A 278,071-nucleotide genomic window follows, 5' to 3' on the forward strand; every position below is an offset into this window, starting at 1 on the left:
TGTGTATAAAACGTGTTGTAATGCCACTGATAAATAATTATTGTCTGACCACCCCTTCATACTTTCATACAACTGTAAAAGTTTAAATAAATAAACATCTAAAAAAAGTTTTTAAATTATCAATATTATCAGCTGAAATTATAAAAAAATAAAAATTGAATTATGACAATCTAGTCTGACCTCCTGCATTACACAAGCCATAAATTTCTCCCAGTGATTCCTGCATCTAATTCAATTAACATGTGGCTAAAGTAGATCACCCCAACTGTATTTGTACACTCTATCTAGTGCTATAAGTACCAAGTGGTATGGACTTCCACCACTTCCGTTGGGAGACTAAGAGACTAAAGTTATTCGATCTCACCATGAGCCAGTTTTTCTTGACATTGAATAAAAAATTTTCCACTTGTGAATTTCATCTCCTTTCCTTTCCCTTTCTGTCCCCATAGAACGCATGATAAGCAGAGATACAGTTGGGTCAAGCATCTTATGGTGGATACTAGAGAAACTGCACCTTGAATTATAGAAAACCAGCCGAAAAGCTGCATTTTCCTATTTTGCTTTGCATATAAAACCTGTTTTCCATTGACCCAAAGTGCTCTCTGTCCTTCACCAAACCCTGGGACAAGGAACATGTACAAAAAGTAGAAACTGATCATTCAACTATATCAATCTCACTGGCCACACATAGCCATTCTGGGCATAAATGTAACAAGAGATGGCACCACATAACATGATTTTATTGAGACTGTGTAGACATCAATGCAACCCGGCCAGGTCTCGACAGTAATTAGAAGCGGATAGTTCAGAAAGAAAAAACCCAATGTGTTAACTGAATAGCCAGTGTCGAACAGAGCGACCTGCACAAAACAGACAGCCATTTAGTTTAGTCATAAGAAAAGAGAATTAACTGACTCAGGGGGACTGCCAGTATTTGAGGGAGCACAAGGGCAACTCAGAAAGGGAAAAGAAACTGAAAGTTAAGACCCGCTTCTTGGCTATGGCAAAAGAGAGCATCGCACTGCTGACGGGTAGGAGTGTGGGGAAGAAGGTGGCCTTTGGATGCTTCTGAAGCTGGGCTGGCCATGGGCCAACTTGGCCCTCTGCTGTAGTCAAAGTGGGACTGAGGAGTGGGCAGGAAGTGCAGCATCCAAAACCTGATCGACCCAAGATCTGGGAGCTGTAGCAGCCGTAGCAGCCTGGCTCCTGTCTGGCCCACTGCTCCCTATGTTGCTCTGAACTGGATTTGGTTTTTCCTTCTGCATTTTGGAGCAGGGAATAATCATCCTAGCATGGCTGTCCCCTGCTTCTTCGTGGCACACCTCAATCACCCATTTATTGTGGCGTTTCCCATGTGCAAATTCAGCACACCGGGCCTCAAAGCAAGATGCTATGATGTCATTGACTTTCTCTGCATGCTGGCCAATTTCAATGGGTTTGGTCCTCTTCACACTGTACAGAACAGAGGAACATCTGGGCCTAAATAATTAGAAATCACTGATAACATTATAAACATAATAAACAGAAGAGAGAGCTAATGGAAAGGGCTAATGAGAAATGCACTGATGGTGCACTGGGCCGCACAGCTGATGCACAAGACAAAGGGAGGTCTGGAATGCAACGAGAGAGCACAAAAGAGCTGCCAAAAGGCACATTTAGTCAGGGTGATGTAAGTGTCATTGATATTTCAGACACAGATATCAAAGATGATACAATAGAATATAATCAAACAAGGGGAAGTCTCCTGGAATATATAGCCTAATAACTGACATGCTGGAAGAGCTGTCCCTGAGAAGGGGATTGGAAGCCACCCAAGGGACCCTGAAAGAAATGTGAGAATCATCAGGAAGGAATATACGTCTCTCTGGGGACTGAGATGAAGCCATTATACACTGGTTTGTACTGCACACAGAGAGACAGAGGTGTGTGTGTGTGTGTGTGTTTGTGTACACTAATACACCTGCTACACAGAACTCTTTTTTTTCTGCCTCGTTGCATCTAAGCCAAGCTGAAACAAACATGCAGAGGAACTTAAGTTCTTCTGCTAATTTTCCAACTAAGGGGGAAGAAATAACATTGCTATGTGTTGCTGTTTCCTAATTTCTTGTAATGGTGGCAGACTTGTGAGAATTCCAGCATTTTGTAAGAGTCTGACTATTACCACCATACAATGGAAACAGTTGCTAGTTTCCTGTTGCTGCGCTGAGAAGACAGGATATTAATCTACCTCACATTCATTAATTCCAGTCTGAAATTGTGCGCACTATTGCTATAAATTCCTCATCCCAGAGCTTCATTGGTTTTTAGGCTCCTAAATTCCTGTTGAAATCAATGGGAGTTAGGCTCCTAAATACCTTTGAGGACCTCAGTCTTCCCTTCTGATACCACTCTCTATTTAGAAATACCATTGTCATATTGGCCCTTTGCTTTGGAAGGCCTAAGGTGTAGAACTAGCTCAGTAAAGTCTGCCTCTTTTGGAGAACACTGTGAAAAGCTGCAGGCCCTTACCTGATTTCCAGCAAGCAAGGAGTTAACGCTCTGATCAATTGCTAGCTCTCTACTCAGGTGATCAGAAGTAATGAAGCAGGGCTGGGGAGAAAGGGCCCAATCAGGAAAGGCAGGGAAAGCTATAAAAACAACTGCTGAGGCAACAACTGGGAAATGCTTCTGTTAAGGCAGGGTTCTCCATCTAGGTGCTAGACGGGGGAGGGTTGTTTGTGGTTCTGAATTATATTAGCCTATTTTTGTGTCTTCCTTGTTACCTACCTATTATAAATCCTTGAGAACAAAGCCCTGAGAAGGAAAACTTGCTGACTGAATTTTCTGTTGCTTAGCCCAAATGCCCAACTCCGGTTAGCCCTTGTTTTTCATTCACTTTTCCTTTTTCCTTCTTTCTAGACAGTCCTGCCCTATTATTTGAGGCTAATTTTAATGTAGTGTAGTTTGTAATGTAGGATGAAACAATTGCACAGCTCCACCTAGTATGTTAGCAGGGAAGAGGAGGTGTGTGTTATTTTCATCACCCTCTGTTAGGTTAATTTCTATTCATATACCACAGCAAACAATACTGTCTGGAGACTAGTCCATTATTCATGAATGCTACCTATGGAATTTTAGTGGCAGCTACACCCAGGCAGATGCAGCCTTGTTGTACTCTGTTGTGTGATACCATTACTGGAACAACCCCTTAGAACACTTTTTAGCAGGCTAAAACAGGTCCTTTGTTCAGGTGCTTCAGCAGAAGGAGCCCCAGCATTGTTCTTTACGGAGCCCATGACTTAGCAGCATAATGATGGGCTTTTTATGTGCATGTTTAAGTTTGCTGCAAATGGAGCGGGGAATGGTAAAATCATACCAGCATTAAAATCTCACAATTTGCAGGCAATGACAATTTTAGACCTAAACCACTTGGCAGGCTTGATTTGAGTAAAGCTAGACTCCTGCCCTACTCTGTCATGCAGTAATGGAACAGAACTGTGTTTTATTGCCCATTATCACAAAGGATCCCTCTTTAGACCTGCCCTTCCCTTTGGGCAACATTTCTTCCTGCTCCTATGAATATCAGGGAACCAAACTGTTAGCTCCTGGCCAGAGGCATATAGGAGATGATTATTACAAGGTCTGCTTCCCCTTACTGGGAGCTTGCAGAAGTTTTTTCAGATGTTCAAGTGTAGGCTGCTAATAATTAACACTGTAGGCTTTCACTGGATGATCTCAAAGTGCTGTAAGTAAGCTTCCCAAGCCCCCTGGGAGATAGGGAAATACTACATTTCCCATTTTACAGATGTCTAAAATGAAGCACAGAGAGGTTAAGTGATGCATAAAATCAGTGCCAGATGGGAGTAAACTATAGGGACCCCAGTCAGTCTGTACTTCCACTGCTCTAACCACTAGACTGCAGTATATCAGGTGATGCCTTGGGAAGTGATGAGTGCTGTCATTTCTTTGGGGATTTGGGATGAACTGAAGGATAAATAGTTAAATTAAAGCATGTAGGCTAGTTTGAGTGTATGTCTAGCACCTACCAGAGTGCCAGGGTTAAAGGAACCAAAGGACGTTGTAGATGTTAATTCAGGCCTGAAAGGCAGTAATTCTGTCATCCCCACACTTTTGTTGGGGTGTGTGTGTGTGTGTGTGTGTGTGTGTGTGTGTGTGTGTGTGTGTGTGTGTGTGTAAGTAATCTGGTTCTTCAGTCCTTCAGCTGTGCACTGTGGAGAGGATGCACTTTGTATGCAGGGGAAAGGAATCTCTTAAAGCATAATATATGTGCAATACACACAAGACTTAAAGAGCAGTGAGTGCGCTAAGGGAGCCTTGCTTGTTTTTTAATGCATCAAGCTTGGCTTCAGTTGCAGGGACTCTTCCTCCATCTTATTTCTAAGTGCTTGTGTTTGGAGGCTCTGTATGGGTTTCCTGAGATTTTCCATCCCCACAACAATATTTTTTCAGTAGTAAAAGAGGCTCTAATGGGCCTGGCAAAGTAGAGGGAAAGCAGATTCTCCGTTTATACCCATAAACCAGCAGGGACATGAGCACCAAATGATAAGTAGTTCCTTAGTCCTCCTGAAGGAAAACTCCCCTGGAAGCCCAAGGGTGTTCTGCTTGAGCAAGAACATCAGGGTCCGGTCCCAGTGGTTTTATTAACCTAGTGTTAGTATTCCCACCATTCCCATTTCCCTGTCCCCTTAAACCTTAGAGAAACAATCTGAATCCCATTGGATAGTGCAGGATCCATCATTCTGACCTCTTGGGAATGATTCTGATGTGGAGTTTAAATATAGTTTACTGTCTATACAGTATTAACAATCCCCAAAATGACCATATGGATTAGGCATCCCGGCAATGCATTCAGTTGAACATCTGCAAAGTATATTCAAACTTTTATCCTAATGCAGGAGACAGGTGCTCAATTCAAAACAAAAAAACAGTAAGGAAAATATAGCACTACTGGTACAAATTACTCCCTCTCCTCCGCCCCCCAAAAAACCTTAACTTAAAATATGTACATTTTTAACAAAACATTTGAAAATGTGAATTCTGTAAATTTCTATAAAAATATAATATCTGGAACTTTTCCCTAAAACATGAGAAGTTCTGTTGCATGCAAAAACAGATTATACATCTTGTATCATTCAGCCTTGCCCCCAGGGAAGGCAATTGGTCTTAGGTATAAAATGATCTTGAAATGCAGCAATAGCACAGCAGTGGTACTTGAGGTCTGAATAGATGAGCTTCAATGCAATGCGATGGGACTCTCAAATTTAGCCCAGTCAGGGCCACTCATTAATTTGCCAGAGCCCAAAGGCCACACCTACTCTGTATAAAATGGAGCAGATTCCACCACCCTCTTAAATCAGCAGTGGCATTACCCTAGCATAAAGTTGGTGTGGCACAATGGAGAATCAGGTCCTTCACTTTCCGTTCACAAATGCAGCCTGTTGACATTACAAGTTCTAGCACTCCTACAAGTGACCCAGCCAAATGGCATAGATCATGGTCGTTTTTTCTTCTGTTACATTGGGACGCCCTTGCTTTGCATCCAGATAGCAAATGTACAGGTTCTAATTCTCCTCTAATACAGGTTCTAATTTACCTCTCACTTACACTGGTGTGAATCAAAAAGGATCATAAATAAGTAGATTTACACAGGTCTCAACCTTGACTGAAGGGAGACTCAGGCCTCAAAATGGATACCCTGAATCTAAAATTAATGCCCTCTCTCCAAGACAATGTTTTAAAGTGATTATTCATCTAACTTCCAATTACCGTAGGCTGGATTCTGATACTCTTGAAACCAGGGTGTAGGGTACTATTCCAGATGAGCAAGACTGAGGAAGCTGGCCCTATATAATGAAGTGGTTTCTTTTCCTAGTGAAGAGAGATGTAGTAAATACATTGGTTTCTCAGATTGGGAGGCACTGCAATATCCAATAACACTGATTCCTGCAGTGAGAAGTGAGTGACACAATAAAGCAGATAAGATACATGTAAAATATACTTCGGTCGACTTTCCTTAAGCCTGCTGCTGCCAGCTATCTCGTTATGGGAAATAAGTGCAGTTCTTTTGTAATTGTTTGTTGTTTGTCTCCCTCGTACCAAGTTCACTATCTCTCAGCTGAGTGGGGAACAAAATGTCTCCTGTAGCACTTTCAAGCTTCAAAGCAGTTCACAAACAATAGCTAACGAAGCCTCACCGGAGGTAGGTAGTACTATTATTCCCATTTTACAGACAGGGAATGGCAGTAAATCCAGTCAGAGCTGGATTTAGAACTCAAGAATTCATGGCTCCCAAACCTGGGGTCCATACACTAGTGCTTGCTCCTGTTTTCATCTTCATATTAAACAGGAAAGCAGTGCTAGGTTGGACTGTAGTGATGCAGTGATAGTGATGGTCCAAACGATTAATTTACATGTAATTACAGTTTGAAGGAAACAGACTGACTTTTGGGGGCGGGGTGGGTTAAATATGTTCAGGGCAATCCCACTTAAGCAATGAACAGTTCTGTGTTATTTTATAAAAGTGTATCAATGGGACAGCATTTGATCATAGGATAATGGCCTCCTGAGGCTGGGCAAAGCCAAACCAATTTTACCCAAAGCAGGAAATACGGCTCCTATGACCTTGCTCTACTACAGCGACTCTTAGGTTGTACTACTACTGTAGATCTCACTGCTGTATCTGATGTGTGACAGAATGACAGTCTCATTCATATGGTTAGGTGCTACACCGATATTTAGTTTAGAGAAGGGTAATACTGGGGGTATTTGGATTAGTCAAAGTACCTCATTTACAAAACTACAACCTCCGCTTTTGTGAGTAAGCTGGTTTTGATTGGCTGATATTGTCTTTTATCAGTGAATAATGGCCAGGTGTCTAGAAGCCCACTGATTGCCTCAGATACCATTTAGTATGATTTACTGTGCCAGACATTGCCTAAGTATTTACCATAGTTATCTTGGAAGCAGGTATATTTCAAATGGTGCATTCTATACAGTGAAACTGTGATAGTTAGTGTTTTATACCTTTCAAGTCATTTTACAAACATTACTTAATAAATCCTCACAATCCCCTGGAGAGGTAGACAAGCGAGCATTATTATGACTGTGCCTTCATACTGATGGGGAACTGCAACAGATTGGTTACAGGACTTCCCAAAAATCCAGAGAAGGTGTCAGTGTCGCAGCAGGACTAAAACTTGGAACTTTGAATCTCCCCATTCTATGATCAGGTCACTAGCTCATGACTGTCTTAAGCATTTGACACAAGAGAGGAATATTTCCTACTAACCAGAAACATAACTGTACTGGCCATTTTTAAAATGTTCTGCCCCCACTGGGATTGGGTCCTCTTCTCTTTGGGGACTTTTCTCTTTGGGGAATTTCTGGAGGAGGAGGAGGAAGGGCATGATATGTCAATGTCCTGTTGTGATATCATTTTTTTGCAGACAGATGCAGGAGAAAAATACTGTTTTCCGTAGTCATACTTTTTAAAAATAATATTTTGCAGACAAAATACACTCTTGTTGAGGAAACAATTTTTTAATTTCACCTAGAGAAAGAGGGGCAAAGGGGAACTATGACATTTTTACACATAAAGCTTAATTCAGATGTGTCCTTGACCAAATCTATGAATTCTTGTGAGAATCTCAGTATTTGTGTCTGCAGATTAATCATATGGAAATGGATAATGCTGCTACTATCCAGGCCCAGATTTTCAGAAGTGGCCTCTAATATTGTGGTTGCAACTCTGTGCCCATAAATACTTGCACTCACAATTTTGTACATGCGGTGATATTGGCTAATTGGACATTGAATGGTTTGTTTACAGGCACAAAGCAAAAGTTGTCCAAGTGTTACCTATTCTGCCTGTAGTTTGTTGTGAATGCTAAATTGCAAGTGTGGAATTTTGCCTATAGAATGAAAGGCTAGGTTGAGACTTACCTTAAAATTGGACCCATGAAGTATTTAATCTGGATCTCACAGTCTTTTCACATGCAGAACTGCCACTGACTTCAATGGGAGTTATACCTGCTGAAAGGCTGCAGGATGGATCCCACCAACTCTAAAATCCAGATCCTGAGCCTGCTTATTCAGAAGAGCTAGGAACAAATGAGCAGTAATGCTTTGTTTCTTTAGTTCCAAACAGAGAAGAGTCCATTGAGGGGGACCCCACTCAACCTTCCACACACACTGATACTGTAAAGTGGCCCTCTATGATGCATCATGAAGCGGGATGCTGCTTGGCCAGAGCTTGCACACACAATGCAAAACCTCAGGGACAAAGCAGGAGACAACTTCAACTATTTGCTTGTCCTAGACAGCCAGAACAGATGTGGCCCAGTTGCAGGGATACCCTGGAGTCTGACTCTGTTTTCAGTCTTGAAGATTCTATAGCCTGAGCCTGCTCTACTGACTTCACTTGTAGTTTAGCATGAGCATAGCCTTCTTACTCCGACTGTGCTCACTTTTTCAGGCCTGGCCTCAAACTTTGCAATTATACAGTCTCAGAACTGCTCTGTCCTATTTTTAATAAGAATTCTGAAGTGAAACCGCATCTGTGGGTGGTACTGCACAAACAGGAAGAGCTCAGCACTGCAGAGTCAGTTTGATCAGATATCAAAAACAACTTTTCCAAACACTTTCAACTTTTGACCTTTCATAGCTCTGCAAAGTCCTTAGTTCTTTGTTAAACAGAATGTAAGGGGTAACTTATATAAATAAAATCATATCTTCTTTCGTTGTAATATAAACCAACTTTTAATAATAAAATGTTCTAGCATGTATTTAATGAGAATAACACATACATTTTAATGTAAAACAGTGCACAGTGTAAATGCCCGTAGATCATCTTCTATGCGCCTTCAATGTCTGTACGAACTGCATAAATGTAGGTCAGGATCCTCATCTGGCAGTGTAAATCAGATCCACTGAAGTCAACAAAACTATGCTGATTTACCCCAGGAGAGGATACTGGTTCCTATGTTTTTATTTCTTGGGTGGTTGAATAGTTTTTCTTTACATATCATTACAGTTAATTTTAAGTTAGGGGATTTTTCAAGAAATACCATTCTTTTCAACAGCAAATGGCAAGATTAAGTCTTCCAAGAATATGAAGAAGCACAATCTGCTTTGAAACAATGTTCTGCTGATCTGACTGCAGTGCAATGGATTCTATAGTAACTGATGCCTGTGTCTGGGATGTAACAGTAGACTGACTCACATAAGCCTCAGCTGTGGACTGAGGTGGGTCAGAAGGAATACTTAAAAGTAAATAAAACGAACAAAAAAGTGTATTCTTCCCTCCCAAAAAAATCAGTCTGAGAATGAAAGAAACAAAAATGTTAAAAACATTTAATAATTCAGGAAGCCAACACAACCCCTCAAAATTTGTAGTAAGTTATTTTGTGCTAGTTGAAGAAATCAAATTAAAAAAAACCTTGGCAGCCAAGTGGGAAGAGATGATTTTTAACTTAATATTTGGGATGGATTGGATTGTTAACCAAATAAAACTGGAGTTAATTAATGGCCTGGTCAGCAAAAACAAAACAAAACACCGCCCCCGCAAAAAAAACAAAAACAAAGAAAACCTTAATTCTCTAGAACGTCCATCACGCCAAACAGTTCCTGGAGTCTCCCAACAATGAATTTTTTTAAAAGAGACTATGGCTTTTCTATGGTGAAAGAGAATAATGTTAGGTTCCCCCACTGCTGCGGAATTTTGTTAGATATAGGTGAATGATTATTAAGGCACTCACTCCAAAAGAACATTATTTCTGGCCTGAGACTGCTGACATTCTCAATGAGTATCAGCCAGTAATTTGGAGAAAATTACTGCACTAATGCTAATACTGATAGAATGGAGAACAATTTTGAAATAAGAAAAAAATAAAGTACATTATATACATGATTCCTTTTTCTTTTAACTTAAAAGCCTTCCTAATACATTTTAATAACTGTATTAAAGACTACTTAAATACCGAAATATTTTAAATAATGTAGAATTGTTTCCAGTAAACTGGGATTAGCTGTGTAATTGCCAGCATATTGGTCCCATTTTAAACAATATAATTTTTATTTAAATCTTGTATATATAATAACATGATCCAAAACAGATACTCCACTCCACATAAATAACTATAGTTCTTCTGACCTGGTTTTTAAAACTACATCTGTTCAAATAATCAGAGTATAGGACTGCAATTTATTTTCTTTGTAATTTCTCCTAAAAAATCCTTCATTGCCAAACTCTCCTGTAAAATATTATTGTATTTCCAGAATATATTATAGACCATTAGTAAAAAATGTTAATCCCAAATCTGAACGCTACAATAAGTAAGAGGAAGTAATGGTAAGTTTTATGGAATGTATACTCTGCAGCATACAGAGATTGGTTCTCAGTGGGCTGAAGAGGAAAATGACTCTAGAAGAAATACTTTATATTCATATGGAAATAAACCAGAAACGAGCTACTCATTGTTCAAAAGTGCAGGTCAGTATGTTAAATCAGTGGTATTTCTGATGCTGTTACTCAAGACCACTGACCAAAATTATGCTGGCAATTAAATGGATGCCAGATACATATTGGGAGAGTAGATGTGCTTCATCTTGCTTTTGCTTTACAGATCCATAACTTGAAGGCCACAACTTTCAGCCAGTAGCACCGCTGAGTCATTAGTAAAGCTGCAGTTTCTTGACATGGAATTGCTATTCCTTCTGGGCATTCTGGCAGAAGGCAGTTTGTTTGTCTCGGCTCAAGGGTGTTCATGATTAGAGAACTTCTCCAATAAGCCAAGGAACCATAAGAATCTTTGCCCATATACTGTAGGAGTTCTCAGCAGGTGAGCATCGCCGATTCAGCTCTCTTACTAAACATGAGACACCCAGCACCATATCCTCCCGTCTCCATTTAACACCACCAGTGTCAGTTGACATGGGTCCTCGGGCAGGGTTGCTCTCAGCTGAACACTTTGTTGACTCCATAACGTGGGTGTCTCTTTCATTTTTATAAGTCCCCATCTAGAGGTGGCTGACACAGCCTGTAGAGTCTATAAGGGAGGATTAAAAATTGGTGTTACATGGCATAATGATAATAAAAAGATGCTAGAATTAGCATATGACATTCAGTTTTTTATCACTCTAAAACGCACTCATTCATAGTCTGACAGGAAAGATTCAGCTAATTGTAATTATTAATCATTTTGCAAACTAAATGTGCCATTAGAGAATTGCTAATTAAAACACAGAGGTGTTATCTTAAAAAATTACTTTTATTTTTTGAGACCTTACTCCACCCCTGTGCAACCCAAGTCAGATTTAGGCCTTTAGCAGTTTGCAAGCCATAAATTATGATTTTTACTAAGTTTTTTATTATATGGCCTGGACATTTTTAACTGAGACAAGTCTCATTCCACTGTGATGCCAATCAATGTACTTGTCAATATGGTTGATTTACCCTTGTTTACAGAGACATTTAAAAATCCCAGAAATTGGCAATAGACAAAATGCTGAAAGTGTGGATTTTTCCATCTCCCAATTGCATGATGGTTCTCTGTAGTATATTTTCCAGGGCTTTGGCCAGTTTAAGTTTAAATAACTCAAATGATGGGGCCTTCCATAACTTCCCTTCCAAGATTAGTCCACAGTCTAACAGGCCTCACTGCTAGGAAATGTTTCCTGATACTTAGCCCAAATTCAGTTTACCTGAAATTAATTTACTTTTGCTCATTTTTGTTCCTTTTGGTCTTATGCACATCACACTGATGAAACCAAATAGGAACCTGTGTCTCTAGGCTTTTCAAATATAAGTTTCCTAAAATGAAACGCTCTTTAAAATCCTAAAATCAAATATGAAGCTTTTCTCGCCTTCACTCTACTTTGTAAATCACAACTACAGCTTCAGTGTTATTTATCCTGAATTACTTCAAACACATCACACCTTTAGGATCATAAAAATGGATCTTAGGTAATGAATATTCATTAAAAGGGGGAAATGTCACTGCTGCTGGAATTGCGATGCTTGACATTTGGGATATGGCACAGAGTCACATGTAGACAGTGCATATTCATCCTTTATTGAGCTGGCACAAGAGGGGGTGAATGTAGTAGAACCTGTGAAAGGTCTCTGAGAAAGCAAAACCAGGCCAAACTGTGTTACAGACAACTTCACCTCATCCACCAACTACTGTTTTCATACCACATGCTTGAAATAACTTTCTACAAGGACCTAAAGGGTGCAATTGCCACTGAAGGAGGGAAATTATTTAGGGCAGTCCAATGGGGTATAGCTAAGAGAAACTGGATGAAAAGGAAAAATTGACACTGAAATATACTATGGTCTAAGCCCCATCTCATAGGACTTTCAAAAGTGGATCAGATGAAACACTATAATAGAATAAATCTGCACTGGTCAGGAGAGATGCTGGATACCTAAATAATCTTTTCCACTGCTCATTTTAAGGGCCAGAGCTGACTTGCCTTACTCAAATGAATCCCATTAACTTCCATAGGAGCAGATGACTTCCATGGGCTACTTGCATAGCTGAGCAGGGTTTGGCCCTAGCATTCTATAAATGTTCAATGATACTATAGAGGAACCCTCTTCTCTCCTCTGGGTCTGTTTGGGAGGAGGATGGGGAGGACAGAGAGAGGGGAAATAGGTTAAAAAAAATCTCTCTCAGAAATAAAGATAGTAAAAACCACCTGAAATTATGTCCTTCGGGGAGACACAATGAGTATCTTCAGCTCCTATTGGAGTCAGTGGGATTTGCAGGTGGATAGCCCCTCTCAACATTTGACCCTCAGACAACAACAGAATGGCTATAACTTTGGGCAACTGATTCTTCTAGGAATTGCATCACCATAAATTCACTCTGATCTGCGCTGCTTGCTCTTAAACCCACTCTGCAGTAAATCATGAGACACTCAGGCTATTCCAGACACTTCATGGGGCTCTGGCCAGAGTATTAGCTCATGAATCATCTTAGCATAGTTGCAGTCGGAGCTGCCATTCAAGAATTTCTGCTCCTCAGCATTCCACAAATAACTGACAGCCACTGAGCTTTAGCAATTCATTGCCATTGTCAAAAAAAATCAGCAGTGATGTTTTATTTAGACAACACAGGAGGCCTACAAGTTAATGGTGAGTGACAGGGGATCTGAAACAAAGCTTTTTTTAAATATGGTGCACTTGGATTTAGTATAGTGATGGTTGGGATAGTTCTGGGTATTGCTGCTGAAGAGCTTCTCAATTTGAGAAGGAAATGTCACATCTGGGTGCAAAGATGCAACACAAATATTCAGATAACACATACTGTACATAACCTACCGGGGTGCAGACTGCGGCATCTGATCCATCACTTTGAGATTTTTAGCAGAGATTTCAACCCTTGGTCCCTAGGGAAACACAGAACTTATGGCATTGATAATATCAATAAAACATCTGACCCTTAAGGGAAAATATTGTAACAGGAGTCTGATTTCTATCTGACAATCCATTAACTACTTTTAGTAGCTCTGGAATCCACTGGGTAGGTACATCAGCCATCTGCGTTTACTTAAGATGACAGAAGTCCTAAAGCACTTTACAAGCACTATGGTCTAACACTAGGAGATTGCCACCATATAATGTTGTACGCATGAGAACACGTTATGGAATATACAGGATGTATATAAGTATACTATATGGCCTACATTTTCAAAGACCAGCCTCTCTTTCTTTTGTACATGTTTGTACACATATTTTACAAGGGCATAAGCCTGCACATTCTGTACATTTTTCGAACATCTGTGCACAGACTTTAAATAATATAATCCTACGTATGCACCTTAAATAGCCTAATGTCAACACATGCAAATGTTAGAATTTGCTCCTGCAAGGCATGTGTGCAGTTGTACAAATTTCACTGTGTCTGGATGTGAGTGTGTATATGTACAACACACATCTCCACAGAGAAATTAACTGGTATCTCCACAAAGAGGTTCCAGGGATTAGGATAGTGGCATGCAGGTGATCCAGCTAAGGAAGTAGTAATAGAAAACACCTAAATACTCACTTGTTTTCTCATGATGTCTGTAGCCTGCATGATACATTTGGGTAAAAGTCCATGACTTCGAGCCAGTATGGCTGCTTGTTCCAGGGACACACTCAATGTACTTCTGGACAGGGGTACATAAGGGAATGATAAATCCACAAACCATTTTTTAAAATTACTTATGACTTTTAACAAAGTCTTGCGTTACGACTTTTAACAAAGCTACTTAGCTAATAACTGCAAATTAACTTGGCCACTGCACCATTTTTTGTTTACTTTCTGGTTTCCTATCTAAAAATATATAACCAGTTATAAGAACAGGAGTACTTGTGGCACCTTAGAGACTAACACATTTATTTGGGCATAAGCTTTCGTGGACTACAGCCCACTTCATCAGATGCATAGAATGGAACATTTAGTAAGGAGATGTATATACATACAGAACATGAAAAGGTGGAAGTAGCCATATCAACTCTAAGAGGCTAATTAATTAAGATGAGCTATTATCAGCAGGAGAAAAAAAAACTTTTGTAGTGATAATCAAGATGGCCCATTTCAGACAGTTGCCAAGAGGTGTGAGGATACTATCACTGTGTGAGGATTATCACTACAAAAGTTTTTTTTCTCCTGCTGATAATAGCTCATCTTAATTAATTAGCTTCTTAGAGTTGATACGGCTACTTCCACCTTTTCATGTTCTGTATGTATATATAGCTCCTTACTATATGTTCCATTCTATGCATCTGAAGAAGTGGGCTGTAGCCCACAAAAGTTTATGATCAAATAAATTTGTTAGTTTCTAAGGTGCCACAAGTACTCCTGTTCTTTTTGTGGCTATAGACTAACACGGCTGCTACTCTATAACCATTTATGCAGCCCAGCTCAGTGACACCTCTCCTACACCACGTAAGCTCATGAAGTTACGCTGTTGTGATTTCAGATGGTGTTATCACATGGCTGTGTCTCATAGCTGGTGGTTCATGTAAGTGTCTTCCATGAGCTAAAAATCTTCTGAAAATGAGTTATTGTTAACACTGAAATTTTGGGCCATTTAATAAAATGGTTTTATTAGCGTCTGCAAAAAAAGATTTTAAAACCATTTATTAGAGGAGGTCACCTCTGTGATTGAAAACTGTGTTGACTTAAAGACATATGCTCTGTGCCCACCCAGCAAAGGTTATTAGTAGTTGCATTGGGACATCGAGTCTCCACCACTGTACAGCAGTGCTAGAAGTCACAGCAGTGCTTGATGTCACAACCCATCCTAAAATAAAACTTGCCAACAGAAGGGCTTTGTTCATTCTCATTCGTAGGGGGCCCCTCTCTCTCTAGCTGTAACTGGCTGTAACTGGCTCAGATGTGTTGCTTAGATTCTTATACAGAAGAAAAGTTAGTATCACAACAGTACCACGGAGGGTTTCTTAAATCTCACCTCTGCATCCCAGTGCCACACATAGCAATCTGACAGGCTCCGAGGCGGTAACAGAGCTCTGAGGATATAGGCAGCAGCCCTGCTCCTGGTGTGTTACTACTAGAGTATCCCGACTGGGTGGGTTTTGTATTAATAAAGGACTTCATCAGTCTGCACAGCTCATCCATTGCATTAATGGGGCGAATAAGCTACACAGGAACAGTGAACACATGCATCAGTGGCATATTTACTCCTTCATTTATATAGACTCTTACAAGAACTTTTTTCCTGTGTCTAATACTCTATGGAAACAGCTCCTCGGTAGATCGAAAGTAACAACTATTCACAGTAGATATGATTTTCAGCACAAAAAGTGAGGACTTGACAAGGGTTTGAGACAGTCTGTTGCAAGTGAACACAAATCGTATCAATCTACTTTCCAGTACATGTTAATAACTGCACTGACGGGAGTCCCTGAATTGTCTCCACTATAATAAAAACACCCGAATCTCTGTATGCTTCTACTGCATGCACAAACATTCACATGAAGCATCTGCCCCAAATACAGACTGTGTTTACTACTGAATTGAGCTTTAGGTGAGGGCCTGGGAGATGTTGCTTTTATTGTACTGTAAGTTGTGAACAAAATTCTCAAAAAACTACACAAGTGATCATTTCTAAACTGATTGCAGGCATCACATTTCTGGGTGACCGAACTCTAACTGAGCCTCAGACAAGCTGATTCAAGACCTTGGGGCAGGGACTGTGTTTTTGTTCTGTGTTTGTATCACACCTAGTGCTAGAGAGTCCTGGGCCATGACTAGGGCTATAAGGTGCTACCACAATATAAATAATAATAATAATAATACCTGGTCAATCTTCACTGCTGTTGTATTGGAATCAGTAGGCAAGTTGGATCTCTCAAGGTAAAATGTCCTGCAATTAGCCATTAAGAATTGGATTAGCTGGTGAGCATCTCACTTCACTAACTACTGCATAACATCTCAGATGGATATGAAAGGGAAGTCCTGTGGTCCAAGATGGTGTATTTTCTTATTGAAGCACTTGAATTGTTTCTTTCTATAGTGATTGAAGACTAACAAAAAGTCTTTTTAGTTTAACTTTAGCTCCGATCAAAAATCTGAAGTCCAGTTTAGATGGAAATTGCTTCTGACACATTCCTATATTCCAGGAGGAATTTAAGGCTATTTTTTGCTAAATAATTTAAGAGGTTTTCAATACACCAAAGATTAAAAATAAAACCCTTCTGATTAAAAAACAGCATGTGAAACTTAAATGGAATATTTCTTTTCCTAGAGATCTCCTTTCCATATCACTGGCTTCTCCAAAGAATCACTATGTACAAGACATGAAACCACCAGGAAAGAAAAATCTGTCTATGAAGGGTCCTGAACAAACAGCACCCTTTCCTTTTTTATTGGGGGATGGGAGGAGAGGCACATTACCTGAGTTTACGGTAATATTGCTGCACTTTTTCAAGGGAGACTCCATTAATCTGTTGCGGGAGTTCTTCTAGAGATGAGTCACCTGGCTGGGGTTGGCTATCTGGGCTTTCAAGAGCTGGAAGGAGACAAGATTTTTAATAACTATATTACTCTGGCTATCATTTTTTCATTTGATTGTCTCTCTAGTTCACCCCCCTACTAGGTAACTGCCAAAACATGTCAAAGACCAACCCTGTGACAAATAAGATGAAGTGAATTTATTTCCCTCAGTGGGGATGTTTTCTGTGAACCACAGTTTTCATTATGACACCTCAAAATGCAAGGGCTACTATGGTACCAGATCACTGGAATATGGTCATAGTGTTATTGCATTGAAGGAAGTATCCTATGCCATATGCAGCAATGCAGGACAGTGGTTTAGCTGGTCCACACAAGGTCCCTTGACGTTCAGCCCAGATGATTCTATGAATACACACATATGTGTGCACAGAAAATGCGTCCTTTAGAAATCCCAGTCTGTGGCATAGGAACATGGACATTTTCAGACTGGATCAGACCCATGGTCTGTCTAGTCCAATATCCTGTCTCTGATTAGATGCTTCAGAGGAAGGTGCAAGAAACCCCACAGCAGGCATCTCTAGGGATAATCTGCTCCCCATGAACATCTCAACCTAACCGTCTTACAGCATATTAACCTCCCAACCCAGTATATCAGATTGTCATTATTGGGAGAAGTCAATTTTTGCCTCTTAAAAAATTTTCAATGGAGTTGTCAGTTTTGTTTCATTAACAAATTTATGGTCATTTCTTAATAATGAACCTTAAAATATTTAGCAACTAATTAGATTCACATCACTTGTTTTTCTTGGTCAAGAGTTTTGTGGGCACCTTTTGTAAAGAGCACTGTGTGCAGCTTTAAGCTTCCCCCGTTCTGAAAGCGAGACGGCAGTTTGGAGAAGTAGTAGCTGTCAAGGTAAAAGCTAATCTTCAAAGCCTGCCGACTTCCTTCAATGTGGTAGAAGACGTGAGTATCTGGGGAAACAAAGATAAAGACATTTGTGTTTTTCTGAAACAGCAGTGAGAGACTAGCAATGTCTGCGCATGTCAGTCCATTTAATAACATCTCGTTACTGAAATGTTAGAAGTGGCAGCAAGCGAGGGAAATGCTATGCGCGGAAGAAGCATGTTGTTTACAAGATATGCCATCAATTAACATGATGTTTGATACCATCATGCTGATTGCTTTGCTTGTACGTAAGATCCCTTTCCCCCACTGTGTGTCTTCCTTTTCTATCAGATTTCTAAATACTTTGGAGCAGGGACTGTCTACTTCTCTGTATTTGTACAGCACCTAGCACAACGGAGCCTTGTTCTTAGCTTGTCCCTAGGCACTAGTGCAGTAAACATGGTTATTAATAATAATAATAATAAATACCAACATCCTGTTATGTGAGCTTGTACTGGATAAACATGTCAGGAGTGTGTGTCCTTTCACTTGCCGAAAGGCTGGTTAATAATAAACATCTGTCTGGAGCTGCTCACCCCAGCTGTCATGTCTCTGCACGTGCTGGGCAAGAAACACAGGCAGGGCCCAGTGGTTCCCAACTGTAGAGATTTTACGAGTGGCATCATTAGATGCTTCAGAGGATGCAGTGAGGCTGACACTACTAGCCCTACTCTCGTGCAGTCAATTAACAGGTGTGGATACAAGGTCCTCAGCAATTACCTGGAGTTATGATTATAATTTCCATTACGCTTTAGCCACTGCAGTTCACAGAGAGACTAATACTTACTATTCCAAATGCCAGCCGTAGGATAAGGGGCTAAGCAGATATTCCAAAATGGATAGTCAGTCTGATAACAGATAGCAAGGGATACTCATCTCACTAAGTGTCTCCTCCTTGCTCATATGAGGCAAGTCCTAGCAGTAGTCCTGGCTATGAAGAAAGCTGATTGGCTATGATCCTTTCCTACCTGGTCCAGAAAATAAGGCGAGCTGATGTGAGTTATCATTTTAGGGCCCAATCGCGCAATGTACCCTTGGGTGTGGTGCAGTGTGACTTTAACTCCCATTACATTCCGTGGAAGTTGTGGGAATGCGGCACTTCACAAGAGATGCTCAGCACCTTTCAGGATTGAGCACTTCTGGAGGATTTAATATCATGGAGTGAACTGACCAGGAATACAAGCAAGAAAGAAAAGTTCTAAAAAATCTCACTTGCTACGAGACTGGCGTCCAGCAGCTTGAAACAAAAGGCAACCTTGTCCAGCTCAGACAGAGCGACTGAGATGTCTTCTAGCATGATGCGCTCTTCCTTCTGCGGTGGAGAGAAACAAACACGAATGGGTAATCTATCCAAAGGGAGAGTGGGCATAAATGTGTCTCATTCCACAGCTCTTGTTTTTGTCAGACCTGATTTCCCTTCATAGCTTCACACTCATTTTCCTTCTAAAATTATTATTTTAGCTTAGATCCTGCCAAAGTTGGTCGCATTTGCCTGAGAGCTTCCTACTCAACACAGGCCAGTGGATTTTACGAGTCCTGCCTTTCTCATACTAGATGTGGTGCCTCCAGGTCAGGCTTGGAGCACATAGCTAGGGCAGCATGAGAGAAAGCTTTCAAAACCACTGCCTGTGTTGAACCTGGGTAGTGACTTCAGTCAGCACATGGAGAAAGGACGAGATTTGCAGTTTGCTCTGAGCTCTGGGAACACAACGAACCATTTTTGTCTGCTTGTTGAAATTCATTTTCTCACCAGCAGAGGTCAGGTCACACACACTTTCCTAGCAACTGTGAAATTAGTCCACAGTAAAGAAGGCAGCATTACTCCAGAAAAGGAAACCTCTCTGGCAAACTACCAATCTGCCCCTTCTCTATGGGGCAGGCTGTCTATTATCTTTCACTAGTGAAATGTGTTCACCTGGCCCAGGCCAGTAGTTTAGCATTTGTGGGGATCAGTGTGTGATGGATAGGCTATTATGATGAGAATAACAGAGGGTTCCTTGAGGGGGTAGGAGTTTCCCTATAGATAAAGTCAGAGGCTCTGGCCAGGAGGTAAGTAGGAGGAAAGTGTCCAGGTGACCTTGAAGAGGTCAGGATTCACTGTGGAGCTGTGAAACCCATTCTTTAGCATCTCTCTTACCACACTGGGGGACAGCAGGGACTGGTAGTGAAGTAAAACCCCAGTGGCCGCTATCTGCTCCAGCCATTTCCTGCTGGCATCCCTGCTGCTCTCTTCATACTCCCCGTTGTTGTTGTATCTGTAGTTGAGAGCAGCCAGCAACTGCTCCGAGAAAGTGCAAATAGCAGCCACGAGGGACTGGCAGAAAATGACATCTCGTCTCAACTGCAGCTCAGTATCTGCCAGAGAGAAGGGAAGAGAGTCACAAAGGAGTCAGAGGGAGTTTGTCTGAGATGGAATGGAAGGCAATCTCTGTATGACCTTTGATTTGAGCTGTCACCTTGCACTGGCTCCTGCTATCTGTCCCCTATTGGGAGAGGGTGGGGGTGTGAGAAAGAGAGGATTTTCCAGCCCAGTCTTTCTTTTGTTTCCCCCCCATACAGATGCCCTGTGCCTACTTGTCCATTTGTCTGGATGTCAAGGGCTAGATGAGGCTCCCCTGTGTCATCAGTGCCAGACCTGGCCTGATCTCCTTCATTGACAACTATAGTCATGAAACAGGGTCTCCACTATTAGTGATGCCACTTCCCCTACCTCCCTCGTTATGAAGGTTTCCCATACAGGACGTCCATTAATGGTACCACTTGGTTCGTGTTTGCCTGGGGGAATCTCCACAATGTTAGCTGTGCTTCCACTGAGCTTGCCAGTCAGTCTTATGCTGGCCAGATAAACTGTGTCACACTTCAGGGGATTGCAGATTGTACAAAGAACATGCAAAGGGCAGAAAAGGGAAGCACATGAATAAATGAAGAGCGGCTTCCTAGGCATCTTGGGTTTCTCCTGATATGCAGTAGGTAGGTTATAGCAGCCTCTCTTGTTCCCGAGAGAGTGTTTTCTACAGAACGAAGCTGAATACATCACATGGAGGCTTTGACGATACAGATTATTTTTATAAAGCACTGATTGCAACAATGAAAGAACTAAGACAAGCAAGACCCAGGGCCAGATCCTCAGCACAGCGCAAAGAGGGCTCAAAGCTGCTCTATCGACAATGGACTCCCTAGATGATGTAAAGGTGGCACAGCCAGCTCTACACCCTCTCTGTAGGCTGGTCCATAAAGGGCTGAGGAGGAAGGATAGGATGGGGCGGAGCCAAAATCATTACAGTCTATTTACACCAGGGTCGGTTTGGACCCCAGCCAGCCCCAGGATTGGGGGAAGCAAAAAGGTGGCTTGGAGCCACCTTTGCCTCCCACCCTCACTTAGTGCAGCTGAGAATCAAGCCCCAGATTTTCAGCCATCCTTAAAAATGATCCAGCAAATGATGAGGACATATTATTTGTTATTCTGTATTGCCTTGTTTTACAGATACAAAATATGGCTGTTTAAATGTGCAAATGAAGTAACTGTACAAATAGGGAAAGGGAATTATCCGATTTGCCAGTGTGTGTTTTTTCCCCTTCAAATGATGGTGCCTGCAATGTATGCTGGTACAAATTTAGGGTACGTCTACACTGCAATGTAAATCCAGAGTTCAGATTCAGACTCAAAGCCACACACACACACACACACACACACACACACACACACACACACACACACACACACACACACACACACACACACACCCCTTCCATCTACTCACAAATCGCACTGACCAAGAGCTCAGGCCAGGCTCCCAGGACACTATGGGTGGGGAGGGTCCGAGTCTGAGTCAAGTCAGGTCCCAGAGTTTGCAGGGTATACACAGCCCCCACTGGATACGTGCTCTGGGAATCTACCAAAAGTGTCCCCCAGTCCCAAGGGTTGACTATTTTGTCCTCTGGACAGTCAAGTTTGGTGGACAATCAAGTTTTCTGACACTACACCATGAACAAAGAGCTAGAGTGGTCCCATTTTGGGAGGGCGCAAGGAAGTCTGGGATATGGCGGTTGGACTCAGGACTGTATAATGCAGTGTAGATGCTGGGGCCCCATGTTTCAACGGGTGCTAACCTAGGTTACAAATGAGTGTAGACACTCAAGTGCTAGGTTAACAAACCCAGAGTTTGCTACCTCAGCATCTTCTAACCCTGGGCTTACACTGTTGTGGTCTTAGCCTGCTCCTATTAAAATCAATAACAAAACTCCCATTGGCTTCAATAAGGCAGGATCAAGCCCTTAGGACTTTGCTATGTAAGTTTGGCTCCTGTTAACACTAAAGGGGCTTATATAGGTGCACTGAGGAAATAATGAGCTGGTTAAAGGGGAAATGCACATCCTAATATTATACACAAGGCAAAACCCAAACTCCGTATCTCGGTAGCCTGCTTGAAAAGAATGACAGGCCCACAACCTCATAATGAATTGTGCAATAGCTTCTCACTTTTTTTGCTGCATGTCTCCACCACATCAAGAAACAGTGGAGGCCAACTGGGAATGAGGCTTACACAAGGGGAAGAAGATGAAGAAAGGGCAAAGAGACACGGTGCTTGATGACATTTACAACATGCCTGGTGATACAGGACCATAAAGTGAGCAACCCCAAGACTAAGCAAGACTGCGCAAAAAGGAAGTAGGAAAGAGCTGCCCAGCATGAGCACAAGAAATGGCATAATGTCATCAATAGCGCGGTTGAACCAGATTTGCAAGCACACTACTAGTTGGATAATGTGTTGTGATCTCTGTGACTGGACAGAGCGATTCAAACACGCAGACATGTACATATGCCAGCCAGACTACACACTTTAGGACATCTGCCAGCATCCAAATTTTTCCACCAATACCCCAAACCAGAAGCCCTTACCTGTGTATTTTAGCAAGGCCAGAAGCAGTTGATTCTTCCCATCTAGAAGAGAAAAGAGAATGAAGGACCTGATAAACATGATGCAAAGGTGGATTTGATTGTACCCTGCTGACACCTCTCTCCATTTCTATATAGTCTAGAGTTATTCCTCGCTAAAAATGTTTGATTAAGCAGGGAGCGAGGCATAAATCAGGCACCTTGATAGATTAAATGCTCCATCGACTACCATGAATTATTGGGAACAAATTGCACATGTGGAGGAATCCCTACAGAGGTGATCTCAGTGCTGGGCCTTGCACTTGAGAGTAGACATCACCAGACTCAGTCATCCTACTTGAATCCTACTGGTGCTTTTTAAGCAAGGCGTTTTGTAACTGTAATGGTTCAGGGAGTTACAGGGACTGATTACATCCATCTCCTTCGCTTATCTCCTTTCAGAATCTGCCTAGTCTTTTCTCTATTTCATTTTCTTTAAGTGTTTTTTAAAATTACACCAGCAAGCAAGTCACTCTGACCCAATTCAGTCCCTATAGACTTCGGAAATAGACTATGAGAATTAGAAAAAAGTTCCACATGATCATTCAATCCACAGTTGTGGTGCTGTAATACATCATCACTGGGAAGAACAATAAGCCACTCTCCCCACTTCCCTCTAAAATCCAGGTCTATTTATAACCTATATTTCAATTACCATATTAAACTTAGCGGACAAAATTAACTGCCAGACTGGGTGACCAGAAGTCTACCTAGTACAGAATCTTGTCTCTGATGGTGGCCCATATCAGCAGCTTCCAAGGAAGGTGCAACAAAAACAGTGCTTAATTTGTGCCAGGGCTTGCCAGAGCTTAGCACCTCTAGGCTTGACAGTTCATAGCCCGGCTACCTCTGGGCTTGCCGCATCAATTATGAAAGTAAAAAAATTCTTGAGCCCCAGCACCTAATTGCTTGAGCCCTGGCACCTCTTTCTTTACTATAAAATAAACACTGAACAAAACTCTGCAGTAGTTACAGAATAACCTGCCCCTTAGGAAAGTTTCCTCCTGACCCTGATAGTTAAGACGTTGGCTTATGCTCTGTAGCATGAGGGCAAAAATAAAGCAAAAATTGGATATTTCAAACCCATTCCATTTTAACATGTTGCAAAGTTGCTGGGAACTTAGGGAAGGAAGATTTTTCCATAGATACAATTTTTTTATCTTAACAATCAGTATGGGCCAAAACCAAACGTCAGAACAACCCCAAACAGTGGAGATATTTGGCTCCAAATTCTGCAACTGGTTTTTAGCTCCCTAATGATCTCAACAAAAACCTCGGATCAGGCCCATCCCCTTTTTATTCACTTCCATGAGCTTTACAGCTTGTGCTCATCTCTAGAAAGAAAACATTCCTTTAACACTGAACGGATAAATGACCACCCTGCATTCACAGACCTTCCACATGTTTTTGAATGGTTTCAACAAGGTTCTTGATACGCAGTGGAAGGTTCCAGGGATCTTCTTGGACACTGAATTGAATATTATTCCGGCACCTTATTGTGGTTTCTTCCTTCTGTTTAAATTCTGCAGCAAAAGAGAGAAATTAGTCCAAGCAGTGGAGAGATGCCGCATAACTCAGAGTAGCTTATTAGCTATATAATTTGCATATAGGTCTAACCAATGAATACACTACCTACAGCAACCATCACTCATGAGGGAATTTCTTAAATGGATCTGATGCAGATAGAAAAAAAGATTGCTATTTCCTATAGTCTTGTTAAAAACAGAGTCCTCGCTTGTTATATTTTCAGCATCATACACAAAAATTAGGCATGCGACTCACATGCACAATGCACTGGAATTGTGTGATTAACTTCTTTTGCAATATATTACAAATATATCCCTGAGCACCATGGCTGCAGAACTAAGCTCAGCATTCCCCTCTGGTTCTCTCTGCCTCTTCTAATGTATAGCCAAGTGTGTCTGTGTCACCTCCTGGGGGAAATCAGACCAACACCTACTCAAGGCTGCGGCTGCTGGGAACGTATAAGCTAGGTAATATTCTGCTTTGCTTCACCAGGTAGAAACCTATGTATTTTGAACTGAAGAGGGTAAATTCTATTCCTTATGATGCAGTTATGTGGTTTAGCCAAACACTCTGGTGTCAGCGATACTGCGTGCCAAATTGCTGTCTCCAAAAAGAGACAGGATGATTTGCAAATTCTCACCCATCACTGAGATGTGACCATGGTAAGCTCTCCTTTTCATGCTTATTTGCAACTTGGGACTGCATTAAGAAGGTAATTTGGGCAAAGATTCCCACTGACTATAATCAGGGCTTGTCTATTCCTGTAGTGTGATTCCTAGTGATTAATATGGGACCATCCTGAAGCTGCAATGAACTGAAAGGCTCTTTCAGTGCAATTGAGCCAGTTTGAATAGACAAGTCTATGTTTAAGTGAAACAAACAAAATAAAGCTTGAAGAAAATATATGCAGGGTGGCTGCTGTTTCCTTACTGCATTCAAAGAGTGTAAGGGCAGGGATAGGTACTCTACAGCTGTTTAAATGTCACAGGAACATGGCTTTTCAAAACATTTCCACAGTGTTCACAGGAGCCTCTCCTAACTCTGAAGAAGAGTGACTATGCAAGTTGCCCATATAGCTAAAAACAGGGGATAAAAGAAAGAGAGAGAACCCTTGACCAGAACACCTGAAGATCAGCCAAGATAACAGAAGAGTTTAGGTTCCAAGAGGAAAAGGAAATGCAGCAAATGTTTAAGAAATAAACGCCAATCTTTTTCAGAGAGAAAAAAAAACATTCTGGTCACCAAACTCATGAGGCCAAATTCCCATCATCCTCTTTGAGGAAAAGAAACACAGCATCATTTGTGCTCTCGCTGGGGATGGGCTGATTTCCAGAATGTGTGTTGGTGTTATGTGCGTGGTGTTACTCTAGCAATTATCCATCCCCAAAAAGAAGTGGAGTAGTTCCTTAAGCAAACTTATGCAGAACTTTTGGGTGTCACAGAGCTGTAGTTTGTTAGGGTTGTGCTACAGAGGTGAGTCCTCCGGGATGTGTAGAGATACCACTGAACAGTACAGAATACCAACAGTCAACATGTCACTGGTCATTTATATGCACAGTTACTGTGACTGCATACATAACTGTTGTAACTGTGTGTGCAAATTATGTGTGCACAATTTTGTACATGAACTTGGGTGTCCTGACTTCTGAACCTCTAGTTCTTAATGTTAAGGGCTTGTTGTATTCTGGGAAATTACATTATTTAATACAACCAAACTGCTTTTCTTTTACCTTGCAAACTGTGGTCCATTGGAAAGTGCTTGGTTTCTTCAAAGGCCTTGGTTATGACTGATCCTTTGAGGAGCGCATTGATAGCATCCACCTGGAGCAGGAATTAGATTAGGTCACTCTTAGTAAAACTCCAGGAGAATTTTTGAAGAGGCCACTCATTGAGGAAAAGAGCAAAAAAAGCTGCATTTGCTGCATGTTGGCGCTAACACATTCACTTAAGTAAGCTGGATCCTCCACACCACAGTCTAGATCCATTAATTTTGATGGAAATCTCATCCTTAGCAAATATAATTAAACCATTCCAACCCTCATCTCTCCCCAGGAGCCTAGTATGAATTTATGTGTATGCAGTGTGGGCATGAGAGTCATGATCTGGGCTATGGTGAACAAGGGGGATAGAGAAGAACAATTTAGCTGAGGTTATAAATGTGTAAAGGCATCCTTTGGTTACATTCTTTTCCTCTAATTGGGGGCAGTTTTTCCAAAAATTCTGTCCATGAGATCTATTCCGATCACTCATAACATGAAGATTTCACTTGAACATCTGTTTTCAAAGCTCTTTGTCATGAATCCAAAGCTGCAGGTCACCCTTGTCCTAACCACGCAGACTGACTTGAATGTTGGTGGAGACAAAACTGTTTCCTCAAACTATCTCACATCCACTTCCTCACATCTTACTCCAAAACCTTGTTAGCTGGATCTCCACTGAGATATGATTTGGTAATTTCTGACACCTTGTTCTGTGATGTAGTGTACGCTGCTTCATGTAACTGTGCTAGTGTTCTGTACCTGGTTAAAAAGATGCTCAAGACAGCCGTGGAGTTTGTCTTGTTTGTCCGAAGGAATCCTCATGTCACTGGGAAGTTCGTCACCTAATAAAGGAAAAATGAATTTTTTTTATAAACCATTTAATCAATTTGGGTCTCTCACATCTTGTGTGTGTTACGGCGCAACCAAAAAAGCGCTGTGACAGTGGTTTTAACGATGAAGAATATTATTGCAATACAATGACCTTGAAGAGCTCAGTGAAGACAAACTGGGTGGCTTGTGAGTTCTCCTTCCCCAATCCACAGATCAAAATATTTTTCCGACTATGCAAATACCCTCTGTAAGCAAATCAGCAACAAAGGACTCTAATCTGGCCTAATTTCTCCTCCGCACACCATGAGTACAATGGTCCACTGAGGAAAGAGCAGACCTCTAACTCCTTAATTATTATGTGACTAGTTTGGTCTGTGTTCCTCTGAATGAACCACCTTTGCAATTAAGCACCCTGGTAATAACAACCAGCAAAGCTGTAGATGTTTAGCCAGCCACTCACTCACCTGATCCCATCTCGTCACTGCCCAGGTAAGAGCTGTTACTCCGTACACTGGTGTAGGAGAGCACAGAGTCCCGGTTACTGTTACACTCACTGGAAGGAGAAGAAAGGAAGATGTTGAAAATGTTTCCTTATCCAGGGCCTTGACTCAGTCATCACTCGGTTTATATTCAGTCCTATTGTCCCTCAGGGAAATGTCCTTACTCATTACTGAGAGCGGACTTAAGTAGGGACTGAATAATACTAAGTAAGGCCTTCTGATTTGGCTAGTAAAGGTATGTCTACACTGCAATTAAAAACCCACCGCTTGCCTGTGCCAGCTGACTCGGGCTAAGGGGCTGTTTAATTGCAGGGTAGATGTTTGGGCTGGAGCTGGTGCTCTAGGACACTGTGAGGAGAGAGGGTCCCAGAGCTTGGTCTACACCACAGTTAAACAGCCCCTAAGCCCAAGCATCACGAGCCCAAGTCAGCTGGCACGGGCCAGCTGTGGGTTTTAATTGCAGTGTAGACGTACTCTAAGAGGACATCATCCTTCAGTTCCCGGGACAATTGAAGCATGATGGTGAGCAAGTCTCTTATAAAGGAAGAATGCTGATTTCCCAGTGAGCATCTCATCACTATCAGGGCACAGGGAGTTCATTAAAGATGCTCCAGGAACACCCAGAGGAGGTGACCAATACAAAATTAAACTCTGTGGGCTGGATTCCCCACTGAGCCCAAGCACAGGGGCCTGGCCATGTATTCTCGGCCATCTAACTCCAGCATATGTTAAAGCTGCAGGGGCAGAGTTGGAAGGGAAGGAACCTTAACCTTATGCCAGTGGAGAATTGGGCATAGTGGAGCCTTGCACTGTTATACCCACTCTCTTCTCTTCCCTTACCACACGCCCTCCCCTCCCTGCCCCTGCCAGGCCTCTCTCCCCTTATATTGGGAGGGGATTGGTGCTGACACAGGAGGCAGTGGAGTTGGAAGGCAGAGCTGGCACAAGAAGCAGTAAAGTCACTTCACCCAGCTTTCCCCCAGAGGAGATTCCTTGTACACAGGGGGAATTCTCCAGCACAAGTTTCCTCCTGATTCAAGTTCACTGTGCCTCGCACCCATGGTGCAAAGAGAAGTGGATGGACTGGAGAATCCAGTTCACAGTTTTTATCTAGCCTTGGCTTAGAATTTTTCAAACCTTACCTTTGGAAACTTACCAGCACTGATTTTAAAAAAGGTAAACCTAAACCAGAAGGGCTCTGAACTTTGCTATTGGAAGAATGAGAGTAATTTCCCTCCTAACTCATTAATAAAAAGAACCTACAGAGTCCTATCTCCCTGAACTGGGTTTTGTTTGCCCTTGTGAGAGCTATTATCAGTCAGGTCTGTTTTCTCTTCGTTCTGGAGACGTTTAAAGGGAGATAGCCAATGCTGCTGAACTGAAGTACAAACCTTTTCAGAGAAACACTGAATTAGTTCTCCCAACAGTCAGTGAGAAAGGAGCGTGGTTAATGCAAACAAGGCATATTCTTATCTGTAATTTGCTCATTTTTGTAGCTCCTCAGTATCCATTTTCTGGATCAAAAACTATCAAAATACATTTGATTCCCCCCTTGAGTAACTATCATATCTGTTACATGTACCTAATTATTTGCCTCTATCTAATAAAGATAAGACAGAATAATCTTTCCTATCTTACATTTATGTGTAAAATTCTGAAGCAAGTGACAGCCCCACAGAGATTCTGTCTTTGATCTCACTGTGTTACCGATAATAGAGTAGGCTCAATTGTCGAATCTGTGTAAGTAAAACAGGATTCAGAAATGGGCTTCCTTTCAAAAGAGGGAGCCAATTCTTTGTATTTCATTAAAAGACCTTCAAAGCACATAAGCAGGTTTTCATTTTGGTGTAGGCAAATATCTACTAGGAACAAGTTTGAACCCACCAAAGTCACCCTACTTGATACCTAGACCAGGGTTTGAACTAAGAAAATGCATTTTTCTACTTGTAAAAAAGCTCCACTTGTAGAGGAAATAAATGTCAATTCCTGTGAATGAGACTCTACAGCTCATGCTATCACTGTTTTAAAACAAGAAGGAAAAAGAACTAGCACTTCTAATCAAACTGTTTGTAGATTTATTTATTATTATTAATTTATTATTATTATTTATTTTTATTATTATTTATTTATTATTTTAGATTCCAAAATGCGTTGAGGCTTTCACATAAATTAGCATGAACACTAGCCAGTTCAGGGCTATTTCTTAGTACCTTTTAGTGTTCAGTCGTCACTGCTGCTATCAGACTCATGCAAAGCCCTGTCTAGCCACATTTCCATGGCCCAATAATGCAGTGGACACACTGAGCCTATCTAAAAGCCATCTACGTGCGTTACTACGCAGAGGAAGAAGAGATCATATGTACTATTGTGAAGAATTCTAGGTGCCAGCATCATCTAATGCAAAAAAGCTACAATGGCAAATACATTTTTTGTAGGCTGGATGCTCTGTTCAGATACATTGCTGTAAATCTGGAATAACTATTGTCTTCACTGACAGACTTAGCTGGTGTAACAGAGATCAGAATCTGGACCTTTGCATCCTTCAGGTCCAGGAGCAACCAGACATGTTTTAACTCTCATTTGGGGTCACCCATGGCCAAATCACGATCTCCAAGAGTTTATCCCAATCTAGCACGGTAAACAGATGCCAAAAGGTTAAACAGTTAAAACAAGGGTTCTGATTTTTCACTGCTCTCCATCTTGTGTTGCCACTTCCATCAGTGCACAATGAGGATAATATGCCACCATTCTGCTATAGTAGCATTTTACGCCTCATTTGCATCAATGTAAATAGCAACGAAGAGAAGAGGTCCATACTGCACAAGCTTCAGTGATGTGTGATTAGATTGAATTATTCTGATTTTTATAACTCTCTTTGACAGGACTGCTCTGTACTTGAGCAGGCCTACAACATGCACATCCTTCTCCATTAGAAAATGAAAAAGGCAACTTGTTTACTCTCTTCTGAAGTCTTGCCTTTAAAAACGTACTTGCCCAAGAAAGACGGCTCTTGTGGAGTGTGTGAGATTTCCTTCAGCAGCAAATATTCCAGGAGAAGCAGCAAGTCAATCTTGTCTCAAAAACAAGATTTTGAGACACCTGAGTAAATATTTGGGTTTGTGGTTTCAAAGACCCATTTTTTTAAAAAAGGCGGGATGTCCATTTCTGCTTCTCGGTGTTTTAGGCTTCTGGGGAAATTATTCACAGACTTGAATGGAAAAATCCTCTTACAATAGCATCTATGATAAGATCAAGCAATCTACAAACTCTGTCCAGCTTCTGTGGCTCACAGTTATATAGTACAGGAGGGAAAAAGTCAGACTTTTTGATGTTCCAAGATAATTAAATTTTCTAAAAGCCTTGGTTTTGAGGGGTTGTGAGTGGGGAATGGGGGAAGGAGTGTTTGCTATGTTTATCTGCGTGATAATAAGTGCAGTGAGATAACTCGAGCTTACTAATGTACAACCAGGGCCGCCCAGAGGATTCAGGGGACCTGGGGTCTTCGCGGCGAAGACCAGGCACTTTGGCAGTGGGTCCCAGGGCAGAAGAACCCCCCGCCGTGGGTCTTCGGGGAATTTCGGCGGTGGGTCCCGGAGCAGAAGGACCCTCCGCCGCCGAATTGCCGCCAAAGACCCAGCACTTCGGCGGCGAGTCCTGGGGCAGAAGGACCCCCTGCTGCTGAATTGCCGTTAAAGACCTGGAGCGGAAGAAGCTCCCGGGGCGTGGGCTCTGCGAGAGTTTTCTGGGGCCCCTGGAGTGAGTGAAGGACCCCGCTCCAGGGGCCACAAAAAACTCTCATGGGATCCCCTGCGGGGCCCGGGGCCTGGGGCAAATTGCCCTACTTGCCTCCCCCTCTGGGCAGCCATGTGTACAACTGACTACAAAATAAAGCACTGACTTGAAAACAATGCTGTTTATTTCCTAAGAGAAATAAGCCTCAGAGAAGCTAGTTCTAACCTTGAGCTGCACAGCTGGGTTCTAATCCCAAAACACATGGACTGGGATTTTCAAAGAACCTAAGGGAGGTGGGTGCCTAATTTCTCTAGGCACCTTTAAAAATCCTAGCAGTAGTGGGCATTGCTGTCTCTCTCTAGGGGCACTGGCTGGGGCACTGGTAATTATGCTGGGCTGTGCACTTGAGACCAGAAGCTGGTTCAGAGTGCCGACACCAGAGAAAAACCCTGTCTCTCTTCATTCTATCCTGAAACCCTGAAGGGGGACTCCCAAGAGCTGGCCAGAGGCATCACAGGACATCCTGCAAGAAATCATATGGGAGCCCTTGTACCTACTGAAAGACCAGAGAAACACACTACTTTAAGGTCTGCTTGAAGTGAGTACCCCTGCAGGATCTTCTGGTGCCCATGGTAGGTCTTATTGCTTTGTCCTAATAGATTATAAACTGTAGAATGAACCCCAGTGTATTTGGGAACCTGAGGCAGGCAAAAATGAGCATTATTGGAGGATCCTAAATGGAGTAATTTGATGGGGGATATTCCAATACCATCCCACTTTACATGCTACACTGGTCTTATAACTTTCCCAAGAATAGAAACACTCTTGGGGCCAGAATCATCCCTGGTGTAATTCTACAAACATGACCAGGGATAAATCTGGATGTCTGTTTGCCAGGGGAATCACATGGCAGTTTATCAGCCCACAGTGCGTAACTATACTAAGAGCGTATCACCACACCCATATTAATATCAGGAACTACAGTCCAGTACATGCTTTTCCTTTGCTTCCTTATCATGCAATGTATTGTGTAGAAACTGTTCCGCTTAAGACCTAAAATCACAAAGACCAATACAGCATCATTACAATCTTGCTGGTGAGCTCTCCTGACAACTGATGCTACATTAACACTGCCTACCCTAGAAACCTCAGACTGGGGCCAAGATACAACCATCAGCATAATCACTCCCAAAGTCTAATTAGTCTGCATTTTCTGTGGACCATGTGTTTGTACACATGAGGCACTAAACCATCAGGATCAGATACAGAAGCTGCTGAGCAGGTCTTAAAGCAATGGGCTACTCTTCCTGAAACCCCTGGAGAATTCCCTCCTGCAGCTGCTGCACTTCATTGGAGAACAGCCTTCTTTCTTGACCTTACATGACTATCTGATCTTTTGACCCTGCAGTAAATGGATCCTGTGGTAGCCTGTGTGACATGTGAACCATGTCAAATGGATGAGATGTTGTGAATCCTGTACTGGATACACTTAAATATATACCATATGAGCAGGAAATGGGGTCCATTCTTACACTCCCTGATACCGATGGGAGTCTTGCCACAAGGATCTGTGGGAATGGAATCAAGTCCTAAGTGTCCAATCCTATAGGCCCATTTATTAGGTAATGGGGAACACACTGAAGCATTTACTCAATAATAAAACTTGACGTTCAAGGAGAGTTTTGCTAAGTAAGCAGTAAGGATTTCAGGATATACTCTACAGTGTATATGGCACTTTTAAAGTGGAAGCATTATGTATAACTACCACGTATTAATAGTGGTATAATGCTTTGATATCCACAATTATGAATTTCAACAGCATTATCCTATGTAACAGTTACCTGACTTTCTGATTATTAATCTGTCTTGATCTGTCTAGCTACCATCCAGCACTGTAATATTAAGATTAAATAGCCTCAAAGTACTCTGCCAACCAGAATGGAGAGCCATGTATATCTTTGAACACACCTGTAGGAGTCTCTGAAACTCATTGTGTCATGTCCTGAGTCTTCCTGGTCCTCCTCAGAAACTTTGAAACAAACCTTCTTACTCCCACCATGCTCAGCTTTGTCAGTGTCGCTCTCTTCAGCCCCCAAGGAAGGTGGGGATGTCTCCTCAGTGGACAGAGGTTCACATGTGCCAGTGGGTTCTGTTATGGTGGACAAAAGCCTACAAAGGTAAAACACATTGCTCTCAGTGACTGGTGTGTAATCTTGTGAGTTATGCATTCACTACTGTGATCTGAACTCAAGTGCTCATGGAATCAAAAGCAACATTTCTATTACTTGAGCTATATATAGCTGGGAGCTACACGAAACTCACTCAGTTTGATTCACAGGGGTTCATGCAAATCTTTTTGGTTTTAGTTCATGTGAACTCACAATAGGTGAATTTTGCATTCATTCAAAACCTAAAGTGACTAGTTTAAGGTCAAAAGCACTTCAGATAGCTTGTACAAAAATATCAACTCAGGTTCAAAAACCTAAGCAAACATGCCCTGTAACAACTCTCAAAACCAGATGAGTTTTGGTTATGAGAGTTTTGCGCAGGTCTAGATGATCCCCTCCCCATAACACAGTGTTTGGAATAAAAAAAAGACAGCAACACAGAACTGTGGCAGTATGCTAGGAATAGTCATCCACCCAGTTTTCTGCAAAATACTGTGAGACTCTTAGGCACATTTTAAAGTGTAATTATTTGCTAAAATAAATTATTCTGCACAAATAGTCTCACTTCCATCAAGAGTGATGAAATGTCCCCTCGTTTGCATCCTTTTTCCTGCTGGATTTTTCGCTAGAAACTAACTGGCACTCCAAAAACCACAGAGTATACATCATAAATCTGCCTTTTACTGGCCAGTGGAGGAAGAACTCTAGTCAGTATGTGCTAACGCTTTCAGGAGATCTCATCCTACTGAGACTGGCCCAAAGCCTTGCAGATTTTCCTGCGTGCCGAGTCTGCCAAACAGTCATCACATTTATAAAGAGAGTCTGGGCTTTGACTCCCGTGGTCAAAGCTCAGAAAAAGCAGGATAGAAGGCAAAGACTGAGCCCCTTCTGCTGTTCATCTTAGAATAAGAAAACATTATCCCCCACAACCCAAGTAGGGCATTTATCGTAACAGTCTATGGCCTGACACGCACACACAACCACCATGGTCACAAACTAAAATGCACACACATGGCGCATAAGCACTGGCCTCTGTAATTGATTCCAATTCCTGCCGTATCCCACCTTCCTTCATTCCACTAACAATGTCAGCCTCATTGTTCCTTTCTTCTCCTGTTCCCATCTCTGTGCCTTCTCCCATGCTGCCCCTCTCCACGGAATGAACTCTCAGTCTCAGTCCTAGTCTGCCGGGCCTTCTTTATTCAAATCCCTTTTGACTACTGATTTCCGATCTAAAATAGCTCCTTCATCTGGGCTGCCCAGTGTATTATGATGTCAGTCTTATAGACAAACTCTTTAGGGCAGGGATTTTCCCAGTGTCTGTGTCTAGTACAGCACTTAGCCCACTCTTAGAGTTTAACAAATAATAGGAATCAGAACCAGAATGGACAACCTTTAGTTCTAACATAGACTTCAAGCCAGCGAGTGCAAAGAGCAGCTACACTAGCTAATTATGTAAGTGGAAATGACACATAGGTAGATGGATCTGCATATGAGCAAGTCAGGCTGCCTCCATCCAGCAAAAGGTGGTGGCGCGAGGGAAGTCATGCACACACATACTAACATATTATAATTTGTGCTAATGGACACAGAACATATTTCTGTGGTTGCATATTTCCATTTTCTCAGATAGCATGTCCCTTTATTTAGGAAGTGCCCTCAGCAGCGCACACACAAAACACACAGGGATCTCTTTACTCACTTATTTATCTGAGCGACATATTGCTTCATTTCCCTCACTGCGATATCTAGTTTATTAAAAAGTTGAAGGTACGAGTCCTGTATCTCCCGGTCTTCTTCTTTCAGCAAAAAGCTGAGTCCCCTTTCCTCCTGGTTTGTTCCCCCATTCTGTTGACCAAAGCTACCCTCAAATTGTCCATGTGGGTTGAGTTCTCCATCTTCTGGGGTTAGGCAACTCCATGATGGTGCAGCCATGCTGGCGATGCAATGCTGAGTGTATGAGACTGGATTCAAAGTACCTACTAAAATTGGGAGGAAGTAGTTAGTATGGCTCTCGTGACACTATGCACCACCTCTCAATATTTAGAGCAGGTTTTTATAGAATTTAATAGGAATTAAACCAACAGGCTCATACAGAAATTTAAACGGGTTAGTCTATAGAAATTGCTCTAAAATCCTACAGTGTTTAATAGAGAATGTGCACTTCCCTATAGGAATTTTGAACCTTCTTTAAAACATTGTGGCAAAAATATAATTTTCTATTTATTCTACAGGACTTCTCCATGGCATGCAAACTCAGCTTTTTGACATACTATAGTTCAGGATCACGATAAGTCATATAACTAATAATAGTACATTGCCCATTCATAGCACTGACCCTCTGAGGAGCTAAACGCATTTTTAAAATGCTAACAAATTTAAGATTGAAACAAAACTGTTAGGTCAGTATTATTCCAGCTTTACAGATAGGAAAACTGACCCTGGAAGAATAACTATCATTGTTAGGAAAAGTAAAGAATAATTATTTTCATTTACAAATGGTGGCAAGGAGAATATCTGCAGCAGAGCTGGAATGTGACTGTGATACTGTGACTAAACACTCCTACTGCCATGAAAAGTGCCATGGGATCTTTAAGAAGTACAAGTGAGCAAGGCTTCTCTCGTTGGCCTAATTTGAACAGGGTCTCCAACCATTCTTCAGTATGTGGGACAGTCCACATTTCCATGGGGCTGTCCCAAGTCCTCTTGCACACTCATCTTGTTGGACACTGAATGAGTCGGAAGTATATTCTGAGAGGTACAACAGTGAAACATTGCAACACAAGTATTTGCCTGGCAGGGAAATCCTAAGTAGCAGCCATACATCTGAAGGATAGCACCTCCAACATTACAGAGCCTCCTAGTGCCAATGTGGGGGATTAGTTTAGTAACGGCTCAGAGAGAAGAGTACTACCGTCTGATTGGCTACTTGAGGTTTCTCACCCTTGTGATTATAATACAACTTCACATTATGGAACCACTTAGCCCATCACTTCTTTCTTCCACTCAATAAGTCAACTCTTCTAAGTGGAAAAAAAACCCACCCCAGGGCATTTTAGTTGTGATGAGAAAACCACATTGCTTCGCTGTTAAAGATGTTTGACTTGAGGCCAAACCCTGTGCCCGAGGCATTGAGTTATTTTACAGTATCTGCATACTGCCTGCCATCTTACTATGAGCATTTGAAGAAGAAAAAAAAAGTATATTGTCAAGGCAACATTTCTTTGGATTTGTCTTGAACTCACTGACCCGCCGGAAACACAACTCATCTTTTTACTAAGATAATGTCACTGAAGCACTCATGAGCACCTTGTTCTGGATCAAGACCAATTATAGATGGCTTCCGTCCAATGCGAATGCTGAATGACCTTCCTGTTGAGGTAGTGGTTTTGGGGTAGGACACTTCCATGAGATTAATGTGGCAGTTGGTGGGGCAGAAATCCATGCTGTTGAGGGGGTGAGGCTCTGTTGTGGCTTGTTTGAAGGCTGGGCTCACTTTCATTTTGAGCTCATCTGCAAACTGGGGGATAAAGCAAGTTTGTGAGATTTCATTTGCAAAATATGATGATGCAACACAGAAGATCCTTATTTTTCCCTGCCAGCCTCCCATCCCCACAGCCATCTCATTTCTGCTATCCTGGAGAGTACTATTCCAAAAATATCACTGGAAAAAATGACATTTTAATTTCCTTGAGAATTGCTTAAAAAGTTTTTCTGAGGGCCAGGTTTCACACGTCAGATAACTGTACCAAAAGCATACTGTTTGTTCATACAGTTTTACAATGTGCTCATGCAATCATAGCCACTTGTGTGCACAACACAGATGTGACAGCTCTTGTCATTGATGGGGGGCAGGGGGTTGGGCTCCTCATTTGGATGGGCAGGATGGATCCGTCAGCAGAGGAGTCCAGGCATGCATTCCAACCCATAGTGACAACAGTGTGTAGATGCTCTAGAGACAGGTCCTTACCCCATAGAGCTTGCAATCTACATAACTTCTAGTTCTGTGCTCAGACCAGTAGAACACGTCTTTCTAAAGCAACTAATGGGGAAAACACAGCAAAGAATACTCAGACCCCACTATCTTGACAGTATAGGATTGTCTAGATACGCCATTGAGATCTACTAACGCTGCACCTTGTGGTAGTTGGTGAGCCTTGTGCAGATATTCTCCAGCTTAGTGTCACAGGTTTGCCGGAAATCATACTCGGGCATGGTCTCCACAGCTCTGCTTTGGGAGATGAGCTTCTTGCAGTTATTCACAAAGTGACTGTCATCTACAGCAAAGGCTTCTAAAATCTGAAGAAGGAAACAAAATCCCAATGGTACAGGGCTGAGAGCCAGGACTACCGCAATATCCTTCCACTGCATAAACAGTGTACACCCCACATTTTGGCATGTTTGAGGAAAGTGTCATTCAGCACAAATCCAGCCCTCTTTCTTCTCTAACTAGCCCTTCTGAATCATTGTCATGCCTAATCTCAACACTTCAAAACTTTGGCCAGAAGTTTTTAAAAGATATTGGATGTGCTCAAAACAGTCATTTTGCCACAGGGAATGTTCATTCTCTGGCACATTTGCCCTCTCTTGTTATTTCTGCTTTGTCCTATCATGGACATGCCAATAACGTTATTGTTACTTGATGCAGACATTTATTATTCGTCCATTGTAGTGCACACCAAAATATAATACCAATCATTCCTGTCCACACTGGGCAGCAATCAGACCCATACTTTGTATCAACCAACCCAACCCATCTGATGGGGAAAAACTACATATTCTTACCCCAAGGTGCAGCAAATGCTTGCCTGAAAGGATGAACCTCCCATTTGCCCTGAGGAGCAGCAAACTCCTGCTCTAGTGGACAGATGACAAAGGGAGAGTTTCGCTGGGAGAGTTTCCCAGCTGAGGACTCTCCTGCAAGAGTGTCTTGACTCAGGTCCTCAAGAGTTGAAATGAAGGGAGGGTCAGTGGAACTTGCCTGTACCAAACAGTAGTTACTCTATACTGGTGCATTCTAATGAACTAGCCTAAGCTCCAGGCAGGTCCAATAGCTTAACATGCCATGTCACCTAACAGACAAAGCAGGTAAGCCTGGGCCATTGGTTTCCCTTATTGTGCTTGGGAAGGAAGCTGGCAATGTATGGTGGTGGGTACCTTTGCAGTCAGATTGAAACAACCCTTTGGCTCTACGGTTTTCTCCAAGACATAACACTTGATCCCAGCAGTGCTGACGTATTCATACACCACTGCATGTTCCAGATGGACGTTGTCCACAGTCAAGCTAATGAGAGGCATGTCTTCACTCATGATCAACGGCGAGACTGGAACCAAAGGCAAGTTGTTAGGGAACCAACACTCGGTAACACACACGTGCACAAACACAGGTGTGCATGTGCGCACACATGCTCAGGAGACATGTATGCCCAGCATACATTTATGGCACAGATCATGGTACCTGGCAAGGGCGCTCAAATGGGAGGTAAATTACATTAGCTCTCCATGTCCTTGGTGAAACACAAAACAGTTTACTGTTCCTAACTGACTCCCTGTCACCACTGAATTCCAAATTGCAGTTAGTGCTGCAGGTTCACCCTGGTGAGTGCACTGCACATGCAGCTGTGCCAGAGGGAGAGTCATCCCAGGGAAAGGCAGCTGCTGCTATCACCACCTCCTCTCCAAGGCAGCTGTCAATGACACTCAGTCTGAACGTCACCAGCAGAGGCAGCCCAGAGGTGCTGAAGTGCATCTTGCAGTGGCCTGTCCCTGGCTTTTTCTGGACCAGCCCCTACCTCTTAGGAGCAGGTGGGGACGGCATGAGGCACTCCTCCCTCCCCCTGCTGCTGCCATCGCCCAGCCCTTCCTTTGCGGGAGATGATACCACACAGCTATCAGACGTGCTCGCTCCAGAAACTTTAATAATGAGCAACTGTCCTGTAGGAGTAAGACGGGGGATATTGCAATCTGGTTTCATTTGGCACAGCAGGCTAAGGAACACAGACAATATGTGGAAGAAATAAACACGGTGGGCCCGAGTCTTGCTTAGGCCCTAGTCTTGCAAATGCTTTGTGCACGTCCTTCACTGTTTGCATGTCAGGAGTATCTCTGAAGCCAACATGGCATAGATGGCTACTCAATGTGAGTGGGGCTATCAGAATCTGTCCCTAAAGGTTAGATTGTGTCATGCCAAAGAATCATGCCCAGGGCTTTGCTACATTTGGCTTAAGTTTTCTGTTAAGTATAAATACCATATTTGTTTTAGTCATAATCTAACGCCATGATGGGAGCCACATGGCCAAATGGGGGCCAGATGTCTCAGAGGAAGAACCTCCTCTCCTGTCATTTTAGCCTTTCATTTTCATCTCCCAGCTTTAGCTCACCCTGTGGTAGCCAGTTAACCATATCCCATGGTCCCTTACTCTAGCTGAGACCCTGACAGGGCTTGCTGAGTAGCCCTTATTCCAAGAGTGAATCAGTCCCTGCTTTCTACTGAGCAAGAGCCGGGAGAACTATCCAAAGAAGTTGAGCTCCACGTGGCACAGGGGAGGGGCTCACTCCATGAAAAGTGTTTTCCAATGTGATGCATCTTGACCCAAAACTCAGACACCGTGTAATTATGCTGGGTTGTGGCTTGATGTCACAACTACCAACTGTACAACTCCAATTAGTACATACTCTCTCAGCATGTGGGGCCCCAGTCATTTATGTAGGGCATGGCATGCAAGAGACAACACAAAGCAGATGTACTGAAAAGAGGGCTTTTTTCTGCCTTCCTAGCTTTGCGACATTGGTACTTAAAGAGATTCCCGAAGGTGCCAGCAAGAATCAGGCCTCTAAACCCCCACAATTAATTAATGCTGTCTCTTCTGTTCAGAGCAGGGGACATTCCTCTCTGCTGAGAGCCACAACAGCGAGATTTCCATGTTACATCCCAATTTCATGTTCCTCCCAAATAAACTGGAGCATGACAATATTTCGCCTGGGAAGCTGCAGGTTGTTGCGCATTTTGTAGAATGAGAGATTTTCTACAGCAATAATTATATTTCACAGTTCCACCACCCCTTTTCTCCCAAGTAATCAGAAAGTGCCTAACTTGCCTGCCTACATTTCCTTCCTTCATGAAATTGGGTGGGCTTTCCTTTACCTGCTTCCTGTTGGCTTTTATAAAGGGGATTCAGTTCTCCACTTCCTTCCACCGAGAGTTGTCCTTTGCTTGACTCAAGATGGCTGCCATTCAGGTACGCATTAAATGGCTCTATCCTCTTCAGCTGAGCTCTATCCTCTTCAGCATCTTCGTGTGTTCGGTACACCCACTGGTACAATCCCTTTCAAAAGAACAGGAATGTTACGAAGCGCTGCCTCAACTTCAGGGATCCAGGGATATACCTGGATTTCACACTCTCTTCTCACATGGATTTTAAGCCTTTTTATGATGGCTGTGAAAAGTTTTTGTCTTCTAGCAGTCTGGGTTTGTGTGTCATGTAAGTGAGAGATGAGTTTAGTCTACTGGCAACTGGAACCTTGTTGCAATCATAACCTAAGAATTGATAACCTAGATACAAACACCTGAACACTTTGAGCAAGGGATGTAGGTTTGGAGTATAAAACTGGATATATATTTGAATTTTGCAGCTGATCCCTATCTCCAAAGTGGGCTGGAGTAGAATCCAGATCCGATCCACCCTGAAATTTAGGTGTATGAAATATGAATCTGGGTATAAATTTTGTAGCTCAAACCTAGCTCTGCTATTAGCTGGAAAGCAATCTTTAGAAGTCTATGGACTGGAATACTGGTGATTCAAACACATTTTACAACTAAGGTGTAAATTCTATTCAGGGTTTCACCCCAAGTATCTCCATTAATTACAGTTGGGTCCCATGGGGGCAGGCAGATAAGTTAAAATGTACTTTTTGAGATTGCTTTTAAATATTTAAGGAGCACGTTTGTATAAGACCATTATGTTGTTTTTTCCCCTCAAAACATTATGTTAAGTTCCATCCAGGTCTCACATCTGTGTACTTACCAGCAATTCCTGCTGCCTGTTCCTGTATGCTGTAAAGTGCTCCAGAACTTCTGTGTAACTTTCATTCATCATATTATTTCCATTAACTTTCAAAATGCACTGCCCTGAGTGGAGTCCCACAGCTGCAGCCTTGGAGCCTGAAACAGACCAGAGGGGAGTTCAAACAGCTCAGCAGCCCAACTATGGAGGAGACTAAGAGAACAGAGGGAGTGAAAAGTATTTCTGGCTAAGATGCATGGGGAGTCCGGATATTTGGGAGCTATCTTGTGGTTTTGCTGGGTTGGGTGAAAGAGCTCTGGAAGAGCTTTGTCGTATGAGGCGAATGTATACAACCTTCAAACAGAGCCTTACTTTTGGGCCCTCAGTGCACACGTTATTACATGTAGGTGATGTGCAAGATGGGGTTGTAAATCACACTCTGGTAAATTGCTGTGTGTCTGTCTGATTCTCTAGTACTTTGCACTTTGTCTAGTCAGTTACACCGGTGCACATGCATATGCGGATACTAAGAATTTAGGACTGGAAGGGACCTACTGAGTCATTGAGTCCAGTCCCCTGCTATCACAGGCGCCCACATCATCTAATACCATTCATAAACTTACCAAGCACTGGTTGGCCCAGGATCAGGAGAACAGAAAAATAGGTTAGAGTCCCCTGCCCTCATTCACACATTCAGCCCAGAGTGTCTAGCTTGATTCTAGAGGGCACAAAGTATACATCAAAGGGCTAGACTGGAGTGTTATACTCTGGAAAAGTCCTACTAAATTTCACTGTAGTGATTTCTGATATACACTGTTGAGAGAGGAGATTCAGGCCCTTTGTGTCTGCCTAAAACACAGTGACTCACAGAATATATGTTAAGACTTGTAGGGTATGTCTATGCTGCAATTAAATAGCCGCAAGGGGCGAGGGTCCCAGAGGCCAGGCTCCAGCCCAAGGCCGAATGTCCACACCAAAATTAAACAGTCCAAGTCAGCTGATCCGGGCCAGTCGCGGGTGTTTAATTGCAGTGTAGACCTACCCATAGAGTCCCTGTTTTGACAAGCCAGTTTACCAATTTTCAATGCTCTATAACAGGGATCGGCAACCTATGGCACGCGGCTCACCAGGGTAAGCAGGCACCCAGCACATCCCTCGGCCTGCACCACTTCCCGCAGCCCCCATTGGCCTGGAGCAGTGAACCGTGGCCAGTGGGAGCCACAATCGGCTGAACCTGCGGACGCGGCAGGTAAACAAACCGACCCGACCCGCCAGGGTGCTTACCCTGGCGAGCTGCATGCCAAAGGTTCCTGATCCCTGCTCTACAATGAAAACAGAATGCATAATAAAGCAATGAATTAGTACATATTAAATATTGATGTTACAATGCATGAACGGTTGGTTACTTTATGCAGATTTTCTGTCAAACACAATATTTTATCAACTGTACTGAAACGGGGACTTTGAATCTTATTTTGGAAATTATAAGAATTCCACAAGTCATTTTGGATCATTGTCTCAAGTAATTCATTCCAAAATTACAGAAAATTCAGATCAGCTACAGGTAGCTCCATCTAACTCACGCATGTGGACATATAAGGTATGATTCTCCTCTGGCCTTAGTGGAGTTAATCCTGATTTATATACGTGATTTAAAGTTATTAGAAACCAATGGAAAATCTGCTATTCACTTCAGTGACCTTTGGATCATGTCCTAGATAAGTGAGAGAGGGGACTCTGGCCCATTTAACAAAGTAGAGTCCTTCTCTCTTTGACTGATAGACAAATACCCTTTTTTTTAAGGACCACTTTTAAATCAACATCAATTTAAGGTTTACCCCTTCACATAACACAAAAACTAGGGGTTACCCAATGAAATTAATAGCCAGCAGATTTAAAGCAAACAAAAGGAAGTACCTCTTTACACAACGCACAGTCAACCTGTGAAACTCATTGCCAGGGGATGTTGTGAAGGCCAAAAGTATAACTTGGTTCAAAAAAGAATTAGACAAATTCATGGTCCATCAATGGCTATTAGCCAAGATGGTCAGGGTGTCCCTAAACCTCCAGCTGCCAGAAGCCAGGTCTGAATGCCAGGGGATGGATCACTTGATAATTGCCCAGGTCTCTTCATTCCCTCTGAAGCATCTGGCATTGGCCACTGTCAGAAGAGAGGATACTGGGCTAGGTGGACAATTGGTTTGACCCAGTATGCATGTTTTTATATAAACCTGGATACAGTCACTGCAGAAAGATAATGAAATTCTTAGGGGGGAAACTTATCTTTTGGGAATCTTTGACGATCTTTTCTTTCTAGTCTTAATTGGCTAAGATGTTGTTTAAATTTGCATAACTATACAGTTTGCAGCCTGTTGCATGCTAATTGAAAGAAGCTGAATATTTCCCCATTAGGCAATTTGCCAGAGTCTAGGAACAAGATTCTAATGTCAGTTACACCAGAGTAAATCGAGAGTAATTTAACCAACTTGAGTAGATTTACACCAATGAAATTCAGATCAGAATTTAGCCCCACGAGTCTACATTAAAGCCATAATTACTTTTTAAGCTCAGTTATCTAAGATGCAAACAATTTTAGTCGGTGTAATTAGACCCTTTTCTAGTAAAGGCTTCAGAAATGAAACCTTTCTAGCTAGCACATTAAGGAAATGATTTAGCACTTTGGCCTAAAAATTATATTTTGTGCTTGTTTGAAGGTATGTAATGAAAAGGTGCTTTGAAGCAGGGTACTGTTGCCTGTATATGGGATGATAAATCTTTGCATTGTTTCTAAATGCTGACATTATATATATTTTACATACACACAATCCTACTGAAGGAAGGAAGCCGTATACAGTTGAAAGGTCTTGCTCTCTGTAACTGCCAAAGATAAAGGTAGGGGCTGTGCTTCATTTGTGGCTCATTTCACATTTACTCCTGAGGGCATTCTGCACCAAAAAATTAAAAATTCTGTGCCACAAAAATAAAAATTCTGCAAATTTTATTTGTCAAATAAATTTGGAGGCTCCAGCATGGCATTGGGGAGCACAGGCCACAAGCTGCACAGAGGTGGGAGATCATTGCGCAGCTCCCACCCCGGGACACGGACTCAGCAGTGAGGCTGCACCGAACCCTGACACAGCGCAAGGACTGGGCCTGCCCCTCTGTCCCAGGTGCACCAGGTGTGGACAAGGCAGGCTCAGCAAGGCAGGATCCAAGTGTGGAGGGACATAGTGGGATGGGAGGCGGGATCCAGGTGTGGGTTGAGAGGGTTCTGGGTGGGGCAATTTGAGTGCAGGTGGCTCAGTGGGGAATCTGAATACACAGGAGCTTGTTGAGGGGTTCTGGGTGCCATGGTAATAGGACTCTGCAGGAGGGTCCAGGTGAAGGTGGCTGGGACTTAGCAGTGGGGGGTCTGGCTGTGGGGGGATAGAGCTTGGCAAGGGCGTATGTGTGTGGGGGACTCAGTGGGGGGTGCAGATGCAACTGGTTGGGGCTCAGTGGGGTGGGTATCCGGGTGCGGGTGGCTCATGAGGGTGGTCCAGAGGGAGTGGGGCTCATGAGGGTGTGTGTCTGAGTATGGGGCAGGTGTGAGGCTCAGTGGGAGGGTTTGCCTATGAGGGGTCTGAATGCACGGGGGTTGGGTGGATGGGGGATCAGCTCTTTGTACAGGGATCCCTCCTCCTGCAGCTGAGGAGCAATGGGTGCAGGAAGTGGGGGAGGGCGAGTGTGCAAAGCTTCCTTCAGCCAGGGGAGAAATCGGGGGGTGGGTCTGACCCAGCCCTGGATGCCGTGCAAGGGAAGAGGAAGTCCGGACCTCCCCAGCCCACCCGGGACTAGCAACTTAGCCTGGCGCAGGTTAGGAGCCACCAGCCAGGTCTTCCCCAGTCCTGCCGCATGCCCCACAGTGATTTACCTCTCTACCAGATGCTCTGGGCCCCCAAAACATACTGCTGGGGAGGGTCGCATGACTGCTTTTGTGGCTTCCCTTTGCTTCCCTGTCAGAAAGTCATTTTTCTGCAGGGAAGCAAAGAAATCTGTGGGGGACATAAATTCTGCGTGTGTGCAGTGGCGCAGAATTCCCCTAGGAGTATGTCACAGTGCAGTCACACCACTAATGAATATCTCTGTGTCACGCCCTATGCTTTCTCCTTTTAAAAGAACCGATGGACCCAATTCTCCTCTCACTCATAGTAGTGTAAATTAGGACTAACTCTGTTAAAGCCAATGGAGTTACAGCAGTACAAACTGGCGTGAAGATAGAGGCAGTCCCCAGATCTGATATAATGCATTGCAAAGTTCATGAACATTGAAAAGATGATCCATCCACCTGAGAGCATGGGAGTGATTCCTAGTGTGCAGTCTCAAGTGCTTTATCCAGCCTGCAATGGCTCAAGTGATGATGCCTCCTCAACATCCCTTCTACAGTCTAACACCACATTTCTCCTGGCATTGAGCCAAATCACCTTTTGCTTCCTTAGGTGGCAACAGCCACCCAATACCCAGCTCTAATAGTAAAGCAATTCCTAGACTGAACTCAGATTGTAAACTCTTTGGGAAAGGGACTGTCTTTTTGCTCTAGCACTTAGCCCCAGGGGTCCTGTTCTGTGACTGCGATACTTAAAAAACTTCTACCGAGTTTTTTAGGACCTTGGGACAACATAATGTGGCTCTTGTTTTGTCAGAGGGATGTATCTGGCTGGCTGTATTTCAAAATTTCAAGCCATAGCTACATCACGCCCCCCTTGCTTACCTCTGCCCACAGCACGGACGTAGGGTGGCGCCGTTCCCCGTATCTGAAAGCACAGAGCTTCGTGGCAATCTGGGATTTTTATAATTCTGCAGAAAACATGAAAGAAAGAAAGAAAGCAGCATATCAAATTAGACTGCTAGACCCATATGTACTGCTCTCAATTTTTGTGTAAGATCACACCTCCGGGTGTTCGGGGCTCAATAAAATTCCTAGACTGTTTGCAAACAGCTTTAAATATACCCTAAACGTTTAATAAGAGATGAGTTAACCCCATGCAATAGCTCTTGTCACATAGCAGTAACTTATTTTACCACCTCAGCTGCCTTTCTGTCAGATAATATTTTGACCTTTATTATATTTTAATGTGGATTATGGCCGGATTGACAACCCTGGAGAATGAAGATGTCTTCCCAGTGCCCACAGAACTAAAACAGTCTAGGCAGCACCAGTGCAAGCTTCCTCCAGGCTGCCCGACTTGGAAGGAAACTTCTCTAGAGCTGAGGGGATAGATTAGCCGGCAAGCCCAGTCCCTTGATAACAGAGGTCGCCATTAGTGCCACCGGAGGTAGTGGATTTTATGCTGTGGATATCTGTCCTCTTGGAACTGGATTGAGACCCACCACACTCACATAGGAGGCCACCAAACAGTCTCTGATGGTAACAACTTCTGACCTTGAACTGGATTTGACTCAATAGCCTTGTGGTAATATGTACTGTATGCAATAATGAGGCCTGTGATGAACCATCTAATCCTCATATGCAGGACAATGTTATTTTGCAACTGATTAGGCTAATTCTAGGAGCGTGTGCTTTATAGGACCTGAATTTGGAATACAGTGTAACCCACTCTAGTCTGTGTTTCTTGTTGGGCTGGTCCATGCAGAGAGCCAGTGCGTGGCAAGCTGGAATGTAAAACTACAGCATCCTCGCGTGCTCAGCACTAACTGTTTCAAACAGCAGTAGGTCAAAGTGCACCATGGAACTTTTAGTGTGCAGCAGTGGGGCCCACATGGCCAATTAAGGCATGGTATGCTACAGCACTGTAGATTTACTTCCCAGCTTGCTGTTCATTAACTCTCCATATGGACATGCCATGTATTAAAGTGACAGTAAAAGTGAAGAAGAAACAAACAATAAACCACATAGTAGTTAAGCTCTCGTGAGCACAGAACTGACTTGTCACTAAGTAGTTTTGCAGATTGTGTTTCTGTCTGGAATGTCATCACAGTCTATGCAAATTAAAAACTAAAGACAGCTGCTGCACATGTCTGAATGCAGAGCACAGGAAAGCTGAACATATGGTGGGTCAGCCCCCCTGCCTGGAGACAGACTCAAATCCAGGTCTAATGAAGGCTACGCTAAGCATAGCGTGCAGGGGGAGCACACAGGACATAACCCTTATTAGTCTCAATTCAAAGAAATGAATTCTGCCGAGGTTTTCCTAGGAGCCAGATACTCACAGGTCTTGTTGGCTAATGTCCCTGTTGCTCAGAATGAAGCTGAAGGTTGTATACCCCAGCAAACAAAGAGAGATGGCATTATCAACGTGTACCCTGCAGCTGCCTGGGCTGGACCAAAATCCAGTCTGGGGTCTGTAGCAGTCTGGTCTGGGAGATGAGAAATTGTGACTTGCTAATTAAAAATTGGTGCATTTAATGTCTTAAGCTTGAAAGTGAATGACCTAGTCAGTACGGAAACCTCCATGTTATTTATTTTGATATTAAATTCCATTTCCAGGATGACTTCAATGCAGCTGTTCTGATTTACATCAGCTGAGGTTCTGGCCAATTGTTTTAAATGAAAGCTTAGATTCTGGACCATAATTCCACATCAAGGGGTGGATTACATGGCAAAGTCTGTGGCTTTGTAATCCAATAATACACGGGACCCTGATTCACTACGGGCCCTCTTTCACAGGGTATCTGACCTTTTAAGAGGAGTTGGGGCCCAGCGGTAACTTATTAGCTATCTCTTAGCTGAGATTGATTAGCTAGGAGTCAGCTAAATATACAACCAGCTAGTAGCTCAGCTGAGCTGGAAAGCTGCAGGGAGTAGGAAGGTTCCTGCAGGGAACCCTAGGGGCAGAGCTACAGGAATTGGATTTGCTCCTGAGGCAGGCCCTCAACTCCTAGGCAAATCGCTTGTAGGAGGATTGAAAAAGAGCTGCAAAGAGCAGGGGGCTCTGGCAGGAAGCCCCTGAGTCACAAGGGGAAAGGGCACATGTTGTGGATGATTTGCAGGCAGCTGGATACAGAAGGGAACCTGCAGGGAAGAGAGAGCTCCTGCAGAAGACCCTGGATTGCGGCGGAAGGAATTTGAGTTACTCGTCTTTTGTGCAGAAGAAATAAAGTTGAAGCCCTGAGAAGGGCCTGACCCAAGAGTCTGGGTGTGGTGTCAATCCTTTCTGGACTAGGGAGAAAGGCCAGCAGCCTACACTCTCATTATGGAGCAGAAAACTGTATGAACTGAGATGGAAAGACCAGCCCAACAACAAGGAATGTGATACAGTAGACTGAGGTGCTTTCTCTCAAGCAAAGACCTGTTGCTTAGAAGCTTTCTGCTGCTGACAAAGTTATACTCCTTGTAACTCAATTTCATTTGTGCACATGAAGGCCAAGAGTTAATTCTGATGCACAAAGGATATTCCACAGCTGCTTTAAGAGATGTAAGGATCACTAACAAGCACGATTCACAACTTCTACCTCTTTTATCAGCTATTGAACTGCAATTTCTGATGGGTAACATGTTTATGTAGTTACCTTAACAACAGGTATTAAAAAAAGTTAATGTCTCTGGATAACCTTCTATGTCTGTCTCTCTGGGCACTTACTCTTTAGACTTGGTGGCCACCAGAAGTCTAAGTGGCCTCCGAGAGCAGAAAGATTGGTTTAAGATGGTCTCCACTTCTTGAAACGGACGCAGGAATACTAGGTCCTCATTAATGGAGTAGATCTTCCTTCCAACCTGCAGGCTGGCCATCTGCAAATGAAAAATAAATACCACACGAAGCTTTAGGTCATCCGAAAGGTCTTTAACAGTTCAGGATGCAGGGAAGGTTGGCTATTGTAATACTCACTGTTAGAGTCACAGAGATTTATGGGGACACTGCAAGTATCAACTCCAGTACACACAGACAGAACTGAAGGTCCTGCCAACACCGCATGTCAGATCAACAATACAACAACATACAAGACAACAACTTAACAGTAAGATACGGATATAGTGTCACCTCTTGCTCGCAGTGCTGTCTACACTAAACATTGCAATTCACAGGTGTGGATTGATAGCTTTGACTACTCCTTGGCTTGCAAGCTACTAGGATTATTAATGTCCAGAAGATATACACAAAGTTTTTTTTCTTTCCCCAGGTCACCAAATCATTTGTCAGTTACATTTAGAGACCCTATGACTGTCCACAACTAATACAAGAATCTCTATCCAACAACAGTAACATGAAGTAATAGGGGATGCCAAGAATACACTTACTTCCTAAGACTTTACATTTCTACTGCACTTTTTGTTGGAGGATCGCAGATTGAGCCTCACTAACCCCTATGAGATAGGGAAGTATTGCTATCCATAGTTGACAGGTGGGGAAACTGAGGCACAGAGACTAACATTTTCAAACTTGAATGACTGAATTTAAGCATATAATCTATAGTTACCCATCTAAATAAATGTGGCCTGATTTTTAAGTAGTGTGGAAAGCCTGACATGGATTTCAAAAGGAAATTTGGTTGCTCAACATCTCTGAAAATCAGGTCATTTTTATTCAGGTGCCAAACTTTAGTCCCCCGAGTTTGAAACTTTTGTCCTTAGTGACTTGGCCAAGGTCGCACAGTAAGTCCGAGGCAGAACAAGGAACAGAATGCAGAACTTGCTGCTCTAACTATTCGATAATAACCCTGAACAATTCACTTACTAATCCATCCACCTATCAGCTCGTTTTAAATGAGATACCAGCACCTAGACTGAGAATCACAAAATCCAGAATCCTCTTAATGAAGTTAAAGAAAAACAAAATGCTCTGGGCCCAATTTACCACTCAGCCCTCAGGTTCTGAGTAACTCCCACTGATTTTAAGATCTGTCTTGTTCATATCTTCTCTGCCTGAAAATACAATTGAAGCTGGTGAGGTTCAACGCTTTTGAACTCAGACAGTTAAAAATGTCCAACACCTGAAGATGGTTTTACTCTCTTAGGCAAAATCTCTTAGGGATTGTACTGGGTTGCTGTTCTCAGTGTAAGTGTATTGCTCTCTATATTACTTGCACATTCTGTTCATAACATCCCTTTAGAAACCTGTAAATGGTATTTCATTCCCCTCTCCTCTTGTATCTTTCCAGCTGGCAAATTTTAATTCCAGAAATCGGGCTCTATAAGGCCTTGGCTATGCTGCCCTGACCACGAGCCCTTCGATGTTGCATTTGAAATCTACAGTTTCATTGACTTACAATAAAGGAGGTATACACATTACTTCACAAATCCACTTCCAGGTGTGAAACTTAACCTGTGGCATGAGAGAAGTTGGAAGCCCAGATTTGTCTTAGCCTATGAATGGTTTCGCTCATCTTAAAATAGCACTGCGATCTTGGAAATTAGAGCTCAGTTTATAGTCTACGGTTCATTGATTTTTTTAATTAGAATTTAGGAAATACAAGTGCTTGGTTTTGTTCATTTCATCACAGAGACAACAGGAGCTGGTGCACCCTATTGCCTACTAAACTATATATTTTCTCATCCAAATTATTAAAGGGAGAAGCCATCAAATGCTCTCTATATTGCTTGCACTTTCTGTTCATAACATCCCTTTAGAGAACATCCCTCCCCTCTTTCATCTTTCCATCTGGCAAATTTTAATTCAGCCTAATCCTCCACCTACCCCCAGTTTCTAACACAGCTGAAATGAACATGACTCTTTTGACCTCCTTTGCAACTGGTGCATCATCATTATCAATTATGAGACTTCTGTGAACAAAGTGAGGAGGGTAGATTTTTTTTAATATTTTGATTTATAGTTAAATGGAAAAGTTTGTGTCATTAGTAGCTATTTATACTGACAAGTTTGCAACAGGGGATGAAGGAGTTAGAAAAATAAATTCAGATTTTCAGAATTATGCTTATGCATTTAATTTGTGCAGAGTTACTTCAAATTCATGCATAACTACACTAAGTCTATGTGCAAACGACTGCTTTAAATTTCTAATTGTCTATTTATACCCACTACAGACCAATTTAGACAAACAATCATGGTACAGTAAATCCATGTACAAATTAGGTGCAAAGTTTCATGCCAGATTGAACAAACTAGGAAACTATATTTTCTTCCATGGATTATAACAATTCAATCAGATTAAAATTTGGAGTCGTGTTTCTTTAAGAGTAAAATTCTACATTGTAATGGCTCTTGCATTTCCTGAATCATGGACGTTCCTTATGATAACTCAGTACAGTTGTCTGGCTATGAGCCTCTGGCTTTTCTGAAGAGCAAGCAGCCCACTAGTTGCTATCTATCAGATGGCCTTTGGCCAAATGGTTGTATGTTGGACATGGTTTGTGCAAATACAATACATCTGCTTGTCAGTTGGATGTTCAAAGTCAGATAGCAAGCACAACTCTCAATGGGGTAATTTCTTCACTGTTGTTTCCTTCCTAGGTGTCTGAGTGTACTGTTTACAAACAAGCTCCAGGATCAAAACATGTGGAAACAAGTGTTCCTGGTAATATACTAAACATGGAATGCGTTTAATGAGGCACACAGGAGATACATACAGAAGGCAAAGTGCCACATGATGGAATCAGTTTCACAGGTTTTAATCACAGAATGATAAAACTGTAGGGCTGGAACAGACCTCAAGAGATCATTTAGTCCAGCCCCTAGTGCTGAGGCAGGACCAAGTATACCTAGACTATCCCTGACAGATGTTAGTCTAACCTGTTCTTAGAAACCTCCAGTGATGGGGATTCCACAACCTCCCTTGGAAGCCTATTCCAGGTTAACGATTCTTACAGTTAGAAAAGTTTTCCTAACATCTAACATAAATTTCCCTTGCCGTAAATTAAGCCCATTACTTCTTGTCCTACCTTCAGTGGACATGGAAAACAATTGATCACTGTCCTTTAGATAACAACCAGTAACATATCTGAAGACTGTTTATCAAGTTCCCCTTCAACTTTCTTTTGTGGGAAGGGATAGCTCAGTGGTTTGCACATTGGCCTGCTAAACCCAGGGTTGTGAGTTCAATCCTTAAGGGGGCCACTGAGGGATCTGGGGCAAAAATCAGTACTTGGTCCTGCTAGTGAAGGCAGGGGCTGGACTCCTTGACCTTTCAAGGTCCCTTCCAGTGCTTACAAACTGATTGTTTAATAATCTGTTCCACTATCTTTCCAGGTATCAAAGTTAGGCTGACTGGTTTATAATTCCCCAGATCCTCTTTATTCCCCTTTAAAGATAAATGCCGTGTTTGCCCTTCTCTGGGATCTCCCCCCCTTCTCCATGCAGTCTCAAATATAATCACTAATGGTTCCAAGATTGCTTCAGCTAGTTCCTCAAGCATCCTAGGGTGCATTTGATCAGGCCCTGCTGACTTGAATACACCAGACTTATCTAAATGTTCTTTAACTTGTTCTTTCCCTATTTCAGCTTGTGTTCCTTCCTCCATGTTGTTAATATTAATTGTTTTAAGTATCTGGTCACAATTAACCTTTTTAGCGAAGACTGAAGCAAAATAGGCATTAAACACCTCAGCCTTCTTGATGTCATCAGTTATTAGCTCTCCCACCCCGCTAAGTGGAGGACCAACACTTTCCTTCATCTTTCTCTTACTATTAATATATTTATTGAACTTCTTCTGATTGCCTTTAATATCATTAGCTTAGGTGTAACTCATTTTGTGCCTTAGCCTTTCTGATTTTGTCCCTACATGAATGTACTATTCTTGAGTACTCAGTATTAGCAATTTGTCCATGTTTCCACTTTTTGTAGGATTCCTTTTTGATTTTCAACTCATCAGAGTTGAAATGGATGGATCCATGTTGGCCTCTTACTATTCTTACTATCTTTCCTTTACATCAGGATAGTTATGCCTTTAATATTGTCTCTTTGAGAAACTTCCAGCTCTCCTGAACTCCCTTTTCCCTTAGATTTTCTTTCTGTGGGATCTTACCTACCATTTCTGTGAGTTTGTGAAGGTCTGCTTTTTGACATGAAACTGGCCTTATTCTGCTGCTTATGCATTTAAATTGTGCCTTTTCTTTAGAATCATGAAATCTATCATTTCATGATCACTTTCACCCAAAGTGCCTTCAGATTCACAACAGATTCCTCTCTGTTTGTTGGAATCAAGTTACTTCCTCAGTTACTTCCTCCACCTTCTGAAACAAGGAATGTTCGAAGTACATTTCAAGAACTCACTGGACATTTTGTGTTTTGCTGTATTATATTTCCAGTGGATGATTGGGTAGTTAAAAGTCCCAGTTACCAGGGCAAGTGTTTTGGATATTTCTGTTGTTTGTTCTAGAAATGCCTCATCCAACGCCTCCTCCTGATTTGGGGGTCTACAGTAGCCCCCTACAGTGACATCACCCCCGTTCATTTTCCCTTTTTATCTTCACCAACCGACTGTCAACTGGTCTGCCTCTCACCTCCTTCTGGACCTCAGAACCAATGTATATGTTCTTGATGTATAATGCAACAGCATCTCCCTTTTTTCCCTGCCTGTCTTCCTGAACAAGCTATACCCCTCTACAGAAATATTCCAGTCATGAATTTATCCCACTGCATTTCTGTGATGCCAATTATAATTTAGTTTATGTACTAATGCTTCCAGTTCTTCATTTTTATTCCCCATATGCCCTGCATTTGTATACAGACATCTAAGATGCTGAGTAAATCCACCCATTATTATCCTTCTTATTGCTGCTATGACCCTACTGTAATTTTCCATTCTCCCCCTCCCCCACAACATCTAGCCCTTTGTTAAGGGCATCTTTTTTTATACCTAGCTCTGGGCTTTTGTCCCCTGCCCCCTTTAATCTGGAGTAATTCCCCACTGAAGTTGATGGAGTTATTCCAGATTCACACTAGTATATCTGAAATTCTAACCTGGCCTAAAAATCAGTAATAAAATCCAATGAACCGTGGTTGGACACAATGAAGTGAAACTCCTTGCCCTGGTTTTGTCCCTGGAGTATTAAAACAAGCAGAGGATTTCCAAAGTGGCCTAAAGCTGCTGAGCTGGCACAGAACCATATGCTAGATCTCTTTGTAGTATCAAAAAGCAATTAAAGAGCCCAAGAATGTAATGAAACGCATTACTGCTAGGCTTCAAATCTTGGTGAATTGAGTTGACAGCTTTCCAGTTCAGTCAGATCTTGATTTGGTTCCTTCAAGATTTTAAAGCCAAGTTGAAAAGATGGGCAGATGGTCACAGCTTGTTTGTCTTGGACAGTCAAGAAAAAGATTCCTTAGAAAACTGTGTGCTTCTGTTGTCTCAGAACACAAACAGACTTCCAATGCAGAATGTTCTACAGGCAGCTGGCCAAAGAAATGACCGAGGGATTATCTGTCAGGCAATGGTTTACCCTAGAGGTTTGCATTAATAAAATATTTGGCCAATTTCTGTTAATTTGAGTATGAGCTGAGGCATGGGCACAGCTTTGCTGATGGCTACAAAACAAGGGAGAATAAGATCATTTAATTCTAATATTAAACTGCATCTTAAAGTTCCTATTTGCGATTCTTTCAGCATGTCAAAATCAATCTGGCTGCTTCCTCTCCTTAGATCATTAAGGAAGCATAGGCAGCCCAGAGCAGTACGCAATCTGCAGGATCGCCAGGAAAGACAGCCCACAGATAGAGGTGCTAGGCTTGGACTTGGGAGATTAGCGTTCCAGACCCTGCTCTCCCACAAGCTTCCTTTGTGATGTTGGGCAAGTCTCTCCATGCCTCCGTTCTGCAAAATGGGGATAATAGGACTTTCCTACCTTGGGGGGTGGGGTGGGTGGGTTGGGTTGTAAGGATAAATACATCAAAAGGTTGTGAGGTGCTCTGATACTGTAGTAATGGAGGCCATATAACTACCTCAGATAGATACATTACTATACGTGAGAATCCAATAAAGCTGATTAGGGCTTTTAGAAAACACCAGGGATCAAGGAAGAAATCAGTTTATAGATGGTTAAAAAAAACAGTGTTCAAATACAGTGTATGCCCATTCTGTAAATCCAACTACTGTCTCCCTGCTCTCAGCTTTGCATCTCCTGACACTGCCCAAGCTTTGCGATCATCACAGAAAGGAGCTGCCTGTTGTCTTCTCACTTAATAAAAATGTTCAGCAAGAATGTTTTACGCAAAGCAGCCAAAAACGTATCAATATACAGAGGCAGTTTATGACCAGAGGAACTGCAGACAATCCCCAATTTCCTATTAGCTGCCACTAACATGAAACAGGCTTATAAAGGATATTGCTGTGCCTTTTCAAAGAAGAAGCTTCTTCCCACTGCCAAAAGGGAAATGTTTATAATTGTCAGAAGGTCTCACCTCTGCAGGAGATCCTCGCTCAACAGACTTGACCACGATTGCTTTATTCTTTTCTTCAATGTCAAACCCGTAGTCGTCCTCTCCAGGTAAGATCTTTAAAAACAAAAAGAACACAGGGTAATGTTTCACAGATATGGAAGTGTGTTTTGGAGGAACTGGCGAGCTGAAAGGAGACAGAGCTGGGCTTTTCACGTCTTAAGTCACTGTTCTCATAGATTCATGGATCTGAAAGTCAGAAGGGACCATTCGATCATCTAATGTAATCTCCTGCATAACACAGAGCCTAAAACTGTATCAGTTACTCCTGTAGTGTATTGAACTTAATAACTTGTGATTTCAGTCTCTGTACTGAGTTCCATCAGATAAGCCTCATGCATTTTAGTGCACTTTACACATTTAATACACATCTGATAAATCAAAGAAATAAATCTAATAAATCAGATGAATATAAAAGCTGCCTATAATCTAACACGTGCCACTATGAGAAGAAAATTATGGAAGATTACTCCCTTGATCCTTCCGACTTCTACACTGCTGAAAAGTACTAGCAGTGTTTTCTATTACAGTCAATGCCATTAACTTATCAATTTCCTCCTGTTAGTGATTCATCACAGCAGAAGGTTATGGAAATAAAACCTTCCTTCCCTGAAGGAGCCAAAATCTCCAGGTGCAAAATAACTCATTACTCTAGGACACCTGCAAGAAAAAAAACCCGACAACCTGTTCAGGAGATGTTTGGATAAAAAGGGAAGCACCAACAGGGGAAGATTCCGTGGAAAATGTGTCGTGGTTCCTTCTAACGAAACGCTTTGAGAACAATGCTACTCAAGCATACTCAGTACAAAGAGTTCATTAGAAGATGAGCACAGTGCTAGGTAGGTTCTGACCTTGCACAGTTACAAGTGGCATGAGTTGCAGCCCAACACAATGTGTACATTATTGCCTCAAGTTTGGGATTCAATTGAAAACTACTTCGGCAGCTCTCCCGTTCAACTTGTCATTTTCCATGCAAAGAGGCTGTGCAGTTCCTCTCCTGTTGGAGAAACGTGCTCCGGGCTACATTTTCAAAGCACCGACCGGGGAGTCAGCCGTAAAATTCCCATTTATTTTAATGGGAGTCATGCAGCTAAAGCCAAATGCAGTGTTAACCTTTTGGGAGAAAAATCAACCAACAGCGCTGAGGCAGGTTGTTGGGGAATAGTGGTAATTTCAGAGAGCTTTATTGGAAACAACACTAACTCACCATCCTTGTATTCCCTGATAACATGGTAAAGTTGCCACTCTGTGACCCATGACCATTACTCTGAACAAAACCTTGGGTCCTTCTGAACATTCACATGTGGCATGACAAGACCATATTCAGCTTTCTGACAGATGTGGATAGTGAAACAAAATGACCCGGTATCTTAAACATTCACGGCACATCTACACAGCGAGCAGCAGCCTGCGGCCGCAAGTGTCAAACCCAGATCAACAGACTCGGGCTCATGGAGCTTGCACCACGGTGCTAAAAATAGCTGTGTAGATATTGCAGCTTAGGCTGGAGTTTGGGCTCTGAAGCCTAGCGAGAGCTGTAGGTTTCACAGTCCAAGCTATAATGTCTACACTGCTATTTTTTGTGCTGTAGCCAAAGCTCGGAGACTCACTGCTGTGGGCTGCTGCTCGCTATGTAGATGTACACAGAGGTCTTGATTTGCAAAACCTGAGAACTAAGAGCTATGCACCATTGATTGTCTAGTTTGTGTGCAAATACCCTGATTGCACATGGAAATCTCTTTCATGCCCTGTCATTTTCTAATGACCTTCATGCCCTTCTCAGTTCTAAAACTGAGTGCAAACGGAATTGTTTGTAAAGTTTTTAATGTGGATTGTTTTCAATGAAAGTGATGGTGATTAAACTAATAGTCCTACATTTCTATGCCACTTTTCAAGCCAAAGAATCCCAAAGCCCTTTTATAAACATTTATGCAAACTATAGTCAGTGTTCACTTCATCTGCTGCTATGCAACACTTTAAGAAAGCTGTGATGTGTTTTCCACATAATGAAATAGTAATACCTTGCATTTCAGTACAGAACAGCCTTTCATCCCAAAGGATCCCAAAGCAATTAAGAGACTTTCCATATACAGGAATCACTTCTGTCACCCCTGAAATGCAGCCACTTTGGGAGTATAAGACAGCAGCTGCTTAATATTGAACAGCAGCATCACACAATTATCCAGTCCAGGATGTAAAGAAGAATATTCAATTGAAATTGCAGGGGAAGTTTAGACAGGCAGAACATCCTCAAATAGAATTTGGCCAGGACACAGGGAGAAGAAATATCCTATAAATAGCCCATTATATTTGTTTCTATCACATCTGCTTTGTTTGCAACAAGTGAGATATGAGTTCCAGCACATGTATCACCATTTATTAGTGACTGCACTCTTTCCCAACAACAGCTTGTTACCACTACAGTGTCCATCATAACAGTTATATAGTTCTTTGTTTTGCTAGTCACTCTCGTACACAGGTTTCCAACGATGGCCTGCAGAGTAGTCCATGCAATGCAGGCCGGTCACATGATGCTGGCTCCTCTTTCATTCCTAGCTGCTAAATCCCATTAAAAGGCAGCTAAAAATACTGAATTAAATATTTCTTGTATGACACTTTCCCACATAAGCTATTGTTGTAGTGCCACAGGGAAGTCATATGACTGTGAATGGTGGAGCGATGTCCATGATACAGTGTCTATTAAAAGATGGTCCAGGCTCTGAAAAAATTGTAGATCCTCTACTTAATGTAATCAGTGTAATAGATATGTACAGGGGACTGTATCTTTAAGGGCTGATCTTCCCAGACAGAGCCACGCTATTTAATGGATGGCTCTTGGCAGAAGCAAAGATGGATATTTGGGATATGACAGAGAGGCAGAAAGTATAAGCTTTAAGCTAAGGAGAATCTAAGTCATTAATGATCAGTTTCTCCCTCAAATTTCCATGGACAGCTCCCCACTGAAATCAAAGGGGTCTGTGTGCCCCGATGGACCAGCAGAACTTGGCCACAAGCCAACATTAAAAAATGGTGACAACAAAGAGTGAGATGATTCAGTGAACACGGAACTATATCCCTACTGCACTATGAAAGTACCCAATCATCTGGTAGGGGACTTTCCCCCAACATGGAAAACACATGTTAAACCGTTGTCAGTGGCCAAGACATCAGATTGCAGTATGGTCTGTCTGAATAAACAGTAACACCAAATGGAAAGCTTGTGGCTTCCTTTATCCCAGGTTAACCTCTGTTTCAGCCATCTTCTGTACACAAATGCACATGGGCTAAACCAGTGTTGGGAGGGAAGCAAAGGTTATACCTGCTATTCCCCTCACATACTTTCCAGTCGCCGGTTGATGGTGCCTATGTAGTCAGAAGGCTTGGAAGCCCGCAAAAGGCTGAAGATTTCCCTCTTCACATTTGCTGTGTTTCCACTTCAGCTCAGTTTCCTCAGGGCAAATCCTTTTTACTAAGACTTTGTTCCAGTTTTCAGAATTTGGCCCAATAACTGTATTTTTAGGTGTTCCTCAGATGTCACTGTGCTCCTTGCATGCATACTGACCTAAGTGTGTGATCTTAAATTCAATCCTCCTAAGGATACACATGAGTAAAACTTGATTGCATGATTGTGGAAATCCAACTCAACAGAGAGTGTGAACATTGTTGAAGTGAATTAATTGAAAACTTCAGACATACATAGTGGGGAAAACATTTGCAGCATAAACCCAGCTCTGCTATAAGCCTTGCCAAGGAAGCCTTTGAGCTACTACAGTCTTTGGTGTTACATTTCGCCAATCACTAAACACAAAAAATAAAACACAACAAAAACCCAGATCCTTTTGATCCGTGACCTCCACCGTGAACTGAACATTCTGAATAACTTAACAATGGAAGATTTACAGTATAAGAGAGACTTGTTTTCACTTCAGTGTTTGCTGGGGTTTTTAGTGGCCAAATCCACTCAAAAATACCCTTATCATGGCCTCTGGCTACACCTGGATGGCAGATGCCTCTTCTATTGACTTGCCAGCCCAACTCCTTGGGAGTTCAGAGATCCGTCTGGGACAGACTCTCATTAGTGACTCTGTTCCTGAGGATGTTTTTAATCAATGATTTTGAATGCTCAAGCCTGAATAGACTTTGGGAGGCTAGACTAATGAAAGGTAATGAGGCAGCCTCTCTCTTGCAGAACCTGTGCAGAATTAGGTCATTTTATATTAGCACAAGACATAAGAATAATTCCCCTGGAATGAGTAAACAGTGAAGAGATTTTATTAGGGAGTGAGCAGGACTTTATTTTAACAATGCAAGTCACTATTTAATCTCTGAATAAGAGAAATGTGTTTTGCAAGTCCATAGTTTTATCAGCACATTTAAGGGGGTTGCCTTAAAATGGCTCTTTTAAAATTGCAGTGAGAAACATGAATGAGTTATAATGCTACCTAGTACCTACACTTGAGACCCTGGGATGGGTGGGTGCTACACTATACAGAGTAAGTTCAAAGTGATATTATTATTAATTATTTGATTTAATGTCTTTCAGTTTCAAAGCCTCTTCTAAATATGACCGATACAGCAGATAAGTATTATCCTCATTTTGCAGATGGGAAAACTGAGGCACAGCATGTTTAAGTGACTTGCTTAGGGCTATACAGTGAGCTCATGTCAGAAACTAGATTAGGACACAGGTGTATTCCTCATTCTTGTGCTCAGACCACTAGATGCCACCTTTCTCCAAAACACCTACAATGCCAGAAGGCAGTAATGTTGGTATTGACTTTCAGTGGTGGCTAGGTTCCTGAATGATGTAGGTCCTTTTGAAAAATGGGACTTAGGCTCCTACTGCACTCCTTAGGTGCTTTAGAAGCTGTTCCCCATGATATTTGCAGGCAGTATCTCTACAGTGACGGGAAAAGTTCTGACACCTTTCATTTAAGATGAGACAAATGATCCTGACTCAGTTGGTGTCCCCTACTGATAGACAGAACTGTGAGTGTGAAACTTCTGGTGGATCCTTCATGGATGTCCATCTCCACAAGCACATTTGTCTGTCTGAAATTTGATTCTTTAAGTGCTGGGCCTGATGAGCTGAAGTGTAGATCAAAAGTTAAAAGGGGAAAGCTGCAACACGGATACAATCCCCGTAGCTGGAGGCAGTGAGAAGCCTTAATTCTTTTTGAACTATGCAAAGAATTTTGTGTATTTTTTCAGCATGTCAAGATTTATGTCCATAAATCAAAAACAACTGCATAAATAAATGAATATCAAACTTTGTTTGAAGTGCATTTTTTTCCAGCCTGGAATCACTTTCTTTTGGCATTTGTGATTTTCATTGGCCAGAAAGCTCTTGTTGTTTCTCCCCTTGCAGTGCAAGGTTGTCCAAGATAGGGAAAGGGGGAAAAACCTAGCACCAGTTGGTAAGTGAGTTGAGTTGGTTCCCCTTGGGCAACACAGGTTACACTGCAGAGATACAGTACAAGATCCAGCAGAGCGGAGGCTGTGTTACCCTAACTACAATGTGGCTTACAGGGAGCCCTGAGGAGCAAGGCGGAGATGTTCTGCAGGCAGGGAAGCACAAGGATTCCAGCAGTTCCTTATTTCTAACCAAAAAAGGGAGGCATGAATGTCATCATGAATAATGTGATGCATTTCTAGTGCTTGTATCTGTGGGATCTTCACAAGTATTCAGGAAGCTCTTGGTTTGTTTGTGTAAATAGCAATGAAGCGCAGAATTTTAGCACAAATAATTATTAATTTGAAAATCTGTACCAAGAAGCGTGCTGTTTGTTATTTGCTATGCATCATTCATCATTCATTTTTTACTGTTAGCTCTTTGGGAGGGGGTTGTGTTTGTGCCTAACACAATGACACTTGTTTAGGAACTACAGTAACAGTAATGTAATAAGTATTTCTCCTGTTTTAAATCTTTCAGTTACCCAGTCAGGGAGCAGATGTCACTTAGGTGCTCAGTCATACACTACTTGTAATCGATAGGAAACAGACAAAGTGCACAGCCGAAGAGGTTGAAATTTATTCTCTTTGATGAATGCTAATAAACACCCAACACATTAGCAGAAAGTAGGATCAACCAGGTCTACTGCTGATCTTTAAAAGGCTCCCTTATTTCAGGGGTAGAAATAATGCTGTTGTTAGATACTAGAACTTTTAAATAAGGGGGAAGAAAAGTGGAAGATGTCTGCTGGTTAATCTGTTTCCTCAAAACGGGGACCTCTGTCCACAAGGAAGAAAATCAAAGCAGCTCGAGTGATGACAATTCCCTATGAGTGAATATGAAAATGATCTCTGAGTGCTTTGCAAAATGCAGGAATCAAGCCCAGAGTGTAAGTTCTTGGCAAGTTAAGTAAATTATTCCTTTAGCAGCTTCTTTGTATCAAATGCCTTTATAGGAGGATGAACAGAGACACACAGTTCACTAGCACTGGCTGCGTAAGTGAACGATTTTTAGGGAGAAGGAGGGAGGGACATCATTGTATGGTGCTTTAAATATCACAATTAGCCATTAAGACAAACACTGAATGATCTCCCTGCAGCAGGGAGGGTACAATTTTGGCCATCCACCAGGAAAACTCTTCCCTCCTTTAATGGGCCTCAGGATCCTTTCCAGCAAAGCTGTTTTGTCATTATTGACCTGGGCTTTCTGCTCCTGCATTCTGCCAGTGCTCAACAGGAGAGGAGGATGGACTCTGGGCCACTGGCAGTAAATGAGGTTTTCTGGACAAATGACATCCAAGTGCAAACAAGGGTAAAGCAGTCCACATGCACTCAAGAGTGTGATGGTATTTAACAGACTGGGAATCATGGGAAATAACTATTTGAAGGGCAGTCAACGTGGAGAACAATATTATTGCCTGGAAAATGGCTTCCACGAGATTGGAACTGAGACTGGAACTGGATATGTTCTGGATAGGAATCCAGCCTGAAGCTATTTGGAATCACTCTGATGGTGACTCCTAAAAACATGAATCTTGGAGAATTACCTGACTTTTACCTAAGTACCTCTACCATGCTGTATATGTCACTCAGTGTTTAACTTCAGCCCATTTGATGCAAGGCCTCCTTTTGAATCTACCTCCCCCATCTTGTCTCTCAAGAAAAAGAAGTCTCACAGTGAATCAGTCAGCTGCAATATCTGGCTACTGTCTATAATTTCCCACCCTGATTTTTTTCTACTATACTGTGGTATAAATTGAGTCTCTTAGAACGCTAAAGATCACACAAGGCTTTATGTGAAACAAACACCAGACCAGCTCTGTCTTACCAGCAGGCGCTTTGCTAGGATGTTTTCAACGAGCTTGAAGTCATTACGCAGCTGCTTGCTCTTGAAACTTGTACCCTCCATCTCCTCATCAGCATAAAAACGGAAATATTGGGATTCATCCTTGAATTCACTCTTCTCCAGGACTGAAAACCAAAGGTGGAAGACACACACACATACACATGGACAGAGAGAGAGCAAGTTAGAAGGAAATCTAAAAATATACCCCCAACCTTTAGAAAACCAAAGACCAAACAAAATCCTGACCCCCCAATTCCAGCCAATCATTTATTTAGGACACTTTGGGCACACCTCTCCAAGCTGCATGGTGGATCTTGGTCTGATCTTCAGTTCTTCTGATCATAGGCATGGTCTGACTTCTATATTTGGGGGTCAGCTCCAGTCAGACCAATGTGGCTGCGTGTGGGGGACAGAGGCAAATTCCGCACCTGCCTGAGGCTTGCAGTTTGGGAGGGCAATGCCCTCTCTGACACCCCCAAACTACACACATGCTTCTGATGCATGTGTAATGCCCATCGGGTCCTCTTAGAAGAAAGGTGCTATGTAGTATATTATCAAGCATTAGGCAGGTATGTATTATGGTTGGTTCATATAGGTCTCATCACTGGAAACACCACTTGGAACCTGGAAAGTAAATATTACTTCCCCACTGAATTAGCATTTCTTCATTGGTCAAATACTGATTTATCTTTGGCAGTTTGTCTAATGGAGCTGAAACACATATGGATGTGATTTGTTTACTTCCCTGTCTTGGCATCAGCATCATGGAGGAAGACAATGGGCGGGTTCACAGCTCTGGGAACAATATTGCTCTTGAACTGCTTGTTAGAGGGATAGCAGGGGAGTCCACACATAATGGTTCAGAGTGTATGTGGAATGAAGGTATTAAGAATGGACAGGAGAGCTGAAAATGGGAGTGGAGTTTCACCATATGGCTCTGAGAGAAGAAGGCTGTTGTATGTGTGGAACAATAGCTTTATAAACTAGAGTAAATCTGGGTGCTAGTGCCCAAAGAGTTCCATGCTGGGCCCCATGATCCCTATCCCTACAGCTTTGAGACCATGCCCAATCCCCATGGCTCCTGCTTATTCATATTCAATGTGCCTCTCCCTGCAGTGAGATATGGGGCACCTTTTCATGCTATTGGTGCAGAATCTGAAATACTCAAGGGAGGATGCAGTGGCTGCTTTTTCAGCCAGTAGCTGGAGAAATTCCCATCTGTAAACACAGGCCCATTGTGAGGCTTCCAAAGGCCGGTCAGCTCCACACAACAAAAAATGGCCTCAGATGTAAATTAACTTCTCAACAGAGTCTCTTTCCTTCAGCAGCTTTTTTAATCAGTTGTCTGGCAGGGATCTGCAGAACCAGTTTGGCTGTGGTGTCTGTTTCCTAATATCTGTTTCATCTTCTAGGGCCATGTCAAGGATGGTTCTCATTAAAGCCTATGGGTAAACACTGCAGAGAAACCTACAGATAGCCTCTGATCTGGCCCAGAGCAGCAATACTGGGTGCTCTCCACACTCCTCCTCTCCAGTCCCTGACTCACCTTTTCCAGGAACATTTCATGAACATTTTTGCAGCCATTTCATTTATATATGTTTAGAATATAGCTATATTTAAAAGCCTGCAGTTGTCGCAAGGCAATGTATCCTGAAATCCAGGTGTTGGCTGGGGTACTCCCTGAGGGTCTGCCAGAGATGGGGGCTCTACAATGTATATTTTCCAGCTCTGAGCTCAGGTCTCCGTGCACCCAATCACCAGGCTGGACGGCAGGGAAGAAAGTTTGGACCCTCGGCTTCCTTGGGGATTGCTCATCACTTGTCTCCTTTTCATGATGGGCCATATTCTGAGACACTCGCTCCTGTGGAGTAGGACCTTGCTCTGAAAGGATCATTGGGGCTCTTTGAGAAGTAAGGGACTACGCAATGTGAATAAGGGTATCACAATCTGACCCTCCCGTCCCTCTTCCTCCAGGTTTCCTGAGTGGGGCCATACCGCTGGCTGAATTGAGAGAGAGTGAACATGCTAGTGAGTTTCCACATGGTGAGTTCCCCCAGTTCCATAAACTGAGGTTAGCAGTTAGACTCTGGGGACAGGCTGTGCTTGCTACAGTGTCTTTTCAGGGATAGGCAATGGGGGCAGAGAATTTAATTCAAACTCTAAAGCCCCAAATGGCTACAAATTCTCAGAATCCATGCTTTTACCTCCGATGTGAATTTCCACTGGCTTTGCTCATCTAAAATGCCCATTGGAGAGATGGTACCTTGTCATTTTGGGGCAGGAATTATAGTGATGCTCCTTTACATTCCTCACTGATTGCTACTCCTATATTGCACTGGGTTTTTTGGATATTTCAGCTGGGTTTCCCACATGCTGCATCATGATTACTACGAGGACATGGGAGATGGCAGAATGTGGGGTCAGTAAACAGCCGGTGCTTTTATTTTAGAGCAAATCTTTACTGCTGTGGGGGTGCAAAAACAATCTAAAATAGCCACGAGAAATTAAAGAGCAGGGCCGACCTCAAAACACAGGGCTGAGCTTGAGAATCTGGCAGCTCCAGCAGCTCAGCTCTGAGGGCTGCCAAGGCAGCTCCAAGAGGCAGGAACTGGACTGAGCAATTTGGCAATTCCTTTAGAATAGCTCAGCCTAGTGTTTAGAGATTCAGCACAGGTTAGACCAGGGCATGTCATGTCATTCCTGAGACCCACTGAAGTACATCTCAGGACTGCACTTAGCATGTGCAGCATTTCCGATGGCCCAGACATGGCACTGAAACACATGGTGAGAAAAATATCTCCCCTCTAAACTGGCTAGGTGCTGCAGTGCTTACCATGAACATCATCAACGTCTCAAGTACCAGGGGGTAGCCGTGTTAGTCTGTATCCACAAACACAACAAGAAGTCCAGTGGCACCTTAAAGACTAACAGATTATTGCCCAAATAAATCTGTTAGTCTTTAAGGTGCCACCGGACTCCTCGTTGTATCATCAACGCAGGGACCCTATGGGGGAGCTATTACCCCAGACATCCTGAATAGGCTCAGTGCCTGCAGTATTCCCCATAGCTGCATTTCAGATGGATCCTGCGGGACCTCTGCAGCTGTTTGTATATCAGCATGTGTGGCACAGTCTATAGGAGAGGGATTTGCAGATATCCCTTGTTAGTGAGATTGAAGTGAGAGCTCTGTTAATTGGCTATGAGATGGGTTATTGATACATTACCATGATGCATGAAGCCATTATTGCAGAGTCCAACACCCAGTGCGACAGCTTCCTCCCGAGTCTGACAGTCTCCCTAGAAACAGGAGGATAAATGTTACACCTCAGACTACTTCCTAATCTAAACAATTTCCCCTCCCTGTGCTTGCAGCTCTGAAATTAGCAGAGTGGCAGAGAACAATAGCAAACAATTAAAACAGGCCTCCCTTTCCCCAAATCCCATTCATTCCTATATATAGCACCCCTTCCCTCCCACAGGAATTGGGAGGACAAAAGACCAGGACTCTGGAAAGCAGCTGTTTTACAAGCACAGACGCATAATATTACCTCAGTGTGGAGACTTTTTGCTTTATTACCGGCAATCATGATAAAGATTGAGTTCAGTACCCATTAGCCCCAGACAATACCACTCATTCTTAGGAGAGCGAGATTTTTATCTATATCTAAACCGAGAGGGAAAACTCTCTATGCATAATCAGTTCAAGTGAACTCCCAAAGGTTGAATTTAATTAAACTTCTATGGTACTCTGTTTTCTCATACAGCCAAATCTGCAAAAAATGACTCGCTCAGTCAAATATCATTTGAAGCCCTCAAGCCAACATTTCAAAGTAGAGTGCAAGAGGTGTGCCTGAAAATGTGCCTGTTACAAATCATTAAAAAGTAATTTGCATGCAGAAAATTGGTTATTTGCAATAAATGCCCAAATTCTGCATATGCAATAGTTTATCTGACATGCACAAAGGAAGATTTTTGCAGGTGTGCCTGCTGCACCCTCTCTTGCTCGCTGCCAACCCCTGCAAGGTGCAGAGTATGGTTCACAGCTCCGAGTGACATCCCACTGATTTCTGGGTGCTCAGCATCTCTCAGGATCAGGCCCTGTTGAGGTGCCTTTATTTCTAAAATAAAGGCCACAGTTGCAGCCATTAGAGGTTGTTCTCCAGAAAATACAAAGAAACAACAAATGAAAAATGTATGAAGAATGACGAGGCTCCACCCTGTAGACCTTACCCATGCAGCCTCGGATTTAGCACTCAAATTAAGCCCACAGTTTGAGCACAGGTCCCATACTCCCCAAGCCCACACCCTGCAGTTGGCTATGAATGACTGACATGCTTAGGGTAGGTTCCTATTTCCCTGACTTGTTTGCATGTAGGCTCCCTCCCTTCTACTACCTGATCCTCTGCATATGCTGCTCACTGTGAGATGGTGTGACTGTCACTATCTGACAGCAAGACAAAACCCATGGTAGCTGCAAAACAAAAAGCAATGGCTGTATCTCTGCCAGGATACAGTGTGACTGCTCCAGGGGTTGCCTGAGTCTATTTCATAATCGTCCAAGGATACACAAGCAGTAGGTATTAATAAACATTAAACTCAATTTTTGACTCTAAACTAATTTCAGGGCTTTACAAGTCTCTTCTCAGTTTCAACATCCTGCCATGTGACAATTCCCAGCTACCACTATGACTTATTTTTTAGGCTAAATGGCTAGTTCATTCTGCATAGAGGCCAGGATTTAAAATCTAATTTAATTCTGTAATTGTGAATAAATTGAAGGGGAAATGCCTTCTGACACCATTCTTAAATTAGCCTTTGGGATCTGGTTCTCTTCCAGGCAACTGCACATTAAAATCTCCACGTGCGGGGATTCTAACGCAAACTTGGCTACTCCTGAGGACATTAGCGTGGCCTCAGATCACATCCCTTGAAAACCAGCACCTTTTCAATTTAGGAGGTAACTAAAAATAGAGCATTTTGGATCCTCTGTGCATATTTCCAAATAGTATTTGGCAATCCCTCCAACTGCAATAAGAGCACTAATAAAAAAAACTTAAAGAGAGACATTTAACATTCTACACATAATTTTAGATGTGTGTCTTGCAGAAACTGCACATGAAACTCAACACACCACCATGTTACTCTGGTTTCATGCCAGTGTAGTCAATGGATTGCACTCAATGGAGCTACTCCCCGGGGAACAATGAGCTAACATAGTGGTGAATAAGGCCCAATATCCCTTTGTTATTATTTGTATTGCAGTAGCACCTAGGAGCCCCTGTCATGGATCAGGATCCCACTGCGCTAGGCACTGTACAAATACAGAGCAAAAAGACATTCCAAAGACTTTGCAATCTAAGTATAAATCAAGAGACAACAGATGGAGACAGACAGACAGACAGATGGGAGAACAAGGAGACACATGGTAGGCAGTGCTCTCAGTACACTAGAGGCCAAACCATGGCTATGTTTTTTTGTCGACATCCCTGGAAAGGAGAGTTTTCAGGAGGGTTTTGAAGGAGGAGGAGGAGTTAGTTTTGGGGATGTTTACAGGGAGCTCCTCCCAAGCACGAGGGGCACCATGGGAGAGAGCACAAAGGCCCCCATTTGGAAATTTAACAAGGGGTGATGGAGGGTGGCATCATGAGCCAATCGGAGGCGGGGTGCTGGAACAATTTTTATAGTGGGGGTGCTGAGAGGCACTGAACCAAACTCTAACCCTGGATATAATGGAAACCACTTCAAAACAGGGGGTGTTGCAGCACCCCCTTCCCCGAACCTCTAGTTCCAGCACCTATGATCAGAGGTGGGAGTCTACATCTCAGTAGTGAGTAAAAGATGTAAGGTAGGGTAGGGATAGGCCATGGAGGGCTTTGAAAGTGAAGACAAGTAGATTATGTTTGATGCACTAGAGAAGGGGGAGCCAGTGGAGGGATTCAAAGAGGGGTGACATGGTCAAAGCAATGGGCTAGAAGAATGATCTTTGTAACAGCATTCAGCTTTACATTCTTCCTTTTACTTTCATACCTCCTCTCCTAGAATTACCACTTAATGTTTTCCAGGTGGAGTGTGGACCAACTATTGGTGGATTAGCCTCTGTCATCTCTGGGGCTCTGGATTCAAATTCTGACTCAGGTCACAAGTGAATCGATTTTTGACAGTACCAATGTAGTCTCCAGCAGATGCTTGTGATTCTTATAAAATCAAGGTGCAGTTCTGCACAGTTTTGCAGACCGATCAGGAATGCTCCCAGCTCTGCATATTCTTTTGTTATTTTTAGGGCACTTGCAGCTCACACTGAAGTCAAATTCAGGTCAATGGGAGCTGCAAGAGCTCCATTCCAATTCCGACCCTTATCTAGGCTGGGAAGCCTTGGGAAGTAATGCTCCCACTTTAAGAGGGCACAGACTTCAGTTCCAGGGTGCCCAGATCCTCAAATTACTTGCTGCCAGCTCAGTTGCTGCTGCAGATGTGGTCTTCTGATGGCCTGGGCTGACATAGCAGCACCTCCTCAGTAACTTTAAGGAAATTCTGTGCCTAGAAGATGCTTATTTCCCTCTGTTACATGTACAAGCAGACAATATGTTGCTTATGGAAGCTGAATTATAGAGGAAGACTTTGGATAAGACAGAGGAAAGGATGGTATGGAGGAGAGAATGGAGGAATTAACAGGAAGGGATGATTTGTCCACTACAAACATGCCTACGAAAATCTTTGCTTCAGCTAGTGTAAGTCAGCATCATTCCAAAGAAGTCAATAGAGCTGTGCCAGTTTACACTAGCTGAGAATCACGCCCACACTAGAGAAGGAAATGCCCAGAGATGCACACAAACACACCTCCATGGTGAAAGTTCTACCCATGAGCAAAAGGAGCTGTCCTTTAGCATCCCAGCAGCACTCTCTTTGGGATGCTCTCATTGGTGCTCTGTCTTGGGATGGTGATTATTATTTGCATTACAGTAGAACCCACAATGTGCTAGGTGCTGTCTGCACACGTAAGGAGACAGTCCCTGCCCTGCTTACAGTCTAAGAAGCAAAGCAACATGCAAAGGGGGGCGGATAGGTCTAGAATCTACAATTACAAGGCTCAGCCTGTGGCCCTCGTTACAGTCTCTTCGCACGCCTTTGGTGAGGCAAAGGGGATGTAAAACCAACCATCTGAACATCCTCCTCATATGGGAGAATCCCTATGTGGCACAGGGTCGCCATAGCTAGCCTACACCACCTACTTTGTGGCCCCCTCCCCCTCCCAAGTTAAGGGGAGTGACCAAGGGAAAAGGACATGGCCCTTGCATTATGGAGATCTCTTGCTGTTAGAATGGCCTCCTGGGGGCTGTTTGGGCGGGGGAGGCTTAGAGAAGTCCAGAAGCTGCTGTGAGTTTCTCTGGAACCTAAACTGGCCCTTGGCTTGGTCCAGGATTGGGGATTATAAAGATGGGTGAGAACCTCATTCACCCTTCCTTAACTGCCACTCAATACCAAGCTATTGTTAGTTGGCTAATTTCTTGCATCACGATAGAACCAGATCTTGGGCAGGGATTTGAAGGAGGAGAAGGAAGTGGCCTTTACAGATCAGTTCAGGGAAGTGGCCTCTACAGACCAGCTCATAGTGGTACAGAAGAAAGCACAAGAATGATTGTTGGAGCCTTTTCCTCACAGCTACAGCTATTAAGCTTCTATCAACTACAACAGCCCTCATTCTTATGGGAAAGGCCCGTATTCATCTCTTCTCAGCCAGCTCTCAGTGGGAGGTAGATGAGGTTGGAACATGAAGGTGATAGGATCCAGCTGTTCACCTGCATGAATGCTTAGTGGATTATCTATAAATTTCCATGCAATCACTGATGCTGGAGCAGGTATTTCTCCTTTCAGGCATGACCACTGAAGCCCTCCCCGACAGAGGGTCACCGGAGAAAAACCCAACACAGGCTTTCTTACAAGTCTTCATTTTCCAGGACTTAGCCCCATGCCATGGGATGAGACATAAATACCCCATCTCCCATCGGCCATGTTTTTCCCTCCAATGTCATGGCTAATACTGTGTTCTAGTGTTGAATACAGAACACACCTTAGACACAGAATGGGAGATGACTGAGACCAAATCCAGCCATTGTGAGCAGGAAATAACTAACAGAAAAGTCAAGCAAGCTCTGTATTAAATCTCCAGGCTTATGGAAATCCCACAGCATCCCTCTCTCACACAAAGACTCTCTGGTACTGAATATGCATTACTAGTATTCCAAGTTGCACAATTTAATAGGCCTGATAGTGAGAGGTGCTGAGCACCTGCAGCCCCATTGATGTCAGTGGAGCTACTAGTGCTCAGCATCTCTGATAATCAGGCAGTTAGGCTCTATGTTGGCTCAGATTCTGAGAGCATGTGATACACAAGGGATTGTTGCATGTATCAAATTTAAATGGCAACAGGTTAAATGTACAGATAGTTAAGTGTCGCTCAAGACCAAATTCAGCTTGACTGTTGACAGATGCAAGAAAATATAATGTTCTCCAAGTAGGAGGCAGGGTTTAGGATCTCAAATGATGGCTAAAATATCATTTCTTTTATAGGAAAAAAGCTCTTAGTCCTTTGTGTTGCTGACTCTTTAGAATAGTTGTGAGGGCCAAGGAAATGAAAAACAGCCTCTTCTATTAGTGAAAGATCCCCCTGACTTTTCCAGTCCAAATGACAAACAGAAGGCAGATTCCATCCTTCAAGTACTATGCTGGGTCATTGACTCTAAAGGAAACAATGGTCTTCCACTATTTTTGTACACCATTTCTAAATCAAACCATGATTTTCTACTTAAAATCCTGACTATAGAGGGTTTGTCAGAACCAGAAAGTGCATTTTTTCCAAGATCCCTTTTCTGTGATGCGTTTAATTATGAAATCACATTAGACACCACAACCAAGATTTTCAAAAATGGGTGCCTAAAGTTAAATTCCTATGGCCATATTTGGGTAACTAAAAGGTGGACTGATTTTCCAAAGGGCTGAGCACCCAGCAGCTCCCATTGAAATCAGCTGTTAAATATTTAGGTAGAAGATCCAAAGCATGACCAGTTGTAAGTTAACAGTTCAATCTGGGGGGGAGGATTCCAAGCAAGTGCATAGGAAGGCTGCTCTCTGTAGGACTGTCTGACTGGAAATCTGATTGTTGTTATCATAAATGCAGAGCACTTATGACAATAAAATCCTACAGTGTAGCTATAGTCAGAAATCACAAGGACAATAAAATCCTACAGCATAGTTATAGTCAGAAAAGTGGCCACATAAAAGTGGCATCACCCCCATATTCAACATGCTGCATATGCTCCCCTCAATGCCTGGAAGTTGCATCTGCTTTATTGATACAAACACTTTTCCATTCCTGTAGAGCCAACACAGCTATGGAAGAGCAATTGGGAGTCTATTCTGTTTAATGCACAAGGCCACCAGCTAAATTCTAATTACACAATCTTTATTACTGCTCTTATAGAAAAGTCCTAATAGAATTCTACAGAAGTGCATTAGGGTTCTAGAGAAACTAATCAAATACCTGCAGAATTTAATAGAAAATAATTGTCTTTCTATACGTTTCTGTACCATCCTATAGGTTTCCATAGCATGGAAGCAATTTTCTATTAAATTCTATGGGATAGTTAAAAAAACTATAGAAAAGTGAAAATTTACTACTAAGTTCCATAGGACCTATTCATAAAGGAAGGAATGACATAAGTAGCAGGAAGAATCCGGCTGGATTTTTATATCCATGGAAGAATTTGTAGTGCCACCAGTTAGAAAAAAAATCATATTTTTTATTTTTAATTTAGCAAATTTGGGACTCAATCCAACTCCCACTAGAATCAAAGGAATGTTCCCAATGACATGAATGGGAATTGGGCCAAGGCCAAGATGCAGAAGTTAAATGTTGACCATGTTCCTATTAACTAAATGAATACCCCAGACATTTTTCTCGTATCACACACATCAATTTAGCCTCTATACACAGATGATTCAAGCCTAATGTATGAAGTGTAAAGGAAAATTCAGTGAACAGCAAACCTGCAGGCTGGATTAACCGAATAGAATGAGGAAAAGGAGGGGAAAAAATGAGTTCACTTTCTCCAGACCTAAGACTGATCTTTTATTTTGACCTCTGAGTCATCCTCTTGCTTACAGAACTGTGATTAACTACAATCATGGCCGCATTAGATTGATTAAATTGCTCCCCTTTGACCACAGCAGCTTCTTTTCCCCCTGTTCTCCATGGACCCTGTTAAGCCACATGGAACAGATTCAACAACCTGAGCTCTAATCTGCCTGCTTTCCTTCTGCCTTTGCTAGGCAGGAATAGGCAGCCCCTCTTCAGCTGTTTCATTTGATAAATGGGGTCCCACAGTGTGTCTTCAATCACACTTGTTTCCTTAATGTAAAAAGATGTCAAATGCAATTGGAGAGAACCTTTCCGAAGAAGAACATTCCAGGCCCGATGCTCATTTACACAAAGGCCCTTTTACATCACTTTGGTAATATAATAATATCTAGCTCTTATATAGTGCTTTTCATCAATGAGCACTTAAAATAAAGGTGTCTTTATGAAAGGGAGAGTCAGGTTCTATGGCTGTCGAATAATCACAGTTAACTCACGCAATTAACTGAAAAAAATTAATTGCGATTAAAAAAATTAATCGTGATTAATCACAGTTTTAATTACACTGTTAAACAATAGAATACCAATTGAAATTTATTAAATATTTTGGATGTTTTTCTACATTTTCATACACATTGTATTCCCTGTTGTAATTGAAATCAAAGTGTATATTATTTTTATTATAAATATTTGTACTGTTAAAATGATAAACAAAAGAAATAGTATATTTCAATTCACCTCATACAAGTACTGTAGTGCAATCTCTTTGTCGTGAAAGTGCAATTTACAAATGTAGACTTTTTTTTACATAACTGCACTCAAAAACAATACAATGTAAAACTTCAGAGCTTACAAGTCCACTCAGTCCTACTTCTTGTTCAGCCAATCACTAAGACAAACAAGTTTGTTTACACTTACAAGAGATAATGCTGCCCTCTTCTTATTTACAATGTCACCAGGAAGTGAGAACAGGCATTTGCGACTCAGAAGCTGTCAATGATAGCATGACAGCAATATACATAAGTACTATTTATCTACATTTTCCTACCTGTGCAATCAGCCAATCCACTAGTTTACTGGCAGGGATGACTGATTTGTAGGTCTTCAAGTGGTAGTCTCGGTCTCTTAGGTCAAAGAAAATAAGAAACATCAGTATAAAAATGTACACATTTCGATTAGGCTGGATAAATTAGTAAATTATTACAATCTGTATTTTTTGCAGGAAAAGGAATTATAGATGGGAAAGACCTATGAGGTCAACTAGACCATCCCTGTTTTGTGTAGCATCATAACTAAATTAAATAAAATTAAAAAAAGTAGAAGCTACTCTGCTCTTCTAGAAGAAAGGACCGAGATTTAAACTAGGGAAGATCTCACAGCCTGGATGAGAAACATATTCCAGATCAACAACATGTCTAGCTTCAGATCCACATTTTTCTGAAACTTGGAATTTAGATTTTGTTTCCCACCATATCCAGGGAGAAGAGATCAAATACAGTGTTTTTTATAACTGCCAGTACGGGGACTTCTAATATGTACCAGCACCTCTACACTCCTGCTCTCATCTAGAGCAGCACCATTCCTGAGACAAAGAAAAGATACATTTATAACTCACTGCTCCTTAGAGGTTTTGTCCATTCCAGTTCCAAGATCATGGAAATAATTGATGCTTTGGGTCTTTATGAAAATAAATTTGTCTCAAGTCTCTAAAGCAAGGGGGATTAGGTGGCTCAGGACATTGGGATATAAAACCTTTTACCTTTAGATCACTGGATTAAATACATCCCAGGGCAGTAGTGAATGAAAGCTGTTTCCATTTTATGGCTGTTCACTGGCCTGGGTGAAATGAGTTTGGTGAACTTGATCCAATTCCTAGTCCCACATTGCAAAGGCATTACTGCAGTTAATTTGCATTAATTGGTTTTCTCTTGTTGGCAGTCTCAGCAGAGAGGCCAACTGCTGAATGGGCCACGGAGGATGAATTCCCTCTCAACCCAGAGGTGGTCCTTCCAATTCAGGTTTGAGGTCCATTGGCACAGCTTTGTGGGAGAAACTTTCACAGCTACTGCCAGGACGTACCTGTTCTATAGCTTAAGAGAAGATTTTACTCTCTGGTGCTATCAACTCAGCCCCTTTCATTAGCACCAAACTATACAAAAGATTTTTTAAAGACAAAGAAGAAAAATCTAAAATTAAAATTCACCCTACCCACATTTTTCCTTTACTGGTCACCTACAGATGCGACTGTGCTGTGTCTGGCTGTTTTAAATAACTCCAACCTGCATGTTTGCATAACCCAGAGAGTAAGAAATTAGAAGGGGAAGTAGCACTTCCAGAACTTGAAAAAATAACGTGACATTTCCAGAAATGTGTGTCCTCAGAACAAAAGCTTTCCCCATAGTGTTTACACACATTTTTTGGCCTGGCTTCCAGTAATGCACTAAGTCCAGCACAAAGCTGTGGCAGTTCTGTGGGCACCTTCCCCCTCTCACTCACTTATCATGAGCAAATGTGCTTGGAAATGTCAGAATAATAAAGCAGAGCATGAAAATATTGAGCTCTAATGAATAAGGTTTTCCAGATTGTGAGAGGTGGCTCCTCGCATTTTAATGTTGGACAGCAGTGTACAGGGAGAGCTTTGACACTGGGATGAAAGGGCTAACATTTCATTGACTTTGGGCTCTTGGTCCAAGGCCCAGTTGCTCACTGCTGCCAGTTAAATGCTTCTCAGGAAGGATGTCTGGACCTAAACTCACTGACACATCAGCTGCAGATGATGGCCACAATATGGAAACATATCTATGTGAACGCCTGAATTGCAGCCAGTCGCCCTGCCTCAGACAAATTAAAGTAGCATGATACCTACTGCCCCCATAACACAGGGAAGTATTGTCTACCACTCACACACTAGTGCCAGGGGAATAAACAAATACTCCTGCTATGACCCTTACCGTCATTAGCTGGTCAATCATCTATTGCTGGTCTTCCACAAATCTAACAATTTGCTCTTTAGATGCCCTCCTCACATACTTTGCTGTTCAGGCAACACCCTCCAAAATAAGACATGCTCTGCTGCCAGTGGGGCACCATCATATTTTGCCTCAAGGCTTTGTAAAATCATTGGTGGATGGGAACAAACTGCAAAGGCAGATGCTGTGTTGAGGCCAGTGTGTTTTCAGTAAAGGGAACGGATTAGGGTTGTGACGGAGGGAATATCCACAGAGTCATAAAATCAGGGACTTCTTGTTTCCCCCACAATACTTCTTGGCATTTACACCCAGATATTCCAATTTCAGCAGGTTTCCCAGCTTGTTAGAATGTTGAGCATGCTCTGAAAAGTGGGCTTCTTCAACCAGGAGCTTATGACAGCAGGAATGGTAGGATCAGAAGATGCCAGACAGAGCAGTGATCGAAAGGCAGTACAGGTGGGTACTGGGGCAACGAACAGCTGAATGGTGCCAGGCTGCAGCCTGCTGGGACAGGCTGAGACTTGTCATTAAGCAGGAGGATCAGAGATTCAGGAGTGGAAGACATAAGTCCACCCTGGGCAGATGGTAAGAAGAGTTTGTTTGAAGGACAGTGGGCTTCAAAGAAGAGTCTGAGAGTGTTGAAGGTGTAAGTCTATCCATGGGGAGCCCAAAGTTTTCAGTGGCTGTAATTTTTCACAGTACCAGGTCATACTCCGTTTAATTCCATCCTGTCATAAACTTGGATTAATCTTGAAATAAAAGGATGGCTAGAGAATCTCCTGGTAGCAAAAATGGTGCATTGTTAAAATGCCACGAGATGGACTCGTGGTGGTTATTTCTTCCTTGCTGATCATTATCTCATGAGACTGCTGCATCCAGCACAATCCATTTGATGTTGTAGGGACCCTGAGGTCAGGGACATTTTTTCTTGGCTCACATTACTATTAGTTTTTTCCACTTTACATATGAATTACTTGCTTAATGGATGAGGCACACACATAAACACACACATACATTGCCACTTTGCCTGCTCAGAGCTGCATCACCCTCTAGGGTAATTGTCTCTTCAGTTAGGCAGAATTATGATTACGTGTGTCCATTCTGCAGATAGAGCATTGTCATGCCAAAAGTATCTTTCGCCTTGGAACATCTCCTGAGCAACTCAGGGACAGGAGGTCAACTCTGATCAAATTGGGACTCCAACCATACCCTATATTTGTTTTTCCCAGGGGTTATTCTTTGTCATCAAAATTGTATGAACCTTAAAACAGAAAGTTCATGTGAGTGAAAATGTTCCATTCTCAACCATGGGCAGCGGAACAGGCCATCCAAACGCTTCATTCCGAACCTCAAATAGGCTCATGACACAGGCTTCAGTAATTGCGGATCTGGACGTTCCATTAAGGCATTAAGGGTTAAAAATCCCATGTCTTGGAAGCAGGTTAACTGGTGCACCTCGATTAGTTCTATGCCTTGAGCTGATATTTGTTTACACACGGTCAAATTCCAAAGCCCCTATCCAGGCTATCCTCTTGCTGAATTCAGTAAGAGTTTTTTGCCAAAGTCAGGATTTATCCCTTCGTGATTTTTTATGAGACCTTTGCTTCAGCCTCTGAGTAAGTTTACATAACTTAACAAAACAAACAATACTGCCTGCAACAAGCAACAGCAACAGATGCACCTCCATGATCTCTCCTGATTCAGGCATCACTTATTAATATGCCCACTCTAACCCCAAACTCAGGAATATACCTGGGGTAAATAAATGCTCTACAGCTAAGGGTTGTGATGAATGGGTAGAGAGAGCAGACTCCAGAATGGCCCTGATACCAGCCCTCCTGAATTCAGTTCTACGGTTCTTCAGCAGAAGCACCTTTGCTAATCCCAGCTGTGGAGATGGGATGGTAGCAAAGGAGCCTGGATAAACTGAGCAAACTGTTTCATTACAGGTTATAGACAGAAAGAGAGAAGATTTCAAATGGCAGCATGTTATCCCCTTAAGAAAGACAGACACAACAGACAAGCAGAACTTACTTTATCACTGGAGTGTAAAGACTATGCAGTCGGCAATAGAGCCTCACACCCTAAGGAACAAAACAAATGTGGTTTTATAATTATGCACCAGATCCAGTGTTTTTTAAAAACCATATTGAATAGCTATAGCAGCTCTGGAACTACAGTAGTATGGCCCTGGACAACATCTTCTCATCAAATGTTTCTAGCAACTCTTCTCCTTCTCCTCTCTTTCCCCTTCCACTTCCAACCATCTCTCTCCCATCCCTGGCACTGAGGTTTCACTTCTGCTCTCTACCTCTAACGTCCTCCTTTCCAGCACCCACCCCCATTCCAGCCCATGCAAACTGCAGCTGCTAAGATCACTGATTGAATCACACCCCTGTTTGAGTCCCCCTTCACTGCTCCCCTAGTCTCATTTTACCAAGTGTGAACTTCTTGTCTTCACCTCCAAGTACCTTCTCACCTCTCTGCCAGCTTTTCCACACTTGTCTCTTACTGTGTCACCCCACCTCCTTTGCTCTGCCAGCAACAGCAGCTTTGTACATCAGCTTCTCACACAACCAGCTCAGCTTCTTCTATGCTGCTTCTTACCCATGGAATTACCCCTCTTCTCCTCCTGATCTTTCCTCAAGAACCACCTCTGAAGTGAAGGCCATAAGAAACCATCCAATTAATAACGGACTGAGGGGCAGATGGGGATCACTGGAACTCACCTTAGATATATGTAAGTATCAGAAAAAAACCCTAAATATCTACACACCATTGCTACATCACCTCTCCTCTTAAACTGGAAGGAGGCTTCAGCAAGTATAAATTAGCCTATTGTGTTTTTACAGAATTCAGACCCTCATCCTGACTGGGGGCTTTGGGTGCAACCATTATGTATGTTAATAATTTATCACTAGGCCTCGTTTTCTCTCCTAATCAATAGAATAATCCAAAATGGCATGAAAAGTGGGCAAGATGGGGAATGAGAGGGAGAATGCCTCCTACACTACCATGGTGGCAGAATGATACAAATTAGTGGTTTTACTAGCTTTGGACAGTGCGCTATAGTGCTGGTCATGGCCAAACAGATGTAAAAAAGACACTTTGTATAACTATTATTCAGAGTTATTATCAGGCTCCAACCTATAAGGGAGATCGAGTACCTTGGACATGATATCTTCCAGTTCGCTTCTTGGTTTATACGTTCCATCATCGTACCGAAACCTGTACATCACCTGCTCATTCTTAAAGTGGTGCTTATCTGAAACTGAAACCACCAGAGCAGTAATTAATAATCAGTCTACCTCTCCTCCCATGCCATGCATTATGACAGCACAGAATTTCTGCCCACAAAGAATCCACCATTTTCTACAGTCCCTCTGATGACGAAGGCTCACATTGTCAGGTTTGCACGCACACAATTACCAGTCCTGCTGTTGTGCATACCTTGCACAGATACATTTCTGAATGTCTGGCCCCAAAGGGATGGTTCTCCAAAGTGTTGCAATTTCAGTCAAGTGAAATACCCTGCAAAATGTTGTTCTCTTCCATCAAACCTGTTTCAGTTGTTTACAGCTTTGGAACCAGCTCCATTGAAGTCAATGGGAGCTTGTCCACTTACTTCAATCAGCTTTGAATCAGGCCTTTGCAGATTCTGAAAACCTACAACTGTCATTTTAACATGAATGAAATGATTTTTGCAGCTGCCCAAGGCTCTGACATGGGGATCTGCTGCAATTCCTAAAGGAGAGAGCATACTGGTGAGATGAACTACAGATGTTGGACGGATTCTTCTACCAGAGCACTGGTTTTTAATAAGGTGTTAATGGGCTCACTGATGTAATTAAATGGTGCTCTCCAGACACTACTGACTTTGCTAAAATGGCCATTCTGCAATGGTGCAGCTGAGATCTTATTGGTTCATGCTGTATTATAATGATGACTTGAGGTGAGCATAGGAAGCAGAATATGATTCACTGGGGATAGGGACACGTCCCAAATGAAAAGATGAGTCCAAAACTGAAAGCAAATACAGAGGAAGGAAAAGGGGAAGGGAACAGAGCAACCAAAGCAGCAGGTAGAGATGAAGGAGGGGAGTGAGCAGTTCCAGTCATCCTTGTCATCTCTAATGAGTCATATGACTGACCAAAACTAGCTGGTAGCCCCAGGCCTTTTTCTGAAGCCCTATATTCTGGGCTGGGAACTGTGCTTGATGAATTGACTTAAAATGTGGTTTAAAACTATTTGAGACTAGCTCAATTTAGATGCAGTTTGGCCAACCTATGAGAATGGGGATTCACTGGCTGGCCAAAGCTGTTTAAACTGAGTTAGCCTGAGCCAGTTTAGTCCTGGGTTTTTGTCTGAGCTGCATAGTGGACGGGCCCCACCCTTAGAAGACAAAGATTGTTCTTTTGTGGCTATTTGGGTATGGGGCAGAACTACCTATAATCCACCTCCTGTCCCGCGGGTGCCTATAATGCTGCTTGCTCTCTTTGGTGGGGTGTTAAAGATTGTATAAAATTTCAAAGGGTGACGCTGGTTCCATGTTGCAGAATCCAGTCACCATTTTGACATAGGAACACAGGACATAGGATTGGAAGAGACCTGTAGGCTCATCAAGTCCTGTCTCCTGTTACTGAAGGCAACCCCACCATATAATCATGTTCATAAGCATCTCAAGTCCTTTCACACGTGGGGAATTTTTGATGCCCTCTGTGATGGCTGCTGACTCTTCCCTCATTGAGAGTCTGCATGCTCTGGGTCTGATACTTCTGAATCTGAGAATGGGTCCTGCGGGGAGATCTCTTTGATGCTTTGTGCCCGGCACATGTTAGGACAAAGTTCTGATGAAACTCCTTTAGTTCTCTGCTATGCGTATCAGGCTGTCACTTACACATCAGCAGCCTCAGATAAAGGAGCCAGGATTAAAGGAAATGAGGAGGAAGCAAAGTGATAAAATGCACAAAGCTCAGCTCTCCTGCAAGTCTGTGATCTGCTATGGGTCTGTTCTGCCTTGCACAAAGTCCTGTTCCCAGAGGAGGTCAGGCAGGCTAGGAGAATCAGCAGTTTTCTCCCAACAGTCACATTATACCAAGTGAAAAACAAAAGATAAGACACGTTGCCTAATGTGGGGCTACATTGCGGTGTTTTGGTTTTAACTCAATTCAAGATAAGAAGATGGATATTGTGACTCTTTTCATGTCAGTAAAACTCAAAGCCTAATTACAAGAGATGTTTCCTCAGCTAAAAATAGGGTTGAAGGTGCTTTAGAAAGTATACCAATTGTCACCAGGAGACAGCGACAATAGGAGCTATAGACACAGGCAATATTTTAAACAGTCATAGGGATCTGCTCTTTGTCAGGGACCTCTGGTGGAGTGTAATATTTAACTATTTTCTTTTCTCTGTGCTGGAAGATTTTGTCGGGACAGTTGCTAAATCACATCTAAGAACCTCCAGACCAATGCCAGGGTGGTCAGCTATAGCAGTTTGGATAGCTGTAATAAAATATCAATACTGGATCATGCAGTTTCTTGTGCTGTGCAAGTGATTGAGTATGTGTGTGTGTAGAGTATGGGTATGCATGCAAAGGGATATCTGTGTGCATATGCACATGGGGTCATAGTTTCAAGTACTCAGAACCCACAATTAGGGCTCCGTTTCTATTTAGGCACGTAAATAAGACATCAGTGTCACAATGGGAGCTTGGGGGTACTGAGTACTTTTGAAAATCTGGCCACTTATTTTGTTGCCTAAATGGGCGTTGAACTTTTTTGAAAGAGGGGCCCGTAGTGAGTGCAAATGAATGAAGGTGTCTGCACATGGGCGCTGGAAGTGCATATGCATGGGGAAATCTGGTGCTGCTGGTATTAGCACACAGCAAAGAAAGGTTTCCCTGTGTTTTGGTTAAGAGACGACAACAGACATCATTTCTTAACACTGTTATAATCACCTGGAAGAAGCCCTTGTGGAGCTGTAATGCCAACAGATTAGTGCTAAAGCAATACTAGTCTCATTAAATAGCTCCCCTATTTAAACTGGATTAGCGATTGCACAGAAATGTGGACAACTGGTGATTTAAGACCTTAAGGAATAAAATCCTTATTCCCTTGAGGAGCATTTTCCAGCCACGTACACCTACTGGCTAGAATTGGGGCACCTGCTGTTTAAATTGTACATGACTGAGTTATTCTGCTTTCTGAAATGGAAAAAGAATGGGAAAGAACAGGAGAAATCTGGATTTTGAAGGGCGTAAAAAGCAGGAGAAAAATCATGCTTTATTAGAAATACAGGGAGTGGGTCAGATTTTCAAACAAGTCAGGTGTGCAAATGCTCACAAAACTGCTCATACAAAGAGGCCTCAGAACCTTAAAAATCTGCCCTAGGATTTCATGTAGAAGGAACATTTCCTGGGCTTCATCAACCAAGTCATATGACACTTTTAAAAAGATATGCTCTTGGAAAGTGAGCTGGAAAGGACAAATACTCCCCCACCCCCATTACTACCTCACTCTAGGAATCTCATGGCATAAGGAGAATACTGTGTGTCTACGAGAAAACACTCCTAACTTCTGCAGCTCCTGAGGCTGAGCCTCATTTTTCAAGGGAAATTGTCAAATGTCTCTACACTCAGTCAGCCACAGACCCCCCCTGTTACTCAAGCCTCTGGTCTTTTCCTGAGTTGCACAACTCAGCTCTCCTCTCTCGCTTTCCATAGCAGACGTCAAGAATGGACTTATTGCTCAAGGCTGGATTTTTAAAAATACTAAGTGCAAATGAACACACAATTTTTAGGCCAGTGTGTGTGTGCGCAACTACTGAGATGGTACATGCAAGTCAAGTAATTACAGGCATAAATGGCCGACTAGGTGTGTTTGAGCAGCCAAAATCTGGCCCTCAGAGTGCACTTACCCAAAGGAACACAAGTGCTTGGATTATCATAGATGAGGGCACTGCACCTGGAATACTGTCCTTCTACTCCTTTGCTCAGTAAAACAGCTAAGAGGCACAGAGAAAGGATCCACTTACTCTGTAATGCATTTGTCGCAAACTGAAGGGTCACTTTTCCTCCATATGCCACTTAGGGTTGTTACCCAATCTCAGATTCAGAAACAGCCTTGATTTTCACAAGACTGTCACACAGCCAGTCATTGGAGAGATGCAGGCTTGCCTTAGGATGGATGCTGAGTCATTATGTTATGACACAACTACCACAAAGGTGGCCCCCTCATGTGTATAACTCCCATTAATGCTAGTAGGAGTTAAATGCCCTCGCACAGTGGGACAATGAGGATTTGATGCAAACATTGAGAGAAGCTGCTTGAATGTCATGTGAACAACTGCAAGTGTCTTTACACCAATGTCTCCAGCGTCTTACTAAGATCTGGCACCTTGCTATGACACAGAGCACTCACCATGATGAATGATGCCATTTTCCAACAGGGCTTGTCCCAAGTTGACCCCTTCCTCCGGCTTGCTTATCTCCCCAACCTCCATGAGCCAGGATACAAACTCACTGCAAGGGGAAGTAGAATAGCAAAAGCAATTAGCTCTCTCTCCCTAAGGGCAAGCAAACATGTCTCTGCCAGGCATTAACCAGCCACTGGTGACTCTCTTCTTGAAGCACCGCATTAACATCTACACGACATTCCGGCTACAGTACACAGAAGGGAATGACGGCGCCTCTTCTAGACAGCTGGATTTCCTACATTTCTGTGGGAAATGCTCTGCAGATGGAGCATGTTTCCTGTGGGAAACATTTCCCTTAATTCTCCATAACTAGCAGACTTGGAGGGAAAGAAGATCCAATTGGTTCAAAAAGGGCTACAAGAGAGACTTATTTTAATGAGCACTCCAGACTCCCAAACGAGAGCAGGAAAGGAAGGTGTATTGATGCCCTTAAAAAACAATAAATCACAGACAGGAAAATGATATTTTTACCCTGGTATCCATCAAAGCAATGTCCATGGTTTGAACTGAAAGATATATTCATCTTACTTCATTGAGTCTGATTCTCCTCCCTCACTGGTATAACTCCATTATCTTTCATAGAGTTACATCATTGCAAATGAGAGTAGACTCAGACCGAGTTCAAGTCCTGTTGACAGGCTAATTTAAGGTCACTGTGTTAGAGCTGGGGCCTGTGTTATAATTAAATGATGATCAATCTCTCCTACCCTACTAAAAGTTGGTGGTATGAGGGACACTAATGCTGAATGAGCGGGTGAATCACAGTGCTTTGACACATAGCTTGTTTCTGTGATGAAGGCAGAGCTGCAAACATGGACAGAGGAAAACTCCTGAATACAGCTAGCTATGTTGTGTGTGACTCAACTAAAGTGGCAGTGTGTATAGAAAATATAAACTTTCCCAGCCTGATGAATGGGACACTGGCAGTGCCGCTGGGGAACCTAGCAAGTTTGTCAGTTTAATCAGGGACTACACCAGAATGTGTAAAATTCATCGAAAAGAACAAAAGGAATATTTGAAAGCAGAGTAACATATGGGAACTCTGAGTTGAGTAAACCAGTTGGGTGCCTGCCAATTTGTGTAGGGCTGTTGCTTATTAAAACCAGCATCCGTGCCTCCAATTATGGGCTTTTAATGCAGCATTTTTAGTCTTTCTGTGTTTATCATGGGCTGACTCATCCCAGCCTAGGTAGTGTAACTGTTTTGCTTTTAGAACAACAACAATAAAAAACAGCTTCAGCTTGTTGAGGGACGACCATGTAATTGTAACGGCAAAAAGAAAGTAGCAGAACTGCTTCATTACACCAGCGTAATCTCATGGAAATCAACAGTTTGTAAAAAGACCAGAGTAAAACAGTGATGTATCAGGCCCAACATCTTGGTCTCCCAGTGATTCTGAATAAGGAAATAAACGATCAGAGAGATGGGTGGGAATCAGATGCTTCACTCCCATTACTGGGAATAAGAATTGTGCTACCTAATTATGTGCCTGCAAAATTGCATGCATGTTCCATTGTATCCCTCTGACATAGCTCCCAATAGGCTTTGCAGGTGCAAGTGATACACTTGTGTGCTAACAGGTGTTAGGTTAGTTAAAGGGCATGTACAAACATTAGAATGTGCAGAGGTGTTTGCAGCTGCAAAGTCCAGGTGCATACTTGCCAATGCATGATTTTGTGTGTGCACAAATCAAAGCTGAGGGTTGGAAGACTGGCACCTAAAACTTTAAGGCAGCGGTCCCCAACCTTTTCGTCTGGCGGGTGCCAGACGAAGGACCGTTGCGGCGGTCGAGCATCCACTGAAATGCTGCCGAATGCTGCTCCTTGTCTGCCAGAAGGGGTCATTAGCAAATGAAATGAGGAACTAAGCCCCAGGGACCCATGGGAGACCGAATTAGACGCTCTGATGTTCAAACACATTTAGTGCACAAATTAACATGCAATTAAATTGTGGGCGACTTTATCTGCAACATTATTACCTTTGTGCATGGAAGTCATGGAAATCAAGTAACTGTGTGTGCAAATGGTCACTCAGCTGTCTACAGGGCCATTTGCCCATGCAGTTCCCGTATCTCTATATGCATTTGCACTAACAGAATCCATGCGACCCCGCCCCCTCCTGCCTAACAAATGCATGAGGTTAAAATTCCATCATCCTGTAAACTCCTTGATTGTCCTTCTTTGGCTTCAAACAGATGGTTTTTGGCAACAGTCTAGCAGTTGCCAATATTTCTGGGTCACATACTTCTCAGAGTTTATTAAGCCTACAGAGCAAACACTAATTTTGCTTGAGAACCAAAGGCCATAGAAATCGTAAAGTAGCACTTAAGAAAACCATCTCACTTTGCTAAAGGCTTCAGGGTCTTCGGAGCAGCATTCAGTTATTTTTTTCCATTAGCTCTTAGCTTTATACTTAAAGAGAACTGTTTTATACTGGGGAGTCCCAGCAAACTCCAGGGATCTAGTTCTACACAAAAAAGGCAGTCGCTGGAAGGGCTGTAGCCTCTCTCTCAGATCTAGGTGGGGCAGATCCTTAGAGGGTTCATAGCGCAAGTCAATGAACAATTTGTACCAACCGAGGGTCTGCCCCCTGGTGTCTACACATGGTTTCACTCCCAGTTCTGTATGTCTGGAAGGGGGCACACCACTCTAGAGTTTAGCCAGAGGCCCAGCACACAGCAAAATCTACCCCAACCTCCTGCTCCAGCCTGGTGAAAATGAGTGAGTGAGTAAGAATGCGGGAGAGTGAGCGATGGAGGGAGGGGGATGGAATGAGTGGTGGGGGGGCCTCAGAGAAGGGGCAGATCATAGGCGGGGCCTTGGGGAAGGGGTCTGGCAGGGTTGTTCGGTTTTCTGCAATTAAAAAGTTGGCAACCAGTGCCTACCACAAATATGTTAATTAATTTGGTGCTATTTGGGAATGTCCTTGGGGTTACATTCTACTACATACATGACTTCAGTGTTAGCTGTATGCACCTGTGTGAGGGCAGAATTCAGCCCTCGGTATTTAAACGTAGCCTCTCTAAGGAATTGCCTATAATCCTGCCTTTTCTATTTCAATAAAAAACACTTTAAAGCCCTAAATATGTGGTCATTCATTTCACCTGTCACTTCAATAGGTGGAAAGTGGTATAGATGGCTAACTTAGGACCTGGGGCAAGAGGGCACTTAGACACTTTTGCCTTGGCTTAAATAGAGACCAGGGGCAAATACTCAGCTCAGCTCAGGTGGGGTTATGAAGTTGAGGGTGGGAGGGGGGGTAAAGCTTGGCACTGAAGCATCCCTTTCACAGAGTATGATTATTTGCATACCTGGATGGTCTGCTGGTGCACCTGAAGAGAACTTAGCAAGGTGGATTTACTCTCTCATAAATCATTCCTTGCAATCAAATTCCAGAGAGAGTCCTATAAATAAATACACTTGATATTTCTATAACTCATAACACCAAGGTGTTGGAGGCAGTTATGGCTAGTCCACAGCACATCAGTATTAGCTTTTCCCTCCACATCCACACTTTCTCCCTTGAATCATTTAGTGCTATTGCTCTAGTGTGGTAGGAGGCTGTGAGATAGCCTAAGGGCAGGAGTGAAATGAGTTTAGCAGCCTCAGTCTTATTCTCAGCTGATACCTGCCTGCACCTCAAAACCACCAAATACATAAGCACAATTCAACATGACAGTAACTTTTTCTTTGAGATCCTGGGCTGGAATGGCCGGCAAATGTGCAGGCCACCGTTGAAATGAATTGTTCAGGGCAAGCCCAGCAATGGAACGGCAAGTTTGCAAAAGGGTTAGGATTGAAATGCATTGGCTGAGCTGTCCTGGGGGCCCAGGACTAGAATAGTAAAGGCTGACATGCACTGGCAAAGCTACTTCTTATGGAGAAGAGTGGCATTCTGGATGAAATAGCAGGGACACAATAGTTCAGAATTGAGGTGCATTGGTAGGTTGTGGGGTCCTAGGAGGGGTCAGGATTGTGAGGCATTGGCAGAGCTTCATCACGTTTCCAAGACTGGGTTGTTGCCAGGCTGGACTGAGGGCAATGAGCAGAAGAAAGTGTGAAACATTTCCGGTACCAAAAGGACTATGTTGAAGGAGAAAGGGCTTGACCAGGAAATTCCATGTATGACTTTTGGAACTAGATAAAATATGGGGACTCAGCAAAGGAGCTAGTATTGTGAGAACACAGCCTTTTGGTCTGGCACTTCTGGCTGTGCGTAAACTGGGAAATACTAGAACTCGCCTCATATCCAGAGCCCAAACTTTCCATGTGAAACTAGCAAAAATAAAAAGGAGCCAAGCACTTTCACTCTACCAGGAATACCAGTCTGTCCATCAAGACTGCCGTCTGTCAGGCATAAAGACATTGCATCACTTCCACTTCACATACACCCAAGGGCTGCTGCATGCAAACTGCCTCATTACAGTGATTGGGAACAGGAGGGAGGGGAAGTATCTGGATAAGCTGTCTCTCAAAATTATTTTTTCCCAGCTGATAATTTCAACTACAGGCAGCCGAGTTGGAAAAGTCTTCTCAGGTCACCAACTCTGACTCCCTGTGAGCTGTGCAGGACACTTCCCTACAATGGTCCCACTAGTGCCTTATCTAATCTCTCCTTGACCGCCTCCTGTAATGGTGCTCTGGCACCTCCACAGTGTCTCTTCAAAGACATAATCTCTGTGATGGTTAAGAATTATTTCCTAATGTCTAGCCTGACTGAGAGAGTTTTCTCCCATAGAAGACTCCTTTTTATCCCTTACTTCTACAAGACATGAGGTGTCCTGTTCAACTGACTTTGTCTCTGGTGTAGCAATAACTAAATGAGCACACTCTAGATTTGATTCTGAGGCTGGCTGGGTTCAAACGTTGCTTATAAAGCATCCCCTTCTGAACAAAAGGGGACACAGGTGGGCTATCTGGGCGTTAGGCTCTTTTTCTTACTCCTGCTGCCGATCTGAAATAATTGTTGTGAAATATTCCACACTGGAATGTGCTGCTATTGTACAGCCTGTGCAGAGCACTAAATAGAAATTAATGATTAATTTTAATAAACTGCAGCTGTAATGGGGGTTATGGCCTTTCCAATTAAGCCCCGGCAAAGCACAGCTGATGTGCCCTCACAATGCCATCCACAGAAAACCCACAGTCCCTTCGGTTAATTGGCATGAAAGGGCCTTTTCAATCCAAACACCACTTACTTGCCAAGAAAGCACTTGGGAACAGTGCTTAATTTTCTCCTCCTGTCTTTGATAAGGTTCACTTTCTTGGTCATCATCATGTGATACAGCTTCTCTCCTTTCTCCGCAATCATGACGTACGCATCCCTCTCCATTCCCAGTTTCAGACCTGGAATACAAAACAGGGGTTCCCTCAGGTCCTGGCCATCAAAATGTTCGCTCAAAGCCAAAAGTTGAGGCCAGCCACATACACAGAGCAGCAGAAGCCATACGGGACGATAAGAGTTAATGGCGGTGTCTTATTTTACAAGCATTGGAAAAATGGGCCCCTTCATGATGGGTGGTTCAGTGTGCAGGTGAAGCTTGCAGCCTTTCTTCTGTGTTTCCCATGGAGATCACCAGCTCAGAAACAAAGGGCCCCAAATACGAGGCCTCCATCACATCCCACATAGTGGAATGTTCTCAGGAACATGCACTGAGAACATGCGCAAGTTGGAACAAACAAACAAACAAATCATTTCCAATTCATTCCTGGTGCAGCTGTAACCCTCACAAGAGTCAGTTCAAGATGACAAAAATCTTGTCAGAACAGATGATTTTGAGAGACTTCCATCACTGGGGCCATAATTCTGTTGACACTAAATCCAGACCCTGACTTAAATCCAATCTAGATATGAACGCTGAATCCTTGGTTTATCGCCAGTAAATAAACTGCTTATAAATGCCCCTGTGCTGGAGGATACGCTTTGGCTACCATATCAAGCAGTCAGCTGGAGAGATACTGGATGACTTAGGCAAGTGGTGATGGGATATAGGAAGGGTCAGCTGTCAGTTTGCATGTGGCCCAATTTAATCATGACTGAAAGTTGCAACAATTAGACGGCTGGTCTCGAATGAGCCTATTGGCCTGACTCCAGCGCCTAGTGAACATGCATCCACATCACAGCTGGGCTTTCTTATCTTATTAAAGACCATGGAAACTGTCTGAATTTTTTGCCCCTGGTGTTAAGGGTTAAGGCATGTGGGTGGGACAGAGCATGGAGGGAGCACGCACTGCTGTTGTCTGTGCTGTACCTGTCTGGCAAATGAACAGAGGACTTAGTTTTCCAGTTACTTTATTCTGGCACCTTTCACCAGCAATACATTCACTTTATAGACTAAAGCAACAGCCTGAAAGGCTAGTTGGATAGAGAGATATATAGGGTACATCTTCACTACCGGCCGTATCGGCGGGTAGCAATCAATTTCTCGGGGATCGATATATCGCGTCTCATCTAGACGCGATATATCGATCCCCGAACATGCTCCTGTCGACTCCAGAACTCCACCAATGCGAACGGCGGTAGCAGAGTCGATGGGGGGAGTCACGGACGTCGATCCCGCGCCGTGAGGACGGTAGGTAACTCGATCTAAGATACTTCGACTTCAGCTACGCTATTCACGTAGCTGAAGTTGCATATCTTAGATCGATCCCCCCCAGTGTAGACCAGCCCATAATTATCTCTAAAGGATGCCCAGTTTACCCCTTCTAGCCTTATTTTATGCTTGAAGAACTAAAGTTGAACAAAAATTAACAGCCCTCATGGTCATCAATTATTCACCACACTGCCTTTGAGTTTTTTTCAAATGGTTATTGAATTTGTTTCATAGGTTTGGTATATCTGCTTAAGAAGTGAGAGTCTTACGCAATATTTCATTCTGCAAAGGTAGCATTTGTTTCGTGTATCCAATATCTGCCTAAAGGTTTTGGTTCTGCAGACCCCCTGACTTAGTATCACCTCCCCCATCCTATGATCTGATTCAAATATGCATGCTGTTATGTGTAGCCAAAGCTAATTTGCAATGTGAACTTGTGATAGAAAACAGCCAGTGTAATAGTACACGTTTCATTCTGGTCTGACATGACCGAATTCCCCAAGCTCTGATGTAAACAGCAGACTAGAATGCACATTCTGCACAGTTCATTCCAGGATCACACAGAATTGGGAAGCTCACCAAGGTTTCTAATCCAAACACTGATAGCTCTGTGACCTTGCAAGTACTGAGTCAAATGAAGCTTTCCAATAAGGTCTGGAATGTCTGCCATGATAGTCGTGTTTATCCGAAGTTCCTGTCATCGACTGCCACATCATAAACCAGGATGATGAAAAGCAGCCAAAAAAAAAAAAAAAAAAAAAGACAGAGTGGCTGATGCTGCACAGAAAATTTGGAGAAACTTTCCATTAAAAAATAATTCTGCTTCCTTTGCCAAGATTTTCTGTATTTTTTTCCTAAGGATTTTGTTGTGTATTTTAGTTGTTGTTAAGAGTTCAGCTACCCCAACAGAGGGTTCCTCACTTGAGTCCGAATTCTCTGTTTGGAAGGCATAATAATAATATTTGATATTTCTCTAGAACTTTCCACCTGTGGATCTAAAAGCATTCTACAAATATTACATTTCATGCAATGGCCCCAAAGTATGAAAGTATTGTTTCCCCTGCTTTACAGAGGCACACGGCAGTGCACAGTGGATGAGGTCATAATTATCAAAAAGTAACCAACAATTTTGGATCAAGGCTATAGAATTGGAGTCTGTGTCTAAGCAGAATGGGTTTTTTTTAAGTTTGCTATGAGGCATCAGCAGTTCTTAAAGAGAAGTGGAAACAAAGTGGACATTGCATGCTTTCTCTACTGTAGGTTTCTAATATTTACTGCCACCTGTATAAGGGCAGTAAAATTATGTAACGTATTATAATATGACATTATATAATGCCTGCGTGCGCGCGTGTGGGTAAAAACAGCTCAGCTCTGCAGACATCTCACATATGCCAGCACTGGTGCTGGAACATTTTTAATAGTGGGGGTGCTGAAAGCCAGCCCCGTTACCACTGTCCACCTCCACCCCTCCACTGCTGAGGCCGGCAGCCAGGACCCCGGGTGCACCAGCTGGCAGCTGGGACCCCAGGCGTGAGGGCAATAGCAGAGCCCCGGGCGCATGGGGCAGCCGCCGGGACCCTGGGCGTTGGTCGGCAACCAAGACCTTGGGTGCGGGATGGCAGCCAGGAGCCCGGGGGTGCTACAGCACCCTCTGCACCCCTAGTTCCTGTGCTTATGTATACCAGCAAAGAACCTGTATCATTAGAATACTCTAATTTTTAACTGTTCTTGTGGTTCTGCTTTGTCCCCAACCATTCTGATGGGCGGCTCCTCTCTCCCCTGACCAACTGTTTATTTAATGGTGGCTCTGTTTGTCTCACCCTCTCTCTTTTGTTTCTTATTAAACCTGTCTCCTCTTTTTTTATTTTTAATCTGATTGCACAGGAATTTTCACAAAACATCAAGCTGCCATAAAACAAGAATTTCATCTGCAATGAAGATTTGGAGCGATGTGGGCTAGTGTTCTGAACACAGGCCTGGGAGCTAGGAACTTCATTTTAATGAAAAATGCTAAAGTAGCACAGCAGGATCCCTCTGTTAGAATGTGATGCAGAATTGATTAGCGAGCAGAGACCTCCCAGCCTCCAATGGTTAGAAATATTCTTTAAAAAGTTCAAACTCTCTCACTGGTCTTCAGGGATATTCCTTCTCTTACTGGTTTTGGCCTGAGGTTAGGAGTTCACTTTCATTTATGTTATGGCTGGACAGTATCCTGAAGCTGTTTTCCCTGCTATTATTGGCAGTACCTTGGCATTCAGATATGACAAGGCACATTATCAATGATTCTTGTATTCCAAGATAACAACCTACACACTGTAATTTGTATTGTTCTATACTACACTGTACTGCATTTTATCACACAGTAAAGTATTGTATTATAATAATTAGAGCTAGGATTTGCAAAGCAGCCTGAGGGATTTAGCCACCTAACTCCAATTAAATTTCACAGGGATTTTGCTGTCCATCTCCCTTAAAATCCTTTGAAATGCCTAGTAAAAACCAGGATCACTTAACATTTATAGGGCTCAGGTACAAAATGGGTCTCAGACTGACCTCAGTTTGTGCTGGCAGAATTAGGTAGTTACAGCTGCAAATGAGGCCAACTGCACCCACAAAACAGTGCCTGCAAAATGGGAGGACACTTCTGTAGGTCAGGCTCCTAATCTCCAACGTGCTTTAGAAACGTTAACTGGCAACACCTCTGCCAATGAGGAGTTGTTCCCATTCTGAAGATAGGGAAACAGGCTGAGTAGTCAAATAACTTGTCTAAGGCTACAGAGGGAGTCAGTGTCAGAACCTTTTCACTCAAGGATTCCTGGCTCCCCGTCCTGTGTTTAGGCTCCATAGACCTTACCTCTCTTACACAACAGTTCCACAGACAATCATGTTTTTCATTCAGTTCCAGAAAGATAAAAACGACATAAACATTTGCACAGATTTGTCAGCATTCCTAGTCTGCGAAGCCCAAACAGTCCCAAAGATGTTCTCCCTGAATTGTTTTATTTCAATGCACAGCCCAGAAACATTTAGGTTGACTCCTTGTGAGGATGAGTTTGTAGCACCCCCTGGCAAAAGGCTGGTTTTTTCCACCTTGCAGACTCTATTTACAAATAAGACTTAAAAATCGATTAAGTAAAGACAATGTTTCAAAGTGCTTCAGTGCATAGAAGAAACTGACAATTTGATTCCTGTAAATATAATGATGCCTGGGGCATTAAAATGCCCAAGGGTAAATCAAGAAGTAGACGCTTCCAGTCATTTGATTCTCTTGTCATTAAAGTTGGCCATTAAAAAACCACTTGTCACATGGAGGAAAACTTTAAGAAACTAGAACAGCTTCTCTCTGCCTCTGACACATTCATAGTCACCCAAACATGTACGCACACATCCATGTATGTGCGCGCACACACACACACACACACAGTGTTCACACTGTCTCTCCTGTGTGAGTCACTCAGTGCTGTTAGAAGATAGGCCATTCACTTACTCTCTCTCTGTTCCCTTTCCTTGATTATAGCATCCAGCCATTTCTGTTTGTCCTCTGGAGTCTTGGCCATACAGACAAACCATTTGTTTTTGGCAGTGTTGTGTATCTTCCAGCCATTAGTCACCGTGTAGCCGTTGCTGTGGTAATCTGCTGTAAAAACACAATGCACAGCCCAGACAGTGAATGGAAGGCCTGGCCCTTTAATGAAAACAAATTAACCTTGGATGCTTTGGCCACAATTTCCACATTTAAATGCCCTGAATTTCACAGGTGCTGGACACTTGCAGCTCAGTGGAAGCTGGGGGTGCTTAGCTCCTCTGACAATCTAGTACTCATGTAGTACCTATCTTTAGTGCGCCAAGTTTGAAAACTTGGGTTCTTGTACTTTATGGGCCTGAAACTGTGACTGCTCAACAATCAGAAATTCCACTGATGGCAGTGGGAGTTCCATGCCCGAGCAGCAGTCCCTCAGTGAGCAAGAGTCTGGGCAAGTCTCATTCCAAGAGCCCTGTTAACAGGGGAAGTCTGCAGTGGGCTCACCGACGGCTTGAGTTCCAGTGAAATTACACTGATATATTTATATTCTGTATTGGACAAATCCCGTAGTGCAAAGTCCTGCCAAGGAAAGTGAAAAGTGTCAAAGTACAGCCCCAGAGACTGAAGTTCTCGCCTCACCCCAGCACAAGTGACACATGGCAGGCAGTGGCAGCGCACATCTGGAAGTGGCACACTCTCCCTCACACATGGACACACCGTGTTTTCCCAGGAGATCGCCTTCAGGGCACTCCTTATGGCCTGCGTTATATAAGAGGTCTGACTACCTGATCACAGTGGTCCCTTCTTGCCTTGGAAGCTATGAATCCATGAACCATCCCCTGGTTTCTCTGCTACAACCCAGACCTACAGCAACCTCTTCTAGTGTGAATCCCTTTCAGTCTCCATGCTCCTTGGCCATGGCCTCAGCCCCAAAAGGGACCTAATTAGTGACGCTTTATAGCTGGGCCTTCAAATGAAAATCCTTTTAAAGAAAATATCTGGATCTAAAATGTTGAGTGAAAAAGAATCTGCTCTTTGTCAAGATTCTCCATTCTGAGCGTCCTGGAAATTGATTAGCTCCTCCACAACTTACACTGGGAGGATTTTTGCATTAAGAACATAGGGACTCTTGCATTGTCCCCTTAGCCTCCCTGGTCTCAAGGACAGAATACCAACCCAGTGCAACAGCAATAGGCGGCAACTGCAGATTTGAACTGAAACCCACTAGTTCTTTTCTATCAACGCTAGATTCCAGTGTCAGCCCACAAGGACAGTAATATCTAATCATATTTCATTCATGGCAGCAAATCCTTTATAAATGGCTTGATTCTCAGGGTAACAATTAGCAATATTTCAAATGACAAGGGTATATAATACTTTTTGCTGCTCACGTAGGGCCGGAGCCAAAGTCCCAGGGAAGGACCCAAACTGCAACCAGATGCAGTACTTTTGTACTTTGTGGTTTACCAAGGGAGGATATGGACCTGCTCTGTCCTTAGAGGGAGAAAACTGATCTCTTACCTGTCCCATCTTCCACATTCTCCACTTCCATGACCTCTGTGTTTATTCGGCCCCTGAAGATATAGAGGGATCCGTTGATTGACTTGGTACGTTTAGATGCCTTTTTCCCAGCAACTCTGCAATTAGGAATCAGAAATGCAGTTAATAGCTCTCCTTTATCTTTGCCCAGAGGAAGAGATTGGAGTTTGTAAATGCATTGGCTTTCTTTTAAACAGCTTTAAAATAATTTGTAGTAATCCTGTTTTCAATTTACTTTATTAAGAGCTAGGATAGTAACTATTAACAAGGCAGTAAAAATAATATACTAAATGTAATGAAAACCTGGGGCTGATGGATTTACATTGTTACCAATTCTACATGTGAATAAACAAGTGTAGCTGATAACAAATATCTTGCTTTAAATCTAATCAACACTAGAAACAATAGTTCCACTCCGTTTGAGATATATTAAGACTAAAAAAAACCACCATGCCAACTACATCCACATTATTCCAATTTTGCTGTTCATGGGGATCTGACCACTTAACATATTAATTCAATTATTCTATTGCACAACATGTCAATGATAACCATGCCATGTTGTCAGTGTAGCAAAAAGAGCTGTTCAACAGCTGCATTTTGCAAGGTTTAATGAGCATTTTGACCTCTCTGAGTTTTGCTTTGTTGTGGGTTTGAACCAACCAGAAATGTCAGCACAGATTTCAGTGGACACAGCTGAATTCCGCATGGTTTTTGATGAAACCTCCAGGTTCCCATGATTTTGATGTAAAATGTTAAATTTGGCCTCTGTTTGGTTGACAGTTTTTGGAAACTTTCAGAACCTCCATTCTGAGTTCCTAACTGGCAATGAAACACACAGAGGCTAGTGTTACATGGTTTGCTGTATGCATTTTGAAAGTCTCTGCATGTTACATTCGTACCAACATTGTTTGGCATAACAGCCCCATTGATGCAACCTTTGCATCAGGATTTGTACCCTTATCATTCAATTGACAGAAGAGTCTCTGTTAAAGTGTCTAGTTAAAAAATCCAGGAAAGGCCTTTTCACTGTTATGCCCTGGGCCTTTACGCATAGAAGATGTTTAAAACTATCCAGCTGGCACCCGCAGTGCTTTAATTGGCTCTATATTTAAAAACAACCCCACTATATGAACCAGCACAAAACTGGCCAAATGAGCATTCTTTAAGATGGCAGGTGTTCAAATTGTGTGACATTAAGGGGAAGCCGTCGTGACTTGCCAGGAGTCCAAGGGACATAAATAACATTGCGATAAAAAGAGCTAGCCATAATATTACTGTTGAAATGAAAAACAGGTGTCAGAGGTGGGGGGAGCAGAGAATCTAAAAACGTTTGTGAACATTATATTTCATTTTCCAACTGGCACTGGTGATAAATACAACTTGGTGATGACCAGGTATTTATATGCAATCAGATTGACAAGGGTTGAAATCTTAGTGTCATTAGATCATTTCCTCAAGGGGACTGAGTTGATTCAAAAGAGAAGCTCTTCAGACAGTCCTGATGAAGATCTTGGGGTGGACAGCCTATTTCCCCAAATGAGGCATATTGTTCCTGACATCAGGACGCAATTTGAACAGCAATAGAAGCTGCTTCTAACATAAAAAAACAATACTCAGCCCTGAAAATCTGTGTCATCAGTTTGTCAGACTTTGCTAGGCCTCTGTAAAAGATCAAACAGCAAACCTGCATTTAAAAATCTGGGTCCGGACTCTGATCCCAAACCCATTTTACAGTGGTGTAACTCCACTGAGCTCAACAAATCTACTTCTGATTTATACCAGAGTGAGATCCCATATTTTCCAAAACAGAGCAGCAGCATTTTGTCTTATTGTTGACATTTTACTGAAAGTTGTGGGCCTGATTCTGATCTCAGTTATACTGGAGTAAATCAGGAGTAATGCCAATGGAGTTAGACCAGTTAAAATCAGCATAAATGAGATCAGAATCAGGTGATTAGGCTTTAAGCCAGGCACCACTGCAGACAGTGTTAACTTTCACAAAATCTGCATCCCATTAATGTGTCAGTTGTTTTTCATGCAGCTGGCTGACAGACAATGCTATCACATGTGCGTAGACTTGCATTTCCACTCAGGACCAAATTATAAATAGCAGCTAGACAAGGGAAATATCCAAAATTAAAGTAGCCTTTTAGTCCCTAAATATATCTTTCATATGATGCAATGCCCAAAGGCTTCTTTGCATACTCTGCTTTTTAATGGAAATCATATTCTGGAGATTTGGACAGTCCATGGTATGTTATTGAAGAAAGAGAAACAACACTGATCCTCTGGGGGAACTCAAAGCGTTAGAGCAGCCTGGTCCGATCCCAAGCCAGAGTACAGAGTAGCTCAGTAATGTCTGCTGTGCAAAAACACAGACACTTGCTTAAAAGGCAGTGGAACATTTTGTTTCCTAAAACTTAGTGTTCCAGGAAAAGTGCATAAGGGGAGGGGTTGTACCAACCTAAACTACAAAGAGAACCGGAGAGCGAGAAAGCTCTTAGGCAGGCCAGAACTGAGCAGTAAAAGGTCAGATCCAACATTCTGAGTGTGAGGCTTCCTTCAGGAATGATTTGTAAAGGGGGAAAAGGAGCACGTTTAGCAGAGAGAGAGGAGAGGAAATTGGTGAGGGTTATGAGAGGGGATATAATAGGAAGCAAGGAACGAAAAATGAAGGGAAAAGTAGAGAAAGGAAAAGGTGTGGGATGAGATTTGAGCCATGAAAGAAGAAATAAAAGTTGAAAGGACAGTTAAGTCAATAAAATATGGACTAATTGCTGTAGTAGCTAAGTCCGTGAAGAGCCTTGCATACTGTCAATGCTACACTAGTAATAATAGCTAATACTAATAGGGCTATAAGGTGGCAAGAGGGGAGAGTTAGTGTTACCAGGAAAAGAACGGAAAATAATGCATACAGTTCTGTGGCTAGGAGCCTGGAAACCCTGGGATCCCAGACCCTGGGGCAGTCCTCATAGGGGTGCTGCCCCACAGCCATAGACCATGGAAAGCCCTGGGGTCCCTAAATCTGAGGCCCATGTTCCACAACAACACACCAGGCAGGGTTCCATGGACACCGAGCCTATGTTTCAGTGGAAATTCGTCAAAACCGACACATTTCTAGAGAATATTTCAGTTTCAACAAATCTGCATTTTCCCTCATAAAAAACCCTGTTCCATCAGAAATTTCCTGACCAGCTCTACTCCTGTGGCCTGTCTTCTCCTTGCATTCTCTCTGAACTCCTCTTGTCTCCTCTGCCCTCCCCTGATTTCACATCTTCTTTCACCTGGCCCTCTTATGCTTGGAACAACCTGCCAATGAATAGTGGCAAACTGCCCTTCTTCACAGCATTCCTGAAGAGACACTTGCTCTGCGAAGCTTTTCAGCTTTAAGGGCCACACCTTACTCTGTTTCTTCTGTGCTGTATCAACTCATGTCTTTAAACTGTACATTTTTCAGAGCAGGGACTCTGTTACTGGTCTGCACACTTATCCCTGTGTACAGCACTTTCTATGTCCACCAGACTGAATGAACAACAGTAGTAAAAGCAGATGAAAGGAACAGATAATAAACCCATGACTCAGACCTAGAGGCTGATGGGAGATAGCGTAGATGATCGGCTGTTGCCATTTTTCCCCTGGTGGAAGACGTACATTTAAGAATTGTCCCACGATAAGCCTATTAATGACTCTGGGGCTCACCTGGATTTCCGCTTGCAGTAGACCAGAAGATTATCGAACAGAAAAAATGTTCTCTCCTGGATGTTTCCTGCTGAGATTTTCAACAAAGTCCCTTGTAGCAGGAGTTGTGTGCAGATATCAGTCAGATTGGACCCCTAGAGCAGAGAGAGACAATTTTATTTATTTTACCTTTTCTTTTCCAAGGGTTCAAACATTGTTACTGCTAATCTATGCATTTGCTTATCACATCTGTTACAACTAGAGCTGGGCAACATTTTTCAGATAGTTTATTGCCCAAAAAATGCAGTTTTGGGTTGACTGAAACTATTTGTGAATCAGAGTCAGATTTGGCAAATAGCATTGGCAAAGAAAGAAAGAACAAAAGAAGGGAGAGTAATGCATACAACTCTGTGATATTTGGTTTTGCCACTGAACTGAAAAATCAATTATTTTCTCAGCTCTAATCACAACTACTGAATGGTGAACTTATCATAAGTGAGATGGTAAATCTCCTCTTTCTTAATTTTGGAATGTCACTATATGTACTGTCCTCTCCCTGGACATGTCCTTATTGAAAACCCTATATACCATAAGATTTTCCTGTTCAAATCAATGATCCTTTCTTCATAAGAAATCCCTTCGAGTCTCAAGAATGTTGTATTGCCACCTGTGTACTCTCTCTAGAACATCAGTCAGACTCTGTGCCCAGCATTGCAAATAATACAAGTTGTAGCCTTAAGAATGGGCAATGTAGCTTTGTCATGTTCTCTGTTAACCATCTTTCTAGAAGATGAACGTACCAGAGATCCATCTCCTCAGTACTGCCATCAGTAGCATAGACAGCTGCTCTCCTTCCTCAAGTTCTCAATAAACATGTCCAAGTTAGAAACAAACCCATAAAAATCATATGGTTGTGTATTCTATGGGCCAGCTCATGATCTGCGACAATCCACGTGTACAAAAAGCAATTGCAAAGCTGGCTGAGGTAGCTGCTCAAGGATTCCCCAGCACAGGGGAGTCTCTAGGAGACACAGGGCCACTGTAGCTGGTTCCTGGCGATCCTCTCCTTGTACCACTGTACAGAGTATAGCTGGAGTTTCATTGTACTTGGTTGATTCCCAGCTGGTGAAACAGACCCTTGAGGGCCACTGCATTTGGGCACAAATTGAGTGGTAGGAATGTTCTAAGTTGCACTGGGGGCTGAACCAGTTCCAGCCAGCTCCATGATGAGGGGGTATAACCTCCTCTTCTTCCCCCTAAGCCTGCACCAAGTGCAGTTTGGTCACTCCCTAGGGTCTAGCCCTATGTTCCTATGTTTAGCATTATTTCACAGGCACCAATAGGCTTGAAAGAGTTCTATTTTTATCAGTAAAATGTCGGTAAACATTGATTTCACCATACACACCCAAACTGATGAAAAATATTACTATAGATAATTGAAATGTGCAGATAAGCAAAGTAAGAAAAATGCTGCCTGAGAATTTATTTGTTTGATTTAAGGTTATTTACTTTGTATATTCTGACGTGATGTTGGCAATTTGTGTTTTAACAGTTGTAAACCTTTAACTTTTTGAATCTCAATGCCTACTGTCATGAAATGTCTGAGCCTCCCATTGTTTAACCCTGCCCCCCATAATTTCCTGCAACTGTGAAAATTTAAAATCATAAAAACAGAAGAAAATGCTTAAAAATAAACATTGTCATTATCTGTCAAAAATATGAAAAAAATCACTGAATTCTGCTAAGCTTAGGTGTAGGGATTCAATTGACTCTGTATTAACAAGGATCCATTTATTACAAACACACTGAGGCATTGGTAGCACTTAACATTCATTTCTGTAACACTTATTGACTGAGTAACACTTTTTGCATTTGTAATTTAGTTAGGAAGAATAACTTCTTAGTGTAGCTGTGACTTCTTTAGTCTGGTCAGCAGGGCAGAATAGGAAGTATATTATATAGTTTGACCTATTTGAGTCTTACTGGAAAAGAGAACTAACTTTGAATTATAAAACGTATATCAGCTAAACTGCTTAATTTGCAAAGAATTTATTAACACCATTTTCACAAATCCCTGCAACAATGCTGTGAAGCAACTTTTAGACCCAGTGAGTGAGACCGCAGATACCTCTGGGCACAAGGGATGAAATTTACCCCTGTGCAGATGGTCTCCTCCGGAATGTTTTAAATGGGAATTAGATGGCATACAGCGGTGAAGTGCCCCCATGATGATTTTTATAAGGTGCCGTGAGGTCTCCATCTGCTATGTGATGCTATCAAACTATTTGAGAGACATCACTGAATAGAGTTCAGACTTTCTAAATGCAGTGCAGTCCTGGTTGTTCTAGAGGTGTGAACTGTTCTTGGATTCACTGGTTTTCAGCTCTTTCCAATTGTGCTGCATTTTTTAAGCTTAGTAAAGGAAGCAGCTATAATTCAAAGGCTGTTGTGTATGTGAGTCAACATGCGTGTGCGTGCAGGTGTTGCACATCTGTGTCTCTGTATATTTGCTTTTTAACATTTAACAAGAATTAACTGGTTGCAATATTTCCATTTCCTGTCCTGACATGCTTTATTTCTTAAACATCATATGGGACATATTAAGACATGCCCAGAAATGAGGTGCTCTTTATTTTGAAGATGAACTTAACAAAGTGAAGTGGCCAACTGGACCGGACAGCAGAGCTCTCTAAGTTCCAGAATTGTGACCCCCCTAATCCCTATGTACAGTTGTGCAAATAGCTGAATAAATGCTCTGGTCTGCTTGGGACCCTAGGCTAACAGGGGCTGAGCATCCCTACTCCCATACCAGTCAGTGGGGCAGATGCAGGCATTGATGTCTTTTAATTTGTGCAAGGGAACCGAAAGTGATGGAGAAGGTCAGAAAAAAGCAATGACCACAGTGAAATTACCAATAAGAGTCCTGTCTGCTACTGGGTTTTTGATGCAGGAATCACTGGGTGAAGTTCTATGGCCTGTGTTAGGCAGAAAGTCAGACTAGATGATCATAACGGTCCCTTCTGGCCTTAAAATCTATTACTTTGTCTACTTATATTGGGCCCACCACTGAAAGAGTTTGATGCATTTCCTATCTGGTGCTGACACGTTTGCTCCTTGCTCATACCAATTAGTGAGTCTTTTGGTTGTAAGGAACACAGTAGGAATGATTTCTATGATGTTGACAAGGATGGGGAAGGATTTCTTACCTTTCTGAGTCGGACTGGGCTGCAGGTAAAAATAGGTTACATGAAGTGGAACTGCAAATTAGAGCCAATTATAAAATGATTGATCTGCCTCAGCATTAACACATCTCTTACGATTTTGGCTGTTCTTTTAAGATGGGAACTTTGCTTCTCTGCACATATCAGATTTGGGGAACCCAGGGTATCAGCATGTAGTGATTACACAGGGAAAACAGTCTATATGGGGCGTCCCTAACTGATTACTATAGAATATCTTCCATTGTTGTTTGCAGTGTTGTTGCAGCCACGCTGGTGCCAGGATATTAGAGAGACAAAGTGGGTCAAATGAAAGATATTACCTCACCCACTTCATCTCTCCCCTACAGAACTGTCAGTATATAGTAAATTGAAAAAGTGTATGAACTGGTTCTGTGCTACACAAAAAGCCCCATGTAAAGGATTCTCCTTTTATAGCATTGTCTCTCGGCTCCCCTTTTTTTAACAACTCTACAGAATTCTGAAAGGAATTCACCATGAATCAAGTGGCGAAAACAGCCTGTTTGATGATGCTCTAATGCATAAATTATACTGCCCATGATTTAGCACAGTTCCTGCTGAGAAATGAATGTGAGCCGAGTTCATCCTGGCGAATAGACCCTGCCCTCAAAGTGCAGATGTTTCCCTGTCCCTGACATAGTATAGTGCATCCCATCATTACCTTATGTCTACGAAATGAACTGAAACAACGTTAGGCCAGGACTCTGTCCTGTGCATGGAACTGAGTCGGGCTGTGGTGGAAACACAGAACACTCGGTGAAGATGTTGCAAATAGAGGCATAAGTGAGAAAAGTCTTTTAAAAAATGAAAACACAGTCCCCAACGGTAACCTGGAGTGAAGTTACACGAGGGTTGCAGTATAACTACAGCAAAGGAAGGTGTGTTCATAGCGTGGCTAGCCATACCCTTAGAAGGAAAAGGAAGAGAGAGTACAGGAGCAGCAAGATGTCACACTGTTTCACGTGCTGGAAATGATAATGGCAGTGCAGACTGCAAGTGAGATGAAGACTGGATATTCCACTTGGACATCCAGCAAGGCAGGCAGATTCCAGGATGCAGTAAAACTGCCTTGGTTTATTTAGTTAGAAACAATCGAAAAAGCGGCGCTTCTCCCAAATTAGGTGTGCAGATTTAAACTGAACTGAACAAATTTAAACTGAGCTGCTCTCAGATTCTCCAGCGAGCCATGCAGCTTTCTCAGTAATCATAAAAAAGTCTAGCTAGTATATCAAGGTGATATTTGCTGGCTTTTTGACAATGTATGTGCTGTGGATTAAGCCTGCTAAAAGCAGGGGGAATTGTTGATCTAGAACAGGGATAGGCAACCTATGGCACGGGTGCCGAAGGCGGCACACGAGCCGATTTTCAGTGGCACTCACACTGCCCAGGTCCTCGCCACTGCTCTGGGGGGCTCTGCATTTTAATGTAATTCTAAATGAAGCTTAAACATTTTGAAACCTTATTTACTTAACATACAACAGTAGTTTAGTTATATATTATACACTTATAGAAAGAGACCTTTTAAAAAGGTTAAAATGTATGACTGGCACACGAAACCATAAATTAGAGTGAATAAATGAAGACTCGGCACACCGCTTCTGAAAGGTTGCCAACCCCTGATCTAGAATGAGTGGTGCAGAGAGCTTATATACATGATGCTAACATTTCAGGCGCCACGTTGACACCATTGGAAAGGGAAGAATTCGTACTTTTAAAGACAAGACTGTGATTAAAAGGTTAACTGAAAATGAAGGGGAAAATCTGTCCATGTTTTTTCTCTTTCCACGCCCAACCCTGGAGCTGATATCACTGCCTTGTTAAAGGAAAACATTTTGCTTAGTCCAGCACTTGGAAGTTGCCATAGGTTGAGAGCCCTCCTCACTGGGAATAAACTGTGAAATGTAACCCAAGACATGGTTCTGAACTGCAAATGGTATCTGAGTCCCTATCACTTCTAGGGATGGCTACGTTGCTCAAACGTGACATCATTTTGTGAGACCCTGGCAGTGTCTGGAAGCCCAGGGTAAGGGACTACAAACCAGTTTCCAACTTGCTTAAATGTACATCAGAAGAAATGACATGGTCAATATTGATCTCTTTCTACAACAGGTGAAGGTACCTCAACCACTGGTAGGAGCCTCAGAAATGTGTTTCACAGCTTATTGCTAGTGAAAAATACTTTTGAACTTTCAAACTGATGGGCTGAGTGACCTAGGTAGCATTCTTGTAAAACAGTGAAGCTAAACAGATGTCAAACTGTTCTCCTCCCCACAATGTTGCTGTGGGTTATTTAAACCCTAAGAAAACATGTGCAGTTTGGATATTGTTTTACATATGACATCATTGACACTCGCAGAGTCACCATTGAGGCTTCAGAGTTCAAGACATGCCTCTTACCTAACTGACCCCCAAATCACATCAACACTGTAAAGGGTTCAACTGCTTCTGGGAGTCTTGCTGTACTAAACTTTATCTGGCTTTGTTTGTTGAGCTTGCTATCCAAAAACCACACAGCTGGATATCTGTGTTACTCTCATGTCTTCAGCTGGATGCCAAGAACATCCTTCAGGGAGAAAATGAGCAAGGTTTAAAACAAACAAACAAAAAAGCAGTCCTGGAGCACACCCAAAAGTCCGAACACGAGGAAGTTTACATGACCTCTGGAAAGATGTCATCAGAGAAGGAATCCTTAGCTGGCAGCAGTCAGCCTGGATATTTTAAATGTCAGGCACACGAAACTCCTGATGCCAATCTCTCCATGAAGCCATTTCACACCACTAACTCCCTATGGTGGAGTAAAAATGAACTGTATATCTCCCTTGGGATTACAACACTGCTAATCCGATGGCCTTGGCTAAAGACATCAAATTACAAAACTGACAAACTTTTTTCCATTAAATCTACTGCCAGAATCTACCACTGGATGGCTCCTTTCCAGACTGCCTTTTCCCCCGAATTTCTCATTCTCTCTCTCTCTCAATCTCTCTTTCTCCGTTCTCTTCCCCAGCATCAGCTAATAAATACTTCACTAGAATCCCTTCCCTGAGTTACCTAACAGCAGCAAATATAGACATAACAGCCCTAGCTCATCATCATTTTGGGGGGAGAGGGCAGAGGAGACAGAAAAATTTTATTAAGACAGGTGGGTTAACTTTGAAAGCTCCTGGGAAAAGTCAGGACTTATGGGAAGAGGAATTTAGAACACCTTTGATTTCATCCTCTAGACTTCCATGTTCCTCAAATAAGATCTACCAATTTCAAATTTAAATCCCTTGCAATTTCCTTCTTTCATGCTACCATGTAGGCACAGCTCACACTCCCATAAAAAACACACTGAATTCTCAACTCATCAAAGTGCCACCCACTCCTTTAAGTGCATTTATATACCACATAAGACATACAGAGATCCCTGTATACAATGTGAGTCATTGCACTCCAGTCCTTTGCGTTATGCAGCGTAATTAACTGCCTACGGGGGGGTTAGCAGCCCCACTGATCTGCCACCATACCTCCCATCCTTCAATGTGGGACTGCAGCTGTTCAAGGGCTTCCAGCTTCTCCATCTGCCTCTTGGTCTCATTGATATTGGTACAGACGGTCTTCATCGCCTGCAATGCATTCTGGACCGCTTGGTGATCGGGATGCTTAGAAGGTGTCCTCTTAGCTAGTTCCTAAAAAAGGAAAATCGTAAACATGTGAAAGGCCCAGTCACTAGCATGGGATTCAAGTGCAGTTGCATAAGAAAAGCACTCAGGAGCTTGTTCAATTGAAGAAAATTGTATGCGTGTTGCTGTAGCTGCTGGTCTCTGAAACACTGTTGGTCAGTGCAGGGGTACTGTTATATTGCTACGTTGCTAAATAAGAGCAGGCATTGCATGCTGATAAATATGTTGTCAAGGCTGATTCCCCACTCTGGCACTCCGAGTGCAGAAGGTGGGGCCCGCAAGGATTCTAAAAATTAATACTGGCCACTCCAGGCTTGTATTAAACTCCTAAGGTTACAGCTTTTCTCTGACCTTGGATGGGTAGATGCTGCCACCACCCAAGTGCAGAACCTCTTTGAGAGCTCAGGAAGGTGCACTTGGGAATTCCTCCTGTGTACCCTCAAGCCCTTTCACAGTACTGAGGCTAGCGTCGACTTCCGGAGCATTGCACTGTGGGTAGCTATCCCACAGTTCCCGCAGTCTCTGCCACCCATTAGAATTCGGGGTTGAGATCCCAATGCCTGATGGGTCAAAAACATTGTCGTGGGTGGTTCTGGGTACATGTCGTAAGGCCCCCCTCGGTGAGGTCAGTCGGGGTGCCTGGGCAGACCTGGGTGCTCCTGCAGACCTCAATGAGGTCTGTCAGGGGCTCCTGGACATAAATGGGAGTGACTCCAGGTCATTCTCTTTTTAAGTTTCGTCTCCTGGAGATTCAGTCCTGCCTGCAGTCATACTGCACCGTCTTCTGGCTAGCAGCCAGGAGACGACAATGGCTAGCAGTCGTACTGCACCATCTGCTGCCAGCCTAAGATGTATAAGAGAGATGGAGTGGATCAAAACAAGAAAGAGACCAGATTTGTGTTGTATTCATTTGTATTCATTTGCTCCCCTCTCCCTCCCTCCGTGAACTCAACGGCCGACAATCATTTTGGTGAGGTCTGTCAGGGGCACCTTGAAAAGTTTGATGGAGATTCAGTCCTGTCTGGACTAGTTCAAGTAGGGATAGCTCAGTGGTTTGAGCACTGGTCTGCTAAATGCAGGGTTTTGAGTTCAATCCTTAAGGGGGCCATTCTGTGTAACAGTTGTGTGTGCTTCTCCTTGATGTGAACCCACCCCCTTTGTTGATTTTAATACCCTGTAAGCCATGGTATCAGTCAACCCTCCCTCAGCACTGCTGCAGGTCCCTGTTATAGCCTCTGTCCTTCATGCCCTTGGAGATTTTTTCAAATGTTTCAGCATTTCGTCTTTTGGAACGGAGTTCTGATAGCACGGATTCATCTCCCCATACAGTGATCAGATCCCATACCTCCCATTTGGTCCATGCTGGAGCTCTTTTGCGATTCTGGGACTCCATCATGGTCACCTCTGCTGATGAGATCTGCACTCACCTGCAGATTGCCACACTGGTCAAACAGGAAATGAGATTCAAAAGTTCACGGGCCTTTTCCTGTCTACCTGGCCAGTGCATCTGAGTTGAGAGCGCTGTCCAGAGCGGTCACAATGGAGCACTCTGGGATAGCTCCCGGAGGCCAATATCGTCGAATTGCGACCACACTACCCCAAACTACCCCAAATTCGACCGGGCAAGGTCGATTTCAGCGCTACTCCCCTTGTCAGGGGAGGAGTACAGAAATCGATTTTAAGAGCCCTTTAAGTTGAAAAAAACGGCTTCGTCGTGTGGACGGGTGCAGGGTTAAATCAATGTAACGCTGCTAAATGCGACCTAAACTCGTAGTGTAGACCAGAGCTAAGAGGAATTTTATAGCTAACTGGCTGGCTGGGTCCATAAAAGGGAGCTCCCACCCCCTTTTCATTTATCACGTATGTCAAAAGAGGAAAGACATACAAAACGTGTCGTGCTGTGTCACGTGTTTGGTGCTAACAAGAACCATGCTCAAATGCATTAAATAATTACATAAAAAATAAATTATTTCCTGCTGCACATATGCAAATAGATATGTTCTAACGATAGCCTTTTCTATGGGTTTGATCCTGTTCCCACTGAAGTCAGTGGTGCACCTCCCGTGGTGTAAGATAAGGACCTATAATCCAGATCTTCAAAACAGCTCAGCCCTCAGCAGCCTATAGAAGCTGCATTCTTTTGAAAAGCTAGCCCTGTACGTGTAGATAATAGGGGTATCCCCATGTGCAATACTATAAATAACAGTGATAGTAACACTTTGGAAATCCTGGATTGAAAGGCAATGTACAAGAACACAGCTTTAATTAATCCTTCCAACATTTCCGGGTGGCAGGTGTTCATTATACCATAGGGGAATTCAAGGCACAGAAAATTAAGTGACTTTACCAATGGTCACAGAGCCAGCCAGTGGCACAACCAAAAAGTCCTGACTCTCACACCATTGCTATAACCCCTAGACAATCCCTGATGAGCCAAAGGCCTTAGTGGCCCCCGGACAAGCACACCGTGATCACAGACAGGTCCCAGAAAGGAAAACCCTACCAAACAATCTCGGGTGGGAATGGGAGAGGCCCAGATAACAGCAAGAGCTCAGCAGTTCTTCTCTGGATGAAGTGTAGTCGATGGGTGTGTGTTGTCTGGACTGATTAACATAAATATGAACAAACTGTCACCTGTGAAGAATTCCTAAGAGACTCCAGCTCACATGATTCAGATCAGAGTTGCCCAGCTAGCCAATGCCTGCTGGAGCAGAGCCATGGGAATACTTTGGAACCTGACGATAATCACCAATGATGAGGGTTTGGCAAATAGTGTAACCACTGTCAACTCATAATTCATCATTTTTCAGACCAATATTATTGTATTGCCAGCCTCAGTTGGATAAAAGAGCCATTAAAAAAACCTTAATGAGCTCCACTGTTTCCTCTTGATACATAATATGGTGTTTAAGAGCCACATTTTTAGCCCAGCTGAAATATTTCACGTTCTCTCAATATTCTTTTTCTTTTTAACATGACGTTGGTTGTTTTTAAGTTCTGTGACCGAATAGCAAACTGCTGCTGAGCTGCCTCATTCCACATTTCCAGAAAGGGAGCTGGAGTGAGCTTACGTGCAGCAGGGCGGGCTGCAAACAGAGCTAAGAACGGTCACTTCAGGACTACAACACTCAGACTGATGGTCTTCCCTGGGTTCAATTCCCTGCTTCTTCACAGATTTCTTGTATGACCTAGGGCAAGTCACATAAGGTACATCTACACTGCAAAAAACAGAGCAGTGAGTCTCAGAGCCCAGGTCAGCTGACTCAGGCTCACAGTGCTCATGCTGCTGGGCTAAAAACAGCAATGTTGATGTTCCCTTCCAGGCTCTGGAACCTGGTGAGGGAACTGGGTTTCAGACCCCTGGCGCCAGCCCAAGCAGGAGCATCTACACTGCTTTTTTTAGCCCTGTAGCATGAGCCCTGTGAGGGCTGGTTGGTTGGTTTGTTGGTTTTTTGACATGCCCTTAGTCTTTTCTGTGCCTAAGATCCCCATTTTACAGATGGGGAAAACAGCACTCTCTACTCCACAGGGCTGTTGGGAGGAAAAATATATTAAAGAGTATGAGACATATGGATACATGGTAAGGGGGGCCAGATAAGTACCTACGACAGAATATGGAAGTTCATGAGTCAACGTTTGGAGATGTTTACAAGATTTGGACAACTGCGCATGAAAGAGAAGAATACAAGAAGGGGCATAATGTCAAGGTTTAAAAAAAGATTCTCAAAAACTGTTTAAGGATTTAATAACAATATTATAAAGCAGGAGGCTGGGATTCAGGAAGTCTGGCTTCCCATTTCTCTCTTTGCCCAAAAAATCCCCATGTGACCACAGGCAAATGACTTAACCCATGTGCCCAGTTCTCACCTGCTGTAAAATGAAGATAATAGTATCTACCTTACATGGGGTGCTGAGAGGCTTAATTCATTGAATTCTGGGAAACTGTTTAAGAGCCAATGCTACAGAAGTGCAAAGTACTGTCATTACTTATTTACTAACTAATCAGTTTTGTGTAACCTTTTAAAATGAAATCCACATCTTGAGGCTCAACTACTGTTCTCATGAGAATCATGATGCATCGGTATTGCATTTTCTGGGCTCTCTCTCACTCTCACATGTTGGGTGCTGTACAATGAGACCGTTCATCTTCGTACAGTAGAAGGTAAATTGACAGGGCTATACAGATTTGCAATAATAATTAACCATCAAATTCAAAACTGATAGTTTTAAAGAACAAAGTCCAAAATTTCATTCCCTTGGATTATTTTTTTCGGTTTATCAAACCCCGTATGGCCCTTTTGCCAGGGCTCCTTTTTGCATCATGTATGGAATGAGCTGTTTGGGGAACTTACACTTAGCTGCAAATGTTCCTTCCTGAAAATTATAAGTGTTGATTGACAATGGCTGTTGTCAGGTGGGTGATGGAGTAGAAGCGTATTGTGCTGATAACCAGGAGTCCCGTTAGGGGAGCAGAGTTAATTATCCTAGGCTCTAGGGTGATTTCCAGACTGGGTAACATATGCAACAGGGAAACGAGCTGGCTCCTCAGCTTTCATCCTGCCCTATAACTGTCAATCAAAAATCACAGAAGGAGATCCTATGGGAGGGCTGTTCTTACTCCTTATGGGCTCCGGGTAAGGCAGAAGATGAGTGTTCAAAAAGAAAGGAGAGGATAATATGGGCATACATTACAGTCATCTGTCTCAACCTCACATATTCAAAGGGGTGCATGACATTTTTGCTGCATGACTCCCATTAAAATCAATAAAAGGTGTTCTTTTCAGTCCCAGGTGCTGCTTTGGAAATGTATATGTATATATTAGTGCTGTCTATATAGCTAGCCCTTCCGAAATACCATTGAGAGGTGGAGAAAATGGCCCTCCACTCCCATCACACTGAACAGAAACAGGAATTCATCTTCTTCCAATAGAACACCTGCCTGTGTGCTAGATCAATCTCTACAGCCATATGGGTCAAAAGCAATGGCTTGCCACAGACTGACAGAAAGGCAACTCCCGCTCAAGCTTGGCACAGAGCTGAAGAGCCTCATGAGCCTGTGCTCTGAGACACCTCTCCCCTGGAAGGGCAGTGCCCAGGACTTCTGAAAAGCAGCTAGGTGCTTCTTTATTTTGGCAACAGATTTATGAATGCGCGGCGTAAACACTGAGGGTGTTTGCCAGCATGTTGAAAAGCACGCAAGCGACAGTGACCAGATGTCTGACCATGGGTAGGACTGTCCTACCCTCCATATATGTTTTGCCTGGCCTGAGTCAGGATTGCCAAATGTCCTGCGTATTATCATTTATGCACTATTGGCCTTGCATTGGGAAAGTAAGGCTGCTGCTTGCAATAAGCATGCAGTCACGCAGGAGACCTTAAACAAATTCACAAAATACACCAACTTTCCCCCAAATGTGCCTTCATTGGGGAACTGCAAAGCCCGAGCTTTTCCAACCGCCACTGTTGTCTGAGTCACAAACCTTGGGTTTCTGTCTTCCATGTGAAAAGTAATTATTATTTCAAATGCTTTATTTTAATTTAAATTAAGAAAAGAATCCCTCCCCTCTTTAAGAGAATTGAGATGACAGAGAGGACTGTCTCCCTTGGGTCTGTCAGGACAGGCCCTCTCTGACACTCCTCCGTTATACTCCAACATCACTTTCACAGTTGCACAGCCCTACAGACATGCCACCCATAGCAGCCCACCATGTTCTGACTGCATGGCAGTGGAGACAGAAAACTGCTTTAAAACTCAGTGAGGAAACAATGATGGGCCACTCCATGCATTTACTGAACTGTAAATGTGAGCTAGTACATGCAACAAATGTTAGATATCTAAATAAACAAAGCAATTAATTTTGCTTGTGGTGTATGGGTATAATCTCATTCCTCCATGCACCATGCTTGAAAACCACTTCTCCAAAAGAGTTAGGGTCTGATCAGACGCTCATTGAAATCTGTTTAATAACTTCCATGAATTCAATGCAAGCAGGACTGGATCCCAATGTAACTGAAATCAAACCTACTTTGCTGCACATATGCACCACTTCATCTGGAAATGACAATCTGTGTGCTTATTTTTGGAAGAAACAACATAAAAGCGCCATGTCAACAGATGCATCTGCAGCTTCTGTACTTTGATTCTAAAAGCTTATTTTTGCTTGTGATTTCCATGCAAACATATCAGAGCTTAAGTAGGGTTGCCAGGAGTCCGGCAAAAGGCCGCTAAAAATCCAGTTAGGGTGATCAGATGTCCTTATAAAATCGGGACCATCCCGATATGTAGTTGTTTGTCCTCTGTCCCGACTGACCTTTGTCCCGATATTTCATGGTAGTCTTTTTTTTTTGCTCTGCCGGCGCCCCCTCCCCACCATGTGTCCCGATATTTTCTTCCTCTCATCTGGTCACCCTAAATCCAGTTGGAGGCACAGCGGGGCTAAAGCAGGCTCCCTGCAGCTCCCAGAAACAGTGGCATGTCCCCGCTCTGGCTCCTATGCTCCATCCCAGGCACCAGCTCTGCAGCTCCCATTGGCCAGGAACCACATAGGAGCCGGAGGCTGGGCATGCTGCTGCTTCAGGGAGCTGCTTGAGGTAAGTGCTGCCTGGAGCATGCACCCCTGACCCCCTCCTGCGCCCCAACCCCCTGCCCAAGCCCTGATCCCCCTCCCTCCCTCCGAATCCCTTGATCCCAGCCCGGGGCACCCTCCTGCACCCCAAACCCCTCATCCCCAGCCTCACACCAGAGCCTGTAACCCCAGCCAGAGCCCTCACCCCCCTGCACCCCAACCTCCTGCCCCAGCCCAGAGCCCCCTCACGCACTCTGAACCCCTCAGCTCCAGCCCAGAGCCCCCGCCTGCACTCCAAATCCCTCATCCCTGGCCCCACACCAGAGCCCATACCCCCAGCCGGAGCGCTCACCCCCCCCACACACACACACCGCAACCCCCTGACCCAGCCCGGTGAAAACAAGCAAGCGAGTGAGGGTGGGGAGAGCGAGCAACAGCGGGGGGGGGTGTGTGTGTGGAATGGAGTGAGATGGGGCGGGGCCTCGGAGAAGGGGTGGGGCAGGGGGCAAGGGTGTTCAGGTTTTGTGCAAGTAGAAAGTTGGAAACCCTAAGCCTAAGAAATGTGCACTGAGGAAAAGCCCATGCTGCCCAACACACATTTTCTTTTGAACTGTACATTCTTTCTAAGAAATTGTACTCTCTGAATATTTTTCAGATGCTCAATGCAGCATTTTGCCACCGAAAAAGGAGAGCTCTATGCCTGACAAGCAGAGATACCAATCATAGATTATGCAACACAGCAAAAGGATTTCCAACTTAAGTCAAGTATTTCAGTCATGAATGCAGGTCACGTAGATCAAAGCTAAAAGATTTGCAAACATCCAATAGAATCCAAGTGTAAAAACTGAATCACTTGGGATGAAAAACATAACATCAGGGAGCAGAAAAAAAGCATGTGCTGCTAATTGTGCATGCCCCATAAACTTACAACTAAAACAGGGCGGAGAGGACTCAGTGTAATGTGCGTTTTAAAGGAAGGTACAAACACTGAAGGGAAGAACAATGCAGATTATTTAGACAGAGGAAGTAAGAGGTTTTTCAAATACAAACCCAGCTGTAACACTTCCGAGCACAAAGGATGTTATTCGGCTAAACTGGTTGTTTTTTGCTTTTTTTAAGACTCTGCCAGCCTTTTCCCCCCACCCTCAAAATGATTCTCTCTAGTCTAGTCGTATACTGTAAACTGATAGCTGAGCACATACTTTGCAATTGAAAATTACAAGTAGCCACATAAAAATACTTCCATGCTTCCTCCGCCATACGTTCTAGAACACACGCATTTATGACCATACGCTAAATTTTTCACACTGGAATGTTCAAGCTGCACATTCATTACAGATGCAAAACGCGGCCTGCCGGGGTGCCTAGATTTACACAACAAACTACTGCACATGTAAAATATAGCTTTAGGTGGGAATCCTGTGGGCTACATATTGAAACACTTAGGGCAACAGATAAAGGTAACAAAGACACCAGATTTCCTGTTCTAATCTACTTGGAAAGGATCATTAATAAATAGTTCAGCTCCAAAGTGTATTTTTGCAACAACCTAATATGAATAGAAATGATTCCATGATTTTAATGTTTATGTGATTCTGTATGATTTTCCTTAAAGTAACTGGAATAATAATAATATTGCACTCTGTCAACTTGAAATTTAGTCTTTTTTTTAAGTTAAAAGTCACTGCAGGTTGTATTTCTGTCGCTGAGTCTGCCTGCTAATTTATGTGACTTTATAATCCTATTTTTTAAATTTATTTTTCCCCCTTCTGCTCTGTGAAAGACTCTCACAAACGGTGGGAGAAACAACACCACTGATTATACACAAAATGCTGTAAAATCCACAAAGTGAACAATCATTAACCATGAGAAGTAATTTTTCTCTTTTTCATTGATAGGAATCTTAGCTATCACTTGTGAAAATAGCCGATAAAAATTATTTCATGCATAGGTGGGATTCTTAAATAGAACGGCATCCTTGAACAGCAGTATATCATTCATTTATGAACATATTTTTAAAATTTCAATTCATTCTGGATAGGAGAATTAATTTAAACATTTGATGCAATATTATGAACCCAAATACAATCCCATTGTTTCCCCAGAGTGGGAAAGTTAGATGGTAACACATTAAATGCTGGCTAATTAGAGGTGTCCTGTCTTTTAAACAGCTCTGAGGGGAATAGAGGGGAAGTTAGCAGTTTTCCATCCCACTCTATATCTGCATGATTGGCCTCATTATTCTCCATTTCAAAAATTCAGACACCATATTCATTAGGGTTTACATATGCCTCATTGTTCTGCTTTATCTTTCAAATGGATTCTGAATCTGGCAGCTCAGCTTTTGCCTCCAGGTCCTTCTTTCCCTCTCAGGACCTAGGACTCTCCCATCACATGAGGCAACACATAATTACTACTCTGGATTTTCTGTATAGCAATGCATATTATGGGGTATGTCAGAAAAAATAGACTGGAACTTGAGTGTAAATGTCTGGCTGGGTACTTAGTAACTCCTAGGCAGAATATGCATAAAACAGGAATATGCATAAAACAGGAAACATTCATAACCTCTGTGACATGCCTTCGGAGATCAGATGATTCCAAGGATGTGGTTATCATGTCCTATACATTCCTGATATGGTATGAAGTAGGGGAGAGGAGGGTGAATGCCTCTAATCCCACCCCCTAAGGACTTCCCCAGGTTCTCTTTTCATTGATATAAATGCACTTTCTTAGAGGGGGATGGCTATTTTTGTGCTGGGATTAGCTAGCACAAGAGCTGCTTCTACTCTAAGGAGTGCAGTAGTTCCCACTAATCAGTGTAGAGTCATAGGACTGTTATCAGCCAGACAGAGTGCTGCTTTAATACAGATCTTCTACTAATATTTACTCAGTGAGGTTTCCAGCTGACACATCAATGCTGGACTCTACCTCATTGGTAGAGTGTGCGCTACCAAGGTCTGTGGTGTGGGTCTTTGTTTCTTCTCCTCTTAAAGGATCAGAATGCTTGCCATAGACAGCACACTTCTCCCTGTTTAATTTAAGCCTTCACTGAGCCCAATCCCATGCTTAAAAGGTGATGCCTGTTATTTCATGTACATGATGAAACTCATTGTCAACAGACAGATGAATAGTGGGATATTCTGAATGCCAACCTCCCAAATACAGACTCTAAATCCTTTGCCAAAATGCAGCACCAACAAGAAAGAGAAGAATATAAAGTAAGATTAGAAAGGCTTTATATCGAGGATCATGAATGTGCAAGCCAACAAATTCTGTGCTTACTCCCTTATACGCTAGAGATGTTAGGCAAAAGCAGTACTGGGAGGAAGGGGGCCATTAATAGTAGTATCAGAATTGTTCCACCTATTCACAGAAGCTGGAAAACAGTGTTGAGGTTTGAGCCCCATTCCACACGGGGGACAGGCAAATTGGGGAGAGTTGAAAAGAAAAGCAACACAAACATTAAAAAACTGCTCACACTAGTCAGAGCTGCTGCAATTGATGGACAAACTAGGAAAATGTAAATTATCATTAAAATCGCAACAATCATCAACATTTGAATTCATTTTTTCATCTCCATTTTCCTCATGCATTGGTTCAGACATCAAGTGGCCTCATCAGATGAGAAACTATAGGAGGATCCACCACTAGATATCATACTACATACAGAGAATCACAGAAAATATTGGAGATACCTGCTTACTTATTATTTCCATAGCATCTTATCAACACTAACTACTTACCTATAGTCAAGTATCTCAGGAGATGCTCAGCATCTTCAGTGGTTTTATTTTCCCGTTCTTACGAAAACATCTACAGCACCTTACATCTAAGGTGCTTAAAGCAACTTGCAAATAATTTATTAACTTCACAGCACCCCCCAATGATAAAGATGATTCTCCTGATGGTAGAACTGAAAAGAGAATCCAGAAATCCTGATTCCCAGTTTGTAAATCTAATCAGAAGACAAAAATGCCTCTCAGACTAATGAGACTAATGAGAGGACAGAATATTGGGTAAAACCTGACCATACCAAGATCATGTCTAGGTTATCTGAAAATCCTGAAATTCATAAGCTCTTGTTAAAGACAAAGTAAAAGAGAAAGAAGGAATAACTCCTGGCCTATGATTTTGCTAATCAGTAGGAATAGATTTGTGTTCAGTAGCTTTCATTTTATTTGGAAGTTGCACTGTTTTAACACCAACTTTATTGCTGGGTTTGGAGAGTTGGTGTCACTCAGTCAGCTTTTTTATAATCACTCAAAGTTCTTTCCCAGTTATTTCCAAGTTTGAAACACTCATGTCTACTTCTGAGGAACTGGTATTAAAACTTTCCATTTTTATTTTATTTTATTTTTTCTCAGTAGCATTAACTGAGATTTGGAAGGCACACAATGTATCCATCATGAACTCATCCCCCTGAGAAACTATCAACACGTGTAGCTTCTGAAGATTAAGGACATTTTCTGAGTTTAAAGACATTTCCACTAATGACATAGACTCTTTTGATGAGGCTGATGAGTTGTGTGGACAGAAGCTGAATTCCCTTCAGCATTTTCCAGTAGATCTATTTCATGTCCATGAAACTTTAAGAAATGAACAGTGATTTAACTGGGATGTGAAAGGAACCCCATAAAGTAATGACATGCAACAAAATAAGAATTTCCATCCAGAACATCTTTCCCGATAATGCCTTACAGTGCACTCTACTACTGTTTCATAGGTAGATTTAATACTGGTGAAGAGTTCTAGATTGGCAACACTGGTGTCCTCTATCAAGAAGTCAGGCATAGCAGGAGCATCAACAGTGCACGCTTAACTCCATTCTTCCAGGGTGCTTTCATACTGACCTGGAGGGATCATTTCTAGGTAGGAGAGGCTATTTCAGTCTCCAGGCCTAGTCAGTATTTAGTCTGTCTTCAAAGAATGGAGATTAGTGCCAGCTAGAATTTTTATCACATACATACCTGAGAATGAGGGAGGGAATTGAAACCACCAGACCATTTCAAAAAAGACCAATACATGTTTTGTGTCACCTTATAGACTAACAGACATATTAGAGCATAAGCTTTCGTGGGTGAATACCCACTATGTCAGATGCACATATCTGATGAAGTGGGTATTCACCCACGAAAGCTTATGCTCCAATACGTCTGTTAGTCTATAAGGTGACACAGGACTCTTTGTCGCTTTTTACAGATCCAAACACGGCTACCCCTCTGATACCTGACACCAATAAATGGTCATCAGATAATAATGACTTGGGTTGCAGCAGAGCTGGGTTAGATTTGAACCTCTGCCTTAGAGGCATTTATTCAAACATCTTTTCCCTTTTCTCCATTTATAAAGCAACACATTCTTTATTAAAGCAAAGCAGGAGAAACTGGCCCTATGGAAATTCCATTCATAGGCACTGCCATTTCTTGGCATAGAACCCATCACTAGCACTCAATGCCTTGCACCAAAAGCTACGGAAGAGAAGAGAAACAGAAGTCAGAGGTAGGGTGACCAGATGTCCCATTTTTATAGGAACAGTCCCATTTTTGGGGACTTTTTCTTATATAGGCGCCTATTATCCCCCACCCCCTGTCCTGTTTCTTCACAGTTGCTATCTGTTCATCCTAGTCAGAGGGTGCCAAAATTCCATCATATCACTAGAACTCCTATCTGACCATCAAAAATGTCTGTCTCTATCTAAGATGTTTCCATAGCAACTATGTTCATGGTATTTAAATAGTGGCACATATCCCATCTGTCTTTGAATGAAGGCACTGAGGTTTCAGGATTCGCTTTAATATTTGCAGAATATGCTATTCTAATATATTGATGGGCTTTTAAAATAGAACACAGACTTCTATTTGCATGTCATTAACTTGCAGCCCATGGGTAAATATCTGCATAGATCAACACAGACTGGTAGAAATCCACATTAAAGTATCATATTTTCCAAAGACTTCGGAATTCACCAACCCCCACTCAGCACAGGCTGACTCAGCAGGCGAGACTTACCGGACATGGATGGAAAAGCAGAAGGCACTAAACTGTCTGAAAGAAACTCCAAGCATGTGGTCTGAGTGAAAGAAAAAGTCAAGGGGCGGGGGCAAGGCAGCAGGACAAATCTAGGCATAGAAAACCAATGGCCTTCCAGAAGCAATATCTTTCATTCTTTTTTAGGGCTTGATTCTCTGCTATGCCCAGCTTCCACTAGGTGCAGTAGAGGAGATCCCTGATTCTCTGACTCGCCCTGGTCACAGGTGAAAAGAGCCCAGAGACCATTCCCCAGTTGGGGATAGTTAGAGGATATCATGCACTAGCCACTTTGGCCATCCACATCCAGCATGTCCTCAACATGCCCACCAGGCTATGCAAAGGCAGGTGTAGGAGCCAGCTCCACAAGTGCTGCACCTGCTGGGGACTCCCCCATACAGGCAACCTGCAGGAACTTTCCTGAGCAGTGCAAATAGAGTGGAACCGGAGCAAGAATCCAATCACTACTCTCCTGTGTGTGGCCAGTGTTTTCAGTCCTTTGGAAACTCCAGAGAATCTAAGGAACCTCAGATTTTCAGCCTCCACCACTCCGATAAACACAGCTGGGAGCCACTAAAGCAACCAGCCACAATGTGGAAACAAGGAAGCATAAATATTACTAAGATCGTTGATCAGGAATGCAAAGCAATCGCATTTTTAGATCCCCACTTCCTCTGGCCTGTTTACCCTGTCAGATACCACCGCAGCCGTCTTTCTATGCACAGTAATGTTGCTCACAGTCCCAGTGTAAATTCAAAGACTGAACAGACACCCAGTCCTCCCCAAACTATCTCACATAAACAAATGTATATACTGCAGGAGCTGAGACACCATTCAAACCAGGCTTCACAAGGTCTAGATGTGACCAGTCTTATGTCCAAAGATACACCAGAGCTGTAGGACGAAGACTATTGTCATCTCCCAACTATTGCTAACAGTAAGGAAGAAAGTATCAGAGGGGTAGCTGTGTTAGTCTGTATCCACAAAAACAATGAGAAGTCTGGACTCCTCTTGTTTTAGTAAGGAAGAAATGTTCATAGCAGTCTCCATTGGCCTCCATTTCTGCATTTATGCTCACACTCTGTTGTGTATGCAAACCCAATGTGAACTCAGCCCGCACTTGGTTTGCACACAAAACAGGTTCAGTGTGTAAATCCTAACAGTTGTGCCCACAAATGACAGTGTGTGAAAACCAGCATGTACATGTGATTGGGGGTGTGCAAAGTTCCACAAGCACAAATGGAAGGCATGTTTGAAACATTTGACACTGAAAACTCCAATCAAGTGTCTGGGGGAGGAAGGGGGCAGCGAATTAGAGAAAATGTGATAGGATCAAATAAACAAACAGTGGTTTAATAAAAGGAAAAAAAGGCATGGAGTCCACACCTAGGTAGTGATAGTTTTCACACATTTGGGACTAATCCCCAGCCCTGATTGGAACACAGATTTTCTAACTTCACTCCCCACAAAGGGACCTTTCTTTAGTGATGGAAGGCAGTTGCTTCTTTTATTTTTTGTATTAATAAATGAATGTGATTCTAGTAGGAGGCATGAGACCGGCAGCCCAGGAGACTGATGACTTCTGTTTTTTAACCACAAAACAGGTGCAGCCTGGGCAGCGCAAGTTCTCCCATGCTGGATGGCTTTGCCTATGTGCCTCAGTCCTGACCCAGAGGGGTCACTGCGAGGGATGAGAAGTAAGTTCAGTCCTCATTGCCCATTGGTTCTTTGGCTCATCTGCTGAGATTGCCAACAAGGAGGCCAATTAGTGCTAACAGCAGGGGTGGTTTTTGCAGTGTTACCTGTCAATTGGGAACTGAGCTGAGACAACTGAACACATTTCAGACAAGCTGCCAAACAACAAGAGGTTGTAATCCCTCTAGACACACGTAGATTCAAACTAGTGACCTAGAAATGAAAGGCTTGGTAGCCCATTACTCATCCCCTGAGCTATCCAACACCCCCAGAATAATGATATAACTGTGTTTGAACACAGCTTTCCAGGAAGTGGCTAAAATAGCACTCAGAGGGGTAGTCATGTTAGTCTGTAGCAACAAAAACAACGAGGAGTACTTGTGGCACCTTAGCACTGACTCTTCTGAGTAAGCATAAGGGACTCTCAAGCAGAACGGCATTACAGAGTCAGTGCATCTCCTTTTCTCACCTACCCAAACCACTGCAGTAACCACCCATCTGTTAGACCAGAGCCAGCCTTTGTCTACACCTACAAAAGTCATTCATGCACATAGGGTGGAAGTTAACTTTTAGATATGCAAACTGGGAGGGCAGAAGTGAGAGCGCAAGACCCAGGGCTGGAAGCAACCCAGGAACAAAGCAGCCAGCTGGGGAACTTCTATTCTAAATGGTACCTTTAAGAGAAGTGGATATTTGCAAATTCTCTGAATTGGTGTCAGCAGATAACCCTCTAGTGGAATGTCTGTCGTCTTTCTGCCTCCCAAAAGCATGCAGCTCTGTAAACAGAAAGGAAAAGAAACATCATCATTTATATAAAGCTCCCATACACTCTTGGATAATGACTTTTATAGTTCCATAGCACTGTTCACACATTCGGATCCCAAACCATATTGTACAGGAAAGAGAAGCACTTCATCACCATTGAAAAGCATCCACTCCCTGAAAGGCAGCAACTGTTTTTCTGCTGCTGTAACACTCTAGAGCATTTCAGAACAAGAAATGAAGAAGAATGCTGCACCCTATGAACACTGCATGCACCAATCCAGGGAGACACAATGTCATTCCCAAACAGTGGTCAAGAATTGCTGGAGGAATTCTGATACATTTTCAGGACAAGTCAGAGCTGGGGGCCAGTCGATTGTCAATTGTATTGTGGTAGGGCCTAAGAGCCCCAGGCACAGAGTAGGACCCCACTGTGCTAAGTGCTCTACAAACACAGAATGAAAAATTGTTCCTGACCCAAAAGAAACAATAATACTAATAGCAATTGAGTGGGCGTGAATCCTGCATAACAGGTCCCATCAGCCCTCTGCAATGATGTTCTTTTTATTTTTTTTCTTCCACATTTTATATCCTTTATTCCAGAGGTGGGAAAACTACGGCCCACTCACCATCCTGCCCAGCCCTTCAGCTCCCTGCCTGCCCGGCCCCCGCAGCCTCAGCTCGCCATGCCACCAGCGCTCTGGGCGGCGGGGCTGCAAGGTCCTGCCGGGCATCACAGCTGCGAGAGCCGCCTAGTGTAGTGTATTAAATTGCTTTCTGTAGGAATGTACTTCTTACTGAGCACCAGGACTGGCAGCCATAAGTAGTACACCGTAAGTAGCACATTCCTATGAGGAGCAATTTAATGCACTACACCCTGGTAGGGAAGGCTGTGCCTCCCCAAACAGCCTGATTTGGCTGTGAGACTGTCTATGGGATGCAATGGACTTTGATTTCCTGCAGCTCAAACTTTGGCCATAACTTTATTATACTGTTCCTAATGAGTGTGTCTTATTTTAGCCTGCAGTTTCCAGACAGAAAAGGGTACATGGGCACATCTGTACCCAGGATAGGGCAAACCCACCCAGTTTTGATTAGACATAGTTAATGAAAGGGACCATATAAACACTCCACAAACTATCCACTCAGTATAGTTATTGCTGATACAAGAAGTAAGAAAAGTAAATCCAAACCCAACCAAGTCCAGGTAAAAGGGTCAGAGTTGTTCCATAACTCATTCAACGTGTATTTGAAAGACTCACAAAACCTTCCAGTCAACCAAAGTTAAGTTTTATGTTTGTAATGAAGCCTCAAACAAGCCAAGCTTCACCTGCTTTGTTCATTAAGAACATTTTCCTAGTGCATCATTCATTATAGTGGCCCAGAAGCACTCTGAGCATTGGTGCTTTTTTGGCTATAGATTTAATCATCTCTCCATTTTTAAACAGCCATCACAGACACCATTTATCAACAGCCCTGAACGATATTTTTACATACAATCTCCTGCACAATAATCACTCTCCAGGCTATTCTAGATCTGTGGTGCTTGCTACCAGCTCACAAAGCTCTCCGTTCAATTTTCCAAGAGTCTCGTCTGATTCAGTCCTTCCCAGGCCTCTTTTCCGCCCATCGCTCCAACACCGGATCAAAATTGCCATTTAAATCTTACTAAGTTTTCAGATATATTCCCAGATCTTCTGAGGCTGCGCTCTATATTTCACCAGCTGTGAGAGGGCACCCAGGCCAAATCCATTCACACAAGCAATGCTTTGTATTCTAATGTAACCCTCATTGCAGGGTGACATTATAACGTGGGCTTTCATGGGAGATTGGGGGTGGAAGGAATTACAGCAGCCACAGCAAAGCACAGGCTTTAGTGTTTTCCCCATATTTACAGCTATTTTAAGAATCTTTTGAATCCAGGTGCTACAGAAAACGACAGTTGGCAGCACATCATCTCTTACTCTGGGCCTGCTGCCCAGTTTGCCAGTTGAGGCCAACAACATAGCTAAAGCTTTTTGTCTCTGTTAGCCCAATTAGTGGGTGCAGAGAACACTCTGAAACAATGGTCATATGCACTTTTCTCTCTAGACCAGGGGCAACCTTCGGCACTTGGCCCATCAGGGTAATCCACTGGCGGGCCGCAAGACATTTTGTTTACGTTGACCATCCACAGGCATGGCCCCCCGCAGCTCCCAGTGACTATGGTTTGCTGTTCCCGGCCAATGTGAGCTGCGGGGAGCAGAGGCCAGCACGTCCCTGCAGCCCGCGCCACTTCCGCAGCTCCCATTGCCCGGGAACGGCGAACCATGGCCACTGGGAGCTGCAGGCCTGTGAACAGTCAATGTAAACAAAATGTCTCGCGGCCCGCCAGCAGATTACCCTGATGGGCCATGTGCTGAAGATTGCCAACCCCTGGTCTAGACCTTCTCCCAAATAATTTTTCCTTTGCAGTGATACACAGAGGAGCCAATAGGCTAGAAGGAGACACTTCAGTGCTTCAAAAACACAGTGACATTATGGGATTAACTCAAACTCATAAGAGTGAAGAGGGCCTGAATACTTAAGGGAATGAACTCTTGTTCTCCACGCTTCCTGTTAGGTCTAGGAATTGTGGCTGAAAAGTGCCCAGAGGATGAGGGCCTACCTGGAAAGGATATTCATTCAGAAGGGGCTTCTGCTTCTCTATTTAATCTGGAAGGACTGGGCCTTTGGCAGGTGGGAGACAAGTTAGTAATGGAAAGGAATGAAGCTCTCATATGAAGGACCACATTTTCAAAATGGCAGCCTCCTTTCTACCTCAAGGCATGCAGTAAGAACTTAGCCTAATATCCTGAATCACCCTATCGGCTGGTGGCAACTCTCACTCCCAATACCTGTGCCCATGGTTGGGAACAAGGGAGAGATGACCTGGAATCAAGGAAGAAGGGAAGAGGATGTTGGAGGGAGGAAATGCCACCAAAGAAACAGAAAATAATCAGGAAGTGCAGTTCACTTTTTTGGGAGGGAGCTCTGTCTATTGGCTAGAGCATGGAGTGGGAAATCAGATCCACTGGGGTTCTAGTCCTAATTCTGCCACTGACTTGTTGGGCAACTCATTTAATCATCTGTGGGTCAACTCATCTCTCTCCTATTGAAATTGCTCGTTCCAGGGCTGAATTTAGTTCTGTGACTCAATTTGCCAATCAAAACAATGGGCATATTAATATCTACCCTCCCAGCAGCTGTAAGGCTTGAATGGTTCATGTCTGTAAAGTGCTTTGAGCCCCTGGGACATGAAAGTTTCCTTGTAAGTACAGTACGAAGTTGGATTGTTACATGCAAAATACTAGAGAAGATGCTCACCAGGAGGAATGCTCTCACGGCTGGAATCTTGTTCAGTTCCATTAGGAGCCTGAGTGCTTTCTCATGGTTGCTGCAATATTCCTCATATACAAAGAACTTGTCTTTCTGCAAGAAAAAAGTAACACATTTTGACTCAGAGTGTGATTGCACGGATAGAACTGGTTTGTGTATTTTCTCTCAGAATAATACAAATTAAATACTTTACAAAGGAGTCTGAGTTTAGGCACAACATTAACAACAAGTGGAGGTGCTCCTCTAATTCCTTACCTACTGTGCTGTAAATATACATGATCCTTCTGGCCATATACATGATGTCACGCCCACAAACTGAAATTAAATCTCCTTGTTAAAGTACAAGAAGCAGCTGGTAGTACCATGTTCTACTTTATTTAAACCACAGGGTGAGAGTGATGGTAGAATTTTTTCCAGTGTAATAGATTAGAGATGCTGAGCACACCACAAACATCACTTATTTGGAGAACAACATGGAATATTTTACAGAAAAGCAATAAAAACCATTTCCAGCACCTTGCAGTTTAAAGGCCCTTGTGCCCTAGGGGATGAAAGCTTCATGCACCCTCCCATATCCAGGGACCAGATACAATCTGTCCCAAACTATGAGAAGGGCACTTTTAGAAGCAGTATCTTGCAGGTATTGGTCCATATAGATCTTCCTCCGCAAGCTGCAGATTAGATACTTGCAGACTTTAACAGCTTTATTTATATAGATATGCACAGATCCATGCAAAAACTATGGCTGTTTGAAACAGTTAAGCAACACGGATCCAGAGAAATATAGCTGCATTCCCTATGACCTCATGGAAGAGAAACTGTGTTCACACACTGATACAGGAGGCTAACTCGGCATTCAGGTGAACAGCTTGAGGGCTGGACACGTGCTCATGAACTGAGTAAAGTGCTGCTTGTTTTTATACCAAAGGATCACTGATCTGATGGGGCATTTGTTTCTCCTTTTATTGATGGGTGTAGAGCTAAGACTAAATTGATTTCTTCCCAAACACAATAATACCAATGGCATAAGGCAAACAAAGCAGAAGCCACAAAGAAATTGGAGTGAGACGTGGGCAAGCAGATGCTCTGGCCCTTTATCTCTCAGCTGCATGGCTCACATCGGTATATGGCTTTAATCCTGGAGAATTCGATAGAAAGGGAGGCTCCAGACCACCAGACACAGGAAAAGGCAGGCTGGATGCATGACACACATGGATGGAGGGAACTGGGAGTCATGCTGATTGTGTCTTTAAAAGAGCAAGTTAAAGAAGGAGAAGCTGGGCATGTGAGTTCCTCTAATATTTGTTCTTCTTGACTCCCTCATGCAGCTCCAGATGCACAGGAGCAGCACGCTTGAAAACTAGCTTCCTAGAAATAGCATCCATTAGCATGACAGCATCTGTTTCAGATCAGGAGAAGAGCTTGTATCAATGCAACAGGAGCAAATGTCATTGCTCAGGTTACTGACTGCAGCACCATGCGTTCCACATTCTGAGAGGTTATATTTGTATCATGACAAAATCACCCTGCTAAACTTGACTCAATATAATAATTATACACACAGCAGAGTGCTTTTATCAAGTCCTTTCCAGCTGCCTTTCATGCATAAGACCCACAAGTATGAGAGCTATGCTTTTAATTACTCCGTGTCTGAAGTGTTTAATTTCCTCTCTAGGTGACATAGAGGTTTCCCTCCTTCCCATCAATGAAGAAATGATCAGTTCCATAATTAGAGATGTTATCCCCTGGAATGCTGAGCCTACAGTTATCACTACCTTAGAGTGCAGTTATGGTCAGACAAGGGACTGTGTAAAAATGACACCTTCTTACTCAGCAGATCTGCTCCCCATGTGCATCCAGACCCAGGGATGCTGTACTGACAAAAATAAATTTTTACTGCTCTAAATTGGAATATTCCTAAAAGCCTTGTTCCTCCATATTCTCTCTGAGCCTTGCATGGAGTCCTTGGAGTGGGAAGTGAAAGAAGTTCCCCTCAAAGGAGTCCCTCAGCTTTTGGGCCCCGATTCATCAAAACATTTAAGCACACATTTAATTTTAACCAAGCGGTCCTTTCCATCCTTCTTCAGGAACTTAAGCACATTCCTAAATGCTTCGAGATTGCTTGATTCCAGTGTACTTAGGGGATGCTGCATTAACTTGCCTCATCCTTGAGACAGCATTGTCTGATCATATTCACACAGCACCAGGCAAACAACAGATCTATCTAATTCAAATTAATAGGAGCTCAGAAAATGGATGGAATCAAATAAGCCAGCACTGCTGAACTGGAGGTTGGAGCTACATGTGGTCCATCTACACCCTATTTTTGATACTCTTCCTTTCCAACAGCCAGTAAGGCTCCTACCTAGACCTAGTGGCTTGGTTAGTCAGCAACCTGTCTTGTCTTCATCATTGCTGATTAGGGTGACCAGATGTCCTGATTTTATAGGGACAGTCCCAATATTTGGGGCTTTTTTTTAATATGGGCTCCTATTACCTCCCACTCCCTGTCCCGATTTTTCACACTTGCTATCTGGTCACCCTACTGCTGATCCAAGGCGGAATGAAGGCTAAGGCTGGCCTCCAGTGCAGGTCAGTTGCCATAGATATACATCAATAGATGTTGCTTGGCTGACTTGTGGCTAACTGTTGTGACATTGATGGGAAGCCCCATTGTTCCAGCAGTCATGTAAAAATAACAGAGAACTCAAAGTCCCATGAAAGTGCTTGTGTGTTGTGAGGGGTTTTTGTGGGGGAAGGGGAGTTCTGTGCTTTGTTCGGACCATAAGTTATATGGAGGCAGATGCTGCTTGGCCTTGGAGGTTATATCACTGTTAGCAGGTAGTTCTCTCTGATCCAGGAATCTGCACACAGACTTCCTGTACTGCTTCCACCCGACATGAATCAGCTCTGGCAATAACAGAGAGACCAAACTCTGGCCAGCTCTGTGCATTTCTGGTCCGCAGACAGCTTGATGTTTCCATGGTCTGCATAAAAGAGCCTTTATGACAAGGAAACTCAGGAAAAACGTTTAGAGTTTAGAAATTCAAGGGAAATGTCAGAAAGAGACACCATTAGCCTGTGGGCACTTGAGTCCTGGGATTCTCACTCTATTTGCTGAATTTAGGAGCATTTTTTTAAAACAGCTATCTGCTGCAGGGGAACAGCTGTGCTAACATCTGGCAGGTGACACGGAAGTGGCACTTGTAATCAGGAACAATGATGAACTTGCTATTAAGTCAGGTGATCATGAAGATACACGGGCACATTCAGGTCACAGGCTTTATCTAACTTCCTCACCACTAACCCCCTTTGGGTAATGCTATGACTTGATTATAATGAAAAACAATGTGGTGAGAGTGATGTTTGGATTCACAAAACCTTTACTGATTTTCAGATGCAATTCAGGGTGGGAAATCCATCTATTCATTCTACTCTACTTGCTAGGGGGACCCAGAGACTTATAAAATTTATTTTTAGAATATCTGTTATCTCAAGGTTTTCTCCCTCCTGCATCTAGGTTGTTTGCTCACTTGTCAAACTGGCTAACAACACATGCTATGGAAAAAGTGTCAGCTCTACAGCTATGTCCCAGAACTGCATCTCTTGGGGATCATCGTTGGCTTTTTCCCTTCAAAGCCCAGAGTGTTCCATCCTTTATTCTCCTTGTGACAAAATACTGCCCACCATTTTGCTGAAACTATGCAATGACTCCATGGAAAACTGCTGAGAACAACGGTACCTCCACAGTACAGCTTGCTCACACGTGCCACCACTTCACTAGAATAGTACCAATTACAGACACGGGGCACTGGTACCCTAAGCAAAGAGGAGAACTGGAGATCTGCTTTAAACCCAGGCCACTGCCTTAGAAATCTCACTGCCAGTTGCCAGGGTATCATTATTTAAATCTGCATTGTGGCAAGACACAGGCCCTGAGAATTAGCCCTTTCTGTCTTCCACCTTGCTGCACTTCAGGCTGTATATTATCTTCTGAGCTCCAGCAGGACCCCACATACTAAGAGATTGCTTTCTCCCCCTTTGCTAACCTTCTCTTGGTCCTTGCTTGCCTGGAACTAAGTGGCGATAGTGTCTCCCAGCATTATTTCTGCATCTCCTTAGAACTGGAGCCCTAGGTGGACACACATAGCAATTATGGTTATGACCAGTCTTGACTGTATATTCTGAACTGGAAGGAGTTTGACTCACTGCAATGTATGGACTGCAGGCCTTTGTCTCTTGGGGACTGTGGGACAGAATCGTGTAGACATTATGAGCAGTGCATTGTACTAGCTTCGGTGCAAATTGATGTAGAATGTGCCAGTCCATTAGACTCCAATACAAGAGAAATTTGCAGTAGCACTCATCCATCTGGCATTATTGTCTAATCAGTGGTTCTCAACCAGGGGCCCGGGGCCTCTTGGGAGGCCACGAGCAGGTTTCAGGGGATCCGTCAAGCATGGCCAGTGTTAGATTTGCTAGGGCCCAGAGCAGAAAGCCAAAGTCCCGCCGCAGAGGACTGCAGCCCATGGCACCAAGCCCCACCACTCGGGGCTGAAGCCAAAGCCTGAAGAACTTAGCTTCATGGTGCCCCATGGTGTGGGGCCCTGGGCAATTGCTCCGCTTGCTACCCTTTAATGCCGGCCCTGGCTTTTCTATGCAGAAAAACAGTTGTTGTGGCACAGCTGGGCCATGCAGTTTTTATAGCAGGGGAGCGGGGGCTCAGAAAGAAAATGGTTGAGAACCCCTAGTCTAAAAATTTCTCTATTGCACATTTATGTATATTTCATTAATAAGGGGTATTTGATTAAGAATTAATTACTAAACATTTCAATAACAAAGTTATACATCAATGGTTTTCAACCTTTTTTCATTTGCAGACCCCTAAAAAATTTCAAATGGAAGTGCAGACCTCTTTGGAAATCTTAGACATAGTCTGCGAACCCCCAGGGGTCTGCAGACCGCAGGTTGAAACCGACTGTTATACAATATTCCTTGACATGTAGTTGTAGCTGTGTCGGTCCCAGGATATTAGAGAGGCAAAAAGTGGGTGAGGTCTGGAAGAAGAGCTCTGTGTGGCTCGAAAGCTTGTCTCTCTTACCAATGGAAGTTGGCCCAATAAAAGATACTACCTCATCCACCTTGTAACTCTATACACTACGACATTTATACAAGAAACTATAGTCAGTGAGGTTAGTGGGATTATACACCAGGGCTGAATTTGGGTGTATGACAATATACTAACATTTCTGTGGAATCGATGCTATTTTATAAGAAACCCTGCAGTTTTCCATCATCCCCAAGGGAACATCCTGTTTTAGTATCTCCAGTTAATAACTGTAAAATAAACATCTCCACATAATTGTAAAATAAACATCTGATCATTCGTATGTCCCATTGTCAGGCAGCGATACTAGTAGGTGTTCAATATATGGACCATAAGGACAAATACCTGTCAGGCATGGTCTAAATGGACTTAGTCCTGCCTCTGCATGGGGGGTGGACTAGATGACCCCTTGAAGTCTGGTCCAACTCTACATTTCTATGATTTGTTTTTCTCCTGTGTGTTTGCATAGCTTTAGCATGGTGTGGCCCCACTCCTCACTACAGCCTCTCGGCACTACTACAATATAAATAATACATTCTACTACTAGTAATAATATTTACATGATTATCACATCATAAATAAACAAACATATGCAAAGGTAGCAGGTGCTGTGGTTTTATGACTAATGAAAGGCTGTATAAATTCTGTGCACTCAGACAGACCAGGTACACCATAAAGTCTGGATCATTCCAGATTATTGAAGCATGATGGAATAGATATGAATGGAGCATTGCTGCTGTTGAATATAGTTATTAGAGTTCTCAGCAAAGATGTTATGTGGGAGGTTTCTGATTTTCAAATGCCTTGGGAGTGCAGTTGCACATAAAAAATGTCCATGCAACTGTGTGTTATTGTATGCAAATCAGATAACTTTGCATGCAAATGGCACGTGAGTGAGATGTCAATCAAGTCGTCCACATTCATAATTACTTGTCTTGCAAGCACAATTAGTGTATTTTATGCATAAATTAGTCTTGGGATTGCACACCTAAATGTTTGAAAATCGGGCCTTCATTGTGTAACCAAGTTATTAAGGAGAACTGCTACAGCAGGAGTCTTAGTTTTGAATTTCCAGTCTTTTGTGCATTAAAACATAGAGATTTTTGCATTGATTCTATTTAGAATGGAGATGCTCTTTTAAAATTTTTAGACCCAAAGAAAATAATCTCTTAGTAAAATGTGATCAGCTGGATGAGAAGAAAAGAAAAAAGAAATTCTATGCAAGGGGAAGAGGAACAATTTCTAAAAATACCTCCTTGTTTTGCTGGGTTTGATCTGGTTTCCATTGTTCCAGTCTCAGTCACAAAGGTTTTTCCCACCCCACATAGTATGTTCATAAAAGTTACACATTGTCATGGTACAGTTACCAAAACTAAGAGATTAGGGCTAGCTAAGGGACATGGGAGCATGTGACAGGAAGCTGCATTTACAGATAGCATTAAGTCATTGTACTCACAAATTTTAAGAAAACAGTTCCCAGTTCATGCTGAGACTGAGGTTCTGGTTGTAAACAAAATTCCAGGGCAGCCAAGAACTCCTTGTGAACGTCGAGAATGTCTTCGATGTTGGAAAACAAGATCTGAAATACCAAGAGAAATCCAGTGTTAACTGTTGATGAAGGTTGGGGTGTCTTATTAAAGTAGAAGTGCCTAAATACGGTGCCTATCTACTGCTGCCAGGAAGCAATCAAAATCAATAGGAGTGGCTGCATTTTAAAATGTCTCTGGGGTATGGATGATTATGTGCCTTTCACACTCTCAGCCTTCCCACAGGGAGGATCTTAGTTTTGCTTGTGCCATTGACCTATGTAAATAAAGATGAACTTTCCAAGGCCTGATAATCATCATCGGCCTTTGTCAGCTCTATAGAAGGTTTCTCACAAATTCTCAAGAAGGTTAATGGGAAATACCAGGTGGGCTCACAAAGGCCAAACTCACATTAAAGGAGAAGGCAAAAAAGTCCTCTGCCTTCCCCTCCCACTCATGACAAATCAACTTTCGGAGGAAACAGGCGTAAGAGGTCATTTGAACACGTCAGCACTTGTGGTCATTAAAGAACCTGTGGTACTTTTTGCACGACATGAAGGGCTAGCAATAATTTTCTAAGCAAACTGGAAGGAGTTATTATTCTTATCCTTTAAATAATTACGGTATAATACTTTCATTTCGTCTGACCCTGCAATGCAGTGTTGCTGTGTGCTGTGAAACAGCAGCCATGTTCCACACCTTTAGTGTCCTTTACTAGTGGACAAAGCATTTCCTTCAAACACAGGACCTACTTTTTCAGACCAAAACTAGGCATGTATTTACATATTCACAATTGCACATTAAGGGCCCAATTCCCAGCTTGCACACACACACACACACACACACACACAGGTGCACATGTAGATAAAGAGCCTCAATTCTCTATTACCTTGCTCCTTGCGTTGCTATTTATACTAGAGCAAAATCAATATAACAATGCTACCAAATCAGAATAGTAGCATCATACTCCCACTTTGCACAGATGGAAATGGCCACACAAGCTGCAGGGTAATGGAGAATTAAGCCCCTCATTTGGATATGCACTATTGTGTGTCGGTGCAAGTCGGGCATCTGTGCATCCTTTTACTAGATAAGTATCTTGCTAGCCATGTATGAACACAATTCCTGACTTTGTGTGAGCATCTATGGTCGTGAGCATGCATAACTGCTGATGTGGAAACACACACACTCAGTTCAGGTGTGAAAAAAATCCCCTGGGGTGTAGTATGCTGACCGAGTTCTCTGGGTGAAAGGTGCTACAAACATGCAAGCTGTATAATATCTAGTTATCACCATATGAAATAGGAAGAGAAACCATGAGTGGAAGTGGAAGTGCAGGGGCTGGAATGCTGCCATAAAGAGAGAGGAGTCCCGACAAACGAGTGACCCAGCTAGGCTATAAGCATTGGCAGGGCCGGATCCAGCGTTTTTGCTGCCCCAAGTGGCAAAAAAGAAAGAAAAGAAAAACAAAGCCGCAATCGGCAGCACTTGGGTGGCGGCAGCTCTACCACCGCTGCTTCGTTCTTCGGTGGCAGGTCCTTCCCTCAGACAGGGAGAGAGGGACCCACCGCCGAATTGCCGGAGGTGCCGCCTCTCTCCGTTGGCCGCCCCAAGCACCAGCTTGCTGCGCTGGTGCCTGGAGCCGGCCCTGAGCATTGGCAGTCTCTAGAGGACAGGCTTAGCAGGCAGGCTGTATACGAGAGCCTCATCTGGGATATGTGTGTTACACTATATTTTCCAATCCTTTCTTCTAACCAAGCTAGTGTCAAAGGGAAGGAATGCGGTGAAGTCAAGCCATTTCTCACACTGCAAACAGCCTCCTAGCTCTGGCTTCATCAATAAGTGACACTCTTGTGATGTAAACAATACCAAGGAGAAATGGCTTCCGGCTTCCAAACATTCACTGGGTGGAGTGCAGGAGACTCAGAAGCTTCCAGCACTTGCCACCCCGCATTTTAGCTATCAGGCATGCTCTCAGGTTGCAATATTGTACATTGGAATTTACCCATTGGCTATGATATCACATGCTTCAGCCTGAGTTAATGTGATATTAGCCACTCACGGGAGGAACCGCCTTGAGCTCGAGTACTAACTCTCCCCAAGACAGGTATGAAGTCCATTTCCTCCGATGGCCAGTTTGTGTCTGGCCCCTGCCAGCATGTGCAAGACTGAGGATCCAAAGAGCCTTCCACTCTACATTAAGGATAGACACAATTGTGTCTCTCTAAGGCAGTGGTGGGCAACCTGCGGCCCACGGGCCGCACACAGCCCATCAGGGTAATCCACTGGCAAGCTGCGAGACAGTTTGTTTACATTGAGTGTCCACAGGCACGGCAGCCTGCAGCTCCCCGTGGCTGCAGTTCGCCGTTCCTGGCCAATGGGAGCTGCAGGAAGTGTTGTGGGCCTCAGGGACGTGCTGGCCGCCCTTCCCGCAGCTCCCATTGGCCGGGAACGGCGAATCGCAGCCACTGGGAACTGCAGGCGGCCGTGTCTGCGGACGCTCAATGTAAACAAACTGTCTCACGGCCCGCCAACGGATTAGCCTGATGGGCTGCATGTACAGCCCAAAGGAGAGCATGCTGCATCCTCCTGATGGAACTGCACTGTACATGCTCTCCCCTTTCACTGCTGGAGGCTCAGAGCTTGCCTTAGAACAGGGGTTCTCAACCTTTTTCTTTCTGAGCCCCTCCCAACATGCTATAAAAACACCATAGCCCACTTGTGCCACAACAACTGGTTTTCTGTATATAAAAGCCAGTGCTGGTGTTAGGGAGTAGCAAGCAGGACAATTGCCTGAGGAAGCTACATTTCTCAGGCTTCATCTTCAGCCCCGGGTGGTGGGGCTCAAGGCCCTGAGCTTCAGCCCCATGTGGAGAGGCTTTGGCTTTCTGCCCTCAGCCCCAGGGAGTCTAACCCTGGCCCTGCTTGGCAGACCCCCTGAAACCTGCTCACGGCCCCCAAGGGGGCCCTGGACCCCTGGCTGAGAACCACTGACTTAGAACACTGGAGCCCTGCACCATCCCCAATGCAGGCCTGTGTCTTAAAGCCATCATCTGGCTCAAAAAGAATCAAGCATTCCAACATGGGGAATTTGCAGTATTGGCCTTTGAACAGCTCGCTGTGCTCAACCAAAGAAAGCAGAGGAAGGAGGAGAGGAACACAAGCTTCTCTCTCCACAGAGGGACTGTTTGTTTGCTTGCTTCCAGAAAATTCCCAGGGCAAATCCTCACAGAACATACCACAGCTCTCCAGCTCAGCTGCAACTGATGTTATGGTATGTTAGCCTCTGCTGCATGGCCAAGAGGAAAGCTGTGCCAGAAGGAGATTAGCAAGGAATAATAACCATTAATAAGGAAGAGCCTTTAAAGACTTCATCATGAAAGTCCTCTGGGCACCTAGTGAAAGAATAAACCGAAAATGTAATGGTGCATCCCCAGAGAGGTGCAATGGAACTTCAAGCACAAATCCATTTAATCAGCAGAGTAAATGAGGAGTTTTCCGGATGGGCTGGTGATTGTTGCATTTGGTTATGAAACAGTCATAATTAGCACATGTTTTAGTACTAAATGAATAATAGCAGCAAGAATAACATTCAGCAGCACCTTTGTTCATTCGTCAGAGCTGCAAATTGGTGTGTGGGTTTATTAGTTTATTTTTTACATATTTTGCAGTACGCAGGATCTGTAGTCACTAGTCACTGCATGTGTTATTCCCCTGAACACATGCTTTCCGCTGATGGGTGACACTTCTGCCTTGCTAACAGGCCAGGCTAGACTGCACAGGGAATGCTTAGGGACTCCAGATGACTCTTGCCTTCACTCTGTCAACAGTGGCAGCCTCAGTTGCTCACCTGTCCGCTTCTTTCTCAAGCCTCTCCATGCTTTTCCCAACTCCCCCCTCCCCCTTCCCCCATGCACAGGAAAAACTCCCTGGTAAAATCTGTACCCTTATTCTTTAAAATCCCTCCTTCTAACCCACCCTGTTGCCACCCAATCATTCCCATGTGGCACAGGTGGACTAAGCGGTGAGCTCTGACTTCTGCTTTTTGGCTAAACTCTGTTCATTTTATTGTTATCTCATCTTGCCAACCCACCCCCACATCATCTGGCTTGGTTTGTGCCACCCGTCTGTCCTGTCTGACATGTAGATTGTGAGTTGTCTCCAGCAAGGCCTACTGTTACTGACTGCACACCGAATAGCACAACAGAGTCCTAATCATTGATTAGAGTCTCTAGACATTACAGTAATACTAACATATGAAAGGGAGGAACCAACTCTGGGGAAAACAAGGGGTGTTAACCTCCTTATTCGTGTCATGATGAGGATGCTGCTGCTGTCACCTTGTTCTATTACTGTCAAATTCTCTGATCATTAAAGCTGATGGCAAAGCTTCCGTTGATTTCATTGCTACAGGAGCAAGCCTCAGTTTATAAACCTTAGATTAATGGCTGAAGCTCTAATACTTCCATTTCTTCCTGCCACAAATTTAACTTGCCTACAGGTCCCCAAAATTGTTTTTAACTAAAATTCCTACAAGACAAATGTCACTCGCAAAATATTCATGAAGAACAAATGAAAAACAAGTGTGAATCTGACCTATGGGTGTTTGGTTTCTCATTCATTGAAATGTTCATGAATAATTTCCCCCAGGATTCTCTGCCACTAATTATGAGTTCTTCACATAAACTAATAAAACTGCCAATAAAATGAGAAAGCTGGAAGAAGTACCTTGATATTCTCCTCTGTTATGTATTTCTCGGCTTTGTCCACAGCGTTCTGCCTGATTCTGTGCAGAAATGCCTGAAGGAAAAGAAAAAGGGATTATTTTCAAATGGCTTAATACTGCTTGAGTTCACTGCTAGTGCCTTCTGGCTTTTCCCTACCATCCAGCCACACAAGTATGATGTTATAACACGATGGACCGATCACTTCTGAAACTTGAATCTAAACCTACCTCATGTCATTACTAGGACTGTTAAGACTGAGCTTAGCATTCCAGGTACGCAAAAGGCATTTCCTTAAAGATGTTTGGGTTTTGCCTTGTGACAAATGTCTTTCCTCAGAAGCTCCACTTACTCTTTTTGACTTAAATATCTGTTAGCAGACCAACGGGAGGAACTGTTTGTTTATTCTCTTGAAGGCTTCCTCTCTCTCCCCTGACTGGACTTTGGGAGGCAAAATGCCTGTCTCCCATCAAGATATATGTCAAGGAAAATAACTGCAAGGAACAACAAAGGATGTTCATGTTGCAGAAGCTGAGGGCATGTCAGAGCTAGGAACTGGGGCTATAGACAATCTCAGTATACCCAGAACTTGGGGAAGGGAAATGGAAATCTGCAAATGGTGCCTGGGTTGCATTTTCATTTCCATTTCATTTTACTTGGACTAGTTTAAAGGTGCAGTCAAAACAACGTCAGAACTTTTCACCCTTGCCCACGCTCCCCCATTCAGTACATCTCTGGCTGTGAAAGTCAATCCAATAAAAAGCTCAGGTCCAGATACAAATGGACAGTGATTCCAATACTCATCGGCAGATTTCTGTTCAGGCTACTCCTAGTGAGGGACCGTCTGCATTTACACTGAATATATTAGACCACAACATGTTTGATTCAGTTGTAAAGATTTAGCAGAGGACATTGGTGATGCAGTGATGGGGTTAAAAGCCTCCCTTGAGGTGAGGAGAAGAGAATTTTACCCTCCAAGGCATCCTGGCAGACACAGACAAGCACTTGCAGGGGAGGCTGACTGAGTGGGAACCCAGAGGAGGGAATCTGCTGGGATCAATTAAAGTGATCCCAACATAAAAGGGGAGAGAGTTTTTCCTGTCTGTCCTTGTTAGTGGTTTCTATACTCACCTCCTATGCAAAGGGCTGAGCCCTGGGGAGTGTTGCAAGCAGGGGAAGAAGGGGCTTTTCTTACCCACCTGAGACAGAGGGCGATTTGTGTCATTCCTTTGTATGTATGGTACAAAGCTGTCCTGTTACTGAACAATAATAAAAAGCTTTTAAAAGCTGGACTCTTTCTGAGCAGTGTCTATGTCAGCTGATGCAGACCCAGCTAATTTTTTATTTGGCTTCATGTGGAGCTGGGCAACTGCCCATAACACCACAGGGAGCTGTGTTGCTGAATCAAACCTGTGGCCTGTGACTGTCTCTCCTTCTAGTTTCTTGGCTTGAAGAGTGTAAGCACGAGCCATATATTTGCCCTTCAGTACTGCATGGGCACCACTATATTCCTGGCCTTCTCATTTGTTACTACTGGACCAGAGGGAGAAGAGAATCAGAAGGTGTTCAGACACTACAGGGATGGATGCCAGTACACAACTGGCAGCTGGATGGATGGAGAGACAGATTAGGCCCATCGTATTTATATAATTTCCAGAGTATGGATTCTCAACCTAGGGTTCACAAATGTCTGGGGTCACAACCACCTTGCTTTTCCCATATGGCTACATGGGAAGAGGATCCTGACTAGATCCCAGCTAGCTATGGGGAGTTGGGAGCAGAGTCCCAGGATGGGAAAGTTTGAGAACCACTATTTTTAGGGGACAGAACGTTTTTCTGATGACCCAGAAGCCATTTTATAAGAACCCAGCCAATAACCTTAACCAGTAAGTTTGCCGAAGTCACCCACAATGTTCATGTGCTTCCAAATGTCCTGGCAGCAACTGGGGAAGCCACTGGGATTGTTTGAGATGTTTAACATGATGAGCAATGGCACCAGGCTTGACAGAAAGTATGTGGGGGGTTGGGGGGAAGGAAGAGTATGATGCCCCCCCAGCTCCAGCACTGGGTGTGATAGCTGTGCACTAATTAATAGGCGTCAGATTTATATGAGACAGAAAAGCTGTTTCCCTAATTCTAAGAGGATAAACCAAGGAGGGACTCCTGGCTTGCTTTAATACAGGCTCCTCTCGCTGTTTGGAAATAACAAATCCAATTGGAATAATTAATTAATCTACACAATTAGCAAGCTCCACTGGTGACTAATATTTACCAGCATCTAAGTCTCAGCAATGTAGATTTCTAATAATAGAAAGCTGGTAAGAAGAAGGTGCAAATCACATTAGCTGTTACGGTCTAGTCAATAAAAAGCAGAGCCTGTGTTAATTTAAAAAACAGCTTTTCTGTGACGCCTGTCTGAAAAGATCATTTAATATGTGTGTGAGACAGAGAGCGAGGGGCACACACACAGAAAGTGAGATGAAAAAATAGCGAGACACAGAAGGAGAGAGAGAGAAAAGAAAGAGGGAAAGGCATGCCAGGAGGAAGAGAGAGAATTAGCTTTGTAGACAGACTGTCTAGTTTGTTCCAACCTTCTGATCATCTTGATGTGTATAAACAACAATCTCTCCAGTGTCACTGAAACAAGACAGTTGTTAAATGAGATTGTTGTTGTTGTTTTTTGTCCTAGAAACCTAATATCCATCTTTTCAAAATGTAACCATAAAAATCTGGACTTACTGGACGCAAAACTATCTGGTCCCTGGTTTTAAATCCCTTTTCTTCTGAAATCAAAGTCTTTTGCAACAGTCACTCAGACTAAAGAAAACAATCCAAGTGGTTAAAGAACAGCCCCACAGCTAATTTACCGTGCTGTGTTCACATGACAATGCTGCCTTCCTTCCAACCTGCTCCCAAATATGCGTGGGAAAATAAGTCCTTCTCTAGAGACATTTTGTTAAATGCTTTGAGTCAACGCTTCCCTACCAGTTTTTACTTGGCTTAGATCACATCTGCACCAGCATCGTCTCCCATTCAGCAGTTGGCATAGGCTCAAGTGCCTGCAATACATATCATCATCAACAGTACCATCACCCTGGTACCTGGAGATGAAGAATAACTGTTGAGCTCCAGAATGACAAAGGTGGGAAGAAGGGAGCACTTTGAACAACCTGCCATGTCCATAACCCCACCCTCCATTAAGGGCAATGCTCTCTTAGCATTCAAACAGGCTTCTGCTGTGGCATCCTTCTAGATACCTAAAGATCTGGGGATGCAAAAAATGGCCCCTTCCTTCTCTGACTGGCCAGAAGTCTGTATCCCATCCAACTCTGATTTGGCCACAAAGAGCCATACATTAGTGACCTCTTCACTTAATTAAAAAAGCTTCAGTTGGTTCTGAAGTCAGCCACTGGCTACTCAGAATCCAAGACTGCAAAGAGCCCCGGCTCCGCACCCTTCACTGGCTACACCGGGAATTCAAGGGTTTGGTCCTGATGCCTTAGACAGGTTGTCAGAGGAACTGTCTCCCTCTGCACAGTCATGTTCATCTATAATAGCTGTGCTTCTCTGGGATAACAGAACCATCAATCACAAGGGCGAGACTCATAAACATAGGGAACTGAGCTTTCCATGGTGATGGAATTCATTCACACCAGGATGGCCAGGAAACTCACCCCTTCAGAATCAAAGCCAAAACTCACTTATTTGACTTGTTTTAGCCTTCCCCAAATTATAAAGAAAACTATGGGATGGTGGGGGAAGGGAGAGCGGCTTCAGACATACAGTATAAGAAAGTTATAAGTAGGACTGCAGATTTGTCATGGTGGGAAACGTGTAACAGATATTGTGATTTTCTCATTCCTCCATGACTCATCTTTGCATCTGTGATTTTAATAAACTCACCCTGCAGCAACAGCTCTTGCGGTTTTTGTCCCATGGCCTCAGCTCCCTGCTCTGGGCATTACCACTGGTGTGTGAGGTCCCAGTGCTGTTCAGGTTTGGCCTGGCTGCCTCTCCACTGTCATTACGGAGGGTTGGGCAGGCCAAATCCAAGCGGCACTGTGACCCCATGTGCCAGGCTGCAACACCTAGAGTGGGGATCTGGGCCCAATCCTGCAGGACAGGAGCTGCAGGAACAATCACCGCAGGTTGCATGTAGGTAGGTTGACCAGATGTTCTGATTTTATAGGGACAGTCCCAATATTTGGGGCTTTTTTCATATGGGCTCCTATTAGCCCTCACCCCCATCCTGATTTTTCACACTTGCTATCTGGTCATCCTACATGTAGGGTGAGATCATTATCCCGCCCTCCCCTGACCCAGGCCCCTCCTCCTCATTTGTTATGGCATTTTTTAAATCAAAAATCACTTCTACTAAATTTCCCATGACTGCTCTGTGATTTCTGATTAAACAATTCTGTGACAAATCTGCAGCCCTAGGTATAATCAAAAGTTAAACTGTGAAGGCGCTCAGGTACCATGGCAGTGAGCCTGGGATGGATGGACAGACAGTAGATAGATACTGTTCCTATTCTATCTGCCCATATACCTTAGTCTTGTGCAGTCAGTCATTAGGCTGGGTTTTAGAGCAGCTTAAACTCAATGGTGGATTACACAACAGAAAAGAGAGAGGAAATGGTAGCGCACCAGCACAGAGAGGTAGAACCTAGCTCAGAGTACTAGGACTACACAACGTCTAGAAGCAAATGGGGAATCACTCAAGTCAATAGCACAAGCCAGATCAGTAGGGCAGATTTTCCTTCCCCTCCTACTTTTTTTGAAATTCAAGGTTCCTTCTCCCCTGTGTGCGTGCTAATGTCTCAGAAAGCAGCCCATTGCAGAAAAACAGCCCCTGGAGGATTTGTTTTTGTTTAAAACTCTGCTGCTGCATCAACACAATATTTATTTGTGCACTGTGAGTCTGTGACTAGTTGCCTTAAAGGTCTGCTGGCTTTCCAAACACAGTAGGCCATGTGTGATTCACCACACATCACGCATGTTTACTCAAGGTGCAAATGCCTTGCAGGATTCATGCAAACCTATATTAAGCAGAAGAGACTATGAAGTGAAATGTTTCCTTTCTGTACCACATCACAGGGCAAGCTGCATCATGCATCTTTATAAGGATAGGAAAAATAAAGTCCTCTCCATCCTTACACAGACTCACAGGGAAACGCACGCACACTCTTGGACTATGCGAACAATAGTTACATGGATATTTTCTTCACCAGGCCAGATTTTTTTAATGCCTCCCTTTGCATGCAAGTCTTACGCCATTCAGTCTACTACACTGGCAGTCCACTATCACAACTGCAAGTCATTTAGTTTGAATTGTGCAACTCAGAACCTTCACTGCATGTGGCATTCAGTTTAAGGCATGAATTTGCAGACAGGAGTCTTTCACAGATGGATAATCACATTGGATTCCCTCTGAAATGGGTTCTGAGGGGTTCTTGTTGGGTCTTAAATATTTAGGCTTTGTCTCCACTGGGAAACAAGGTGTATTTTTACCACTTGTTAGCAAATGTGTAAAATTCTAGTGTGGATAAGGCTGTTGTTGTTTTAACGTGTATTAGTAGGTCAAGTTAAACATACCTTAGTGTTTAGTTACAAGGTGTTAGCGAACGTGGTAAAAGGACACTTATTTTCCTAGTGTAAACATGCCCTTATACTCAGCTATCTTCCTAGCTCTCCATTTTCCACCACAAACCACTAAGAAGGCTTGTTAAAACCACACTCCAAGAACTTTTCACTCCCAGCCCTCAACAATACTAACTTCCAGACAAATGATCATTGCAACCACATTCAAAACTGAGTAACACTTGAGAAACTAGCCCTATCCCTAAAAAGAACAGCACGGTCTTTGGGTTAGCAGAGTGCCTGGATTAGCAGTAGCCGCTGCATCCCTTGCATTAGCAGCTCAAGTGTCAGCTGCACTCGAATGTCAACCCCTCCACACCTGATGGGCCAGCTAGCTCCAGTTTATAGCACCACTTCCCTCAAGCTAGGACAGGTCTACACTACAAAGTTCTGCCAGCATAGCTATGTTGGCTAGGGAGGTGAAAAATTCACACCCCCATAGGAGACATAGTTATGCCGGCAGAACCCCCAGGGCAGATGCAACTACACAGCGATGCCGACATAGGCTCTGTTATGTAGTCAGGACCCTCCAGATTTTTGTGTGTGGATGGGAGTCAGGTTAGAGCTCAAACTTGAGTTATAGCTCTAGCTCAGTAGTAGGCAACCTATGGCACGTGTGCCGAAGGCAGCACGCGAGCTGATTTTCAGTGGCACTCACACTGCCTGGATCCTGGCCACTGGTCCGGGGGGCTCTGCATTTTAATTTAATTTTAAATGAAGCTTCTTAAACATTTTAAAAACCTTATTTACTTTACATACAACAATAGTTTAGTTATATATTATAGACTTATAAAAAGAGCCCTTCTAAAAACATTAAAATGTATGACTGGCATGTGAAACCTTAAATCAGAGTGAATAAATGAAGACTCGGCACACCACTTCTGAAAGGTTGCCGACCCTTGCTCTAGCTAATAATGCAGTGACAACAAGCGTTACATGACCACATGAAATATTCAAAGCAAGGACAGGCTCTCACCAACTCTAAAATCTGTGATCATAAACTAGCAATAAAAACAAGGCGTGGACGACACAGTAGAAACCAAAGTGGGAATGGCTCTGTAACCAAAACAACAGAGCAGAGATTGCATCGAGACTCATGCTCAACTTCCCTACCCAAAATACAAAGCATACTTCCTCAAATGTTCAAGAACAGAAAGAGATTTCCAAGTAAATACAAGGAAGAGAAGCTGTGCATAACTCAGGGAGAAATGAAAAAGGGAACAGAAACAGCCAAGGGATAGCACACCACCAAATCAGCAATAAACGGTATCTCAAAGAGCAGTATTATGAAGCCTGTTCCCTAGACAGGTAGCTGATGCCATGTATTGGCTTTGATTGATATTTGACAGACTATTTTTTAACTTTGGTAATACTCAGGTTTGAATTAAAGCAACCCAGCACCCTAGCCAACTCCATATGCCCCCTCATGGCCCCACTCCAGCTGCATGGGGGGGGTGAGCAAATTTCAGAGTTAAGATAAAGGGGCTAGTTCACACTTCCTGGAGCTATTGTTTCAGGCCTTCTGCAAACTCAGACATGCATCAGTTACACTCAGGCAGGGGTGATCAGTGCCCTGCTGATAGTGGGGGGGAGGGAGGGCAGCCGGCTTAAGCAGTGTTACTGAGCATGCTCAGTCTGTGTGAGCATGCTCAGTACAAGCCAAGCAGCAAATCGGAAAGGGGAGGCGTGACCCTGCCCACCTCTCCCCCCCACGTATCCCCTCTGGCGCAGGTCACATTTCAAGCTTTTCTTTGCATCTATGAGGAAACAGAAACACATTTTTCAAATGAAAGCTGAGATTCTGATCTCATCATGTGCCTTCAGAAAGTGGGGCCCTCATCACAGGCCTGCAGTTTCTATACCTTAATCTCGCCCTGGGAATGTTGGGAATAACTCCTCGTTCCCATAAAAACCCTGTATTGAATGTACAACACCTCCTTTCTCTTCTCATTGTTTCGGTGAGCACTGCCACTGCCCTTGGGTCTGCGCTTCGGATCAACTGGGACACCAAATTGACACTGGTATAACTCAATTGTCTTCAGTGCAGTTGCTCACAACCTCTTTGGGAACATGGACATATTAAAATATTTGGACAGTTTCAAAAGAACATTTGGTGAAATCTGGGTTTTGAATGCAGGTGCATCCTAGTTCAAGTTGCTTAACTGCTAGCCCTCTGCCTCAGCAGACTGCTCATGTTCTTCTAGTGTGGATTAGATGCACAAATCATAACCAATCACCCTGCAGAAATTACAGGAAACACAAAGATCCTTCATCCTGCATGTGACAAACACTCTGTGAGCTACAAATCTGCGCTTAAGTCTCAACCACAATACAGTAAATAATCTCAGGATAATTTAAACAATGACAGCACTGGGGCTATTTCCAAACACTTCAATCTATATGAGGCATATTTTCATATTAACACATTCAAACTGAATAAATAGGTCTAAGGAAAACCATGTCTTTTGGTACTTCTTTCTAAGCAAATTGAAAACCACCTAAAGGAAGAACTTTTATGAAACTCTGCTAGAGTTCCCAGACATATTCAATCAGGAATCAAGTAATTTCAATTGGAGATGGAATTGTTCTCCTCTTCGTCACTTCTTAACTGTTCCATAGTGTTGTGTGCTGTTAAAAAGTTACTGAGTTCCACCCCAGAGGAAGCTGGATTTTAGTAATGAATGAAGGGATTCCTGTCTATATATAGACGGTATGGTTTGTAAAACTATTTGGGCTACTTCAGGATGAAAGCTAGTATATCAATATAAGACATCGGGCTTGATTCAATTTTCACATATACAGGTTTTACATGGGTGCAACTCCATTTACACTAGTGTAAATCTGGAGCAACTCCACTGATGTCAACGAAATTACACCAATGTAAAACTGGTGTGAGATCAAAACTATTTATTATAATAATTTACTATTATGCCTCTTATATTGCAGATTATACTGCAGCGATTTATTGTGTTAATTGCAGAATTACTGACTGCTGATATTTAGGCTCTCATCATGAGAAATTTAAAATGAGCAATTTTTGGTAAAGGAAGAAAAGAACTTAAGTCCCATCAGACAAGCATATTGTCAAGAAATACTTATGTGCAATATTTGCCGTATGAAGAGCATTTTCCATCTCTTTTTGAAACAATGAAGAGTCACAGCTGAGAAGAAGAATGAAGCTTTAAGAAAGGGTTCAGATCTAATTAATTCATCTGCAAACAGCTGAACAGGGACCTGCCTCATAGGCAGAGGTGTTTAGTGGCAGGAAATGGCATCACAATGTTCTTTATTGCCCTAATTTTGTGCTTCCTGTGTATTACATTGGCTTCAAAGTCTCAAACCTCACCGGCACATATTTATATTTTGGCCTAATCTCTGAAGAGGAACTGAAATGCTAACGACCTGGAAATGATCAAGAAGAAGAAGTAGAATGAAAGCTATGTACTATACACTGGAGAGTCAAAAAAACCCCAAACAAACAAAAACCTGCAATAGCCCAGTCAGTGCCTGGATCTCTGAACTGAAGGCTTGTATTCATTACTGCTTTTTTCTCAGCAGAATATCAAATCAGCCTTTCTATACAGTGTTTTCAAATGGGCACTTTTTCTTCAAATGTGAAAGCACCTACATAACACTGGGCTATGTTAGACATGTGATGAGGTGGATTAATTGTAATAATCACTTGTGCTTTGTGCTGTACACTTCACCATCCTTTGCAGGCATGTATGAAGATTTCTGTGATATGTGCAGAATTCTATCCAGAAGGACATTGTCTCTTTCTTGCTAACGTACACGCTTTGTCTCCTCCAATAAACTTTTTTTCCTTCATTCCAGTGTCCTCATTCTTAAGGATTATGAGCCTATTGCACATTTTAAGAACATGGATGTTAGAGCAAATAGGGTTACCAGGTGTCTGGTCGAAAAGAGACCTTGGCAGCTCCGGTCAGCAGTTAAAAGTCTGGTTAGTGGCACAGTGGGGCTAAGGCAGGCTCCCTGCCTGCCATGGCTCCAAACGGTTCCCGGAAGCAGCGGCATGTTTCCCCTCTGACTTCTATGCATAGGGGCAGCCAGGGGGCTCTGGCATGCTGCCCCCGCTGCAAGCGCCAGCTCTGCAGCTCCCATTAGCCAAGAACTGTGGTCAATAGGAGCTGCAGGGGCGGTACCTGCAGACGGGGCAGCATGCGGTGCCACGTGGCTGCACCTCCATGTAGGACCTGGAGCAGGGACATGCCACTGCTTTTGGGAGCAGCTTGAGGTAAGTGTCACCCAGAGCCTGCACCTCTGACCCCCTCCTGTGCCCCAACCCCTTGCCCCAGCCCCGAACCCCTCCCACCCTCTCGATCCCAGCCCGGAGCACCCTCCTGCACCCAAAACCCCTCATCCCCAGCCCCATCCCAGAGTCTGCACCCCAGCTGGAGCCATCACCTCCCCGTATCCTAACCTCCTGCCCCAGCCCGGAGCCCCCTCCTGCACTCCAAATCCCTCATCCCTGGCCTCACACCAGAGCCCACACCCCCAACCCAGAGCCCCTCCTCCCTCCCACATCCCAAACCACTGCCTCAGCCCATAGCCCCATCCTGCACCCTGAACTCCTCATTTCTGGCCCCACCCCAGAGCCTGCACCCCCAGCTGGAGCCCTCACAACCTATTGCCTCCCAACCCCCTGAGCCTGCCCAGTGAAAATGAACGAGTGAGGGTGGGGAGAGCGAGCAAGAGGGAAGGGGGGTGGAGTGGGTAGGGGCGGGGCCTCAGACAAGAGGCAGGGCAAGGGCAGGGCCTTGGAGGAGGGGCGGGGATGGGGCGGGGCAATGGTGTTTGGTTTTGTGTTGAGTAGAAAGTTGGCAACCCTAAAAGCAACATAAGGAACAAATTGTCTGCTCCTATGAAATGTCCTGTGTGAACATTTTTAAAAGGTAGCGCTCCTGTGGAACTGGATAGGCCACTAGAAAACAAACACCACTTCAGTTGCAAAATCCAGAGCCAAACAAACACAGGGAGAAGCACAGTGAATACCCCAGAGACCTGTCAAGCCAGGCTTACAGATACCACATTCAAGAGATTATTTTTTTACCTCCTCAGACAGGTAAATAATAACTATGTCTATATGTATTACAAAACACACACTGGTACCGGCAATCTGATAAATATAAATTAAGCCCAGACACTGGTTACAAAAAACCTTTTGCTTCCACTTTTTAACACAATATACGGGGAATACCAATGAGGGCTGAGTGCACTGTGGAAAAGAACAGCTGTTTAAAATCCAGAAGTGTATGAATAAACTGAAGGATTATTTCTTTATATTTTGGAAGTGAGAAGTGGCTCCTGCTTACACAAGCCAAATCCTTGATAGCATGGCATTTATCCTTTCCCTTAACTAATTCTGCATCAAAAGGACCACCCGTACATTAAAACGCACAACTGACGTGTTTAAAGGCCATCCTGTAAGTGGGTATCATGCTGTATAACACAGAAGGTAATAAAAAGGATTGCAAAATATAGGTATTGCACAGGGCTGGGATTTTCAGTGGAGCCCAAGGGAGTTAGGCACTCAAATCCCATTTTACTCCCTTAGGCTCAATTGTAAATCTCAGCTGACGTGTCTGGATTGTGTCAGCAAGTCATTATGTACCCAGTGCCGGCTTGCGGAGATGGTACCAATCTCATAGTTTGTGCAAGTACAAAATTCCAGGGCAACTAGTGAAATGGAAGAGAATCAGCTCAACCCATGAGCCAGTGACAGTGTCTCTCAGCATGTCTGGGTGACAGCACTGTGGCTCTGCAAGCAGCAACTGGGAGTGTGATGCCTTCAACATGAATATGCATACGCATGGACATTCTCAGCAGGATCCAGAACATGTGAATTTTGTGACCTCACCTAGCATAGCTTCCTGGGGAAAATCATTTACAGAGCAGGTTTGGAAAGGACCCAGCTTGTGTCTACATTTCCCTTATACTGTTTACACCTGAAATCTGCAAAAAGTGAACAAAAGCCATTCATGCCTTGATAGCACAGAAAGGTCAGACCAATGGGGAGTGAGAGCAACATGTGGCCTGTCTGACACTGCAGAGAGAGAGGGCGAGATTCCTTTCTTATGGAGAGTTTGTTTTCATTTAAACGATAAAGACTAGTTCTTGAAGTGACAGACAGTTGTCACTGCAAACCCGCCTACTGCCACTTCTGTACCTTTGCTGTGACCTCTACTGAAATCCTCCTCCTGGTGTCACCACCTCCTGCCTTTGCACTGCAGCTTTCACCTGGCTTCTCCAAGTCCCAGCTCCACGGGCTGCAGTGTCTGTAGAATGCGGCTGCTGCCCACATTCTTCCATGTACAAAGAAGCAAGGCCAGAGCGATCCCATCCTCAGGCAGCATTAAGGGTTTTCCCTTCATTTTGAAAATTGCCACCTTCATTTTTAAAACCCTCCATGGGCATGCTCCAGCAAACCTCATGTCCCTCCCCTCCCCACCAATCTAACCTCACTCACTCAAACCCCTACACATAATCTCACCACTTTGGTGAAAGAGTCTTCTCCTTCTCCTGCCATCTGGGTTAGCCTTCCTATATATCACCATCTCATTGCTACTCCAGATCATTTCTAAACTCACATCAAAACATACCAGCTGGTATTTTCAAAAGAGCTGTGTGCCTTACTTCCCTAGGCTCCTTTGAAAATTCCATACAACTGCTGTCCCTTTCCAAGGCCTCTTAATTTCTCTCTCTCTCTATGCTTCTATCATTGGTTTCTTTTGATCTTTTTGTTGCATCACTTAACTCTGCAAAGTGCTGTAGGGTGCAGCTTACATGAGAGGTGCATTGTATTCTATACCTCTTTTAGGTGGTTTATGAAACCATAGGGCCAAATCCTGAGGGTCTTACTCGGTGTTTATTCAGCCTTTACTCTGACTTCAGTGGGAGTTTGCCCGAGGAGTAAGGGCTGAGTAAACACTGCATAAAGATCTCCGGAGGTGACCCATATTACCTAAACTCTCACTGAACCCATACCTGAAAGGGGACTGAAGACTAAAGCCAATTCTAGCCCACTGAAGTTTGTTCAGTTAAACAGAGCCCATCAGTGCCAAAAAAATTTGAACCATTTTCCAGTATATGTTACATTACTCCATACTCCAGGGGGAGGTTCAAGTATCAGAATGTCTACAAACATCAAAAGACAGGTTTGGGGAAGGACCCCCACACACACCAGTGTCCAGATGTTAAACTGATGCATACCCAGTGGTGAGCTGGAGCCGGTTCCCACAGGTTATCAAGAACCGGTTGCTAAAATTAGACCTCTGTGGAGAACCGGTTGTTAAAGGGCCAGGAGGTGGGCAAAGAACTCCGGTCCGCAGGCTGGATCATCCTGTTGCTCCCAGGATTCCCAGCTGGGGAGGCTGAGGCTCCCCGGGCCCCTCTCCTGCTTCCCTCAAGCTGCAGCGTGGCCAGCCGCCAGCATCAGCTGGGCAGCTCAGCTGAGCTCGGGAGTTGTCCTGCTGCTGCTTTTTGAGTGGCCCGGCAAGGTCGGGGTGGTGGTGGGGCTTCTGCAAGCTCCAGGGCTGGCCAGAGGGGAGGGGAGGGGGCAAGTGGGGCAATTGGACCAGGCCCTGCAGGGGCCCCTGGCCCCACGAGTATGTCTCCCCCCGCCCCGGCCCCTCCCCTGCTCCCCCCCCCTTAAATCAGAACTTTTTATAGGGAACCGGTTGTCAAGATTTTGGCAGCTCATCACTGCCCATACCAAACTGTTGGACCCTTTGAGTTTATGTTCTGATTGCAACAATGTTGCTGACTTCTGACCTAACTAAAGAACTGAGATGATGGGGAGATGACTGTCTCCAACATCTCTCTCTCTTTCTCTTCCTAGTGATTCTTTCTTAGTCAGAATATCAAATACTTCACAGGGAAGTCTGAAATTTTTTTAGGGTAAAATCCTATCTCTTTGAAGTCAATGGGGTTTTCACATTGATTTCGGTGGGGCCAGGATTTCACCCTCCTGTATCTTCCCACAATGTGGAAGAGTCATTTTTACTGAACAGAAACCAATGCAGATGAAAACCTGCAGAAATCTGTGAAAGAGCCCAGCCTATCTTTGCAGACATTGTGCTCTGGCTCCAAGAAGCACTGTATGATCATTTCAAAGCTGAAAGGAAGTTGGCAATTTCTCTTTTCAGGGGTTCATGCAAACATAAGGGCCAGATGCTCAGCTGAGGTAATTAACTGTAGCCCCACTTCAGCAAAACCAAATTACACAGCTGAGACTCTGGCCTTCGTCTTCAGATTCCCACACCCTGAGTTCCACTTTGATTTTCAAGTGTAGAGGAAAGCTCAGAGTTAGTTGAAACAGGTGATTCGGTATGTTTCCACCAGTTTTACCACCAAGTTTACACAATTTCCATGCACAGTCATCGTTCAACCCAGGCTTGCTCCAGAATCTCATGAACCTGGGAGACCCACAAACCAGGTCTATGTTTTAACCATGTAACAAAATCCTAAACGGAGAACGTTCACCTGGTTTTCTATTTCATTAGGAACATTTTGCTCAGATCTAATTGTCATATGGTTAGAGGGTCACTGAAGTAGCTTGGGTTTCAAACTGGACCTTAATACTGAGATGCTGCTGTGGGGCATACTCTCTATGAATCATATTTTCAAGGAGGCCTCATCCTGGTCTCTATTTGTGTGTATGCAAATGTGTAATGAGCTGCATTCACAGCTTTGTGTGCTCTGTCATTTGCAACCCCTAAAGGTAACATTTATGAATCAGGCACCCACTTGCCCACACAAAATGCATCTGCATTTGTGCATCTACTTTGTATGTGCAACTACTGAACTGTTCTAAGGTCACCTGTATGGTACAGAAAAATCAGGCCTCCAGTTCTGTACTGGGATCTTTGAACTAGATTTTAAAAAATACCTAGGAAGATAAAATGATGGAACACAGCGCAGGGTTTCTGTTGTATTTTTTGAGCTGCTGTATTACGAAGCTAAAAAGGAACCAAGTAAAATTTTAAACTGGGGCAGACATTCTCATCTGGAGGGATTTTCCCCAGGACACAATTACCCATGCAAGGGGTTCTTGTTAGCCAAACTTTAGTGTTGATATAGAGAGGATAGCCTCAGAGTCTATACGTGCCCTCCACATCCAGAGAGCTGGTCTTAGAATTTGGCAACAGTTACCATGAATCCACTTCAAACAATTTGCTGAATTCCAGTGAAGGTATATGGGGCACCAGAGTTAATATAGCAAATGTTAATGACTTTAGTCCACAACCCTCTGCTCCCCTTATACATTCTGAACCATGGCGCAGGAATGTATCTATGGGATTACATTGGTGGAGTTAATATTTCTGAACTAGACCATCCTAACATAAATCTCTTCAGTAACAGCGGCCCCTCTAGTTAGTTCTCCTCAGAATCATGTCAGTGTGGCACAGCATCTGTCAGTTCACTACCAAGGGTTATGAAGACTTCTAGGGTATTTGAAAAGTCCCTTCAAAGCTGGCGACTGGAGCTCCAATACTGAACACACATATTATAACTTATTTGGTGCTTCAAATATCCCGCCAGAAGAACTTTGCTAAGCAGCTGTGATGCAACAACGGGGACCTCAGCTTTCTGTGGAAGCAGCACAAACCCCACAAAGAGCTATGACAGGCTGGGATTCTCACCATCAGAGCCTAACACAAGAGGCTGTTTCTCTGTGGCCTATGAGCAATTTCCAAGAAGTGCAGACACATAGAAAAATCTGTGATCTGGTGAAAGGGCAAAAGCAGGATTGATGCCACAGGGTCCCAGGAGGTGTGGTGGGATTAGAACAGTCCCAAACTATCTATAGGCTGTCTCCCCTGGCATCTGAGAGATAAACTCTCCCCTCTCCTCTGCTACGCCCTGGAGAGTGTGCAGTTAATACCCTTTGGGCTGCTTTCAAAAAGCAAAATGCATGTTGAGCTTTCCCTGCTGTGGATTCTTCCGCCTCATAAAACAAGCAGTTAGTGCATGTGTGTCTGTCAGCTAACCGGCTCAGGATAAATGGAAAAGAAACTGAATCCAGAGGAAGACATGTATCAAAATCCCCCCAAGAGCTAAGAATATAGGGGCTGATCCTGCTCCCACAGAACTCAGTGAACCCAACACTGGATCCCTAGTTTGGCTTTTCAGGGAGGGAGGAGTGTCTGAATTTAAATTAATACTCCCTTCTACAGCTTGCTTACAAATGCAACAATTTGTCTGCAAGTCCCCGCTTCCCCCTCCCTCTATTTGGCAGGAAATGAGGACAGAAAGAGTTAACCATGTATTTTTTTTTTCTTAAGGAGCAACTTTGGCCAAGTCAAACAGCTAGTCTGAAAGATTTCAATGTAGAGTGAAATATTTCTGTTTTATTTGCTTTTTCATATTTATTTTGCAAACCACTGGTCCCTGTGGCAGGGTTCTCGGTTCTCAATCCCAACACAGATTTGCTCACTTCCATGGTAATTACTGCGGCAAACTTCAAATGAAGTTCCCCACCATTCCTTCTGGGCCTGGCACTGAGGCTTGGAGACTAAGGACAGCACTCATTTGTTGTTCTTGTCCCAACATCTAACCAGCAGGAGGTGCTCACATGCAGCACGACTACAGCTAGAGGGTCTCACCCATCCATTTCTTTGAGCAGATGTCACCAGTCAATATAGAACTGATTTCTAAGCTACTTCTAGAAATAGCATAGAGTATATCCTGTCATAGAAATGTCCAGCCTTGCTTGTGCACATTATGGTATGTGTGTTTACCTGAAATTATCGATATACTTATGGGGCATTGTTTCTTCTCCTCTAGGGAAGATCAACCCTGAATTACAAGCTGTGATAGGCAGGCCATTGACAAATAATCAAAGCCTGTAGAAGCCAAGGACAGATACACATAATGGAGCGCTTTACAAATATTGACTTCAGTAAGCCCTACAACACCCCTGTGAGGCAAGTAGTGATAATCCCCATTTTGCAGAGGAGGAAAGCAGCAGAGAGCTTAATAGACTTGCTCCACACATGGAGTCAGTACCACAGATAGGAAGTTTCTGATTCCCAGGCTTGTGATAAGACCATCAAATCTCATCTTTGTCTCTAAATAAGGTAAAAACCTAGGTAGAGTTAAACAAGCCCTTTCCCTTCTTCAAACACCGATGCCGCCTCACTCCACTCACTATTCCAACACATCCACAGTGAAATCCTGCCTCCTCTGAAGTCAATTGGGAGTTTTGCCATTGATTGCAATGGAGGCAGGGTTCAGGACTGGTACTTCCATTTCTAGAGAATGAAGACAAGAAGTCTTCTGTGTTTAACTAAAACTCAATTGTCAATAAAGCTGTTAATGTAAATCATCTTCAGAAGAAACATAATCTCGTTATAGTTTCAGAGTTAGAAAATAAAGGGCCAGATTTTGAAAGGCTCAGTTTCGCATGCTCATAACTTCCGAAGCTCGCACCCAAGTTGTGGGTTGTGCATGCAGATCCTGGGGCTTGCATGCATGTGACTCAGGCCACACACAAAATTTCAACTCACAAAATCTGGCCTGGAGATGGTTTAGTTTTCCAGCAAATAAGTTTCTTTTATATGCAGGTTTTTTAAAAAGGAATTAAAAGAGCAAGCCTCGCAAGCCAGATAGCCACATTTGATGTCATTAGCAGGAACAAACAGTTCACTAATGAAAAACTGCTTGATGCTAGTGCAATCACTGCGCTGAGCTGCATTCTTTACTAAGCCCAACACAGCAGTGTCTAGGATCTCACCTCCCCGGGAGCAGTTAGTCATTTGAGTGTCGTGGGGCACAGCAATGTGGAAATCACTATCACAAAAGTCAGCCCTTTATTTACCTCTTGGCACAAGATCCCTGCACCACAGACTGGAAGATGCCTGTGAACATCAGCAGCCTGCACTTCCACAAGAATAACGTGGTCAATGAAAATAATGCAGAGTTGGACAAACAGGCAGCATAAACAGGGCCGCCCAGAGGATTCAGGGGGGCTGGGGCAAAGCGGGAGAGCTGCAGTGCTTGTACTCACCCGGTGGCGGTCCGGGTCTTCAGTGGCATTTCGGCGGCGGGAGGCCCTTCAGTTGCTCCGCATCTTCAGCAGCACTGAAGGGCCCTCCACCACCGAAATGCCACCGAAGACCCGGACCACCGCCGGGCCAGGGCTCGCGGGGCCCCTATGGGGCCCGGGGCCTGCGGCAAATTGCCCCACTTGCCCCCTCTCCCTCCCCCAGCCGTCCCTGAGCATAAAATCCTCATAATGCTGTGAAAGATGGCCTCAGATTCTGAACCAATCCAAAAATCTTCCTGGGGGTGAATTGTGCAGATTGTTTTTTCCTCTTTTCACAGCTGCCTTTGCATCCCTAAATTCCATATAAAAGAGCAAGCATCAAAATGCTGTGAGACAAGCTCATCTACAGGGTTCTCCTGCTCACAGAACACACCAGAATATCCCATGAGAAAGCTTGTTCCTGTGAGAGTTTCTGCCCAGTTTTACAGATTTAAGAAGTCTGGATTGTTCAGAGAAGCATCTACAATTTGGGGTGCTTACTGAGACCCAAATTCAGAAAGCTGTCCCGGGCCTCCCAAAACAAACAGGAAACCATGCATCATTTTGCCTGCTCAGAGAGCTAGACAAGAGCACAGTCTAAATATATCTGCTGCCCTACTCCCCCAAACCCACAAAAAGCTAGGTTTCATAGTTCCCCTTTACATACATTTGTTTTGTCTTGATGACTCCGTCTCATGGCAGCATTTCTTCCCTGCACACATGTTCTTGCAGAACACAATCATATCACACACAGCCTCCAACGCCCGCTTCCTCTGAATCAGCGCAAAGAATCACACCATTATGTTTTAAACATAATGGGGAACTTGAGAAGCCTGCTAGCGTACCTGACCTGAAAGCAGTGGTGGGCCGGGACACTTGTAATAAGGCGTGCTGTTCTACCTGTGCATTTGGGAACCAGACAGAATCGTCCTGAAGGCACAGCCAGTCAGGAAGTCATATTCAGGGCTTCCATGGGTATCCAATGCAAGAAATCCATACCACCGCCTGAAATGCTCCTGCAAGTCAGCATTCCCGTCGCCTCAGACTGCATTCAAACATTTAGTAGGGTATATTAGTTCCACCCTTGGTATCCCTCAGGATGTTTGGGGTTCCATCTGCCATGACACAGACGGTATGAAGAGGCAGTCTAGAACAGGCAGTCTAGAACCCAGGGCTTAAAGGCCTTGTGCTGGGTATGCATAGGCATGTGTTAAAAATGTGCAATCATTTGTGTGCCTAATTTATGAGAACATGCTACACATTGGGCTTGCCACTGCAGTAAATGCACCCCCAACTGCAGCTCCAAGCATGCCCCCAAGGTATTTGTGTGTACTTTCTGTACTGGGAAGAGAAAAAGAACAATAAATATATAAAAAGAGCTCATCAAATTTGATTGACAAAAAATGGCTTTTTGACCAAAATGAAAATTTTCCCAGAACATTTCTATTTGGGTCAAAATATTCTGAACAGAAGAAACCAAAATCATTTTTGAAAAGTGAAATATTTTCGATTTCAATTTTAGTCTTTCACTGGCAAACTAACAAATGTTCACGAGATATTTTTTGGGGGAAATGTTTTTAAAGTATGTTCTGTGCAAGATAATTGGCAGTTTTCAACCAGCTCTATGAAAAAAACTTAGCTGGCTCTGATGGTGGTTATTTATTGTTCAGTCGGGATGACTAAGGACCTTTTCTATTTAGTGCCCCATCATGAGCATTTTCCTCCACTGCCCTTGGCATGAGGGCTATGCTATGATGTGAATCAGAATATGATCAGGTCCCAGGAGGGATGGGGGAAGAGGGTTTCCCTAATATTTCCAGGCCCTCCTCCATTCCAGAGTGACTTCTCCCCCCCCCCATAACTTAATTTTCTATATTTATATTACATTGCATGCTACTCACAAAATACTTCAGTAAAGCCCCAGGGGCAGATTCTGATCTCAGTCACACCAGGTTATCTTTCCTTCATGTGATGGCAACTGAGTTTCCTGAGATTCCTCCCTGGGCTAGCGTTTCTGCAGCCAGTGCTCTTCCCAGCAGTGGTGCAGGTTTTATTCTCCTCTGTACTAGCCGCGTTGCTGGTAGCAATAGCTCAGCAGCAGTCCAAGGCACCCATTGCCAGGGCAGGCCTCTGGAAATTGGGACAGCCACTATGAAAACAGGTTACTTGACAACCCTAGATTTGAAACTAGGATTATCCAGGGCTTTGGCACCCCAAAACATGAAGCCTTAAGAATGGCCCCTACTAAGAAAGGCACATTGACCATTCAGCCTATGTGCCAATGCACTGACTGGCTGTACTAAGCAACCCATTCATTCAGGCTGCCATTTTCCCCCCTCGGCTGCCCTTTCATTAGCTGCTGAATAGTAGCACCTAATTTCTGGCCAAGAAATGCACACAAGGAGTTCCCTTTGGAGCTGACACCCCTGCCATTCATTCTATCTCTCAGTGTGGGAGCTCTCCATCCAAGACTATCAGCATCCTCAGCCACCCCAAAGGCTGCCTGCACTACATTCCCCACACGCTCCTTCTCTACCAGCCCACAGAACAAACTCATGAATGTGCTGCCAAGGCCCAGGTCTCCCACCACAGTGTCCTGGGCCAAGGCAAATAGCTCATTTAACACTTCACCCACCAAGTTAACACACTGGATTGAATTTAGTCTTTGCAAGAGTCCTAACCGCATCTGTGAATTCAGCTGAGTGCCAGTCACTGAGGGCTCATACAGAGCAGAGACTTTATTTGCAATAAAATATTGAGAGTGGAAAAAATACCCCAGAATTTAATAAAAGCAACACTCAGAGACTGCCAGTGACTTGTGGTGCATCTGCTGAGATGCTCAGAATTCTCTCTATAAATCTGGACTTTCAAGTCCTGCCAGTTTAATTAATTCTCCTTTTTTAAATCAGCAATTTGAATGGAAAGAGGAGCCAATTTCACTTTAAAAAATACAATACAATAAAATAAATTAGACTGGCTGTTAAGTGTGAGGTCCTGGTTTGTAAGAAACAGATTCTGCTATTGGGTGCAGACTAGCTAGCTGTTTGTGCACACAACACACCCAATTTGCCTGTCCAACCACAATTATCATGCAAGCCAATTTAAGGGCAAAAATGTGCCCTCAGAAATGCATGCAGACCTAGGCCTCTGGTTTTGTAAACCTTTCCCTAACTGTTCTATTTCCATGGGAAAGTCCTGTAGAACATGACAGGGATTAAAGCAATAGGGTTTATAGACATTTAATATGGGTTTATACAAATTACTCTAAAAGTCTATAGAATGAATAGAGTAAATTCAATTGTGTGGGGGGGTTTTAAACCATCCTATACAAATAAATAACAGGCACAGAATTCTGGGCATTCTATAGGCTAGTAAAAACACATATATAAAAGTTACCCTTTATTAAAATCCAATCGGACTTTTCCATAAGGGCAGGATTAACTGGAATGCAGAGTGTCATCATTATTGGAGGAAGTTTTGACACTTAAGCTCAGATAAGGTTCTGGAGCCCAGTAAAGTCTGGCAAGTTGCCTTCAAAGGGGTCCATGCTAGCCTTTTGGTTTGTTTCAGTTTGCAGAGCTTCATACCATGCCACATACACTGCAAGCTTGTCGGGGCAGGGGCTGCTTTTTTGTTCTGTGTTTGTGCAGCAGCTAACACAGTGGCACCCAGATCTATGACTGGGGTCCTGCAATAAATAATAAAATCAGGCTAGAAAAATATTCACCTGTCCAAGAACAACCTAGACCTCCAATTCCTTTGTCTAATAAGAATACATGGTTGTCCCCACTTTTTTTGTAGCCAGCATAATTAATAACGTCCATGCTCCTCACAACATGAGATGCAGCTGACTGAGCAAATGGAAGGATTTAGAAACATCTTGGGCCAGGAGGGAAAATGATCCATTTCTGGAATCCTTCAGTGGTGCTCACAAGGAAACAAAGGCGGGGTGCCATTTCTCATTTTCAGCCTTAGGCGAGATGAACCACTCAGCCAATGCACCCAGGAGTTGAGGGGCAGGGCAGCATCTTGCCCAGCAGCCAGTTGCTAATTAGATTTCACTCAGCCTAGACCTTGGGTTTCCCTGTACTCATAGACTACTGGATAAGAGAATTTTACCTTGTGTGGTTCATACCCTCTGAGTTCTGCTTGGAATCCAGATAGTAGGACTGAGGGGACTCATTCTGCACTGTGATGAATGGGAAACTGAAGGCTGCTTCCAGATGAGTGTTGTAGCTGTTTGAGAAGATTTTCTTTCTGACATTAGCCTCATATAAACAATTCTAATTTCTTCTTCCTGCACAAGGTGTCCACAACTTTTAAACTTAAGGCCCTTTCTACACTGAGCCAGATACCAAGGTAAGAAACCATGTGTAAATACAATTTTCACATCATGGCAGGTAGAGAATAAAGAAAACAAATGTGGGGTGTGCCCAGAGCTTCCCCCTCCTATGCTAAAAGCTGAGGGATATTTCTCTTCCTCTCCCTTGCATGGAGAAGCAGTGCTTCCCCCCAACTCCTTCCCCACTTGTCTGATGTGGTGAGAAACCTACTTCTGTTTCACCCTGCTTTTACCACTGCTGCAGCTAAACACAGTTCTAAAGCCTTGTCTAGATTAGGATTAAAAGAGTGACAGTAGATTGAATTAGTTATCCGAACATCTTCTAAAACACAAGTCAATACAAAGCAATTCTACTTTAGAATATATTAAACTATTCAAATTTAAAGGGCGGGGGGGGGGGAGTTTAGAATTTGTTAGTCTCTGAGGTGCCACAAGGACTCCTCCTTGTTTAGAAGGTGGTAATTAGATAACATCACACCTTTAAATCCTAGTCTGGATAAGGTAAAATGATTTGACCGACCCATATAGATACTGCCTCATGGTTTGTCTACACTTGTTTATTGTGGTGTAGACCAGCCTTTAGACTGTAATGTAAATGCAGAGGCTTAATGATTTTACTGTGACATCCTGCGGCTAACACCACTGCTGGTGTCTGCAGGGAAAAAGTGTTAATTGAGTGACAAGTGTACATAAGGGCTTGTCTACACTGGCAATTTACAGCACTGCAACTTTCTCGCTATGGGGTGTGAAAAAACACCCCCCTGAGCGCAGCAAGTTTCAGCGTTGTAAAGTGCCAGTGTAAACAGTGCACCAGCGCTGGAAGCTGCACTCCCAGTGCTGGTAGCTATGCCTCTCGTGGTTTTTTTAGAGCACTGGGAGAGCGCTCTCCCAGCACTGCGCCGCGACCACACAGGCCACGTTAAAGCGCTGCCATGGCAGTGTTTTAGCATTGCCAGTGTAGACAAGCCCTAAGTAAGGGACTTGTCCAAGAGCTACCTAGGGGCTGGGGGCTAAGGCTGCACTTAGAAAATAGGTTACAAGCATGGAAACTTGCCTGAGAACAGCCTTCAGGTCCCAGCTTTCCCTATTCACTCAAGAATTCACTCAAGCTTTCCCTATTCACTTCAGGCCAACTCTGTATGACTTCCTGTCACAAGGGCAGCCTGGTCGTTTTAAAACTGAATTTTTTAAAGGGCAGGTAAGTGGCTTTACAAACAAGATGAGAGAATTCTGGAATTCCTGACAAACTGTTGTTTGCCTCTTAGTGCTGGGGCTTCCCCACTATTTATGCCCAAAAGGTTTCCCTGTTTTATTCCCTGTTCTCCCCAACATCCTGTTTTCACTCCTGTTCATGGTGTACACAGGATTTTGGGAATTTAGAAGGTGTCCCACTTTAGAACTGCATGAGCAAGAACCGAGGAGAGCATGCAAGGGGTCAATAATGCCCACTTCATTCTTCCTGCTTCCCCCATTTAAGTATAGGGAAAGTCTGGAGACATAATTAAGGCCTGGTCTACACTGGGATTGCTTTGACTACAGCCATCAATGGCTAGGCACAAGTCATCAGTCTGGCTGTACCAGTGTAAATTCCTAGTGTACACAGGGAAAACTGTTATAAGCCTCAAATGGCATCAATGTGCTTGCCCTGCTTTTGTAAGCTGTACTGGTGCAACTAGTGGCTTTGACTAAGGGTTTGTACAGGTGCAGTTTCACCAATGACTCGTCAGGAATGGCTGTAACTAAGACAAATTCCCAGTGTAGGCAAGGCCATAGGTTTCTGTTGAAAGTCAGAGGGCATAAGCTCAGTCAGGTGCATTTAGTAAAGAAGTTATTGGACCCTCTGACAGAGGAGGGGAGCATCTGGAAAGCTGAATGAAGAGCTCTGAAGACACTGAATAAAACCTAGATTAGACAATATACTGCCCAGTGGAAAGAGCAGATCAAAGACCATGGAAAACCAGACCTGGTTGGGCCTCTGCCTCCCAGCTCTGACTGTAGTAACATGCAGGAAACATAGGCAAGCTCTTATGTGTAACACTATCAGTGGTAGGGCTGCCAGGTGTCTGGTTTTGGACCGGAACACCAGGTCAAAAAGGGATCCTGGCAGCGGTGCTGACTGGGCCGTTAAAATTCTGGTTGGCAGCAAAGCAGGGCTAAGGCAGACTTCCTACCTGCCGTGGCTTCGCGCAGCTCTCAGAAGCAGTGCATGTCCCCCCTCCGGCTCCTATGCGCATGGGCAGCCAGGGGGCTCTGCATGCTGCCCTTGCCCCAAGTGCCAGCTCCCATTAGCCGGGAACCACTGCCAATGGGAGCTACGGGGGTAGCACCTGTGGATGGGGCAGTGTGCAGAGCTGCCTGTCCACGCCTCCACATAGGAGCTGGAGGAGGGACATGCTGCTGCTGCTTCTGGGAGCTGCTTGAGGTAAGTGTGGCCCCAAGCCTGCACCCCTCTTCCCCTCCCACACCCCAACCCCCTACCCCAGCCCTGATCCCCCCCACACTCTGAACCCCTCAATCCCAGCCCAGAGCACCCTCCTACACCCCAAACCCCTCATCCTCATCCCCAACCCAGAGCCCGCACCCTCAACCAGAGCCATCATACTCCCCTGTGCCCCAATCTCCTGCCCCAGCCCAGAGCCACCTCCTGCACCCCAAATCCCTCATCCCTGGCCCCGCACCAGAGCCCTCCCCCCACCCCCCGCACCCCTGAGCAAGTGAGTGTGAGGAGAGCGAGTGACAGAGGGGGGCAGATGGAGTGATCGGGAGCGGGGTCTTGGAGAAGGGCGGGGCAAGGGTGTTCGGTTTTATGTGAGTAGAAAGTTGGCAACCCTAATCAGTGACCACAGAAAACAGGAGACCCAAAGCACAGAGGAAAACAGGTAGGGAAGAACAACAGTGTGATGCCACAAGGAGTCAATAATTAATATTTAACCCTCCCTCTACTGAGGCACCTGGTGGCAACTACAGGGAGTGTCAGGCTCAATTAAAGATAAGCCCCATGTGGGCAGGAGTTGGGTGGCTAATATAAAGAAAGGGCTTCCAAGGAGAAGGAAAAAGGGGACTGAGGGGCTGGGAGTCCTGATTTTGTCTCTTATGGAAGGAGGTGTCGGGGGAAAATAGGCCTTGGGGATCCTCTCCTGGGAAGGGAGGTCTGGGAAGAGCAGGAAAAACTTAGAAGGGTTACAGGAGAAGAGTGTGAACCCCTGTGATGGGCCTGGATAAAGGGGCAAGACTCAGGGAGACAGGCCTGACAGTTGGTATGCTGGGGGGGAATGGATTGGGGGTGTCCAGAGAAATAGCTCTGGGACCAGGTACTTCAATAGAAAAAGGGGGCTGGGAGGAGCAGAAGATGATGGACTGATCAGTGCTGGCATCCTACAATACCATACTAGGCACTAACCTGCCAAAAGCACTCCACAGATAATGGCTAATGACTGCTCTACCGATTTACCAATGGATCTTGGGTCTTTCCCACCAAGGAATCCAAAAGGCTTGCTGGTCAGCTTTGCCGTGTTTAAAAGCAAGATGTAAGGAAAAAAAGCAATAGCACATAGGAGAAGTCCCTGTGAAACCTCTCACTGTATAAATTTTAGCAACTGGAGCAGAAAGAAAGGCAAAGCATTTTGCTACTGTATGCCAGATGCACGTACACTCTACAGTGTCTCTTTATTTATTAAAAAACCTTGGGTCTGATAAGCTATGAAATGCTTTAAAGGTCAGTGCGGGTAGACTGGCTCCCATTAGGGATCCGCAATGGATGTCCTGAAGGGGAGAGCATCAAAGCGGGAGAACTCTTTGGAGGAACATGAGGACACCTGATCAATATTTTCTGAGGTGTAGAATCTGCAAACTCCCAGTTTCTAATCTCACCAAGGTTTCTTAGCCCTTCAGCATTTAGAGATAGATAAATGGGAGTTCTGCATAGCTTACTGCTTGGGCGTGTCTTTCAGATAATGTAAAAAACGAGGTTCTGTCTGTGATGTATGGATGACAGAGATCCCTTTGCACCTTTCCTCAGAGCAGGCTCTTCTCCCAGATTCCCCAGCCAGCGTTTTCCTTCTCTACAGGATGTGAGATGTGTGGCGTGCTAACCGTCAACCTCACTGATGTTCTCCTTCCTCAAGTGTTTCTGCATGTCAGTGGCGCACACACATATTTGTGGGGCCCCTTTAGAGAGAAGGGGTGTCATAGAAATCTAAAATATTATTTATCTGTAAAAGCCAGGTAGTTTGGGCTGAGTGAACATATCAGGGACAGTAACAAACCAGCAGCAAAATCCCAGCTAATCACCCTACCCTACATTAATTACACTAGACCTGCTATCTGTTGGTTTTCCCCTCCCTGGCTCCATGCCTTGTACAATAGATGATCGATCTTTATTTTAAATGCGCATGTTGATTGAACGGGGATAATTTTAAAGATTTAAAAAATCTCCATCCCTAAGGTGACAGCTCTGTTGCCTTTGACATTGTCAGAGGCTCATTATCATAGTGTTAATTTACACAGTTGTAATCATGCTGCTTCTGATGCCTTGTCAATTATTGAACGTTCAGACAGACTGGTACCTCTCCTTCATTGTATCCCTTATGCTGGAGCTGTCAGCAATGCTTCTAATTACAGAGGGATTGTCACGAACCAAACTTCTTCTTTAGGGCAGAATTCTTAAAGGCATACACCAGGAAGCGAGGACTGTCAGAAATCTGATGAGACAGAATTCACGGTCCTGATCATTTGTTGTTATTACTTACAGATCCCCTGGCACATTCTGCAAGAGTCAGTGTGCTAATCCTGCTGTCTAGCCAAATTTCAGCCTGGGTAATTAATTACACTGTGTGTACCTAGAACCTCTTCCTATTATCACTATATTCACGTGTTTTTTTGCGTTGTTTTTTTAATTAAAAGAAAATATACCACAATTCTTCTTACCATATGGCATTAATTAATCAGCTCCTTCAAAGATAGATCCTTCTTCCTTCATGGGAAATGATTAAATATTTAATTGTTGTACTTTATATAATAATCATTTTCATTGTGTTTGGCTAGTTCATTTTTGAGATCTGAACACTGAAGCCACAGAAATAACCACATTGTGATTTGGGGAAAACCAGTCTCTAGTGCTTCTTGGGTTTGTTATTTTTCCTGCAAACCCTTCATAAATAACCCTTAATAATTCTGCAACATAGGAGGGAAAAATGTCTCCAATCCTGCTAGATGTGAAGGGGTTTGATTGGCTTGAGCAACCTATCTAAATAGTGCTAGAATATTTCCAAGCCCCGTTGTAAACCAAATGTTTACAATTATGGTTCATATTTAAAAGGTCTGCAGTTAGCTCAATTTTGAAGTGTGATTTTGAGAGGCACCTTGATCAGAAAATCTATTGCAATGCATCCATCCATTGTTAGCAAACTAAGCTACAGATCACTGCACAGATGGTTGGCAGAACAAAGGGAGAGGACTGTAAGGGAGGCTGTAGCCCGTTACCCCCTACCAAAAATTGGTCTGATCATATCCTACTTAAATGTTCCCACTTAAATGGCTTACTCTGGGGACAACCCCAACTCTTCAAGATGGTCTGTCAACAGCCAAGCAAGGTGATATAAGGTCTATGTGATATTCAAGCCTTCTTTTTTTCCTCTGCCTCCTCCAGGAATAGCTGAAGGGGTAGGGGTAGGGAAGAAGGAGGACAAGGTAGAGGAAGGAGGAATGGCTTCACATATTATGTAGGCCCAGGTTCAGGAAGGCACTAAAGCACATGCATAACTTGCATAAATCTCATTAACTTCAATAGTAGTTAAGCAGTTGCTTAAAGTTAAGTATACGTTTAAGCACTGTCCCGTACAGGGACGTTTTCCTAAATCCAGGCTAAGTGATATTTTGGTCATGGTCTGAAAGGTACTACAGCAATACGGACTGTACTCTGTGGAATACTCAACTGCACATCTTTGCCAAGATTTCTGTATTTCTTCGTCATCATCTCTCTCTTTGATTGTCCCAGTTCTGAAAGGTCTCACTTTTGTATTCTGACTGTGTGGTATGATCTTATCCCCCTGCTATATGGTGGGAAGAAGCCGGCACATATGGCTCCTAGATCTGGTACTGTTAACAAGGCACTGGGAAGTCAGGAGCAAATTGCTTTCTTGCTGGGAGAGTCTCTCCATAGGCCTCAAAGTCAGTTCAGGCTGGTCTCTGCAGGCTGCCAAGGCATTTGACTGCTGTACCCCTTTGCTTTGCATTGCTCCCAGGTGCACCCTATACAACACAAGGTTGCCTCAGAAGTCCTTCAGGATAGGAATTTGAATGTCCGCATTACTGAGATACCTGTGTTTCTAGTATTTGACACTTCAGGTGCCTTTTCTCCCTACTAGTCTACTATAATCATACTAGATTCTCTGGAGCCACTGGTTCAAATTTTGGCAGGATCCCCTAGCACTTTCACTTTTCCCCAACACCTGTAGGTTCTTTGACCATCCAGAGCTTGGAGGAGCCCCCCAGCTTCACCCTTGATACTTTCTTCTCCAAAGTTCCATATTACACAGGCTCCCCATTAGCAAGGGAGGCTGGATGTAGCTCACTCTAGAGGCCATCAGTGAAGCTCCTGGAATGATTCAGCGTTGACCCATGTGATCAGTGGTCACATGGCTTCCTAAGAAACTGTCACAGCCAAGCTTGGCTTGGATCAGCTGAGGTGTTTTTTTTTAGTTAACTACAGGTTGAAGCCAATGTATTTGGAAACAGCACAGGTAGATCAGATATGTCAATCAATAGCAACCCAAAAGGCTGGCAGGGAACATTGTTCAGCTAAGTAAAGATGTCCTATGGCTGATATGGGAGGGTCTTCTGCATTGTTCCTTGTTATGTACCTTAATCACCCACATCTGCACGTGTGTGCGCGCATGCACACACACGTACACTATACACAATAATCCTCCCAGGCTTCCCCTCTCTTCAGTCCAACCCAGTACAACTGTTTTGCTTTGGGAAAAGAATTGCACAGGAAATGTCAGGAGACTTTTCTCTCCCCTGCCTCTCTCTCGAGAGCCCTGCTTATTTTTACACTCTGTCTCTTTTGTATATTGTTTCCAGAGACCGTCTCCTACAGCTACATAAAACAACCCACCCAGCCCACCATGGCCATTACTCACTCTGGGTCAGGGCACAAAGAATTGTTTAGGGAGAAATATTTTTGGTTTGATTAGAAAGCATTTTCTTTTGATGCCAAGGATTAGTTTTCACTGTTCTCCAGTCAAAATCGATTTTATTTTTGCTTGCCTTAAACCCAGGACAAAGAGCCAGAAACTCCTGAGATGGAATTCTATCCTTATAAAGACATTATCAGTAATCTGGAGCAAACCACATGACCTCTCAGCCTTTACTTCTCTGTCTGTAAAATGAGAACAATAGTGTCTTCACCGTGAAGATGCATTAGCTGATTTTGAGAGCAAAGTTCTGGGTGAAATCCTGGCTCCATTGAAGTCAGTGGGAGTTTTGCCATTGACTTAGATGGGGTCAAGATTTCACCGCTTAAGTGTTATTGAGCATTAAACAGGCAGCCCAAGGTCTGACCTAGCCCCCTTTGTGCAATCGACTATAACACTGATTGATTTTTTTCACTTCGTTTCAATGCCTTTTTCTTTCTAGTGAACATATCAAATGTTTAGCAGTTTCCCCACCTACTACACGAGCACATTGAGTATCCACATTAGATGCATTTTATGAATTTTAAAATGATATATAAATATTTGGATGTAAGTTGAGAAATGTTTACATTTCAGACAGCTTTGAGGGTGGGGTCGTTTACATTAACTGGTCAAACAGACTAATATAATTAGTGTAACAGTATGTGAGCCATCTGAAGCCTTCAAGGCTGGAGAGAGCATGGTATGCCAAAAATGAATCCTAAGCAGAAAATATCCTCAAACAATGTTGCTTTTACATTCTGACTGACAGCATATGCTGAGCAGACCAAGGGTGGGCCCAATTCTGCAGTCCTTACTTGGGCAAAATTTAGCAGGGCCGCCCAGAGGATTCAGGGGGCCTGAGGCAAAGCAATTTCGGGGGCCCCTTCCATAAAAAAAAGTTGCAATATTATAGAATACTATATTCTCGTGGGGGGCCCTGCGGGGCCCGGGGCAAATTGCCCCACTTGACACCCCCCCCTCTGGGCAGCCCTGAAATTCAGATTGACTTGAACTGAAGCTACGGAGACTCACATCTCTGAAAATCAAGTCCTGTTTATCTAACACTGGACAATTAAAAATGGAGGCACCCAAACGTAAAGGCCACTTTTGTAAACTTGCCATTTAACTTGTCCAAAGTCAAACAACAAGCCAGCGCCAGAGCCAGGATAAGAACCTGGGAGTTCTAATTAGAAGCCCGCTCCAATCACTAGGTCGCGCGCCCTGCTTGAATGGCTTGTATTCTTGAGGAACTGGATGGTGAAGGGTTTTGCTTTGGCAATAAACTAAAACTACAAATCCTGTACATTCAGTAACTCATTTCTGCTGGCATGAAAGAGAACTCTGTATGGGGAAAGTAAAGGAAGTATCTGGGAAGAGAGAAAATGCTGCGGCGGCTGAAAGATGAGAGAAACGTGTTGCAAATGTTATCAGATGGGCACTGAATCAAGGCAAGTGCTGTGGGGAGAGCACAAGTCCTTTTAATTCAGAGATCCCTAGAAATGGACAGATACATCCCTCAATTGCCAGCTGACTGCTGGTGGAGATACAAATGCTTGGGCATGAGGATCCTTCCATTCCTGGGATTTACTACATACTTTTAACTGAGAAACATGACTAGCCCTTCTGAAGGCAGATGGCTTTGGAGAAAGCTGCTTACTCATGACATAAGGAGCAGCTTTCGTTCTGGATTGAACTTGAAACAGCTCTTTGCTACCTTCCTTCTTTTTCACCCATGAATGTGGATCTCAGTAAAGTGAGGGGACTAAGAACTCATAATAAATAATCATTTGAATTTCCTTTATGCCTTAAAACCTGAAGGGAACCAACCTCACACACCGTATACATAGAGGGCTGCTTATGCAGCTACCTTTAGGGCAGGAGGCAGCAGCCAACCAATAGAAGGCTGATGATCCACCACTAACATATGTGGAAATTTTGTCCAAGGACACTAAAGGCAAACCACTTCGCTGAGGGAACGTTTTGCTGCAATCCCATTCCACCCCCATGGAGTAAACAGCATGGAAATCTGCCTTGACGGGAGGAAGGACTTAAGTTTATTCTGCAGTTCTAGGGTGTAGTCCCATCAAGGTAATAAGAGAGGTACCCTGTGTCCCAAGGCCAGTTGACCGCTAACCATGAACATGTTTATGCCAGGCAATGCCAACCAGTCATGCCAGTGGCCTGCTAAGCGCTCAGACTCTCATTGCATGAATCTTCAGCCATCTCAGAATGTTCTGTCCTGATTAAAAGAGGTTCTAAAAAAGAAGCTCTGGGTGTCTCGCTGTGTGTATGTGAAGCCTGATATTTTACCCAGACCCCATTATCTAACAGTTGATCTTTCTCACCATTTTGTTAGGAACTGCTCAGCAGCTGGCCCGCAAGAACTAACCCTCAATAGTGAGAGCTGCTGCCATACTTCTGAGCTGGTTCTGCTGTCAGGGACTTGGCAAGTTGCATTCCAGGAAGAGAAAAAAATAATTAGACAACGTCATCAAAGATGGTAGAGATTTATGGCTCCTCTCACCAGGGGCGGCTCTAGGCATTTTGCTGCCCCAAGCACAGCAGGCAGGCTGCCTTCGGCAGCTTGCCTGCGGAGGGTCCGCTGGTCCCGCGGCTTCGGCGGACTTCCCACACCTGCGGGAGGTCCGCCGAAGCCGCGGGACCAGCGGACCCTCCGCAGGCATGCTGCCAAAGGCAGCCTGCCTGCCGCCCTCGCGGCGACCGGCAGAGCGCCTCCCGTGGCTTGCCGCCCCAAGCACGCGCTTGGCGTGCTGGGGCCTGGAGCCACCCCTGCCTCTCACCATGTCGAACAAAAGCTATTACAATCCCCGGTTCCATATTCACCCTCTGGCCCATTGTTCATACTATGACCTTCAGTTCATTGACTACTGAAAGGATGAGCCAACTGTGTCTTCTCCTGCTAAAGGTTTGTCAGTGGGAGGGGAATGTCCTATTGAACTTAGTTCACATCCTGTTGCACTGTAATGAAGATGGAAATATCTTGACTGCAGACTAAGTGGATGTGGAGGGAACAAGATAGCAATGATGACTCAGAGGTGATACCAGTTTCTGGGCCTTTGTACCCTGTTCTGACACTTCTAGAGGAGATTGTAAATTTGATAGCAGTACAAAAAAAATGTGGCATTTATATTACATCTTTCATCACAGCATATCACAAGCATTTAATTAAATCTCACAACCATTTGGTGATGTAGATCCAACTCTGTTTGTACAGCACCCAACACAGTGAGAACTTGGTCCAGGACTGACGCTACTTGAATATAAATAGTAATAATAGGTAAGTGATACTATTGAAATGAGGTACAGAAAAGTTAAGCAACTTGCCCAAAGCAACACACCAAGTCAGTGACAAAGCTAGACATTGAACCCAGGAGTCTCATCTCTCTGTCCCCTGATATCATCATTAGAGAAGACTCCCGTTAACATGCTTTTTCAATATTCTCCAGGTACATCAACAGATCCCAGTGCAGAAAAATGCTGATAATATCAATGATTACAAAAATCTTAGAAATCTTGGACTCAAACCTTTCGGCCTGCACGGTTGCAAGCACATTTGTTCAGCACCTTCGTGCTGTCGAAAGCAGGGGTTCTCAATCTTTTTCTTTCTCAGGCCCCCCGCAACAAGCTATAAAAACTCCACTACCCACCTGTGCCACAACAATTGTTTTTCAAGCAAGGCAATTGCCTGGGCCCCTGCTACACAGGGCCCCACAAAGCTAAGTTGCTCAGGCTTCTGCTTCAGGTGGTGGGGTTCAGGGCCCCGGGCTTCAGCCTTATGTGGTGGGGTTTTGGCTTTCTGCCCTGGGTCCCAGCAAGTCTAATGCCAGCACTGCTTGGTGGCCCCCTGAAATCTGCTCGCAGCCTCCATGGGGAATCCCGGACTCCTGGTTGAGAACCACTGATCTAAAGAACAGTTATCGACTCTTCTGCAGTTTGATTCTGAGTTATTCCACCTGCCTTTCTAAGAACATAAGAACGGCTGTACCGGGTCAGACCAAAGGTCCATCTAGCCCAGTATCTGTCTACAGACAGTGGCCAATGCCAGGTGCCCCAGAGGGAGTGAACCTAACAGGCCTGCCATCCATCTCCATCCTCTGACGAACAGAGGCTAGGGGCTCTCCAAGAGGGCTCTGTGGCTGGAAGTTACTGTGAGCTAAATCAGCTCTGTAACAGACACATTTGTATGCTTTTCTCCAGCGGGAGAATTTCCACCGCAAACTAACATCTTGGGAGAGAATGGGTTAAAGGACAGCGTACTCCTCTGGGGCGACATCTACACTTGAAGTTAGGGTTGTGATTCCCAGCTTGCTCAGACATACCTTCTCTAGTTCTTATCAAGCTAGAATGGTAAAAATAGCAGGGTAGCCCCAGCAGCATGGGAAGCATTGAGTAGCAACATGAGGTAGCTGCCCCGAGTTCATACCCTCAGGGTCCAGGTGGCTTTGGTCTCAGAGCAGCTAGCCTGTGCTGCCACTCATCATTGCTCATGCTATCCTGGCTACACTGCTATTTTTTGCACATTAGCTCCACAAGAGCTAACATCAGGACATCTATGCAAGTTGGGATTTACCCCCCAATGCCTCATGAAGACACAGCCTGACAGTGAAGGGCTTTTTCTAAAAGAGACAGGCCTCTTCCTTTCTAATAAGCTGGGAGACTCCTGATTTGATAATTATTCGGAAGTTGGTCTGAGATTTATGTTTACATTCTAATTTCCCATCCCTTTGCCTCACTTAGTGTTCTCAAGCTCTCCCTTTAAAACAAAAACCAAAACCAAAATCCTTGCTTAGATATTTTTAAAAGTGGAAAAACAGTAGAAAGATGGAGAGAGTCAAATTCTAAATTGTTTCTCTTCACTGTTTAGTGTAAGGGAGAAGTGTGAGTGTGAGTGTGTGTGCGCAAACCTCAATATTTTTGTTGGTTTCATTTGTGGAGTGAACACTCACACAATGCAGTCAACTGCCATCTTCCAAAACCAACAGCTGCACAGCCAATTAGTCCCCCTATACTACTCGAGCAGATGCTTAGACTGCCAAGGAAAAGTTTTATAGGAAACGTGAAAGTTATTGAAAGCTGTTGGTTGTTCTTTTGCAAAGATAAATGCAGAGAGTAATTTACCTGCTGGGTAGATTTCAAGTCCAACACTTTTACAGGGTGGTCTGAGGGACAAATAGGTCCCAGAGTATGAAACTTTCCAAAAAGATGCTGCTTTAAAAAAAAAAATTACAGCCTTTACAAAGGGCTCCAGTGCCTTGTTGGAACAGCTTTGTGAGAAGCATTTAAAGGTTTACGACCCCTTTGATAATCTCAGAAGAGTCTGATTTAACTTTAATAATGCCAAGAAGAGACCAGCGTGTCAGGAAAGCAAACTTTGCTTATAACTGCTTCTTTGCCAAGTATTAGCCACAGCTACAGTGCAGATTTGTCAGTAAGCAAACCAGAGAAACACTGAAACTAGGGCTTAGTAAAAATAAAACCACACCACCAACAACCTGATCCTTTGGCCAAAACCTGAGCTGAAACTTTCTTCTGTACTGCATTTAGTTAATTTTTTTCTCATTATTTTTCATGTTCACACATCTCTGCTCTTTGGGGTTCCAAACAGAAGTGAAAGGATGTGGCAATACCACAAGAACTAACAAATTTCATACAATTTCCAGCCAGAAAAGCGTTACAGAAGTAACTGGGTAGGGTTTAGTGGCCTGTCACGTACAGGAGGTCAGCCTAGATGATCTGGTGGTCCCTTCTGGCCTTAAACCCTGACTGCAGGAGATTATCCTGCTTTAACTACATTATTATGTACTGCTTTAATTATAGTACAGTTAAAGTGGTACAACTAATTCAGTGTCCCCATGCAGACCCTTGCACCACTTTAGCTAAATCGGTTTAAAATCACACCCGAAGTTAAACCAGTGTATCTCTGCATTTAGACAAGCCTTTAGAAACCCATTAAACATAAAAATGAAGATTTGCCTGCTAATCTAGTTGGACTGGCCCCATAGCTCAGTAGATTTCACAAGTCCAGGAAATGCAGAGTTGGGGTTAATCTTTGACATCTCACAGTGCAGGGAAGGGTCTGTGCACCCCCTTCAAAGCTCTGGAGTAGCTATGGTTGAAAAGTGGATTTACAACAGAGATTGTCAATCCTGCTATCCAGCAAGGGTGTCAGGTGTGGCTAGTGTGGTGATGGCTGGTGAAGAAGGATAGCATATCACTGAAGAAAATACGACAGCCTCAATGGCTGGGATTTGGCTGGTAGTGGAGAAGCTCCCTGCACTGTACATTTGAGGTGATAGAAGGTTTCCATCCCAGTTGTACTCCCTGACTGTGAGCTAAAGCCAGCGTTTTAGTAATCTAGAGAAGGACCAGAAGAAGGTCCAAGGCTGGCACTGGGGAAGTGGCGAGATGAGGAGAGACACAATAGGAGGTGAGATGGGAAAGGGTCATACAGTCATACATGAAAACAAGCCATTTAAACTGAATCCACTGGGCAGAGGAAGGGAGTGGAGTGATTAAAAGTGTGTGTGAGGAGACAAGAGGGGTGGGTGACAAGGTCTGAATGATGAGCAAGGGGGATAATTTTGGACAACTGGTACATAGTGATGTGAAGATCAAAGAGGCAGGAGACGAGGTAGTTACAGTAAACAAGGTGAGGACATGTATTTTGACCCTGGGGATGAAGAGGAAGGGTCAGATTTTTCAAATGTGGAGCAAGAAAGGGACAAGATTTAGAGCTGGTTTACACTTGAAATGCTACAGGGGCATGGCTGTGCAACTGTAGCATTTCAGTGTAGACAGCACCTGTGCCGACAGGAGGGGATATCCGGTCAGTGTAGGTAATTCACCACCACCTCTTGGGGTTAGGCCCACTTAACTATGTCACTCAGGGGCGTGGATTTTTTAACTTTTTAGTTAGGCCTGGTCTACCCAGGAAAGTCGCACCAGTTTAACCTAAGGGACATCCGCGGAGGTGGAATAATTATGCTGGCAGGAGATGCTCTCCTGTTGGCATAGAGTGTCTTCACCAGCTGTGCCACTGTAGCGCTTCTAGGGCAGACCTGCCCTCAGAGTGTCCACAAAGGGGACTGCACCAGTTTACTCATAGACTCATCAACTTTAAGGTCAGAAGGGACCATTATGATCTTCTAGTCTGACCTCCTGCACAATGCAGGCCACAGAATCTCACCCACCCACTCCTGTAACAAACCCCTGACCTATGTCTGAGCTACTGAAGTCCTCAACTTGTGGTTTAAAGACCTCAAGGTGAAGAGAATCCTCCAGCAAGTGACCCGTGACCCACACGGCAGAGGAAGGTGAAAAAAACCCAGGGCCTCTGCCAATCTGCCCTGGATGAAAATTCCTTCCCAACCCCAAATATGGCGATCAGCTAAACCCTGAGCATGTGGGCAAGCCTCACCAGCCAGACACCCAAGAAAGAATTCTCTGTAGTAACTCAGATCCCACCCCATCTAACATCCCATCACAGGCCATTGGGCATATTTACTGCTAATAGTCAAAGATCAATTAATTGCCAAAATTAGGCTATCCCATCATACCATCCCTTCCATAAACTTATCAAGCTTAGTCTTGAAGCCAGATATGTCTTTTGCCTCCATGCTCCACTTGGAAGGCTGTTCCAGAACTTCACTCCTCTGATGGTTAGAAACCTTCTTCTAATTTCAAGTCTAAACTTCCTGATGACCAGTTTATATCCATTTGTTCTTGTGTCCACATTGGTACTGAGCTTAAACAATTCCTCTCCCTCCCTGGTATCTATCCCTCTGATATATTTTAACTGATTCTGGCTAAATTCACACCTACGGTTAGACCAGTGCAACTCTGTGAATGTGTGAAGAAGTGGAGAGGGAGTCAACAGTGACCCAGAGGCTGTGAGACAGGGAAGAGGGAAACAATTCAGGAGGGAAACTTATTCCATTTGCTTTCAGGGTCATAGGAATGAGCAAAAAACCAGCCTAGATCTGCCCCCAGCTCATCCTGTCAATCTGTGCTGCAGGTCTCAGTCAGAGTGCCAGCTCCTTTGAACCTTTGTTAGACTCTCTGACATTAGCATAACATTACCTACAGCTCTTTTGATTCAGGATCCTGCTTTAGGCCCCCTTTCAATGATTGCATTAACCTATCCTCCTATCCTGATTGCATTGACACTGACTCCTAAAGGGCACTGACTCAGACAGTGCTTGCTCTGTGCATGGGGTAAAATCTGGGAAGGTATTTTAAACTGCCAGGGTACGTGATTTACATGCTTCAGTGTCAAAAGCAATGTCAACGTAGCAGAGCAACGCAAGTCTTTGCTCTTGAATAGCAGCCACCCTAATTGACGCGACCCACAAACCCTCTCAATAAAAATACAGTTCTGTTTCCTCCTTTCTTCCCAGTGCTGTTTTTGTTATTCATTTAAGGCCAGATGTTGCTCCACTTACACCAGCTGAGGATCCATCCTCTTGTGAGCAATGAAGTGCAAGTTTGCCTCAATCCTGGAATCTGTAAGGCACCCAGAGCTTTGTTCTCATTCATTTCACTTGCAGGATAATATTGTCAGGGATACAGGGTTGGACTTTGGGCTTGTATCTGGAATCAAACTCCCCAAATCTGTTTTAAGAGAGGGCCTTGCCAGTTTGGATGCTCTTAAAGACACTGTATCTCTCTTTTCCTGCAGATGGAGAAATAATGACAAGATCAGACTGGTACTCTAGGATTTCTGATCGCTTCTAAAGAAGCTGCCACATTAAACAATGCTATCAGAGCTTACTTCCCCAATGCCCTCCCGAGACGTATTCACCAGCTAAAGGGAACACCAGCAGCTGTAAGTTGCCTTCACAAAGAAAGAAAAGCTCCATTACCAAAGTGCCATCCAGCAACATTAGCTTTCACTGACCCAGAAGCATCGACTTTACATTACAGGAACTATAGAATGGCCAGGCAAGTCTCCTAGTGCAGGTGTTATTCTTAGCAGTGTGTCTGCACACAGGAAACTTCTTTTGACGGCTCACACACTTCTCTTTATTTTTAAAGGCATATCAACCAAAATGTACTTGCAGATCAGCCCTGACATAAAAGCCACAGGATGTCTGACAATTAAACACAAGCAAAATTAGCAGCAGATCAGAGGAGTTAAAAGCAGAAGCAAATGGACTATGTATATTTAAATTTCATTTTAAATGGGACCAAAAGTTGGACAGCACAGATGTCACTGGAAAATGAATTTCTGCTCTCAAGAGCAATGGTTACAAAATGTCCCAAGGTTATAACCTACTACAGAACAACCTGGTGATTCTAATCACAGTGCACAAGAAGGTACATCAGCTAAAAAAAATGCTTGTCAGATGCATATGAGGCTTTTAGTCATTGCAGCCTGGTGTAATTAAAAGAACCTTGAAATCAATCTGAAATGTTACAGGCAGCCGATGCAAAGATTTCAGAATTGCAGTGATCAAGGTCTTTGTTCCTAAGGAAACCACCCCTTCATCCCCTTCCTTTCATTAACATCTCCCTGAGAGATGTCAGCTCTGAATCCTTCCCAAAGCATTCAGGGACTCAAGCACTGGAAGCTTGCCTAGAAGGCTTGTAACCAGTCCGGAGCGGGAGGGGGGAGACTCCATCTCCAGGGAATTGAGATTTGCTTGGCTATCAAAAATTCAATCACAATGCTAGGAATATAAATCCATGGAAAGACTTGAGGGATGTGGGTGGAAGAAACCATGCCACCGCTAGCCACAATGGGCAAGAAGTAAACCCCTTCAGCCCAGACTGATGGTGTAATAACCACATATTTTCCTTAGCACAATAATTCATAGTCCAGGAGTTAGGCCAACTGTCTATATTGCACTGCTTGTTTCTGAAACTCAGCTGTCGTAGTCACTCCGTCTGCCCCAAAACATATTTATATTGCATACCAGTTATCTATGGCAATAGATCTGGCTTTGTGAAAAATAAAAGCAAATAAAAACAGAACTGTGCCCTAAAAACAGACATAGAATTATGATGCAAAGGCCATTGTGTCCAGTGCCTGCCCCCGCAGAGCCCTGAGGTCAGGGACACTATCCCCACACTGAGCAAAAAGGAGTTCTGACTCACCATTGTAGTTAGAATCCAAATCTCCCCAGGCTCATAAGCAGAGCTGGTTGGAAATTTTCCGACAAAAAGTTTTTTCATCAGAAAATGGTGATTCAACTAAATCAAAACATTTCACGGGAACATATTGATTTTTGTCACCATTTTTGATGAAACTTTATTGAATTGTTTCAATGAAGTCAAAGTATTTCATTTTGACCTTATTCTGATATAATATAATATAGAAACAAAGTACATCAACCTTACCAGAAAGACGTGTTTTGATAAGGCCATTTTGACATTTCTGATTTTTTTCATTCTGGTTTGGGACAAAAGGAAATTTTGAACTGTCAGAATGTCCTGCCGAAGAGGAAAGCCCCTCAGTCTGCACAAGTACAATATTGTATTGCACGTTTGTGGACTATAAAGAGATATGGCTCTCTCAGATTTGTTCATTCGTTCAGGGAAACCTGCAAGGCTGTTGGATACAGGGTTTGTCAAGACATGAAATACTGCCCATTCTTCAACCTGCCACCTAATGGTGGAGACCAATTGAGTTTCGTGTCCAAGAGATCTGTTGGTAAAAATATCTCTGTTAAAAATGTAAGCATTGACTGAAACTTGCAGCAGCCCTTCAGGTGAATGATCACTGGCAATATATATTGTAACTGCGCTTGAAAAGAGATTTAGATTGATTTATAATTGTAATCTGGGGTTCTGTTGAGAGCTTTGTATTGATGTTACTAATGACTGAGGTTTTTGTAATAAGCAAATGCAGCTGCCCTTGACAATGGCCGACAGGTCTCTGTGGGAGAGGAGAGGCTTGTATAGTGAGGTTAATGAGGTTAGTCTGGAATGAAACTTGAATTCTGTAAAACAAGCAGAGGAAGACACGCTGCCTGGTAGAGCTCTGCATGAATGCAGGCTCAGCATATCTGCAAGAGAAAACGTCCATGTTTAAAGAAACGTCAGTCCTCAAAAAGGTAGGTTTTTTAAAGAGAAAAACCAGGTTTTTACTAAATCTAAGACCAGTAGAAACTTTTCCATATTTTTTTTATTTAATTGAAAATAGTTTAAGTCTGTACCAGACTGGAAAGCAATACAATCCCAATGTTCAATTTATTATTATTATTGTCATTATTGTTATTATTTATTAATTATTTTCCAAGTGCATAAGAGCCAGACAGTAAAAATGACTATGGTCGGTTATTTTCAATATGCTAACCTCATTGCAAAGATCAGGGAAATGCTAAAAATAAACAATAAGTATAAATAGTGACAGGTACATTATATTTTAATAGTCTTAAAGTTTTAATAATCAACAATTAAGCAAATAATAATTACATAGGATAGAAAGTGGTGTGAAGACTTTCAAAAACAGAAGCCTAACTTAAGGTTGCTAAGACCATATTTAAACACCTACCTGATTTTCAAATGTACTGAGCAACCAGCAACTCAGTATGGGAGCTGATGGGTGTTGGGCACTTCTGAAGATCAGGCAGGTACCCAAATATGGATTTGAATTTTTTTAAACATGGGACTTGATTCTGGTCTCACTTATACTGGGTTTACATTGTATAACTCCACTGACTTCAGCAGATATTTCTGATTTATGCTGGTGTATGTGAGGTCAGAATAAGGTTCTGGATTTTTTACCTGGCAGTATCCCTTTTATATGCTGCCTAGCAAGGGCAGAACATAGAGTAAAAGGGTGATGATACTCTTCCAAGCTCTATTCTTGTGACTTGCCAGAAAGGGCTGCTGGACACACAATACCGATGTCATATATATATATATATATAGAATCATAGAATCATAGAATTCGAGATCAGAAGGGACCATTATGATCATCTAGTCTGACCTCCTGCAAGATGCAGGCCACATAAGCCGATCCACCCACTCCTTAAGCAAGCGACCCCTGCCCCATGCTTCGGAGGAAGGCGAAAAACCTCCAGGGCCACTGCCAATCTACCCTGGAGGAAAATTCCTTCCCGACCCCAAATATGGCGGTCAGCTGAACCCCGAGCATGCGGGCAAGACTCTCCAGGCATACCCTCTGGAAAAAGGCTAACAATATCCTATCATTGACCCATTGTACTAATTACCAGTGTGGCACTTAATTGACCTATTGACTAAGCCCGTTATCCTATCATATATATAGCCTCCAAATCAGTTAGTAATTAAGATTGCGAGTTATCCTTTGAAGAAGCATTTTGCTTTGTTACATTTGGTCTCATTCAAATCAGTCTATTGTGAACATTCTCACTGCTTTAGCAAAATCAGACTCAACTCCTGGGAACTTGTTTCCAGAAGAAATTGGAGAGCATCAGAAATCCACCGAGGGTAAGATGCAGTCCTCAGAAAGGATCTACCCTCATGTGATATCACACATAATCGCAAACTTGACAGGGATCTGTACACAAAAGTGCCCAGCTTTGCTTCATGCTCCTGTTGCTCTGAGAAGACATGAGAGAGCCCCATTACGTGGAGATAAGAGAATGAGACAATGTCAGGTGCCTCATTTTGGATTAGAATTTCACCAAGAGCAAGACCAGAATGAGCGGAGTGAAGAGCAGCTCTTTCTGATCAGACAGAGACTTAGGGCTGGTCTACACTGGGGGGAAGCAGGGGGGCGGGTGTCGATCTAAGATACGCAACTTCAGCTACGCTATTTGTGTAGCTGAAGTCGAAGTATCTGAGTTCGACTTACCTGGCTGTCCTCACAGCGGCAAGTCAACTGCCGCGACTCCCCCATCGACGCTGCTTACTCCTCCTGACAAGGTAGAGTACAGGCATCGATTCGTAGATCGATTACTACCCATCGATCCGGCGAGTAGTATAGACGTACCCACACATAACGCTCAGATCTCCAAAGAGGGCTCATTCCACAGGCGAAGACAAGGAGTATTGCATCAGAATGACTAGCTGATCAGTTTGGAACTGCTCCGATTGGCTGAACATTCAATGTTGTTTTATAGCGTCTCACCTTCACGTACTGTGCTTTGAGGCGTCCATTGTTCTGAAACAAGGGTTGGTTGGTGTATTTTCTGTCAGGTTTCATTCTTATCTGCAGGGCAGTTATAATACTCACCTGAGGCCACACACATGAAGTAAGTAACAGATACAGGTGGATACATCCTGCTATTTACCATTCATACAAAGTATGTTGCTACCTCTGTGAATCAATTAGAGTACAGGAAAGAGGGGCATGGATGGTTCAGGGGACTGTTGATGGTAGGCAACTGTACAACTGGTCACCAATCTGAATCCAGCTCAGATTGGTAGTGCCCGAAACTTATCATCTGACAGCTGATTGGTGTCCTGTGTGACAAGACAGTAGTGGGTCTCAACCCAATTCCTCCAAAGCCATCACTGCAGTTGGCACTAATTAGCAACTGTGTTGGTAGTCTCAGCAGAGAGACCAAGGACTGGATGAGCCATGGAAAGAGAGTCATCCTTAGAGATCATCCCTGAAGGTCAGAGTTCAGGTATATTGTTCCAGTAGGGTGAGGGGAAGCTTGTTCTGCTAAACTGTCTCTGCTGTGCTTGGTGTGGGGATAGAGGACCTCCATCTCCAAGGCTGTCAATCCATCATCCCCACTCACACTGAATACAGGGATATGAAATGGTGAAGGCAGAAACAACCTGTAACTGTCTGTTTAAGGAGATGTTTTCTGAGCTGGGCCTGACACACTCCCGGAGAGTTATTAAAGAATTGCCTAACTCCTGTAGTTAATACCACAGCTCTTAATGCCGCTGCAATTTCAGCCATGTGTTTGCTTTCAAGCCATATACAAACAGAGGGAAGGAAGCTCACGCTGATCTTTAATGGTGCTGTGGAGGTATGTTTCCAGGCCCAGTTAGAATTACAATATTTTGTGGAATTTAACACTTCTAGAAAAGCTGTCACTCTAGTGACACCGGTAAAAATCAAGCCAGGCGTTCAGCCCACCGGGCGTCACAGCCCTAAGTGCAGGAGCAGACAGCACGGAGTGGAGAAGCACTGCCGGAGTGAATAGCAACCATGCACACACTGCCACACAACTCTCCTCGTCTCACCTCTGCTTTCAGCATTCTTTGCAGCCAAGCAAGTCAAAAATCACCTCAACTGTCATGTAGACTCAAAAATCCAGTCGGCTTGATTCGTCACCAGGTCGCTCCAGTTTACACCAGTGCAGCTCTGTTGACCCCACGGGAGTCACCCTGGAGTAATGCAGTGGCCAGCCACGCCTTGCATGTCTGTTTCCCATGCAGACCATGATCACTGACAACCTAATAGTAAATATAAAGCAGCCACCTCGGCTCTTGCTCCATTAGAAATACAGAGAGGGACAATAATACATGTTTTCCAAACACAAAAGGACAAACGCTAGTTGGGCTAAATGTTTTGAGCCACATTCTGCTCTCACCTATGCTGGAGTAAATCTGAGTAATTCCAATTACAACTGAGCACTAAATCTGACTCTTTAAAATTTAGCCTCTACAACCAAAGCATAAAGAGTAGTTTATTCCCTGAACACCTTTCAAAGGCTCCCATCCTATAGAGAGAAGAGGTTGTATGGCCTGCTGATTTCTCTCTCTGCACTAGCTCAGGATTGTCCCTGATCCTCTCTCTCAAGGGTTTTACGTAGACAAGAGTTTAGTATCTAGGGCCTATAGCCCACTCATCAATGTCTTTTTAACCCCTTCAAAAGTAAAGCTGACAAGCATCCCTTCTACTCTGTGCCTAATTTACTTGAACAAAACAAACTTCACCAGCATTTCCAGGGTTAATCAGTTGAGTAAGCACTGCTGATGTCCCCGCTTCCCTCCTGCACGCTCTCCCCATGGGAACTGCTTTGCAGCCCTTAGGAACCACACTTCTAATTTAGGGTTAGCTGCCTAGGATGCTCTGGCACCAGAACCCCTTCTATTTCTATCACGCTTGTGATGTGGCATTAAATATGCATCTGTGAGTCTAAAGCGTGGGCACTTTGAGGGCAGCACCACCCACCACATCTGCTTCAGCAATCAGGCCACTCTGGCCTGCCTGATAAGGTGCTGAGCCATCTGATGGTGGCCATGTGTATCTTACCCCAGCCCCTTGTGAACTCTGGTCTAGGAGGCTCAGTGGGAAATCTTCAATGCCAATGAGGAGCAGCATATCTTTGGCAGCTGCTTTCCAGGGACACTAGGTTCATCATCAAAGGTGAGAGGGGGAGAGAAAAATCCAGTGTGGAGAAGGAGAGTGCCAGAAGAGCCTTAGACCGCTCAATGCTCTAAGCCCCATTTACAGGCTTCTTAGGGAGCCATATCAAGTCCTCCTCAGCAGGATGGATAGGCTGCTCCAATAAGGAGGCAAAAGAGGAGAAAATAAATGTTTACCCAAAAGGGGTTAAACACCGAGGGCTGTACAATTATCCTTTGCACATCTAGCTTGCTTTTCCTCATAGACAGCTCAAAGCACTTTCTTCTAGACACACTGACTGGTGAACTCTCAAATGCTCCTTCGGTGGGTGGGGGCATTATTGTCCTCCCTACACAGAAGGGGAAACTGAGGCATGGTGAGGGGACATAACTGGCCTCAAGATGCCTAGTGACTCCCTGGCAGAGTTGGGAACAGAACCCAGGAGTTTTGGCTGCCAGTCTCACTAAATTAGCCAAAAGACCCCATGCCTTTCTCACTACCTAGTGGCTTTATCAAACACTAGCCAGAGAAGTGCTGAATGTCAGCACACTTGGAATTGAGGCTATCTACAAATTCATCCTGCAGGCAGCAAGGCTACTTGGCATCCAAAACACCTTCTTTGTACTGGTCAGGCTGAAACTGCTCATGAAAACGTGGGATCCATCATCCATGTACATGAGCTACGGGATGAGCAAATGGGGGAAAGAGGGCTCTTTAGGATGTATGGGCAACCTCCCATTTATCAGGGATTTCATTTAACTCTGTAACCGGTGACATAATAGTCGGTGAACTGATGGATTAATGAGGCGGGAAATGTGATTGTCCCATTTTTCTCCCACTGAAAGCAATTTTTAAGTGTAAAAATCAAAGAGGTTTTGTAAGCAAATGACCAGGGGCGGCTCCAGGCACCAGCACACCAAGCGTGTGCCTGGGGTGGCAAGCCACGGAGGGCGCTCTGCTGGTTGCCGCGAGGGCGGCAGGCAGGTTGTCTTCGGCAGCTTGCCTGAGGAGGGTCCGCTGGTCCCGCGGCATCGGCGGACCTCCCGCAGGCATGCCGCCGAATCCGCGGGACTGGGGACCTCCCTCAGGCAAGCCGCCGGGCAGCCTGCCTGCCGTGCTTGGGGTGGCAAAAAACCTAGAGCCACCCCTGCAAATGACAATGACAGGTTAGGTTAGTTCTGTGTGTCCATCTGCCAGTTACATCATCATCATTCTTTGTTTGTTTAGCACAATGTGCCTGACACTGTACAGCATGCAGCAGGAAGACATTCCCTGCCCTAACTCACAGTCTAAAGAGAAGTTGGAACACATTTAAGGTCTGGCCCAGCACATGGTAATAGAAAGATTCCCACTGATTTCAGTGGGTGTTAGATTAGGTCACTCACTTCACCCAGCTGTAATCTTCCTTTTTCTATTAAGGACCAAAGCCTACTTTGATAGTGACCAAAGCTCCTTCAGAGAGGCTAAGTACTGAATAAGCCATGGAACCTGTCGCACATTGACTGTGTGTGTGTGTGTATGTGTGTGTGTATATATAAAATAAAGAGAAACAGAAATATATAAGTACTGAAATAAATGACAACAGAAATAGACTGGTTTCAATTCTAGGATTTCACTGTATGTATCACTTTCAAACTTGTTACTGCTCCCATTGAAGTCAGTAGCAAAATTCCTAGTGACTTCAATGTGGGCTCAGGGGTAGGCCCTTTGTGCTTTTTGTCTATATTTCACATAGTTTGTTAACTAAGCAGGGCAGGAATTGAGCACTAAGCTGTGGGGGCTCAGCAAACAATAATATCTTTGCCGACACAGCTTCCAGCTTTGTGTGTGTTGCTCAGGCCTGCTACAGAACAAGTTCCTAAAAAAATCCCCCCGTGTGTTCCTGAATGCACGGTGATATGGTGTCCACGACAAAAGAAACCTGAGGAGAGTCCAAGCCTTTTATCAGCTCTGCAGTGCACCTGGTCCATGGAGAGAGAACTGACTATCTGCCAGAACTCTCTCCTGGAGATTTGCTCCCATTTTATTCCTGTGAATGTCTATGAAAGCATCTCCCTGCGCTGCCGCTGAATAACATTTGATAACAGATGAGCGACAGTGGGTGCCAGGGGAGCTCCATCTGACAGTGGCTAAGTGAGCCCTTACTTCAGTTTTCAGAAGTGGATTTGAGATATTAGAACTACACAGATTTAGACATGAAAGGCTCGGATCATTTACAAAAGAAAAAGCATGTGTCATAAAAGCCAAGAACGTCATATGGCTCAGACAGGACTGGAACAGAGCTAATCCACCGAGCCAAGTTCTGCTCCCACTACCCCAGCAAAAGTCCAGAGTAACTTCTCTGATTTCAGGACCTGCTTTCATGGTTCACTCTCTGCTCTGTTGTTTTGTACGTTGTCAAGTCAGCTGCTGCACAGACAGTTTTCACCAATTATTTTTTCTTGAGTGAATTCTAGTGTTGATGAAAGGAGCTGGATTCACAGCTTTGGAGATTTTGCCTTTTAATTGCCCATATAACAGGGTAACATTGCTACAAGCATCCCCATGGCATGCACCCCCCAGATTGCCCAGCCAATCTGCAGCAACCCTGATCAGAACTTCAGGATGAAGGGAGGCTACTCATTTCCGTGCCCGCAACATGTCCGGCCTCTCTGGTGCAACTGCCAACAAGGGAGTCAGTCGGGACCATTTATGATGGAGGTTTGATAAGATGGCTACCTCTTCCCAGGGAACTGGACTAAGACAACTAAGCTCAATGCTACACATGGGCCGCTTGAGCAGGCATCAGATGGTAACAGCTATTGAGCACTAATGACCTGGGCCGATAGTTTTCATCAATGTACCCAAATTGGGTGTGCCTTCATCTCACTTATAACCCCAAAGGGATGCAAAACCCCTGGCTGCCAGGAAAAAGTATGGAGAACTTGCTGGACATGAAACATGAGTAACACACGAAATGTATAACATTTACACAGACTCATGGTTCCATTCACCCCCAATGAATCCACATCTGAGCAAAGTGCAAAGCCCAATATGTGCCTTATACAGGCGCTGAGATGCCCAACCCAAGAGGCAAGCATGGCCCTTACACTATGTTCAGTGAGCAGAGAGCATCTTCCCTCCAACACCATTGCCCCTGGCTACACTGGATACCCGATCCTGTAGTGCCATGTATCTCCACTCACATACCACATGCTGTTTATGGCTTCCACCAGGTGACGATGCTTTGTTCTCACAGTACAGAACTTGCTCCCTCCTGAAATCCCTGGGCCAGACACTCAGTTGGCTCCACTGACGCGATGACAGTTTACACTGGCTGATGATCTGGCCCCATGTCATTTTATCCCTTCCAACTTTAATGCTTCCCCCTAACTTTCTCCATGGTGTTGGGCCATATTAATCAGTTTGTCTTTCCACCCTTGGTCTTTCTTTTATAAATCGCCCCCTCCTTTGTTTTAGTGCATTGGTATTTTCAGGAGTGATGGTGGCATGGGAGGAGGGCATTAGGTTTTTCTGGTCGTATAGTTGTTTGCATTTGTGCGAGCCATAGCCTGTGGCAAGGAGCTGTTAATATACAACAAGTTGTTATTGTGTAATTATTTATTCCCACTGAGTCCCTACCACCTTCATGTTCTACAAGAAACTAAGAATCTACCCAAGCCAGGAGGGGTCACCCCACTGTTTATTTCAAAATTGGAATAAAATGTGAAAAAGAGGGGAAAGGAGCATCTGGTTGGACGAGGGGGAAGAGGATGAGAGCCCAGCTGGAGTGTGTCTGACATGTCACTCCTCTTTGGTACCACCATATGGCTGCTGGCGTGGGAAAGCCATATAGGTGGCCTTTGATGCACGTCAATTCCAGCTGTTAACATGCAATCAATCTGTTCTTCCCCTGCCCTAATCGATTCCCATGTGAATCTAAAGCCTCATCCCCATGTCAATAAACTGCACCCCTCCCCATCGGTCTCAGTTTGTGCCCAAGCAGAGCACTACAGGGCACCCGCTGGGCATTGGCAATACCCAGAGGTAAGTCACTGAACATTCATCTCATTTATTTCATTTTCTAATCTGCAAAGAAATAGATTTTTGATGAAATGCCTCATTTCCCCCCACCCCCTGAGGAGGACTTGTCTTATAAACAACAATTGTTCCAGTGGCTTCTAAAAGCTGAACAAGATAATTAGCACTTGAGAACAGCCTTTGGCAGTAGAGGTAACATTGACATTGCTGCCTTCTGTGACAGCAACTTAACCTCACATAGGACAGCTTGGAACAACCTGCAACTATTGCCCCTTGAATAGGGATGGTGATTGCATCCAGGAGACTCTGCTAATTGCCCCAACCCTACCAATAGGCACAAACCACTAATCCATTCAACACCGGAGTAATGCGATGTCTGATTAGCAGTTTCGGAACTGAAAACCAGCGGTGAAGGTAAAATGATAGCGTCTTTGTTCCTGAGGTTTCACAGCCACCTGTCACTGTCTGGATGCAAAGTGCCAAATCTATCCTTGGTGTAACTCTGTCAGATTCAGAGGAGCAGCACCAGGGCTGAATTTAGCTCAGGCTTATAGAAGTCTTTTCCAAAGCTGGGCATAAGGATTACAGGTAAAAATTCTGCAAAAGGACATTCTGCTCTTGCAGAGAGAGGGGATGGCTTCTCTGTGTGGCCTGAATTAGGCACCAAAGGCCCAATTCAGAGCCTGGCAAAAGCACCTAAGGGGTATCTCGATAGTTGGAGGCCGAGAGGGAGGCAATGAGCTGTGAGACATTCAATTTTACTTTAAACATTAGCACAGCATAAAGTAAACTGTTAAATAAATAGGGACCAACCTACCACTCGTCATCATCCTCACTCACTGAGTTTGATGGGAGTTTTGCCTGAAGATATGGCCCTAGAGTAAAATAAAACCAATTCACGGAACAGCCACAAAAAGCAGGAAAGCAGACAGCATAAAGTGACAAGGGGCTGCCCAGTGGAAAATGGATGCTTGAGAACACTAGTTCACAGCTCTGAATAGGCTACACGCTACTTACACAAGCTTGGGGTACCATATCTCCAGTGTAGAGTCACTTATGTGGATTTCACTGATTCTAATCCCTGGTACCAGTTCCAATTGCGGGCTCAGCTGTGATTGCGTGTAGCAACCTGCGTGGAACTTGGATGAAGGAGCACAGGTTGCAGGAGGGAAGAGTTTGGGGGAGGCATCATGAAGTCAATCTGTGGGCACATGGTTAGCATACAAACAGGCTGCACCACTGTAAATAGTTCTCCTAATAACGGTCCAGTTTAGTATTAGAAGCATGGAGTGCCCTTGTGTTGTTACTCAGCCTGCAGTACATGAAACACTGGGAAGGGAGGGTGCAGAACCGAATCACCCCATCCCAGCAGGAACTTTGCGAGACACAGGATCTCAAAGATGCAAAACGCTCACTGGAGCTCACAGGGGGATGTGCCCGCTGCCACACTTCTTAAAGGAGTGCAGTGGGTGCTCCTTTCCATAGCCAGCCAGCCACTTCCTAGCCTTGCCTCCTCCTCGCTCCTGTTAGGGTGCTAGCCTTGTGTTTGCACTTAGGGGAACATGGAAACTGCAACTGAACAGGTACTGCAAAGAGCAGGGCTCCTTGTGCCCTCCCACCCGCCCCTAATGCCACCACACAGCGGCCAGTCCTAGTCTGGCTATAAACATGGCTATGCAGCATACGAGCACTGAGGTCATTTAGTAAAGAGGAACCAGACTTGTCCCACACTTACAAAAGCCAGAGAATGACAGTGCTGGAGCCCTGAGTTTATGTGACACTTTTAACACACAGCCATTAGGATTGGGTACTTTAAAAAAAAGCTCACTCTCCAATGGCTGGCTGGCTGCCACAGGGTAATAATCTGTTCCAGAGGTTTGTCGTAGGCTGCAAAGACAATTCCTGCAGCCGCCTGAAAGGCCTTGCGAGATAAAAGGCTCAGCCAGGCAAAGCACAACGCGGCCCCAGTTATTTTGTGATTAAGGCCCGGAGATGGCTGTACAGAACAAACCTCTTCCACCCTGGTTTCACGCAGAGGGAAAAGCATGTCCCCGTAAACAAGGAGGAAAGGAATAAAAATTATAAACAGAGAAAACCTCCCTTTGAGCAGCAAGCTTTGCCTGAGGCCAAAACACCAGCCAGAGCAGCCAGAGGAATGGTCTGAGCAGCAATGGGATGAGCCGCTTTAGGTAAAATGCCCAACAACGCTTTGCTCAAACACAAGTGGAAACTTTTGGGAGACTCACAAGCAGTTCAGGATTGTTTGTTTGTTTGTTTGTTTAACTTTTGAGTCCCTCTGAGCTCCCTGGTGCTGGCAACAAGCAGCAAAATACACCAAGAAGAGCTTTGGGGGGTGGTATTTCTGACCCATCCTCTTCTCAACAGATTTCCAGGGCAGGGTGTTTTTGCAAACCAAAGCGTTTCAGGGGGTTCAGAGAAGTATTTATGGCTCTTCTCTCAACCAGATGAAACTTTGCAACCTTCTGACATTAACCCAGCACTAAATCTTAGCCATTCATGGCTGAATTCTGCCCTGACCTGCAGAAGCTATGCTGGGAAGGCACTGGAGCTACCCTATCTGTGCAAGGTGACTCAAGGATGTGAATGAGACTTGCATGATAGGATGCACAGAGCTGCTTTTAAAAGAAACATCCTACATTCCCAGCTATGTGTGCTGCACAAGCCAGTTGCCTGAGTCTCTTCATGCACCGCTAACCAGCAGACCATAGTCACTGAAGAGGTGCTGTGCCAGTGGGCACAATGACTTCCCCCCAGTAGTGTTAGGTAGGTATCCTACCCATCTGCTGCATAGACTTGCTGGGGTGAGAGAAGCAGCATTCTGGCCACCTTCCTTTCCACACGCCCAGGCAAAGTAGAACAGGATGTGGCTCTTATTCATGAAAAAGTGACGGGATATACTGCCAAGACCTAATATTCCAAAGCAGTGTAGAGTTCAGTGGGCCCCAACCTTTTTCATCTGGACGAGCCACAGAGAACCGTGACGGCGGATGAATATCTGCCAAAATTCTGCCGACGAGCGGCAATGTCAATAGGCAGCACCGCCGAAATGCCGCCGACAAGCAGCAGCATCCACAGGAATCGCCGCCGAAATAACACCGAAAATCAGTGGCATTTTGGCAGCACCGCCTCTGGATGATGCAGCTTGTCAGCAGCATTTCGGCGGATGCTCGTCTGCCGGCCAGTACGCGGGCGCACTTAGACGCCCCGGCGGGCACCATGGCAACCAGGGGCACCGCGTTGGGGTCCCCTGGTATAGCTCAACCAGGTTGCCCAAGCCTTTTAAAACAAAACCTTAAGCAGTGTCTAGTCACCAGGGCTCCACTTTGAACTGGGCCCTCTAGTTCTCCACATACCTGGCACCTACCAGACTGCGGGCCAAATCCATCCCTGGAGTAACTTCAATGAGCCCCTTCCAAAGTGGGACAAGTGACACAGAGCGGCAATTTACAAAGGCCAGAGCACTGATTCCCACCTAGATCCACTGATGCATATAGCGCCACGCTTCTGAGAGACTCTATTGCCAACCCCAAGTGTTCAAAAATCATGATTCAGGTCCCAAAATATCATGAGCTTGGCTTAAAAGTAACACATCTGGCTTCCTTCTGTTTGATTGGCTTTTTAACCTTTAGGGTTCATATTTTCAAGCTTGTCTCCGCAACCATGAAGGCTAGAAATGTAGAGACATTTTAAAATGAAAGCTGAGAGTCTCCCATAGTCACATGACTCCAGGAGCTGGGGCGACAAGAAACACCAAGTATCACGAGACTCATGATGAGACCTGAGCAAATAACTGATTTTTAAGTTCAGTGGCTGAATCAAAAAATCTGAAATTCATTTTGAACCAAAACTAATTTGGGGGGGGAGGTTTTTCTCATTGATTGGTTTTGGTGCCCCTCCCCCTTCAAAAAACCCATCTTTGTTGAATTTGCTATTTGCCAAAAACATGTTGCACAGCTCGACTCATGATAAAATCACGAGCGACGGCAATTCTGGCGAATCACAGAGGCAGGGAAAGCTGGCAGACTGTAGTAAGCTTTCATCAGAAAACACTCTGCATCATGGAATCCTCTCATTGAAGACCCTGTTGGCCTCTGTGTGATCCCCAGACTTCCAGCCACTCCAAGGCCAGTGATCAAAGCAGAGCCTTATGTTGACACAGCAGGTCAAATTTCCACCAGGCCTCCCAAAATGCACCTGCAAAATTTCTGGGCCCACCTCAGCACCTGTTATTGTGGGTAAATGCATGCAGTTTCCCAGTGTGTCCACATACACAGTGCACACCAGCCTGATGTTTGTGGGGGTTAGTCAGAGACCCAGTTAAAAGCCTGCCTCTGTATATTTTTGTAATCTTTAGGAATGTTTGGTTGGATGGTGACTAGAGCAGTAAGTTACCCAGAGATTGTATAGCCGACTCTGCTCAAAGTTACAAATGCATGTCAGAGAGCTATTTAACATCTACGTTTACATTGTGGAGATAATTTGCAGACAATTGCTATCAGGCAGCCAAATGTGTCCTTTAAACGATGACTAATTCACACAGGGTTGTAATAACAAAAAACCTTTGGCTTTGCAGCAGCTTTCTGGGTCTCCTCCCTGCTCAATGATAGCAGGATGGGGCGTTTGTTACCCCTGCCACCACGCAGCACCAGCTCGGATCATCCCCTGAGACACAGCTGCAAACACATACAGAAGAACTAATGTAACCTGCTAAAGTGCTTCATTTAAGAAGAAACTAGGAAAGGAAACGGGATCATAAAGTTGGTTAAGGAAGATTGGGAGCATCAAATCAGTGTATCAGCCTAAGAGGCTAATGGAATAGCCCTTGTGTAGCTTCCCTACAATGCTCATATGGAGAGGCAGCCTGGTGCTGAGTTGTAACAGCACAGGGGAGCCTGGATGCAGAAGCAGGGGCACATCCGAGGCTTGGTCTACACTACGCATTTATACCGAATTTAGCAGCGTTAAACTGATTTAACCCTGCACCCATCCACACAACGAAACCCTTTATATCCATATAAAGGGCTCTTAAAACCGATTTCTGTACTCCTCCCCGACGAAGGGAGTAGCGCTGAAATCGGTATTGCCATGTCAGATTAGTGTTAGTGTGGCCGCAATTCGACGGTATTGGCCTCCGGGTGGTATCCCACAGTGCACCATTGTGACTGCTCTGGAAAGCAATCTGAACTCGGATGCACTGGCCAGGTAAACAGGAAAAGCCCTGCGAACTTTTGAATTTCATTTCCTGTTTGCCCAGCGTGGAGCTCCGATCAGCACGGATGGCCATGCAGTCCCAAATCCAAAAAGAGCTCCAGCATGGGCGGTATGGGAGATACTGGATCTGATCACTGTATGGGGAGACAAATCTGTTCTATCAGAGCTCTGTTCCAGAAGACGAAATGCCAAAGCATTTGAAAAAATCTCCAGGCTATGATAGACAGAGGCCACAGCAGGGACTCAACACAGTGCGTGTGACAACTGTAACGGAAAGCCAAAGAATCAAATGGACGCTCACGGAGGGAGGGAGGGGAGACTGAGGACTCGAGCTATCCCATAGTTCCTGCAGTCTCCGAAAAGCATTTGCATTCTTGGCTGAGCTCCCAATGCCTGAAGGGTCAAAAACATTGCGCCAGTGGTTCAGGGAATATGTGGTCAATTTACCCCCCCCCCAAAGAAAAGGGGAAAAAATCGTTTCTCGCTTCTTTTCAATGTCACTGTATGTCTACCGGATGCTGCTGGTAGACGGGGTGCTGCAGCGCTAAACAGCAGCATCCTCTCCCCTCCCCTCCAGCAGACGGTAAGGTACAAAATGACTGATAGCCGTCCTCATCATCCCGTGAGTGCTCCTGGCTAGCCTCGGTGAGGTCGGCCGGGGGCACCTGGGCAAAAATGGGAATGACTCCCAGTCATTCCCTTCTTTAAGCTTTGTGTCCTGGAGATTCAGTCCTGGCAGAGAGTGCAATAGGGCTGGTAACCGTGCACATCATAGCACCTGGAGGCTGAGCTCCTCTCTCCCCCACCCCACCCCGCTTTCATGTCTAATGGAGATTCTGGACTATCATAGCAGTGGGAGGCTGTGCTCCTCTCCCCTCCCCACCCTTTAATGAGTAATGGAGATGTCCTGCCTGGAATATCATAGCAGCTGGAGGCTGCCTCCCCCTCATTTTATCTCACTAAAAAGTCAGTGTTTCTTATTCCTGCATTCTTTATTACTTCATCACACAAATGGGGGGATAACTGCCACGGTAGCCCAAGAGGGGTGTGGAAGGAGGGAAGCAATGGGTGGTGTTGTTGCAGGGGCACCCCCTAGAATGGCATGCAGCTCATCATTTCTGCGTGATATCTGGGGCTCTGACCTGAAGCGGCTGTGCTCTCTGGTTCTCTAGTAGACTTGCCCCATATTCTAGGCAGGACTGACTCTATTTTTAGACAAAACATAAAGAAGGGAATGACCTGGGAAGTCATTCCCATTTTTGTCTATGTGCCCCTGGCCGACCTCAGCGAGGCCAGCCAGGAGCACCCATGACAGCAGCAGACGGTACAATATGACTGGTAACCGTCATCGCCAATTTCCAAAGCAGCAGACGGTGCAATAGGGCTGGTAACTGTCTCTGCTACCTTGCAAAGGCAAATGAATGCTGCTGTGTAGCACTGCAGTACCGCGTCTGTCAGCAGCATCCAGTACACATACGGTGACAGTGAAAAAAGGCTAAACGGGCTCCATGGTTACCATGCTATGGCGTCTGCCAGGGCAATCCAGAGAAAAAGGGTGTGAAATGATTGTCTGCCATTGCTTTCACGGAGGAAGGATTGAGTGACGACATTTACCCAGAATCACCTGTGACACTGTTTTTGCTCCATCATGCATTGTGATCTCAACCCAGAATTCCAATGGACGGGGGAGACTGCGGGAACTATGGGATAGCTATGGGATAGCTACCCACAATACAACACTCTGGAAATCAACGTTAGCCTCGGTACATGGACGCACACCGCCAAATTAATGGGCTTAGTGTGGCCGCGTGCACTCAACTTTATACAATCTGTTTTAAAAAACCGGTTTATGTAAAATCGGAATAAGCCCGTAGTGTAGATATACCCCTAGTCCCTTTATTAATGGAATCACTTCAGTTTAACTAGATGTGTCCTACTCTGAACCCATCCAGCTTTAATCAGAGTAATAAAAAACAGCTTGTTTATGAGCAAGTTTAACGCACATGCATTTCAGAAAGCTTTTCATAGATCAATGTCAGAGAGCCAGGACCTGCAGACCTTACTCAGTTTCCACTGAATTCTTATGCCAGCAAAATTTCCACTTATTTCAGTGAGTTTTTCCAGAGTGAGGACTGATGGTCTGGGGGAGAAGTCCTGCTTTCAGCCTGCCAAAGGCTGTATATTCTGCTGTCATGGGCTTTTACTGTTATAGTCAGCAAAGCGTCCCTGGTGATCCACAAAGGCCTGGAGAACCATCAAGAAATGCCCCTTTCAGTTCAACTACTCTGAGTCTAGAGGAGGGGGACATAAAATTGGTATATTCATCCTATCTATAGCTCCATCGTGAGTACAGCTAACTGCTTAGACCCCTCTGATATTTCCTGCACACTGCCCAGCCTGACCACGCTGTGCCGCAGCACACTCTTTATTGCCTTGCAGGCCTCCATGACAACCGCCCGTCAGTTTTCTCAGGCCAAAGTGGTTCCTCACTGACTGGTAGCAATCTGTGTGTGCAGCCTTCTATATTGAATCATCACTCTCTTCCCCACATTAAAGGCAGCTTGCTCATCCTGGTGGTTTCTGCACTGGCAGAGCAGAGGCTAGCTCAGCACACAGCTCCAGGAAACATGGCCTTCTGCATCTTGAAGGTCTAGAATGAATGCTTGTCCCCCTGGGTTTGTAAAACAATCAGGTCCCACTATTCAGTGCTTGTTGGACACAACCCTAAACATCACTGCATCGAGTGCAGTTGCTCCGCAACCAGCTCAAACAGGAGTGCATCCACCGCCTTCATGTGTGAGTTATCTTGTCGAGTCCATCTGCCCACCTGGTCCTTTCCAGTACACTAGGATCGTGCACCCTGTCCCAATGATGGACAAGAGCGCTACATTCCTCTATGCCTCATCCACGTTGGTGGTAAGCAGTTCGGAATGCCATGTGGGTGAGTGATGGATTTTAGGACAGATCAAAGAGAAATCTGGGCATTTGACCCCCAGCTCCCCCAACACCAGCAGGTACCCCATAGCACACTGCAAACATTTCCAACATGACAGTGAGCCTGCAGCAGTGAAAAGGATACTGGAATACCTAGTCTAAGTTGCACTACACCAGTGTAATGTTTGTGTGTAGAGAGCGCTTGGTAGAGACCTCAGAACTAGGCTCACAGTGATAAAATTACAGCATTACAGATGGACAAACTGAAGGACAGAGAAGAAGAGTGACTTGTAGGTTGTACTGAAAATAAATAGTGAAGTTGGGAATAGGAATTTGAAGTCTTGTCTCCTAGACCCCACTCTAACCACCTCCTCTCTAGACACAGATTTTCATAAAAATTGGGTGCACAATTGCCTGGGCAAAATTCATGCATGATTGTGCATGTAATTTGTGAATGCAGTTACCACAACTTCACATGCAAATCTGGTAACTGTGCCTGCAAATGGTCATAATTATGAAAGGCACAGGTAAAACATGCCGGGGCTCTCTGGGGTGCAAGGCTGTATATAATCAGTCCAGGTTTTCAGGAAAGATGGGACTCTGCTGAGAATGATCTGAGACACATACAGGATCTTCCACTCCAAAGAATTCCAGTATGTGTTGCAAACTTTAGCTGATGTCCAAACTATGAGAGAGACCAGTCTGGCTAGAGACTGCGAGGTGGGCAGCGAGCTTAGAGCAATGGGCGGGGGCGTTCTCTCTCACCAGCCAGCAAAGGTTACTATGGACACACACAATTATGAGCAGACTATCACTAGGAGAGAAACTGAGCTTTCACTCTCTGACCTGAACAAAAACAAGGGCACTCCAGGAGCCCTGAGGCAAACCCACAAAGTAACAATCCTGATTCTTTCTGGTGTCTCCGTTCTGTAAAATAATCCAGGGGGAAAAAACCCTCACTGGGTACGTGTCATTTCCCATAGCAAAATAGGAACCAGTTGAGGTTATCTGGGCAAAAGATCAAGAAAAATTCAAGCTACAAACAATGCATTTCCAAGGCAAACATCAATCGAGGCTCACAGAGCTTCTCTGCAAAGCTCTCTGAGAGCCTGGCCTGGGGAAGAAACCCTTCTGCTAGAAAGGGGCCTGGCGGCTCAGCGCTGTGAAACTGAATAAAACCTCCCTTTGTGGCAGCGTCCAGCAGAGAAGGACAAAGGGCCTCTGCCACTGCAGCGTTTCTGAATGACAGAGGCCTCCAGCACCCCTCCCACCCACAGCAGATCCCAGGAAACTGAGTGTTTATTCATGACTTGGGCACTGTCGGGTGTTCCGAGTTTCTCCCTGCATCCTTCGCGGCTGAGCATTTAACAATATCTTCTTTTAGCTCGGCTCTTGTCTGCCACTTCCGCCTTTAATTGCAAGTTCATGGGTATTAAGTGGCCTGTACAGCTGAACGAAGTCATCTTGATTTGAAGGCTCCCTTTCCTCAACAAAAAAAAAAGAAAAGAAACAGCTCTTTCTCTGTTCTCCTTCCCTCCCTCTCTTCTTTCCCTCCTTTCCCCTTCTCTGTCCCGACTCTCCAATTCTTCCTCTCTCCCCCAATTCTTTCCCTGTTCTCCCTTTCTTCCTCTGACTCTCCCTACACATCTAATCCACACTGCTCAAGAGGAAGCTGAATTTGAAGGTGGAGGGGAGGATGGGACTCTCAGAATGCCAACCACCTGTCTCCTGAATTGCCTGTTCCCAGATTTCTGCTGGAATTTCCAGTCTGCATCAATGTTTGTAACCTAACAAAACACTGGTCTAACACATGCTAAATCGGCTACTTTGGTTTAACAGATGTGAATGGCTAGATGGCAAGCAACTGAGGTCAGCAAGAGGCATTATGTCCATCTGCAGAGGTGGGGTTATACCCTGAGTATAGACCAAACCCTGAAAGGACAAATACGCACTCACACACATACATACATATGGCAAGTTACATATCAACCCACAGAGATTTCAAGTGTAAAACCCCAGTGCACTGAGTGTTGCCAGTAACGCTCGCGATACTGACCACAGTGAGAATCTGACTTACCGTCCCTCGCCCGCTGGGACGAACTGACTTTGTGGAGTCTCCACTGTAAACCAAAGGAATGAACAGGGCAACAGGTGCCTGATTGGAAGGAGCTGGAGTGCGTGCTGGACTCAACACACTTCAGCTACTGTCTCAGACAGGGAAAAGCAAAGAGCTGGTGCCAAAACCAAAAGCCACAGTGAAACAGCAGCCTGAGCCCACGGAAGTGGGGGGCTGACACCTGGGACATAGAATCCCAGAGCTAATTGTGACATATGTTAACCAAAAACCTCACATCGATCTTCCTCTTCCCCCGTCTGCCGTCATCCAGGGAGTCATGATTCCACCGGCTGGGCTCATACAGCCAAACTTACGGTGCAAGCAAAACTCATATTTAAAAACCTAAAAGGCTGACTCCATGTATTGTTACTGCCCTATTCTCCAGGCACTCTGAACACGATGATCTCTGCTCGCTGAATTCCTGGCTCACAACTCGTGTTATTTGTTATAGGATGATAACACTAAGATAAATATTTAACATCCTCCAGCACCTTCCAATGGCATCAAAGCATTCTACAGACATTAATGAATTAAGCTCCAAATTCCTTGTGTACGCTAGTTATAATTATCTCCTCTTTATAGAAACAGGCACAGAGAGGTAAGCTGACTTGTCCAGGTCACGCACAAGTCCCTGCGAGCGCTGGGAACAGACTCCTACTGTGAAATATTGGCCCTATTCAAGACAACGGCAAAACTCCCATTAACTTCAATGGGACTAGGATTTCCCCTTCAGTCTTTGGAATCCCAGTCCCCTGCACTAGCCAATATCTGCTCCATGACAGAATTAGGAAGGGAAAGGACCTACTCACTCCTCCCCCTGCCAGGGTCATAGTTGGCCACCTGACAGAGGACATATCACACAGAGCTGATTGAAAGGTTTGGACCAAAAAAATGTCTTGGAAAGCTGAAATTTTCCACAGGAAAATGTCAATATTGATAAAAATGTTTTTATTTTCCAACTGGGAAGTCGGAAAGAAAAGATTTTGCTTGGAATCAACATTTTGAAACAGAACACATTTTGTTTCAAAGAATCCCCAAATGTTTTGGTTGAAAAATTTCAAAACGGAGATTTTTCTTGCAAAATATTGTGCAGGAAAAATTTTGGATTTCCAACCAAGCTTTGAGACAATGCTTGATTTTAGACACCTTGTTGACAGATGCCAATATAAGCACCTAGTAAGATAGATGGATAGATCTTTGCCAAAAGGCAAATCTGTATATTAGAAAGGGGGTGGGAGAAATACAATGCTATTTCCTTTCAATCTGGTCCAGGACCGGCATGGGGGTTTCAACAGAATTTATGTTACTGGAATTAGGTTACTCCATTAAACCAGCCAAAGCATTAGCAGATTAAATAATATGCACCTGATCTGGATTCCTATCTTCCAGACCCCACTGTTTAAACCAAAACTCAGCCCTTCCCCCCAGAAGGCTCAGCCAAGGGGGCCTCACCTTTCGAAGCTCGTGGTGACTTCCAAAAAGACAGCAGAAAAAATGTGCTAGGGACAGTGAGCATTAACTGCCTGGATAATCATCTAAATTCAGGAAACGGCATAAAAAAAGTTTTCTTAATTTATTCATTTTATTTATTCAATTATTGGCTGCATTATGATTATGCAAAATAAAAGCAACGGGAGAAAATTCCTCTTTTCAAATGTGTCCAGTAGTCAACATGGCACAGAATGACCCATTGTGTGAAAACAAAGCTTGCCATATTTTGTAATGGTGGATCTCTTTGTTCACAAGCCACGACTACCATGGAGTGAATTCACTCTCCCTCTTATGGAAATGCATAGCCCAAAGCCATTGTACAAATATATGCATTTTTTAAAATAGTGAAAAGATTTGTGTGCTCACCATTTGTTTATTTTACATTGACACACACTCACAAAAGGAAGCCCAAGTCCGACTCACCGTTCCACTTTTTTTTTTTTTAAAAAGCCTCCAGATCATAGGCAGAACTGCAGGCAGGCAGAAAGAGGAGGCACAGGAAGAGATCCAGTCTATCCTGCTGCTGTTTCCACAACCCTTTCATATCTCTAGACCGGGAATACTCATGAGGTGCATGTGATCCTTCATAGCTCAGCATGTGGCTCCATTCTCCGGGCTGAGTCAGTCCACACAATGGCTATTTAGAACCAAAACACAGAGACTGGCAGACAGACACAGAGATGCACACACAGAGACACATATATTGGGGTCATAACCATGAGAGAGCCAAACTCCTCTGATGACAGGCTGTGAATGCTAAATCTCTCCCTGAGCCCTAAATAACTCTGTGACCTTTATTGTGCTGTTTTGATGAGTGAACTCTCACCAGCTTGTTATGTGCATTATTGCAGACGAAGTAGGGACTGTGACTCACTGTGGGACTCCTTGATGCACAGGTCGTTTTTGACGTTGTTGAAGGTTGCATGTCATTGCCCTGCACCAATTCCAGTAATTGATCCTCAAGCTGGGATTCAAACCGTTCAAATAATTTTGATTCCACCACCTCTTTCAGAAGCTGCTCTTATTCTCTAGTTGCCTGAGAAGATCTATGCAAATCTCCAGCTTGGCGCAAATGGCTACGGGCAAGTTAAACATGTCGTAGAACTGTCAAAAGTCTGTGGTGCTAGCAGGAGAGATTCTACTGTCTTCTGCTCTTTGCCTATGGTAGTCAGCTCACACACCTCTCTGCCCACTCTCTTTCTTCCCACACCTATTAAATGCAGTAGGAAGGTTTTGTAGGTACTGGAGCAGGGAAGCCAGATCACCTCAATAGTTCATCACATCAAAGCATGGTTTTGTTCGGCAGATGTAAATAGCAACCACTGGGAGTTCCCTGGAAAAAAGCAGGATTTTTAGGGAGGTTGTTGTCCAACGTGGACTTTGAAGTCAGGCTCCGATCAGTTTGGTACCGATGGTCAAAACCAGCTTTTGCCAAGTTTCCCACCCTGAATGTGGGGAACCAAGAAGTGCAAAGGGAAATCGCAGTTCTGCAGCCCTTTGCGTAGCTTTGGAAATGTAGCCAGTGCCAGATGAGCACTAGGCTTGAAGGCTTCTCATAGATTTTTCCTAATGATCACAAGTTATTTGCTGTCCAGTCACAGCCACCCATGTCTGGACAAGACAGCGCTATGGGTCCCTTGACCTTTGGGAAGGCCCCAGTTCAGGTTTACAGCTGTAGAGGCAACGCCTCCCAAGCTACCACTAATGGCACTGGGACAGCTCAAGTGTTTTCAAGCTTTTCTCTGTAGCATGAGGCCTAGAAATGAAAGCTGAGATTTTCCTGTAATCATGTGAGCTGAGGCTTTAAGGAAAACATCAAATATGGCGAGATGCACCATAAAATTGCAAGAGTTGGCAACACTGATACTAGACCTTCATCCCCACTAGCCTGTCTGAATCATATTGTGAAGCATGGGCTGCGGCAGACTTACCCACACGCCTGTGCTTCTGCACTGTACGTTTTCCTGACCGTGCCCTCTGGAGATTATGGCTTTCTGAAACTTAAACCATTCAAGAACCCCTTTAGGTCCTCTGGCATGGTTGCAGGCCTGGCAAAAAACTGCTAAGGCTAGTCCTGATGATGATACTCATCTAGTTTGGAGACTGAAGGAAGGAAGGAGCAAGGAGAGAGGGATGGATGCTCAGGGATATTAGAGAGGCTACAGAAAATAATAATGGGGGATTTCTATATTGACTGGAAACATGTCACCTCCAGACGGGATGCAGAGATAAAAGTTCTAGATACCATTAATAACTGCTTCTTGGAGTAGCTAGTCCAGGAACCCACAAGAGAGAAGGCAATTCTTGATTTACTCCTAAGTGGAGCATAAGTTCTGGTCCAAGAGGTGAATATAGATGAACTGGTCGGTAATAGTGACCATAAAGTACCGTCATTAAATTTAACATTCTTGGGGGGGGGGGAAATACCAAAGAATGCCACCACAGTAGCATTTAACTTCAAAAAGGGGAACTACACAAAAATGAGGTGGCCAGTTAAATGGAAATTAAAAGGCAAAGTTACAACTGTGAAATGCTTGCGAGCTTCATGGAAACTTTTAAAAAATACCATAAAGAGGCTCAAACTAAATGTATTCTTCAAATTAAAAAAAAATAGTAAGCGGACCAAAAATATGCCACCAAGGCTAAACAACAGAATAAAAGAGACGGTTAAAGACAAAACAAACATCTTTTACAAATTGGAAGTCAAATCCTACTAAGGAAAATAGAAAGGAGCATAAATTATGGCAAGTCAAGTGTAAAAGTATAACTTGGCAGGCAAAAAAAGAATTTGAAAAGCAACTAGCAAAAGACACAAAAACTAACAGCAAAATATTTTCAAGTACATTAGAAGCAGGAAGCCTGTCAAACAATCAATGGTGCCACTGGCTGATGGAGGCGCTACGGGAGCACTCAAGGAAGGCAAGGCTAGTGCAGAGAAGCTAAATGAATTCTTTGCATTGGTCATCACTGCAGAGGACGTGAGGGTGATTCCCACACCTAAGCCATTCTTTTTAGGTGACAAATCTGAGGAACTATCCCAGACTGAGGTGTCAATAGAGAAGATTTTGGAACAAATTGATTAAACAGTAATAGGTCACCAGGAGCAGATGGTATTCGCTCAAGAGTTCTGAAGGAACTTAAATGTGAAATTGCAGAACTACTAACTGTGGTATGTAATCTATCACTTAAATCAGCCTCTGCACCAGATACTAGCAGATAGTTAATGTGACACCAATTTTTAAAAGGGGGTCCAGAGGTGATCCAGTCTATTCCAGACTGGTAAGGTTAACTTCAATACCAGGCAAAACGCTTCAAACTAAGTAAAGAATTGAATTATCAGTCACACAGATGAACACGATATGTTAGAGAAGAGTCAACACTACTTTTGTAAAGGAAAATCATGCTTCACAAATCTACAAACATGTGGTCAAGGGAGATTCATCAAGCCTTTGATAAGGACTCTCACCAAAGGCTCTTAAGCAAAGTCAGCAGTAATGGAATAAGAGGGAAGGTCCTCTCATGGATCAGTAGCTGGTTAAAAGACAGGAAACAGGGAAGGAATAAACTGTCAGTTTTCACAGTGGGGAGAGGTAAATAGCAGGGTCCCCCCTGGATCTGTACCGGGACCAGTGCTATTCAACATATTCATAAATGGTCTTGAAAAGGGGATAAACTGTGAGGTGGCAAAGGTTGCAGACAGGGCTAAATTACTCAAGATAGTTCCATCCAAAGCAGACTGCAAAGAGTTACAAAGGGATCTCACAAAACTGCATGACTGGGCAAGATGAAATTCAGTGTTGATAAACACAAAGCAATGCACACTGGAAAACATGATCCCAATTATACCTACAAAATGATAGGGTCTAAATTAGCTGTTACCACTCAAGAAAGAGATCTTGGAGTCATCGTGGAAAGTTCTCTGAAAATATCTCACTATGTGCAGCAGCTCAAAAAAGCCAACAGAATGTTAGGAACCATTAGGAAAGGGATAGATAATAAGATTGAAAATAGCATCATGTCACTACATAAACCCATTGCATGCCCTCACTTTGAATACTGGGTGCAGTTCTGGTTGTCCCATGTCAACAAAAAAACTGGAAAAAGTACAGAGAAGGGCAACAAAAATGATTATGGTTAAGGAACAGCTTCCGTATGTGGAGAGATTGAAAAGACTGTGACCGTTCAGTTTGGAAAAGAGACAACTGAGGGCAGATATGATAGATTCTATAAAATCATGAATAGTGTGGAAAAAGTGAATACAGAAGTATTATTTACTCCTTCATATAACTGGAACCAGGGGTCACACAGTGAAATTAATAAGCAGCAGGTTTAAAACAGTCATAAGGAAGAACGTCTTTACACAATGAATACTTAACCTGTGGAACTCATTGCCCGGGGATGCTGTAAAAGCCAAAAGTATAACTGGGTTCAAAAAAGAATTAGATAAGTTCATGAGGATAGGTCCCTTAATGGCTACTAGCCAAGAAGGTCAGGGATGCAACTCCATGCTCTGGGTGTCCCTAAATCTCTGACTGCTAGGAGCTGGGACTGGACAATGAGTGTATCACTCAATAAATTGTCCTGTTCTGTTCACTCCCTCTGAAGCATCTGGCACTAGCCACTGTCAGAAGACAGGACACTGGGCTAGGTGGACCATTGGTCTGACACATTATGGCCGTTCTTATGAGAGAGGGAGAAGAGAGAGGGAGATGAATATGAAGAAAGATCTGCCTGGGAAACTGAAATGGATATGATGTGAACTGATAGCAGGCATTGAGTCCAGAACATGAAATTTGTGAGTAGTATGAACACAAGCTCTCCAGAACATGCACTGTTAAATAAATGTGACTGTCTCTTTGTGGCTGACATTTTGAGAAACCACATCCCCTATGTGTCTCTAGCGTGCACTAGAATCATATGCTTCTTGGTGCAAAGCTAATCATTATTATTAATGGTGTCATTAATTGCTGTTTTAGCATTAAAAACATTTTATTCTTATCAAGATAAAAGGCCCGAGAATTTCCTGGAAATGATTATGTCTAGTACGTCACCACCGGAGCTCTTTTTAAAATAACAACTGAGTCTAAGCAACTTTTAGACACTGAGCTTCTGTGGCAACCAAAAAGGATCCAATCCCACCTAGTCTGGGCATTTATGGAAGGGTGATTTTGATACTGCACAATTAACCATGAAACCTGAAATGAGATCTCCTGAAAGCAGCCAATTGGGCATATGCTCATGCAGATCATATCTTGCAAACAGATTTCAGAAGCAGACTTTGGAAAACAGCACCATCTGGATTGAATTTGCAACTCTGTCCATAAATAAGGAGGGTTGGCTTATGGCACTTCTGAAAGTGTATTTATAAAGTGTGGGAATACCCGGCTGAGGAGGAAGAGCACTAAGGAAAAAAAATACTGTCTACAGGAGTGAAAAATACAGCTATACCATTGTGTGTGGAAGCCACTTCCAAAGAGTTGTGATACTGATCAGGATAAAGAATACTGGAAATGCTGCAGAGGCATGCCAAGAACACTGAGCAAAGACAAAACGCCAAGTTCTGGGTCCAGAGTTACTTACAAACTATGGGCAAAATTATCTGGGATTTGCCCAGCAAAGCTCCCCTCTGATCTGCTGCTCCTCCTACTTGTGCAGATCTCAGCAAGCCAGGCATGTAGGGAGAGCACAATAGAAGAGTCCAGCTCTGCCATGAAGAGTTGGGCCTGTAATGCTTTTCTGAATTAGATCCCAGCCTTAGCAAAAATGGCTGCGCATGAGTGTCAAAGAGGATTCCAGTGTAACTTCAGTATGTTTCTGGCCTCATCAGTTTAGCAGATGTAGAGGGCTGCATTGCTTAGTTTTGCCTGACGTAATAAAACTCTGAGCCGTTCACTGATTTGTTTACTGAGCACAGGCTGTCACTTTGCCACCTGTCCCAACTTTTGTAAGATTGTCCCAGTTCTGATGGGACATTTCCACAACCTTTAAACCAGGCCAGCTACACGCCAAAGTGTGCTTGGAACTTCTTCCAGATCCAGCACAATGACATCACCCCAGCCTTGCACCACAATGTGCAACAGCCTGAATCATTCTTTTATCCCCGAGGAGAAATCATTCATGGTGGCACCTCGACCCAAACAGACTTTTAACAAGGGCTGGGCCACTGACTGTAGACTGAGTAACCATTACACTGATTCCAAAGACACTGAACAGTGCAGTACAAGGGCACAACGTTGTAAACCAGAGCCCAACTTTTCAGACCCTCAAGCCTAATTTGTGCATGGAATTACCATCTCTGCACATGCCAATGACCAGTTTAGATGAATGTGCAATTTTGAAAATCCAAGTCAGAAACCACATTGAATTTGGGGGGTATTACGGCCCATGGAAATGTTCCAAGTATAGTAACAGTTCACAGGAAGGAAGGAAATCTTCACAAACCAACCTGAAGATTACCATGAATTATTTGTAATTATTAATGTATTTAGTATCACGGCTGTACAAGGTGCTGTACAAAATCACTCCAAGTGGCAAATCCCTATTACAAGGCATTTACAATCTATAGCACGTTTCCAATTTAATTGGAAATTCTTTAGAATCATAGATAGTCATACCAGGACACCTATCTGATCTCACCTCATCTGATCCTGAGTGAATGATATCAGGCTTTGACCTCCAATAGTCCCCCTGGTGTTTGACTCTCTCCTGTACCAGTGCCGCAGCTACCTCTCTGGAGTATCGATTCCGAATGTGGATTCACCTTTCAGCAGCAAGCTGAATTTTTCCTTAAACAATACCTGACAGCCTAAGGAAACTGTTCTGAACACTTTTCTCAAGAGTTTTCTCTCTGCTATGATCTTTCCCAGGCAAAGAAGTTAAAGGGAACTGAACGACAAGTGTTCAGGAAGCTGGATGGGTGGGCGGATGAATGGGTTGGAGACAGACATGGGCATTTTCTATGTTGTCATTTCAGGTGGGGAGGGATAGCTTAGTGGTTTGAGCATTGGCCTGCTAAACCCGGGGTTATGAATTCAATCCTTAAGGGGGTCATCTAGGGCAAAAATCTGTCTGGGGATTGGTCCTGCTTTGAGCAGGCAGTTGGACTAGGTGACCTCCTGAGGTCCCTTCCAACCCTGATATTCTATGATTTAACCATCCCAGGGAACAAGAGCCACAACTTCACTTGCATTGACTGTCAGATCATTCTTTAAAATAATTTATATTTTCTAAGGGCCTGATTCTGGCATCTTTACTCACATTTAGTCAGGGGTGCTAGGAAACTTTTACAGTGGCAGGTGCTGAAAGCCATTGAACCAAACTGTAAACCCTGTAGATGATGGTGTCCATGCAGTCAGTTGCTATTATTACTTCAAGCCAGGGGTGCTGCTGCACACCAGCACCCATAGTGCCAGAACCCCTGCACGGAGAAGCACCTTACTCTTTAATGAGATGACTTGGAGGCGGAATTACTCAGCATAAGAGTGGCAGAGTCTGGCCCAAAGTGAACTTAGTTCTCATTGAAGGTGCTGGAGGTAGGGCAGCTCCTCTGTTCGTGCACAGAATAGCTAAAGCAATGGCAGTAGCAGCACTAATATGCCAGGGGGCAGGAGTGCTAATTGTGATATAGGCACTTGCTGTCTAGTAACTAGACTATACAATAACACCACACAATTGGTTACAACTAGCAAATTCACTCACAGTCTCTGCTGAAGAGAAGTCCAGGGCTGGAGTAGCAAGTTAGAGACTGGGGTTTAAATGCATTGGCAGAGCTAGGAGGAAGGCTGGAATAGCTGGGGCAGCTGTAGCGTAGCACACAGCTGACGTGAACTGTCAGAGCTGTGGGGTATCCCAGATGTGGGGGATCCCAGACACAGAACAGCAGGGTCTAGATTAAAGTGCACTAGCAGAGCTGTGGGGGGCAAGCTTTCCCCATGCCTCACCCAAGCAACAGCAACAAATTCATTGATAAAAAGCAAAGCCACGTGGCGATGCTGTAAACCAAGTATCTAAGCTCCAAACCTGCTCCTCAGGTGATACTGATACTTGCCCTACATGCTGATGTGTTTGGGACAAAAATAGTCTAAAGCTGTCCACCCTGTCAGTATGACCAAGATAGAAAGGGAGAGAATTTTATGGGGCATTCAAATTTTTAAAAAGTAAGTGTCATAATAATAACCAATGCCAACCAAATGTATCTAAGAGGCAAGGGGTCCCCGAACCCAACAGACTCACATAGGGATTGCTAATGAATTATTAAGACATAGTATTTGCAGGAAATACCTGCAATTTACCTAGGTGGGTATCAGTTCTGGAAAAAAAGAATTTCCCTAGCTGAAAACACTCATGCTCCAGGAAAAGTTGGGCAAAATATTTACCCAGTTAATCGCCTCAAGATGTGGAAATATCCTTCTAGTGTCACAGCACGTGACACACAAGATTGTTTCTGCACCTGTGGCTAGCGGTGGTATTTTTAAAACTGCAGTCCAACATCTGACACAAACTTCAGGGAAACTTCCAGTTAACAACTTTCCTTCATTCCCCTTGCTTTACCCTGAGACTTCCCAACATCAAAAGGCCAAGCCTTTCTACATTTGGGTATTTTTTTAAAAGATGCTTTTTTGATTTAGAAAAGACAGGGTAAAATTTTTGAAAGCACCTAAGTCCCATTTTCAAAAGTTAGGAGCCTAAGTCCCATTGACTTTCAGTGAGACTACAGGGATAAGATAAGATCAGATCAGGTAACCAGAAAGGGAAGCTGCCTAGCAGGAATGGAGAAATGGATGAATCTAGCGCCAATGACGAAATGCAAATCAGACTTTAAAACTCTTTCACTTTTAATAGCATAATAGCTGCACACAGATGAGGGAATTGGTTTTATTAATGGTGTGTGATTTTTAAGCAGACACTGCCTGTCCCATTAATTCATACAAGGTCTTATATATTAGTCTTGCTTTGTGACCCATAAGGCTTTTCTCCACTGGTTTGTGCTGTCTGTCTCCCAGCAGCGTGCTCTGTCTGTGTTGTCCTCTTAGGGCACGTCTACACTGCAGTTAAAGACCTCTGGCTGGCCTGTGCCAGCTGACTCAGGCTAAGGGGCTGTTTAGTTGTGGTGTAGCTGTTTGGGTCCAGTCCAGTCTCTAGGACCCTGTGAGGAGGGGAGGGTCCCAGAGTTGGGGCTGCAGCTCTATGCTGCAATAAAACAGCCCCCAGCTCAAGCCAAAGTCAGCGGGCACAGGCCAGCTGCAAGTGTCTAATCTCAGCATAGCCATACCCTTAAATAGTGACTGACTACTTCTGTCCCCGATCCAGCCAAACAAAAACCAGACAGAGCCATTCACCTGTTCACTCAAGGAATCACTGTGCACAGTGGGGGGCATCTCCTTTCATGCTTCTCCAGGGCAGCTTTCAGCTGCAGGCACAGCCCCGAATCAGTGCATTCCAAATCAGGTGCCCAGATGGGGAGCCTTGAGTTTGCTTCATGCTGAAGTGAGTGTTCAGGATCAGGGCAGCAATAGGATGAGGCAGCAGGAAATGTATTGGCCAACTGGCATTTCTTCTTCAGTCCTTTGATTACTTGCCTTAAAAAACCAACCCTCAATTCTCCATTCCTGGGATTGGAGCGTTTAGTCTTTGTTCTCTTTCTTGAATCCTTTCTGTGCTTGACTCTCCCTGCTGTAGTCTGTGCTTCAGGCCAAACTGCTCTCCAGCCAAGGGACATGTGTGCTGGTCATTCAGACATGAGAGGAGGGGCTTCCTCATCCTTCCCCCAGACCTGAGCATGCCGCCCTGTTATAATTATTCCTGCCTCTGCAAGATCGTTGCCTCAGTTTCCACCATTTTTCATTGTATAATGTATCTTTCATTTTTCCTTAATAAAATCCAAATCAGACTCCACCATCACTGCTTCATTGTTCGTTTTAAAGAGACCGTAAGAAAACAGCCCCCCAAATTAATTCTTAATCCAAGTTCCTAGAGGGTAGAGAAGGGAAATAGCAGTAACTTATCTCCCTCTGACTTCTTAGTCAATGAAACAAAATTCTATTACCAATCAAATGCATTTGGTGGTGGTGTTTAAAAACCAGCCATTGCCCAAGCAAACAGCTGGAGACCTGGCAAGCCCATGTGAACCACTGGGCAGGATGAGCACCATATAATACTAACTTCACACACTCCATGCATGAATGCTCTTCATAACTCACTCCAAACTCTGCTTAGATTTGCAGCTGGCGCATGCTTTAACAGTTGGTGCCACACATCAATAGATTATGCATTTGGAGTTATGACTGCTATGTAAACTCATCAGAGCCCCACATTAATCTTCAGTAACGTATGAGCATTCACTGTCCAGCACGATGATGAATACCATAATTCTGTCATGGTTGAGGAGGTAAGGATTGATAGATAGAAAGAATATTCAGAGTTACTGATGTATTAGAATGCATTTAGAAATACCAAGTAAACATAACAGACTATGAAATATACGATGGCGTGGTGTGGTACATAAGCTTTTGTGGCATGCATATGAGATGTTACACCCAATTTCTTCTCTGCTCCCCTCTTACTTCAGGAAGGTGATCATTTGTTGCTGCCCTATACCAGGAACAAATTACACCTCCCTACCCTCTCTGGCTCAGCTCTGCCCATTCCTCAGCCTCCTCTGGGACAGAGGAGTAAGCAGGCATGCAGCACCCCTTACATCTATGTGCCTGGACCTAAAGTCCAGGCAGTCCAATGGCAGGTGTCTACGGGACAGTCTTCCTTCCCTGTGTTGGTGCACAGATGGAGTCAGATTTTAGCCCTGATCCTTTTATATCTCTTGTGTAATCTGCATATGCTATAGATTGCATAGAAAATCCATCTGAGAAACGTTTTAGAAATGTATCACTCCTGCTTTTGTAACCCTTGGTTAATATGAACACAAATGTATCCTCCAACTGGAGCTGAAGCCACATCAAAACATCTGAAACCTATTTGTTTTAGAATCCACTCTATCCCCCAGGTCCCTTATTTTCTAGCGTATTTACTGTATTTACTTTCTTTTGTATTGCTGGGGACATTTACATGGGTGGGGGGGTCTTCTATTTTCTAGCAGTTCATCTGCTTCTCCTGTCTACCTTCTATTTTCTAGCAGTTCATCTGCTTCTCCTGTCTACCTCTAACAGTTCATCTGCTTCTCCTGTCTACCTCCTGTCTAAAACCTTGCATGGCACCACAGTGATTGCCAGAGTACCTGCTCCTCTATCCACCCCTCCGGAACACGGGTCAACACATACAGGATTCTGGTTGCTGCTAGGGAATAAGCAGAAGAAGCAAATGAAGTCAGGAATCAGGAACCTGCTTTCATGCTGATATCTCTAGCAATAACATAAAACAGTAACACAGAGGCAGAAAAATTCCCATTTTATGTATCAGCAGAATTTGCCTCCAAATGGGCTGGTTTTTTTGAGTTCCTCATGAAACACCAGTGGATCTTTAAACAGTTATTTGCCTCCATTTCTGACCCTATGAAAACTTGTCTGCTCTACAAAAGGGTCAGTTTATAAGCTGAAATAGTTGCATGTTTTAATATCTCAGACTAAAACCCTCACACTCTTCCAGAACAAGAAATGAAAACATGTGGCGAAACTGGCATTTTCCAGCTTCACGGTCTCTCAGCTGAAATATGTTCTTCCTGAAACCAAGGAGAGCCTCTTCCATGGTATGCAGAATGTTGCACACCTAATATAGATCTCATTTCAGTGCTGATTAAAGAAAGATGTGGAGAGAGACCTTGCTATAGGATTTCGCTCCTTGTCACAACTTGGAGTCCACATTTAAAATTAACCTGAAACTGATATACAGCTTCTCCTTCTCCCCTGCTCTAAAAGAAAGAAAGAAAAAAAACATCGCCATCAACAAGGACAAAGAGAGTTAAAAACCAGCACTGATTCATCATGCCCGAACAAACAGAGCCCTCATCTTCAGAAGGAGCCATATTAGCAAAGTCAGTATATCAGGGGGCCTCAATCCTTTTTCTTCCTGCCATGCTAAAGTCAGCCATTCTTGCACAGATGCATCTCTTAGAACTTCAAATGAGATGTGATTTGATAACAATATCAGGGCTCCATGGGTTCTAGGCCTAGGGATGGTCTCGATGGAAGTCATTATGCAAACTACCCAACAGTCTCAAAGGGCATCCTCAGATGTATCCAGGGAGGGGCAGGAAAGGTTGAGAAGAGGATAACATCAAGGGAGATAACAGGATTAGGAGAACTATAAAAGGCTCAAGACAATTGATTGATGTGTAAAACGCTGGGGGAAAGAGGCCTCTTTCAATGCACAGGAGACCTTTCCCCCTTTGAAAAAAATATAAAAGCAAAAGACAGCTTTGTCCAAGTAGGAGGGAGGTTGGAAACGATTCACTTTGTGCAATTTAAGATTAACGCACATGAAAATGACTGGGTTATCAATCCCTAAAGATGAAGATTTGCAATGGAAAAACCAAGAGACCCCTGTCTCACCGCTGCTAGGGCTGGTATACATTTGAGTCTCATTATGGTCAGAGAGAGAATATGCCCACCCCCAAATCCTGCTTCACCTTTAAAACCCTGGGGCATTTGTTCCTGTTTCTTGTTAAAGCCTCAACCATTTGACCATATTTCATCAGTTCAGCTGGAGCTGCTGTTTACACAGCAAACATAACCAATGTCATCATGAGCCCATAAAACAGAAGTAAAAGAAGGCAGCAAGATTTCTCTCTCCGTCCCTCCCCCCACCCCGCCCATATATTTCTTTTGAAGCCATTTCTCAAGTATCTTCTGCACTCACCTTTGAAAAAAGAAAAAGCTAAGGGCTTGGCTCCCAGAAAGAGAGCACTGGACTAGGGGACATCTGCACTGCAGAGTTAGCCCAGGTGACCAGCACCTAAGCCTGAGCATGAGCATCCAGGTTAACTTAGTCTGGGTGTCAGCGTCCACACCACAAAGCCCTACCCAAGTTACCGTGTTCTCACCGGTGTTGCAGTCTACCCTGTGCGTCACTAAGGCTTCTGGGGGCACAGCCGATGTGCTGCAGTAAGCTGAGCCACTCTGATTCTTTCACAGTGAATTCTGGGAGAACTTGTGTGTCCTGGGCACATGAGGAGAATTGTGGGACAGCACTGGAGGACTATCGACACCTGAGTGCACACTCACTGCAAAGTGAGTTACCAGCCTCAAGTGAAAGTGGACCTGAGTCCAGTCAGGTCAGACAGGTTGAAAATGCCACCAAACTTGGTTGAGAGGTGTGTGTGTGGACAGAGGTGGGTTAGGGGTAACACCTGAGTCAGAGCTTGAATGAACTCTGAAGTGAAGACATACCCTTAGAACAATGCAAAAGAGAACAGGAACAGGATGCACCCTTGAGAGGAACAGAGAAGTTGAGAGAGATTCATAAGCACACCGGAGATGAGAAACTCACAGCAGAGTCCAGTGTTTGTTTCTGAAAAGCTCAACTAATTCTCCATTTCCCGAGCCTGTACGTCTAGGCTGGAAATCTCCTCAGAAGAGGCTTCTCTTTTGCAGCATCTCAGCATTTACATCACTAGCCAAAACCAGGAAGTGCAGAGGAAGCCACACAAATGAAGCCTTCTCTATTTTTAAATTAAAATCTCCCCAGATTTTTTTCACAGAAGGCTCAGTTCAGGTCCAAGTCAGCTTGTATTTTACTAGAACAGCTCTGCTCATCCCCAGGAGACACGGAGGGTATCCTGGTCAGATCTCCTGACAAGGCAAGCCACTGGCACTTGCAGTTTGCAACTGGCATTGTGCAAGTCAGACTTGGTTACAGACTTCAGGAGTGTGCTCACCTCTTAGTAGGAATAAGCAATTCCCTCTAGTGCTGAGGTGAGATCGTTTCAGCACGATGTGTGAGTACGCAAACAGGTAAAGAACCCAGGTGTCCAACTGCTTGGTTGTGTGAACATTTGCTGAGATTGCAACAACAATTGCTCACACAACGGTGATCAAGCAATTCTGCTAATTTGAGACAGAACTTTATTTTATTATTCACTTAAGAGCAAGAAGGAGGCAACAACTGACAGCCCTGAAGAATGAAGTCCTCCTTTAGCCACCCAATGAGCACTCCACTGGGTTGCAGCGGGGTAAGCTTTCCACTTCACCCTAGCAAGGTGCCTTAACTCTACTAGGGCAGACAATTCCTCGAAGTGAGAAAGGAGTTAATCTCTCTGGCCCCATCAATTCTTGATGTCTCTACTGAGAATGTCAACAAACTGACTAATTAAGGCCAACTGTGATGCAGACACTTCCTCTGGGAACACCAGCTCATTCTGCATGGGTTGCCAAAGAGTTGTCAGATGGTTGTCAGAAGAGTGAGTTAAAGTTCCTTCTTCACCCTTTTTCAATCAACGGGGCAAACGTTTGTGTTCCGCTGTTTGTTCTGCTTACTTTCCTGTAAAGAGCCCAGGAACAAGGGGCCAGGAGACTTGGAGTCTCTTCTCATATCTGCCACTGACTGCCTGCGTGGCTCTTGGGCAAATCCCTTCACCTGTCTGGGCCTCAGTCTTGCCATCCGTTCCTCAATGCTTTTGCACTATGGAGAGGGTACAGATGAAAAAGTGCTGCGTAAATGCAAAGTAGCAATATTCTGTCTTTAATGTACTTCAAAGCCAAAAGTTCTTCTCTAAGTGTCTTTTCTGGGATTTTTTTTTCCACTGGGCTAAACTGTTTCCTGGTATCACTCTGCCTGACAGCGCACCCAGAACCACATTAAAGGAGAAATGACGTCATAAAGCACTGCCTCCAAACACACACCACCTGGAAACAGCAACTGCTGCCACTGCAGTTTAATTCGTGCTACCCGGTTGCAAATTTCAGTTCCTCTGGTTGTACTGAAGTAAAAATGTAATTCATACTTTACTTTCCAAATATTGTGGCTTTTTTCTTGTGCAATCGCTTATGAAAGATGCAGTGTTCCTGTGTTGTGCAAATGAAATCCTCCATGACACATACAAGAGGCACCGTCAGACAAACAATTGTTGCATCTGGCTGTATTTTATGTCAAAATACTTATTAAGCTGTTTTTAAATGGAGGAAGGAAACAGAGTTCAAAGCAAAAGTGTCTGATGTGCCTTGCAGATTATAGTGCTTGCCATCTCCACACATGATCGTGCACGGTGGTAAGCACCTCTTGCCAGGCGCTGAGCTCCCTCAACTCCCACTGGCTTTCACACTGCTCAGGATTGAGCCCATAGGGAGAGCAGAATATTGGAGGTAAGTTCTGGTCTCAGAGATGGATTTTATCCAAAACATTGTTCGGGGCGGGGGGTGTTTGATTTTTACTGCTCTTAAAGTAGCCTCTGTAGAATTCTGAGACCCTCCATTCCAACACAGACCCTCCCACAAGGCAAAGCTTTGTCACCCTGAGCTGCTCGCCCGCTCAGAATCAACCTGCAGCTGATCATGTTAACATTTTCTTCCTTTAAATATTTGACAGCTGAAAAAAAATTGCCTTTCTTCAGGGAATGTTTTGTTCACTGTGTAAAACTATACAGAGTTATAGCCTGCTTGGCAAACATACAAAGAATAAAGTAATAGAATAGAAAAACCATATGCAACTTCTAAGATTGTAATACCTGGACTTGCTCACAGCTGAGTTTTTATAGGGCACCACAATAATTAGTGAATAGCAAATTATTCCATAGCCATCCATCTACTTACTCCAGTAATCTCACAGATCTCCTCTCTCCCTTCCTATTCCTTCCATTCATCCAGAATCAACCTCCTTTCTGGTTACTTTTAGTATAAGAGCTTTCTCCTCTGTTGCAGCTGCATCTGTTCATTTTTATTTCAAAATCTCTCTTCCCCTGCCCTCTATTTCTGAACGATGGTTACTTTGGAATGTCCTGCGTATAGCGTTGGTAGAGATGGCGAGCATAGAAAAGGAAGAATGCGAGAAGATATAGGACTTTCTTCCTTCAGAGCTTGTGCAAAGGCTTTGCAGGCCACTGGACAGGTAAGGGTAAGCCTGGAGTTTGGGTGCACTGGAAAGCTCAGATTCTCAGCCTAGAGGCAAAGCTGCAGGTCCAGCCCAGTTAAAAACCCAGCTGCATTTTAAACCAGAGGCTGTGACATGAAATTCTGCATTTGGTTTTGTATCCTGCAGTGCAGTGTCAGCACAGTTCACCTCACCCTCCGGGCTGCAGTGACTGATGACACCTGCTGCTAGTTCCCCCGGAACACCGCTTGTGAAGATTCTAAATATAAAGGTGAGCTGTGCTCAATCAGAAATTCAGCCCTGTGTACAGGGCCCGCACAAGGCTCAATGCACCACGGAAGATCCACATTAAGGGCTTAATAGGACTTAAAGGGTCCCAAAGGGCTTTGTACAAACCCTGTGCCCTGCGGTGTATTTCACTATCCAGGCAAAGGTTCAAGAGAAGACAGCACCTTCCTGCCCAAACGGCCTGCAACACTGATTTGCTCTGTTCAACTCAGTTCAACTGTTCAGCCCACTTGGCCTCTCCGCTTCATTTGGCTAATAGCCATGCACAGGCATGGCCAGGGACAGGGGCGGCTCTACCTTTTTGGCCGCCCCAAGCAGTCATGCGCGGGAGGCGCCCCGGAGCCGCGGGAGCAGCGGACCTCCCGCGGGCATGACTGCAGAGGGACCGCTGGTCCCGCGTGGCTCGGCTGGACCTCCCGCGGCTGCGGACGGTTCGCGGGTCCGGCGGCTCCGCTTCAGCTGCCGCAGTCATGCCTGCGGGAGGTCCAGCCGAGCCGCAGGACGAGCGCCCCCTCCGCAGTCATGCCTGCGGCAGGTCCAGTCGTCCCGGGGCTCCGGTGGACCTCCCGCAGGCATGACTGCGGCAGGTCCGCCGGCCCAGCCTGCCGCCCCCCCTGGCTGCAGGGGACGGGCCGCTCCTCGGCTCGCAGCGGCAGGATGAGCTGGGGCCCAGCCTTTTGCCGCCCCCTAGATTTTGCCTCCCTAGGCACCAGCTTGTTTTGCTGGTGCCTAGAGCCGCCCCTGGCCAGGGAGCTGTGTGTGCACTATAGGAATGTTTGCACATGCAGTCACAGTGCCTTGTTTATATCTGGAGGCAGCACAGGGGCCAAGTTCTGTGATTTCTGATCCACCCCTTTTCTGTTTCTCTTGAAGGATCACGCCTCCGTCAGTTGCAAGCTCACAGTGGATGCAACTCTGAAGCTTTCTTGGGAAATGTTCCCCTGTTGTTCTTTCCTTTTTCTATCGACTTTTCAGTAATGTACTCGTACTAGAAGAGGTAGTGCATACAGCAAGGAGGGGTGGAGCTGTTATCTGCTTTCCCTTCCCGTGTAGAGTTAGGCAGGGCGGGCATGCTGTGTATCTTGTTTATGTCCACAGGGATGGATGTCCCTTGAATCCTCCTGAGAGATCTCGATGAAACATTCATGGGGATACTCTGCAATCCGCTGCCAAAGGTTCTTCCGCCGCGGTAGGACACTTTCCCATGCCACTCTGGGATCACTTTGGCAGGCACCATTGCAGTAAACAGGCTAGTGGCATACGGGCATGGGTGGCTTTCGGATGCCAGCAGCAGCTGTGCTCTCTGTGCCTTTGTTACCCTCAAGAGTGAGATTTCAGCCAAAACCACCACAACCTGTGGAAAGCAGTGCCAGCATTCAGTGCCATTGCCCAATGCTTGTTTCATGCCACTAAACAAGCAACACACAATTCCTAGCAGGCCCCATAACATCAGGTCCGGGAAGAGCGCAGCCCACTACACCACATTACTGTGGCTGCTGGCTGCAGAGCTCCATATTGAGCTCTTCTAATAGCCCTTGTGACTGGCTGTTAAAACGCAGCAGACAGCCGCTCCACCTCAGTCCTGCCTGGCAGGAGACGATTAATGGCCCTGCACACGTGTGTTACAACAGCCCAGCCCACTGTGGATTTTTCAACTCCAAAATGATGTCTGAGAAGCAGCGCTCCACTGTCTGCAGCTGCTCCGTGAATGCCACCAGCAACTTTGACTAGATTTTTGCTCAATACGTCCCACAGAGAGCACAGCATTTTTGCAAGATCAGAAGTTTTACAACCTTCTGTATCTGCCCCTTCAAGGGAAAGGAGAGGGGCTACCCTCACCACCCAGTAACAACACTTGGAGCAAATGGCTCCAGTGAGGTGATGAATTCAAAGTAGTCAGATTAGGCAGCGAATCCCATAGGGCGAGAGGCTCTCTGCTGCATCACTGAAACTCACCCACCTAGCTGAGATAAGAAGGCAGTAAAGTGCAGACCCCTTATTAGCACTCCATTCCTAAGCCTTGGGCCCCTATCAATTAGAGTCCCCTCTCAAGAGCAGGGAACTCCCATCATTATCCACTCCCCTCACCCTCACAACCCATTTGGGAGACCCTTGGAGTTACCTTATCCAGTCTGCTGGAAAAGCCATAGCACAGCTTATTATGCCCCTCTCTGTCTTTCCTGACAAGCATTTCCCTCTTGTATCCTATCAGGGGTCACCAAGAGTTACCACAAGAGTTTCCTAAAGCAATGCCAGGATGACAGCGCTAGCCTTAGAATGATTTATTGTGGACAACTTGATGTCTCAGGGGATTTAGAGTTTATCTCTAGGACCCTGGTTCAAACCCAGCCCAGCTCCATAGTTAACATCTGTTGGCCATGCAGTGGGCCCTATGTAAAATGGGTTTGGTTTCAGTCTGTTTCATGTCTGCAGTCTCAGCAGTGAGCATCATTAGGCACAAAGACTGAGCTATCGTCTTCTCTGTAGAAGTGGTCCCTCCTGGGCGGGCCTGAGGCACACTGGCAGAACACTCTCAGAGCTGTCAGTAGTAGCACTTATGGCAGACGTGTGCAGGATATAGCAACTGGAAGGAGGTGGGCCTGTGCTGCTCAACCCATATGGTCCTGCAATATCAAGTGCTTCTGTAACACCAACAGACCCAGGTTGTCAGTAGGTGGGATTGAACCTGGGGCCTCTGGAGCTTAGTGCATGAGCCTCTACTGCGCGAGCTAAAAGCCACCCCCTTGTTAGCTAAGGCTGTAGAGCAGACTCATTTTATCTCTCTCTCTCTAAGTGGCCTTGGTGCCACTAGATGGGACAGAACACCACACCCAGGAGGTGTGTGGGTTACACTTCCTCCAGCACTCTGATAGTGCAAGCAAAATATTTACACATGCATCCAACTGCATGCCCAAATCAGATAACTGTGCACCTAACATGGACTATATGGAGCCTTGGAAAATGTGTCCCCAAACACTGGCAACTGAACAACTGATGACTCACGGGGAGGGAGGGAAGTTCCAATTGTCTGGATGTAAAGCACAGCCCTCTCTTTGCCAAATGCAGCTTTGGGGGCCAGCTGAACAGCAATTAGCCTCTGTTTTTGCAGAGATATATGACAGTGCCTGGAAAAGTGGATGTGCATCCATTTTACATAGGCAAACTAGACACTTTGTGAAGTACAACCCAACTTGTCTGCAAAGATCAGGGATCTGCAAGCGCAAAACTGGGAGTTTAAAAATGGAGGCCAGCTTGAGACTGGGTGAAATTTCACCCTCTGGGCCACTGAAGTCAATGGAGTTACAGCAAGGATGAATCAGGCTCCTCTGGGTAGTTGATATGGTCCCTCAGTAATGACCTGCTGCAGGAAGTTGAAAGCTCCAGTCCACTAAGCAACCAAAGGCTTACATGAACATAAATGGTTCCACAGCTCAACAGTCCACGCCCTCTCCAACATTGCCTTGGGAAACCTGGCCTAATCCCCAAATGACTGAGGTGCAGCTATCGACTGCCTCTTCCACAATCAAAGCAATAAAGGAAGTGGCAGGCTGGAGCTATGCTCTGCATTGCACAGAGTCAGGCTGCCAACCAGTTCATAAGTCCCTGTGCTGCAGAGTGGTGCTGGGGAAGAGGGACCAGACCCTGTCTTTCTGTCATCAGGTTTCCAGTGGCCCATCAGAGCTGCCAGTCAGCCGCTGGCAATCACTATCTTCTGGCCTGACATCTGGTTATCAGCTGTGTAAGCAGGGGGTTATTCTCCTAATGAGGAGGGCTCTGCATTTCCCAGCGGAAGAGGGAAGGAGCACAGCCACAGGGCTGTTTTCTCTCACTCTGGTTTGTTGGCATCTGCAGATCAAAGGGTTCCTGAGGCCTCACCAAGAAAGTGGCTTCTACAGCGGGGGAAGGAGGGAATGATCATCAGCAAGGCATTTTGGACAATGACACCTCCCGGGGGTTCTTTCGCCATCCAGTTCTGCCACCAGGTCTGACTCTCCCTAGCAACGTGACTCACTCACATCCACAGGAGACAAGGCTGAGGTCCCAGTCAGGCCTTTGATCTGCAGCTAGATGAAAGTTCACGATTCTGTTCAGGTCACAACTACAGTGCTGGATGGACTCCTGAGACCAGGCCTCAATTTATGGTCCAGAACGGAATGGGAGAGCTGCAGAGGCAGCAAACACAGCCCCTACATAAAAGCACTGCTTGTTGCTTTGTGGCTGATTAAGAACTGACATTGTTGGGCATTTCAATCCCCTGCCCCAGTCTCTGACTGGTAGGGGCTGGGAATGTTGCACTCATCCCCAGGAACACTTCAGATACTAAAAGGCAACCCTGGCAAATAAATCAGGAGTGACACTACGGGAGCTCCAGGAGGGAATCGTAGTCCCAACCCATGCTCTGAGGACAGAAGGATAGTTGCTTTACTCTGAGCTGGAGCACAGAATGTAAATTACAGGGGAAAACTGGAAATGCATGGACAGGAACCACCCCAGCCCCAGAGGAAAACAACAGCTAAAATCCAAGATGATGACTGTGCCCTGCCCCTGCTTTTTAGCTCTTTAATCCAACTGGCCTTCATGTGTCCTAAAACAGAACCACCTAACTGATTATATTAATGAAGGCATTTAACGATTCTGTCAGTTCAGGGCATTTAACAGAAATACTGCTGTGTAAACACGGATTAAGTGTCCCACCACAACACAAAGAGGTTGGGAGTAAGCGGGCAGCACTAATGAACTGCACATTCTTTCCTGTCATCCAAAGCACAGAACAAAAGGCTCTGGCTTTTTCACAGCGGAAAGTCGGCTGAGGAGGAACCATCATGCCATGTAGCCAGAGAGGGGGGAAGAGAGAGAACAGTCTGTGACGATTACAGAGATTTCACTGACAAGACAGATTTTTTTGCCATCATGAAAACTGTTACTAGCAAATCAAAAGTCTCTCCAAAATAGCAGAGTGTGGGGGACTCACTGGCAGCCAAGCTCCTCCCCTTCCCTCCAGCACCTCCCACCCACCAGCGACCCCACTGATCAATTCCTCCCCCTCCCTCCCGGTGCCTCCCACCCACCACAGATCAGCTGTTCCGCGGCATGCAGGAGACGCTGGGAGGGAGGAGGAGGAGGAGTGGGGATGGGTCGCACTCGGGGGAGGAAGCGGAACTGGATGGGAAGAGGCGTGGCGGGGCGAGGGTTTGGGGGAAAGGGTGGAGTGGGGACAGGGCCTGGGACTGAGCAGGGGTTGAGCACCCCTGGGGAAAGTTGGAAGCCGGCACCTGCGGTTTTATCTGCTAATCTCTAGAAGGCACAGGCAAGAACTCAGAGGTCAAATGAGGTCTCTGCAAAACTTCTGCTCTTCTCCATTACTGGATTTAATTTTTGTGGTGGGGAAGGTGGTGATTGTCCTTGATGGAGGTCAAAGCTATGGAGAGTAGCAGAACATATCTGGGCCATCAATGTGTTTCAGCTGATTTCTCCACTGGCAACCCACATAGACCTTCTGACACTGGACAACAGATTCCAAGAGCCACAGCAGGTATATCTCATATTTGAAAAATGGTTCTGACAGCTGCTGTGAGGCACCTGCCAAGAAAAAACCCAGCTCAGATAAAGAACCCAGCTCTGAGGATGAAGAGAAAACCCCAAGATGTCAGTAGGAGCAGGGAATTTCAGAAACTACCCTTGTTTTTAGTTCTCTTGTATTTTCTTCCAATTGTCTGAAGGGAAAGAGCAGGCAGGCATCAGAAATTATTTATTTTTCAGCTGCTACTTTGACAGGTTTCACCTGTCTCCCAGACTCATTTGGATGAGTACAGCCACACTTCACTGGGGAGCACTCTGCTCCTTAAAACATCAAATATTAGGTTTTGCAAACAGTACTGAGGGCAGGTGAGACAAAGATGAGCACAGTTTAAGGAGATGACCTTGAAAAGGGAACCCAACTTTTGCAGATGTGCTTCTCTGACTACATTTAACTGTGGCTGCAAATTCTCCCATTTCAGGGTGAAATCTTCCTCCCCACACTGGCCCCTTCATGCCAGATGGAAGGGCCGGAGCAACATAAAAAGGCCTTAAAAGTCAGGGGACAATTCCTCCATCACAGGCCCTGTGGGTTCCTCTGATGACCCCCCTGCAAGCCCTGGTACAGGAGGCGTGCTGGGGCAGGGCTACAGCCCCATAGTGCTGCACACATTCTGCACTGGGTAATAGCCCACAGGGCAGACCCAGGAGGCTGCTGTAATATGAACAACCCCCAGACTAAGTTACAGCAGGGCCCCTCCAGCCTCTGGATCAGGAGAGAACAAAAGTGGCTTAAAGTTACCTTATCCCCTTCCCCCTGGGCTGTGAGATCTATGCTGTGCCTAGCAGCACAACACAGAATCTCCCCTTGTATGTCTAAGCACTGGAATGCTGCTGCAAATCAGACACTCACACATCTACAATGCTAGCACTGGCACAAGCAGTAAACTGGCTTAAAATTGGAGGTGCAAAATCTGTGCCCACAAAAATAGAGCAGGCCTTTTCAAAACATGACTGATTTGCTATGATACATGTAAAAATTACAGGATCACATATCCCCGCCCCCTCCCAGTATGCATCACCTCTGTTCATGGAACACGGCAACCGTAACCAGTTTAGGGCAGGAGATGAAGAATAATAAACCCATTTGAAAGCATAGAAAAAATGCAATCCCTCTCGTTATCTATAGAAAGCAAAATATTCTTAATGGATAACAACCAGTTTCCCATCATGCGAAGCCAGGAATTGGATGTTCCCTGCCTTCAGCCATAGAGGCAGAGGTGTTCACTCAAATCATGTGCCAGGGAAGGGAGCCAGAAGCATCTTCACTATTAGTGGTTTGTTTCATTTTTCTATCCACAGGTCCTTTCCTGTCAGAGCCCAGGGTCTCTGCCTCTCACTTGCACTCACCCAGCTGCTGTGCTGCTTCTGCAAAGGAGATTAGTTGCACAGGCACCAGAGTGGCTGGGAAACCATAGAACTATTCTCTGCTCCCTGCCCCCTTATAATGACACATGATCAAACCACTGGCATCCTTGTAGCAAGGAGAAGGATTGAATGGCAAAAGGGCAGATTGCTGGTTACTGCAATTCAGGGGAGGGATAAATAATGGTCTTCAGGCACACAGCAGAACTATATTTAGCTTAGACACCTTGAACTGTGGAGGTGGCGAGCACAAGGACAGTGGGGTTGAGATAAACCACAACAAGGGTCAGGAGTGCATTGGGCTGGAATGAACCAAGGAGAAAAAGAGAAATGACGGGTTAATCCCCACCAAATTGGCATGTCTGGTAGTGAACTGGTGACAAATGGACTGTACACAACAATTAGTTCAGGGGTGTTTTTAGCATGCAACAGTCTCATGGGCTATATGCAGCTCAGTAGAATTAGGAGTTCCAAGTTCTCTTTCCTTGAGTCCTGTTCAAGCAGGAAGGTGTGGTAGGGCAGGGTGAGCTGGGCACACCCCCTTGCATCACACTTGAGATGGCATCTCAAGGGCAGGGCCTGCTCTGTTTGGTCACTCAGATTAAGAAGTTGTGGCCTGGTCTTCAGAGGTGCTGAGCACCTATAGTTCATATTGCCTTCAACTGGAGATCTGGGTGCTTAGTGCTCCTACAAATCAGACCCTGAGTGAGATCATAGGGCTCCATCCATGTGCCATGTACTGTTTATAACAGCAAATAAAAAAAAGAAGAGAGTTTTCCAAGCTGCATTCTGTGAAATAACCCCCATCCCACACACAAGTATAATCACAGTTTAAGTGTCCCTTTGGCTGACTTTTCAGCTCCTTTTGGACCAATCCGCAGTCCCCAATGCCATGAGCTGGGCAATCTGAGATCACTTCTGGGCAGATTGTCATGAACAGGGTAGGATGTATATGGTCAAATCCAGGCTCTGCGGTAGGCGGGGCTCTGCTATTCTATCCATCATGTCTAAGCAGTAAAGGAGACTTTATTAATAAACAAAGTCTGACATAGGGTGACCAGATGAGAGGAAGAAAATATCGGGACACATGGTTGGGGGGGGGTCGCCGGCGAAGCAAACCAAAAAAAGCCGAGTACTGCTGGCGGAGCAAAAAAAAAAAAAAAAAAGGAATACCAAAGATCGGTCAGGACGCGGGACAAACACCTAAATATCGGGACGGTCCTGATTTTATTGGGACATCTGGTCACCCTAGTCTCACAGCACCCCACAAGGTAGGTATTATTCACCCCATTTTGCAGATGGAGAAACACCAAGCTCTCAGAACAAGTCATTAGCAGAATCAAAAAAAGAACCCTGGATTCCTGGTTCATAATCTCCTGTTCTAACCCTTTAGACCAGGGGCAGTCAGTAGGCAGACTGTGGGCCAAATCCAGACCCAGACGCTTTTGAACGGACAGCAAAATCTATCTACTTATTATCATTATTGCTATTGCTGTGTGGAAAATGTTTCTCTGGAGTCTGCCCTTTGTCTATACCTTGACCAAAAAATGTGGGTCTTGACAAAAAAAAATGGACTACCCCTCCTTTAGACTATACGCTGTTGCCTTCCAAGCTATGCTATAGGAGGGTGAGAGGAAGCCGCTTATTGGCACATCGAAACAAGTAAAAATTGTAGGGATCTCTCAGCTCCATGACACATAGAGATCTCAGTGTCATTAACATCAACACGATTCAGCCTCTGGAGTACCATGCTCTGAACTACAAAAGATGAGTTCCATAGGAGGCACTGGAAACATCTGAAAGGCATGAAGATACCATGGGAAAAAGCTAATCCCTTCCATTCTCTTTCTCCTCTCTTTCAGACATGCTAGTGCACACTTCAGAAGTACACCTCTTTTATCCTTGCTACACCAATTCAGCAGGAAGGAGAGGGGAGGGGGAAGGAGGAAGGGGAAGGGGAAAGAGAATGTTTTATCCTATCCTTTTTTCCCAATAACCCTTTCGTTGCTGCTAGGACATTATGAGCCAGATCCTCAGCAGGAGAAAACTGGTGGAGCTCCACTGACTTCATCTGAGTTATTCTGATTTATATCAGCTGAGATACTGACTGAAGAAGAAACAGGGGTTGGTTTGTCTGTTTTTAATTGCGTTTGTTTCATTCCCTACATTCAGGTTGCTTTCTGCAGTGGAAAGTACAAACTGCCTCCCATGGCTCAGCTGCTGCCTACAGTACCCAGAGTGATTTGAGGGTTTACCTCTAAAACACTACAGCAGCACAGCTGCAGTGCTTCAGTGTAGACACTCCCTACAGTAACAGGAGGGATTCCTCCATTGGTGTAGTTAATCCACCTCCCCGAGAGGTGGTAACTAGCATTGTCTACACCAGGGGTTAGGTCTGCACAGCTATGCCTGTCAAAGGTGTGGATTTCTCAGGCCCCAAGTTTTCAGTATAGACCAGCCCTGAATCTCTCCCTCATTCTCTATCTGTTGGTTTAACTACGTCAGTCAGAGGGGTGAAAAATCCACACCCCAAGCAGCATAACTGAGTTGACCTAAGTTCTTGTGTAAACAATGCTACATCGATGGAAGAATTCTTCCGTCAACCTAGCTACCGCCTTTCAGGAAAGTGGATTATACTGTCTACAGTGTCTACACTGAACCACTACAGTGGCACCACGGTAGCATTTTAAGCCCTAGTCCTTAACAGTCAGTTTTGCTGGGAACTTTCCCAGACGGGAAGGGAGGACTCTTCTGAGAAGGGAAATCTCTTTAACTAACAGAATGAAGTATTGCCTACCCCAAACATTCAAGCACCATGAGTCAGGCCCCTAAAAAAAATCATGGGATTTAAAAAAGAATAATACAGTTGGGAGTTTTTTCTTTTGCCTTCTGGAAGGGGGCTATCGCTTCACGTTTTCAAGCTTTTCTCCACAACCTGGAGGGCTAGAAACTTTTTTTTTTTAATGAAAGCAGAGATGCCCATGTATTTATACAACTCCACGAGCTGCAGCTTTAAAAACAATGCTGAATATAAGACTCTCAAAAAAAAATCATAACAGTTAGCAACATTGAGAATGGTAATGATTTTCAAAAGGAAAATAAATAAATCTGAGTGCCTCTCACATACACTGTAGCAATACATAAGCACACGGCGCTGATCCCCAGAAACCAGAGGACAGCAATGCTAATTTAGATCTTTTCCCAGTGAGTTCCTTTCCCCACTCCCTTTTGCTCAATTTAGCTGCCTTAGAGCAAAGAAACAACAGTTACCTAAACCACAGGGTACGTCTTCCTGCAGGCAGAGTTTATCTGCATCTGTTGAACCTGAAACAGGCGTAGAACAGGGCAGGACAGGAAACCATACCACACCTCTGAGACAAACGTATTTTCTTGACTCTGAACCCCAAAGCACTGACCCTGAACGCAAACAAGCTGGTGAAAATATGAAAAGCACCTCTTCCCGTTACCTCTTGAGATGGGTGGAGTGCACAATTCAGAGATACCAGATCAATTACAACGCAAAGCAAATAACAGAAAATCCTGCAGGGTACAGAACAAAAGTATTTTGAGTCTGTAGAATGTGGTCTAATATATGCGATGGCACGTGTCCTAACATATCACATTTACACAAATGATAAGATGGAGAAAGACGTCTAGATTCTATCAAAAAAGATTGTATAATACTTTGATCTAAAAATGGGTCAGGTGCAAATACTTACCCTACATGAAACCTGCCTTAGATAGGGACAGTCTAACTTAAAAATCATTCTCATGCCACCACAATACACACAACTGTTGCTCATAGTGACCAGAAAGTATATTCTGTCAAATGTTACAAGTTAGTGATTTGACTTTACAAAGATGGCATGTGGAGCCAAATTTTCATATAAGCTGGGCACAGCATAGCCATATATCCTTGCAATGTCCTGATTTCAGGTACAATTGTGCTAGCTACAAGCATAAGTGAGGGCTCAATGTTTAATGAAGTTCAAGGTGTGTACAGAAATGTGTGTACAATAGGTTACCTACATAACATTTGCAGTGGGAGATGGGGTTCATGCAGTTACAACAGTTCCACTTGCAGATCAGATGTTTACATTGGCAAACTGGCCGAATGAACACGTAAATAACAATGTCTAGCTAACTATTTGTGGGCACCAATATTTGGTTTGCTCTTGGAGTCCTAGTAAATGAGCATGCATGGAATTGCAAATGCATTTCTAAGCCGGCTTTCAGGTCTCCCCTACCAAATATCTGGCCCTTCATAATTGCAATGCTGCAGCTTTGATTAGGGATTTTTGGAACTCAATATACAGAACTCTAACAAACACAGCTTTCTTGTTTTCTTTGAATTCGGTAGTGAATTTTAGTGCTGTTGTAAGATGGACAACGCTGGCGAATGAAGACTTCTCTTTATCCACAGACTAGGTACAGCATGAACAATCAGTTGCACACGTACAAAATGAGAAATGACTGCCTATGAAGGAGTACAGCAGAAAGGGATCTGGGGGTCATAGTGGATCACAAGCTGCATATCAGTCAACCGTGTAACACTGTTTCAAAAAAAGCGAATATCATTCTAGGATGTTTTAGCATGAGTGTTGTAAGCCAGACATGAGTATTAATTCTTTTGCTCTACTCCGCGCTGATTAGATCTCAACTGGAGTATTGTGTCCAGTTCTGGGTGCCATATTTCAGGAAAGATGTGGACAAATTGGAGAACGTCCAGAGAAGAGCAACAAAAATGATTAAAGGGCTAGAAAACATGACCTATGAAGGAAGATTGAAAAAAATGGGTTTGTTTAGTCTGGAAAAGAGAAGACTGATCACAGTTTCCAAGTACATAAAAGGTTGTTGTTACAAGGAGGAGGGAGAAAAATTGTTCTTCTTAACCTCTGAGGCTAGGACAAGAAGCAAGGGACTTAAATTGCAGCAAGGGAGGTTTAGGTTGGACATTAGGAAAAACTTCCAGTCAGGATGGTTAAGCACTGGAATAAATTGCCTAGGGAGGGTGTGGAATCTCAATCATTGGAGATTTTTAAGAGTAGGTTAGACAAACACTTGTCAGGGATGGTCTAGATAATACTTAGTCCTGCCCTGAGTGCAGAGGACTGGACTAGATGACCTCTTGAGGTCCCTTCCAGTCCTATGAGTCTCATAGTCTATGAGTCTATGAGCAAAAGCAGTGCCCAGCCAACATGCCTCAGCCTCAAAGACAATAGCTCATTCTCAATGATCTATTCCATTCTTGGCCTCTCTGATGGGAATGCCAGCAAGGCTGCCATAGTACCAACTGAGATGGTGGGTTTAGAGTGTACTCAGCTGCACACTGGATTGAGATTATCATTCGATTTTCACACAAGCCTTTGATCACAGCTTTTTATTTTCTCACACAGAGCACAGGACCTAGAGAAGCCTTTCCAAATCACAGTGAAGAAAGTTAAATCAGGCAGTAGTGAGGGAACAAATTAATTGAATCTTTTTAGGTTCTGGAGACTCTGAAAATTCTTATGGTTTATGATCTCAGCAGACACCAAGGATAAAATTCTCTCTCTGAAGCCCATTTTATGCCACCAGTGACTTTCACTAAAGTTCCATTAGCCTTTGACATGTTTTCCATTTGATCTCCTATTTGATCAATATTCCTTTAACTACATTGGCATCCTCAGGTTTTCACCTTCTCCCTCTCAAATGCCTCACTGATGGTTTAAAGAGTTGTTGATGGAAACTTTTGGTCCCATCTACACCGCAAATGGCTTTAATGAACTTATACTTGTGTGAGTAAAGTTAAGTTACTCTTGTGTGCAAGTATTTTTAGAGTAGGGTCCTGATCGTCTAATGCTTTACGCTATGGCTATGTCTACAGGGGTAGGCAACCTATGGCACGGGTGCCGAAGGCAGCACGCGAGCTGGTTTTCAGCGGCACTCACACTGCCCGGGTCCTGGCCACCAGTCCGTGGGGCTCTGCATTTTAATTTAATTTTAAATGAAGCTTCTTAAACATTTTAAAAACTTTATTTACTTTACATACGACAATAGTTTAGTTATATATTATAGAGTTATAGAAAGAGACCTTCTAAAAACATTAAAATATATGACTGGCACACGAAACCTTAAATTACAGTGAATAAATGAAGACTCGGCACACCACTTCTGAAAGGTTGCCGACCCCGGTCTACACTATGAACTAATGTGATTCCCAGCTCATGTAGACATAATCATGCTAGCTCTCCTCTGAGCTAGCACACTAAAAACAGCACGTAGCCAAGCTGGCATGGGCAGAAGCAGCATGGGACCAGCCCTACTGAGTACAAACCTGCCTGAACTCCATGGGTATGCATGCAGCGTGGCCAGCCTTTGCTGCTGCTACCACTGCCCAGGCTATCCAGCTACACTACTACTTTCAGTATGCTAGCTAGCCCTGGTGAGCGCTAGCACAAATATGTCTAGGCAAACTGGGAATCACACCTCTAGCTTGTAGTGCAGATGTAGCCTTACATAGCAGGATTCTTGTACATCGCAATACCATGCCTGCTTAGGAGTATGGAGCAGATAGGCAGATAAGAAAGGTGGTACAATGATACACATCCACATTCATGATGAAATCCGTAGCCATCGTTCATTAGTGGGGGATGGCCCAGAAGAAAACTTTGACTTTTTATTCAGGGTGGTAGCCCTTAGTTTAAGGAAATTATGGGCTTTGCAGGCTCAGAAGGATAGTTAAAAGGACATTAAAGGGGTGCTATTGATTTAGGATAGGTTGAAATTCTAGATTTTGTTAAAATAAAATTCCTGCAATTAAAGTGAATAGGAGCATTTTTGTGAGAACTTGGAAAAAATGTGATGACAAGTTGTTGGTTTTATATAAATCTCCCCGTCCAGGATTCTGAAACATAACATAATGCTACCTTCTACAGGAGTTCCAGAAACAAGACAAGACAAGACAGGGACAAAACTGGCTGGAGACTCTTTTCATTGTCCAAAACTCAATTAAATGCAAAAAGTTAACCAACAGCTAATTGGTGAAAAATTCATTAAATATTTTACATCTTGCCAGATTGAATAATCTTAGATTCTAAAGTATTATCAATAACACAGGACATTGGCATTTCACGTATATGATTATTTTGGGTCAGTTACTTTAAAATGAAATATATTTTATTTAGATACATAAATAGTTGAGGCTTGACAACTTAAATCAAATGCCCCTTTCAACGTACATCTTCTTATTCCCCAAGAGAAAAAAATCCAACAGTTTTCCATGGTGACTGTCACAGTTTTTGTTAGGAACCTAAAAAACGCTCCATTCTATAACTTCCTTGATGTCCACTTGACTGAGCCATGGAAGCAAAATAGAGGCCATAGAATCTTTTATACAAAGCAAATAAAGGCTGGGCCTCTGTGTGTATAGGGACCCCCACCTAGCTTAGAGGGAAAAGGTCTCTAAGCACCGAAAAAAACAAAAATCCTTTCCCTTTACTGCTACATGATCATATACAAGTCTTTCTAAAAGAGATAAAAATGCTCTTAGTTACTTTGATTTATTGGCAAATCCATAACATCAAATACCCATGAGATTCCTTTACATTACCAGGGAAGACAAAGAGGTTGCTGGTAGATGGCTGTGTCAACGCTGTGAATAACCCCATAGAATTGTGTTGTTTGCTTTTTAAAACATTGTTTATTGAGAATACTAAATGAGAACTGGGGCTTGAATGGTGAATGTTTAACAGGGGGCACAGACTTCCTCTGCCTAAACTCCTTCTAGGCCCATCTGTGTTGTCCTTATTTAGGAAAAACTCCCACTGACAATTTTGCCTGAATAAAGATGGCAGGATTTAGCCCTCTTGTATTTATCAAACTCATATTTAATGTTAGTAACCAAGAGAACTGTGCTCCCCCTGCCCTTGTGTCTCTCCTCTTAAGCACTGATGGGATCAAGTTGGCCTCAGACAAGGAAAATGAATTTCTGTGGGTTTGCACGGTGAGAATACTACACAGACTTTTGCTCCAATTGGCCAATAACTTCTAATGCATATAGAAATCCACTTGATGGCAATAAAATTCACAGCATCCAGTGAAGCCTAACATGTTCCTCAACAATACTTGAATGTTAACTGGGTACTTAGAAGTCCCTCAGAATGGCAGCAGTTTATGCTCACTTTACACAGGGGAAAATAACTGGTCACACAAAGTGGAGGATCAGACCTATAGATGGGAAGTAGCAGTTCTTAAGCAATACTATCAAAGGACCAAGAAAAAAAAGGAAAAAGGAATAAAGTGCACCAAGGCATTTGTACCTGGGAGCCCAGGGTCATCTCTTGTTTTTAATAGAGCCATAGGGCAAAATCCTTCCCTACAACCCCATGCAATCCCATTGACTCCACAGATCATATTATCCTAGATGTTAAAGATGGAAAAGACTGAATGGGTCACTCCTCCATCCCCTGGGAATCAGTGCAGATTGTTCCCTGCACTAGAGTCACAGTCACAGAGTTTAAGGCCAGAAAGGAACATCAGATCATCTAGTCTGACCTCTTGCATATCACAGGCCACTAAACACCGCTCACTCACCTCCACTCCAAGCCCCACAACCAGAATTAGACCAAAGTATTACAGCGCTCATTTTTTAGTGCTTTGTGCAGCCAAGTATTGAAAGTACCAAGTCACGGAACTTCCACAACTTCCCTGGAGAGGATATTCCACAGCCTAATAGGATATTCATTCCTAATCATCATCCTAATGTTTCACCCCATTACTCCTAGTTTTACCCTCATGCTCCACTACATAATTCTTCTCCCTTGTAGGTGCTCATACCATTCAAATATTTGTAGGGGGCTGCGTAGGGGGTAGCGAGGGCAGAATCTTACCCATAAAAACTAGGCCCATGATTCAGGAAATCATCCTTATTAGGGACAGAACTTAAGCACTTAAACATATGCTTAAAGTTAAGCACATGCTTAAGTGCTTTCCTGAATCAGGGCCTACAGATGGAAAAGACCTCTTAGGTCATCTAATCCATCCTCCAGGCCTGGATTTAAATATCATTACTGCAACTCAAACTTTTCAGTGGGGTAAGATTATATTGTAACAACCAAACCTCCCAAGATAATACCTAAGCCAATCAACACCCAGCAGCCAGTGCAGCACAGAACGGTGGTGAAAGACAGAGACTGCCTGCTGCTCTGTTCTGAAATGTGGAAATGAAATAAAGTGCCTCTATCAGTGTTTTCCCCCTTCTATTACATAAGGCGTAGTAATCGCTACTGCTGTCTTGAAAACCAATGACAATAAATAAATTTGCTATTTCATTTAAATAAATGAAAATCCCACTAATGAGATTGAACAGGCATCTGAACAGGCATTGAACTGTACATGTTGAAGCTAAAATACACTCAGCTGGATCTTGCCAGTGACTGACATTCCAGCCTGCAGATGACAAAATCACAAATTCAGTACTTAGGACAGAGGAGTTTTTCTCTGAGTTTTTTCTTTCGTTATGTCTGGGGCTGGGGGCAGTTTTGCAACTTGTAGCATTTTAGAGAAGCTCGTCAAACTGAAATAGACTTGTGTTTTAAATTAATCAAACTGATTGTATTTGGGAGCTTTACAAATGTACAGACTCTTCCTGTGTTCAACCATTTGTGAGAGAAAAGGAGGATTTAAGTGGGTACCAGCTCATAAAGTAACCACAGTCTTTTCATTTATCTTTTATGTTAGGCAATTTGCCACTTCGGAGATGCTGAAAAACCCTGCAGCCAAACTGATTAAAAAACAACCCACTCCCAACAGACAAACCTGCCAGAAAAAACAACTGAGAAAGGGTTAGATAAGCCAGTTAGATGAGTGCAGAATTTAGGACCTGGCTAGCAATCCACCTGAAAGAAAATTTCTGCCCTTCCCAATCTGTTAGAGGTCTCTGCAGGGATTCCTCCTCCAGCTTTGCATCTTGATCTTCTGCAATCAGTGTATTTAGTCTCTCTCTTTTAATGACATCCGTTATCTAGTGACTTTTAGTGCAGGCTCCTCTGGTTATTTACATGAACGCTCAAGCCCTTTAACTAAGTTACACAGGAGTGTGGTGGCATGTCCAGATTTCTACACTCAGAAAGAATGAAAATGGAGCTTTTACTTCTGAACTTGTCAGAAGATAATTTCAAGGGAAGGGTGTAATTGTCCCCGCATGGACAGACACACCCTGACCCAATCCCATACTTATGTTTAGCGTTAAAGTAAAAACCAGGCAACGAGGGGGAGAGTTTCCATCTGGGTGTAATAGACAGTCACTTCTCAACAACAGCGAAACTAAAGCAAAAGCGAACCTCCCCTGAAAGGGACGCGACTCATTTTTTTACAGGTCCCAGTTATTATCATACAAGACACCAGGCGTGAATCCCGCTCTACCCCGGGCAGGAGAGCAGAGCTCACTGTGACCGTGGGCTACAGAAGGAGGCATGTAGATCACTTTGCATTAAAGGGTTTTCTTACTTTAAAACAAAATTCTGCTGCTAATAGCAATGCTCTTTCCAAAGCGCTCGCATGCCTTCAACCCCCCCCCCACACGCCCACACACACCTCGCCGCCCCCCACCAAACGCATACACCACAGACACGTCCCCTCAAACCCCCGCCCCCACCACACACACACCTCGTCGCCCCCCACCAAACACATACACCAGACACACACACACTCGTGTCCCCCCCAAATCCCCACCCCAACACACACACACACACATGCTCCCCACCACACACACACACCCTTAACTGCACAACCCGCTCAAGTATTGTGAACACGCCTCTGCGTAAACATCACGATAGGCATCCTGTAAAAACCACACCGGCAAAGCTGCAGCGCCAAGTGCCCCCCTGTCCCGGGGACCCACTCGCTGCCCCCCGGAGGAGAGCGCATCCCTCGTGGGCACCGCACAGCAGGGCTGCATAGGAGGCGCCCACCCACGTGCCCCATGGCAGACCCCAGCTTGAAACTACTGTGTCCTCCCAGCTGCCCCGCGCCGGTGCCAGTTGGAGACCGCACCACCCCCCCCCCAGCCCTGCACCCCAGCACTCACCGACTGCAGGAAGCGCAGGGTGCCCACGTAGTCCCGCTCGGTGCTCAGGATCTCGCTGAGGACGCAGAGGCGGAGGCGCAGCTGGCGGTCCGAGTCCTTAGGGCAGCCGGAGGGGTCCGGGGCCGCGGGGCCCCCCGGTGGCTGCGCTTCCATGGTGCTGTCGCCTCCCTAGCCGGCTGCGACCGCGGGTGCCGCCTGCTCTTCCTGCTCCGTGGCCGGCTCAGGCGCCCTCCATCCCCGTGCGGTGCCTGGCGCTGCTGGGCACGGAGCCTCCAGTGCAGCCGCCCCGGGAAGGGGGCGCTCCGTCCGGCTACAAGGTCCGGCTGCCCGGGGGCGCTGGGCTCCGGGACATGGCGGGGACAGCGGCAGCAGCGCGCGGCGCGGGCAGCACTGAATGGAGCGGGGAAAGGGAAGCCCCAGCGCCGAGGGAGGCGGGGAGGGAGGGAAGGAAGGAAGGAGGCGGGCGGAGGAGAGCAGGAGGGGAGAGGGAGGGGGCCAGAGCCCAGCTCCCGAGGCGAGGGCTGCAAGCAGGAGGGGGCAAGGCGCAGCCAGCGGTGCAAGTGCAGGGGAGAGAGAGACACACACACAGAGACTGAAATACACACAACTGGAGCCACAGACAGTTAGTGTCCCCATAGATACACATGGAGCGAAACACACACACAGACTAGCCAGTATATCCACAGAGACGTACAGCGAGAAACACACAAATACACGGACACACACAGATGTACGCAGCTACAGAGAGAAATACACATAGGTAAAGGAATGTGTGCGCGCTCAGAGAAATATATACACACACACACAAAGAAATCTGTACAAACACACACCGAGATAAAAACACACACAAAGAAATATACACACCGAGAGGTACACAGATATGAATGAGGCGAGGGATAAATATATGCACACACACAGATTACAACAAAAATACACACAGACACAAACACATAAATACAAAAGGCAGCACTTAGCGTCCACGTCCACATAACGCTGAGCTGACACACTGATAGATACAACTACCCCGTCCCCATATATATATATATGCAAACAGATAAACATATATACAAACATACACACATGGAGAGATGATCCATTTAAAATTGTGACGTTTGGCGTGTTTGTGATGTGGTCACACACTTTTCCCATCGCAGAGCACAGTACACGGGGAAAATAGTTTCTTAATGTGAACCAAACGTGACTCTTTAAAAATAACAGTTGGTCCGGTAATTGTATGTGCAGAGTGGAACTGGGCAGGTGAGCCAGGTCATAGCACACACAAATGGGACAGACCCTGAGCTGGTGCAAATTGGCATCGTTCCCATTGACTTTAACGGAGTGATGTTGATTCAGTGTCTCAAATGGCTATTGAACCATAACAAAGCAGCCGTAACAGCCATGCAGTCTCCAGGCTGCCAGTGTTAATACATATTTATTTCCCTTTTAAAAATATTTTAACATCTCAAGGGAAAAATTATGAAAGAATGAAGAAATGTTAATGTGAGCTATTATTAACTAATTATTATTATTTATTATTTTATTTATATTACCCACCAGAAGAATAGAGGAAAACTTATTAGATACATATTTAGGATCCATCTACCTTATCTACAAGCGAACCAAAATGGCCATTACCTTCTTAATTTTAACAATAAGCTTTGTTCTTTCTAGAGCTCCTTTATTCTAACCTTTAGGAACATTTTCTGTTTAGGAGCAAAAAATGATGCCTGTGAAAGATACACATTGTCATCCTGAGGTTGATTTAGGGTCCATATCATATTACATGAAATAAAAAAAATCTATTCACTAAAGATACAGTTGAAGTTGGCTGCAGGTTTCTGGTATAACCAAGAGATCTACAGTGTTTTAATTCCTAGCTGGATGACAATGTCCATTGTAAGGAGGTGGGGATTGTTCAGGGGGAATAGAGGGGATATGTTGGTTTGAGAGGTTGCCTGCACAGTATGAAAACATTTGTTTTAGTTTAGTATCAAACACACACATGCACAAGTGCACGCAACAGAAGGCCAAATCCTTAAATGCTGTAAGTCCCTTTGTGCCATCATGGTGCCCCAAATGGATTTAAGGCTGTTCTAACGGCAAAACAAAGCCCCAAGCAAAATGAGCCCTAAGGACTACACCACCTGCTCATAGTCCACCATGTTAGGGGCTGTCCCAGAAGGTGAAGGAGGTTTGTCTAGAGTGCTTCTGTATTTTGGTAATCCTGGGCACATGTAATGGCTCCTACAGGGGCCTTTATGCCTGGTGTAAGTTAGAGCAGCCCTGTAACTTCTCTAACTTGTTCCAGCAGCCAATCTGACACATGGCTGTCCCTGGTATTGGGGGAGGCAGGAAAGTGGCAAAAAGTCATGTGTGTCCCATGCTCTTCCTCAGGTGTATGAGCAGTGCTCTGATGCAACTGAAAATGGAGCCCAGAGTGTGCATTAGAGTTAGCCAGGAAACCGAATTTTAATTCTGTGAAAATTTTCACGTATTCAGACATATTTTTCATCCTGAATCATAACAAAAGGCCCCAAACTCAAAAATGTTTGCAACACTGAAATCCTACAATATTTCCTTTTCGGACATGCAGTTTCTGAACAGCAACAGGGTAGGGGTGCAGCTTTGGGGATTTTGAGCTCCCTTGGACCCCTCAGCTGCCTTCCTGGTGGCCTGCAGTGGAGCCAGGGTCCCTGGAAGCTGTGGCAGCTACTGATTGAAACTGACATGATCCTTGACATTTTCACCACAACCCACCACTGAATAGCAGCCATGAAACTGTGGAGACTCTCATTATCAAGTTAAGAACAATCTGGTCAGTTTCATGCCTGCTATTAAGTGTTTGGCAGTGGTGAAAGCCTTGGAAGTGCCAGCTCCCAAATGAAAGGTTCCTGGCTCAGAGGGCTGCCAAGGAACCAGGTGGGCAAGCTGGCAGGAAACCAGTCAGGTTCTATGGAACTCTGACTGGGGTCCACCAGAAGATCATTGAAAAAGAACAGCTTCCACAAAACATTTTTCTACCAAAAATGTTTTGTCAGGATTTTGCCAACCTGCTTTAGACTGTCTATAAGCAGACAGACATACACGTTTTGTCTTGATACACTGCGACACCACAATCTGCCTCCATAATAGTAATATTAAGAGACCAGGCTTTTCTGAAGTGTGTCGCCCCCAAGTGTCAGTGCTCAATGTGGGAAGAAAGCTGTAGAGCTCCTGTAACTCTATAGGCAGGCGGTCTGAGAGAAGAGCAGTAGGGGAGATGGGAAGGCAAGGGATGTACTGTAACACTGCAATGCAGGTCTGAGCCATTGTCAAGAAGAGCACAGTGGGAGATGGGAGAACAGCTGCAGTGCAGGCCTGAATGTGGAGGTGTGGAGCAAGCACTGTAGAACGGATCTGATAAGACCCTCAAGTTAATTGCTCTTTCCTTCAAGTTTGATTTAATTTAACCTTACGCTTCTGTCCCAAAGTCACTGCTGCCGTTATTTATTTATTTATTTATTTATTTTCCTGTTGCCATAAATTAAATACGCTCAGATACTTTTTCTGTTCCAGACAAATGCCAGGACCCAGCCTCCTATTCCACACCTAATTACAATCACAATGCTTTCCTCTGCTTCTTCTGCCTGGGAGCTAAAATCCCCAAAGCTGCGCCCCCACCCTGTGGCTGAACCAGAAAGTTGGTAGCTTGAAAGTTGCTAGTTTGCCAACTTTGTCTCCTGTGTTCACCTCAAAAGTGAATTTCATTTCCCTTTAGCAAATGCTGATGCAGGAGAAAGTCACGCAATCGATGCAATGCTATCTGAGCAATATTTAAACTACTATTTAATGTGGCTAGCTTTTTTGTTGATGCTGCTGATGAACTACCCAGCTTCAAAGAGTTTCCTGATTTAGATGCTAACATGGGGAGCAGCGCTGTGACTGTGTCCTTACAAAGCTATTTTTTTCTCCTGCTGATGATAGCTCATCTCAATTGATTAGACTCTTCCTGTTGGTATGCATACTTCCACCTTTTCATGTTCTCTGTATGTATAAATATCTCATGTCTGTGTGTTCCATTCTATGCATCCGAAGCAGTGAGCTGTAGCTCACGAAAGCTCATGCTGAAATAAATTTGTTAGTCTCTAAGGTGCCACAAGTACTCCTGTTCTTTTTGAGGATACAGACTAACACGGCTGCTACTCTGAAAGCTATTACAGTTGCTAAAGGGATGTTACCCATGTCCGAAAAACTCAAAGTGCTAATAAAATGCTTTCATTCTGGAATTTTTAGTCACGTCTAGAGGATTTCTTATGAGATGTTCATGTTAAAGTTTTGGGAGAGAGTTACATTTCATATGGTCAGCTGCGCTGTAGGGACTGAATGGTTCACCGGGAAGGAATATGATCTAGTCCTTAGTGCCAGGAATTGGGATTCAGGAGACCCGGATTGTGTTCCAGGTTCTGCCACTGACTCACTGATGCTCTCTATGCTAGCAAATTTGGTGCCCTTTTTTCACCACTGGTGCAGCTGACAGGAATGGTGAAAGTGCTAGTGTAGCCATGGCTCAGGTGTTTTTACTGCTATGTCATGAACGTATGTATACTGCTGCTACCACTGGTATCAAGCAGATGACAACTGTGGGAATTCACTAACAGACTGTGTCAGCATGTTCTGTCTATTGAGCTTCCATCAATTACCTCTACAAGTTATCGGGTACTTCAACTCCATCCTGGCTTCCATATTAGTCAATGGACATATGTTTGCAAGGTGCATCTTAATCAACAGAGGAACATAAACAATTAATGTATTTAAAGTAGAGAAGGCCTGAGTTAGTCCTTTCTTGCAAGAAGCGTAGATAGGCTGGTGATTTTTGAGCTGAAGATCCAGGACTTTTTACTGACTGGTAATTTTAGTGTCTGTTTGTCTATGGCCATGGGCTCTTTACACAAGTCTGGCTTATTGGATGTCTTCTTCATCCTAGGCTTCAGAGTAGCAGCCATGTTAGTCTGTATCCGCAAAAAGAACATCCTTCTTCATCCTAACTGCTCATCTGAGTCGCAGCACCCATATAGACTCAGAAGAGAACAGACAAAAGGACTTCTAGTAAATCACCCCGAATATGGAAGAGACAATGACTGAGGCCCAGTAATCCCATTACTGCTCAGCAAAGCATTTTAGCATATGCTTAACTTCAACTAGTGAGTAGTCCTATTGTCTTCCACAGGTACTTAAAACTAAATCACACACTTAGGTGCTTTGCTGAATTGGGATCTAAGAAGAAAAAGCAAGATGTCTTTTTGATATATTTCTTTTCAAAATAAAAAGGTTTTACATCTTCAAAATTTTGGGGGATCATTTTCCTTTTTTTCTTTTTCTTTATTTTATACTTTCTAAAAAGATTTTCATTAGTCTTTGTACAGAACTTTAATTTTGGTAGGGTGAAGGTTTTTTTAATTCCTATTTTCTCCTAGCAAATCAATATTCCTTTATAAAAAGTGTCTTCCTTTGCTCTTAAAACAGTCATTTACTTTAGAATCCCCATGATCCTTGCTTTAGACTGGAAATTTATAGCTTGCCAGCATGGAATTTCATTTTAAAAGGGAAAATTTGTAGTTTGTCAGTAGGAATTTTCATCTTTAAAGGGAAACTGTGTGTTACCAGGATAGTATCTCAACTCAAAATTCAGTTGTTTCTGGCCTGTTTTCTGTTTCTTTGTTTTCCCCTTTGTTTATTTCAAAGATGAAAATTTTGTAGCTTAACACAATTGCTGCTCAATTTTAAAAGACAATTTCGTTGCCAACATGTTTTTCCAACCAAAGATTGACAAGACAACCTGAAAGAAAATGCAACTGGCCACTTTGCAAAACATCCACCATGTCAAGGATTATCACTGGGTCAAAGTATTAGATGCCATGAAATTCCCTGTCTTTCATAAAGATGCAATTAATTTACATTAGATTGTAAGCTGTTTGGAGCTGTCTTTTTGTTATACGTTTCTACGATGCCTACCATAATGGCACAATGGAGTTAAGGGCCCTACGTGCTACCAAAGTATGAATAATAAATAATAGTAATAATCCATTGCATGTCTATGTCCTTATTGACCCTAGTCCACGACCAGGATAAAGTTCTACTGTTGTAGAATGTTACGCAGTAAGGGTCTGATCCAGCACATATTGTAGTCAATGGAAAGCCTCCCACAGATTTCAATGAGGTTTGGAGTGGCATCTAGATGCTGAGGAATAAGCATTAGGTGATATCTAGGGAACTTGTTGTGGTTATCCATAGTGACTCATCCTTTAGACTTATGAAGGAAGTAGGTACTTTAAGAGACAACCAGAGCCCATACGCTGTCTACCTGCCTCTCTCTGCTTCTTTCTCTCTGTTTAACAGACTTGGATTATCTGGGAGAATGTCTGTTCAGCAGAATCAGAGTGATTCCTTGAAGGTCTTCCCAAAAGCACACTATTCTGTAGTATTGCCTGCTGTTCTAGGGACCAATCTAAAGTCCATAGACACCAATGGGATTCTTTCCATTGACTTCTTTCCATTGACTTCAAACTCATCTTGCAGGAGGTCAGACTAGATGATCATAATGGTCCCTTCTGATCTTGAATTCTATGATTCTATGATTCAATGGACTTTGGATCAGGCACCTATTCCTGGCTGAGCAAAAATTCACCACTTGGATTTAGTTTGGTGGTGGTTTGGGGCTGAGGGCAGATGTTCACCACATTACCAATCTGTCATGACCCGTAATCCGTTCACACATTGCATGTGTGATTTATATGAAGCAATCCCCTACATTTATTTATGTATTTATTTATTTATTGTGGTGCCAAATAAACACCAGCCTCACATGCCTTGATTTATGAAAATGTTTATACAGCTTTTCAGTGGAATTTACTGCACCACAGTTTTGCAGTTTATTGAATCTCTTTGTGGCTGAAAGTATCCGGACAAGCAAAGAAAGTGTAGGAGACAGCATGAGTATAGGAGCAATATAACTGTGCATTCCTTTGCAATGGAGATCGGGGGAAGAGGGGGGGAAGAGTTTCTCCCCTGTGTCATGATTGGTGCTTTTTTGTGTGTGTGTGGCTGTGTCAGAAAAGAAGCTACATAGTGTCTACCTGTATTTTGCTATATAAGATGGCTTTGTAGATTCTCATTGTGAATATAGGTCACAGGATGTCTTCATCTGGACACTGTTGACTTTAACATGCATTTGCCTAAAGCCAGCCTATGTGACAATGCCACTCATTCTTGAATTGAGGTGCACAGTAACTTACACATTGGACCAGCAGATTCTGCTGCTACCCATTGACAGATCTTCAAGGGTCCATATATTCCAGTGGGGACCACTCCACAGATGATGTTTAATGGTGCCAGGTCCCTGATTAGGGATTACTTCCTTAGCAGTTTTCAGCAGCACCAATTGACCCATACAGACCCATAAGTACTTTGCTGGTATCGTCTGCTATTAGAAACCTTTTAACAAAGACATATTTGATGGGTTTAGCCGGATGAGGCTTCACTCTGATGGTAATATAAGAGAAATGGGGGCTAGAATCTGATCTGCACACTGATATAGATCAAGAGTAAACCCACTGAAGTTAATGGAATTACACCAAAAGTGAGATGAGAATCCAGCCAGAGGCTTTTGTCTGGTGGAATGTTGCAAATGTTTATAAATTCCGAGTCATGTTACAATAGCATACCGTACAGATAAGTAGCATATCTCAGTCAAAGAAAGTTATAATTTGGGCAGTGGCACACCCTTTAAACATTTCTGTTGGGCTTAGGTACAGCAACAGTTGTAATATGTCAAAATTTCAAAGATAAGCAGCAGGAGAGCCACGTTCTAGGTGCTTCAGTAGCTAGGCAGAGTGAGGTCTTCAAACTAAATTCACTTGCTCATTTGGGTTTAAGGCATCACTATACCAAATGTAACCTAGTTTTTTGGTCTTTCATTTCTTCCGTTTATTTATTTGTTTTCCTTTTTACCCCAGGAGAAATTGTGTTGCCATCATTTTGTTTTATACTGAATTCTGCTGAAATTTGTTCACTTCCATAATACACATTGTAATGGTTCCCCTTGTTGGTCTCATCTGGTGATATTATTTTCTTAACTGAAATATTCTGGCTAATTCCAACCTTCTTTCTTTTCTTCAAAGTCTTCCTGTTAGCATCTGACAATATGGCACATGTTTTCTGAATAGCAAATACTTTTTAAAATTAAACTTGTTTTTAGATTGAATTGATCAGAAAAGCTTCTAAATTATGTAACGTTTAAAAATATGGTTTTTTTTATATTGAGGCATGGCATAGCAAGGCACTATATATTTTAAGAAGCATGAACAAGCTACACTGATCTTTAACGAAAACCTCAACTGATTGACAACTTGTGTACAAGGTTTCTTCCTAGTGAGACTTGAAACAGATGAGATGTTAAAACCAGGGTTGGTAACAGAAGCCCTTGTGCAACTTTAATAATGGTATTACTGACCTAATGGAGCAGTCATAATTATACCATCTTCCATGCACTTTGGTATAACATGCACCCCAATACAGTGCACATCACTTAAAAGAAACAGGAAATGAAAATAGATTTCTCATATATATGGCCAAATTCAGTAACCAAATGTGGTCTAAATCTAGAATAACTCTTTTGAAGTTAGTGGATTTACACCCATGTAAGTGAGAAAAGATTTCTGCCCAGTTTCTGATCTTTGTTACATTGGTGTAAATTCAGAGTAATTCCACTGAAGATAATGGAGTTACTCCAGATTTTCACCAGTATAACAGAGATCAGAATCTGGCCCACATATAGTTGACATGAATCTTCTTAAATTTATCCCTGTGTAATTCACTCCAATTCATTGACTTCAGTGGAGTCACTCCTGATTTATTCCCTGGTAAGCAGCTCATAATCAGGCCCTTCTCAGGACTTGGTGTCCTACAAATGAATTCTCCGCAACCAAGATAAATTGTGTTAGTTTTCAATGAGCTTTGCAGAAATCATGTCTTGAGTTCTCACTCTCCAGGAACCATAGCTGACAACAGAGCATTTGCATTTCCTTTTTCAGCTTCAGCATAAACAATTCTTTACAAAGAAAAAGTTTTCGAGTTCCTAGACTGCAAAATGAATTTGAACAAAACCATAGAGCAAAAAACCAGACTTGCTGGTTAGGACTGGGTAAAAAATATAAAAATAGCTTGCACCTTTCACATGAGGACATAAAGCACTTAATTAATTTAAACCCGCAACACTTCTGCGAGGGAGATAAGTGTTAACATGCCCATTTTAAAGATGGGGGAACTAAGGCACAGAGAGATGAAGTGACTTCTCCAAGGCCACACAATAAGTCAGGAGTAGAATTCTTGAGTATTGACCCTCAGTCCCCTCCTTTAACCAACAGATCCCACTCAAAGAGGATCTGTTGCCAAAGAGCTTCGCATTGTGGCCACCTCCTGTTCAACTCAATTGGTGGTAGCACTTATGTAGACAGGGTTCCAGGCTGCTACTGGTATTTTAACTATCCTGATGTTCAGACTTTTTCTGAGCATGATAATGACACGGTGATTAAAACACTGACTGCTGCTTGGCGCCCAAACTATGCTAGCGCTCCAGCTGGTGCTACCACCAGTGCATTAGGGGAAAAGTCCTAGTGTCAACACAACCTTATGTCACAGGGGCTTCAGCACTTCAGGATCTGAGACAAGTAGCATTTCAATGTCTCTCAGCTGTACAGGACATTATGTAAAATGCTACATTACAAGTTGGTTTAGCAAAGGACTGATGCACCCAGACTGTACATCTGCATGTGGGTGTAGCTGACCGGGCTGTAGGTGGTCAGGCCTACTGGTTGAAACAAGAGATTGTCCTACCGGTAAGAGGTCCAGAGTGGGCAGAGTCCAGGAGGGTCAGTACTGGAGAGACAAGAAACCAAATGCCAAAGCCAGAGAGTCAACCACCATCATAAGTCTGAGACAGATGGGGATCAAAGCCAGAACTCAGAAGCTGGAGGGTAACAGGGCCCTGGGCAGAGCAGGAGCAGGGACTGGACCAGAGCAGAAGCATGGCTGGAATAGAACAAGAGCAGGGACGGGAACAAGGGCTGGGCAGAGTCCAGAAATGAGTCGAGAGTCAGTACTGGAGGAACAGAAGCCAGAGGTCAAAAGCCAGAGGGGAACAAACCCTGGAGCAGAGCAGGAGCGGTGATCGGAGGCAGGCTGGGGCAGGGACTGGAACAGAAGAGGAGCAAGTGCTGGAAGCAGAGACTGGAACATGGGCAAGTGCAGCAGCAGGCGTGATTAAAAATTTCTAGTTTCTAGAATCTAGTTCCTAAAAATGTTTCTTGGCTTTGTAATCTCTCATTATATATGTCTCCGCCATGACTTGTCCTCCTGGCACCAGATTCAGCCCATTTGTTGTATGTTCCCCTTCTTTCGCTCTTCCCTAATTAACAACTTCTTATGTAAAACTCATCACATTTGATTGGAATTTTATGATGCTCTTTCCTGGCATAATAGTTTTGATGATGTGATTAAGAGCTCTCCTTGGGCTCTTGAACTCAGAGATTTGGGGGTTTAATCAAAGGGTCTTGCTCAGTTCAACGTGTTGTGTTTTTTAAACCTGTTTAGTGCAAAAAGCACTTTCACATAAAAGAAATCACAGATGTTATCCCTGCCTTAATTTATGTAGCATTTTATGATAGCATGTGTTGGACTTGACCCTTCTCCTGTTAAAGGCAATGGTGAAATCCCCCTTTGGTTTGAATAACATCAGGGTCAGGTCGTTAATATCTGAAGCATAATAATGAGAGCTGAGGAAACAACATTCAAGATGCTTGAAACAGGAGGATTTTTGTATCTCATTGCTAGGGTGACCAGATAGCAACTGTGAAAAAAACGGGATGCGAGTGGGGGGTAATAGGTGCCTATATAAGAAAAAGTCCTAAAAAACGGGACTGTCCCTATAAAAACGGGACATCTGGTCACCCTACTCATTGCAGATTTGAAATTGGTCCCATTCTCATGAAAGCTCTCATTAAAAGGGGTCCTTTTCCAAGTACAATTGTTTTTTTCCTTAAGAATCATTTTAAAACTCACCATTTCATAAATTTTACTGCCAAATTAACATTTCTTGTGAAATTTCATGAAGTTTTTGGAGGAACAAAGAGAAATATAACAAAAGTGCAGGAAATTTTTGCAAAAACTGTTGTGAAATATTTTTGTCTAGACCTGTAAAACAACTAGGAAAAAGGCCATTCTTACATGTTTTCACTTTTAAGTAAATGAAGCAATAATGAGCAGGAGCCATTGTGGTTATTTTTGTTTGTAAATAGCTCCCTTGTAGCTGCATGTGTCTCGAGTTTTTTTCCACTGGTCGATTCATTTTACTAGAAACCCCCTTTCGTTGGTGTCAGCCTGACCAATGAAGATGTTGCATATATAATAATGCAGCTACTTCTAAACTCTGCGGTTTCTTTAAATAGAACCAGAAAAAACAATTCTCGACGATAGAATAGAGAATTTAGAGATCAGACAAACATTGTTTTAGTAGGAAAATAAAACATACACCCTCCATCTTTCTCTTCTCTGCACCCCTCTCTTCTGCCTCTTTCTTTTCTATCTGTCTAGTTCAGATGATGATGGTGGAAGCTTTCCAGAGTGGCACAGCAGCCTATATGCCAGAGGCTTTCAACTTAAACACATGCCTAAGAACTTTATTGAAAGGGATGAAATCACTCATTTCAGATCATGCTTAAGTGATTTGCTAAACTGGGGCCTCATTCCCTCCTTCTAGGGAGACCTGTGGAGTTGTGTGAAGGAAGGAGACCTCATATAAACATCTGCGGTGGCATGAGACACCTGCTGCCCTGACATTCATTTATTCATTGCATCAAACTCATTTGAACAAGTTGTTCTACATCTTCTGTTTTTCATTGTCTCCAGTTTCCCCTTTGCTAGTTTTCTTCCCCACCCCTTGCTTACATTTGTTTTAATGGGATGAGAGCTGTGTAACCTAATGTCTATGTGGCTGAGGTGCTCTCCTTTAAATGTAAAGCACATGGGTGCTCTGTAGGGTTATGCAACATGTATTTGATATCAGGATCTGACTCTTTGTCTAAAAGTTCAGAGATAGACTGGGCCCTAAATCAGCAGAAGTTGCACTATCTTGCCACTTGCAATTCAGTCTCTGACAATCATACATTCAGGGCAAAACTCTTTTCTGAGTTACCACAGTGCAACTCCTTCGGCATCAGTTACACTGATGTAACTGAGACGAATTTATCCCCAAAGACGTAACTTACACCACTGAGTTCAGCCCAGAGAGTCCCACTGGAGTTAAAGCTACTTGTATCAGGACAGAATCTGAGCTAAGCTCTCAAAGGGTAGGAGTAGAGAGACATACTGGGAAAATGTCATCCAGCTTCAACAAAATACTAATCAACTAAAGAAGTCACACTAGGTAAAGTCAGAGACAGGCAATGATACATTTTCTGCCTGACTGATATCACTATAGCATGATTTATCTTTTCGCTTGCAAATTTCCTGCAGAAAGGTTAAAAGTTGATGAAGTACAACCCCCCGATAAACTGACAGTATCACTCACGTATTTTCAACTGAATCTTGCTGCAAATGCCAGACAAGTCATAACACGAAACCCCGACAGTAAATTAAACACATAAGGCGAGGCCTGCATGCTCCGCTGAGGAAGATGGTACTGCATGTAAATGCATAATGACTTAGGGCTTGGCTACACTCGAAACTCCAAAGCGCTGCTGCAGGAGCGCTCCCGCGGCAGCGCTTTGAAGTGCGAGTGTGGTCGCGGCGCCAGCGCTGGGAGAGAGCTCTCCCAGCGCTGCAGGTATCCACCTCCCCGAGGGGATTAGCTTGCAGCGCTGGGAGCCGCGCTCCCAGCGCTGGGGCACTGTTTACACTGGCGCTTTACAGCGCTGTAACTTGCTGCACTCAGGGGGGTGTTTTTTCACACCCCTGAGCGAGAAAGTTGCAGCGCTGTAAAGCGCCAGTGTAGCCAAGGCCTTAGGCCCCGATCCTCAATGGGAGTTATGCGCCCAATACCTTTGAGGATCTGGGCCTTCGTGCAGAGCACAAAGGAGATGTAGGTATTAGCTTGAAGATGGAAGGAAACAAACCACATCTGTTCTTCTTACGGCTTTTGTGAGAAATCAGAGTTCCAGTGAAGGCTGCAAATGTTTCAGCTATAACTCCTTGTTTTCTGAAGCTCATAGCTGTAGGGAGAATTTCCTTTCTAGGCCAAAACTTTCCATGCCTGATCTCAGCCCCAAAGCAGAAAATTTGAAGAAATTTTGTTGAGTTTGGCAAGGATGAAAACATTTCCTGATTTAAAAAAAATAATCACCATGTAGACTTAATATTGCATTAACATCCCTTTTGCATGTCAGGGTATGTCTATACTGTGAAATTGTTGACAAAACTTTTGTCTTTCACGGGTACTTAAAAAAACCCTCCCCCGAAAAACAAAAGTTTTGCCGACGCAAGTGGCAGTGTGAATGCTGCTTTGTCGGCAGGAGTGCTCTTCTGTCGACAAAGCTAACGCCGGGGCTGGAAGTATTTTGTCAGCAAACGTGCTGACAAAGTGCCAACAAGGGTGTGTCGACACAGCCTTGTCGCTAAAAGTTGCATGGTGTAGACAAGCCCTAAGTATCAAGTGAATGTTGCAAAGGCAAAGCTTTGAATGAACAAAAAAGACCTGCCAAAGTTCCAGACACTTCTTGTTAACATGTGGTTTGATTCTTGTAGCCCTCAGACACTCCCCACTGTTAGGATAGGTGTAAGGTGAATAAAAACATGTGACAGGCTAAGAAGAACTGTTTTGTTTCCTTTCTTTAGGATGTTGACTGAAGCCTGGTTTACACCTAACACTTTGATTGATTAGCTACATCGCTCAGGGATATAAAAAATACACACCACTGAAAGACGTAGTTAAGACAACCCAGCCCCGGTGTAGACACCACTAGGTTGACAGAAGAATGTTTTTCTCTTGAGAAGATGGATTTACTATGGTGACAGAAAAACCTATAAGTGCTTGTGCTCAGGTAGTGCTTGTAATGTAGATATACCATTAGGCGTGACTGTGCAGCCATTACTCACATTAGTGGGCACTTCCTCACAAAAGTCCCACAAAATGATTCATCCCTCTCTGAAACTCCACACCAAGCTGAAATAGCAGCATTAGGGCTGGACTGAATCTTGCAAGCACTACCCCATATGGAGCCACACCACCTCAGTGGGAGCTAGCAGTGAGACAAGACACCACCTAGAGTCCTCCGGTACGCAGAGGGAAAGCAGCCGCTGCACCATCCCTGAGCAGAGTGCGATGAGAACTCTCTCTTCAGACTGGCCAGCATGGGAGTGGGAGGAGCCTATTTCTTCCCTACCTTCTTGGGATAGTTAGCACCAATGCCCTGATGCAGTGCTGTGCATAGCCTTGCACAGCCCCACTTGCCCTGGGCACCTATACTGGGGTGGGGCCCAAATCAGCCTTTAGTGCAGGGAGTTTAGAAAGTTGCCTTAGGCCTTATTTTTGTCCCTTATGCATCGGGCCACAGTTGCAAATAAGCTCAGGGTCAAATCCTGCTCAATTTACTCTTCCAGATAGATATATCAGGGGGCCTGCACCCACTGCCATTGAAGTTAGCAGATGACACATGAATAACGTGGGCAGTGCTTGGCCCTGAGTGTATTTGGATAGTTACTATTGATCTATATAACATCTGGAGAGAAAATAACACACACAGCCCTGCTCTTTTAGGGACACTTTGCAGAACAATTTCAGTTTCAAGTTCCTAATAACACCAAACTATGACATTTGCGGTTTCATTTCTCTCTTAGTCGATACAGTACACTGCAACATCCCTTTGTATAGGATCTTGCATACAGATTGTATCCTGGAGTTAAATAATACAACCACAGAGTCAAATATCAACGGGAGAAAGAAACTAAAGGAGAAGGTTTAAAATGAAATCTAAGAAGAGCCAGGATAGGAAGGAGGCACAGTAGTAAAAGGAGGAGATGGCTCTTGTGGAGATTGTGTTAAGTGACTAAGAGGAGGCCATTGCTAGATGGGCAAGGAGCACAATAGAGAGTAGGATACAGGAGGGCTGTTCCAAATGCAGGAACCTCAGGAGAATCAATTTTTAGATCCTAGGTGGAGTATGCTGCATTGCCAGTTAGAAGAATCACCTTTTGGTTTGTAAACTGAGCCAATTAGACCTGAAATGATTGATCAAGAATCAGTGTGGAGCCCCATGGGGATAACTGTACAATTTTGCCTATATCCCTTAATCTCTATCTACCCCTCCAATATTGTGTACCTCTGTAAAGCATTTGGGGTACAGTTTACAGGAAAGATGCTCGACAAAATGAAGATTAGTTGTATTGAGGATCCCCAGGGACATGGACAGAGCTCCTGCTGGGTTGCACTTGTTAATCCTTGCACCACATGAGGAGAAAGAAAGGGGCAAAACCAGAAGAGAAAAGGTGTGGGTGAACCCTCCCAGGAGCTTTTGACTGAGTATCATGTTGGGTGGGAAGAGATCGCACACCAACTGAGTACAGACAAGAAGAGAGAGAGAGGGAGAATCAAGAAAGCCACACAGAAACCTGTTAGTGCAGGCAGGGGGGGCACTAGGTATTTTGCCACCCCAAGCACGGCAGGCAGGCTGCCTTCGGCGGCTTGCCTGCAGGAGGTCCCCGGTCCCGCGGATTCGGCGGCACGCCTGCGGGAGGTGAAGGCAACCTGCCTGCCACCCTCGCGGTGACCGGCAGAGCGCCCCGCGTGGCTTGCCGTCCCAGGCACGCGCTTGGCGTGCTGGGGCCTGGAGCTGCCCCTGAGTGCAGGGGTTCCCAACCTTTTTCTTTCTGAGGCCCTCCAATGTGTTATAAAAATGCCATGGACCACCTGTGCCATGATAACTGGTTTTCTGCATATAAAAGCTAGAGCTGGTGTTAGCGGGTAGCAAGCTGGGCAATTGCTTGGGGCCCCATGCCACAGGGGCCCGCGCAAAGCGACATTGCTCAGGCTTCAGCTTCAGCCTCAGGTGGCAGGACTCTGGGCCCCAGGCTTCAGTCCCATGAGGTGGGGCTTTGGCTTTCGGCCCTGAGCCCCAGGAAATCTAACACTGGCCCTACTTGGTGGCCTTCCTGAAACCTGCTCACAGCTCGCCAGGGAGCCCTGGACCCCTGTTTGAGGACCACTGTGTTAGTGCATTGTGGCCCTGGGAAAAGCTAGAGAAAGAGCTTTTAGGTCTGGTGTCAGCTAAAGAGGCATTGGGTCCATAAGCTAAGAAACTACTCCTTTTGATCTTGGTTCCTTCTGTGTTTAGCAACACAGGGCTTTGTACATTCCTTGTAAATAAACAAGACTGCATCAAAGGAAATACCAGACTCCATCAATTTATACTTCCAACTGTAGCACAACCAAGGCCCCAAACTTTGACCAGCCTCTTGTGTTGAAAATGGGCAACAAAATGAACGCAGTAACAAGCAGAAGGAGGAGGCTTTCCAGCCTAGAAAAAGAGAATCAGATCATCTCAATCCTGAACCAAGGAGCTAAGAAACTATTTTGAGCTGTGCAGCATCAAGAAAACTAGAGGCCTGACATAAAACACTGCACTCAAAGGAGTAAAATCCGTACTACACGGTACCAGCCAGAAACATATTTTGATGTCATTTCCTATGTCTTCCAGAAAAAAGATTTGTACATGATCTTGATATGAAAAGCAGCTAAAAGGTTAAACAGACTGGCATTTATTTATTTATTTATTTCCTGTGTTTTTAACCACTTCATTTGCCTCTGAGATTATCCCACTAATACGCAGGAGGAGTGCACATTTGACAAGTGAAAACCAATTGCTAAGGAAAATGCCACAGTCCTTTGGATCTGGGATCTACCACATGCATTGTTACATGGCATTTTATGTTCCACACTGTTTAGCACCTTTCTGTGACTAAAAAAAATACTAACATGATTTTCTTAGTCAGTGCCGACAGGACCTTTTTTAGTTTTGGGAGTGAATTATTCTGACTCTTTCATTTGTCACTGGAGAGCAGGGCTCTGTCAGTATTCCCGCCACTTCTTTCTTAACTGAAAAGCAAAATTTAATATGAAGCAGACTCATCTGAGTGCACAAGATAAAACATACGACATCAGACTTCTGTAGCAGGAGAGTCTCATTATCACCTTTTGTTGAGGCAGGAAAGATCCCAAGTGAGTGATTATCCACCCCTCGGTCTTCCACTCTCAGGAACTTGGGATTGCATGAGCTACTCTTTCATTCTTGTCTTTCCACTTGATTAGGTCTCCCACTCCTCAAGCAAAGGCAATGATTGCTGTGAATATTAATCTCCACCTGTTCTTTCTGCTCCATAAATGTACACTTGGTTGTAGAAAGACAGTTTGTTTCTTATCTTCCTGCGTATTCAGATACTTGGAGGCTTTTGAAATCCTTGTTTGGCCTGGACACTTAGAGATAACATTTCTCTGTGAAAGGATGATGGGCCCAGATTTTCAAACCCGAGCGTCTGAAGTGGCCTAAATTTAAGAGGCCTGATTTTCAGAGCAGCTGAGCACCCGCAGCTCCTGCTGACTTCAGTGGGAACCCTGGGTGCTCAGTTCTCATGAAAATCAGCCCACTTTGATTTAGATACCTATATATGGATTTAGAATCCTGACTTTAGGCACCTAAGTTTGAAAACCTGGGCCTAGGATTCTAAAACGTCAGTGGTTTGCCTAAAAGTTTGCCCCTTTTAAATGCCTTTAAATGCAAATAGGTTTAATTTCAATAAGAAAGCGTGTGTTGTTGTTATGTATTATCATTATTATTCTGGCAGGGGCTAGAGGCCCCAATTCAGGATCAAGATTTGTCACAGATAAATCCCACAGTGCTGGGCACTGTAAAACACACATGAAGATACAGCCCCTGTCCCAAAGAGCTTATGGTCAAAGAGCAGGTGATTTAGGGTATGTCTACACTGTAGCTTGAAGGTGTAAATTCCAGCAGCAGGACACATAGTTGCACTAGCTCCATGAGAGCCAACAAGCTAAAAATAGACTAGCCACGGCAGCATGAGTGGCAGGAGGGGCTAGCTGCTCTGTGTGCCCATATGAGACCCCAAGCACATACTCAGGGCAGCTAACCCTTCCCGCCGCTGGTGCTGCAAAATGGGGTTTTTCACAGAATAATTTTTTTTTAAGTGTCTGCTTTTCATGGAAAATTTTAAGTTTTCAGCAATAACCCAAAACCCAAAAAGTTTGGGTTTGGGGCAAAAAGTTATTAGGTGTTGGTTTTTCAGCAAAAGTGGAAGTTTTTTGCTGGAAAAAAAAATCTGGCCAGCTCTAATCTTAAGGCCGAATTTGACCTTATCTATCTGAGAATTTCACAGAGCCACTATTTTATGAATCTCAGCATCCCTATTATCCTGTGTGAGGGCCATCAATATCCTGGCCTTGGTCCACTGCAGAGCTTCCACTCATGACAACGGGGGTTGAATGTGAGGAGTATTGACAGTAAGTTGGCCTTAAAGGAGCAAAAGGCCAGAGATCCAGTGCTTGATTTAAAGGGGAACTGAGGGAGCGAGACAGAGACCATCATTGGTAAATTCCATGCTGGAATGTTTTGCCTCTGCTGCCTGGATTATCATCTAAAGACCTACATGCTGGCACAGTTCTTTGATCCTCCAGTTTCTTTATAGGACAATAAAAAGTAAGGAAGAACTCTGTATAAAATCCCACAAGGCACAGAGGTTTGAGGCTTTGGAACTGGCAGGGCCCAGCAGCTGAGATAAGAGGTGGGTGGCTGAGCAGATGGAAAGGCAGAATGGAGAGGATCCTGGTCATGAACTAGCTGCTCGCGCACCACTTGGCAGCTACTGTCAGAGCCAAGCAGAGGCAGGAGAATAAACTCCTATGAAATGATTAAAGCTGAGCAGCAGTTACGATAAGAAATTGCTCAATGAAGTTTCTATTTGCAATAGTAACACACTAGATTAGGAACTGGGCTTCTCTGCAGAGCAGAGGGGTCCTCCCAGGCCCCTCCACCCCCCATTGTGGAATTTGTTTAGGGAGAGATTTCCTTCCTAGTGCAAAAATTGTAACGGTAACACTGGTGAGGGAAGTGCCAGCATCATGTCCGACCACCTTTGACTGCCTTAACCCGATGGATAAGGCACCGATTTTGCGGCTGGGAGAACTGGAGATGGCCTTTCAGTATGAGATTCAACCTCCCCCCTCCTCCCTATCTTCAGGACTGTAGTTGAGCACCTTACCAAGGAACCCTACATCCACGTACAGAGAAGAGCTTTGCACTCTTCCCAACTCTTTGGAAAGCTCTGCGGTGTTGATGACACGTCCTTTAACAGGCTAACAGCATGGCCCCTTTGTGATGCTTTTGCTTTTACTTTGGAAAAACATACACTATAAAGACTACACACACACACACACACACACAGAGCTGGGCGTGTTGGTTTGAGTCCCCACCTGGCAGTCACATGGGGCAAAGGCCATGTATCATTTCCCCCCCTTTTGTACGCTCTTTAGGTCTTTGCTTACCTGGCTGATTGCCATGGCTAGGTACTGCGCTCTCTCTGGAAGCTCCAAGAGAGATGTCCTCATGCAGTCATGACAATGCCCTTACTTGCTGCTCATTTACAAAATAAATGTGTTTCCTGTTGTCCTGTTAAAGTACAAGATGTTAAATGAGAAGTGGAAAATCAGCTTCCAAGCACCTTTTCTACATGCACCTGTGGGTGAAATCACTGAGTCAGGCCCATTTTTCAGAGCGTTTTCAAAAGAGAACCTGCTCAGAAGCAGATAACTACTGAGCCTGGCTTACCCATTCCCTAGTGTAGGGGTCACATTTGCTTCAGCACTGTAGCTACTCCATGTTACCAATGATTTTATTGTTAGTCTCACAATATTTGGTGTTTTTACTTATAGCCCCAGTTCCTGGAGTCATGTGATTCAGTATAGAGATGAACCCCAATCAAAGGTCCTTAACCCACCCTTCCTCCATTGCTCAACTTTGAGGGTTTGGATAGAATGGAACCTAAGTCCAAATGACCCCTGGCCAAGAAGTTCTTTTGCAAAAACTAACTCCAGTTCTGCCCCGTCGCCAACCTCCACTGTCTCTCTGAGTTGCAGTAGCATGATACCATGTTACTAGATAAATGAACCCATGTCAGCTGGGAGTCCTGCAGGTGTGATATGCTCAGGCTTAGGGAACATCACATCATATTGTAGTGACTCTTCTCAGTGCCTCAAGAGTAGCAATAATGCTGGCTGCAGCTCACCTTGGCCAGATGAATGGCCAGCAAAAAGCTGGGCCTTGTGGCTGGTGGCAGGAGATGAGTAGCATTTATGGGAGTTCTAAAGGGATCTCTCTCGAGAGAAGTCTTCATATCATCTGAACAGGGTTATAAGAAAGAGCCATCATTGATTTCTCAAGAACAATCATGCCAAACCAACCCAATTTCCTTCTTTGACAGGGTTACAGGCCTAGTGGACAGAGGGGAAGCTGTAGATGTGATATATCTTGATTTTAGTAAGGCTTTTCACACAGTCCAACCTGACATTCTCAAAAGCAAACTAGGAAAATGTGGTCTAGATGAAATTACTATACAGTGGATACACAATGGTTTGCTGGCAGACTGGAGAGCGTATCTTGTGGAGTCCCGAAAGGTCCAGTACTATTCAGTATTTTCATGAATGACTTGGATAATGGAGTGGAGAGTACACTTATAAAATTTGCACATGATACCAAACTGGGAGGGATTGCGAGCACTGTGGAAGACAGGATTAGAATTCAAAACAACCTTGACAAATTGGAGAATTGGTCTGAATTCAAGAAGATGAAATTCAGTAGAGACAAGTGCAAAATACTTCACTTTGGAAGGAAAAATCAAATGCACAACTACAAAATGGTGAATAACTACCTAGGTGATAGTACTGCTGTAAAGGGTCTGGGGGTTTAGAGGATCACAAATCGAATATGCATCAACAATGTGATGCTGTTAAAAAAAAAGCTAATATAATTCTGGTGTGTATTATCAGGAGTGTAATATGTAAGACACAGGAGGTAATTGTCCTACTACAGTAACTCCTCACTTAAAGTCGTCCCAGTTAATGTTGTTTCATTATTACGTTGCTGATCAATTAGGGAACATGCTCATTTGAAGTTGCACAATGCTCCCTTATAACGTTGTTTGGTAGCCACCTGCTTTGTCCACTGCTTGCAGAAAGAGCAGCCCTTTCGAGCTAGCTGGTGGGGGCTTGGAACAAGGGTGGACCGGTAGCCCCCCTATCAGCACCCCGCTCCCCTAAGTTCCCTGTGTGGCAGCCGCCCAGCAGGCTAGCAATTGCCGGCAGTTCAGCTGTCCCTCCTCCCACTGCCATGTGCTGCTCCTGCCCTCTGCCTGGGAGCTGCTCCCAGGAGCCTTCTGGTGGCTGTGTGGCGGGGGCGGGGGGGAAAGAAGAACAGGGCCTTGCAGAGTGTGAGACTACATTAACAACAATGTGTTAACCCTTGAGGGCTCAGCCGAGCACTAGTTCATCATTTAGCAGCAAGGCATTCCCTGGGAAATATCCCACCCTCTGACTCCACCACCTCAGCCAAACTTCACAATCAGCATTGCTGTGTACAGTATTACATTGTTTGTTTAAAACTTATACTGTGTGTATGTATATATGTATGTATATATATGTAGATGTATGTATATATATAAAAAAAATTTCCCTGGAACATAACCCCACCCCACCCCATTTACATTAATTCTTATGGGGAAATTGGATTCACTTAACATCGTTTTGCTTAAATGCATTTTCCAGGAACATAACTACAATGTTAAGCAAGGAGTTACTGTACTCTACACTGGTAAGGTCTCAGTTGGAGTACTGTGTCCAATTCTGGGCACTACCCTTTAGGAAAGAGATGGATAAATTGGAGAGAGTCCAGAAGGGAGCAACAAAAATGATAAAAGGCTTAGAAAACTTGAGCTATGAGGAAAGGATAAAAAATTGGGCATGTTTAGTCTTGAGAGAAGAAGATGGGGGGACCTGATAACAATTTTCAAATATATTAAGGGCTGAAATAAAGAGGATGTTGATCAATTGTTCTCCATGTCCCCTGACGGTAGGACAAGAAATAATGGGCAGCAACAGTGATTTAGGTTAGATATTAGGGAAAACCTTCTAACTACAAGGGTAGTTAAACTCTGGAACACGCTCCCAAGGGAGGTTGTGGAATCCTCCTCACTGGTCGTTTTTAAGAACAGGTGGGACAAACACCTGTCAGGGATGGCCTAGGTTTACTTGATCCTGCCTCAGCGGAAGAGGCTGGACAAGATGACTTCTTGAGATGCCTTCCAGCCCTGCATTTCTATGTTTCTATGTGCAGTGAAACTGCAGGGGATTTCACTTCTTGTGAAACTGCTAAGCACATTGTTTTCTTGCAATAGCAGGATTTTTTTGGATTGCCCTCACATTCTCCTAAACCAGTGGCACCATCAATTGACATGCATCCTCTATAGCACTGAAGTGATGCACCAAAGCTCAGCTTGCCAGAGTGGGGGGAGGCAAGAGACTCCAGGTCTTTGCCATCAAGACTCCAGGGTGGCTGTAGCTTAATGAAATACAGTTGTATGCCTGCAAACGTGCTTGTGATATTTTAGGTCTGAGTTAATTGATGCAGCTAGGAAGTAGCACTTCCATTTTCTGTCTCCAATTTCTTCTGCTTTTTATCATTTATAGAAAATGTTTCTCAATCAGCTGCCAGTACTAACACGCTTGCAACTTCCCAGTGCTACATTTCAACATGACCAATTGTAAGCGAGTGGCCGGGGCTCGGCCCTCTCCGGGGGGATGAGGGGAGGCACCCCGGCTCACTATGCTCCGATTGGTCAGGGAAAAATTGCCCGGCAGTCCTAGCAGTAGTTGCCCGCCCAGTGGGCAAGGGGCTCAGGTCCTCCGGCAGGGCGGAGCAACGGTAACAGTTGAGGGCCAGGCCTAGGTCAGGGCGGGGCAGCAAACACAGAGTCAGAAAGCTCAGACCCTGGGGCAGGGCTGAGCAACAGTAACAGTTAAGGCCCGGCCCTAGGTCAGGGCGGGGCAGCAAACACAGCGTCAGAAAGCTCAGGCCTTTGGTTCAGGGCTGAGCAACAGTAACAGTTAAGTTAGTGGCCTCTTCAGGCCAGGGAGAGGGGGAGTCTGTCACCCCGGGGTGGGGTGGCCGGGGGGACGCAGGCCCTCCCACTCCACTGCGTCCCAGCCCGGGGCCCTAGCAGCGGCTATCGATCCGCTGGTCAGTCAGTGGGGATCCTGACCGCAACACACTGACATAGGCTCCGGTAAGGCCGCAGCCTGACTGGGGTCGGCTGTCCCCGGGCTACTTCCGAACTCCCCCTCGGGACCTACCTGGGTCCTAACGTCGGCCTCTGGAGGGTCCACGAGCATGGGCTCGTCGCGGCCGGGGCTGGGTGGCAGGTCCGGCAGTTCCTCGGGGTAGTCGGGCCAGGATAGCTCCGACGGCTCCTTCGGGTAGCAGCAGGCGCGGGGAAGCTCCGACGGCTCCTCCGGGTAGCAGCAGGCGTGGGGGAGCTCCGGCGGCTCCTCCAGGTAGTGGGCGTGGGGAAGCTCCGGCAGCTCCTCCAGGTAGCGGGCAAGGGGGAGCTCAGGCCAGTCTGGGCGGCTGCCCTGGGTCGCAGGGGCTTCCCAGTCTCAAGCTCGCTGAGGTACGTCCGCTCTCTCCACCGGCTGGGGCCTGACTGAGTTCTGAGGGCCGGCTTTTATAGTTCCGGGTCACCACCTGACCCTTTGAGGGGCGGGCCCAGCGCTCCGTGGCTCCGCCCACTCTGGCCTCCAGCTGGGCTCTCCCTCCTCTGGGCAGGAGGGGAGCCACCCCGGCTCACTACACACACACACCCCTCAAGTTGGGCTCCCGCTTGTCGGGGCCAGGCTCTTCCATCCCTCCGAGGCGAGACATAAAGTCCGCGTTCACATGGTCTTTGCCAGCCCTATGCTGGATGGCGAACGCATAGGGTTGTAAGGCCAGATACCATCGCATGAGTCGGGCGTTATTGTTCTTCATTTTCATCAATCATCGGAGGGGGGCATGGTCCATGAACGGGGCCCCAAGGAGGTAGTAACGTAGGGCGTCACAGGCCCACTTTATAGCCAGTGCTTCTTTCTTGATCACCGCGTAGTTCTTCTCCCAAGGAAATAATTTATGGCTCAGGTATAGCACTGGGTGGTCCTCCCCATCAGCTTCCTGGGACAGGACGGCCCCCAGCCCCACCTCAGAGGCATCCGTCTGGAGGATGAACCTCCAGTGGAAATCCGGGCTGTACAGCACCAGCTCTTGGCATAAGCACGTCTGGAGTGTCTGGAAGGCAGTCTCACACTTTGGGGACCACCGGATCTGCCGGGGGCTCTTCTTCGTCAACAGTCCAGTTAATGGTGCTGCGATGGAGGCAAACTGGGGTATGAACCGCCGATAGTACCCTACAAGCCCCAGGAATTGCCGGACGTGACGTTTTGTGGTAGGCGTTGGGCAGGCGGCCAGGGCTTGCACTTTCCCGACAAGGGGCTTCACTCTTCCTCCCCCGATGGTGTATCCCAGATATGTGGTCGCCTGCCATCCGATGTGGCATTTCTTTGGGTTCGCCGTCAGTCCCGCCTGTCGCAGGGACATGAGGACCGCTGCCACTCGTGCTAGGTGGTCCTCCCAGGTGCGGCTGTAGACCACGACATCATCCAGATACGCCGTGGCGTAGTCTCGATGGGGCAGCAATAGGCGATCCATTAGCCGCTGGAACATCGCCGGGGCCCCATGGAGACCGAAAGGCATTCGCGTGAACTGGTAGAGTCCCGTTGGAGTGGCGAACGCCGTCTTTTCCTTAGAGGTATCGTCAAGGGGGATTTGCCAATACCCCTTACTGAGGTCGAGGGTGGTAATGAACTGGGCCTCCCCGAGGCGGCCCAGCAGCTCGTCCACACGGGGCATAGGGTAGGCATTGAACCGTGAGATGGCATTCACCCGCCGGAAGTCTATACAAAACCGGCGGGTGCCATTGGGCTTGGGTACCAAGACCGGGCTACACCACTCACTCCGGGATGGCTCGATGACTCCTAAGGCCAGCATGGCCTGCACCTTTTCCTCCACCTCTTGGCGCATCCGGTACGGCAATGGCCTGGTCGTTTCCCGGATTACCTTCCTCGGTTCGGTCTGGATAGAGTTGTAGACCAAGTCCGTGTATCCCGGTAGGGCCGTGAAGGTTCCCTGGAAAGCTTGTAGGAGACACTTGGCCTGCTTGCACTGCCCTTCCGTCAGGGTGTCGCCGAGCAGGGGAGCACCGAGGTCCTCCGTCTGGGGTGCGTGGGGGCCCAGCTCCGGCTCAGGCGGGTAAGGGTTGATCAGCAGGCCCTCCCGGTCTCGCCATGGTTTCAACAGGTTTACATGGTATCGCTGGGTTTTCTTATGCCAGTCGGGTTGATGGATCTCATAAGTGACGGGCCCCAGCTTCCGAGCCACCTCGTAGGGGCCCTGCCAATGGGCCAGTAGTTTCGACTCGCTGAGGGCAGGAGGAGCAGAACCTGGTCCCTGGGTTCAAGTCCCGCACCTGCGCCTCCTGGTTATACATCTGTTCTTGCCTGTTCTGCGCAGCCTTTAAGTTCTCCTGAGCCAGGGCACCAGCCTGGGCAAAGTAGTCCTGTAGTTGGAGGACGTACTTCAGGAGCCCCTGGGTTGGAGAGGGGGACTGTTCCCAAGTTTCCTGCATCAAGTCCAACAGGCCCCGTGGACGGCGTCCATATAACAGCTCAAATGGGGAAAACTTGGTTGAGGACTGGGGCACCTCCCAGACGGCTAGCAGCAGGGGAGGGAGCAACTGGTCCCACTGGCATAGTTCCTCCGGGGGGAACTTCCGCAGCATCTCTTTGAGGGTCCGGTTGAACCGTTCCACCAGTCCGTCCGTCTGTGGGTGGTAAATGGAGGTGCGTAGTTGTTTCACTCCCAGGAGCTTGCAGACCTGCTGTAATAACCTGGAGGTGAAATTGGTGCCTTGATCGGTTAGAATTTCTTGGGGCAGGCCCATCCACTCAAAGACCTTCACCAGTTCCCCGGCAATGGTCCGGGCGGTGGTGCTCCGCAATGGAATGGCCTCCGGGAAGCGCGTGGCATAGTCAACGATGACCAGGACATACTGGAACCCGGCGCTGCTCCTCAGATAGCGGGCGCGGGGGAGCTCAGGCCAGTCTGGGCGGCTGCCCTGGGTTGCAGGGGCTTCTTCTTCTTTACCTATTTAAGACTAGGTAAAGCTTGGAGGGAAAAGGACAAATTCTGTAGCATGCTAAGTACAGGACAGTATTTTTTACTGTGGGACTCTACCCTAATGCTTTAAACTGTAGGATAACAGCCATATTATACTGGAGAGTGATACTACTTTTCATTATGTTTATTCATAGTTCTTTCGGGCAGGGACCATCTTTTTGTTCATTTTGTATAGTGCCTAGATCAGTGAGTCATAGTCCAGGACTGGGACTCCTAGGGGCTACAGCAATATACATAATAATAACACTCGCTCTCTTCTTTTCACCAGACCCAAGACATCTGACGAGAGCTTTCTGACCTGTGCCAAAGGTTGTGACAGCCCCACCTGCTTAGGGAAGGTGTCACTAATGTCCAGTTGTAGTCGGTGCTGACAGTTTATATTGTAATCACTGTAGTTGTGCATGCAGATCAGAAGTATTCAATTCTGAAAATCTTGTCCTGTCTCATGAGTGCTGATGTGACTCCTTGAAGTTTCCCTTTTGCCGCTATGTGGGTATGACTGGTCAGCAGTGGAATCAAGGGGACTCTTCAGATGAATGGTGGCGATATAGCTCTGTACTAATGACAAGATAGATCAGTAGGAGAGGAGTAGGAGATTGTATGTGTCTTGATGTTCTCTCTCCAGAGTGTTCGGGATCATCATCTGATTCAGCTGGCTCCCTTTGTTCTGGCTTCCCTTGCTTTTCCTTTTCCTTCCCTTTTCTCTCTGTCCTCAGTGACCACAGACACACTGTAGATACCTTGCTTAATTGGGAATGCAGACACGCACTCACCTGTCAAAGGGCATCCAAGCACATTTGGAAGGGATCCTTCATGCTTCTCAATTTCAACAGTTTTTGTGCTCCTGATCCCCTGTGTGCCTTCAATCTCCAGCTCAGTGAGGGACCCTGAAATCCAGGAGACCACACAGAAAATTAATGTATCATGACTAGCTGGTGGAAAACTACTTCCTCTAGGCTCCATTGCTGTTTAGCTTGGGGTTGACGGTACTGCATGCCACACTGGCAAATGGAGGAGGGGCCATTAGTAACACATGCCTATGCTCCAGGATAGGAAGTGGGGAACATAGTCCAAGTAACTAATAATATGGATTAGTAACCAAGGTTTAACACAGTGAAAATAACTTCTAGAGGGATGTATTTTACAAGGGTCCTCAAGACAGCCTCTGATTTTGCATGCATAATGATTTGTACATGAATATCTCACTGCTCTATGACTGTAAATAATTTTGTATGCAAAATCAGAGGCTACATTTTGAAAAGTTTACAGAGGAAAGAGAGGAATAAAATATGTGAACCAATTATGTCAGCATGTTAAACAAATGGTGCAGTAGCTCAAGTGCATTGTAAACACATCAAATGAACTGCTAGATTCATCCAAATAAATACTTTATAAATAGTCACAGGCTGTTATTTAAAACATACTCAGCATGGCCAATACATTAGTCACATATGATTTATCTGTAGAAATATTACTTCGCATATGACATTAATTTAACATTGATTTCATTACCTATGGGGCCTGTAAATTGGGTTTAGCAAGTGCTATGTGGCTTGCATGAAAATGCAATTGTGAGGAAAGCAAAAGTTCTGCTTATAGATCATTTTTGTCTAAACAAAGGCTGCCATATAGATAACTGGGGAAATCTAGGGCAAAAACAGCATCTTAAAAAGAGAGTGGGGAGACAGAGGGGGGCTGAATGAAATGAACCCTTGAAATGTGCTATGGATTCAGAGTCTGCCAAAGATCAACTTATTGAAGGGTAGCTTCACAAGTAATTGAGACCTATAAAGACTGTGAGCAAACTGGGGACAAGTGTGATAGAGGGAAATGAAGGGTCAAATCTTCAGGTCCCTATTCAGTTTTCACTAAGGCTCCTTACTCAGGCAAAACTCTGACAGAGACCACTGACAGTTTTGTCTCAGGAAGGACTCGAGAAAGCTGAGAAGGGACTTTAAGATGTGGCCCAAATCTGCTAAGTTTGGCACATGCAGATGCCTTGATTCACTCGTGTGAATGAGTGCTGTTCATTCAAAGTGAGTGCCAGAGATATGACCTTAATTGTCTGGGGGGGCACTTAATTCTGCTTTTAGTTCCACCAGCATGGCTGAGAGCAGAATATGGCCCTGGGCTGCTGGGCTCTGAACTATTGGAAACAGCCTCTCACCTCCACGCACACACAAGATTTCATCACCTTAGTGTGTGTGGTTGAAGATCATTTATTTGTAAATTGCTACGCCTGAGGTATGATTTTTTTTCGTGCCACATGAAGTCCTTCAGAGAGACACACAGACTCTACTGGGAAGTGCCTAGTCACTTTCTGGAGTTAGGTTAGATCTTTGGTGCCCTCAAGTGGAGGAAACTGGTTTAAACCAGAGCAAGGACAGACTGGAAAAACCCAGCTACCTAGGAAAGGGTTACTATTGTTTTCAAAAGAGGAAGGAGACAACTTTCGTGAGCACAGACATCCAGTTCTCCTGGCGTTAGCAACACCGGGACCCCTGATGCAGATGAGCTGCCAGCTGCTGATGATTTTCAAGTCATTTAACCATGCTTGGAACAGGACCAAGCTTAAAGAAGGGCTCCTATCGCCACATCTAGGCACCTACATAAGTGGTTTGATTTTTAAAAGTGCTGGGCACCTGGCAGCCCTGAAGTCAGTTGGAGCTGTGAGCAGAGCTGAGCAAATAATTCACAGAAAATTATTTGGTCAAGGAAATAGCCCCTTTTTCTGCTCATGGAATATTCCCAAACAGAACCATTATTCCCATAATTTTCAGGCTTATTCATTATGCCCATTTACTTATCCAGATTTTGCAATTTTTTTATCTGAACATTCGCAGCTCACAGCAAGTATCTGACAATCGGTGGCTAGAATTCAAGCTGAGCTTTGTAGCTATGATTGGTCATGTAAATTGCATAGAAATGTAAATTGCATAGAAATCCCTGGTTGGATCAATGAGGCTCCAATCAGCCAAAAGATGGCTTGACAATGTGACCAGGGTAGCTTAGGCACAGATAGCAGATAAACAGGATTAAAGCATTTTAGAAAATTTGAAAACTTTTCCCTTTCTGGGCAATGCAGAGCTTATGCAGGACATTGTTCCTAGAAAAGTCAGGTTACCCTGTGTATTACTGTCTGAGTACAGAGTTTGAATGGAATTTATTCTCATCACATACACACAAATTAACTATGTGTATGATCCTACCTGCAAAAGATGCAGCTAGATCCCTCTCTGGCTTGTTTAATTATCTCTGTGCAAAGGATCTTGTGAGAGGGCTTTACAGAACCTCCCTGCTAGCTGAGTCAAGCAGTGTCCTCTTCAATAAAAACCCCTTCACTTCCAGTGCAAATATTCGAGTGTGCAAGATGAGTGTTTGCTTTCTGCAAGCATTTGTGTGAAAACTCAGGGGCTCCCACATTCATGGGGCACCAGCACATCCAGAGCAAAGGGATTTTAAAATTCAAGCATGTGCTTGTTCCATTAGCAATGAAAGATGTGCCAGCCAGGCAGAGTTGTAGGAAATAAATTTTTCCTGGGCATGCAGAAAGGCCAGCATTTGTCTGATTGCAGGCACTCTGGTCACTAGCTTGTGTTTCTGAGCCCCTGGTATCACACCAAACTAGGTCCCTCCTAAAACCTGACCGGCTTTCCGCAGTTCCACTTGTCATACTACAGTCCTGGTGGGAAAGGTTTTGTGGCAGTTGTGAGCACTCAGAATGTAAGCTCTTCAGGGTAGGAACCATCTCAACCAGCCCTAGGAGCACAGTCCTTTTGGAACTGCCATAATACAAGTAATAAACAACTGTAATAATCTGGCCCTAAAGTTCAGTCTGTACTTTTTTTTTTCATTACAAGTTTAAAAATGTCTGTTCTCTCCCTCTGCCACTACTTCTCTGTATCTCAGTGCAGCCTTCAAGACCACAGTGTGGGTAAAACACTTGATTATTTGGTATAAACAGATCAAGTATCCTTTGTCTTAGCCTATTTCCAGCTGCAGCCTGCCACCTCTATGCCAGGCTGACAGACTCAGACATTTTCTATTTTAAAAAATGATGATAAATGAAAAAGAAGAAGAAGATTCTATTTCAAGAAAGCAGAAATGAGAAATGTGGTCACGTTGCTGTGTTTGGAGATCCCAGGTCCCCCTCCCCCTGACCACATGTGGGCACAGCTGGTGTCTATAATAACATTACCTATTGGGAGGCAAGTTTGTGGCACAGTAAAATAGGTGACAAACTCAGAAAAAACACAGTATAAATAACAGCCTTAGTATTCTCCACCATGGAGCCCATGCTTTATCCAGTTTGGCCAGTTTAGGGGAGGTTATGTGGGAACCTGCTGTGGAAGTGCAGTTACCTTATGATACAATGAAAAATGTTGGCGTCGTTTTTATTATAGCTGAGGGAAGTCCTCTGTTACATTGTCCCTGGCACTTGGAAATATAAGAGGGGTATGATATTACTGGGCCACTATAATCTATCATCCAGTGATGGTCCAGGTTGCATTTTCCAGTTTCTCAGGATTATTAATGTTACTGAGCCTGTAAAAATGACCCTATGCATTTTACCAAACCAGTTGATTTAATGAGTCGAAAAGCATAAAGTCTTGTTTTAAGGCATTGGCAATAACTCAGAGGGGACCTGTTTAGAGAATGGAAAGGGTTAATGATGACTCAGCCAGACAGAATGGATTCCATGGAATGCATAGGTTCCTTTCTTCCTTACTCATGTGAGGTCAATTTAAAGTGTGGTGAATGGGTTTGCTAAGGACTAGGGTCCTCAAAGCCTTCTGGAGATTTATACGGCCATTTTCAGATGCAGTCAGCCTGTCCTTGGGAATGACACCTAGCTGCCAAAGCACAATATGCTGCAGAATATTTTCTTTCCAAATAAGTTATTCTTGTGCCATACGTAGACTGAGCTCCCGAGAGGGCATGATGGCAGGGACAGACGTGCTCCCTGGGAATTCAGATACAAACATATCAGTTGAAGGGGAAAATATTCACTCGGTTTACAAGTCAAAAAATATTGCCATAAAACTGCCAGCCCAAGCCAGTATCGGAAAACCCAGTGGTATCCTTTCTGTTATTTACATCAGCGCTAACCTTCTCCTACAATACAGATCCTAAAATCGGAACATAACTGGTAATTTGGTTGATGATGCATGAAGCAAATTTGAATCTAGCTCTCTCTTCTTCAGCTTTATTTGCTCTGCTATGCTGCTGACAGGAGTAAAAACCTTGTTTTCATTTTTGTCAATAAACTAAGCAAAAGTCACTCAAAAGACATGTGGAGCCTTATTCTCCTCTCACTTATGTCAGTTTTACACCACTGTAATTCCACTGACTTCAGCAGAGTTATTCCTGATTTACACAGATGTAAATGAGAGAAGAATCAGGCACACAGACAGCAGGAGCAAATGTGGACAGGCCCAATGTGATCACTTTCGCAGAGTCACATTTCTGATCATGAACACGTGAGTTATTTGAAACATACATATTTGAAAACCTTATCCTCAGTAGGTACATAGAAAATATCAAGACATTAAAGTGGGTAGTACTATCTCCACAGAGCATTGACCAGATCCTGTAGAATGTGCAAGGGACTGAAGCTCCTTAACTTCTCTCTTTCTTACAGTCAGTAAATACATTCCAGGGGAACATGCTTGCTCTTTGCTGCAGATTTTGAAGAAAGAAAAACTTATACATAAACAGCAGACATCAGGCCAGATCCTTAGCTGGTGTAAATCAGCATAACACCATAAAAATCAATAGCTCAATACCTATTTACACCAACTAATGATCTGGCCCACCAACTCCATCTCTTTTGCAAAGAAAGATTCATAAATGCTTGAAAACATAATTAAATAAGAACTGAGACTGGACTCAGCTACATGCAGCTTTTAGCTAGGGTGACCAGACAGCAAGTGTGAAAAATCGGTGGGGGAGGAGGGGATATCAGGACTGTCCCTATAAAATCAGGACATCTGGTCACCCTACTTTTAGCAGATGAGTCTAACTATGGGAACAAATGAACTGCTGGAGCCTGATTTTCTTGTGACTTACACCACTATAAATCAGGAGTGACTTCTGTTGAAGTTAATGGAATTTACAGTCACTAGGTGAGTGAAGAATCAGGCTTTGTGTTATTGTTAAGAGTTAGGCCAGATCTACACTACACATTTTTGCCAGTTATGTTGGTCATGGGTGTTATGAGGTGTGACTTGTGACTGACATTGTTGTGCTGACCAAAGCCCCTAACACTGATACAGTTGCACTGGCAAAACTGTGCTTTTGCTAGTACAGCTTATTTCACTTGGGGTGTGGACTGGAATAAATTATGCTGGCAAAAGCATTGTTTTGCTGGTATAAACTATGTACACACTAGGAGCACTTTGATAGCATAGCATATCAGTATAGCTATACCAGCAAGCCTGGCCCTATTTTCAATCAAGCTCATCTTGAGTTCCAACAACTTTGGACAAGTTCATTGAATTACGTTTACTTTAAAAAAAAATCAAGCAGCAGTGTTTGGGGAGTTGTTTACTAATTATTCTTCCTATTTGAGTTAAAGAACTTCAACACAGGTTAAAGGTCTGCGGGCAAGGCCAACATAATATTTTACAAAATGATAACAAATATTGTTACCTGTGTTACTTATAACGTCTCAGATGTTTAAAGCTGAAAGGATTTTTAAAGTCAAATGTACTTTTTCTCACCACTGAAGTTTGTTTACTGTGTGCACCTCATTCAGCTCCAGCAGTGAAACTAGTATATAGTCAGTTTCCAATTTTCCTTCTCATGCAATGCTGTGAGGTTTGGATTCCTAGCACTGGAAGGAAGGCTTAAGCTGCTCCCCACTCCTCCTTCACTGAACTAGTTTATGTTTTAGATGTCATGGAACCATTTCTATTCCTTTTAGATCTGGTAAAATCAATGAATACCCCTCTCCCCAAAAACCTGGATTTCAGGCTGAAACCACTTAGTGGTATGGAACTATGTTTCCAATATGAAACCTTAAATAGGACATGACCTATCTAACCTCAGATTAATGCTGAGGGGCACATTATTTCCTTCTGTGGAAGGCACAGAAAGCCTCCCAGCAGAAAGACTAGTGCAATTTTGTGGTGCAAGGAGAAGTCTGGATTTGGTTGGTGAACTAAGAAGGGAAGATCCTTGAGTATGGCCTAAAGAGGGAGAGTGCTAGGCTGGAGTAGCCTCCATGCAGTATCTCTGCTTCTGCTCCATGGCTTTATAAAAAGGTTTCTCCTTGGATACTCAGACTGGTTGCTTGGGAGTGGATTTGCACTTTAGTGAATAAAACAAGTATTATGTGCTGATCTGAGGGTGCAAATGCAGAGGACATGGTTGTCCTGGTAATGCACTCATCTTTGAAAATTGTAGTCTGTCTGTCCCTTTAAATAATCTTAGCTGTAATGGAAAACTCTGATGTGTTGGATAAGCAGGGGCATGGGCAGCAGAAACTCATGATCACCAGTGCCTCTTCCACAATCATCATCCTCTGGGACTCTGGGAGCCTCACACAGATGAATCAGTCTCCAGCAGACAGGATTCTGCACTCATTAATAGTGAAGATCTGAAAGATGGTTATACTGGAGCTAGAGTGAAGTGTAGAAAGGAAGAAGAAATGTAAGGTCAGTAACGGTAAATCAACAAAGTTTGTAGGTTAAGAGAAGAAGGGGAAAGTGCAAATGCTTATTCAAAATGACTTGGTCTGGAAATCTCATAAGAACAGGTTTTCTTGCAAGGTTACCAGGGAGTTCTGGTTTCAGCCAGGTCACAAATGCCTCAACAGCATATTGAGCTACACCAGCAAACCTGGGCCCATTTTCAATCAAACAGCAGCCTTATTTATGGTATTTCTGCATCCAGACAAAGCCAGGAAATTCAATAGCGTGTGAACATTTAAAATAAACCACCTAAAACATTATTTGTTTGTAAAAGGTTAAAACTCTATTCAGTTTGGGCCAGTTCCTGTTTCATCTGACATAGTTCATCCATCCCTTGTGAGCATGTGGGGCCTTCCAGAAGACAAAGCACAAACAGTAAGCTATAGATTTTTAAGTAATGGCTGCTCTCTGGTTAGACATCAGCGTGACCAACAATAGGATAGAATTGCACTGACACTCAAAAGCAAAGATCCATCATGCTGATTCCCAGGGAATTGTAGGAAAAGCTGGAAATGAGACCAAACACAAGTCACAAGAAAGGAGTGGGTTATTTGCTCTGGTACTTTCTCAGGAAGGTCTCTGATTTACGAATATTCATGAAGCCTAATTCTTCTCTTAGCATAACATAACATAACATAACATAACATAACATAACAACCGACCAATCATCATCAAGGGATTCACCACACCCTGCACGACAGTTTTGCAACACAAAGCACAAGGAGCCATTGTTGACACATCCACAATATGGGATTACAGACAAATGGCTGAGAATGCCTGGAAGCAGTTTTGATACAGCTTTGTAAGGCTGGAACTCACCTTTTCATTTTAAATAATTCCTGCTGATCAGATACCCCTCCTGCCAAGAAACAGTGCAATGTGATACGGTGAGCCCTGTTCCAGAGATTTCAGACCCAAGGCTATCAATTTAATGCTGCCAGCCTGGAAATAAACTGTCCTGACATTCACTGCTTCTCATATTAACCTCTCCTGGCTTGCATGAAGTCATGCCTGTCAGTGCAGTTTATTGCCCAGTGACAGTCATGAATTGATATCCTTGAGTTGGGACCTCTCTGTGAACTGGACATGCTGGAACATCTTCAGTTATTGGGATTCAAGCAGCTTTTGAATTTATGGTGAGAGGAAGCAACTCTGCTGATGACAGGCGTTCAACACAGATGCCTCAGCACTGGTGATGCCTTGAGCCTCTGGGGATAGTGAAAACAGAACCAGCTGGACCAGTCTGGAAAACTGAAAACTAAGTTAGTACAAGCCTTTCTTTGAATTTTGTGTGCTACCAGGGATATCTTTTCCTAATTCAGTCCCATGGCCCATCCGCATCCTAGACTGATGTACTGGAAATGACTCATTTACATATTATTCAGGGTTTTGTGTTCTGGAAAAAAAATCTGGCTTTTTTGCCTTGGATATTCCTTCCCTCCCCCGAAAGATTGCCTGGGCCTTTGGACCAGGGGCAGCTCCAGGCACCAGCACGCCAAGCGCGTGCTTGGGGCAGCAAGCCACGGGGGGCACTCTGCCCATCACCACAAGGGCGGCAGGCAGGTTGCCTTCGGCGGTATGCCTGAGGAGGGTCCGCTGGTCCCGCGGCTTCAGCGGACCTCCCGCAGGCTGCCGCCGAATCCGCGGGACCGGGGACCTCCTGCAGGCAAGCTGCCGAAGGGGCGTGCTTGGGGCGGCAAAATACCTAGAGCCACCCCTGCTTTGGACACTTTAAAGGTTTGTATTCAGACACAAGCAAGTGCCTTTAGCTGACTGCTGCTGATCGAGCTGTGCCCGAGAGCCGGAGGACGATAAGTGAGCTTTTTTCTCCCTCCATTAACTTGCTTTCCAAAATCCCACCCCCTGTGGCATGGGTGATATATTTTTGGCAAGGAGTTCTCATCCCCTTTCCCTGCCCAGTTTTGTATATGGACTGGAATCACTGCTGCCTTCTGACTCATATGGGGCAGACTGAATTTTCTCCCACTTCACCAGGCTGTTTCCTGATCCAAGAAATACAGTGCACCATTTAAAACAGAGAATCCACAAGGAAACCTCCCCTATTATATACTTTAAAAGCATGCATCTTTATGGTGCTGACTCATAGTAGTCAGAGAAGAAAAAGAGATTCACTCTTCTCTCCGCATTTCAGACCTCCTGACAAATGTCAGCCCAGCTCAAGCAGAAGGGCTCCATGTCAGTTTAGAGGTCCAGCATATTCATAGATTCATAGATTCTAGGACTGGAAGGGACCTCGAGAGGTCATCGAGTCCAGTCCCCTGCCCTCATGGCAGGACCAAATTCTGTCTAGACCATCCCTGATAGACATTTATCTAGCCTACTCTTAAATATCTCCAGAGATGGAGATTCCACAACCTCCCTAGGCAATTTATTCCAGTGTTTAACCACCCTGACAGTTAGGAACTTTTTCCTAATGTCCAACCTAAACCTCCCTTGCTGCAGTTTAAGCCCATTGCTTCTTGTTCTATCCTTAGAGGCTAAGATGAACAAGTTTTCTCCCTCCTTCTTATGACACCCTTTTAGATACCTGAAAACTGGTATCATGTCCCCTCTCAGTTTTCTATTTTCCAAACTGAACAAACCCAATTCTTTCAGCCTTCCTTCATAGGTCATGTTCTCTAGACCTTTAATCATTCTTGTTGCTCTTCTCTGGACCCTCTCCAATTTCTCCACATCTTTCTTGAAATGCGGTGCCCAGAACTGGACACAATACTCCAGTTGAGGCCTAACCAGAGCAGAGTAGAGTGGAAGAATGACTTCTCATGTCTTGCTCACAACACACCTGTTAATGCATCCCAGAATCACGTTTGCTTTTTTTGCAACAGCATCACACTGACTCATATTTAGCTTGTGGTTCACTATAACCTCCAGATCCCTTTCTGCCGTACTCCTTCCTAGACAGTCTCTTCCCATTCTGTATGTGTGAAACTGATTGTTCCTTCTTAAGTGGAGCACTTTGCATTTGTCTTTATTAAACTTCATCCTGTTTACCTCAGACCATTTCTCCAATTTGTCCAGATCATTTTGAATTATGACCTTATCCTCCAAAGCAGTTGCAATCCCTCCCAGTTTGGTATCATCTGCAAACTTAATAAGCGTATTTTCTATGCCAATATCTAAGTCGTTGATGAAAATATTGAACAGAGACGGTCCCAAAACAGACCCCTGAGGAACCCCACTTGTTATACCTTTCCAGCAGGATTGGGAACTATTAATAACTACTCTCTGAGTATGGTTATCCAGCCAGTTATGCACCCACCTTATAGTAGCCCCATCTAAATTGTATTTGTTTAGTTTATTGATAAGAATATCATGCGAGACCGTATCAAATGCCTTACTAAAGTTTAGGTATACTACATCCACCACTTCTCCCTTATTCACAAGACTCGTTATCAAAGAAAGCTATCAGATTGGTTTGACATGATTTGTTCTTTACAAATCCATGCTGGCTATTCCCTATCACCTTACCATATGGATTATACAGAATCAGACTGAACTCAATGGAGAATATTAAACCTAACCAAGACTGCCAGTCCATTTCTGCAAAAGTGTTCGGAATCTATCAGGACACTGACCTAACTTACCTTCTGCAACTGCTCTTCAGAGATAGCTTAGTGTTGACTAGTGGTGAAGGAGTGGGTGGAATTCCTTCTGCATGGCCATCATCTTCAGATGGTTGATTTAGAGGAACCAAGAGTAGTTGACATAGTCCCATAGTGTCCTGCTGTTCTCTACAGGCTGGAAGTGAGACTTCATGCCTGCCACGTTCCTCCTCTAAAGCCCTTCACAGGGTTCCTTTCTTTTTCTACATTGAGTTCAAGGTTTGGTGATCACACCTGAAAGGTTGTACACAACTTCACCCTGCCTTCATCTCAATACCAGTGCCTAGGTTCTATTGTGATGTATACATTAGAAATATCTTGGATGGATGGATGGATGGATAGAGATCTCCTACACACTACATGCTCCAGCTCTCAATCCCTACATTCCTCTGAATTTTCTTTTCTAACTTCTTCCCTTAGCTCTTTCTCCCATTCTTGGTTTCATTACTTTTTTTCTTGCATCCTTCTATGCTTGCCACTACTTTTGAGTCATGCACCCCATTACCCTCTTCATATATCTATAAGAACTTTTATCATGAAGCCTCCTACAGTCTTCTCCACACCAATACTACCCTTTAACCTCTTGCATTTGAACTGCTATCCAGTGTATTGTACTTACTTGAAGTATATTGCAAGTTTTCTGGGGAAAGGATCTTGTCTTCAATGTGACTCTTAACCACTATGAGCAGAGCTCTATAATGTATAATGCATTTAAAAAATCAATTTCCCCAGCCAGGTGATGTTCTGAGAAACTGATCATTCAGGTGTGGAGATCAGATCTGTGCAAACCCCAGACTATGGAATCAAACTGTAACAGGCAGAGTGTTTTGTTGCATGCCTTAATGGCTCTTAGGAGTCACAAAAACTTAGTGACTTTGACTACCTCATAAATGCAGTCCCTTAGAAGTGGTCTGCCTGGACTGTCACAATAAATAAGAATAGATAGTCTGTGCAATTACTTCGCATTACTCACATGAGTCTAACCTCATTGGCAGCCAGTCAGAAAAGCTCACGTGTTCACAGTGCCATCAAAGCAATGTTTAATCTCATAACAACAGTATAAGCAGGCATGTGCAGTTATAATGGATTCGTGCACACACAGCTGCACTGTGAGACAGGAACACATGGAACCAGGGTTTCTAGCATACATGCATTTCTCATGTTATGGCTTGGATAAACTTGGATTTTTGTTACTGTTTGAAACTCTGGAGTCTTTTATGGTGATCCTGGACACCTACCTAGTCAAATCGTGTAACAGGCAATCTGACTCCTTCTGCCTTAAACCCAACATTAACTAATACTTGAGCAGAGGCTATTCTGCAATATTACCGTCTTAGATCCTAACAAACATGCATCAGCTTACTGTACCCCACTCCTAATGGAAAAGGAAGGGAATTACCTTCAACCACCAATTTTCCAAACCTCTTTGGCTCCCAATGCATAGCTAACAATTTTGAATGAATGTGCAAGAGCTGTTTGGGTCTCGTCTGAGTAACAATATGTGCAAGGCCTCAAAATCCAGAGAAAGGTATCTGTAAAAGCATCCCTAGAAACTAAGCCACAGAATGTAACTGTGTTTGCTGAAAAAAAGTTTTTGTTGTGACCAGCAGTGAGACACGGTTATGAACAGGAGGATAATTAGCTTCAGAAGCACAAGAATTATTCTCAGGAGCTACAGACTAGATAGCAGAAACTGTTTGCAATCTGACAGACTGTAACAGAGCATGCTGGTCCTTTAAGGGAAGGCATGGCCCACCACACCTATTACGAAGCTTTGGCCATGCTCCCAATCTGGTTGTAATCCCTTGATGGAGTAACTGACTGAGAAGGAGCATATGACTTGGAGCAAGAAAGGCTTATTGGGGGAAGCAGGATATAAGATCTCTCTGAGCTCAGCATGAGGGAGACTGGTGAAAGCAGCAGCTCGCCCAGGGCTGGGGGCTGGACCAGTGATTCCTTGCTGAGAAACAGCATGGAAGATGCCGGAGAAGGCCTTAAGAAAGGCCAAGGCTCAGAGAGACGAGCTTGTGTCAAGGGAGGAAAGACAGTTTGAATTCCATGAACAGAGGGCAGAAGGAAAGGCTGCCCAGGTCCCTGAGGAGAAGGCTGCATTGGTGAGCCCTAGGTTCCCCCCTAGGATCAATCTCCATTAACTAAATCCAGGTACAAGATGTTAGTCTCTCTCCACACTAGGGGAAAGATCAGGGTATTGAGGTTAACACATGTTAGCTAACCCCACCTAACCTCAGCCTCTTTTCCTAATCTAGACAAACCCAGAGTTGAAAGGTTTCCCCGCTTCGGGATGGCCTGTGTGAAATTCCCAAACCACACTCTAAAACCACATGGGTTGCAGTAATACAAGATTTATTAAAACCAGAGCAAGTAAGAGAATCAGATTAAAGCAAGAGAAACAGTGCGTATAAAATAGCTAGTCTTGTGGTCTGCAATAGCTAATCTAGAGCAGTCCCCTTCATGCTGTCACAGGAAAATAAGTAACATCTGACATTTCTAGGGAATGTGCTCTCTCCAGTCCAGCTTGTTCTTTTCCTCCCAGTCGTCTTGGCAGGACTGCATGTGAGACCCGGTGAGAAGGCAGCGCTCATCTCTTCCTTCCTACCTGACTTACCGCTGATATATTTGTCATGTTTCTGTGACATGTGCTTTATTAATTCCAGACAGACTCCCCACCAGCCCCTCCACACACACAGAGGTGTGTCCCGTTTTCTCCAGAGGAGGATATTCCAGTGTCTGTTGACATGTCCATTGCAGATGGGTTCCCCATCACTGCTTTGGATAAACAGTGCAGGTTCCTGTACACCTGCCACATCTTGGGCCTGATTCACATGTACACTAACTAAGGCCCCTTTTACACCACTCTGGGAGCATAAAGGGGCATTAAAGTGAGGGTAATTGTGTAAAAGGGCCTTGATGTAAATAAGAATTGGGCCCTTAGTTCCTAATAAGCATCCTCCATTCTAGGGGCAGTTGGCTTCTTTTTCTAACCCAGTGGCCATACTTTCTATCCTGTTAATTTGCCCTGGCTGGACTGTTTGCCTTTAAAGATACAGGATTCACTTGTCATGTAGCTCCCTCTTAATTTTATCTCTGCACTCTATCAAAGATGAGTTACTGACAGACCAAAGGTTATCTGTCGCAATCCCCACCAGAGATTTTTATCTGATGCTGCCTACTTAACTTACACTAAAAGGCCAAATACTGCCTTTGGCCAGGAGTACAGGCAGGGCTGTCATGTACCCCCTGGCATATGCTTATCTACTTCTAGGATACAGACTTCAGCACTGATGTGTCTTGTGAAACTAATCAAATCACACAGATTTCCCTTTGCACTACCACAGCTGACTTAGCTCTCTCTTCTTTATTCTCTTCTTCCATCTCTCCCTTACTCTGCATTATAGCCCATCTTGATTCCTTTCCTTCTCCCTCCCCCCAGTGAGAGATGATTTACCTGGAGGTGACACAGCTTGATGGGGAGATATATTAATCCCTTTCTTTTCTAAATGAAACGAGTCAGAAAAAAAAATTAAAATTGTCACTTAGGTTTTGTTCTATCAGTGATGAGGCTTTTAGGTTTGTGCTGAATTTCTTGCCCCACAGATCAGAACAAATTAAATTAGATGGGGCTCAGTCACTGAGACAACCTGTGGAAAGGATTTGAAAGCTTTTGCTATAGTGGAGCTGTGAGGAAGAATTCAAGGAAGCAGCCGAGTCATATAAAGCACACGGCAACCTTCCTAACTAATTCACTGTGAGGAACACATTGAATCAACACTAACCCAGCCTTTGCCTTTCTGACCCAGATTTCTGGTTTGAAAACTGTAATCAGACCACACATAATACTATCAGTATTTTAGCCCTTAATGCAAATCCACTCTACCAATGAGGCGCATGACACCAAAACTATCCTTCAGTACTGTGGGACCCCACAGAAAGCTGCAGTGGTGTGGGGACACTTCAAGGGGTCAAGACAGAGACCAGGGCTGCAACCCTGCAGGATATTGTTACAAATCTGGAGGGGTATTTTGAAAATGCCGCATGCAATTTAATAGCCCAGCATGAAAAATACTAAGCCTTATAGTGTATTTTCAAAACAATCCTTTAGACCTGTAAAAATACTCTCCAAAATTGCAGTCCTCTACTCCAGACTTTTTGTGGTTATCGCACAGGACTGGGAGTCAGTTCTGTTTCCCTTCTAGGCTCTATTTCCCTTTCTGCCATTGCCTGGCTTGGTGACGTAGGCAATTTAATCTCTCGGAGCCTCACTTTCCTCATTTGCAAAATGGATATTATGGGCTAGATTCATCCCTACTGTAACTTCATTAATTTGAACAAATTTATAGCAGGCATGAATTTTGCCCTTTAATACTGACCTACCACACAGAGGGGTTGTGACACTTAACTTGCATTATAAAGTGCTTTGAGATCCTTGCTAGACACTGTTGCTTTAACATCACAGCAGAGCAAAGTGCATTCTGGGATTGCCTTTCTGTTGAAAGAAACTTTGTCAGGTCAAAATTAGCTCAAAATTTAGTTTTCTAGTTTTTAAATCATTGCAAAACCCAAGACCAATAGAAATGTTTCCATGAATTTCAATTCCAAATATATATATTAGGACTGTCAAGTGATAAAAAAATTAATTGCAATTAATCGCGCAATTAAAAAAATTAATCACGATTAATTGCACTGTTAAACAATAATAAAATACCAATTATTTAAATATTTTTGGGTGTTTTCTACATTTTAAAATATATTGATCTCAATTACAACACAGAATACAAAGTGTACAGTGATCACTTTATATTTATTTTTTATTACAAGTATTTGCACTGTAAAAAAACCAAAAGAAATAGAAAAATAGGTGAGACCAGATTTTCAAATAATTTAGACATGTAATTATGAATAAAACTGCATGTGTAATTTCTGTGATTGTTTGAAAACTAGCTAATTGTACATGCAAATAAAACTGCTTTGTTATTTGAGCACATAACTGTAATAATTACATACATAAAGTTGGCATAAAATTCCACATGCACCCCCTTACTATTGTAGCAGTCTCCAGGTGTGCAGCTTGTGTGTGTATCATGAGGTATTTGTAGCAGTTTTTCCTTAATATTTTACAATGCTGAATTTGGCGCTGCTAGTACGATGTGTCATATTGCCTGTGTTGAATCAGGAAAAAAATAAGCTTTCATTCCCTATGCTGCTGCTTCAGTTGCCTAGAATAGCGCTCTGAATTCTAACCCTTGACATCCACATGCACACAGCTTTGATTCTGTAGAGAGTAATGGAGCTGGATGCATGGAAACGTAATCCTTCTCAAGTATGAAGAGACATTTTCTCATTTTCCCTGCAGAGGTTGAGAAGAGAAGAATCATAGAAATGTAACTGACAGAGCAGTGATGTGGCCATATCTATCTGAGAGACAACTGGGGAGAATCACTTTTAAAGGAGAAGAGGAACTTGAAACTGAATGTAGAGCACTAGCATGATCCTGAAGTCAGCGCACGGTCCTGCAGTTGTTTACAGTTCTACAGACTGTGCTGATTTCCTGCTATTCCAACAAATGTGACACATTATGGTTTTGCATCATTTTTTCCTAAAACGTTTAGTAGACAGTTATACAAAGAGGCAGCAGAGCTATACATCTGTGAGCTGCATCTCACAACGTTCAGTGACCTCAGGAGACTTTGCAGTTCTGCAAGGCAGTCAGGCTTCCATTAAAACTATATGCAGAAGGAAGTATCACTGTGAAACTGCACGTGTCCAAAGAATGACAGGAAAATCAGTGGTTTGGGTCTGGGAGACATCACATGTGGATTCTGCACAGCAATCCTTATCTTTCTACAATGTCACAATTTATAAACAATATATAACCCTGATTTTCAGAAATGCTTATGCACAATTGCATCACTAAGATATCTAAGCAGTTATTTGCATCTTCATTTAATCTGATTGTACATGCAATGTTGGTAATTAAACACTCAAAGGAGGCGTGAAAATGTTTGTGCAAGATAGAAAACAATGACCTATTGTCATGGAGCCCCCGGGCGATGCTCTGGAACTGCTCCCCACAAAGCCAGGCAGGACTTTGGGGAGCCTCCTCTCCCTTGGAGCAGACTATCTTCAGGGCAAGAAGCTCACACGTCTTCACCTCCTGGATCTCTCCTTGGAGCATTCAGCATCCTCTGCCCCTCCGTGCGCTTCCCACAGTAAACCCTCCCCAGCGGGGTCCTGGGGAAGCCACAGGGTCCTGCACCCCCACTTTGCAGTCAGATGTGACTCTCAGCCAGCCAGTAAAGCAGAGGTTTATTCGATGACAGGAACACGGTCTAAAACAGAGCTTGTAGGTACAGCGAACTGGACCCCTCAGCTGGGTCCATTCTGGGGGCAGTGAGCCAGACCCCCACGTCTGCACTTCACTCCTTGTCCCCAGCCAGCTCCAGACTGAAAACCCCTCCAGCCCCTCCTCCTCTGCTCAGTTCCTTTCCTGGGCCAGGAGGTCACCTGACCTCTTTGTTCTCCCACACCTTTAGCATCCCCTTGCAGGACAGGAAAGGGCTTGGCCATTAGTTGCTAGGCGACAGAGGATCAGCCAGGAACTGAGGCCCCCCCACAGTATTCAGAAGGAACATTAAGAACAGTCCCACTTCGTCACACCTATGCTTTATTAAACAAGGGAAATACAAAACTATTAAAGAATCTAGCCTCATGATTTATTCTGTAGTGTATTGGATATATAGAAACAGTAGAAAACTGGGACTTTACAGGAAAATACCAGAGAAGAATCTGGAGTATTTAGCATTCTGTAATTTGAAGCAATTCTCTAGATGTTTAATAAAGTCAGTTGCTACTACAGAAGCTCACGTTTTCTTTATATGGTGGTCCAATGTTGTAGGGAGTATGAATTTTCAGAGGGAGTATCAATTACTCATATGGTTACTATAAAGAGTTGAGCCAAATGATTGGCCCAAATCTATCCCTGTCGTAAACACACTGAAGTCAATGGGAATTAATATGTGCTTATATTTCAAATTCAAATGCTAATAAGAATGAACGCGCTCTGTAAAGAAAACCTGAACTAAACGCATAAATTACCAGGCTGCAGAAGGACTTGCGGCAGAAAATTAAACCTAAATTAAAGCTTCAATCCTGCAATGAGCTCCATCTTTTAAACATTTTTTATGGTTCCTACAATCTAATTTAATCTTACTAGATATTATTTATCTATGTCTTTTTAATTTTCCCATCACCATAATATGTAGCTTCCAAAGTCCTCCTGTTTGAATAAGTCTTTCTGTCTGCTACAGCATTTACACCCTAAAACAGTGGTTCTCAACCAGGCGACCAGGGCCTTCTCGGGGGCTGTGAGCAGGTTCCAGGGGGTCCACCAAGTATGGCCAGCATTGGACTCACCAGGGCCCAGGGCAGAAAGCTGAAGCCCCACCACACGGGACTGCAGCCCTGGGCCCTGAGCCCCAGCACCTGGGGCTGAAGCTGAAGCCTGAGCAACTTAGCTTCATGGTTCCCTCTGTGGCATGGGGCCCCGGGCAATTGCCCTGCTTGCTACACCCTAGTGCCGGCCCTGGCTTTTATATGGAGAAATACAGTTACTGTGGCACAGGTGGGCTTTGGAGATTTTATAGTATGTTGAGGGGGCCTCAGAAAGAAAAGGTTGAGAATCCCTGCCTTAGAATACATCGTTCTGGGATGTCACAAATACAATACCAGAAAATGCCATGGTTACAGTGAGCTGGCCTATGGTACCCTAAGTAAATCACATTTTTTTCACACTTTAATGCAGTGGTCCCCAACCTTTTTGCCTGTGGGTGCCAGACGAAGGACCGTGGCGGCAGTGGAGCATCTGCCAAAATGCCACCGAATTTCAGCGGCATTTCAGTGGTGATGCCTCTCGATGACGTCGCTTGTCGGCGGCAAGCGGCGTCATCGAGAGGCGTTGCCGCTGAAATGCCGCAGAAATTCGGTGGCATTTCGGCGGGTGCTCCACCACCAGCCAGGATGCGGGCACATTTAGATGCCCCCACGAGTGCCATGGCGCCCGCGGGGACCACGTTAGGGACCCCTGCTTTAATGTTTCCTTGTTTATCATTATTTTACTATACTAAATATCATTTGCATTTGTTTTTTCTATTTATTGTGTTATTTTATCAATACCCCGCACAAGCTAATTAGTAAATGACTTTAGCACCTACTTGTGTGCTTGGCTCTGGGTTCAGGTTTCCACTAGAAGGTACCTTTAACATACCAAAATAATTATCTGACAGTGTACTGAGCTAGGTTAGAGCCAAAGATGATGTAGTGAAGGCTGCTTCTCTATCCCAGCATGCTTAGCCTGAGTCACTCTGATAGCCATCAGCTTCGACTTTTTCCTGAAAACTTGATGCTGATCTAATGTTCCAGACAGGTGGGTTTTCCTGTTGTATATGATCTACAACTTGGTCGCTTTAAAACTGCAATGTCAGACCCTTGCTAATAAAAAACAGTTTTCTTTAAACCATTTCCTTTCTCCTGCTCTCAGTCAGGGGACTAAGGCCTTTTAAAATGGGAATTTAATGTTCTTCATGTGTGAAATCACTTCTCTTCTTTCATTACCTTTACCTGTGCCAGGACATCTGTTTGTTATCCTGGGCTCCAGCTGGCCTTCTCTGTGGAATTGTACAACATCTCTCAACAGAGGGGAGTCACACCTGTTGTCTATGTTAGGACCTTTGGTTAAAATAGTAACAAAACTTCACACTCCTTTCATATCCTTCCTCAGAGGTCTCAGGGCATTTTGAGCATTATTAATGAATGCAGCTTCACAACCCTTCTCCCTTTAAGATAGTTAAATATTATTATCCCAGAAAAGATAAGCAACAGCTGGGCAGCCAAGCAGACAGTGTAATTCAGGAATGTTCTGGGGGAGGATCTGATAAGGGGCAGTGAATGGAGGGACTGGGATAATGCTTTTTGGGAATGTGGGATGGGGATTTGATTCTTGGCTGTGAGATAAATCCAATACAAGTGCAACTTTTGTTTTACTTCATTTTGCCCCCAGAAACTCATTCTAAATTCACCTTCTTGATTTCAAGCAAAGGGAAGTACCCATCAGCTGCCCTACAACAACTTCAGCAGACAATCCCTCCAGAAGGATATTAACTTTTCCACATAGTCTCCCTTTTTGTTACTCTACGTATTTCCATCCTATCAGCAAAAGGTCAAACCTACTATTAGCTGCAAGAGAACTTTGATACTAATTGGTTTTGCTTGCACTCACACCTACAATAGACTGTGATCTCATGGCTAATCACTCTTATACCGTGTCCATTCTTGGATTGGAGATCTCCAAAGAAAACCCAAGGACTTCTTAGGGGAGCAGGCCTTAAAATTATCTCCACTAAATACTGCATCTTCACTTCTGATCCTCCATTATTACTGATTCTACTTCCTCTGAGTTCTTTGTTTTAGTGCTGGTTGAGTCTACAGTCCTCATTGGCCTGTGGACTGTGGGGTTAGTCACAAAGCACCTATCACTCTTTCCCAAGTCAGTACTGAACCAGTGCCTCAGAAAGATATTAACCTTGTACTCCTGATGGTGTCTTTTGGTTAAGACAAAATCAAAGTCCTGTTGCTTGAGGACACTTTGGTGCCATTTGAAAGGGTTGAGTAAAAGCCCTGTTGACCTGGAAATATTCCCACTCATATAACAATCTAGACAACCTTATTTGCCCCAGTAGTTTAAATTGGATAGTATACATTCTTCACTTTTTTGTCTAAAATGTCATGTAATATTTCTGACACAATTGAGGTCATTGCATTTCTATGCTGACAAGTGTTTCATGTAGCAGCTCAAGTACCCAGTAGGGGTAGCCATAGGAATACATTAAAATCCAAGGATCATTTTGGATGTTATAAGTGTGACATTCCCCTTGGTACAACGTAGACTGCTGAACTGCTGTGTCCCCTATCTCTCTAGCCTGGGGTGCCTTTTACACAGCTTTACTGTCAGAACAGCCACTTCTGGCCTGCTCATGCACAGCCACTAGCATGTAACATCACTCACAGATGTTTACATGAATGCTCTCCCAGCCATTCATGAATCGATAGAAGGCGACACCCACATATCCCCCAGTCTCAGCCTTGTATCCCAGAAATGTGTGTCTTGTACCGTTCAGTAGCCCACAAGCTCATAAATGAGTCTGTCATTCCAACAAAGGGTAATGCATATGCACTAGCTCCATTATCCTTTATCTAGCCTGGGACCACTTCTCTTGATTCAGTGT

The 278,071-nt window shown here is 44.1% G+C and overlaps 1 protein-coding gene across 2 annotated transcripts; it reads right to left on the reverse strand.

Annotated features, from left to right (window-relative positions):
* Nucleotides 1–9,917: 9,917 nt before the first annotated feature.
* Nucleotides 9,918–230,482, reverse strand: PREX1 (phosphatidylinositol-3,4,5-trisphosphate dependent Rac exchange factor 1). 2 transcript variants are annotated; one of them, XM_039498242.1, is made up of 40 exons: nt 230,103–230,482; nt 135,579–135,650; nt 130,781–130,903; nt 124,206–124,310; nt 120,773–120,874; nt 105,652–105,813; nt 98,925–99,058; nt 95,205–95,320; nt 93,648–93,794; nt 88,766–88,913; nt 83,514–83,614; nt 79,263–79,366; nt 78,130–78,179; nt 74,175–74,250; nt 66,219–66,291; nt 62,977–63,119; nt 55,662–55,754; nt 48,951–49,099; nt 46,121–46,206; nt 41,392–41,528; nt 40,512–40,692; nt 38,525–38,691; nt 37,505–37,666; nt 36,677–36,887; nt 35,070–35,349; nt 33,168–33,368; nt 27,432–27,520; nt 26,896–26,978; nt 26,107–26,197; nt 24,244–24,372; nt 22,814–22,855; nt 20,051–20,268; nt 19,126–19,225; nt 17,796–17,939; nt 16,908–17,022; nt 16,311–16,377; nt 15,463–15,650; nt 14,052–14,154; nt 13,325–13,392; nt 9,918–11,045 (listed from the first exon to the last, which is right to left on the reverse strand). In XM_039498242.1, the coding sequence occupies exons 1-40, from the start codon at nt 230,253–230,255 to the stop codon at nt 11,003–11,005; spliced, it is 4,956 nt and encodes a 1,651-aa protein (XP_039354176.1). In that variant the 5' UTR covers nt 230,256–230,482; the 3' UTR covers nt 9,918–11,002. The 2 variants fall into 2 exon arrangements, with proteins under 2 accessions (XP_039354176.1, XP_039354175.1); XM_039498241.1 differs by having other exon boundaries at nt 93,648–93,797.
* Between the last annotated feature and the right edge of the window lie 47,589 nt (nt 230,483–278,071).

This window comes from Mauremys reevesii, linkage group 13 (genome assembly GCF_016161935.1).
Source record: "Mauremys reevesii isolate NIE-2019 linkage group 13, ASM1616193v1, whole genome shotgun sequence".
NCBI classification, from domain to species: Eukaryota; Metazoa; Chordata; order Testudines; family Geoemydidae; genus Mauremys; species Mauremys reevesii.

Bases quoted from the DNA above. Each gene is read 5' to 3' on its own strand.
- PREX1 (XM_039498241.1), bottom strand. From the start codon at position 230,255: ATGGAAGCGCAGCCACCGGGGGGCCCCGCGGCCCCGGACCCCTCCGGC. The intron at 105,814-120,772 runs GTACCATTTAGA...TTCCTTTTTTAG, and splicing joins AATATCCACTTCTCTTAAAG to GAACTAGCTAAGAGGACACC. The intron at 20,269-22,813 runs GTAAGGGCTTCT...TCTCTCTGGCAG, and splicing joins GGCCTTGCTAAAATACACAG to ATACTGAGCTGCAGTTGAGA.